Here is a 266,292-nt window from a genome sequence, read left to right on the forward strand (position 1 = left end):
ATATATATATACAAAAATTAGCCGGGCATGGTGGCGAATGCCTGTAGTCCCAGCTACTTGGGAGGCTGAGGCAGGAGGATTGCTTGAGCCAGGAGTTTGAGGTTGCTGTGAGCTAGACTGACGCCACGGCACTCACTCTAGCCTGGGCAATAAAGTGAGACTCTGTCTCAAAAAAAAAAAAAAAAAGAAAGAGACTATATAAAGAACTAGATAGAAATTTTACAACTAAAAATATACAAAAAAAACCCCAAAATTAAAAAAAATTCATTGAATGGGATCATTAGAATAGTAAACTTAAAGATAAAGCAATAGAAATAATACAATCTGAAAAAAAAGGTGGAAACTGCCAGGCATTGTGGGGCACACACCTGAAATCCCAGCTACTTGGGAGGCTAAGACAAGAGCTTGCTTGAGCCCAAGAGTTTGAGACCAGCCTGGGCAAGAAATAAGACTTCATCTCAAAACAAAACAAAAACAGAAACAAATGAATAGAGACTTGGAGACCTGTGAAATAATACTCAATGGTCTAATATTTATGTCATTGGAGTCCCTGCAGGAAAGGAGAAAGAATATGTGCAGAAAACTATTAGGGAAAATAATGGCTAAAAAACAAGAATTCTTGAAAACAATCAGAGAGAAACAAGGCATTATTTATAGGTGAATAATGAAAGATTCAATGGATGGTGGATTTCTCACCAGAAAGTAAGAAACCAGAGAAAACTAGAATGAGATTTTTAAAGTGCTGAGAGAAAAGAACTGTCAACCCAGAATTCTATATCCTTCAAAAATATCCTTCAGAAATGAAGTTGAAATAAAGACATTGACAGATGAAGGAAAACAAAAGAATTTGTTGTCAGTAAACCTGCTCTAAAAGAATTGCAAAAGGACATTTTTTAAACAGAAAGGAAATGATACCAGAAGGAAACTTGGCATATCAGGAATGAAGAACAGAATGATAAATGTCTGCATTAAATACTCTTCTTAACTTGAGTTCTTTAAAGTATATTTGATGGTTGAAAGCACAAATGTTATCATTGTCTTCTAGTGTTTTCAATGTATATTTCAACAGGTACAATATATGAGACATCTACACCATAAAGACAGAAGGATAATGTAATGTGGTAAGATTTCTACATTCTACTGGAAGTGGTAAAAAGTAGATTCTATATAGATTGTGAAAAGTTAAATATGTATTAGCATAATCCCTAGAGAAACTTCTAAAAATATTACAAAACATATAGTCAAAAATATAATAGATGTACTAAAATGAAATACTAAGAAATGTTTAAATAACCTAAGAAAGCAGGAAAGAGGAAACAATGAAACAAAAACAGAACAAATAGAGTACAAATAATAAAATAGTAGACCTAAGTCCAAACATAACAATAATTACATTATGTGTAAATGATCTAAATATCCCCATTAAAAAAGAGATTGTCAGATGGTATTAAAAATACCATAACCCAATTATATGCTATCTACAAGAAATTCATTTCAAATATAATTATATAGGTACATTAAAAATAAAAAGATGAAAATATATATACCAGGTAAACCCTAATCAAAAGAAAGCTGGATGGCTACATTAACATCAGGCAAAACAGACTTCAGAGCAAAGATAATTACTAGGGATAAAGAGGAACACTGTATAATGATAAAAGGGTTAATTCACCAAGAACACATAAATCCTAAGTGTATGTGCATCTAACAGCAGAGCTTCAAAATACATGAAGCAAAAACTAACAAAGGTGAAAGAATAAATAAGTAAACTCATAATTACAGTTGGCAACTTCAACACACCTCTCTCAGTAATTGATAGAACTAGTAGACAGAAAAACAGCAGGGATATAGAAAAATTAAACAATGCACCAAGCAACTGAATCAAAAGAAATTCCTATCAGTAGGGGAATGGCTGAATAAGTTATAATAAATAGCATGCACAACCAGGGAGGGCTGCAACATACAACTCCAGAGATCCTTACACATAAACTTTGAGTTGTGTGGTACATAACCTGCTTAAGTGTATTTAATGGTTCTGCCCACATTATAGACTGTTATGCATTCCTTAGAAAGAATGAATAGTTCACTCAGAGTGGTTTCACTATTTTTGAAGGAGAAAAGCAATATGCAGAAAAACATACATAATGTGATCTCATTTTTCTAAGATAAACAGAAACAGATGCATGTATATGCATGTGTGTGTGTGTGTTGGCATATGAATATTTGAAAATGTTGGTTAAGTGAAAGGATACATACTTAGTTGGCAAGGAGGTGGGAGAAGTAAATAATGTGAGTGGAGGAGGGAAGAACAGTGGGATAGGGACTCAAGCAAAAAAGGTAAAGAAAAATAAAACCTGCACTTAAAAACATGGTCACATTTATGCACTTATACAAAATAATGAGTAATAAAATGAATTTTAAGAAAATGAAAAAGAAAACGAGTAACTGTAAAAAGTTTTTAAAGTAATCTCAAATATAAAAAAGGAAAAATATTATTTTTTCAGTAGCTTAAAACCTTTCAATGATTTCCTACTGCATTATAAATAAAATCTAAACTCTTTACTATGACCCACATTGTCTGGTCCTGATGTACCTCTCCAGCCTTATATGCTACTACATTCCCCTATAGTCCAAAAAGAGCCAGGCAAGTCTCTTTTTGGACTGAAGACCTATGCAATCAAAGTTTCCTCTTGAATACTTTTATCAGAGGTCTTTGCATTATGGGGCTTCCTTTCACCTGTGGTAGACTATGAGTTGCCCACCCAACAGTCACCTTCCTCTTCTTCCTCACCAACAGAATGCTGATTTTAGTTGGGGGAGCAATATATCCATGTAAAACACTTGATCACCCAGCCTCCCTTGTAGCCATAGGAGTGATACAGTTCTGGCCAGTGGGATATAAGTAGACGAAACTGGGAATGGTCTCCTGGGAAGCATTTTTAAAACAGCAAAACCAGCTGGCATACTCTACCATCCCACTCCTTTTCTGTATTTTCTGGGCATAAAATGCTTGTGAAACTACAGCCAAGTTTCTCAAAGATCGGCAGTCTCAACATCACCTGGAAATTTGTAAGTGCAAATTATCAGGGCCCACCCTAGACCCACAGAATCAGAAACTCTAGGGGTGGGGCGAGCATCTGTTTCAACAAGCCCTTCAGGTGATTCTTATACTTGTTGAAATCGAAAGCCACTGAAGTAGAAGATGGAAGCCACCTCAGATATGGCCAAGAAATTGGATGAAGCTAATATACCTACAACATCATGGAGCCACTACACCAGACTTGGAATGCCTCCTCTGAACCTACAGTGATGTAAAAAAGTAATCCCTATTTGGTTATGCTACTGTGGTTAGGTCTCTACTACATGCAACTGAATGCATTTCTAATTGATAAATCATTACATCTCAGCTTAAATGTTATCTCCTTAGAGAAGCCTTCCCTGACTACTCTGCTTACAACCTTCATCCCCACCAAATATCTTCTTTACCATCCCATCCTATTTGTTTCCTTTATAGTTGTTTCAAGACTCAAAACACGTCTTGAAATTTTCCCACTTAAGAGAAAATTACTGTTTATATGCTATGGTTTCTTTGCCCTGTTAAGAATGTAAGCTTCACACCTGTAGGTAGGGTCTTTGTCTTTTCGCTGCTGTACCCCAGAACATACTCAAGTGTCTGGCACATAATGGATGCTCCCTAATTATTTGTGGAATGACTTAAAAAACTTTAAAATTATGCATTCCATTTAAAATAATGTATTTTTAATGTTTAAATTAAAAATGATTCATTACATATAATTTCACAATTTTCAGGGAAAAACAATGCATACAATATGGAAAGGTCCTCTGTGCTTGCCTGTGAACACTTGCTACCTTACTGTTAAGTGGCCTATCAATTCTAAAACCACAAACAACTAATAAAATAGCTATATAAACATCCAAAGCTCCACAGAAGTGAACTACATGAATTCAGTATTTCTTTGGAAACTTCATCTTTCCATCAGCATTATTTTGACTTGTTTAATAACAAAATTTCATGTAACATTTAAACACAAATATTCAAATAAAAATTCGTATTAGTTTTCTAGTGCATGCAAGACATGCACAATTAGGTTTTAACCTGGGAGGAAAAATCATTCCTTCACTCACTTTGCTTTCTCTAGTAATCTCAAGCTTGGTCTAAACATCACTGCAAGTAAATGAGGTCTTCTCTGGCACAGGCACATTTGGGTAAGGGATGCAGATTGGGGGTTCCCTGGATATGAATTTGGAGGTCTCTTGTCTCTGCTTGTGAGTGTGAACCAAGGAACCCTAATGCTTCTGTCATGGGAGAGATGAATTATCTTTCTCTTATCTTTACGTCATATAAAACTGCTCTGGTCAACCTTTGGAAATCTGTATCCCTTGATTATTTCTTTTAAATAATAAGTTATGTCACATTTAAGTAAATTGTATAAATATTTTTCTCAGTAAAGACAAAATAATCAACGAGAAGAAAGTATAGTGCTTCCTAATTAGATCCTTGTCCACTTTTTCTTAAGGAGCTCCTAGGATCTAGCTGAACCACCACTAAGAAAAAAAAAAGCAAAAAGTGCCAGGGGCAGAGGGAGAGGCTGTTCGCTAAGGAAAAAAGGAGTCCTGAGATTTGTCAAGACCATTTCCTCCCTCACAGAATTGGGAGAGATTAGATAAGATTAGAGCTCCCTGGGAGTCCCTTCCAAATACTTGGAGGTATAAAGATTTCACATCAGTAGCAAACTTTCATCAGGTGTAAACTTTTGAGAGCCTCCAGAAGCTGATGTATCAGCCCAACATGGTAGATTTTCCTTTTTTTCTTTCTCAATGAAATAACCTTTTATATATGAGAGGCAATGACCTTAGGTTTCCATTTGAGTAACATCTACCTGAAATTATATCAGAGCCAGCATCAAATGTACCAGCCTTACTTTTGTAATGACAACATTTCACAAGTCTAGGTTCTTCCTGTTAAAAGTGCATCAGAATTATCTGGGGGTGCTTGTTGAAAATAATGCAGGTTCTGGAGCTCTGCTCCCAGAGGTTCTGGTTTAATAGGTCTTGGGTAGGATATGGGAATCTACATTTTCAACAAGGCTCTCCAGATGATTCTGATGGAGGTGGTATGAGGCCCACAATTTGAGAAACATTGGCCTTAGGGGGAAAGGCAAGAATTGCTTCTTTCCCAGAATAAGCTTCACTGTAGACAGTGACCCAAGACAGCCAGACTTCCCAAAGGGTCCTCCTTGAAGAGGTTTCTGGTGAGGAGGTCATCTAGACTCATCCTCAAAGACTCAGGGGATTAAATTTCCATACTGCCCAACTTGATAAATGAATCAAAAATTGGGTTCAACACTTGGCTAGGATTTAGAATAAGCAGCAAAATCCCAAGGTACCAGAAAGTTTGGTTTGCTCCTGGTCTAGGGATTTATAGAACAATCTTTTCCTTTTTAAAACATTTTTATTATTTTTTCTTTTTATTTCTTTTTTAATATTTTTTTCCTTCTTATTTCCCTTTCTTCCAGACCCCACAAGGACACCAAAATCTTTTCCTTCTCTCTTCTTCCTTTTCATTTATATCGGGCTAAGGAAGCCAAATAAACCCACACAGACAATATGTTACTTGGGTATGAGTGAATGTACACAGCTAATGCAAATTCTGTCTGGGGAAATTCAGAAGAGTGAATTCCAGTTTGATACACGGCATCAATAACTGACTGTAGATCAGTGTATGGCATCTGGATGGGAAATCCTACAACCTGGATCAAAGACAGAACAACACATAAACCCACATTACAATCAGGTAATCAGGAATTGTTGTACATAAAAAGATCACAGATGCCTCAAAGAAATGATAGTCATAATATAATAATAGTTTTCTGTAGGTGCTGATTATGTTCTAGGTATAACTAAATGTTTCACATATATATTTAATCCTCAAACAACCCTATGAGGTAGGTACTATTTATAATCCCCACTTTACAGGTAGAGAGGAACACAAGCAGGTCTGTCTGATGCAAGAGCTTAGCCTGCACATTTCACATTCCACATACTTGCACCCTTTCTAGACAGCAAACTGCCAACAAGGAAATCAGTTGGTCCTACATTTAAGAGATTTAAGTGAGAATTTTTGAAGACTTTATTCAACATTGATTCAGTTTATATTTACTAAATGACTACTTATGTAACAAGAGTAACAGATCATGAAACATGGTCCTTTGCAAAATTATCTATTTAATAATACACAGAGACAATCATAGCCTCTTTCAACCTTATACAGGAGTATTTTCCTAATCCTAACGTCTGTTCACGTGTTCTCCCCATGTGGTTGTGCAGTGCACTGTACTTCCTTGAGCTTACTTAACAAAATATATTGCAATTATCTGTTTCCTAGTCTAAGTATGTCTGTCATCTCTGTGGATGCACAAGATCATATCTGCCTTGTTTACTGCCATAACTTCAGTGCCTAGCACAATGCCTGACACATAGAATAAAAACAAATAAATAGCATCTACTAAGCATTTACTAGGTGTTGGGTGCTACAGTAAGTAGTAACTGACACAATCCTCAACAAAATGACAAAACAGATAACTATTTTTATCCCTGTTATCCAATGGAATAGAAAGTGTAGACAGGTTAGGTAACTTACTCTAAATCAAAACTAGTGAGTGGTTAAGTCAGGATTTGAACACAGGCTGCAGGGTTCAGTCTAGGTTTATTATTGTTGACTGTATTATTAAATAGTCAGATAATTTTATACCAGAACACCAGGTTTTAAACTTTGGCTTATATTTAACTATGCCTTGCTTATCTGCTTGCCCCCTAATTCTATTGAAAATAAAGCAAAACAAAAACAACTCCCTCCCTACTCATGAATGGATAATGCTGGCAGATCCCTTCCTGGCGGCCTAGGTACTCAACTCCAAACAGATTCCTTACTTCCTCCTCTCAGAGACTTCCCCTAGAAGACATCTTCCAGTGTATTATTGATGATAAGGGGAATGAGGAGTCTTACCCTCGGGAGGTTGGGGTTTTCAAAAACCCACTGGACCAGTTCATAGCGGAGGGGAGGGGAAACGATACTCAGAGCTGAGGGTAGGGTAGGAAAAGGAAAGGAGAATCCTAACAATATATCAGATGCCCACCATATTTGCTTATGGACTTGTTTAGTTCGAGATGCCTTTCTGCCATCCAAGAAGATGTCAATGGGCAGGTGAATAAATAAGAGAGGAGGTCAGGAGAGAGGTCCAGGCTTAATGTATACATTTGGGAGTATAGCTAGCCCTCAATATTGGAACATTCTACATCCCATCTACTGATTCAACCAACCAAGGATCAAAAATATTTGAAAAAATAAAAAATAACAATATGACAATAAAAAATATCATGAATAAAAACAGTATAACAATTATTTACATAGCATTTACATTGTATTAGGTATTATAAGTAATCAAGAGATGATTTAAAGTATACAGAAGGATATACATAGGTTATATGCAAATACTATGCCATTTTATTAATGTATGAATGACTTGAGTATCCATAAATTTTGGTATCCATGGAGGTCCAGCAACCACTGGTCCAGGGTGACTGTAATTTGTGTATAGAAGATACTGAAGCTTGTCTGTGGTCCTCTTGCCCAGAACCAATGACAAGGAATCCAATCTATTACTAGAGATCATCTTTTACCTTCTTAGTTACAGGGTGGTTTCCTTCTGGGCATCTCTTTCCAAGGTCTATAGCTCATACATCATAAAACATGTGACTGATTTCAAGAAAATGCCATACAATGTGGTCCTGGTAATAACTGTTCACTACATTTGAACAATTATTCTTGATCTATAAATAAATGCATTTTAATGCCATAGCATTGATCTTCCAGGATCAAGACAAAAGGCATTTCAGAGATATTTAAGATTGCTATTATTTAGCAATTAACATGGATAAAACAATGCCATTAATGCATTAAATTATATACAAACCCAATAAAGTTGTAGTAGTCTTTCAAATTCACTCTCTTTTTCATATGAAGCAAAGCTTCCTATGCCAACTTCTAGTTTAGGAAGGATTTGTCGCAGAATAGAAGAACATTGTCGATTCCAACGTGTTGGGTGTTGAGGTCGCCATTCCATCATTTTACACTTTAGAGTCCTTTCAATCCTAAGATAAGATTGCAAAGATAATTTTATGACAAATTAAAACTCATCTAGTAAATATGATAATAGTTTTGTCACTTTATTCAGGTATGAGAATAATACTTTTTGGTCTTAGGAGGAAACCAGACCCTACAGCTAGGGGTTATCTAGGGTTATTTAGCTAGGGGTTATCTATTTATTAATCAATTTGGAGAGAAGCAGGCTCTTGCTCAGCTTGGGAAGGCAAGAAACTTCCTGGAGTAGCCAGAAATTAGCTCTCCAAGTCACCTCTCTTTTCCAGTTACCTGTGTATAGGAAGCTGCCTACTGGGTGTGATTTGACGACACCTACCATCTGATTACTGGGCTGATATTCCTACTCCAAGACCCTCCTTTGACACAGGACATAGTATTTCTAAGAAACCACCTTTATGAAAATTCATATATCTGGTCTGGGATGATGTTAGCAGAGATGGGATTGTTTGATCAGTTAATTTAGCAAGCAGAGTTAGGAGGAATTGAGGCATTAGACTGAGAAGTATGAAAGGTATGGCCATCAGTTTCCCCCACTCGAATGTAAGCTCCATAAGGGCAGGGATTTTTACCTGTATACTTAGCCCCTAGAATAGTGCCTGGTGATGAATGTGCTAGGGAGGAGAGAGTATGGGGACAAAGTGTGGGTTGATTGATGAGGTCTTCCTGAAAAGCCTCTCTGTGCATGATGATTGTGTGCAATTGATTCTCTAACTGCAGTGTGTGTTACAGAAGAAACTGATGGGAATTTCTTCTTGGTTGGCTTTATAGTGCAACTAAGCAGTTGGAGCTTGCAGAAGGTCCCAACAGTGGCCATGCATCAGAATCCCCTGTAGGGCTTTATCAAAATGCTTAACCTCCAGATATTGATTCAACAGGCCTTGTCTCTGGTCTGGGATCCTGGCACTTGTATTTTTAAATAGTTCTAGAAGTGATTCTAATGAAAACCAGACGTTGAGAACCATTTACATGCTGCATTTCTTTCTTTTTTGCTAAGAACTTGGATATAAGGAATGGGAATAACAGGGTGTGGGGGAGGGGGTTATGTACTAGTGAGAAATGAAAGTGGCAAAACTATTTTTGTTATGGTCTGTTCTGATTGGTTGGTGGTGACTTACATGCCAGCCTGCTGTGTGAGTGTGAGTCACTGTAGGCAGTTAGATCTAAAGCCTCTGACATATCTGGAGTAGGAGTGAGACCTGCTCCCAAGTCTGTGACCCTTTGGGCTTGACTGACCAACTCCTTAAGGCATTCATGTGTATGTGTTTGGGGAAGTGGGGAGTGCTCACTGAGTGGGCAGGAGTGGCAGCACTATTGTTTCTGCCATCCAACAGAGATGCATTTACCACCCCCAAGTCATGGGCCATTAACCTTCATGTCCTTTCAAAAGTGTTAGCTAGGCTGGGCATGGTGGCTCACACCTGTAATCCTAGCACTTTGGGAGACCAAGGTGGGAGGATCGCTTGAGGTCAGGAGTTCGAGACCAGCCTGAGCAAGAGCGAGACCCCATCTCTACTAAAAATAGAAAAAATTAGCCTGCCGTGGTGTCACATGTCTGTAGTCCCACCTACTTGGGAGGCTGAGGCAGGAGGATTGCTCGAGCCCAGGAGCTCAAGTTTGAGCTAGGCTCAAACTGTGAGCTAGGCTGATGCCACGGCACTCTAGCCAAAGCAACAGAGTGCCTCAAAAAATAAAATAAAATAATAAAATAAAATAAAAGTGTTAGCTATTGCATTATTATTACTACAGGCTCAACAGACATCTGTGTTGAGAACTTTCCAACAGTGATCCACAGTGTTTCCCAGAGTTAACTTAGACTGTCCTTTCGAGGAAAGCCCTGGATGGCTGAGGGGTCACTTTTCAATGTATGTACCAAGAGACAGGCGGTTCCATGGAACTGTTACAATCTCCCTTTCATTTTGTGTTGCTGAATGTAGCAGGTATTTTGAAAGGCTGGATCAGGGGACCAGAAGGTGACTGAACAAGAGATTAGAGAGAAAACACAGTACCTGTTCTTTAGATCTTCTACCATGCTTTTATTAGTATCGGTATAAGTTATTTCTTCAGGCTAAAATATAGATAACCAAATGTTAGGAAAGAGGCTATAGGGACCATTTTTACATCATAGTCACCCTGGAGTGCTAGCTAAAATGAGGAGGAACCCAAACCAGGCTATCATGGTAGAAACACTTCATCCCATGGGTAAAGTGTAGACCCCAGGATTTCCTTAGACACATGCAAACACAAAGAACTGGATCCTGGCAGCTGGAAGAAACAAATAGCCAAAGAAGGAAGAAGACGAACTGTGTTAGAAGAGTAATAATGATGTCCGATGTTTATTGAGCATTGCATATGTGCCAAGATTTACATGCATTACTTTATTTTAAAAGCTTTAAAGACCCTAGAGCAGTAAGCATACTGTTGTCCATATTTTAAAGATGAGGTAACTGAGACTCAGAACAGAGAGGTTAAGTAACTTTGCCAAGGTTAGAGTGGAAAAGACCAGTATAGCTGCCAAAGATTATTTGTAGAATCAATGAGCATGTCAAATGCTTCTTTGAATAAATGAATGGGGACAGCAAGTCTGTCTTACCCATGAAAGACATCTTCTTTTGTAAATCCATACTCCTTCCCATGCACTGGGGAAGCCTCTAAGGGTCTTCCTGCTTGCTGCCACTCTCTGCAAGGGACTATTCTATTTCCTGGCTTCCATCTAGGCCAGCTTCTGCTCTCCCTTCCTCACTCAGCTTGTCATCACTTTTCCCCAGGAAGCCCCTACGATTTCTCCTCCTTCAGGTCGTCTGGTGGCCATGCTCCCAAAGTACATTCATTTCTTTTGTAACAGCATTTATCACTCTGTACTGCACTTATTTGTTTCCTTTGTTTCCTCCTCCAGAACCCAAGTTCCAAGAACACCAAGACATGTCTTTTTCTTTGTAGTATATACACCTAACATAGCACTGGCTCACAGATGAAATCAATAAACATCACTTGAATGAATAAGAGAATGATCAATATTAAATAAATGAAACCCTCATTTCCAAATAGGTCTTTAACCCCCTAGGAGGAAGCAATGCTTCGGTCACAGCTTTAGGATGGGAAAGCAAGGCATGAGTTATAGAGGCTGTAGATGTCTGTTTAAGAGAGATAAGCACATTTCCTCTTCTTTAAAATACCTTTTCAAATGGGAAATATCAAAATACATATATATGCTTGCATCTGCATGGAGACTGTTAGAAGGACGCCCCAAAAACACTGACAGTAATTATTTCTTCCAGTGTGGGAAAACAATGTTGAAGGGAAAATGCTTCACATTACACACTTGGGTATTCTTTGGTTTCTTCTCTCACAGCCACTATGCATTCTTTTTGATGGCATGAATTGCCTTGAATATACAGACAAGCACAGAGAATAATATAGAGATCCACCCAACATACTACTCTAAAAACTACTGATATGTAGGTACCACTCTCAGAGATTCTGATACAATGCATGTACAGTCAAATTGAGAACTATTATAAATTGGTTCAGTTGGTTCATATTTTACTGCCATAAGGAAGATTTCATTTTATGAGTACTTCACAACTCATGTACCAATTTTCCAGCTGATGAATTGTTTCAAATTTTCACTATTTCAAGCAATTCTATAATGAATATTTTGTACTTGTCTCCCTGTGAATGTTCTTCTAGGGTAGGGTATATACTTAGAAGTTTGAAGTTGTGGATCAAAGGCTGAGCATCTTCACCTTTACCGGATATCATTGTATTGCTTTTCCAAGTGTTTATAGCAATTTATGCCCCCACCATTTCTCTGCCTCTTTGCCAATACTTGGCAAATGTATGATCACACATTTTTTTGCCAGTTTTATGCATGTGAATTAGTTTGATTTCACATTAAACTATTAACTTCATAAAACCAATAGTTTATTAACAAACTATTAGTAGTTTAAATTGCATTTCTCTGATTATGAGTGCAGTTGAACATTTGAGTTTATGCTTCTGTGATGTCTTTTGCCCATTTTTCTATTTTTTCTCTCTATTTTTCTCATCCTTTCTCTCTCTCTCTCTCCCCCTCTGGGCTCACAGCTCCTAGTTTGTAGACTTTGCAATTGCCTGCACCCTCCCATTCCATGGCCTCTATTCAGAAACTGCTGCTGATATGGTATTTCGAGTGCCTTCCCAAAGCGATACTGAGTACATTGCAGGTCCACTGGCCAAGCCATCTAGTGACTGAGTTAGTACTGTCTCCTGCCTTCTGCACTCCAAGCAGTGAGTCTATAGGTTTTCTTCCCAAATTCTTTCAAAAGTAGAAGTGGAGGGGGGGCTCCATCATAGTCCTGACTTCAAAAAGTGATGCTTTCTCTGGTTCCTTGTCTTTCATGAAGCATTTTCAGACCTTGCTGCTATCCCTGCTTCAGCCCCACTCACTGCCAATGTTTCTCTCCTGTTTCCATTCCATGAGATAATTATCATGGTTTGGAACCCAGATAAGCCTGTTGTTTGTCAATTTTCATACCTGATCATCACCATAGATGTGGAGCAGGAGGGCTAGGTCAAAGTAATAACTTACTAAACATCTTGAACATTATAGGCTATGTTTTATGATTAAAAATGTTTAAATTCTATTTTAACATCAAAATTCACATTTGAGATGGCACTTTCTTCTCAATTTCTTTTTCCTTCAGGTAGAGTAAAGGGGCCAAAGTAGCCCAAACATAGGCTGGATGGCAGAGAAAACTAGTTTTTGATTAACATCACCAAATAATTCAATAAGCCATGGCAAGAGCTGTCATAACTAGTAAAGATCAGAAGCAATGGTAACTCTCATACAGACACATCTGGAAAAATATGATTTACCTGTATGCTTTGTGCTTTTGTCTCTTGAAAATTATTTGGAAGTAACTGTTTCCAGAAACTTTCCTTTGAATAGTCAAAGTGTACAGCCATTGGTATATTATTCTGTTGAATATTAAACCAGACCTATTAAACATTAACATAGAATCATTGTAGGTCCATGGAACAAAAGGCCCATAGTTGGTAAGGATGAAGCAAAAATTTACAGTCTTATTGCCCAGTGAAGTGGCAGAAGCCAAGGGAGGTTCTGAGGCAGGAGACAGAGATTCCAGGGTTTTCTGATCACTAGATTACCTCATTGGTTCTCAACCTTGGAGGCACTACAGACTCACCTGGGGGAGCTTTAGGGATAAAAAATTGCCCAGGCTACATACCCCAGGGATTCTGATTGAACATCTATATTTTCTTCAAAGTTCCCAGGTGATTCTAATGTATAGCCTGAGTGACTCCTGAGGAGATAACTCACAACAAGATTTCCCCCATATACTCACATTTCTATCATCAAACAAACAATCTACACTTTGTAAGGGACAAAATGGGTCAAACTGCTTATGACATTGCCCAGTTGATGGATTCCAAAGTAAATGTTCGTCAGTTTCTTGAGTTAATACATAAGCCACGGGCCCCTGTATGAGGAAACAGAGTTAAAGTCATTTGTGGTGCACTTAACTAACTTCTGCATGTGGAAATTATAATGTGCTGATTCTAATTCTTAAAAGACTTTTTTAGGGCTTTTTAATTTTTTGAAAACAAAAATCCCCCCAAAGCTCTAGAAATACTCAGGCCCAGCTTAGCATAAGGATTCAGATGAGAGAACTTGTGAGCTAGTGCTGCCAGGTATGGTCTTGCAGGGTATTACCCTCATGGCAATAAAATATGTTATTCTAACAAAATCAGCATATTATGATGATTTCCCAACAGATAGTACTGAAGTGTCTTGAGGTAGGGGCATTTTTGTCTAATTCACACGAGGTGCTATATGGACTAGCTCTACAGGGCTCCTCAAACTTTTTAAACAGGGGGCCAGTTCACCGTCCCTCAGACCGTTAGAGGGCCATTGGAGAGTGCGGCGCGCATTCCACACATGCGCACTGTGGGCCCAGGACCAATCGGCTGCTAAGCAGGACAGGCAACAGCGGCAAAAACACCCGGCGAACTGGATAAATGTCCGTGGCAGGCTGCATGTGGCCCGCAGGCTGTAGTTTGAGGATCCCTGAATTAGAATATAGTTAGAGACTATGGGTGAATATCAGGCAGAGTTACGGAACAGAGACAGGCTTGGATAACACTAAGCCATTAAATTAAAATTTAAGAAATTTTAAGCCATTAAATTAAAATTAAGAACAAGATTTAGATTTAGAGGCTAAAGAAAAAGCATACAGGAAACTAGTCTGAGGAGTAAAAAGTAGTCATTATATTACTATTTTTCTATGCACATACCTTTTATAGTGTAAGCCTTTCTTGGCAAATAATACAAGTTCAGGTAATAAGAATAAGATCATTTAACATTTATTGATTATTTATGTGTACCAGGTACTATTCTACGAATTCACACTAACTTTCTCACTTTAATTCACTCCAAATTTTGTGAGGTAGGAATGGTTATTATGCCCATCTTTCAGATGAATCAAAGTCTAAGCTAGGCTAACAGTGAATGGCATTATTCCTGTTTTGTAGGATATAACTGAGGCTCAGAGAAGTAAACAAGGTTGACAACATACAGTTAGTAAGTGGCATTGCTGGGTGTAAAACCCATGTCTGACTGTGCCCCTAACCCATATACTTAACACTATGCTGTGTAGCCTGGTCTCTCTGACTCCACAGTACTTGCTCTTGATCACCACGCTCCTCTTCTCTGTAGGATAGAGGAGGCTTCAGCTAAACCACGCAGTGAAGGGAAAGCCCTATGTGGCTGCCTCTGGTGGTGTGGTTCATAGGTACAGATGCAAATGTCTGTCAAAATATTGTTGACTGTTTACTGCCATCCTAGTGGCACTTAAACCTACAGAAGGGGACTATATGGAGGGAATTGACCATAGCATAGGCTTTTAGTGAACGAACTTGAAAAAGAAATAATAAGGGAATATGGGTAAACAAATGATTATGACAAAAGACTAAGGCAAGACTGGAAATGTTGACATTTAACAAGACACTCATGGTAGGGCTAGAAACAGTCTAAAAAGAATAGTTTTTTAGAGATATGAATGTAGGAGAAGTATATAAATTAAGTTATAAAAATTTCTGATAGGTAAATAGGAATTTCTGACCCACTTCTTATAAGATTAAAACCTGGGTAATGGGGCTGATTGAGAAAAATGGCAGAGTAGGGCTGACCTCTTGGCCCTCTGCTCTCAGACTGAGAAGCGAGGAAGGCAGACAACCACACGCAAGTGATCTGCACTTACACTGGATCAGCTTCGCAAGACTGCAGAGAGACACTGGGATACGAAAATTGTAGACAATAATTAAAGGTGAACCGAAAAATCTTCCACAAAACTCAGGGAGTTGGAAATATACACTAGGGAGGGAGTGTGTCCACACATCTGTTGCCCTGACAGGCTGGCCAGAGGAGGCATTGCTTCTGCCTTGCACAGGGAGATGATCCCTCCCCCACCGAAACCCACACTCACACAGGCAGGGAAATGCCTGAAGTTGGTAGGAAGCGGTAACGCGGGCAGACGGCAGACGAGCAGTGCTGAGTAGAGTCTGGAACAGGCAGCATTTTGAATTCTCTGCAGCACTCCCCTGAAGCAGTTTCAGGTGGCGGAGGGTCCAAACCCAGCAGCTGCTTCCCAGTACCACTGCTGCCGCTCCGTAGCTTGGAAATGCTGCAGAGGGCCGTGCTGGAAGCTGTATCATGCATCTCCCCTACCCTAAACTGGCTGAACTGATCGGGCTTCTGGAGAAGGCAACTTTTTGAACTCTCAGCGCTCTGCTGAAGCAGGAGCGGGTAGGGGAGGGTCTGAACCCAGCAGCCGCTTCCCAGTACCGAGGCTGCCACTCCATAGCTTGGAAATGCTGTGGAGGGCCAAGCTGGAAGTGGTCTCAGGCCTCCCCTCTGCCCTAACCCGGCTGTTGGCCTCGGAGGCTGAGTTTAAATGGGCAAAAAGGGGAGAGTAGTGTTTTGTTTGGCGGCTGTCTCGCAAGATTGAACATGGGTGGTTTCCTGCTGCATTCAGCCATTTGCGATCTGTGCCCAGAAAGCAGAGCCTGTCTTAGCAAGGCAGAGTTGTGAAGGAGGTTGCTATTCCTAATGACTCTAGGAACCCTTGGGAGTGTCAAGATACTCCCTTAAGACTGAGATATCTGTATATCCTATTTGGAGGCTTAGAGTGCAATACAAAGATCTTGGGATACATTAATAATTGATTCCTTCTCACAAACCACAGATAACAAAAGAAAGAATAAATTCAGAGCCTAACACAGTGCCTCCCACTTCAACATAGTGGTGGATACTGGTCTCCATCTCACTATAGGGAACAAACCCCTGGATGTCTAAGCAAGGGACCCAAACCCAATAAACTCTGTGGACATAAAGTGAAGACATCAGGTCAAAGATAACCCAACAGGCTCAAACTCCTCTGAGATGATACAGGACCAGAGCATATATTCCCCAGCTCTTCCAAGGATCATTCCTTTGGAACCCCAGAACACAACTTATAATCGAGTTCCAGCACCACTGATCCTCAACAAAGTATCCAGATAAGGAAGAACCAGATAAAGATAACAGGAATCATGAAGGAGCAGAGAGAAAAGTCACCTCCAAAAGAAAATACTCATTCTCCACCAACTGACACCAACTTACATGATATGATTAAACTAACAGAGGAAGAATTCCAAATATGGATTGTTAGAAAACTCAATGTAATTGAAGAGAAAATAGAAGCCCAATATGGAGAAACCATAAGAACAATCCAGGAAATGAATGAAAAATTCTCCAAAGAAATCGAAGTAATTCAGAAAAACCAATCAGAAATTCTGGCAATGAAGGAAACATTCAAGGAACTCCATAATACAGTGGAAAGCCTCAAAAACAGGACAGACCATGCAGAGGAAAGAATCTCAGAGCTTGAAGATTATGGCTACATGCTAAACAAGTCAGAGGAAGAAAGGGAGCACAGAAACAAGAGATAAGACCAAAGCTTACAGGAAGTATGGGATTATGTTAAAAAGTCGAATCTCAGGTTGATCAGGATTCCAGAAGGAGAGGAGGAACATTCACAAGGGTTGGAAAACTTATTTTACAGAATACTGGAGGAAAATATGCTGGGCCCGGCCAGAAATCTTGATATCCAGATACAAGAAGCGCATAGAACTACTGGGACACTCAACATGAATAGATAATCACCTCCTCATGTGGTTATTAAGCTGACCAAAGTAAGTGTGAAAGAAGCAATCCTCCGTACAGCAAAGCGAAAACAACAAATAACCTATAAAGGAAAGCCTATCAGACTAACAGCAGACTTCTCATCTGAAACCTTACAAGCCAGGAGGGAGTGGGTGCCTATCCTTAATCTTCTAAAACAGAATAAAGCCCAACCTAGAGTTCTTTATCCGGCAAAATTAAGTTTCATCTATGAGGGTGAAATAAAGTCCTTCTCAGACAAGCAATCGCTGAAGGAATCTGCAAAGACCAGACCAGCCCTTCAGGAAATTCTCAGACCTGCCTTCCACAGCAAACAGGGCAATAGACACTCCTCAAAGTAAAATCCTCGAAGAATTAAAGACTAGACTTTGAACTTCATGATGGCTCAAGGACTAAGACAAAACAACAGGACTTCACCCAACAATATAAATGAAAATCTTCCTCCAATTTCAATCCTCTCAATAAATATAAATGGTTTAAACTCTCCTCTGAAGAGGCATAGACTGGCAGAGTGGATAAAATTCCACAAACCTAGTATCTACTGTCTACAGGAAACACATCTAACCCACAAAGATACCTCCTGGCTGAAGATCAAGGGATGGAAAACTATCATCCAGGCAAATGTAAGTCAAAAGAAAGCAGAGGTAGCTATACTATTTGCAGACAACATAAGTTTTAAAATAGCAAAAGTAAAAAAGGATAAAGACGGCCACTTTATAATGGTGAAAGGGAAGATCCAACAAGAAGATTTAACAACTCTTAATATTTATGCACTCAATGCAGGAGCACCCAATTACATAAAGCAAAGCTTGTCTGAACTAAATACCACATTAAACAATACTGCCATAGTAGCAGGGGACTTTAACACACCACCGAATGAACTAGATAGATCCTCCAAACAGAAATTAAGTAAAGAAATAAGGGACTTAAACAAAGCTCTTGACCAAAAAGGACTGAGAGATCTCTACAGAACATTCCACCCAAATAAAGTTGAATTTACATTCTTCTCAGCAGTCCATGGATCCTTCTCCAAAACTGATCACATACTAGGCTGCAAAGCAGATCTCAAAAAATTCAAGAAAATAAAAATAATACCATGTGTCTTCTCTGACCATACTGGTATAAAATTAGAGTTCAATTCTAACAGAAAAATGCACCACTTCACAAAGTTATGGAAACTAAACAATCTACTCTTGAATAACTATTGGGTCAAGGAGGAAATTCAGAGGCAAATCAAGAGTTTCTTTGAACAAAATGACAATGGAATCACATGTTACCAAAACCTGTGGGATACAGCAAAAGTATATCCGAGAGGAAAACTAATAGCAATAAATGCTCACATCCAAAAAACAGAAAGATTAGATACCAACAACTTAATGAACAGACTCAAGGAATTGGAAAAAGAAGAGCAAACCAATTCCAATCCTAGCATAGGAAAAGCAACAATTAAGATCAAAGCAGAACTAAATGAAATGGAGAACAAGAGAATTATACAGACGTTCAACAAAATCAGAAGCTGGTTTTTTAAAAAGATAAACAAAATTGATAGCCCTCTGTCTAGACTAACAAGAACTCAAAGGGAAAAGACTCTAATAAACTCAATAAGAAATGAAAAAGGAGAGGTCACAACAGACACCACAGAAATACAAAACATTATGTTTGACTACTATAGAAATCTATATGCCCCAAAACTACATAATGAGGAAGAAATGGATAAATTCCTGGATTCATACAACCTCCCTAAGTTCACCCAGGAGGTAACAGAATTCCTGAATAGACTAATCTTAAGTGCAGAAATTGGAGTAGTAATTAACAACCTCCACAAATGGAAAAGTCCTAGACCAGATGGCTACACTTCAGAGTCCTAATAAACATACAAATATCAACTCATACCTATACTATGGAAATTATTCCACCACATTGGGAAGGATGGTATCCTTCCTAACTTATTCTATGAAGCCAATATTACCTTGATACCAAAACCAGGAAAGGACGCAACAAAAAAAGAAAATTACAGACTAATATCCCTCTGAATATAGATGCAAAAATCCTCAACAAAATTCTAGCACACAGAATTCAGCAGCACATCAAAAAAATAATTCACCATGACCAGGTGGGCTTTATCCCAGGGATGCAAGGCTGGTTCAACATATGCAAGTCTATAAATGCAATTTGCCTCATAAATAAAAAAAAAAGAACAAAGACCATATGATTCTCTCAATAGATGCAGAAAAAGCATTTGACAAAGTCCAACACACCTTTATGATAAAAACTCTGAACAAAATAGGCATAAGTGGTTCTTATCTTAAAATTATCAAATCCATTTATGACAAACCCACAGCCAATATCATACTGAATGGGGAAAAATAGAAACCATTCCCACTTCGAACTGGAACTAAACAAGGATGCCCACTATCTCCTCTTCTATTCAACATAGTGCTTGAAGTCCAAGCTATAGCAATCAGGAAAGAGAGGGATATTAAGGGCATCTAAGTGGGTGCAGATAAGACCAAACTCCCGCTTTTTGCAGATGATATGATATTATGCCTAGAAAACCCTATGGATTCCTCCAAGAGACTCCTAGATTTGATAAATGAATTCAGTAAAGTTTCAGGTTAAAAAATCAATATACACAAAGCAGAGGCATTATATATGCCAAGAACCATCAAGCTGAAGCTCAAATCAAAAATGTAATTCCTTTTACTATAGCCCCAAAGAAAATTAAATATCTAGGAATATATCTAACAAAAGATACAAAAGACTTATGCAAGGAGAACTATGAAACACTAAAAAAAGAAATTGTAGAAGATGTAAACAGATGGAAAAATATACCTTGTTCATGGATTGGTAGAATCAATATTGTTAAAATGTCAGTATTACCTAAAGTCATCTACAGAATTAATGCAATCCCCATCAAAATACCACCATCATTCTTCACAGATCTAGAAAAAATAATTCTTCACTTTGTATGGAACTAGAAAAAAACCACATATAGCCAAAGCAATCTTAAGTAAAAAGAACAAACTGGGAGGCATCAGTCTTCCTGACTTCAAGCTGTACTATAAAGCAATAATAATTAAATCAGCTTCGTACTGTTATAAGAACAGAGGCATTGATGTTTGGAATTGGTCTGAGGTTCTAGAGATGAAACCACAGCATATGGTAACTTAATCTTTGATAAAGTGGACAAAAATATATAATGGGGAAAAGAATCTCTCTTCAATAAATGGTGCTGGGAAAATTGGATAGCTATATGTAGAAGAATGAATCCGGATCCCTACCTTTCACCTCTCACAAAAATTCACTCAAGATGGATAACAGACTTAAATCTAAGACATGAAACGTTAAGAATCCTAGAAGAAGATGTTGGGAAAACCCTCTCCGACCCTGGCCTAGGCAAAGAATTTTAGAAGAAGACCCCCAAAGCAATCACCGCAGCATCAAAAATAAACAAATGGGATCTGATCAAACTAAGAAGCTTCTGCTCAGCCAAAGAAACTATCATTACAGCAAATAGACAACCCATAAAATGGGAGAAAATATTTGCTCTCTACCCTTCTGATAAAGGTCTGATAACAAGAATCTATCTAGAACTCAAGAGATTTAACAAGAAAAAAATCAAACAACCACATCAAGAAATGGGCAATGGAAAGGAAGAGAAACTTTTCCAAAGAAGACAGAGTAATGGCCAGCAAACATATAAAAAAAATGCTCAACATCTCTAATCATTAGAGAAATGCAAATCAAAACCACAATGAGGTATCATCTAACCCCAGTGAGATTGGCCCGTATCAAGAAATCCCAAAGCAATAAATGCTTGTGGGGATGGAGAGAGACAGGAACATTCTTACACTGCTGGTGGGACTGCAAATTGGTGCAACCATTGTGGAAAAAATTTGGAGATACCTCAAACAGCTAAAAATAGAAATACCATTCGACCCAGCAATAGCATTATTAGGCATCTACTCGAAAGAGCATAAATCATTCTATTATAAAGACATCTGTACCCAAATGTTTTTGGCAGCACAATTCACTATTGCAAGGACATGGAAACAACCCAAGTGCCCATCAATTCATGACTGGATAATTAAAATTTGGTATATGTTCACAATGGAATATTACTCAATTCTAAGAAATAACAGTGAGCTAACACCACTTATATTATCCTGGATTGAGCTTAAGCTCATTATCCAAAGTGAGGTGACACAATATCTGAAAAATGGGCTCCACGTGTACTCGCCGTCACATTGGTACTGACTGATTTCCGATATGGTGCTCAAAGGTGGGTGGTGTTTACCAGAGATTCAGGGCGTGGGGGAATAGATCCACATCTGAGAGATGCACCAAACAGTGTGGAGGGGAAGAGCGCACCTCTAACCTTTACTAAGTAAAGGCAAAATTATAAAATCTAACCAAAATGTTATAAAAAAATAACATTTATTGGGTGTCGGGCAGGTGGAGGGGGAGGGGATGGGTTTATATATATACATTATAAGTGCCTTGTGCATTGTCGGGGGCATGGACATGATTGAAGCTCTGACTAGAGGGGGGAGGGAAGGCAATAGCAATGTATGTATCCTTAACATTTGTACCCCCTTATTATGATGAAATTTAAAAAAACCTGGGTAATGGAGCATGAAGAGAACTGTTTTTTTAAAAGATCTTAAAATATAGTTATTAATAGAAACATATGGTGGATTATAGCCACCACAAATACACTATAACTATTGCTACATAACAACCACCACCACCATTTATTATTTGCCATGAACAGGTGCTATTCTTAGTGCCTTATGTGAACTAGGCCAGCAGTCCCCAGCCTTTTTGGCACCCAGGATTGATTTCATGGAAGACAATTTTTTCATGGACTGGGGAAGGGGGATAGTTTGGGGGTGATTCAAGCACATTACATTTATTATGCAGTCAAACCTCTCTGCTCACAATAATATATATTTGCAGCCACTCCCCAGCACTAGTATCACCATCTCAGCTCCACCTCAGATAATCAAGCATTAGATTCTCGTAAGGAGCATGCAACCTAGATCCTGAACATGCACAGCTTACAGTAGGGCTCCTGCTCTTATGAGAATCTAGTGCTGCCATTGATCTGACAGGAGGTGGAGATCAGGGCTTGATGCAAGCAATAGGGAGCGGCTGTAAATACAGAGGAAGCTTGCTCACCCACCACTCACCTCCTGCTATGTAGCTTGATTCCTAACAGGCAGTGCGCAGCCCAGGGGTGGGGACTGCAGTACTAGGCACTTTAATATTCCCAGTAACCCTATGAAGTAGACCCTATTTTTAGTACTATTGTATAAAGGAGAAACACAAAAGGAAGTCATTCTTTACATTGTATTGTAGAAATTTGATGAAATAACATTATCCTCTTAACTATTATAATAATTGCCCATGAAATTCCAAATTAGCTTGTGAAGAGATAAAAACCTGGAGTTGAAGTCTTTTAAACTTGTAGCTGGAATCTGATTTGGTTTTCTTACATTATTTCAATATGAACTCCAGCACTTACTTCTAACACTGAGGTTCCCAGTAGGACCAACGCTTTCTTCCCCAAATACAGGAAGAAATTACAGAGAAGAATGGCATGCTCCTCCTTATTTCCAATAGCCAAACTGATGCAGCGCTAAGGCAAGACAAAGCAACAAGAACAAAAAAAAAATAAAGGAAAGGAAAGTTGAGTAATGCAAGCATCCAACAGATTTAGAGCCCCTCTACTCCCTCTAATTCCAAATCCACTTATTTTACCAAGTTGCTGAGATGACAGCAAAACAGACAGCTCTTGCTTTGCTAGGGCATTAGAAGAACAGAATATTGACTAGGAATATTGGGGTCACCTTTATTATGTGGCACTTAATATATTGTATAGAGTAACCAGATAATTCATACCCCAAATCTCAAAATGGGACATTTTTGTTTAGGATAAATATTAAACTGCCCTGGGCAAACAGGGACATATAGACTGGTATTTTCAGGAAACCTGATAGGGCATCAATCACATAATGTTTGGGAGGAAGTGATCTTTTGGGCCATGGAGCTACATGCTGTCCTGTACCAATACGGTACTCTCAACTCAAAGAAAGGAAGAGATCTGAGTTGGATCCCAGTCAGGAAGAGTGATTGAAACTTCTTCAGCTGAAAGAGCTGAACAGCTGAGCTGGGTGTAATAGATCAAATATAGGGTTCCTACTAACACAAAGTAGTACAGCAGGAGAGAAAAAGTGCAGCAGAAGTAGCAGAGGCTGGTGGTCTATGACCTAGTTCTAGTCTATAGGTGTGTTTTATTTGGTCCCCAGAATGTTAAAAGAAAATGTGAAATTTCATCTAAAACTCTGGACTTCTGGCTTCTGTTGAAAAAATAAAAAACTCTAGCAAATACCTGGGCCCAATTTTCATATGGCCACAATCTGTTGTTGCCAAGTAGCAGCTACACCATTTAGATGGGATATGTGCTTTCCAGTTCACTACAGTCCCAGGGAAAAGTCTGTGGTGGCCAGGGAGATGTGGGTAGGGGTCAACTAGGGGGCTCTTGACAGTGACTATATAATGACCAGTGTGGAAGCATTTCAATTTTTTAACAACTGATATGGTCATATCAGTATGCACTAGCTGAAGGTGATGGTGACAGATGGGGGTTAGGGAGGATGGTAAGGAGGCCCTTCTGAAAGAAAAGTGAATGGGAGAGCTAGAGGTAGAATAAGAATAGTCTTCAATGTCAAGCCAAGGAAGCTCCATTAAGTGGATTTTATAAGAGGAGGAGGGAGAGGATGAGAGTAAATAATTCTCATCCTCATTCTTCCTGAGTTCTAGATGCTTGCTTATATTATTTCATTCAGTCCTTTCAAACTCCTGTATGAATAGATGAGGAAATTGAGGTCAAAAGAGGTTACATAACTTATCTTAGGTCACACAGATATTAAATCATTTAACTAGGATTTGAACTCATGTTTTTTGACTCCAACGATTGAATGTTAGGTGGGAGAAAAATAATTCTTGTTTTGTGAAATCTAATCAGTCACACACTCATGGGCATCCTGTGGCCAAAGAGTTCATGTCAATGGATAGTTAGATAGAGTGAATAATATTTGATAGCACAACAAAGTGACTATAACCAATAATAAGTTAGGGTATACTTTAAAATAAGTAAAAGAGTGGAAATGGAATGTTTCTAACACAAAGAAATGATAAATGCCTCAGGTGATGGATACTCCAAGTACCCTGATTTGATTAATACATATTGTATTCCTGTATCAAAACATCACATATACCCTATAAAGATATACAACTATTATGTGCCCATAATAATTAAAATTTTTTAAAAGCAAAAAACAAAACAAAACATAACAGAAAAAACAACCCAACTCAACCCAAACCAAACCAAAGCCAAAAAAGAGTTCATGTCAATGGGAAGACATTAGCTAAGAGGAATCCCAAGCCTGTAGTAACCTTTTAATTATGTGTATTGTTTTGATGGAGGAGACTCAGGGATAATATTATTTGCCTGAATGGTTAGTTTTAGCTCAGCCTCATTTAACGGTTCTGCAGAATCATAATGCCCCTGAACACCTCCTGATTCTTTCAAAGAGTCTCAGAGGAGTCTATACTAAATGATATCTTTCTGAGTTCTAACAGATTTGAATCACTGGATCTTAGAACAAAACCATACATTTGTGTCTTCCTTGGTCCACTTAGTAGGACACAGACCTATTAAGTCTAACCTACTATGTTATCCCTCTGTCCCTTAAATCCAGTTTAGCTCAAACCCAGCCCTAAAACATTCTAGCTAGGTGCCAGGACTATCACTTCCAGATGCAAGTGTCCCTCTATTAGGCTCCCATTACATTTGTATTTTCTAATTAAAAATATTTATTGAATTCTTGCTAAATTTAAAGCAGTGTACAAGTGAGGAATATAAAAACATATAAGAACCAAGTCTCCTTCTGCCTTCTACATTCAGGATGTACGTATACAGGGTGTAGGTGTGGGGTCAACATATGAGCAACTAAATACAATTTAAGGAGGAATGGAGGCAGTGCTCTAATTAGGGTTGCCAAATTCAGAAAAAAATTTATAGGATGCCCAGTTAAATTTGAATTTCAGATAAACAAATAATTTTTAACATTAATTTGTCTCATATATTGCATGGGGCCTGTATTTAATTTGGCAACGAGTCTAAAGATATCTTTAATTCAAGTGCTAAGGAAGAGCATTGCTATATGAGGTCTTCATTCTGTTGGGGGAGACTGAGGAAAGCTTTAGGAAAGTGACAGTGTTTGCCCAAGACTTTAGGGTCTGTCCAACTCCACAGTGACAATCATACTGCTCTCTGGAGAATATCATAATATTATATTCTCAGAATTCCTTTGGAATCAAAATATTCATGAGATATCACTTGAAAAGATTTTTGGCCTTCATAAATTATTTCCATAGATTGTGATAGAACTGAAGATGTATGTAAAATTATCAAATACTTTTAAATTTCACAAGCCAAGTATTACATAAATACATAATATTTTAAAAGGCTTCTTTCAAAGAAAAGCAAAAAACACTATATACTTTCACTATAAAAATGTAATTTATTACCTCTGATGTCAGCCATATATCAAAACCATCATTTTCATCCAGTGTATCAGGCATAAAAGGAATCAAAGATACAAATCGAGAAATGATGTCCTAGAATAATATTAATTTATATTTATTGAGTATGTATTATATATCCATCACTGAGCAGAGTGCTTTACAGGCATTATCTCATGTAGTATATGCTATAAGGCTACAAAGTAGAAACTATCATTATTCTAGTTTCACAGAAGAGGAAATAAGCTTGGAGTGATAAATTAACCTATACAGAGGCATATGGCTAATACAATATATAAGTGAAGTCTCTGGGGAACTAAGCCCAAGTTGGTCTGACTCCAGAGGGTGTATCTTAATCATTATATTTTATTGTAACAAATTATTAAAATTTTAAACATTATATCAACATTAAACATATACTCTAAAGTGTAACTGTTTAAAAAGTTTTCTTTTTTTTTTTGGCCAGGTGTGGTGGCTTACGGCTGTAGTCCTAGCACTCTGGGAGGCCAAGGCAGGAGGATCGCTTGAGGTCAGGAGTTCGAGACCAGCCTGTGCAAGACCAAGACCCTGTCTACTAAAAATAGAAAAATTAGCCAGGCGTGGTGGCATGTGACTCTAATCCCAGCTACTCAGGAGGCTGAGGCAGGAGGATCATGTGAGCCCAGGAGTTTCAGGTTGCTGTGAGCTGGGCTGAAGCCAGGACACTCTAGCCCGGATGACAGAGCGAGACTCCATCTCAAAAAATATATATACATTTTTAATGTTGAAGAATAGCAATGGTTTGATTTGCTTTTAAGTTCAAAATCTATCTGAATTATTTTTATTAATATAAGCTTATTATAAGCTGCTGCAGTGGGGAGATAGTGGTGCCGTCTGCGTTTTCAAATGACAGAGGGTATACTGTGCATTTCCCCCATACAGGAAAGGATAAAGGGATACAAATAAACAATGAGTTAATGAACAGAAAGTTCACTAACATTTTAATCGACATACAATACCTGCCTTTTATGCACTATCATGACTCTGTACACTGGTGACTTCATGCAATTAATAAACAAGTTTCACAATCCTTGACAAGCAAAGGAGTTAGGATGTATATACTTTTTTAAAACACAAAGATAGTTTCTGAAATAAATCTGAGAGCATTATTTATCTCCTTGGATACTGGGTGTCAGGTCACATAGACAGGAAGAAATCCATGATGGAAAAGTAGAGGGTAGCAAAAGGCAATCTAAACTAGAACTTTTGATTTTACTTTAAAGAGTAAGGCTAAGAGAGCTTTATAACTTACAACTAGTATAAATATTCTGAGGTGAGACAATTGACTAGATTGAACCAAAATAAATAGAAGGTAAAGGGATTCTTCAATCACAATGAAGCTGTTATTAATAAAAATATAAATAAAATATAAATATAATATTAATAAAATATAAATAAAAACTTACAAGTGTTGCACTGGAATCATGAAGTAATATATCCAGAAGTTGCCGAGGTGGATTTAATGCCTTGATATATCTTGTTACTAAGATCTGTTTCCCTTCCTCATTAAATACAGTAGTTATGATTCTTCGGTTAGGAAACATTGCCTTGCAATTTTTCTTAAAAATCTGTGCTCTTTGCAAAACATCTATTTGATCTGAAAACTAGAATCAAATTTAAAGTATTGTACCATATTGTTCCCACAGGAAAATATCAAGAACCAATGTTTATTTTTGCCAGCTTTGAAATTATTATCACTAGTTTTTAAAATAATTTAAACTTCTTTGATGGTATAAATGAAAGAAATTAAATGTAAAACCTACCTCATCTGGTTTTGGATTATAGGTAACGTATGCTATTTGAGGTTCAATGGTAGCAAAAATATTTAAGAAGGTACATTCTTTTAAATTCTGCCAATTGTAATCTTCTTTAGGAGATACATAAGTCTTACTCCAAGTATACCCAAGCAAAACTGGTGGAATATTTACTTGAAATGTCCCACTAATCTGAAAGAGTATATTAATGTAATAGATTATGCATGATGGAAACAAACAACCCTTAAATATTATACCCTAGCTCAGTCCTCTCCATAGGAGAAAGCAGGCTTGCTTCAGGCTTGCGTGAGTACATGGGCTTTTACTTATATGCACTTGACCAAGAATGATCAGGTTCTCCATGATGATATGATCATAGATACTCCTGACACCCTGGGTCTCTGCCTAACATATACTATGTAGAGATGGTAGGATTAACAAAGGGATGAAACAAGGAAGGAAGTTACTATATCGGACTGATAAAGCTCTGAGAAAATCTAATTCAGGCTCAGAGAAGAAGCTAAAAGATCATGTTACAGTTTAAATTGGGTCTAGAAAGAGAAAAAAAGTAACAGCAGGAAAGACATCCCTGAGGTATCCAGGAGGAGGGATCGTGTGTGTGTGAGCGTGTGTGTGTGTGTGTGTGTGTGTGTGTGTGTGTGTGTGTGTGTGTTTGGAAGGAAGAGATGAGTTACAATAATAATTAATAATAATTGGTAATAATTACTGAGCACTATGTACAAGACAATGTGCCAAGTGCTTGATATAGATGGTGACATTCAACGGAGTAGATAATGCTCTTATCTCCCTTTTGCAGATAAAAAAACAGAGGCTCAGAGAGTTGAAATATTTTGTGCAAGATCACAGGAACTAATGAGTAGTGGAGCCAGGATTACAATCCAGGTTTGTCCACCTTTGAAGCCTACTTTCTTAACTACCTCTCTTGCCTACAGTCTGGCCTGAGACTGAGAATTGTAGGGATTTACAAATTTAGGAAGCCCTGTACTTCCAACCATTTAAATCCCTATTGCTTTTTATTTGCAACACATACCATGCAGGCACTTCTACTCTCCTACCCAATATCCATTCTTTCCTCCTTTCTTACCAACAGCTTTAGTTGGTAACATAACAGCTAGGTAGTGGCCATGCCACATAAATAAAATACAAGCAGAAGTCTGTTGGAGTTTTATAGGGAACTGTTTTTCTGATATAGGCACTGTCCCTGCTTGCTTCTCCCTGCCTCCTATTGCAACATAGATTTGAGGCTAGAGTTGCAGTGAACATTTGCATTAGTGAGGATGAAAACCACTAACCTGGATTCTTGATGATATCCTTGAGCTGCCACACTGGCATCTGGACTTCTTTTTAGGTGAGATAAATAGACCTCTTACCTGCATCAGCTACTGTTAGTCAAGTTTTCTGTTGCATATGGCCGAATGCAGTCCTAACTAATACACACGATTCCTTCTCACTCAAAAGCCCTAATTTTCTTGACAAATTTATCTTTAAGGACTTATTTCAAAAGTTATCTCCTCAGTAAAGTCTTCTCTCACCTTTCATTCTCCTCTTTAGTCTTTGCTTATCCACCACCAAACTCTCTGAACCATACCCCTATCCCCGCTCACTTCCTCCCTGCAACCCAGGAGGAGTAAAGAACTCCCTACTGTATGTTCTCACAGTACCCATCTCCAGCCTCTGTTAAAGCACTACTGCATTATCACATTGTACCGAAAATGTTAGTTTTATTCTATAGACAGTGATCACTGATCTAGAAAAGTCATTTCTGAATTTTTAAATCTTCTGTGTCTGACATGGCCTCAGAGATATTAAGGCAGTGACCTTGCCTAAGATCACTCAGTAAATAAGTAACAGAGCCTAAAATGGAGTCTAGGCTGGGATTTTTATACTTTGCTGGTCATGTAAGCATATTCCTGCTACAAAACCCTACAGCAGAGAACTCCAAGGGTCTCACAGAGATCAGGTGTTAATCATCAATCTCACCATTAACAACAACCAATGCTGACAAGCTGAAACTCCTGGGACTCATCATTACAAAGCAACACTATTGAGAATGTTCCGTGAATCTGGGCTTACAGAACTCTTACACAAATATGGATGTTGCTTTAAGACCTAACGCTAGTTATCCTAGTCTTTATTAGTGAACAGTCTAAAGATACAAGATACGAATTTGTGGGTATCCCCTATTCTAGAGATAGCCAAAACCTTCAAATACTCTAAAACCCAGAATACTCTAGTACAGGATCATTTTAATTGACTTACCAACCTGCCAAGCACAGAATCTGACTCGAAGACAACAGAAAATGTTTCTGTTAGCCAGAGGTCAAAACTTAGAATAATTAGCAAAGAACCATTTTCTATTACCTCTGATTGTTGCAGAAGAGCAGAAAAGGGGAAGATGATAGATCCAAGCCAATTCTTTCTTATATATGAATGACCACTACAGCTCTTGAGACAGTGAACCTATTAAAATAAATAAATTGTTTACTATTTGATATTATGTGATGAATATTTTCCAAACTCACAGATAAGTATAAAAATCATCCTCTTTCTTTTTAAAAAGAAAACAAAGATAAGTAGAAACATTTTTTCTTGCATTTTAATTTTTTAAAAAGATAATTGACTACTGAAAGCAAAAGAATAAGCTGTTGTGGAGTTTATGACACATATAAGTAAAATGTATGACAAGGAAGCACTGGAGGGGGAAATGTAGGTGTTATAGCATTCCATTCTGCACTATATGGTAATATGTTATATAAAGAAGTGGTATGTTATATATTATATATGTTATATGTTATATAAAGAAGTGGTAATATGTTATATAAAGATAGTCTGTGGTAAGTTAAAGAATATATTGTAATCCCTAGAGAAACAAGAAAACAAAGAAGTATAGCTAAGAAGTCAGTAGTGAAGACAAAATGGAATCATAAAAGTAGTCTATCAATCCAAAAGAAGGCAAGAAAAAAAGGAAGGCAAGGAAAAAAAGCATAAAGAACAGATGGAATAAGCAACAAATAGGAAGATGGAACCCAACCAGGTCAGTCATTTCACAAAATGTAGATGGCCATATATTAAAAGGCAGATTGTCAGAATGGATTAAAAAAAAAAAAAAGCAAGACCCAACTATATGCTGTCTACAATAAATCCATTTAAATATAAAGACACAGATTAAGAGAAAATAATAAGAAAGAAAAGGGCAAAAAAGATATAGCATACAAACATTAATTAAAAGAAAGCCAGAGTGACTATATTTATAGTAGATGACACAGATTTAAAAATAAGAAATATAAACAGGAATAAAGAGAGATATTTCACAATGACAAAGGAGTCAATTCATCAAAAAGAAATACATTCCTAAACATGTATGAACTTAATAACAAAGTTGCAAAATACCTAAAGCAAAAACAGAGCTGAAAAAAATATGAAATGAAAAGTTGGTAAATTTGACTTCATCAAAATTATAAACCATGCTCTTCAAAAGACACTGTTAAGATAATGAAAAGATAAACTATATACTGGGAGAAAATATTTGCAAATCATATATCTGATAAAGGACTTAAATACAAAATATACAAAGAATTCCCAAAACTCAATGTGAAAATAAATAGCTGACTTTTAAAACCAGAATAAAGACTTGAATAGACACTTTCCCAACATAGATGGCAAATAAATACATGGAGAGGTGCTCAACATCATTTTCATTAAGAAATGCAAATTAAAACTACATTGAGAAACCACCACATACCTATTAGATGGCTAAAATTAAAAACTCTGACAGAGTATTTATAAAAATGTAAAAGAACTAGAAGTCTCATACATTACTAGTGGGAATAAAAAATGGTACAATCACTTTGGAAAACAGTTTAGCAGTTTCTTAAATATCTACTTACTATACTATCCAGCCATTTCACTCCTATGTATCTACTAAGAGAAATGAAAGTGGATACAAAGACTTGTACACAAATGTTCACAGCAGCTTTATTTTATAATAGAAAACAACTTAAATGTCTATTAACAAGTGAATATATAAACATACAATGGGATGTATGCTTATCAATGAAATACTACTATATCATATAAAGGAACAAACTATTTGATAAAGACTACAACGTGGATGAATCTCAAAATAGTTTTTTTGAGTAACAGAAACAAGATTGAAAAAAAAGAGTACATATTTTATGATTCAATTTCTATAAAAATCTAGAAGATACAAACTACAGTGACACAATGCAGATCAATGGTTGCCTGGGGTGGGAGGCAGGAAGAGGAGGGAGGGAACTATGCCTCCAGAGCAGAGGAAAACTTTTGAAGGTAACACATATGTTGATTATCTTGATTTTGATGATGATTTCTTAGGTATATACATATATCAAAACTTGTCAAATTATATACTTTAAATATGTGCAGATTATTGTACGCTAATTATTCCTCAATAAACAAACTTTTTAAAGACAGGGTCCTGCTCTGATGCCTGGGCTAGAGTGCAGTGGCATCATCATAGCTCACTGTAACCTTGAACTCCTGGCTCAAGCAATCCTCCTGCCTCAGCCCCCCAAGTCGCTAGGACTATAGGTGCATGCTGCCATGTCCTGCTAACGTTTTAAAATTATTTTTTTGTAGTAGCATGGTCTTGCTATGTAGCCCAGGCTGGTCTTCAATTCCTAGGCTCAAGTGATCCTCCTGCCTCAGACTCCCAAAAAGTGCTTGGATTACAGGCATAAACCACCATGCCCAGCCAACACTATTTTTAAAATTAGATAACGTATGTATAGTAGGGAGGAACAGGGATTAAGCATAAAAGGGTGGCATTTACTACCACCACTGTCCCTCCCATTGGCAGTATCCTATGATCCACTCCACTTTTAGCCACTTAACATTTTTTATTTAATCAACCAAAGGCCATAAGTGGAGAGGATCTGGGGAAAGTGGAAGAGAACAGTCGAAGTCTGAAAAAGTTGTCAAAACCCTGATTACTGCCTTGGACATCAGGAGCCCTTCTTTTTGTACTTTACTTATTTGTACTAGTCCTTGAGCTGAACAAAATGGACTGTGTCGCTCTAGTCTAAAAAGTAACAGGCACTCTTAGGTAGTTTTGTAACAATTAAGGCTTTGGACGTCTGACTGATGTGATCTCAACTGAATTAATCTTTCCATCCCAGGTCCCAGGGATGCTATAGGCTTCCTAGATCTACCTCGTCTCAGGCTATAGATTATACTTCTATTGGGGTTCACTTTACAGTTGGTTTCCTATATATCTTCTCTGAGAAGAAATGAAAGAATTTTATTCTTAAGACCATCGATATGAATTATATATGAAACAACCTTTAAGGAATCTATTAGTATGGGAATTGTTTATATCAAGTGATTAAAAACAAGAGTTAATATTCCTAAGCTATAATGTGTATGTGCTAAGTCTGTAACATATTGGCATAAGTTGAGGAAGGGCCAGGCACTCTTTAAATGGCTGAAGTGGGGCTGCTATGACTGGACCACATTTATGTGGTTTATTTAGTTAAACCACATACATAAAAGTGAGCTATTTGTGTATTTAGTTTCTTCTGCCCCTTGTAAATAAAAATGACCCCTTTCATCTTTATCCTGGTATGTGATTGCTTGGTGAGCAACGCAGCTTGCCCGATAGGGTCCCTTATCTTGTCATTAGGATTAATAACTTTGTATGTTAACTGGCAACTGTAGATTTGGGACCAACGGCTTGATGAAATGGAATATGGACTAAAGGCACAAATGTACAATAGGATTTGCCAAGATGTAATAAAACTGTAATTTAAAACCAAAAGTTTACAGTACAGCCTCTCAACATTTGAAAATACAAAAATATATTTTAGAAAACTATTAGGTCAAGGAAAAAATGTAATAGAGAAAAAAATAAAAATAAGTAAGTCTAAGATTTTTTTAGAGATAAATTCATAGTCTTAGAATGTTTCCATTATTTATAAGAGGGCAAGAGATCAAACAACCTAGGCATTCAACACATTTGGCCAAAATATGTATAAAAATCAGTCCTTAGGACACTGGGGAAAAATAATAAAAATACAAGCAGAAATAATTGAATTAGAAAACCAAAAAATGAAATGTAAAAACAATTTAACAGTTGGTTCTTTAAAAAATAGGCAAATCTCTCTTCCAAATTAAATCAGGAAAAAAAAAATAGAAAGATACTTGGATAAAGTTAGAAATGAGAAGGTAAATAACAGCAGGTCCAAAATTATGCTGAAAAATTATATGCTAATAAATTTGAAAATCTTAAAGAATAATTATTTTTGTTTTAAATAGCATTTAAACCAATATCTGAGTATTAGATTAATTTAAGTTCTTTTGGTGGCTACTGAGATTTTTGTGAGAGATTCTAGGCCCCAAACCTGGAGCAGTGGTCAGGGCTTGCTTTGTCAGCTCCAAATGCAAATCTCTTCCATCCCCAGTGTTAAAAATAGGGTATGTGTCTGTGAGACTTCCAATCCTCACCTTTTTGTCATCAGGTAACTAATGAGGGGAAGATCCAAGGGAAGTAAGAAACAGTAGATAGCAGAAAGAAAAAGTACAGAAGGGACATAGAGAGAAGAGAGGATAATTGAATTTCTAGACAGAATAGTAATCAATGATAAACCAATACCTTCTTTCAACTGAGTGGCCATTTTGGGGCTCCACCTAGCTCTAGTTCTTTATGAGAAAATGGAATGTTTTGGCCCATAGTTACCCTGCAACCCAGTCCATGAGAGGAAGGCAAGAATACAAGGCCCTTTCCTTTCCTAAATAGCATCCCAATATTGTCATAACCAAGTCTGATAACCAAAGCATATGGATCATTCCAATAACAACACAAAGCCTTTTTAAGGGTTCTATTGTTAATCAACTGCTATTCAACTCTGGTCAGATTAGACACTGAGATAATTCTCTTTTGAGAAAGTAAATCTGGTAGGCATTTTTATGGGTTTTCTAAGCTGTACCCATTATCAGTTTAGATAATCAGAAAACTGCTCAGTTTAATTCCGTGGAGAAAAGCCATCACCTAATTCCTGTTTAATATTTTACCCTCTACCTTTATCAGGAGTTGGTAAAACATATTTTAATGTTTGTCATATCTCTTAGAAAACTCGGTTTGAAAACATTGCCATTATGATTTGCAGTCGTTTTTACAGAAAGCTTGTTTCTGAACTATACACTTCAAGGTCTCATTCAACTTCTCTGACCTGGACGCCTATTCCTTCTAGGTAGAATTAACTGCTCCTTCAATAGTCTTGCCATAGAATTTGGTAAACATCTATATTCAAGCATTTAATTTACCTATCCCAAGAGAGTAGTTACAATGGATACGCATCTTTATATTTTTAGTGCCAAGTTTAGTAGGGAGGAAACTAATATTTATTTTAGAGCCTGTCATGGCACTAGGCATTGTGTTAGGAACTTTCACATATCTATGAGAAAGGCATTCAGTAATTTTAGAAATTGATTAAATAGAACTGAATTTTAGTCCTAGGAATAACTTGGTCTCTTTTGTAGAAATGGCATATTTTCTTTGATCAGATAATGAGAACTATGTAAACTATTTTTGTTTATCCTTCTGTCTTAGCTATAAGGAAGCTCACATTTAAATGTAATGTTCAATTGCAGAAACCTACTTCTCCCAAGTTCTTGGTATATTTATTTATCCCTCCTCCTCCTCTACATGGTTTATAATCTCTGTTATTTTTGAACCATGTTGTCACATGTCTGATTTTATTGCAAGTTGCCTCAAGTCCTTTTAAGAAAATGTTGTATATATTGCATCTAAAATCAAATTTATAAATATTACTAGACTTTATTCAGTTTGACCTTCTTAGAATTATTCCAGTGTTGGTTATAATTATTCTACTTTACCTCGTGCTTTTCAATCATCATTTCATCAAAAATGTTAATATATATATAATCTTTTATTTTAGATAAGCTTGAGAAGCTATAATCATGTCCTGGTGAGCTACAAATAAAAAAAAACATAATTAAATGCTTAATATTCTAAAAACCCATTTATTTTCTAAGAGCATTATTCATAAAGAACTATGAAATTGCCTGTGTTCTTTTCTTTTATAAAGGGTAAACTAAGAAAAATCTATATCCTTTGAAGACTGCTACTTTTCATTAAGGCCATCATGTGCATTGTAACATATCTCTTTTATGATGAAAAATAAAAATGTTTAAATGTCAAGCAGAAAGGCTTTCACTACAGCCATCCACTGCAAACGACTGGAGTATTGTGCATTGAGATTTTCCAACTATCTTAAATCCTGCTAGTTTCTGCTAGTTCACACATACAATTAAAATGTTCTTTTGTTCTCAGTCAATAGATATGATTGTTTAACCACAGAGCTTATTCTCTTTCCGATATGTATTTTTTGGAACCAGAAATTGTAATAATGTAAAGCATTTAATTTGCAAGGTATCTACTGTTGACTTACTTGATTAGGTGCATTTTGGGGGTAAGTGAAAGGAGTGTGTATCACGAGCAGTAAACTTCCACTCTCAGCTCTAGCTTGCATATTAAATCTCCATCAAACGTCTAATGCAATAGATATCACAGTCCTATACAGTAGGTTATTTTACATGGGGAGATGGAAGTTCAGAGAAGTTAAATAACTTGTTCAAGGTAAAAATGCCACCAGCAAGTGACAGAGCCTTCATTTGGACTTAGTTCTAGTAAGCTCTAAAGACCAGGGGTTTTCACTGTACAGCTGCTGCTACTGAAGTTTTGTTTTGTTGAAGCTTGCTGGTTAAGGAAACAACTACAATTTCCAAGAATCTCCAACAATTTCTAAAACTTTCTGAGACCTACAGGCAGTGACAATTGAAAAATGCTGGTTGAATTTTGAGAACAATTTTAAGCTGAAGATTCCTTACATTTCCAAGTGGTAAAACAATAAGCTAACTCCCCTACTTTGCTCCTCAAGGGTTTCCTTTCCTCTTGCCCTAAGGCAGGCCAGGGAAGGCAATGTATATTTACAATACTATGCCAATAGGAAAAAGGACAACTATCATTCTCAAGACATTTTTTAGCTTGTCAACTTAGTATATCTCTTACATCACCTAAGTCATTTCGTGTCATCTTGTATTTTGTATTCTATTCACTTTCCTCAAATTTCACCACAATTCCTTCTTCAAAGCAGGGATCATGGGACTAATTACTATTTATTTATTATTACTATTTATTCCATTTGCATGTGGTTTTTATTCACTAAAATGTCATGGGAGTGGGGAATAAGAGGTCATGTAAGAGGCAAGAAAAAAGTGGTGACTGGATAGTTTTGCCTTAACTGAACCTCCTAATCCACTTGGTTGTACTTCAAATGTGTTCTTGGCTTATCTCACTGCTATAATTGCAAGGATATAAACACTCTACAGTTCACTTATAAGTTTATTTATCTTATTGACTGTTTTATGATCTCCTAAATCAATTTATTTGATTAATCAGTATATTTCTTCTAACTCTAATGTCTCTAAATTAATATTCCAACTATTTCCAAACACACATAACCACATATTTTACTGCTACAAACTTTTAAAAGACATACATCTTATATTCTAATTATTTAACTTAATATTATATAATACAACATAATAGAATTTTCCTTTAAGTCATTACTCTTCTTCACACACAAGAATGAAAAGGTCAAGAAAGCAAATATTAGAGAACCAGGCAAGGCAAGAGGTCCAAGGTCTAGACAGGCAACCAAATAGCAAGGAGATCTGTTTAGAACTCTGGACAAAGACTCTGAAATTACAGTTGAGCCTGTGTTGAATCTGGAAGAACAAACTTGATTTCTGCTAACAGCAAGAAATTCCCAGGTATCCATAGCAAAGTTCCTAGGTATACTAATCCATTAGGGCCCCCTCCTCCAATCAAGTTGGAATAATGGCATAAACAGCATCTCCCTTTTCTTGAAAATCTTGGTTAGGATCTGGAGACTTTTACTTTGAGAACCTACACCTGGATGTGCTACAAGCTATCATCACACATGTGCAAGCAATTATGTCAGTTCTTCTGAGTTCCCAATAGCCTTTGTTGGGGGGTAATAGACATTAACATAGGCATTGTATAAAGCATAAAAATCATATAAAATCATGTATTACATGAAATATGAAATATTCATAGAAAATTATACAAAGTAAATCATAGAAAACCATATAAAATGGTGGCTAATCCATAAGAAAATCTGCTCTACATATATGAATAATTTTATATAGAGTCAATTTTCCTACCTCTCAAGATAAAAATAGATATTTAATAGCTACAAATACCTGGTCATGAAGGAAATTTGTACCAACAGTAAAGCACAGCAATATTAAAGGGTGTGGATACGAAATGAAATTAGTTTTCATAGGGTCTCTCTCTCTCTCTCTCTCTCTCTCTCTCTCTCTCTCTCTCTCTCTCTCTCTCTCTCTCGTGTGTGTGTATGTGTTCCTAAATACTAAATTTAGTTATAGGATTTATTTTAGTCTGTATCTGTTTTGTTCCTTCTTGTTAGCAAACAGAAACACAGGTGGTTCTTCAAAATCTGATTAATTATAATTAAAAATTCCTTTATATAGGAATATTATAGGAAAAGATATCTCCAATCATTCTTTAGAAAGTGTAATGGTAAAAAAAATATTAAATTTTCTTTCCAATTTCTCCTCTCTACTCCCACCTCCATCCCACAAAAACCTTTGTGATCTTTGGTTGACTACACAATCCAGTGAAATAATAAAATATATGGAATCAAGAAAAAATAAATAAATAGAAAGTGCAATGGTTTAATATTTTAATGCAAATTGACATATGTTTTAAAGTAAGGAAAGTAAAGAAAGTCCATTATTCATTAAACAAGATTTTTTTAAAAGCACAAACCATAAATAAAAAGATTGGTAAAATTAAAAACTTATTTGCATCAAAATATATCATAAAGAAAATGAAAGACAAGCCATTAGGGAAAGATAGTTTTAGCATATATAACTGACAAAGGGCTGGAACTCATAATATATAAAGAACCCCTTACAAAGAAAAGATAGATCAAACAATAGAAAAATGGACAAAAGGCATGAAAAGCTATTTCATAGAAAAGATGCCAATGATCAATAAACTTATGAGAAGAAGCGCAAGGTGAATAGATAGGTAAACTGTGATACATCCTTATCATGGACTATTACTTGGTGTTAGAAATAAATGGGCAATAAAGCAATGAAAAGATGTGGAGCAACCTTACAGGCATGTGACTAAGTGAGGAAATAAGCTGATCTGAAAAGACTCCCTATTGTATAATTCCAACTATATGACCGTGATGGTTAATTTTGTCTGTCAACTTGGGTATGCCACAGTTTCTAGACATTTGGCCAAACTTTATTCTAGATGTTTCTGTGAAAATATTATTTTGTTTTTCTTTTTAAATTTATTTTTAATTAATTTATTTTTGTGTGTGTGAAGATATTTTTCAGATGCAATTTAAATCAGTAGGCTTTGACTAAAGCAGATCACCCTCCATAATAAGGGTGGAACTCATCCAATCAGTTGAAAGCCTTACTAGAAAGAAGACTGACTTCCCCAGTGGAGCAGGTACTTCTGCCAGCAGGTTGCCTTCAGATTCAAACTGCAACTCTGCCCTGGGTCTCCAGCCTGCCATCCTGCCCTGCAGATTTGGGGTTTGCCAGTCTCCATAATTGTGCGAGACAATTCCTTAAAATAAACAAATAAATCTCTCTCTTTCTTTATACATATCGTATTGGTTCTGTTTCTCTGGAAAATCCTGATTCATACAATGACACCTGGAAAGGGCAAAACTGTGGAGGTAGAAAAAGATCCATTTGTTCCCAGAGGGAGGGAGGGATGAATAGAGGAAGGACACAAGATTTTTACGGCAGTGAAACTCTTCTGGCATGATACTATAGTGGTGGATATATGTCATTATATATTTGTCAAAAATGTACAACACAAAGTGTGACCCCTATGGACTTTTGTTGATAATGCTGTGTTGATGTTGGCTCACGGATTATATTAAAAATAAAGATACCACACTGATGCAGGATGTTGATGCTGAGGATGGCTGCATGTGTGTTGTGGTGAGGGGATTTAGGGGGAACTCTCTGTATTTTGCACCTACTTCTACTGTGAACCTAAAAATTCTCTAAAAACTAAAGTAGGTTAAGTATTTAAAATTGATAAAAACTCAACTTCATTAGAAATATGGGAATATAAACTAAACCATAATGAGACTACCATTTTAGATCACTCATATTGGGAAAAATAATTTTAAAAATATAGAATGTTATTGAAGATATGTATGGCACAATAGGAAATTTTATATACTGCTGTTGGGAGTATATATTAGTACAATCACTTCAGAAAGCAGTTTGGCATTATCTAGTAAAGATGAAGCTGACTTTAGCTACAACCTAGCAATTCTACTGCTAGGCATATAACCTAGAGCAGTGATTCCCAATCTTTTTGGCACCAGGGACTGGTTTCAGGGAAGACGATTTTCCACTGATTAGGGAGCAGGTTTGAGGGATGCTTGGGCAGTGATGGGAGCAATGGGGAAGCTGTAGCAGCTGTAAATATAGATGAAGCTTCCCTTGCTCTCCTGCCGCACACCTGCTATGTGGCCTGGGTTCCTGAGTTTCACGGAAGACAATTTTTCCACCGATTGGCAGGTGCTGGGGCTGAGTGTAGGGATTGAAGGGGGAGAGAGGCGGAGCTCAGATGGTGTTGTGAGGCCAGTTCCTAACAAGCCCAGGGTACTGGGCTGTGGCCAGGGGGTTGGAGACTGTAGTCCTAGTGCACAAGTTCTCAAAGTGTTGTCACCTGACAGCATTAGTACCACCTGGGAACATGCTAATAATGGAATTATCAGGCCCTATCCCATATCCACTGAATTAGAAACTAGGGAGGTGAGCCCAGCAACTGTGTTTTAAGAAGTTATCTAGGTGATTCCAGTGCACAAAGAAGTTTGAGAGCCACTGTCTTAAAAAGAAAGTCTTGCACATGTGCTCCAGAAAACAAGGGCAAGAATGTCCAAAGCATTTTTTTGTAATGGCAAAAAAACTGGAAAAAAGATAAATGTGTATCAACAGAAAAAAAAAATAAATAAATTGTGGCATTTTCATGCAATGTAATGCTATATGGAAGTGAAAATAAGTAACAGTGCCTTAGTTTGTTTTGTGCTGCTATAACAGAACACCTGAGACTGGGTAATTTATAAAGAACAGAAATTGATTTCTTACAGTTCTGGAGGGTGAGAAGTCCAAGATCAAGGTGCTAGCATCTGGTGTCTGGTGAGGGCCCTCTTCCCATATCCTCACATGGCATAAGGCCAAAGGGCAAGCTAGGGAGGAATGTTGTGTCCTCATATGGCAGAAGAGCAGAAGAGTGTGAACCCACTCCCACAAGCCCTTTTTATAATTATTACATTCATGAAAGTGGAGTCCTTATGACCTAAACACCTCCCATTAGGTTCCACCTCCTAATCCTGTTGCATTGGGGATTGAGTTTCTAACAAATAAATTTGGGCAGGACACATTCAAACCATAGCAAGCAGCTGCAAGCATGAACATGGATGAATCTCTCAAAATAATTAAAAGTAAAGAAACAAGATTACAGAAGAATACATAAATATAACTCAATTTACATAAAGTTAAAAACATGCATAAATACATAATACATAGTTAGGGATAAATACTTATGAAGTAAAATTGTAAGGAAGAGAAATAGTGATTAGAGAAGAATGATAAACACAAATTCATGGTTGTTACCTCTGGTAGGAAAAAAAAGAAGATGCAGTTACGTTTGGGCACAGATGACCTTCTAAATTATTGGTAATATTCTATTATTTAAGCTGAATGGTGGATACACAGGTATTCATTTTATTTCTTCAGAACCTATGTTTACATATATTTCATATATTAGTTTATATGTATGAAATATTTCATAATTTTAAAAAATAAATCCTATATCGATCATTATATACAATAAATGGCTCAAGAAAAGAATTTTGTTATTGCTCTTTTTTTAGAAGCTGTGGAAAAATAGACTCCAACTTACATAAAATCTACTTTAATTTCTTCATTCCAGCATGGATGAGATCCACTTGCAGTGTTGGTTTGGTATACAGTGTGCTGAAAAGACACTTCCACAAAAGGGTGTACAGCTTCCTGAAACACATAATAAACATTGACTAGACTTTTGTAATATTTTATACAGTTGATAAAGGTAGAAGGCTAGGAAATTATTTGGCAACTGTATTGCTAAGTTTTTCTAGTTTTTCTAACAGCTATTATTTATTCGTTCATTTAATGAACATCTACTGGTCTTGTTCTATATCAGGTATTATTCTAGGACCCCAAAATAAATAGAATGTTCCCTTAGGGAGTTCATGGTCTATAAGGGGAAAATCAACAGGTAAACAAATAAGGGCAGTGAAATGTGAGGAATGAAATAGGAGAAATATATTCAGGGTATAAGAATTACTTAGGAAAGGGAGTGATTAGCTGTCTGGGGTGAGGACAAAGAGGGCATCACAGAGAAAATATCACTTGAGCTTGGGCTTTGAAACATTAAGTAGTGTAGTTCACTTGGCCAATAATATGCAGATGTATTGAGGCCATTCCAGGCAAAGGAAACAACAAATAGTTTCCTTGTAGAACAAGTAGTAGTATGATAGAGCTGGGAAGTAGAGAGAGATGAGGCTGATTGGTAGGCAAGGCCAGATTATCGAAGATTGTGTGGTTTCTTTTTTTTACTGAGACAGAGTCTCACTCTGTTTCCCTGGGCTAAAGTGCCGTGGCGTTAGCCTAGCTCACAGCAACCTCAAACTCCTGGGCTCGAGTGATCCTTTTGCCTCAGCCTCCTGAGTAGCTGGGACTACAGGCATGCACCACCATGCCCGGCTAATTTTTTTCTATATATTTTTAGTTGGCCAATTAATTTCTTTCTATTTTTAGTAGAGACGAGGTCTTGCTCTTGCTCAGGCTGGTTTCGAACTCCTGACCTCAAGCGATCCGCCCACCTCAGCCTCCCAAGTGCTAGGATATAGGCATGAGCCACCACGCCTGGCCTACATTGTGTGGCTTCCAAGGAGCTTGTACCTTACTCTACAGACCCTGAAAGCAGGGAATGAAATGGTTAAAATTACATTTTATAAAGAACACCTTCACTGTGTTACAAAAACCCAAGGAAAATAGAGATGAAGAGACCAATTACAAGCCAACTGCAATTCAGAGTAAACATAATCAATATTGTACTTTACAGAAGTGTTAAATACTTATCTCATTTAGGATCTCATCTGAGGCTATTGATTGGACTGTTTCTTTATTTCTGAGGCAAGATATAGGTGACATCAAAAAATTAGGCATATCCAAGACTCTTTAAGAAAAACAATATAGAAACATATACCTTAATTAGTTTTCATATTAGTTTTGGCAGCAGTGGGTAGGTTTTCTTCCTGTATTTATGGAGATATATAATTCAGTTATTCTGGATTTTATAGAGTTTGCTTTGGATTGTCACATTGTAGGTAGGTAAAGCTAAACATCTGACAATCACTACTCTGGAAGAGTGCCTCCTAAATGCTGATATGGATTAGATCCAATCTATGATAAAATTTTCACTGGTATTCAGCAAAAGAAGAGCAATAAGGCAAGTGATACTTTGAGAATATATCCTTCCTACTTTTTTGGTGTTACACTATTTTTTCTTTTACATAATGATTACAGAAAATGGTGGTTACTTTATATGTCCTTATTGCATGAAACAGCCTTTGAAATGTATTTTTGAGAATATTGTATTCAATTAGATGAATAAGGTCATAGTTTGTAAAACATAGGCAAAACCTTTATGACATTTTAACTATAGATTAGTAGCCAGTAAGCAAAATGTTTGTTTTTCATAGGTAGAATTCATGGGTCGTGGTAAACATAAAATAATCAGGTAGAGCACACATGTTTAAACACAGATAGAAAAGGATATCTAATATTCCTGAGGCACTTAGGCACTAAATATTCATAATATATAAATCATACATGACATTAAATACACGAGACACTAAATATCCTGGATATACTAATCATGCATGAGCGCTCATATTCAGTATACGTTAATTTAACCATCTGTTGGTGATATCCATTTTAGCCCCACATATCTTCTGCCCAAGAAACACAAATAAAACCCCACTGAGTGCATACAGAAAGGATGGGTGAAATCCTACTTTTGTAGAAGTCACCTAAAATAACAGGTTGAAAGAAGAGGAGGGAATAAATATAGCAATTCTAATTTCATAAGCTATTCCACATTTCCTTCACAACTTTCCTGGAACATTTCCTACATCAAAATTAGTGTCCCACCTACTTTCTACAGCTTTATGCTCCGATATTGAGAGGGTCAGTGGCATGGAATAGAGCAGTTGGCAGCAGAAGCCTTAGAATTTTCACAACAGGGAATACAGACAAAAGGTATTTATTTGATATAGCATGAGAAGGCAAGCATGGGAAAACACCCCAAATATATACATGTTAAAGTTACTTTGGGAATCTCAAACTTCAGAAAAGTTAATATGTGGCATTGACAGTAGGTCTGACTATCCAAATGAAGATTTCAACTTTCTTTCATGTTATGCACCTGAAATATTAATCAAGTGCAAAGTTTTACAAATAGGACAACGTGGAAATTTATCACATTTAGGACAGATCTTTTGTGATTCTAAAAATTGGGGCATGTTATCTTACCTATTAACTATTGTTTTCCTCGTAGGAATATTATAGGCACTCACTATTCTGATAAGAATTTTAATATCTCCATCAGAGACAGTCTGTGCTGTCACTTTTTTCCTTTCTTTCCTTTGAGGCTTTAACTTTCTTCGTGGTTCAACAAACTTACAAATTGCTTCTGTCAACTGGCTAAAGAGAATAAAAAAAGAATATCAGCCACCTACTTTTCGATTAATTCTTATAAATAAGGCCATTATTCTGAACCATATTCTTTCCATTATGAAGGGGATACAGAATTGTCTTAAACCCAAGGAAAGAATCTTTTTCTGAGCATAGAAAGGAAGAGATGCTGTTCCTTTGCACTGAGAGACAATGTTATTGCCCCGGGCCTTTTAGGTACATGGTCCAAAATGAGATAGGGACAAGGAGACGTAAAGCCATGAAGCATGATGATCTTTCAGAAGATTATTCATTTTTAGGGACTATTCTCTTGAAAGTGCCTGGATATTCAAATTTTCTCCATGGCTCTGAAACTGGAGTTAGTTACACATGCTGCCAACTTTGGCAACAAAAATCCATGGAATTATATTTTTGTGGTCACACCCAGTTTTCCCCAAGGACTAAAAATAAAACACCATAGAGTTCATCATTCTAAATCAGTTCAAACCTTATTGGTAATACCCAGAATCTGTATGTGGCCTCCTAAGAGTTTTCTCAGAGACATGGCAGCCCCATTCTTACCCTTAGGTTTCACATATGGACAATATGAGAATTGTGTTACTTCAGCAAAAACTCTCCCAACTGCTACTTGTAGATCTCAGCACCCTTGTATAGCTGTTCTCAGTTTTGCAGGGGAGAAACTACAGGCTTAGTGTGGTGCTACCAACAATGACTATTCCAGTAGCAATCTTAGGGCTGGTAATCTTAGAACAAAACTAACTTGGGACAAAGGCATTTCTTTTCTTTTTCTTTCTTGCCTGAAAAACTACCAATAAGTATAGAGCAAAAACCTACCCTAAAATATAATACAATTGAAAATATATCATGTAGGTGTTCCAAAATGCAACTTTAAAATGACCAAATATATTTTAAGTCACCATATTTCACTTTATGCTCTGAAATTGTATTTTTGGCATATTACTTAATTAAAATAAAAAATAGAGAACTCAGAGGATTTTGAAGATGTTAGCTTAAAGCTTTATATTTAATACTTAATCCTTAGTAGTTACCTTGTAGATACAATTTCTTCATAATCAGTCACAATATCTGACAAGTTAAATTTGCTAATTTTGGTAATTCTTTTCATTATCAATCTTCTCATCTAAAAAATAACATTTTTAGAATTTAAAGAAATGTACTGTTTATATTTTAAGATTAAGTATTTATAAGGCTACTGGTACCACTATTTTTTACTCCTAATTTTTATAAGCAATGAATGGAAAGGGGAATTACACAAGTAAAAATATAGTTCTGTTTGCTTCTACTATTAAAAAAATTTCCAACTCTCACACTACAATTAGTTCATTTCTTTCTCTTTTTTTATCCTTCTATATCCACTCCATCTGATCTTAAACTCATTGCTCTCATATTTTTTTACATCTAACTCACAAGTATACAAGGCCAGAACTAGTTTTCACCAAAGGAGATAACTGCCATGTAAATCCACTTCTACAGTAGCCACTAGTAATGGACATGAATCTTGATCTGCAAACTCAAAGAAATATTATCACATTTCTGTGTTTCCTCTGAGTCAATCCTACTCTGACTTTAAGCCCTCATTCTGTCAGCCTGGCAAGAAAGTCAGTGCTTAAACAGAGCCATTTCCTTAAGTCCTTGTTACTTGCAGTACCCTTAAGCCTTGGTTACTCAAAGGACTCTGAACATCTCCTTTTAATCTGAGGAAATCCCTTTCTCCTTCAACTCCATTTTTCCTAATGGGTTTAGGTTAGGCATTCAGACGCGAAACCAGGAGAAGCATGTCTGGAGGCAATTTTCTGCTTTCTGTCCTGCCACAAATCATTCTGGAGACAACGTAACCTAGAGCTGGATTACCATCTTGAATGTGGTAGGAAGATGGAGTGATGGGAGATGAATGGGAAAAACATTAACTCCTAAAAATTGTCCTGTTACATGGGCAACCAATTGTTTCCCCTGAAGGTGAACCAGATCCGTGCAGCCCCATCACTGCCCACACACTCTCTCTCTTCTCTCCCTTGGAGAGAACATGCAGACTGGACTCCTCGCTGCTCCTCCCACAGGCCAGGGTGCTCTACTTCATAGTTTTCATGTGTGGGTTCCATCAGGCTGCATTGCTCTTTCCCAGGTAACTCCATGGCTAGTTCCCTCACCTCCTTCAGGTCTTCTGCTGAAGTGTTACCTTCTCACAGGCTTCTTTGACCACCTTATTTAAAATTGCACCCTTCTCACCAGCTCCACCCTCTGGAATTCCTATCAATTCCTATCCTCTCTTCCTACCTTTTTCTTTTTTTTGACAGCCAGTGCAACCATTCTAATAAATAAACTAAAATTGAACAAATAAAATGTACACTGCTGTTTATGGACCAAGAATGCTAATTCTACATATAAAGGGTAACATATTCATTTTCCTTTTATTCAGTACCTTCATTTTCGCATACTTTAAAATAAACACAATTCAAATTTTGAAGTTTACATTAAAATATAATAGATTATAAATTTCTTATAAATTAAAAAACATAATTGCATTGCATACTTACAGGTGACTGCTGAACTCCATTGTATAGTGCTGGTGGTAAGACATATGGCTCACATTTTTTTCCCTAGGCAAGTTTGTCCCCCACTTGGTTTTAAGATATCTCAACTCTCATGTTATTCTTACTCTGGATTTGGCTCTTCCATTGCCTTCATGGTCTTCCACTGTTCATTTTCACAATTAAGCCCCCATTACCCCATGATATGCAAAGGGGTCCATAAAAAAAGAGCCCCATCTCAGCCTGGAAATTTGCTCTAACAAAAGGTAAGGGGTTCTTCTGGACGTTTTTGTTGGGGAGCTGTAATTCAAATTTACAAACCATACCTGAGTATAAAGAAGGTTAAGAAGGACTATCCCAGTGATCCTGCTATATATTCATTCAAAGAGCTGCTTTTCAAACCACAGGTTCTTGGCCTAGGTTTCATTAACTCTATTTTCTGTTAAATACCCAGATTGAAATAATACAGTATTCTGAGCACTTAGAAACTGCATAGCTAATTCTTTCCTTTTAGTTCAAGTTCAGCATGTGATATTTAGCACCACCCAGTGGCAATCTTATGTTCTGGTGAATAAATAGTAACTTGTGCAAACTCTTAATCACAAGAGAGAACATCTCAATCAACAGACAGTAGGAAAAAAATGCAAATCAAGTTAAAGCAGTTTCATTTTTAGCATATGTGCTGCTGAAGTGAGCATGAGCAGTTTCATTTTTAAAAAGTCATCTACTTTTAAAAGTTCAGACTGTTTTAAGATTATTTTCCTGGCCTCCTGTCTCCTTTAAGATGAAAGGCTTAGGTAGCTTAAAAACAGCAAAGAAATAAAAATTTTCTCTTTTTCTTCTCTAGCTTTTTACATATATTGGATTTAAAATAAAATTATGTTAGAAAGGAGGGTCCAGTACATTTTTCTTTCTTTCTTTCTTTCTTTTTTTTTGTTTGAGATAGGTGCAGTGGCATCATCATAGCTCACTGCAGCCTTGAACTCCTGGCCTCAAGTGATCCTGCTGCCTTGGCCTCTCAAAGTGTTGGGATTACAGGTGTGAGCCACTGCTCCCGGCCTGAATTTTTCTTATGAGAAAATAGGAGTGTCATCATCAATGCTTTAAAAAACAATGTAGAAGAGTGAGAGAGAAAAATCGGTCTCTTTCTAGAGAAATCTTCTGATTATTTCTTCTAAGAAAACCAACTGGAATACAGAATGACTCTATCCTATACCAATCTAAACATGACCTCCCTTAACAAATATATAGACAATATATGTCTTAACCAACTTGGAAGAAAAGCAAAATTATAGACACAGAAATGTATTTTCCCAAATTATTCTTTTTTCGAACTGGATTCAGTCCCAGGCTGCTGCTTACATCAGTGATCCCATCTACTAAATTGGACCAGGCTGGAGGGCTTGCATTCCACTGAAAGGGCATGAGGCACCTGCTGCCACATCAGGGAATTAAAAAAAGAAGGACCATAACTGCCCTTCAAGAACTGAAGAATTCTTTAAAGTTTGGATATTTGGGGAACACAGACCAAGGCTGTGCCCTGATTTTCTGTTTCCGAAAGTCACACTTTAAGTTGAAAATTTGTTCTGCAGATTTCCACATATCAAAAGAAAATATATAATTTAAATCATAGTATCTTCTCAAACAGAAGAGAAAAAGTTCTTCATAGAAGTTTTTTTCTTTTCTTTTTTGGTGTCTTAAATGTCAATGATCACAAAAACTTCTGGCTTCTCTTCATTATAGACCTGCATTGCTGAATATGTTATTGCTTTGACTTTTGTTTCCTGAGGGTGTTTGGACATTGAAAATTCTTCTTCTCTCCCAGTTGACTGTAATTTGAAATTTCTTTGATCAACATTAAGTAACTTCACTTCCCAGGATATAAAGAATTCATGAGCACTGAACTTACAAAGCCATTCATCCAAAAAGTGAAACAGAAGAGACTTTAAGTCATCTCTGAACATCTTCTGTATGATCCAAATGTTCGTACTTCCTAGTGACTGGCAGATGCTTGGCCTTAATTGCCTTCTGTTCCTCGGTCGAATTGTTGTCTCTAGCATCTGCCTCTTCCTGTGCCATCTCTTCCTACTTTTTTCATAGCACGTTTCACTCTTTAACATACTAATAATGTGCTGTTCATTATCTTATATATTCTATATATTCCAGGAGGTCAGGGATTATAGCAAGTATTCAATAAATATTTGTTGAATAAATTAACAAAATGGACAGACTGAGGAGATGCACTACCCTCTTAAATGCAAACATTTTAGCAAAACTTTAGTAATCTTTGAGACTCCTGGGACTCCATTCTGTATTGCTATAACCCTGGCCTCAGCCACCACTGACCACAGTAACGCAGTAGGAAGTTAATGCACACAACTCACAGTTCCACAAGTTCCTCCTGTGGAAGGATTTAAGTATTTATGGCCCTAATAGGCCTCCAGGATCCAATCTTTCCAGTATCTGTAATAATTAATTATCCCACAAAAGTACCAAACTTGTAGTTTTAAACTGTTTCCAGAAAGCAAAGAAGTTTTCACAAAGAGTTGAAATCTAACCACAAAATTTTCTTACAGCTCTTTCCCAGGATTCCTATATGAAGTTCAAGCATCCTCAGACACTTGCTTATCCTCTGCCACTCTCTCTCTCTGGGGCTTCCCCTTGCATAAAAAAGAAGAGACAGGATAAGAAGGATATGTGCTCTCTTTTCTCATGAGCAAGAATATTTCTTTATTTTCCAAGACAGCAAACTTATTATTAAAGCACATCCCCACTTTTAAGAAATAGGTAGCTAGTAAAGAAGGGATAACAGGGGTAGGGGAGAGTGGGAAAAACACCTGCCAATGATAAAGGGGGGCTCTCTCATGCCTAGAACTGCTACAGTGGTCTGCATTCTACCACCATCTCATAGTAATGATGTATGAAGTAGAATAGCACTTGAGGTTTTTAGCTCATTCGCCCCTCAGGTCAGAAGCAAAGCAAAGCAAGCATTGTTGTCTGTTTTTATTCAAGAAAGTGGGACTCAGTGATTAGGTTCCTCGCCAAGAATAGACAGGATAGTAAGAATAGGTCTTCAGACACCTGCGGGAGCTCTTCTAGTTATATCTGGTTGCTTCTCACTTGTCCCCATGAGGGATCTGGAACGTATGTCTTTGATCTTTTCATGGCTCTCCTTGTTTCTTTTCAAATTACCCTACAGGGCTGCTCTGGTGCTCTCCAGCAAAGGCTATTACTTGGGTGAGAGTCTACTTTTGCAGGAGTTTTAGAAACCACCTCAGCCCCTAATCCATCACTTCATTAATTTCTTAAACATTTATCAGCATTTTCTAAGTGTAGGACACTGTGCTGGGCACTGAGGATCTGCAGATACAGTCCCTGCACTAAGCTTCTGAGTCTAAAAACTCAGAGTGGTGAGGAGACCACAGAAAGAAATCAAGAATGATATTCAGTGAGGGATTCCACCTCAAGCCTGGCTACGGCTTTGCCAGAGTGTTCTGTAAATGTTTACTATTTGACTTGGTATCAAAGCCTATTTGTTTCTCTAATTCTTTCTGTCTGCTCCTATTAGCTCCTCCATCCCTTTATGTCCTGAATTGCTTTGGTCTATGACATTACAAGGTACTAGTAAAAACAGGGATTCTGGCAAAATGCTAGAGTATCTCTCAAGGTGAACTTTTAGGGTCAAATAAAATATGAAAAAATTTTTAAATTATGTTTAAATATAAATTATGTTTAAACATGTGCATAACCACATCCCAATCATTCAGAGTTCACTATCAATGAAGTTAAGCTAACTCTGAAAAGGAAGAACAGAAAGAACAGAAAACTCCTCAGTGATCAAAAAGAGGTGATAAGTAAGTGTATTCATGCATCTGACTCTTTGGGAAAAGTATAATATCATGTATGCAGCAGACCAATTTTCACACAAGTAAATGCAAACATATTGATAATACTGTGTTGATGCTTTTACCTTTTTCAGAAAATTGGCAGAATTAATCCTTTGTGCAGTAATAGAATTCACATCTGAAAGGGCTATATCCTTCTCAATCTGACTTTCAGACTCCTAAACACAGAATTAAGTTAGTTTCACTTCTCCAATGTGATAGAGTTCAGATATGACATGCTGTAATAAATATTACTATTCATTTCAGTTCATGTGTAGGACATTGGCAACATTCTGGCACTGAGAAAAGAAAACATTTCTTTTAAATTCTCCCATCAAGATTAGCTAAAAGCAGTTTATGACTACATTCTGTTTGCCTCTAGGTTGAGGACCATTTATCTTTTAAAATAGAGTAATGATTCAGAAAAAAATTATGACTGAGAAAATGATGAAACATGTGAATATGATTGAGAAAAAATTATTTATGTATACATTTGCCTGGCAATCACTAAGAACAAAATGAATGGGAAGTAGTATATAGTGTAGTGGTTAAGAAAATGGGCTTTGGAGGTAGATAGTCCTGGATTCAAGTAGGCCCTGCTATTTACCAGCTGTATGGTTTGGAGAAAGTTGATTGGTTGCTCTAGACCCCAGTTTCCTCCTCTATAATAATGATGATGATGATGATGATGATGATGATAATAACACCTATGCTACAGTATTGTTTGTGAGGCTTAACTGAAACAATATCTGTAAAGTGCCTGGCACCAAGTAGTCAACATGTGTTGAATATAATGAATAAATTTAAGATTACATGTGTAGTTGTCAGGACTTTTCATCTATACGATTTAAAGTAAATTTGCACCTGTTATTTATGCATTTGCAGTACACATCCCTAATGCACATGGAAATCATTTTATATTATAGATGTCATTTAAAACTACACAAAAATAATAAAGTAAATATTTTAGAATCTTCAGCCATATTACAATATATGCTCTATCATCCTAAGATAAGTTATTTGTTCTTCTAATTATCCACAAGAAATCTTGAAATTAACTCTGTTGACAAGTAACAAGTTTTGCTTAAGGACATATATAATATTTTCTATCACTTTATTTAGTTTTTAAAGTATTAACTTGTAGGAGTTAAAATATTGTGGATATTAATATTTTATTGTTATATATGTTATAAATAACTTTTTCTAGTCTGTGGGTTAATTTTAATGTTATCAAATTTATTAATCTTTTTCTTTATAGTTTATACTTTTTGTATCTTAAGAAATACTTTTTGTACCCAAGATTAAGATACCCATTTAAAGTTTTGCTTTTCACAAGTAATCTTCATTACACATGATATTTATTTCTTTTGTGACGTTTGAATCTAATTTTATTTCATTCCAAAGCAGTGAAATAGAATAGACTTATTATGCCTATGTGGAAACTTTATATTTGACAGAGGTGTCCTTACACATCAATTGGAAAAGAATGAATGATCCATTAATTGGTTCTGAGATCATTCATTCTTTTCCAATTGATGTGTAAGGACACCTCTGTCAAATATAAAGTTTCCACATAGGCATAATAAGTCTATTCTATTTCACTGCTTTGGAATTACATTACTACATTTACAGATTAATTTGGGGAGAACTGGCATCTACAATGTTGACTCTTCCTATCAATGAACATTTGTTTAGATTCTTTTTTACATCATTCAAAGGAGTTTCATAATTTTTTTTAAGTTCTTGTACAATTTTTGTTAAATATATTTCTATGTATTTATAGTCTTTGTTGCTCTTGCAAGTGATATCTTTGTTAAATTAGATTTTTAGTGGGTTTCTATTGGTGTATATGATGCTATTCATTTTTATTTAAATTTTTTTCAAATTTTCAAACATACAAAAAAGTAGAAAGAATGTTAAAATCCACATCTCCACTCCATAGATTAAATAATTAAATATTAAAGCCATACTTGCTTCATCTGTCTCCCTCTTTTTATGTTTTTGACTAAAATATTTCAAAGTAAATTATAGATATTATAATACTTCACCTCCAAATAAATACTTAAGCATGAATCTCCAAAAACTAAGGCCATGCTTCTACACAACCATAATGCCATAATCATAGCCAACGAAATTAAGAATTCCCCAATATTATCTAATACTCAATCCACATCCAAATTTCACTAATTGACCTCAAAAATCTCTTTTTTTTTTTTTTTTTTTTGAGACAGAGTCTCGCTTTGTTGTCCAGGCTAGAGTGAGTGCCATGGCGTCAGCCTAGCTCACAGCAACCTCAAACTCCTGGGCTCGAGTGATCTTTCTGCCTCAGCCTCCCGAGTAGCTGGGACTACAGGCATGCGCCACCATGCCCGGCTAATTTTTTATATATATATATATCAGTTGGCCAATTGATTTCTTTCTATTTATAGTAGAGACGGGGTCTCGCTCTTGCTCAGGCTGGTTTTGAACTCCTGACCTTGAGCAATCCGCCCGCCTCGGCCTCCCAAGAGCTAGGATTACAGGCGTGAGCCACAGCGCCCGGCCAAAAAATCTCTTTTATAGCATTTTCCCCCTTCCCAAACTAGGGTCTAATAAAGGATCATGTGTTACCTTTAGTTAAGTCTCTTTAGTCTCTTTTATTATGGAACATTCTCCTTTCTTTTTAAAAAATGATAACTTCTTGAAGAGATCAAGTCAGTTGTCCCACATTTCATATTTGTTTTGATTCTTTCCTTGTAGTGCCATTTAACTTGTTTTTCTATCCCTCCTATTTCTTGTAAACAAATTAGTCTAACATCTTAATTAGATTCAGAATATACATTTTTGGCAAAGAGAATGCATAAGTACTGCTGTGTATTTCATATTGTATCATATTAAGAGGCAATAATGTTTGGTTTTCCTTTATTAGTGTGCTAGTTTGCTATTGCTGCCATAACAAATTATTACAAATTTATCAGCTTAAAACAACAAAAATTTGTTGTCTCACAGTTGTGTAGGTGAAAAGTCCCTGTTCACTCAGTTTGACACCCCCAAGGGATCACAATGGAGCTACAATAGTGAGCTCCAACCACAAGGAAACTGCCAAAAAGACAGAAATGGAATTCCGAATATGGATGGCAAATAAGATGAATGGAATTGAAGAGAAAGTTGAAAACCAACAAAAAGAAGCCAAAAAAAATCTTAGGAAATTAATGAAAATGTCACTATAGAGCTAGGCAACATACGAAAGGATATAATAGAACTTAAGAAATGAAAGAGGCATTTAGGAAATTTCAAAACACAGCAGAAACTTCAGGAACAGACTAAACCAAGGAGAAGTAAGACTCTCAGGGCTTGAAGATGAGGCTCTTGAGCTAACCCAGTAATTCAAAGAGGCAGAGAGAGAATAAAAAAGACCGAGCAATCACTTACAGAGATATGGGACCATTCAAAGCAAACTAACACATAAATTATAGGTATTCCTTTAGGAAGAAGAAGAAAGAGTTAAAAGCATGGAAAATCTATTTGAGGAAATTATTGAGGAAAACTTCCCTGGTATTGCCAGAGATCCAGACACCTAGATACAAGATGGTAATCTAACACCAGGAAGATTCATAACAAATAGGACATCTCCAAGATACATAGTAATCAACCTGGTGAAACTAAAAATAAAGGAGAAAATTCTACAAGCATTAAGACAAAAATAACAAAAAAACCTCCAAAGAAAACACATTATGGTAACTGTAGATTTCTCAGTGGAAACCTTACAACCCAGAAGAAAGTAAGGCCCCATCTTCCATCTTCTTAATAAAACAACTGCCAGCCTAGAATTTTGTATCCTACAAAACTAACTTTCACAATTGATGGAGAGATTAAGTCTTTTCCAGACAAGCAAACACTGAGGGAATTTGTCATGACCAGACCTGCCCTGCAGGAAATACTCAGAACTGCATTATACATGAATCAACATAATAGATACCCACCAGTATAAAAAACACCCCAAATAGCTAAAGCTCATAGCTCTTATAAAACAACAGCACAAAAGGGAAAACAAAGCAGTAAGGTACTACTGAACATGATGAACAGAACAGCATACCACATATTAATTCTATTACTAAACATTCACAGTTTAAATGTGCCACTCAAAAGACATAGGGTGGCTGAATAAAGAAAAAAACACAACCCAAATATATGCTGTCTCCAGGAAACACATCTAAATCATAAGGACACATGCAGGCTTAAGGCAAAAAGATGGAAAAAAATATTCCACGCAAATGGAAATCGAAAGAGAGCAGATATAGCCATTCTCATATCAGATAAAATTGACTTCAAATCAACAGTGGTAAAGACAAAGATGGCCATTATACAATGGTAAAGGGAACAATTCAACAAGAAGACATAACAATCATATATATATGGGAATGTATATCATATACACCTAATACTGAAGAGCTCCCAGATACATAAAACAAATTTAAGTAGAGCTAAACAAGGAAATAAATAGTAGCATCATAATTGCCAGGGACTTCAACACCTGACTGTCAGAGCCAGACAAATCATCAAAGTAGAAAATAAAGAAACACTGTACTTAAAGGGGACCTTAAAACAAATGGACCTAAGAGATATTTACAGAACATTCTACCCTCCAAACTACTGATTATACATTCTTATCAGCACATGGGACACTCTCCAAGATTGATCATATCTTAGGGCCCAAAACATGTCCCAACAAATGTTAAAAAAATCAAAATCATACTATGTATCCTCTCAGACCACACTGGAATAAAACTAAAAATCAATTCCAAGAGAAACACTCAAATATATAAAATCATAGGAATTAAACAACCTGTTGCTGAATGATTATTGGGTAAATAGTGAAATAAAGATGGAAATCAAGATTCCTTGAACTGAATAACAAAAGGGACATAACTATCACAATCTATAGGATTCATTAAAAACATTCCTAAGGGGAGAATTCATAGCCTCAAATGTCCACATCAAAAATACAGAATGATCACAAATTAGTAACCTAATATCACATCTAAAGGAACTTGAAAAGGAAGAGCAAACCAAACCCAAAGCCAGCAGAAGAAAACAAATAACTAAGGTCAGAGCAGAGCTAAATGAAAAGGAAAACAAAAACAACAATACAAGGCTGATTCTTTGAAAAGATAAAAAAAATTGATAGACCTCTTGCTAGTTTAATGAGGAATAGAGGAGAAAGGACCCAAATTAAGTTCAATCAGAAATGTAAAAGGAGATACTACAACTGATAGCACAGAAGTACAAAACCATGAATACTACAGAAATCTCTACACACATAAACTAGAAAACATAGAGGAAATGGACAAATTCCTGGAAACACACAACCACCCAAGACCCAATGAGGAAGAAACAGAACTCCTGAACAGAAGGAAGGATTCCTCCCCAACTCATTCTACAAAGCCAGTATCGCCTTGATACAAAAGCCCAGAAAGGACACAACAAAAAATAAAACTACAGACCAGTATCCCTTATAAATTCAGATGCAAAAATCCTCAATAAAATACTAGAAAACTGAATTCAATAGCACATCAAAAAGAAATAAGCCATTATGACCAGGTGAGCTTCATCAAGGGATACAAGGATGGTTCAACATATGTAAATCAATAAATGTGATTCAACACAGAAACATAAGTAAAAATGAAGACCATATGATCATCTCAATAGATGCAGAAAAAGCATCTGACAAAATTCAGCACCCTTTCATGATAGAAACCCTCAACAAACGAGGCACAGAAAGAACACATAGGAAAATTATAAAAGCCATATATGACAAACCCACAGCCAACATCATACTGAATGGGAAAAAGCTGAAAGCATTCCCCCTAATAACTGGAACAAGACACAAGACAGTGGTGCCCACTGTCACCACTTCTATCAACATAATGCTGGAAGTACTAGCCAGAGCAGTCAGGCAAGAAAAAGAAATAAAGGGTATCCAAATTGGGAAAGAAGAGGTGAAACTATTGCTTTTCACTGACAATATGACCTTGTATCTAGAAAACCTTGAAAATTCCACCAAGAGACTCCTAGAATTGATAGATAAATTCAGAAAAGTCTCATATTACAAAATTAATGTACACAAATCAGTAGCATTTCTATATACCAATAACAGTCAAGCTGAGAGTCAAATCAAAGATTCAATACCATTCAAAATAGCTACAAAGAAAATAAAATACTTAGGAATATATTAACCAAGGAGATGAAAGATCTCCACAAGGAGAACTAGAAATCTCTGAGAAAAGAAATAGCAGAGGACAAAAACAAATGGAAAAATATCTTGCTCATGGATCAGTACAATCAACATTGTTAAAATGTTCATACTATTCAAAGTGATTTACAGATTCAATGCAATCCCCATCAAAATACCAATGTCATATTTCACAGATCTAGAAAAAATAATCCTATGCTTTGTTTGTAACCAGAAAAGAGCCTGAATAATCAAAGCAATTTTAAGCAAAAAGAACAAATCTGGAGGCACCACATTATCAGACTTCAAACTATACTACAAGGCTATAGTAACCAAAACAGTATTCAATTGGTACAAAAATAGGGACATAGACCAATGGAACAGAATAGAGAACCCAGATATAAAACCATGAGCCTAGAGCAAACTGATGTTGGACAAAGCAAACAACAATATACGCTGGGGAAAAGAGGCCCTATTTGATAAGTCGTGCTGAAGATAGTGAATAGCCACAGGCAAAAGAATAAAACGGGACCCCTATCTCTCAACATTCACAAAAATTAATTCAAGATAGATAAAAGACTTAAATGTAAGGCATGAAACCATAAGAATTCTAGAATAAAATGTAGGCAAAACTCTTCTAGACATAGGTCTAGGCAAAGTATTTATTAATAAGACCCCATTGGCAATTATAGTAACCACAAAAATAAATAAATGGAACTTGATTAAATTAAAAAGTTTCTGTATACCTAAGGAAATAATCCACAAAGCAAATAAACAACCTACAGAATGTGAGAAAATATCCACGAACTATATATCCAATAAAGGGCTAATACCCAGAATTTGCAAAGAACTCAAATAAATCAGCAAGAAAAAAAAACCATTAAAAAGTGCACAAAAGACATGAACAGAAGTTTTTTAAGAAAAGATAGACAAACAGCAAAAGAACATGAAAAAAATGCTCAATGTCACTAATTATCAGGGTAATACAGATTAAAACCACAATGAAATATTACCTTACTCTAGTTAATATAGCTTTTATTAAAAAGTCCAAAAACAATAGATGCTGACATTGATGCAGAGAGAAAAAAATGCTTATACAGTGTTGGTGGGACTGCATATTGTTAACAGTATAACCTCTATGGAAAACACTATGGAGATTTCTCAAAGAACTAAAAGTAGACCTACCATTTAAACCAGCAATCCCACTACTGTGTATCTACCGAAAGAAAAAGAAGTCATTTTATCAAAAAGATTTCTGTACTTAAATGTTTATTGCAGCACAATTCACAATTACAAAGATCTGGAATCAACCCAAGTGCCCATCAGTTCATGAGTGGATTAACAAAATGTTGGTATATATATACCACAGAGTACTATTTAGACATAAAAAACAGGATGAATTAATTCCTTTTGCAACAATTTGGAAGGAATTAGAGACCATTATCCTAAGTGGATATCTCAAGAATGGAAAAATAAAAACCACATGTACGCTCTAGTAAATTGGAACTAGCCAATGGGCACACATGTGCCAAGAGGGAAGTAAAAGTCATTGGAAATCAAGCAGGAGGAAGGGTGGATAATGGGAGGGGCAAAAACCTACCTAACGGGTACAATGAACACTATTTGGGTGATGGGCACACTTATAGCCCTGACTCAAGCATTAAAAAAGCTATCCATGTAACAAAAACATTTGTACCCCCTTAATATTATGAAATTTTAAAACCTCTCATTTTAACAGAGTGGATTCACTCTTTCTGACTTATAAAATGTATAAACCTTAATATCCTTCATCAGAATCTGGTATCTTTATCTAAGTTGGCTGACATCATCCTGCAGTAGTAATTCTATCATATAGCATTTTCTTCAGAGATGGAAAAACAATTCCTTTCTTCTTGAACTATCACTTAGCAAGCTCAAATGCTAGGATTACTATAATTGGTTATTTCTACAGGAATCAGGTCTTATAATTCTTCTATGGTAAGGCTAGTGGAGTGCTGGTAAACCTTTAACAACAGTTTCTTTTGGAGTGGGAAGAAAAAGTATTTTCTGATTTACGATGTAAATACTCCCCCTGTAGGAAATTTAAAGCAACTAATATGAAATTCATGAAGGTAGAGTTGAAAGAAATAGGTGCCAACTGGCTCCAGCTAACTTTTCTTTTTTTTCATATTTTAAAGTTTGTGAAATTGAGATGTGCTTTATGATCAACGTGTAAGTTTATTGTGGTAGTGTTTCTCCCTTTTATCCCCCAAAGCTGCTTTTAAATTGGTGATACATTTTATAACAAAAATATAACAGTTACATACACTTAGAATATACCTGAAAGATTTTGGCTGTTAAACAGATTGGACCACATTAAGTTGTAAAATCAAGCTAAGGGCTTTCTGGAATTATGGGAGATCTGTACATTTTTATTGTCTAAAGAGAAGGAGGTAAATCTGTCTACACATTATTAGTTTAAAAAAAAAAAGAAAGAAATTAAGATGAGTTTAAAGTAGCAAAATATTATTAGCTTTAGCATACAACAAGCCATTTCAAATAGAAATCAAGTACCTGGAGGACTGAATCTGGAATTTCTCTATCATAGATAGGCATTTGCTGCAGAAGGAAAATATCTAATTGACCTGCATTTCTAAGCTGCAATAGCTGGAAACGTTTACTCTTTTTCATCTCCTCTTCAGAAACAAAGTTAAATTCATCTTGCAACTGGTCAAGACGGAAGTATTTTGGAATAACCTGCTCCTTATATCTCATGTACTGTAAAACACAAAAATGTAAAGTCTTTACTTAAAATATTAATTTTTTAATATCAGAAATTATTTCAAAACTCTTTTTCTCCCTCAGCTGTGAGATGTAAGAGTGGCAAGTAGGAAAGTAGGAGAAATTGAATCTGTAGAGGGATAGTATATGCAAAAAATACAGAATGCAGTCTACATGGCTTCTCGACCTTCTCCTAGTCATGGCTTACACAGAAAATGAAAATATTTGTATGGCACACTGAATTAAAAGTTGGGTCTGTTCTTATTTGGTTGCCCTAAGAGTTGAGAGAAGATCAATATTTCTGTACACCTGTAACCAATTCTGTACATCATTTGGAAAGCTCTAATCTAGGGGAGCTCAATGTAGTAATCTAATTTATAGGTTGCTTTAATCAACAAATGTAAATATGAGTGCATGATCCATGCAAGGAATAGTGCTAGTTGCTAACAGAGAGACAAAGATTTATTAGCTATAGTTCACAAGAAAAGACAAAACACATGAATGAATAACTACAGTAATGGCAGAATGAGATTAGAGTTGTTAGAGTTTATTTAAAAAGAAAAAAGGTTGATAGGAGAGCAAGGGAAGAGCCCATGTCAACTGAGGTTACCAGGGAAACATTTTTCAGCCTTGCAGGTTAGATAAGATAGCCACTGTGGATGCCCTTCTAGGCAGAACAATGGCATGAATAAAGGCATGAGGAAAGCATTTGGGATACATAGAGCAATTCAGTTGGCTATAAAGAAAAATTAAAGTGACCATAAATGGAGTCTCAGGGAAGGAATGTGTCAATAAGTCATCTTGATATCTTCAGCATCTAATAGTATGGCAGGCATATCTATTGGTGTATAATAGATGTTAACCTCAAGGTTAGCCTGCTGGATATACTGTGGGCTGCTAAGTAGGTAGAGAGGACCAACCATCATGCCTAACAGTAATTATTTCAGTTGCTGAACATCCAATTCCCTTTACAATACTGTACAAAGGTTGAAAACTGTATCTGACTTCAGACTTACCTTGACATGCTCCCTAGTGCCTAGAAAAATACATAGCAAACTATGGGGGAGTAGAAAAGGGTAGAGCTTAGGATATAGGATACATTTACAGTATTGATATTTGCTATAACTTACCATAATAAATTCCATTAATTCAGAATATTCTGGATTATTTGGATCAATTCTGACTTCATTGGCCCATTCTAAAAGCTTCTGTGCATCCTTGAGCCACGGAATTCCAGGAACGCCCCTTGCATTTACATTCCTTAACACACTAACACAGAGAAAACATTTTGTGAATTTGCATACAATATGCAGATGATACATCATTAAAAAAGGCGAAAACATACCCTTTTGGTTCTTTAAAGATAAAATCTATCTTTCCACTGTATGTGAGGATAAAATAGAAAGTTTATATGTGATAGCTCTCCTGGTTCTTCTCATATTCTAACTTGTATCATAGTCTTTTGATAAATGTCTACAAAAGACAACAAGCCTCTTAAAAATAAAGCCTGTAAATCTCTGCTATCTCCTCTCTGTGTAGTAACTAAAATACAGTAGATGCTTAAGTGAACAGTGCTTATTGGATGTATTCTATAAACCCTAAACATAGAAACTTATTATTTTCTTTTCACAGGATGCACAATATTGAAATTTAACCAAAATGTTTGCCTAAGCAAAATTAACAAAGTACACAAAATAAAAACAACTTTAGGCCATATCTTTACGATTGAAACATAATAGACAGTAATGCAGTTAACCAGACAGTGTGTGCCAGGGGGTTATCTTTGTTTGATCATATGAGACAATCTTCAAAACTCATAGTATAGCCTTAGTGACCTTAGCTATAGGCTAAGTGCAAAAGGAATTCAACCCTAAAGAGTAAAGATTTCTTTAATGCTATCAATTATCCTAGTTGTTAAATCTCTCTCTTCATTGATTTGTTCCATCACGTGTAGAGGAATTTGGACTAAAAATTTCCAAGATCCTTTCTATAAAGTACTTGAGAAAAGGTCCCATCTATAAATTGGGACTCCAGAAATACAGTTCTGACGAAGATTCAATAATGTTTTAGCCCAAATATTTTACATCATCTCCTTTCCATCTGTTCATATTTCTATGAAAAATCTTCTGAAGCTATTGCTGCAAAAGATAATGCCTGGTATGATAGGATGTAAGCAAAATTATAAATAGTGAAGTTTGAGCATTCTTTTCTTTTAATTCCTATTTCTGCTCTCATATTTGAACTGTTTTGATGTCTATGTCATAAGAGATCTCTAGGACTTGACACCCTTGACACTACCATGTAACAAATTTTCCCTCTGAAAACAACCTTAGCCCAGGTCCCCTACAAGACAGAACCTGAGGTAAAGATTAAATGTTAACAGATTAGAGAGAGAAACTTATCCCATTATATCCTTTAAAAAAGGGAATTTGTAACTGGATTTCAACATAAGTCCCATGATTTCTGCCTCCTGATAAGTAATAAAAACCTCAGAGCCTTGCTACAGAGATTCTCCCAGCTGCTCTGTAAGTAGTTAGCTATGGGCTGTGGCAAAGTCCCTGTGTCATCTGTACAGCCCTTCCACAACTGAACACCAAGCAAAAAATGTGCTTCTTGGCTCAAGACCAAACAATTGAATGTTTTCTTTCTCTTTCCCTTTCCTTCCTTCCCTTCTTCCCTTCCTTTCTTCTTGAGACAAACTCTCGCTCTGTTGCCCCAGCTAGAGTGCAGGGATGTCATCATAGCTTGCTGCAACCTCAAACTCCTGGGCTCAAGCAATCCTCCTGCCTTAGCTTCTGGAGTAGCTGGGACTACAGGCACATGCCACCATGCCCAGCTAATTTCTCTATTTTTTGTAGAGATGGGGTTTCGCTCTTGCTCAGGTTGATCTTAAACTCCTGATCTCAAGTGATCCTCCCCACTTAGCCTCCGAAAATGCTAGGATTACAGGTGTGAGCCACTGTGCCTGGTCCATTCTTTCTTTTTTATTAAAGATTTTCACTTTGCAGGTGGAGAGCTGGAAGTAGTACAAAGGAGATGTGAAACTGATTGTTTTCTGTCTAATGGTGTCCTAAAATATGTATCTTATTTCAGTCAAAACGAATCAAAGTATAGCATGGCCCTGAAAAATAGGCATTCTTTAATTCTAGCAGGCCCCAAGACACATGGTTTACACAGCCAAATGCTATGCCAAAGGCATGTTTTTAAAATTGAAGTAAAATATATATGATATAAAATTTACCATAATAACCACTTTTAACTGTATATATATAATTCGGTGGCATTAAGTACATTCACAATGTTATACAACCATCACCACTATCCATCTCCAGATTGTACTGATAATTGTGCAACTCTGTGAATATATTAAAACAATAACTCCCTATTTCTCCCAGCCCTACCCCCTAGTAACCTCTATTCCACTTTCCACCTCTATGAATTAAGAAAAAAATTTAAAGTTACTAGGGAGAAAAGATAGTCTAAAAAAGCCCAACATTTAGACTGATAGTAGACTTTTAGACAGTAATAATAAATCCCAGAAGATTATGCAGTACTATAATAGCTTCAAAGTGTTACGATAAAATAAATACCATCCTCAAATTTTATACCCACCTAAATTACTATTCAAGAATTAGGACAAAATAAAGACATTTTCAGATAAACAAAGACTAAACAAATTTGCTATCCACAGAAACTGACTGAAAGAATCATTAAAAGAGCAGACTTTGGCAAGAAAAATAAATCCAGAGAGAATGTATGGAAAATAAGAAATAGGGGAAAACATAAAAGTCAACAAACTATTAATATGTTAGAAAATTTCATTAACTAGTGGGTGTAAGAAAACTGCTTTATGTTTAAAAGTATGCAAAATGAGAACTAGATAATCATCGGTATTGGAGAGGTGTGTTTAACGCAGTGCTAAAGCATTCTAAGACTCTCTTTTGGTTCACTGCTTTATCTCCAGCTCAATCAATATTCGATGAATGAATTAATGAATGGGTAAATGAGTGAAATTCTGTCTTTCAGATCTCCTTCAGCTTCATTCTCTGACTCCCACAAGTTAGCCTTGCCTTCTGCAGGACCCATTCTGAGTTCCCAGAACCACTGTTCAATGCCATCCTGAGCTCTCACAACTGTGGAGGACAGTCTATAACTTTCTCTAATTATAAAGATTTACTTAGAGCCCTGAACTTTCAAAACCTCTCTTTCAATTCACTCCCTGTTGAAACCTGTCACCTGTCCCACTCCTGCATGGAACTGCTTTCAATCTTTTGTAAACCTGAGTTCCCCAGTAACTGTAACTGTAAAACAGTGATGACAGGCCAATGGATATGGCCAGAAGGTCATTCACTGGTAACTTTCAGGAATAAGTGGCTAGGGTTAGGAAGGGAATGTGTGAATAGAAAGTGGAGGCAATGTATGCAGAGCAGCAGACCATACATATGAGGACTCGGACAGGAAAAGTAGCCAAAAATGGTTTTCAGGGTTTAATCAAATGCTTGAGTTTTTGTTTGTTTTAAAACAAAGATGGATTTTGAATATAAAAACCTAAGAATTTAGGGAGATTGAGGCTGAGAGTAAGGGAAGAAAAAGACATAAATATGTCAGTAAAATCCTAAAAAACACAAAGGGAAGTTCCAAATTATCTGTATAAAAGTCATCTTCATAATGAAGGAACAAAAGTCTGACTATAAAGAAAAATGCAAAGAATATGATGATGAGGCAAAGATTGGGAATAACACTTGTGGGGACTATGCTAGACAAATATTAAGAGGTGTAAAAAATAATAGTTGTGGGTATTAAAAGTCTTACTCATTAACTCCAAAATGAATTATTTTTACTAGCTGTCAATTTTTCTCTTAAAATGCCCTTCTCCAGGTCTCTAAGAAGATGACCTCATTTACTTAGCAAAACAAGAACATTCACCAAAATTACATTTCTATCTTCATAGTGATTTCTGTCTCATTCTCTGATTTGAAGAGAGATTTTTTTCTTCTCTAGAACCACAGCTATTTTCTTGGGTTGTAGTCAGATACCTTCCTGACTCTGAAGGACCTTATACAATTCCTAATATATTCTGGCTTTCTTCCCATGGATTTTATCACTTCTTTTTTTAAAAAGATAAAGCTTGCCCCCATTTTTAAGAAATCCACACCTTGGTTCTGCTGTCTCTCTTATTTTTCAGTTTCTTTTTACTTTCAAACTTCTTGATAAGTTACCTACCTCCACTACCTCAGTTTCCTCGGCACTAATTATCTCCGTGTGCTATTGCCAATTAGTCTAGGTTTTTTTTCCCTCTAAAACTCTTTTTTACCCAAGAAAAGTATTTATGCACTATGACTCTCACCATATGCCACTGGTTTTCACATAATAGTGTTCTATTGTTGTTTTTTAAATAATCTCTAATTTGTTTTGATTTCCTATTTAACTCAAGTTATTTATAGCAATTACATTTTTTTATTATTTTATTTTTTTAAAAGATAATTTTTAAGAGAAGTTTTAGGTTCACAGTAAAATTAAGCTGAAAGTACGGAGAATTCCCATATACCAGGTCCCCATACATATGTGCAGCCTCCCCCACTAGCAACATCCTTACCAGAGTGATGTGGTACATTTGTTACAATTCATGAACCTACACTGAATCATCATTGTCACCCAAAGTCTGTAGTCTACACTAGGTTCACTCTTGGTGTTATATTAATATATTCTATAGGTTTTGACAAATGTATAATGATATGTATCTGCCATCATAGTATCAGACAGAATAGTTTCACTACCCTAAAATTCCTGGATGATCCATCTATTTATCCCTCCCTCCCCTTGGAAACTCTGGCAACCACTCATCTTTTTCCTATCTCCATAATTTTGGCTTTTCTGGAATGTCATATAGTTAGATATAATTTTTACATCCATTTGTTTTAAAAAATATGTGTTCAGACATGGAGGGGAAGGCTATTTTTCATAATCATTCCTAACTTTATTTTCTTGTTAAAGACAGGGTCTCGCCATGTTGCCCAGGCTGGCCTTGAACTCCTGAGCTTAAGCAATCTTCCTGCCTCAGCCTCCTGAGTAGCTGGGACAACTGGCAAGCACCACCATGTCCAGCTCATTCACTACTTTTTAAATGATGAAATCTACTAGTTCTTTTATATCTATTATTTTCCTCAAAGATAGCATAGTATAGAAGCCAGCATTATCATCATTTTTATAGAATTTTATTGTACTCTTACTAGCAATCCTATTTGTGTGTGTGATCTAAAAATTAATCTCAACTCCTCTGGGAATTCCTGGGACACAGAATAAACTTTTCAGAATTTTCCTGCCAGAAAATTGATAATGCATAAATGATAATGCATAAATGATTCTTTGATAATCTAAAATGACTGGGAGATATAAAGGCCCCAGAAATGTATCCTCAGGAATCTTGGCCTTCGCCTAGGTTAAAGGCTATTAGAATGCCCCTCTCATCATTCATGTGGCTATAATCCTAAGCACTAAAGAGACACATTCTCCTACATATAAAATTACTGCCTTAGAAAAGTGATTTAAAGAAAAAAATAAATCAACATCCAAATAAACTAAACTGTTCCTACTACTACTTGAGTTTTCTCTTTCACACACACATTTTGTCCGATGCCTTGGTCAGACCTGGCATTATTTTTGAAACATATCTGTTTATTACCTGCAGTAAGCAGATCTTGATGACTGGGACAGAGGTGTCAGAGGAATGCCATTTTCATCTAAGGCCCATGATAGAGAATAGCTAAGTTTTCCTGACGTCAAAAGACACAGTTCTTCAGTTCCACTTCCCTCAAGAATAAAAGGCACATCTGTTTTGTAAAAGGCATTAAAAAACATGAATTTTCAAAGGGTGCAGTTGAAGTACATTGTTGAAGTACATCTCCTGACTTTTATTTGTGGAACTTAAAGAACACAAAGGAAGTTGTGTGCTGAGCCCAGGCTGTGCTCTTAGTGCTTCCCCTCATCTCCCCTCTAAGACTTCAAGGAAGGCTACTTCAAACAGACTACAAAAGAGAGAGGAAAAGACTGAGCTGCCTACATAGAGATGAACACCCATATTTTCTTTTCTTATGCCTGGAAGTTTCTTAACCATTCTTTCTGGGAGTGGCTTCCAGCAGGAAAGGACCACTGGCAGCAGAAAAAGAGGCAGACAAGCTCCTCTTTCTCCCCTTTCCCTACATTCCTGAGTCCTTTGCCTCTACCCATTTTCCTTTTCAATCTCCAGAGACTTTACCAATACTTCTTGAAATTTTTGCTGAGTTCCCAGCGTTCCTTAAATTGTTTGCATCCTGAGTCCTTTTCTCCAGGGTCTCTACAACCCTATTCCTCTGCTTCATCTGGACTCTAAGCAGACTCTCTTCTTTCCTTATTCCCTATTTTCCCTAGGTACTTTTGCCTAGTTATTATCTTCCTTTCTCTCCCTGCTCACTTGTTCATACACCCTATCTTTTCACCAGATGAGTAGTTGCAAAACCCCTAAGAAGATGAAAGAAAGGAATCCTGGGGAGAAGAGGAATGACGGTGTTCTTGGAGATGTGCCAACTTAAACTTAATTGCACAAGAGTAAAATCAGTTGAAAAACAAATAAACAGAAACATCCCTTCTTTTCTCTCTCCTTTTCTCTGTCCTTCCTTCTATTTTTCTCTCCCTCCTGTTCGTCCTCCCTTTCCTACACAGTCAGAGACCAATCCACATGTCCTGGAGGCCTTTAGGCTCACTGAAGGAGGGGCAGAGGCAGAGCAGTCCATCCACCCAGGAGCAGAGCTCACTTCCAGAGCATAATGCTCTTGCCCTGAAGGGAAAGCACAGGTGCTAACTGCAGATTTTAAATTTCCTGAAAAATCCGATTCAAAAAAAAGTTTTAAACAATCTAGGTTACCATCTAAATGGAGAATTTAATTCATTTTTAACCCAAAACTATAAATACAGGATTCTTTGCTCACATAAATGACCCAGGGTTATTTAGGATATGGTGTTCATGAAGAAAATGGCGAAGGAAACATTTTTAATAAACTTACTACTTCCTACTTCTCCATCCTCAGGTGTGACCGGCTTGTCAGAGCTAAACTCTACATATTCCAAAACAGTTTTGCCTTTCAGTTCTGTGTAGTTAGGTAAAGGCAAGTATAGTTTTGCCAGTAAGCTTGTACTTTTACTTACTTCATAAACCTAAATAGAAAAGAAATGGTTGATAGCTCACAAGAAATACAAAATAGAAAAGAAAAAAATAAGCACCCTCAATAACACATTTTTATTCATTTTTAAAAAATATTAGAATATAGGTGTTGTTCTGTAGCATTTCAACCACATGATTATGAGGAAAGTAGATAATCATATGTCCTTAAAAGTATAATGCCTTTTACTGGCTTTATAGAAAATAAATTGAATATAATAACTATAAATACAGTTCTGAGAATACAGGTACATATAACACAATATCCTAATAACTTACTTTGTGTAGTATTTAAAAAATTCTTTATCTCATTTGAACCTGATAAAATTATAAGAAATCTTAATAGATGTTATTCTCATTTTACAAATGAGGAAATGGAGGTTCTATATGAAAGTATATTAGTTTTTATTATAAGTGATTGAAACCTAGGTTGAATTGGTTAGGAAAAAGGGAGATGTAATCCTAGCACTCTGGGAGGCTGAGGTGGGTGGATCGTTTGAGCTCAGGAGTTCGAGACCAGCCTGAGCAAGAGTGAGACCCTGTCTCTACTAAAAATAGAAAAATTAGCCAGGTGTGGTGATGTATGCCTGTAGTCCCAGCTATTTGGGGGGCTGAGGTAGGAGGATCGCTTGAGCCCAAGAGTTTGAGGTTGCTGTGAGCCAGGCTGATGCCATGGCACTATAGCCTGGGTGACAGAGCCAGAATGTCTCAGGAAGGAAAAAAAAGAAAAAGTAAAAGGGAGAATCACTGGCTTGTGGAATCCAAGGACAAATTAAACAAGCTATGAGAATGGGAGAGGGAGGAAAAGTTCCAGAAGAAGGGAAAAAGGAGGTACTAAGTAGAAAGTACCATAGGAGTTCAGTGGGTACTAAACCCAGGTCTTCTGATTCTCTATGCTGTGCTTTCTACTAATGCCATGCAAGTTTACTGCCATTAACTATAAACCAAAAATTGTTTCAATAGAAAAATGTCGTTTTGACCTATACTAGTTTGTCAGTGCTTGGGGAAAGAGTGATATATGCTCTAAGAATGAAATCAAGGGGGGAAACTGCCCCTTGGAAGATAAGAAAGAATGTGCTGATTAGCAGAGAAAGCAAAGAAAAAAGAAAGTCAAATATTTTTTTTCTGGTCATCTAAATGCTTACTTGTAAGAACGAATTTAAGCCAACACACTGGTTTTTTTGACAAAGGCATCCCTAGTGTGGAAAGGTTTGTAGGAGGTGTAGGCCTGTGAAAGAAATTGTTTTTAGGGGCAGGGTCTCCAACCTTCGGCTCAAGTGATTCTCCCACCTCAGCCTCCTGGTAGCTGGGATTATAGGTGTGTGCCAGTGCTGGAGTGAGAAATTTCTTGTTATAAATCAGTGAACTAACTGACTGACTAAAAAGAGAAAATGAACTGATAAATATATTTAAATGTTGATTTGGTATTGTGATTTTTACACTTCAGCCTTGCGAATTAGCTTAGGGTTTGTAGATGCATTCTCAGTGGCCAGTCAAATCCAGGTTCTCTGATTACAGCTGGAGGCCAGACCCTGGACAGTGGTATGTGTACAAAGGTAGAAAATTCCACATAGTGAGGCCTCCCAGGAGACAGTCTTGCATCCTGATGACAGTTATCAACACCACTGTGTGGCTGAGGCTGAGCATATTAAAAGTGTTAAGAATGAAAAATGGGCATTATAAATGGAGCAGCTAGAATTTGTAAAAAGTTCAGATGTAAAAAATTGCAAGGATGTATGGGAAAAAGAAAAGCAATTCAATCTGGCTGAATTGAAGAGTAAAGAGGAATGGTAAGAAATGAAGTAAAAATACAGGTTAGAATCTGTTAGGCTAGGCATAGAGATTTACATAGTTAGGCCTAGCAAAAATTGCTAGGCAATTTTTATAGCTGCTAATGATACAATTTGTAGAGACAAACTAGATTCCTCTCCTTCCCTGCCTCTTGGTTTATTAGGATGATGTGCTAAGTGATAGGATGGATGAAGGACTCAAAAATACACATTTATCTATTTGGGGAAGCAGATTTTAAACTTTCAAGTGATTGGATTATTGTATCACAATTTATTTTAGGTTAAATAGTAGGAAAATATAGTCAGTATATTTTTAATGTAGGAATTTACACAGAGGGAGATTGTAAAGATGATAGGAACTTGAATAAGTGAACACTGAATAGATCATCTATCGTGGACAGAACAAAATTATCATAGGCATTATAAAAATAATTTTGATTTAGATTTGTAATTATAATCTTCTCCCTACTCCTCAAGCTCCATCTTTCACAAATCTTTATTCCCTCCTAACTTTTCTTTCGGGTCTAGCTTCAAGTTTAACCCCTTTATGAGCAATCAGGACTTCTTGTTTAGACTTTACTGCCTCTATTTTTTCCCCCATAATCCTATTTTCTTCTTCCTTTAGTGCAGGGGATCTTATGGTGTGATCTTTGGACAGGGAATAAGGAGTCTTATGTATATGTTTTCATCTGATTTTTAAAGGGATCCAAAATCCAAAACAGATGAAGAACAAATTCATTAAGAGACTGAAGCCACCAAGTCAGGGCTGGGGCAATTTGGAGAAATCATTATCACACTTAAAACCACACTTAAAATAGCTATGCTACTCATTATACTTTAAGCAACTCTCTTCTACCTCACTTGAGAATGAACAGTAATGCTGCACATCCAGGGTGGGCAGAAATTTTAGCAGGAGAAAAGTATTTGGAACAACTACAAATCGAATAAAAGATTACATTATAAATTATAAATATCTTGCCTATATTGATATTAGAGATAATCTCAATATAAAAGATATAAAATGAGTCATCTCTTAATATAAAAGAAATTACTATATATTAGCAATTGATAAAAAATTTTAAATTATGTATGGCATCATACATTAGATACGAAAGATACATAAGATACCAAAGTAAATGATAATGGCATACCTTCAGGCAAATTGTTTCAGGCCAATATAATAACTGCATATTGAAAATTTGCTGAAACATGACTTTAAAATCAAACTGTAGGGAAGATACTGAAGTACGAGAAACTTGCTTATTATTGTAAAATATTTTAATAAAGTATTTAAGCTTCTGAATTTTGGCTCTCCTCTTTTGTTCAGGCCTAAAAATTAAATAAACCTTTAACTGATCCTTGAAAAACAGAATGGATATAAAATATTGTTCTTTCAAGATGTACTTTAGCATATTAAAATGAAGATGATATTTTTAGAGGACAAATGGTATCTTTATACCAAATAACACTTGTCTACGTGTGCATAAAAATTTCTCCTCAAATGTTTTTAATGAAAAATATGTACTCAAAAATAGAAAAAGAACTAAAATCAAGGTACTTTAAATCATTCAGCTATTATTTTACTAAATTATAACTTAAAGAGATTACATCATTTACCCACCAAATGTCATACAAAACTGAGGGACTGAGGAATGGGGGAAGGGAGCTTGAATACAAAATTTGAAAATACTTTTAAAAGACACACTCACTTTCCCTCCCACCCCCATGTTTTCAATAACTTCAAGGATGTGGCACTAAGGCAACAGGCTTGTTGTGTCCTCTTACAGGTCTTTGTAAATTCCATTAGGTTTTAGGCTGTATACCCCTTTTCCCAGGACAGTAGGGAAGCTATTCTTTCTGAACCTAAAGATCAGAGAGGCAAGCCAGGTTACATTCCTGGGGCTTCTATGAAAATATTTTTATGGGGAATAAATTGATACTTCAAGTGATATAAAACTCCTAGTCTTTCATCCATTCATTCATTCACTCCATGAACATTTATTGAATATCTTCTCAGCTGCAAGGCAACTAACCTAATGATGTTTAAGAACACCTTCTTTTTCAGGAGAAGACTAGAAGAAAAGCCCTAGGCTAAAACATAAAATCCCCTCCTGCTCCCATCCAAATGATCCTGTGGGACTAGTATATCTCTGCCCCATTATCTGCCCCTCTCTGTAATGTTCTCAGAGGATTAGGGGATGATACTTCTTATCTCCCTGTTGGCCTCTTTTGACTATCTTTTCAATTACTTTTAGAGAAATATCTCAATAAAAGTTACCCTTTATGTTGCCCTCTAATAGTAGTTTTAACAATGAGTTCATGAATAGATTATGAAAATTTGTTAATTCAGGACTGTATTTATCTTCAGGAAATCTTATCTTATTCTTCAACTGTAAATTCTTTTTAATTTCTCTCTAATCTCTGTATTCCTTTCATTTATATCCTTGATATCAACATATTATTCTTTTCTAGAGAATCAATTTTTATTCAACCAAACATTTTAAATGAATGATAACAATGCTATCAGATAGCAATAGCTTTGAAAGTTATAAGGCATTATATTTCCTTTTGCCTTGACTTCTACTAAGTTTTAGTCTAGGTTTTCCAGCACACATATCTTCTTCCTCTTTATTCTTTTTCCCTCCAACTTCCATTCTATGGCTTTGTTTTCCTTACTCTCATTTAGATGGTCTTCATTTACATAATAAATGATCTCAGGCCTATTTTCGAAGGATGTATAGAACAAATAAAGGATTGCTTCACTGCTGCCCCCTTCTCTGGTCAGAAAGTGAGTGGTGATAATTGTGTCTCTGTGTCTGCTACTCTTTATGGTCCTTTAAAAATGTAAATATCCATTCACTCATTTAATAAATATGAATATTTATTAGACAACCACTATGTTCCAACACTCTGCTAAATGATGCACACTCACAATACTCAAAGATGGACTGGTACAAAGTGTGCTATGGGATAGAGATGTTGAAAAACTGGACCTAGTGCTCTAAGTTGCCATATCCATAAGCCTGGTAGGTGAGAGAATTGGGGATATGTATGATGTCTGTTTTTGCATAATGTCCTAGGCATAGGGAGAAAAAAATTATAGCTCAAGGAAGAAGTCACACCTAGGAAAAAATGAAGCTTGTGTTGTCAAATAAGAAAATTGTCCAGAGGGCCCTCTTGATCTGAAATAGTTTTTATGACAGCCAAGGGTCCTTTAACAAGCAAAGGTTATGGTATAATTTTATTTTACGTAGTAGCTTTATATTCCACCTATCTACACCTGAACAAAAATTATTACCATAGCAAAACAAGAAACCTAATTCTCAATATATGAAGCTTAGCAGTGAAGACATTATAGCCTCTATAGCAAACATGACTGGAATATATCCCACATCAGTCATGTATTAGATGTGTTACCCTGGGCAACTTAACCTTCCATAAGCATAAATCTCCCCATCTCGAAGATAAGGATAATGTCAGACTTCACAAGAGCTATGGTAACAATTAAATGTGAAAATGCATTTTTAAAAACTTAACAGAATATGAGGCATATGGCACTCACTCAAGAAATCTAACATTATTAAAAACAATATAACAGACAATATACAATGAAGAAATAATTCTTAAAAAGTGCTTACAGTGAACACTTGGATAAGTTTGTTAATTCTGCAGTGAAGGAAAGTTGTGGCATCAAAGTAATTGGCTTTATTCTTTCAATTTCTATTTCTTTAAATTCTGCAGCTAAATATGACAGTTTCTAGATATCAAAAAATAAATATATAATTTACCATGAACATTCCTTATGTAGGGTACTTGTTCTTAAAATTAAACTTTTATTTCCTATATTTGTCATTTTGTTGGATATATGTCACAAATACCAAGATTTCCTATTCTACCAAACAATAAACTATTATAACTAGTTAAGATGAATTGAATATTATTTTACAATATAAATACCTCCTGCTTTTCTTCATTAAATGCTTTTCCTTCAGTTTTCTTCTCAGTTTCAGATATTTCTGACATTTGCTCTTGTTCTTGTGCATCATATTTATTCCTAATTAATAAGTAGAATTATTTAAAGCAGAAATAACAGAAGTATTAGAGAGTTGTTGGAGGTCTTGTCAAAACACACACACACACACACACACACACACACACACCCAAACTCTTACAACAAATTATTTTATATCCTAAGGAAATTATCAATATGATAAGCATTAAAAAAAACTTCATAAACTTGTTCTTAGCTTTCACAGATTTCTCCCTATTCTGCAAATTTACCTTTAGTGTTTACAGCCCTTTCTAAGGGCATCAAGAAACCTTTCCTGGCCAGGTGTGGTGGCTCATGCCTGTAATCCTAGCACTATGGAAGGCTGAGGTGGGAGAACTGGTTGAGCTCAGTAGTTCAAGACCAGCCTGAGCAAAGAGCAAGAGCCTGTCTCTACTAAAAAAAAAAAAAAAAAAAAAAAGTAGAAAACAAAAAAGAAAACTTTCCTCTGGTGAGAATAAGTAACCAGGGGAATGGGGAAGTATAAATTAATGTACACACACCATATTTCCTCTCATTTTTCTTCCTCTCATATTTTTTAAGCTGTGAGAACATGACCAGATATAAGGAAAGGTAACCACAGTGATATTAAGTGTTTATGCATGTTCATGACATTACTACTATTGCTGCTGCTGCTGCTACTACTACTAGCTAACACTTATACAGTACTTACTAAGTATGTGCCAGGTAATGTTCTGAGTACTTTATACATATTAACTCATTTAATTCTCACAGCCTCATGAAGTAGGTACTATTACTATTCCTCTACTATTAGTAGTTCAACAAAATCCCAGTTATTTGGAACTGTTTCAGAAAATAATTGATGTAGGAGTTGTTTTTCTAATAGCTTAAAGAATTATTCTTTTTAGCACAAAGCTTTATTTTTTAATTTTAATCATTTAAGAAGGAAATCCTTTGGTAAGATAGGATTATATGCTCTGTCAGGAATGGAAAATGGGGTACAGCTATTTTGGAAAACAGTCTGGCAGGTCCTCAAAATGTTAACCATTAAGTTACTATATGACCCAGCAATTCCAATCCTAGGTATATAACCAAAAGAAATAAAAACATATGTCCACACACATGAGGAGTAACTGCTAATGGGAAGATGGTTTCTTTTTGGCAGTGACTAAAATGTTCTAAGATTAAATTGTAGCGATTGTTGCACAACTCTGTGAATATACTAACAGCCATAGAACTGTACACTTTAAATGGGTGAACTGTATGGTATGAAAATCATATCCCAATAGAGCTGTTCAAAAGCTACTGTGACCTGAGACACCCCCTACCAACTACTATGGACCCTAAGCTGAAGGAAACACAAGTTACCTATGGGTCGAGGGTTCAGGGCCTGGCTGGCACGGCAAATTTCTAAATTCCTAAGGCTACAAGGAAAACTACACTCTTGCTAAACTTCCTAACAATAGGCACTATCAGACCCTTCCTAATTCTGATTTATAACCCAGACCACTACAACTTTCGTTGGACAGAGGACTGGCCTTAGCAAACATTCTCTTCTGATGAGCGACTTCAGACCTTAAGGCAGTGCAACCAGCTTACAGAGGCCGTGCACAAATTGTCTTTGTGTCCTACAGTTCACCTTTTGACATAAAGAGCCAAATTCCATCTCATTTTAATGCTAAACCCCTGCCCAAAGTAAACATGGGATGTATGTTACATATATATTTACTAACTGGGTATAGCTTTCCCCCAAACCTGCAGAATATTTATGACTGTATTGTGTTATACAGACCCTGTAAGGCATAAAAATCCAAACTGCACCTTTCCTCCTCTAAGAGAGAGCACCTTCAGCACATGCCAGAGACTATCTCATCCTGGTTTGCAAACTGCTCTCACCAATGAAGCTCTCCTTTCTACTATCTTTCTGCTATTTAGATATCCTGGTGGTCTTTTGGACCAGCAGTCCCCAACCTTTTTGGCACCAGGGACCCTTTTCATGGAATACAATTTTTCCATGGACAGAGTGGGGGGTGCAGGGGGGTGGGGGAGGTGGAGTTCGGGTGGTGATGTGAGCGATGGGGAACAGCTGTAAATACAGATGAAGCTTCACCCATCCCCTCCAGCTCACCTCCTGCTGCACCCCTTCTTCCTAAGTTTCATGGAAGATAGTTTTTCCACAGATGGTGGGGAGGAGAAGGGCAGAGCTCTGTGGCCAGTTCCCTAACAGGCTGGTACCAGTCAGTAGCCTGGGGTTGGGGACTGCAGTTTTGGATATCACTATTATTAATAGGTAGCTTTTGCCTTCTGAAATAGAATATAGGTAGCCTAATATGGATATTACCTGTATAGTCTATGCCTTACTTTTCTTATCTGAAAATTGGCTTGTTGTGAAGATTAAATGCACTAATTCATGTAAAGTGCTCAGCCCAGGGCTTGGGGTAAAAGTAACAGTAAATAAATATTATTGTTTTTCTCTGATTTAGAGTAATCACTATGACATTAATTAACTTGCTATTCTTTAATAAAATGGTTCTCAAACTTTGTTACATATTAAAATCATCTGGGGAGCTTTTTAACACTCCTGATATTCAGACTATACCCCATACCAATTAAATCAGAACAGTGATTTTTAAAATTCCCCCAGGTGATTCCAATGTACAATAATTTAGAGAATAGCTGTTATTAGTAACTTAGAGAATGGGTATTATACCAAGAATGTCCTTTGGGGGAAGTTATTTATGCAGTGATCTTAGATCCATAGCTTCCTCCTTTCTATTCTGGGCCAAGTGTCTCTGGGAAGTGATGACAGGCCTCAAGTTATTCTACCAAATGTTCTGGGCTTTCCTGCTGGTATAGCTTGCACTTTCTCATTTTAAAAGCCTCTTTGACGGTTATCTGAGTCTTCTCCAGATAGGAAATGCCTAATGGAGAGCACAGGTGAAGACAATATACAGGAATCTGGGTTCTCTGTGTTATTTACCAGTGCTGTGGTTTGGATTCCATGGCCAGAAGACAACAAAGTCTACAGCTACTTGCCCAGCCAGCTTCTCTAAACTTAATGCAGTGTTGCTAACATTTGACAAGGAGAATTTACTGCCTGAATGAGAAGAGATAGCTATAGCCTCAATTTCCTGCTACCTCATTTCTGCCACTATCACTTTACAAAACTTGCTCTAGTTAAAATTATCAATAACCTCTATGTCAGGAAATCCAATGAACATTTTTAGTCCTGAACTTAACTGATATTTCAGAGGCATTAAACACTGTTAACCACTTCCTCCTACTTAAAATAACTTCTTTTTCTTTGCCTCTGTGACAAAACACTATAACTGGTGCTTCTCTCTCCCTTCTCTGGTTTCTTCTCCTCCGCTACCTAGTCATTCAAAGCAATTTCTCAAGACACAGTCCTTAGCTCTCCTCTCATATTGTTCCCTACTCTCTCCCTAAGCAGTTTCATGTACATCCCTGGCTTCACTTGTGATTACTCAGCAACAGACTTTCATATTTTTATTTCTAGCACAAACCATACATCCAACTGCCCACTCAATTTCTTTATTTGGTGATATCTCAAAAGCATATCAAATTCAACATGTCCCAAACTAAACACATGGAGAAAAGCTAACTCAAGGGAAGTGTCTAGGTCTCAGATCTTATTGTCATAAATATTGTCTTTTCCTACAGTTTATTCAGTTAGGACTCACAAGGACCAAGTTTGTTGTGAAGTCAATAGTGGTAACCTTGGCCAGAAAACAGAGTTTCCAGAAACACCTTCCAGCATATAAGTTCTTCTAGATGAAGAACATTAACATATCATTCTAGAATGATATGTTAATGATACGTTAATGATCCTAATGCCCCAATTTAGGATCGCTCGGGCTAGTCCTGCTAAGGCCAACCTGGTCACTGACAGAGTGGGATTTAGTTCAGAGGTCTCCAGCTAGACACAGTCTGGAGAGGTGAATATTTCCAAAGTCCACTAGAAAAGCTGACTGTTAATGTCAGGAAGAACAAACTCATAGGGCCTCAGGTGGGACTGGAGTTCAGAGTAGCGGCAACAACAAGAGTTGTTGGTGAGCAGGAAATATGGGTCTGGAGCCAGTGTTCTCAGTAATTTTCCTTTTTTTCTCATGACTTCATGATGCATGGCTGTGTCAGGTTGGTTTAAAGGATCAAAGGCAAGTCATTAGAGTTATTTTAATTCAGCAGTCTAAGATAAAGTTCCATGCTAGGTTTAGGTTTACAAATTGTCAGAAGCACTTTTGTTAAAAAAAAAAAAAACACAACACTGCAGCATGAAAAAAAAATCAACAAAATAAATATTTTCTTAATTGCCTGAAATTACATTAAACTTTTATACTTTTAAAAAACAAAAAACCCAGGACAATGGGTTGTGGTAACGAAAATAGTTATTTCACTATGAGTTCACAAATAGCTTATGTGTTTAGTTTTGAATTGCAATTATCTCCTCCACTAGATATGTTTTATGATTTTATCCAATTATCTAAAACATGTTTCACCTGGGAGTAAGGTTGCTGGGTCTATATTTAACTTTATAAGAAAGTGCCAAACTGTTTCCAAAGTGGCTGTACCATTTTGTATTCCCAACAGCAATGAGTCAAAGTTTCTGTTGCTCAGTGTCCTTTCCAGAATTTGTTAGTGTCTTTTCTTATTTTTGATTTATTTGGGATTTTAGCCATTCTAATATGTGTGGTAGTATTTCATTGTGGTTTTAATTTGCATTAATTACTGACAGGACATGATGCTGCACATCCTTTCATGTGTTCATTTGCCATTTGTGTACATTCTTTGGTGAATTATCTGTTCAAATCCTTTACCCATTTTTAAATTGGGTTGTCTTCTTCTTCAGTTGTACAAATTGTTTATATAGTCAAGATACATGTCCCTGTTGAAATAGTTGTCTAGCTTCTGGATTTTTTCCCAGTTACTATAAATTCCCAGTTTTTCACTGGCAGTTTCCAAGAGACCAATAAGAGCAAATAGAGCAGCCTCTTACCTCTGGACCTGTAACTTTATTGGGGTGCTTGTAAACCCTTGTCGTTGTCGAAGAAATTTTATCTGTTTCCAAGTCCGTATTATACTACGTAGTAGGGAGAAGTCCTTTTCCCTTTCTAAGTCATATAGCTGTTTAGTATTACTACAACAATAATGGTAGATCAAAAATATTTTGGTAGATTAGAACCATAAGTCATTAAAAATGGCATGGAAGAATATATTGCATTAACTCTTTTGAGCCCCCTCTCCACTTTATTTTTGTTTCATTTTACCCACATCTGAACCCCCTACCTTATTATTTTTTATGTTGTTCACTGAAATTCCACTATTATAAATTCATTCCTTTATAACTTAAAAGTTTCTCACTACTCAAATGTGCCCTGCTAAAATACAAATATTCCTGAGAAACTAAATATCCTAGTTAGTACTCTACAAGATTCTCAAGTACCAAAGAGAGAAGATCAATAGTGGAAAAAAGAAAATAGTGAGAGAAAGAGGGTAGAAAGCCAGAGTGGGGGACTGGTTTAGATTCAGGAAGTCAAAATCTCAAGAGGCCTTGATGGGAAAGGATGGTGGTGGCCCCCACACCCTTAGAGTTTGAGTTACTCTAAGAAAATGTTGGGGAGAGATTCTTACTTCATTAAAGTGCATGAGAAATAAGAGATTCTATCATAAAGACATCTGCACCTGAATGTTTATGGCAGCACAATTCACTATTGCAAGGACATGGAAACAACCCAAGTGCCCGTCAATTCATGAGTGGATTATTAAAATTTGGTATATGTTTACAATGGAATATTACTCAATTCTAAGAAACAACAGTGAGCTAGCACCGCACATATTATCCTGGATTGAGCTTAAGCCCATTGTCCAAAGTGAGGTGACACAAGATCGGAAGAATGGGCTCCACGTGTACTCACCGTCAAATTGGTACTGAATGATTAACACTATGGTGCTCAAATGGTGGTTGTATTTACCAGGGATTTGGGAATTAGGGGGGTAGACCCACAGCTGAGGGATGTGGTGAGCATTGTGGAGGGGAGGGGCATACCTTTAACCCCTGTTAGGGAGAGGCAAAGATATAAAATGCAACCAAAATGTTTGTACTCTCATATTTCCTTGAAATAAATAAATGGTAATTTTAAAAGTGCATGAGGATAGAAAATGTGCCTTTCAAAACTCAGTTTATATCACTTCCTTGGTGCAGCCATCTTGAATACCACTGAAACACAAACTTAAAATTTCTTATCATAGCCTTTTATGCTTATCCTTTTTAATACTCATCAAACTTTTTATAACTCCTTCAGTGTCTGTTTCCCAATGTGATTTCAAGGTTCAGTATACTGTGGGATATCAACAGGTATGTACTGTAAATATTACCAACATTTTGTGTAACTCCATATCACCTCCCAATACATTCTTGTCGCTGAAGTGTTGAACAAGAATACCTAAAGGACTATTCTCCTTTAGGCCATTTTGAGTAAGTGCTACTATAACTGTGATGCAGTTGAAAGAAGAGCAATATCCTTCAAGTCAGACAAACCCAGTTTTCTTTTTAATTTCAGAATGTTACAATGTGCACACACTTTGGCTACATATATTGACTTTGGACTGCCCAAGTCAGAGCTACAAGTGTGCACAACCCTCAGAAAGTGCACACTGCACCCATTAGGTGTGAATTTACCCATACCCTCCACCCCCTCACCTGCTCAACACCCGATGAATGTTACTTCCATGTGTCGATCATACATGTCATACGTATCATACGTGTCAGTGCCAATTTAATGGTGAGCACATACGGTGCTTGTTTTTGCATTATTCTGATACTTTACTTAGAAGAATGGTCTCTAGCTCCATCCAGGATAATACAAAAGGTACTAGTTCACCATTTTATGGCTGAGTAGCTATATTGTACACATATAAGACATTTTATTAATCCACTCATGTATTAAAGGACCCTTTGGTTGTTTCCACATCTTTGCAATTGTGAATTGTGCTGCTATAAACATTCGAGTGCAGATCTCTTTATTATAGACTGTCTTTTTTTCCTTTGGGTAAATACCCAGTAGTGGGATTGCTGGATCAAATTGTAGTTCTACTTTTAGTTCTTTGAGGTATCTCCATATTACTTTCCATAGGGGTTGTATTAATCTGCAGTTCCACCAGTAGTGTATGAGTGTTCCTATCTCTCTGTATCCATGCCAACCTTTGTTGTTTGGGACTTTTTGATAAAAGCCATCACAATACTGATTGTGTTACAAATCAGTAACACAAATGATACTCATCTGTGTGCACTGATTTTGAGTTAAGTGATATCTCATTGTGGTTTTTATTTGCATTTCCCTGATGACTACAGGTGTTGACCATTTTTTTCATATGTTTGTTGTCCATTAGTCTGTCTTTCAAAGTTTCTGTTCATGTCCTTTGCCCATTTTTAATAGGGTTGTTTGATTTTTTCTTAATTTTCCTGAGTTCTGTACAGATTCTAGTTATCAGCCCTTTGTTGTAGGTATATCATGCAAATATTTTCTCCCGTTCTGTAGGTTGTCTGTTCACTCTAGTGATAGTTTCCTTAGTTCTGCAGAAGCTTTTTAATGTGCTTGGGTCCCATTTATTTATTTTCGTTGCTGCTGTGTTTGCTTTTGGGATCTTCTTCATAAATTCTTTGCGTAGGCCAATGTCTATAAGACTTTTTGCAACATTTTCTTTTAAAATCCTTATGTTTTCATGCCCTAGGTTTAAGTCTCTTATCTATCTTGAGTTGACTTTTGTAAGAAGTGAGAGGTACAGATCCTGTTTCAATCTTCTACATGTGGCTATCCAATTTTTCCAGCATTGTTTATTGAATAGGGATTCCTTTCCCTAGTGTATGTTTTTGCCTGCTTTGTCAAATATCAGATGGCTTTATGAGGATGGTTTTATATCTGGGTTCTCAGTCCTGTTTCATTGGTCTATGTCTCTGTTCTTGTGCCAATACCATGCTGTTTTGGTACTATAGCCTTGTAGTACAGCTTAAAGTCTGGTAAATTGATGTCTCCTAATTTGTTCTTTTTGCTTAAGGTTGTTTTAGCTATATGGGGTCTTCTCTGGTTCCATATGAAGCATAGAATTATTTTTTCTAAATCTGTGAAAAATGATGTTGGTATTTTAATATGGATTGCATTGACTCTATAGATCATTTTGGGTAGTGCGGACATTTTAACAATGTTGATTCTCCCAATCCATGAGCATGATATGGTTTTCCATCTGTTTCTGTCCCCTGCTATTTCCTTCCTTGGTGTTTTGTAGTTCTCCCTGTAGAGGTCTTTCACCTCCTTAGTTAAACATATCCCTAGGTATTTTATTTTCTTTGTTGCTATTGTGAAAGTTAATGAGTCTTTAATTTGGTTTTCAGTTTGACTATTGTTGGCGTATATGAATGCTACTGATTTGTGTACACTGATTTTGTAACCTGAGCCATGAAAGGACTCAACAAATATGAAAACTATAGACCAATATACTTTATGAATATAGATGCAAAAATTCTCAATGAAATCCTAGTAAATTGAATACAGCTGCTCATCAAAAAAAATAATCCATCATGACCAAGTGGGCTTCATCCCAGAGATGCAAGGATGGTTCAACATATGCAAATCAATAAATGAAAGTCACCACATAAACAGAAGTAAAAACAAAGACTATATGATCCTCTCAATAGATGCAGAAAAAGAATTTGACAAAATTCAGCACCCTTTTATGATAAGAATGCTTAACAAAATAATCAAAGACAGGTCTTACCTCAAAATGATAAAAAAAAAAAAACACATATATGACAAACCCACAGCCAACATCATACTAAACAGGGAAAAATTGAAAGCATTCCCTCTTAGAACTGGAACCAGACAAGGTTGCCCTCTATCACCACTTCTGTTCCACATATTTATCAATTACAGTACTCTCTTGGCAGAATCTCTGGAGTTTTCTAGATATAAGATCATATTGTCAGCAAAGAGCAATAGTTTGATTTCTTCTGTCCCCATTTGCATGCCCTTGATTTCCTTATCTTGTCTGATTGCTCTGGCTAGGACTTCCAGTACTATGTTGAAAATCTCAAAGTCTCAATATATTCAAAGGATTTAAATCACTCAGTGCAGAAACCCAATACAAAAAAAAAAATACAGCTGGGAAATCTCTTTATGTTTGGAAGTTAAGAAATATATGTCTAAATAATCTATTTGTCAAAGAAGATATCATATTGATAAATAGAAAATATTTTGAGGCTGGGCGTGGTGGCTCACACCTGTAATCCTAGCACTCTGGGAGACCAAGGCGGGCGGATTGCTCAAGGTCAGGAGTTCAAAACCAGCCTGAGCAAGAGTGATATCCATCTCTACTATAAATAGAAAGAAATTAATTGGCCAACTAAAAATATATAGAAAAAATTAGCTGGGCATGGTGGCACATACCTATAGTCCCAACTACTCAGGAGGCTGAGGCAGTAGGATTGCTTCAGCCCAGGAGATTGAGGTTGCTGTGAGCTAGGCTGACGCCATGGCACTCACTTTAGCTTGGGCAACAAAGTGAGACTCTGTCTCAAAAAAATATATATATATTTTGAATTTATTGTAAAAAATTATTATGTACCAAAATTTCTGAGATACAACTGAAATAGTTCTTAGAGGAAAATTTGTTGATTCAAATACATATATTAGAGAAAAATAAAAATGAAAATGAATGAGCTAAGCCTTCTTAACAAGTTAGGATAAAGGACAGGAGTAATGAAATAATAAAGAAAAGACTAAAACTTAATAAAACTATAATAGAGAAAAATCAATAAATCCAGATGTTTCATAAAAATTGATGAGGTTTTAAATTTTAGCTTTATGCCCATGAATATAGTGTAGGAAGTGTTAGAAGGATGAGAGAGATTAATTTCTAGCTTCTGCAGGATGCCGTTCCCTGTCTCCAGACCATCCTGTATTCTACCACTTCCACCTTTTCAATACCTTCAAGCACTTGCCAAAAGTAGACTGTCTCTTAGCTACCTTCTACTGATGGGCTGGTATACCAAGACATAATATAGCACATCTTTTTGAGTATTTTTGACCTCTAATATCCTCTTTTACCTCTCACAAACTTGTTAGGTCTTTGGTGCTTTGAAGAAGAAAAACTGTATCTCATCCATAATTTTTTTTTTAAATCTATCTTTGGCAGGATGGTAGGTCTCTATTACTGGAAGTGACAGGCCAATGAATTTTTCTTTGCTTCTTTAAAATTTAATTTTTTTCTATTCTCTTTTTTTCTTCTATTGAATTTTTAAAGTCTATTTTGTCTGTTATTTGTATACCCACTCCTGCTATTTTTTGGTTACTACTTTCATGGAATATCTTTCTGTATCCTTTCACTTTCAATCTATTTGTGTCTTTGGATCTAAAGTGAGTCTTGTGTAAATACCATATAGTTGGATCATGTGTTTTATCCACTTTGCCAATCTCTTTTGATTGAAGTTAAAGTAATTACTGATAATGAGGGACTACTTTTGTCATCTTGCTATTTATTTTCCATATGCCTTATAAGCTTTCTTTGCCCCTCATTTCCTGCATTACTATTTTCTTTTGTGTTTAGTTGATTTAAGTGAAATGTTTAAATTTTCTTCTTATTTCCTTTTGTGTATACTCATAGGTACTTTCTTTGTGGTTACCACAAAGATTACATTAAACATCCTAAAGTTATAACACTCCAATTTGAATTTATGCCAGCTTAAATTTCAAGAATATAAAAAATTACTCCTTTATATCTCTGATCCCAGCCCTTTCAGTTGTTGATATCACAAAATTATCTCTTTACATATTGTGTGACCCAAAACATAAATTAATAAAGTGCATTAGTTCCTTAAGTCATACAGAAAACAAAACGTGGTTACAAACTGTTTTTAATATAATAATAACTTTTATAATTGCACATGTATTTAACTTTACTGAGATCTTTATTTTTTCATATAACTTTGAGTTACTTTCTATTTGTCCTTTCATTTCATCATGCAGGGCTCCTTTGAGTACTTCTTGCAGGGCAGATTAGTGGTAACAAACTCGTTCAACTTTTGTTTATCTTGTAATGTCTTAATTTCTCCCTAACTTTTGAAGAATAGTTTGCAAAATATAGGATCCTTGGTTGATAGTTTTTTTTTTTTTCCCCTTTTAGTAGTTTGAACAAACCAGCCCACTGCTTTCTGGTTTATAAAGTCTTTTTATGAGAAATATGATGATAATCTTATTGAGGATCCATTGTTTGTGATAAGTTATTTCTCTCTTGTTGCTTTCAGAGTTCTTTTGTCTTTTGAAAATTTGATTATAATGTGTCTTGGTGTGGGTCTCTTTTGAGTTTATTTACTTGTAAATTGTTTAAACTTCTCAGATGTTTATATTCATAAATTTTTCAGCTATTATTTCTTTGAATATTCTTCTGCACCTTTCTCTTTCTCTTCTCCTTCTGGATCTCCTCCAATGAGTGCATTGGTCTGCTTGATGGTGACCCACAGGTCCTTTATTTTAGGCTCTGTTTACTTTTCTTTAATATTTTTTTCTTTCTGTTCCTCAGACTTAATTACCATTGTCCTATATTTAAGTTCACTAATTCTTTCTTCTGCCTGCTGAAATCTGTATTTTAACCCCTCTAATGACTTTTTCATTTCAGTTATTACATTTTACAGCTCCATAATTTTTCTTTGGTTTAGTTTTTGATTGTCTACCTCTTTATTGATATTTCCATTTGTTTACACATGGTTTCCTTCACTTTCTCCATATCTTCCTTTCATTCTTTGAGCATCTTTAAGACAGTTGCTTTAAGGTCTAATAGATCTGCCATCAGGCCTTTTTCAGTGCCAGGTTCTGTTGATTTATTCTTTTCCTTTGAATTGGCTATATGCTGGAGGACCCTTGACTCCCACATCACTTTATTTTTTTTTATTTCAGCATATTATGAGGGTACAAATGTTTAGGTTATGTATATTGCCCTTGCCCTTTCTCTCCCCTGAGTCAGAGCTTCAAGCATGTCCAGCTTCAAGCACCTCCAGATGGTGCTCACTACACTCATTATGTATGTATAGACCCATCCCTTCCTCCCCCTTCCCATCTTCCCAATGCCCGATGAATGTTATTCCTAGATGTACACTTAGGTGTTGATCAGGGAAACCCAATTTGATGGTGAGTACATCTGGTGCTTATTTTTCAATTCTTGGGATACTTCACTTAGTAAAATGGGTTCCAGCTCTATCCAGGAAAATACAATAAAAATCAAACTGAACTCCTGGAAATGAAGAATTTATTCAAGGAAATACAAAACACAGTGGAAAGCCTCAAGAACACTGTAGATCAGACATAAGAATCTCAGGGATTGAAGATAACACCTTCCAATTAAATAAGTCAGTGACAGAGAGCAGAGAAATAAGAGAAAAGAGCAAAGCCTACAAGAAATATGGGATTATGTGAAGCCTAACGTGAGAGTTATGGGCATCCCTGAGGGTGAAGAAGAAAATACACAAGGGTTGGATAAGCTATTTGAAGGTATAATAGAGGAAAATTTTCCCAGGCCTTGCTAAAAATCTAGATATCCAGGTACAAGAAGCTCAAAGGACTCCTGGGAGATTCATTGAAAACAGGAAGACACCGTGACATGCAGTCATCAGATTGACCAAAATATCCACTAAAGAGGCCCTTCTATGAGCTGTAAGGTGGAAGAAGCAAGTAACATACAAAGGAAAGCCCATCCGAATAATGCCAGACTTCTGAACTGAAACCTTATAAGAAGAGACTGGGGCCCCATTCTCACTCTTCGGAAACAGAATGATGCCCAGCATAGAATCCTGTACCCTGCAATACTAAGTGTTGTACATGAAGGAGAAATAAAAACATTCTCAGATAAGCAACGACTGAGGGAATTCACCAAGACAAGTCCAGCCCTCCAAGAAGCACTCAAAACAGAGTTACACACGGATCAGCACAATAAACACTCATGAATGTAAAACCCCTCAAACCGAAAGATCAAACGCCAGATACCACAATGGCTCAAGAGAGAAAATAAAGCAATAAAATTTAACTCAATAGGATGAACCGAAATTTGCCCCACCTATCAGTTCTCTCAATAAATGTGAATGGCTTGAATTGCTCACTAAAGAGACACAGGCTGGCTGAATGGATAAATACACACAAGCCAAGTATGTTTTGTCTTCAGGAAACACATCTAACATGCAAGGATGCATTTAGACTCAAGGTGAAGGGGTGGAAAATAATACTTCAAGCAAACAGAAGCCAAAAGAAGACTGGCATGGCAGTTTTTATTTCAGATAACTTAGTCTTTAAATCAATAAAAGTAATTAAAGACATCACTTTAAACTATACTTTGTCTCTGTCTTGGTTATTTCTCTGTCTCTATTATTTCTCTATTGCTATTATTTCCCGTGAGCTGTGAGACCCTGAGTGAAGTCCTGCATCAACTATACTTTCCTGTTTCTTTGTATGCCTTTTATTTTTTTGTTGAAAATTAGACATTTGAACCTAACAACGTGGTAACTGTGAAAATCAGATTATCTCCCTTCCCTAGGGTTTGCTGCTTTTAAGTATTGTTTTTATTTTTTTAAAATCACTGTCAGCTGTCTCTGTGTTAAATGATCAGTCTGAAGTGTAAATGTAAGGTCCTCTTAGAGGTCTTTTCTGAGCCTGTGCCTTTTCCTAGGTACAATTAGCCTATTTTATAATTTTCCCTATTTATGCAGTTGCTTTAGAGTGTCTTAGTCTTTAATATTTGGCTCCAAAAAAGAGAAAAATGAAACGAGGGAGGAGCACCAGCCTTTTAAGTCCTGTGGAAGTCACTATAGCTAGAGATGGAGGAAGACTTGCAACTATGGGGGAAAGTATAACAATAATGGCCCCATTCTCTTTTCATCTCTGTGATCATAAAAAGCAATCAGTTATCAGAGCACACATGCCAAATATTTGGAAGAATAAGTCCTTTTTGCCCACTCTGGCTCCTCCAAACTCTGTGTAGGTTGCTCCAGGGACACATGCACAGCTGCCTGACATGGGGCTGAGAGGTGGGGCATAGGTAACTGTTATTGTGCTGAGAATTAAAATTGACCAAAATTAACCCTAATTTGCCATCCAAGTCTTCCCCTGAATATTGCAAGCCTTTAATAGACTCTAGAGTTCCAACGTATAGTTGGCCCTCCATATCCACGAGTTCTGCATCTGCAGATTCAACCAACTGCAGACTCAAAATATTAAAAAATAAAAAACACAACAATAAAAAAGAATTCAAATAAAAAACAATACAGTATAGCAACTATTTACATAGAATTTACATTTTATTAGGTATTACAAGTAATCTAGAGATGATTTAAAGTATATAGGAGGATTTGTATAGGTATATATGCAAACACTATTGTCATTTCATATAAGGAATTAAAACATCCACGAATTTTGGTATCTGTAGGGGGTATCTATAATACTGCTAGAAAAAGAAGCCTATTTCCATTCATTCATCCAGTAAAGATTTGTTCAGTGCTTACTACATGCCAGGCATTATTTCAATCAAGGGGGAATAAAGAGATCAAAAGACTTGCTGAGTTCAAGAGGCTTACAGACACATAAATTAATCAATGCAATAAAATGTTATGGGTGTTATGATAAAAGTCCACACAAGACATAGTTTGGGCATAAATATGAGAATGGTAGACAATAGCAGGGAAAGACTTCATAGAATATATGATACTCAAATAAATTAATATGTAATAGATATCTATTATGTGGCAAGAATTATCTTAGGTGCTGGTAACTAATATCCCAGTGGAAAAGACAGAACAAGTAGTTACAAATGTGATGAGTATCACAAAAGGGGAAATACAAAGTGCTATATAAGTATATAAAAAAACCAGAATTTTAAATATTTTTTTCTTGATCATTTTTTATTTTAGTTTCTTTTTTTATTTTTTATTTAATCATATTATGGGGGTACAAATATATTTTAGGTTACATATTTTGCCCTTGCCACCCCCCCACCCCCCCGCTGAGTCATAGCTTCAAGTGTGTCCATCCTCCAGGTGGTGCACATCACACTCATTATGTAGGTATACACTCATCCCCTCCTCCCCCCTCCCACCTGCCTGCCACACAATAAAAGTTGTTGGTTTTTTTTGACATTTTGGTTACATTTTATATCTTTGCCTCTCCCTAAGAAGGGTTAGAGGTATGCCCTTCCTCTCCACAATGCTCACCACATCACTAAGATGGGTGTTTACCTTCCCTCCCCCGAATCCCTGGTGAATACTACCACCATTTGAGCACCATAGTGTTAATCAGTCAGTACCAATTTGATGGCTAATACATGTGGAGCCCATTCTTCCGATCTTGTGTCACCTCACTTTGGACAATGGGATTAAGCTCAATCCAGGATAAGATGAGCGGTGCTAGCTCACTGTTGTTTCTTAGAATTGAGTAATATTCCCTTGTAAATATATACCAAATTTTAATAATCCACTCATGAATTGACGGGCACTTGGGTTGTTTCCATGTCCTTGCAATAGTGAATTGTGCTTCCATAAACATTCAGGTGCAGATGTCTTTATAATAGAATGTCTCTTTGGGGTAGATACCTAACAATGCTATTGCTGGGTCAAATGGTATTTCTATCTCTAGCTGTTTGAGGTATCTCAAAATTCTTTTCCACAGAGGTTGCACTAATTTTCAGTCCCACCAGCAGTGTAAGAGTGTTCTTGTCTCTCCACATCCTTGCCAGCATTTGTTGTTTGGGGATTTCTTGATACAGGCCATTCTCACTAAGGTTAGGTGGTATCTCATTGTGATTTTGATTTGCATTTCTCTAATTATTAGGGATGTTGAGCATTTTTTTATATGTTTGCAGACCATTACTCTGTCTTCTTTGGAGAAGTTTCTGTTCATTTCCATTCCCCATTTCTTGATGGGGCTGTTTGATTTTTTCTTGTTAATTCTTTTAAGTTCTAGATAGAGTCTTATTATTAGACCTTTACCAGAAGTGTAGAGAGCAAATATTTTCTCCCATTCTGTGGGTTCTTTATTTGCTCTAATGATAGTTTCCTTGGCTGTGCAGAAATTTTTTAATTTGATCAGATCCCATTTGTTTATTTTTGATGCTGCGGTGATTGCTTTGGGGGTCTTCCTCAAAAATTCTTTGCCTAGGCCAATGTCTGATAGGGTTTTCCCAATGTCTTCTTCTAGGATTCTTAAGGTTTCATCCCTTAGGTTTAAGTCTGTTATCCATCTTGAGTGAATTTTTGTGAGCAGTGAGAGGTAGGGATCCTGATTCATTCTTCTGCATGTGGCTATCCAGTTTTCCCAGCACCATTTATTGAAGAGAGATTCTTTTCCCCATTGTATATTTTTGTCTGCTTTATCAAAGATTAGGTTACCATATGCAGATGGTTTCATCTCTGGAATCTCAGTTCTATTCCAAATATCGATGCTTATGATCTTGTGCCAGTACCAGGATGATTTAACTATTATTGCTTTATAGTACAGCTTGAAGTCAGGAAGACTGATGCCTCCCAGTTTGTTCTTTTTACTTAAGATTGCTTTGGCTATACGAAGTTTTTTCTGGTTCCATACAAATTGAAGAATTATTTTTTCTAGCTCTGTAAAGAATGATGGTAGTACTTTGATGGGGATTGCATTGATTCTGTATATCATTTTAGGTAATATTGACATTTTAACAATATTGATTCTACCAATCCATGAACAAGGTAGATTTTTCCGTCTGTTTACATCATCTACAATTTCTTTAGTTTTTTGTAGTTCTCTTTGTATAAATCTTTTATATCTTTCATTAAATATACTCCTAGATATTTGATTTTCTTTGGGTCTATAGTAAAAGGTATTGCATTTTTTATTTGAGTTAAAGAGAATTTAATCTAGTCTAATAAGCAAGTAAAAGCCTCCCTGAGAAAGTGACATGAAATCGAAAAAAAAAAATCTGTAATATTTACTAAGTATTAGGCAGAAAAAGACAAAAGAATATTCTCAAAGCAAGAGACATTAAAAGAAAAATATTTTAGCATAGCCCATTTAGGGTACTAGACTATAAAGTTCCAAGGCAGAGAGCCCCTAACATGAGGCTGGAGTGGTAGCAGGAATCAGATTATGTAGGGCCTTACAGATCATTCTAAAGATAACAGGGAGACACTAAAGATGTTTTATTTATTTATAAAAATCACTCTGGCTTCAGTATGGAGCATGGTTTAAGAGATATTTTAGGAGACTATCTGAGTAGTCAAGCCACAAAAGAAGCACCTGAAATAAACAGAATCAGTGCAAAGACAGAGGAAGGCAAAATGGAATGAGATTTTAAAAATTAAAAAATATAGTAACTTGAGTTCTTATATTTTTATGAGTTGGATGTGAGGGATGAGAGTAGAGGCAAATAGAGGGTCATATTTGACTTACAGATTTCTTTTCTGGGTACTGGGTGATTGTGGGTACTAGGCAACTAGAAGATAGTCATTAAAGGTTAAACATATATGTGCCATTCCCTTCTCTAATAGAAACATTGTTTTTCAAATGTCCCCAAACTGCCCTTTGCAGCATTTCAATATCACCCCCAAAACGTTCCTGAATGAAAATCTATTACATGCTTCTTTTCTGCTTTAATAAAAGTGATTACCTCTTCGGTGATCACCCCTCCATACACACACATACCCACACACAGTAGTGGACCTCCATTCACCAATACTGGACCCCATCTAGAGCCAACTTTTTTCTTTTTCCTGAATCAAAGTTTATTTATTCTGTGCTCTTTCTGCCCATGTTTGTTCTGTGCCTTCAATTTTAGCTAAATTATAAATAATACCAGTTATTGCTTTATAAATGCTGATGGCTTCTATTCATTTATTCAACTAACATTTATTTAATACTCACCATGTACCAGGCCTCATGTAAGCCATATGTCAACCTTCTCAAGTAACACTGTCTACATTTAAATAAGTTATTCAAGGAAACCAATGATTTAAATCAATTGTTGCCTCTAATGGCTAAGAGTTTGTAGAACCATGTCAGGTCAATGAGCAGGAAGTCGGGGAATTTCTATACCTAGCAAATCACTCTTATATATAGGAAACTGTTATATTTTTGTGCACAGTTGATCTTTCTACCTATTAAGTATCTTACAGTGATCTTACCTGCTTTTGGAGATTCCTTGACACATGAATATGTTTTGTCTTAGAATTATTTTTCTAGTTATTTCATACTTTCATAACTTCTTTTCCCAACTAGTCCATAAGCCATTGTTTCCCAACTTGTAGACCATGTTTTCTTATAGGGGTCCTTAAATCCATGTGTTCATAAAATATGGCTTTAGACTGAATTAGTAATATATTTTACACATATCCAATGTGTACTAGTTCTCAACTATTTACAAATACTTGAGATTAATAATCTACATCACTACTTAAAAGTATTAGTGAACTCAATTTTTCATCAACATTTTAAAAATCAATAGATATTAAAACTACAACTACTTTCACATGGCATTTCTGTGAAATATTTTTACACAAACATAGGCCTTAAGGAAAGATTGGAACCATCTAGGTAGTCTCCTAAAGAGTAGGGATCTTGTACTTTATCTTCCATAGCAAGTGCAGTAGTTTGTCTAAACAAGTTACTTAATAAGTACTTGATAAATACATGAATGGCTCAAAACCTACCTTATCTGCCAATAATAATCTTGCAGGGATTTTCTGGTCATCTGGTTTATTTCCAAATTTTCATTTGCTAATTTGGTAGCATTTGTCAATGCTTTCAGCTATAACAAAGAAAAGAGCTCTCTGGTATATTTTATCCACCTGTTACCATTACTCTAATTCAGGCGTCCTCAAACTATGGCCTGTGGGTCACATGCCACCCGCCTAGGACATTTATGTGTCTTAGGTGTTTTTGCTGCCACTGTCTGTCCTGCTCAGCAACCAACTTGTCCCGGGCCCACAGTGCACACTCTCCAACAGTCTGAGGGACAGTGAACTGGCCCCCTGTTTAAAAAGTTTGAGGATCCCTGCTCTAATTCACCAGTAGGTCTAGGTGTGTGCAGCAGAAGCACAAATGTGTAACTTTCTGGTGAATTATTTTCTTGTCTTCTAAAATATATTTCATATAAGCATCTTAGGACAGAACTGAGAAGAGCTTCAATATATATCTAAACAATAAACATCATACCTTGAATATACTAGATAATTAGTTCATCAATTGATATAGAGAAATGCTATTAGATCAAGATGGCAGACTGAGCACAGGTATCTATTTAACTTCTACCTAAAATCTCATGGTTTCCGAAAAGATATGTTTGTCTTTATTCACATCCATTCCCATCATCATATCCATATCTATATACCTATATCGATAACTATCTACATCTATGAAATAATAAATGTATAACATAGGAAATGAAAATAAAATAAGGAGAACAAGGTATACTGCAGAAGGTATAAAACAGTGTAATATCCATAGAGAAATAAAACTAGAGGAAACTATACCCTAAAACACATACAGGAGACATCTGGCACAGTTAGGGGTATTTGTAGGAACTTCAAGACTAGAATCAGTTGATATAAACTTTTACTGGAAGATAGACATAAGAGAAGACCTAGACAAATGGGAAAACATACTATATTCATGGATGAAGAAACCTGATTTTTACAAAGATCAAATTTCTTTCAAAATTAATATAACAATAAAAGCTATCATAATAAAAATTATAATATGATTTTTTTTAAAACAGAAGGTGACAAGCTAATTCTAAGATTCATATGGAAGATCAAATCTATAAGGGTATCCAAAAACATTCTAGAAAAGAACAATAATAAGGAGGCACCTGTCCTACTACACATCTTAACGTAATAAGTAAAAACAGTAATGAGAAAAGAGCAGGACTAGACTAATACGTCACACAAGTTCCGTGAGTAGAGCTAGCTAACCAAGTCTATTTGCTGAAGATGAGGAGAAGGAGAGATAAAGCTAGCGTTGTTAATATTGTTGAACCATCAAACTAACTATCACTATAGTTGCCCTAACTTGGGCAATAAGAAGTAATACCTTTTGCTTATTGTTGCAGGCATCCTCAAACTATGGCCCGTGGGCCACATGCGGGTGTTTTTGCCTGTTTGGTTTTTTACTTCAAAATAAGATATGTGCAGTGTGCATAGGAATTTGTTCATAGTTTTTTTTAAACTATAGTTTGGCCCTCCAAGGGTCTGAGGGACAGTGAACTGGCCCCCTGTTTAAAAAGTTTGAGGACCCCTGGTTTAAAGTAATTGAGATAGAGTTTTCTATAAATTGCAACTGAAAGTATGCTAATTGATACACATGAAGTAGAAAGGACTTAGGAAACTTGGGAAGCAAAGTAACAAACCACAAAACCTAAAATCCATAAAGGAAAAGATTGACGGATTTGACCTCATAAAATTTTTAAAATGTTAGCCAAATATATGTAGTTAAAAAGCAAGTAACCAAAGGTGACAAAATATACAAAACACACTTAAAAGACACACATCTTTTATGGACTTACATCCAGAATATATTAATACATATTTTAAAATGCTTATAGATTAGTTAAAGATAAGCAAAGCAAGAGCAAAATGGGCAAATATCACAGGTAAGGAATCTGGGAAGTGGATTCCTGTCCTGTACTGCCAGTAGAAATTGAAATTGGAACAACATTTTTTGGAAAGGCATTTTATCACTTTCTAATAAAATTTAAACTGTATGTATCCTTACTCACCCTTGACCAAGCAACTTCATTTTTTAGAGATTTAGCCTATAAAAGTATTCATATGTGTATTCAAATATATGAGTTTAAGGATGTTCATTATTTCATTATTTATAATCATAAAAAATGTAAATAACCTAAGTGTCATGAATGGAGAATGATTAAATATATTAAAATAAAACTATGTTATGGTCCTATATATAGTGATATGGAAAAAGTTCCAAGATACAGTACTAATGTTAAAACACCAAGTTGCCAAATAATACATATGGTAAGATCCAATTTATGGTGAAAACAATTATGGCATACCTATATATAGAAATAGAGGGAAAAGAAAACTTTAAAGTTGTTCTGCAAACCATGAGGTGAGGAATTAAGTAGGCCTTTCACCCTTTGACACTTCTATAATGAATCCTTTCTAATGAATGTATTCCCCTATTACTTGTATGATTTAAAAAAATAAATCTAGAGGGAAAAATAGCAGACATAGCTGTGCATTCTTTCTACTCTCATACTGTCTGTAACATTCCTCCTTATTCTTTAAGTGGGGTTCATACTCATATAAAGGAACATATTCCAGTTTAAGAATTCCTTGGATGCCAGTGAGTCTTCCACTGCTCTGAACTGGTTTGAAAACACTGGGAACAAGCAGAGCCATACATTTCACACCAAAGGACTAAACAGATACATACATTATGCATGTTTAAACAAATCAGTCTTCAGTAGGAGGCCAGAGGAAGTGCTCTGCCATACGTAGCCTTTTCTCTTCCTCCCCACTGCTCTTCTCCTCCTTCAGAAGAGAAGGACATGCACACAGCCTACTACATTTCTCTTTTTACAATTCGAGAAAATATCTATATTCACATAACAGCATAAATTTAAGAAAAGTAAAAATCAACTTTGGCTCCTAAGAATCAGTAATAATACTGAAACATGTTGCAAATAATGATCCCAAAAGATTTTTGCTTTATGCAGAGAGCCATGCATGCTACATGAAAAATAAACCTGGAGTCTATACACACACTAATATAATAGCAATCTAATCAAATAAAATTGATATTGCTAGATTAGACTTTAAAGATTATATAATATTGTTGGAAAAAATTCCATAAAGTAGAAATCTGTAAATCAAATCACTTTTTCAATGACCTGCAGCTGAATCTCAGAGTTGGTTCCTTCACTCATTAAAAAAATGGTCATACTATACTAAAAGTTAAAATATTCAGTATTAATTTTAGGAAATATTCTGATGTTATTAATGTGTGGTGTTCATTAAATTCTCCCACACAATTGCTACATGAAAATTCAATCAAATAGATTAAGTTTTGTGGATTTTGTACTTGTATTTTAAAAAGCTGATATTTATTAAAGTACAATTCATGTCTAGCTTATCAAGATGTGTTGGTGACTCCATCAGGATTGAATGTTTAATTAAACACCTAGTAATACCTTAGTAGGTATTTAATTTCAAATGTACCCATAGTTGAGGCCTATCAATATACCATTCCCAAAAGAATACTAGTTAACAAAATGATCATGTATCAGAAACCCAGCAGAGTTTAAATAAGAGGTAAAGTCTGTAAAAATAATCAGTTGGTACTCCTTTAATTTCTCTTCAGACTCTATATAACCTTCATAATGTTATTAGATGACTATCTGGATTGACCCTCCTCAGACCGAGACTCTTTACATTTGATATGAGATTCAAGATTTCTAACATTTTTAACAAAATACTTTATTATAAGACTTAAAACAGGTACATGTCTCTTTTAGCAATCATTTAAAATACACTTCTTGAGTCATAGGGCCAAAAATACTGATTATCAAACCATTTATATGTGGTAAATATCCTGCAGGTTATGTTTGAGGCTATATTCTCAGCCAGTCAACTCCGACAGTTTTATCAAACTTTTGTTCTAATTAGTTAAATATTTAGAGTGCTAAGAAAAAATATTCTGATAACTTGCTCTATACTAAGATTTTTTTCTCTTTCAATATTACATGTTGAGCTCTATTCAATGGTAGGCTGTCATGATGAATAAAGTTAAAATTAAAATTAAAAAAATTTTAAAATGTTCAGCATTATAAATATAATGAAAGCTATTCTCACCTTCTCATAAAGCAGCTGAGGTAAATTCTGTTGCTGCCTGTCCTGAAAATATTCATAAAGTTGGAGCAGCCTAGCACATAATACTTGTTCTTGATTGAAGAGATGATGGTGGCTGAATTGTAAACCCATAATGTTGAGATCTAATTGGTACATTTCCCTTTGATGTTTCATTTTTTCCCTAAAAGAGCTTCCTAGGTCATATTTTACTGCCTTTTAAAGAAAAATATGTAAACTTTGTTAATTTTATTCAATTTATTTTGAAATTACAAGTAACTTTTCCTTATAAAAATAACATGTCAATTATAGGAAAATCAAGAGATACAAAAAAACAAAAAAACAATAATGCGATCATTCTTCCTTTAAATTGATTACGGCTAAGTTTCATAAAATATATTTATATTACAGCATTTTAATCATCTTGCTATAAATTGTTGTCTACCTCACTATTGTGTGCTGATGGAGGCTGGTCTTTCAAGTTATAAGAGAAAAAATAATTTCCTACAGGAACACTATGACAAATGGTGCTTAGAACTGTTGGGTCAATAGTTCAGCTATATGATGATGTAATGGGCCACAACTAAATAGTACATCTATGGGCCACAGCTAAATAGTAACTACTTATTAAAATGTTACTTCTTAGTGAATATATTGGTGATCCTCTGGAAAATTCCCTTGAGGAACCTGGGTCCTCTGAGAAAATGCTACATTCCACTGCACAAATATATATACTGCACAGTCTTTATCCATTCAACTGTTAATGGATATCTAGGTTGTTTCCACTCCTGGCTGTTGTGAATAATGCTACAATTAACATGGAAATGCAAGTATCTTTTCAAGATCTTGATTTCATTTTTAAAATAAGTACCCATAAGTCAGATTGTTGTATAATATTATAGCTCTATTTTTAATTTTTTGAGGATACTCTTTTTTTTTTTTTGAGACAGAGTCTCACTCTGTTGCCTGGGCTAGAGTGCCATGGCCTCAGCCTAGCTCACAGCAATCTCAAACTCCTGGGCTCAAGCAATCCTGCTGCCTCAGCCTCCCAACTAGGTGGAACTACAGGCATGTGCCACCATGCCTGGCTAATTTTTTCTATATATTTTTAGTTGGCCAATTAATTCCTTTCTATTTATTCTATTTATAGTAGAGACGGGGTCTCGCGCTTGCTCAGGCTGGTCTCGAACTCCTGAGCTCAAACAATGCACCCGCCTCAGCCTCCCAGAGTGCTAGGATTACAGGCATGAGCAACCACGCCCGGCCTAAGGATACTCTTTTCCATAGTGGTTGCACCAATTTACATTCCCACCAATAGTACAATAGTATACAAGGGTTCCAATTTCTCCATATCCCTGCCAACACTCACTATTTTCTGAGACTTTTTAAAATAATGATCATCCTAACAGGTCTGAAGTGATGTTTCATTGTGGTTTTGATTTGCATTTCCCTGGTGATGTTGAGCATGTTTTTATATGTATAATTGGTCGTTTGTACGTTTTCTTTGAAGAAATGTCTATTCAAGTCCTTTTCCCATTTTTTAATATTGTTGTTGTTGTTGTTACTGAGTTGTAGGAGTTCTTTATATATTTTGGATATCAACTCTTTATCAGATATATAGTTTGCAAATATTTTTTCCCATTCCATAGGTTGTCTTTTCTCTCTGGTGATTGTTTCCTTTGCTGCACAGAAGATTTTCAGTTTGATGTACTCTCACTTATCTATTTTGTTTCTGTTGCCTATCCTTTTGGTGTCATAGCCAGGAAACCACTGCCATTGTTATAAAGCTTTCCTCCTATGTTTTCTTCTAGTTTTATAGTCTCAAGTCTTATGTTTAAGCCTTTATTCCATTTTGAGTTGATTTTTGTGTATAAGACAAAGGTCCAATTTCATTCTTTTGCATGTGAATATCCAGTTTTTCCTGTACCAGTTGTTGAAGAAACTATCCTTTCCCCATTGTGTAGTCTTGGCACCCTGTTGAAGATTGACTATATAAATGTGGGCTTATTTCTGGGCTCTTCATTCCATTTCATTGGTCTATATGTCTGTCTTTATGCCAGTATCATACTGTTTTAATTACTGTAGCTTTTAAATATGTTTTGAAGTCAGTTATGGTTCCTCATGAATTTTAGGATTTTTTATATTTCTGTAAAAAATACCATTGACATTTTGATACATTTTACACTGAATTTGTAGATTAATTTGGGTAATATGGATATTTTAATGACATTAAGTCTTCCAATCCATGAACATAGGTTGTCTTTCCATTGAATAGTCCTATATTTTTTGAGTAAATAGTATATATAATTAAAAACATTCCCATACATTAATTTCCAGGCTAAGATGGATTCATCAGTAAATTCTTTCAAACATTTAAAGAGGAAATAACAACAATCTTACAAAACTCTCCCAAAGAAGAGAAAGAGGGTATAGTATTCAATTTGTGTTGAAGCCAGTGTAACCTTGATAGAAAATATAACAATAACATGATGAGGAAGAACAACTTCTCTTACGAACATCCATGTAAAAATCCTAAGCAAAATATTAGCAAATCAAATCCAGCAATAAATATAAAAATATATTACAAATAAAATTTATTACAGAAATATTTGAAATCAATGTAATTCATCACATTAAAAGTAAAAAGGGGAAATTGACACTATTATCTCAATAGGCTTAGAAAAAGCATTTGGTAAATATCAAAATCCATTCATGATAAAAATTCTTGCAAACTATAAAGAAGGGGAAATTCCTCAACTTGATACATATCATCTATAAATCTTTCACCAAAATCATACTTAATAGTGAAATACTGATAGTTTAACTTCTAAGATTATGAGACAAAGGATGACTGTTATCACCAGTTATACTCAACTTGGTACAAGCTAGCTTAATATGATGAGAAAAATAAGATATCTTAGTCTTCTTGGGCTGCTATAACAAAATACCACACAATGTGTGGCTTGAACAACAGAAATTTATTTCTCACAGTTATGGAGGCTGGAAAGTCCAAGATCAAGATGCCAGCCAATTTGTTTCCTTGTGAAGGCTCTCTTCCTGGCCTGTAGACAGCCTCCTTCTTTCTGTGTCCTCACATGGTGAAAAGCAAGCAAGCTCTGGTGTCTCCTTCTTTTCCTATAAGGGCACCTGGCATCTCTCACTCTCCAGAAGCAGTAGTTGACCTATTCTTACTCTGATTCAGACCCTGAACTTAGAGATGATTAGAACCTGGATTCCTATTCTGTCTGAAAGCAAGGGAATAGCACAATCTGTACATTGGTACCTGACTCCTTCCTATCCCAGCCCAATGTAATGAGAATAAAATGTGAAATAAACGAATGATCATGACCTCAAAAAACTAAAAAAGACTTACTATAAATCTACATTAACACAGTGTGATATGAGATCAAAATATACAAGTAGATGAATGAAACAGAATAGAAAGTCCAGAAACAGACCTACATATACATGGCCAACTGATTAATGTCAAAGATGACAATGAATTATAAAAAGAAAAGGATTACTGATTTTTTTCAATTGATAGTACTAAGTCAACTGAATATCCATGTGGTTAAAATAAAACATGACTCTCTACCTACCATTATACACAAAAAGTACATTCTAGATGGGTGGTAACTCTAGACAAGAAAGGCACAACAATAAACTTTTTAGAAAAAAACAAGACAGAAAAAACAAAAACAGAATACTATCTCCAGGACTCAGAGTATGCAAAGATTTCTTAAACAGAACACAAAAAATGCTAACCATAAATAAAAAGAAAATGGCAAATTATACTATATGAAAATTAACAATGTACCATCAAAAGGCACTGTTCTGAAGGTGAGAAAATTAGTAGAGAATTATATATATTCATCCAATATAGGGCTCATAACTAGAAATCAACACGTCAATAAGAAAAGGCAGACAACCCAGTAAGAAAAAAATGTGTAAAAGTCTTAACCAAGCTTTCATAAAAGAAGCTGCCCAAATTGCCAATGAACATGAAAAGGTATTCAATTTCACTAGTCTTCAGAGAGCAGATTAAAACCTCATGAAGTATTACTTATGTACACCAAAATGGCTGTAATTTAAAAGCCAGGCAATACCAAGTGTTGGCAATAATATAAAGCAGCTGAAATTCTCACACACTTCTAGTTTATGTATAATTTGGTACAACTACTTTGGAAAATTGTTTGGTACTACATATTATAGTAAAACTACACACACACAAACCTATAACCCATTTCAACTCAGATATTTACCTAACAGAAAATGAATATACGTATAGTTGTCAGAAGATGTGCAAAAATTTTATAGCAGTGTTATTACTAATAGCCAAGAACTGGATGCAATTTATATGCATCAATAGAAGAATGGATGGATAAATAAATAAATGTATTTTTTGTACAATGGAGATCTATACAGCAATAGAAATGAGCCAACTACTGCTGTACACAACAACTAGAGTACCTATTGATTCCATTTTTGCAAAATAGGTAAAACAGACAAGCATAATCCATACTGGTAGAAATTATCTATTTTTATAAATTTAGGATCATATATAACTTTGCATTCTGCTTTTTTTCAGTTCACATTTTAATTTGAGCATCTCCCCATATCATTAAATATTCCTTTAAAACATAATTTTAAGGTCTATTTACTCGACTTAATATCATTAAAGGATAAGTTAACACACCAAAATATTAGTTATAATTGATATTATAAGAATTCTAACCATAATTATAAACAAACTATTGCTGATTACCTTCCTGTATGTGGTCTTTAGTGCTGGATTTAAAGATTCCTTGCTTATGTTTAGTAAGAAACTCCATGACTGTTTAATAGGTGTAGGTAATGACATTAATTCACCACTTTCTTCAAACCAACACTTTCCCTATCAAAAATATTTGAGAAATATAGTAATTAAATATTTCACTAAAAAAGATCACACAGTATCTGTGAGCAGTGTAACATGTTAGCTGGCATACTTGCCTTTTCTAATTTAAGCAGCCGATTTTCCATTTTGTTGCAGGTTTTTTTATATATTTCTGGCTTTCTCTGAATATAGAACCCTTCATCTTCTAAAATGCGTGGTAACATTCCTTTTGGCAATTTATGCTGGCTGTGCACTTAATAACAACAAAATTCAGATATTTTTTAAATCCAAAATATTAAACAGGTATTGACCAAACAAGAAGCACAAAGGAGCTATCATTACATCCTACCACTAAAATCTAGCAGAAAGTGTGTGCGCATACACACGTATATATATGATAAATGAGTTCTCTTAATCAATTCCCATAACTCAGAGAAGGCATGGAAAACAAATATAGAAAACTTACTATAATTTTAGATAAGTACTTTTTATTTATCCAGCAAAGAAGCTATTATCCCATAACATGATTCATTAATGACTTGACTATTTTATTGTAAAAGAACATTACCGGGAGAACTACTTGGCACAAAAATATTTGCCTGCTGTTTTTTTATTTGTTCTTGAGCATCTTCATATTCAGCAGCTTTTACTTCAAGTAAATCTGTAAAAATGACTTTTTCCATAAAATCTTCATCTTGGCTCTCAGGAACATTTTGTAAATTAGCACCAAGTGAAAAGTGTTTGGAGTAACTATCATTTACTGATCTCTGTTGAATACCAAAAACAAAAATAAGTCTAGATGCTTGTTCCCAATGATTAATAGGCAGATTAATGAAATGTACTGGAACCTTACTATGAACTGTGTTCCTGATCTGTGCCACCCAGATCAAGTTCTAGTTGAAATGAAATTTTACTGAACATAATGGAACTCACTTAGGCTTAATATTATACAATATGGCTTATCTATAGCTCACTTTTGCAATTTTCCAGTGAAAGACTGCTGAAATAGAATTATAACTTAAGTCCCTCCTCCACTATAGAAAATGTTCTGAGATACTGGACTTCAACTACTGAGAATTCATAATGTAGGGCAGGCTCCAGAGGCATCAGACTATGTGGTCTTAAACCCCATTTTTTCATCTTTCAGAAAGCAGTACTACTTACAGTGCTATGGAGTCGGGATGCTATTTTCTAGAAGGTATTTAAGAAAATAAAAAAGAAAGAAGAAATTTTGATTCAACATAGAAGTATGGCAGAGTGATTACAGTGAAATTCTGAAATATGATCATATATATAAAGGTTATAAATAGTCTTAATATAGCTATGGAAACAGATAATTACTAAATATTAAAGTATACTTATATCATAATCAGAAATTTAATGAGTCTATTTACAAAAATATAACCATCAATTTATTTTGGATGACTTTACTTGTCTAATTTGAAATCCACATATAATGAACAAGAGAGAACATGTATGAGTCATGCAAATAAAAATCCCTCAATTCTGAAAACCATACATTTAGGATAAATTATAAAATAAAAAGAATTAAAGAATTAATCACATAACTCCTTTGAATAGAGAACCTACATGGCTTTGATCAGCTCTGACAAAATTAAATAAGCTATGTAGTTAAGCATCACGTAGGTTCACATGAAGTTATATCATCACACCCTTCTTCCTATCCCTGTCATAAAATCAAGAAAATATCTTATATTCAGTAGTCTATTTGCCCCACCCTCAACCTCTACTGACCAAATTTCTTTCATGCTTGCCCCATGAGAAGGAAAAGTGGCCACAATCACAGCACCTGGCCCAGGTATACTGTGCTGAGTCTTAGGATCAGAGATAGGGCCTTCTCTTGTTTTCCCAGAAAAGCCTATTCCTTAATCCATACCATGGGAATCTGGGAGGTCAGGTGGAGTTGGCATTTAAGAACATGGGCATATTTGAAGCCCATTTATTTAATTTCATTCCAATATTCATTGAGTGCCTAATATGTTCCAGGAAGAAAATACACAAAGAAATATATGTTAGGTGGTGGTGATAAGTATTATGAAGAAAAATAAAACAGGATAAGAGGAGAGAGAATGCTGGGCTAGGTGCATTGGGAGGCTACTGTTTTAGACAGGGTTGTCAGGCACAGCATCTTTAACAATGTGTCATTTGAACAGAGACCCAAAGTTAGTAAGAGATACAGCATGAGGACAAAGGAAGAGCTTTCTAGGCAGATACCTAGGTGCAAAGACCCTGAGGCAGGAGCATGCTGTGAGTTAGAAACAGGAAGGAATGTGGCTGCTGTTAGGTGAGAGGAGGGAAAGGAATAAGAAATGAAATGAAATGAAGTCAGAGGGGTACTGCTGACTATGTCAAGTTCTCATCTTGGACCCTAGCCTCTGATTTATGACCCTATAGGTCTCTTTTATGAGGTCTACCTAATCTGCCAGGTCATGTAGGACTGGAAGCTCCTGTGAGGACTTCAGCTTTTATTTTGAGCAAGATAGAAAATCATTAGAATGTGTAAGCAAAAGAATGGTCTGTCTTAGATTTTAACAGGACCACCCTGGCTACTGTATAATATGGAAATGGACTACCAGGGGAACAGTGAGTACAGCGGGAGACTATGACAATGATCCGGATAAGAGGTTATGGTGAAGTACCAGTGAAGGTAGTGAAAAGTGGGTCAGACTCTGGCATACTCTGAAGGTAGAACCAACAGGATTTGTGATGAACTGTGTACTGGGCATGTGAGTAAAAGAGGATCTGAGGATGACACCAAAGTTCAGCTCAGCAATTAGAAAAATGGAATTGCCATTTACTATTACAATTCTGTATATATGAAACTGTGTGTATGCATGTACGGGCATACGCATAGAGAAAGATATGAAAGAAGATAATAGTGATTATCTCAGGGAAGTGGGATTTTGGCTGATTTTTATTTTCTTCCTCATGGTTTTCTGCTTGAAGTTTTTATAGTGCATATGTTTTATTTGTTCGAAATTTAAAAAGATAAAGTTTTTATTGTGGAAAAAACAATGATAACAGAAAAGGAATGAAAGGACTGGAGCAGAATGCAAAAAAAAGGGGAATGGAAAGGACTGGTAGGCAAGTAGGAAGGCACATGGGGGTCCCAGAGGTACTTGAAAGGAGGACTGAGGGATCTGGAAACGACTGAGAGGTGTCTGAATGTACTGGCCAGGGACCACTGGGAATAATAGGAGGTGCTAGGTAGAGAGGGCTGAAGAAAACTTGGGAGACTTGAAGGTACAGAGAAATCAGAGAAAGTAGACAGGAACAAGAGCAGATGGGGAGACTAGTGAGCTGACAAATCAGGAAGAGATGGCAAAAACTGGTGAGACTAACTAGTACTGGAGGAAGGGCAACCACACAGTGATGGGAGGACTCAGCCATCTGAACGGGACAAGGAAGGACTGAGAGAAATTAGAGGCATCTGGGGTTGGACTAGGAGTGAGGAAGAAAGGGGAAACTATGAGGAGTAATAGAGACTATGGAGAACAATGTGGAGCACTTGAGAAGGATAGGAACAACAAATGATAAAGAAAACCCAGGTGCCTGAGCTGACAGCCTATGCTTTCCAGCTCTATCAATGCTTAACCCTCTATGCCTCAGTTTCCTCACCTATAAAGTAAAGATAATCATAGTGTCTCCCTCACAATAATACAATGCACTTTAAAAACTCAGTATAACATTGGGCATCAAGTAGGCATTCAATAAATTTAAGTAACAAATTATTATATTATATACATAAATAATAATATTATTGTTATGAAAAGCTTCTCAAAGGTAAAAGGAAGGTGCAATAATAAAAATTCTATCCCCATCCATGTATTTCATTCTATATATACCTGTAGTAAATTATTTTTCCTGAGACTGAGGAAGTGGGAGTGAGGGGAACAAATCCCACCTGCTCTGAAGACTGGTCCAAAGCTGAGCCTTCTTCACCATTCAGAATGAAAAATGAAAGACCTTCATCTGATGAGACTTTAGTCTGTGGGTTAAACAATGGTAAACCATTATTTAGTGCTGAAATGAATAATTTTACTGCTTATAAAAAAAAGAAATACTTTTCTGTAATATGGTAAATAATAAATATCTTAATGCATAAGGAAGGGCAAGGCAGACAATATCAAATTATATTTAGCTTCAAGTCTGTTTGGTTCATGAGTTTTTATTTTTTTAAATTTATTTTTTTTAATGTTCTGGTAACTTCAATAAAAACCAGAATAAAGTAGAGCCAAATCTTCTCCATCTTCCCAAACTATCTCCTCACTCTAGTCTGAGCATTAAGAACATTACCTCACAGTTTGGCCAAAATGCCAGCTCAGGTCAAATTCTTTCTTTTCTCTCCCTGTTTTTGGGTGTGTGTGCTCTCTTGCGCTCTCTTGCATTTTCTCTCTCTCTCTCCACCCCCCCCCCCACACACACAGAGTACCACCTCACCCCACAATCTTTTGTGGAGTTAGATGTAATTAAAAGTAGTATATTCTTAGTTATAAACTTGCTGACAAAGAAGCTCTCATTTTTCAATCCTGTAAAGTTTGAATCTTTGAAATATAAATCACATCAATTCTTTCTTACATACATATATTCAAATGAACTGTTTTAAGGAAGGTTTTTATCAATTCTATATAAAAAGTAGAATTCATAGTTACTAGGAATCAAAGAATTTAAAAGTATGTAAAAGACAAAAGCTTATCTTATAACCAATTTGTATCTATAATTTAGCTGTCACATTAACTTTAAAAGTTATTCACTTTGCAACAATCTTACACATAGGAATCATCAGTATGTACTTACACTTCCCATCATCTCTGCTCATCTCAAAAACATTTGCTTAAATACCCTAATTCCTGAACAGATATCCCTGTTTAGTAGTTGGTATGGAGATTCTTAGAATCCAATTTCTCTTCCCTTTTACCTCTCTTTTTTCTTGATACTCAGTGGATTGACCTTGACAAACTTCATACTATTCATAGTTTTTACTAGTCACAGTTAAATTAAATCCAATTTAGGCCATGTTTTCATTCATATATTGAATGAACAACATGTACATAAACATCAGTTTTAGTCTACTTTTATTTTTAAGTTTAATTACAATAAATTTTATTAAGCATTTGTGATGGGCACTGCGGAGGAGAGAAAGACAGGTTTTTTAAAAAAATCTTTACTTTTTAAAATTTGCAAATTGTTTTTTTTAAAGAGAGGGATTCTCACTCTGTTCCCCAGGCTGGAGTACAGTGGTGTGATCATAGCTCACCAAAGCCTCGAACTCCTGGGCTCAAGCAATCCTCCCGCCTCAGCCTCCAGAATAGCTGGGACTATAGCATGCCTGGGCAATTTTTCTTATTTTTTGTAGAGACAGGGTCTCACTATGTTGCCCAGGATAATCTTGAACTCCTGGCCTCAAGTGATCCTCCCACCTCGGCCTCCCAAAACACTAGGATTACAAGCATGAATGGCCACACCCAGCCAAAATCTGTGGAATTAAATACTTCAGGTGTTTGTGGCAGAAACTACTAGTTATTCATTACTGTCTTTTCTCCCATCTCTAATAATAGAACCTACTTTTAACTGGATACCTAGATACTTCTCCCACATTTGCTTAGTGGAAATGATGTGCACAATTTGCAGGTCCTGTCCCAACGAAGATCAACCTGCAACCCTTTGGTTCTTTCTTCCTCCTTTCCCTTGGCTAGCAAATGAAAAAACTGGAGCTTTGCCATTGGAGCCAGAGATGGAAATCACATGGGAGAACTCTCCTACTAGCCTGTACTACTTATCTGTTACACTAGAGAGAAATAAAACCTCTCTCTTAATTAAGACATTTTACTTTTAATCTTTTTATTACATCTAGTTAGTACTCTAAATCAGGGGTCCCCAACCTATGGTAAGTTGTATAATTATTTCAGTATATATTATAATGTAATAATAATAGAAATAAAGTGCATAACAAATGTAATGCACTTGATTCATCCTGAAACCATTCCCCCCGGCCTCTCCAGTCCATGGACAAATTGTCTTCCATGCAAACGGTCCCTGGTGCCAAAAAGATTGGAGACCACTGCTAACACAGTTCTCCAAAAATATGAGCTGTTTAGTCATTTCAAATTTCAAATATGTGATTACACACTGAATTTTCAAATACTGATCACACACTAAAAATCTATAAATTGGGGGTCACCTACAAAATAGTTAGTTGGAAGGCCATTAGACTGAGGTGGCTCTAGGACCCTGAGTTCCTATGTAAGCAAACTGAAATCCAACTCAGCACGAATGGTCATATTCAAGGAAAATGAAACTTAAGTTTTTCCAATCAGAAATTTCAAACTAATCTCTAACTAGGGACTTTAAGGCTATCCCTCCACTTTAGCTAATCAAATATTTTTGCCTTGCTTCTGCTGGCACCTTATAAAAGTTTTCCCTCCTGCCACTTTGATAGAGCCCTAACTACCCACAGTCTGGTAATGCCCAATTCATGAATTGCTGTCTGCTTAAATAAACTCTAAAATTTTAATGTGCCTAAGTAAATCTTTTAATGATATTTTATTATAATATTTTTAGGATAAAAAGTAATGCTAAGTAAGAAGAAAGAGTGACTACAAAAGAGCATGAGAGATCTATTTTGGAGTCATGAAAACTGGATTGTAGTGTCGATAGAATAATCCCGCAAGTTAACTAAAAATCATTAAATCATAAACTCAAAATGGGCGAATTGTAAGTAAGGTGTATGTAAAGTATGGCTCCATAAAGGTATTTTTAAAAGTAAAAAAACAAAACAAAACAAAAGAAACGTTATTCACTTTAGAACTTTGACATACCTTATCAATGTGGTGAGTTGAAGATTTTTCACCTTGATTAATCTGAAACACAACATAAATCAATCTCTACAGAGATAGACATAATTGTGCTCATAAAAAGTGTGTTTTTTTTTGTCTTTTGTCTAAAAATAGATAAAAGTCAAGCCTTTTCAATGTTTCTCTTTTAAAAAGTGTATGTATATATGTGTGTGCATGCATATGTATACATATACACATATATTTATATTCCTCATGTATATAATTATTAATACTATTACTATGACCAAATAATTTAACTTTTCTTGGCTTTAGGTCTGACATTATAGGAATGTTACGAGACAAAAGGAAAAGAAAAAAACACGAGAAAGAACTGAAACTTTTTGGAATTAAGGAGCTATACTAAGACTGAATTTCAGCTATTTTTTGACAAAGAAGAGTTTATTATGCTATATGTCTCATTTAAACAGTGTATGTGAAAATAGCAAATTTTAAAAAAACATTACCTTAGCATTTTTAAACTTTTCTCTTACTTTGCCTCTCAATGTGTTTACTATGTTTCGATTTTCTTCTGCATGTAAATCTATCAGGAAACCAACATAATATAGTTCATGATACTTTCTTATAATTCAACAGCAATAGCAGCAAAAACATTTAATAAATATCTTAATTGCATACATTTCTATGCTTTGTGACAATTATGAAAACTGGGCCATTGCCCCATGAGAGCTTAGAACCTAACACCGATAGACATCCCTTTCCCCTTCTCCATCTGGAATAAATATTTTCATCTATGGTCAGGACTGAAGTTTGTTTCTCTTTGTGACTTTTTCTCTATCCTCTGTCACATTATTTTGCTGCTTCCTCAGCTATTGGACAGAATCCTTCTTTGCCTTAAAAAAAAAAAAAACCCTAGATGAGCAAACTTTTATCTTTTTCCTTTTAGGAAAGAAAATCCATGAGAACAGTCATAATATATATAAACATCTCTGTGGAATATATAAATATCAAAGCCAGATTACTTCTATTTGATTAAACTGGAAAGAAAGGAATCTGGAAAGAAGAGAGATAAGTCTCTAGGTACCTATTTTAATTACTTATGTTAGTTTTGTAGTATCAGTGTAACACTTCTGACTCCTACTTATTCCAGTGATTAGAGGAAATGAACCAGTATTGCAGAGTATAAAGAATGTTCCAGCTGTTCTGTGCACGCCAAGCCATGTGTTATTTTCTGCTCACCCACTGGATGATCCACTAGATGAACTTAAAAAAACAGAGGTTGTACAATGCTAGGTACATCAGAAAATGGAGGACCTACTGGTCATTTTGCCTTGGATTTTTCTTTTCCCCCCTCTGCCTTTAAGTATGTAAAGGCTGCATAAAATACAGTGGAAATAAAGACTAAGCATAAAGCTAAATCACTATAGATAATGAGAATCTTCATTCTTAACTGCAGTATTCCTTGGTATAATTTCAAAATTACTAGTCAATTTTGTTTATACTCTATTCCCAGAACTTATTATACAATGGCAGATGGCACATAAGAGGTGCTCAATAAATATTTATTTGGTGAATGAATCAGGATTCAAGTATTATTTATGTAGGTTTCTTCCTGAGATTTGAAGCTTCCTGAAGCAGGTTCTGTATCTATGTATCTTTGTGGTCTCATATAATCTCAAGCACTAGTGGATTCTCCATATTTGCAGAGACAGAAAGACAGAGAAAATGGAACTTATCTTTATTACTTACATTGACTTTTCTACGTATTTCCTTATGCCTATCTTGTATTATCTAGAAAGTTTAATTTCTGTTCAAACTTATTCCTTAGAAAACTAGAGTTCCAGTTGAAACTCTAGGATAGGATTAATCATTTACATCTTTTAAAAACAAAAACCAAGAATATCAGAGTTGGGGTATACTTATGGGGCACCTTTTTGGAGATATTCATCTATAACTTCTTCTTCTGCATCTCTCTCTTCTGAAATCTGCAGGGAAAAAAAAGAGGGGAGGATTAACTTGCACCTTGTTTTGTCATTGAACATCTCACATATTCATCAGCCCTTTGAACATCATCTTCTTTAAAATACCAATTCATATCCTTTGCCTGTTGTATTAAATTTCATCGTTTTATCAACTTGTATGAGTATGGTAGATTTTTAAATTTAGAAATTGCTTTCTCTAATATTAAAAAGGACCTTTTAATGATAAAAATCCAATGGTTAGTTATTAGTGTTCATGTATTACCTACATGTATCTTTTAGGAGGGTCAAATGAGATCACACATATATGAAAATACTTTGAAAATCCAACACTAGACTAGTGTTAGCTATATCTGATTGATTACTCTGTAGCATCTGACAATGCTGAGAACTCTTATTTCTTGAAAACTTTCTGTATCTTTGCCCTCTATCCTTCTATTTCTCTAGCTATTTATTCCCTGTATCCAGGAATAGCCATGCTTCTCCCCATAGCCCAAATATGGGTGTATTCCAAGGCTTTGAAGAGTATATGTATTCCCATGGATTCCCAAATCTGTGTCTCCAGCCTTGACTACTCTCCTAAGTATGGTTATGCTTTTCAAAACCTTATTTCTAGCTGCCTCCTTGTAATTCTAATGGGATGTTCTACCATCAACAAAAATTCAGTATGTTAAAATGAGCATTTCTTTTCTAGTTTTTAAACCTCAATATTGGCCGGGCGCAGTGGCTCACGCCTGTAATCCTAGCACTCTGGGAGGCCAAGGTGGGCGGATTGCTCAAGGTCAGGAGTTCGAAACCAGCCTGAGCAAGAACAAGACCCCATCTCTACTATAAATAGAAAGAAATTAATTGGCCAACTAATATATATAGAAAAAAATTAGCCGGGCATGGTGGCGCATGCCTGTAGTCCCAGCTACTTGGGAGGCTGAGGCAGGAGGATTGCTTTAGCCCAGGAGTTTGAGGTTGCTGTGAGCTAGACTGATGCCAAGGCACTCACTCTAGCCTGGGCAACAAAGTGAAACTCTGTCTCAAAAAAAAAAACCTCAATATTCTAAAAGTAAACTATTCTAGAAAATGTTAAATCCTTTTCAGAATGATATGAAGTATACGTTTGTTTTTAATTTTAAGTTTAAGAACTATAATAGCAAGAATTCCTGAAATAACAACTGTACATGCTAACCCAACTAGTATGCAGTTGGAAAGATCAAGCAGACATACATGAGCATGGCAATCACAGTAAAAACATGCATTTGTGTCAAAAATCAAAGCAGACCACTGATATGATGATAGGAAAATATTATCATAAAAAGAGCTCAGTCTGTAGACTTTCCAAAAGAACTTCAAAATTCATTAGTTGTTCCTATAGACACACACTTAAGAGCTACTGAATAATATCAATATGGACTAAGATGTTCCCTTACTTCTTAATCAACCTTCAGTACTTTTCTCAAGACAATTAAAATTACTTAATATTACTCTTGACCAAAGGATAGCAACCTGTGAAGGCATGATAGAACATCAACTCTAGCAAGTGATTGATAGAAGTCTACCTTTAATTCCCAGTAATCTCACCCACCATTCTCAGGATTCTGTACACTTTTTCATAACTTCTCAATTCCAACTAGAAGGCAGGGATAAAATATGAATCTTAATTGGAGTTACTCTAAGACAGACATAGATATTGGTCCTATATAGGTTTCATTCACTGAATAAAAATATTTTTTTTGAGCAAAGCACGGAATAGCTTTCTGTCTGGCTAAGAAAACACATAAATAAATGAATCTTTAAATAAGAGATTAAGTACATAAATAATTCATCTCTAATGCTCCTTATTGCATGACTGACAGACCAAATAAGAATATAATTCATCCCTAAGCTCTTTTATTATTTTTTAACATATGAATTTATGATTTATGTATAGAACTAAATGTATCACATTTATCAGGATAATCCTACATTTATAATTGGGCTACTTAAAATAATCAAAATCCTTATAAACTCCATTAATACCTTACCTTTTTTTTAGTATCTTTTCTTCTCTTTAAGATCTTTTTCATGATGGCTCTTTTATTTCTACTTTCTAAATAAATAAGAAATATTCTTAAGAATGATACATTCTGTAACTAAAAGAAAATGGACTATTATGATACTTGAAGATAAAAAGTATGCTATTTAAATTTTTAAATTTAACTAAAAACAAAATTTTTCATAAAAATAGCCCAGTCTATAGATTTTCTGAAAGAACTTCAAAATTCACCAGAAAAGAAACATACTATCATCTTTAGCATTTAATATTTAATATCTGATCATCTTTAGTATTTAATAGAAATACTGGTTAATACAAAAGACATGCAAAAGAAGAGATGTAACTCTTACTTGAAAACAAAATTACGTGAAAACAAAATTATCACTGCTTATTAATGACAGGTTTTTATATATGGAAAATCCAAGAGACTCAATCACAAAAGTTTAGATGTAATTGGAAAGTTTGTAAGTGGCAGAATATAAGAGAATATACGTAAAAGTCAATGTCTACCCTACATGCTAATATAAAAAAAGATCCTTTTCACAACAATACAAAAAAATTCCAAAATACTTAGCAATTACTTCAAGTAAAATATGTAGTAATTCCCTCCCCCCAAAAGTATAACACTTTATAGTGAGGAAAAAAACAGGCCTAATTAAATATAGAGATAGTCTATGGAAGCAGGGAGACTGATTAGGAGGCCATAGTATTTTGAGAGATACTAAAGATCTGAATAAAAAAAGATATGGGAATGGAAAGCAGAGAAAGATTTCTTTAATCCTTAATTCACAGGATTTGGTGAGTGATTTGATGTATGGGATAAAATGAGGGAGGAGTCAAGGAGAGCTCCCAGATTTTTGGCTTAAATGAGAGGTAGCATCATTTCAGTATTGTAAAAATAGGAAGGTAGTTGAGGTAGCGATTAGTGAATTCAATTTGCAGATGTTACTTATGGATGCTTATGGAACAGGTGAGAAGGTGAGAAGTCTGGACTGTGGTTAAAAATACTCAAATAGCCTTAGAACAGAAATGAATCAGGTCTAAGCTAAATTCTTTGTACAATCAGCTAAAAAGGCACTTAAGAAATTAACTTAATGACTTTTTAAAAGATTATTAACATCCTTAAGATTTTTCCTGCTAACTTACCAAGATTAAATAAAGAAAAAGTTACAGCACAGACTTTTACCTTCTTACAACCATTTAACTTTCTGTATTAGAAAACTGGCTCCAACAGTTAAACTCAATGTTGTCTTTGAGGATAGTCCTAATTTATAATTCTTGCAGTTAAAGCTTTTTCTAAAAGGTAAGGAAATTGAGGATTAGCTATTTTTGTATAAGATGATCTGAAAGTCCATAGTCAAAGTCTGAGAAATAAAGCTACCAGTTTATTTAACCATTTCTGATCCATAGCGAACAGAAGGCAATTTTATTGGTACAAATATTTGCTTCTTGCTTAGCATTTAGAAAGCGCTTGGTTATGCAAATTATTCAGCAGTGCTCTATCACTATGGTGATTTCTGAAATGAAATTTCCTAAAGTTTATGCTGTGTGTGTAAATTTAACATTCAGGTAGGAATGTATCACTTGGACCTTTGAAAACCTCAAAAAATATGGTTGTACAGGAGATCTGTTCCTAGACAGACTTGGAATACAGAAATATGCAAAAATAGAGTACAATTTGTAGTTTTGCAACCATTTTTCTTTCTATTAATGATGTATCCATGGAAACAGATGTGATAAAACATAAACAATTTTACTTTACTATCAAGTAGGATGTTAACAAAATAGATTTTACTATACTATCTTAATTTATATCTGCAATAATTGAAATTAAAGTCAAAGATGAAACGAAAAGCATTATTTTTTTTTTGTATCTTTCAGTTATTTAATTAGGTTCTTTGTAAAAATTTAGAATACCAATCTGTGAGGATAAATTCCATTAGTCAGGGCAAACAGAGATCGTAGATAGCCCTGGAGCTGAGGAATTGCCTTGATTTTTGGTAAAATTTGGGAGTCCACAGCTTTCTGATCCACTTTGCGCTGTTCTGTAATCTCGTATTTCTCCTTTTCTGTGTCGAAGATCTCACCCTCCTGGTGTCTGGGCTTCCGCAGCTTCTTCTTCTTGAAGTAAGCATCGGTGAGATGCTTAGGCATTTTCACGTTGCTGATATCAATTTTTGTGGTGGTGGCGATGACAAATTTCTGGTGTGTCCTTCGCAGAGGAACTCGATTAAGGGTCAGAGGTCCAGTCACAAGTAACAAGCCACTGCCGAGTTGCTTCAGGAAAACCACCCTCTCGCCTCTGTGGCGTCTGGTGAGGATGATGAGGATGGTCCCGGGAGTGATGCTAGCTCGCAGTCTTCTCACGTGTTGGCTAAACGGTTTTTTGCCGTGGCTCAACAGCTTTCGAGGAACATCTTCTGTTGGATAGTACCTAGGCATTTTGCGAAGTTTAACCACCCGAGTGCCACCATTCTTGTCACCACCAACTGGTTTTGTAACAGTGGCGAGGACCTTCTCCTTCTTTTTCTTTTCAACCTTGGATTTAGCCACTGAGTATTTCCTCTTGTACATGGCCTTCCTAGAGTACATGGCAGATCGGGAATATCGGCCGATTCCTCTGACGAGAACAGGATTTCGGCTGCAGTGTGGCTTCCCCTTCTTAACCTTTTTAGCCTTGAGGTTAGCCTTTTTCACTTTACCACCAGCATCAGCCTTCTTGGCATCAGCCTTCTTGGCTTCAGCCTTCTTGGCTTCAGGTTTCTTGCCTTCAGGTTTCTTGGCTTCAGGTTTCTTCTCTTTAGTATCCGGCTTCTTCTCAACTTTTTCACCCGCCATCTTGCAAGATGGGAAAGAGCGAAAAGTATTATTTTTAAGTGATTGCAAAAGTCAGAATTCCTCATAGTTCACATTTTCATTCATACAGAGTCATTGGGATGGAGGTCAACTTCTGCAACTTCACAACAAAAATTCAACAAAACACCAATTTAATAAGAAAAAAACATAAAGAACTTGTTGAGTCACATAACAAAGTAAGAAGTAATCACCTAATTTCAATTTCTTGTATTTCCAAATTGTAGAAAACATTAAATTTAATAAAAATATTTTTGGTAGTGGAGGCTAAAAAGTCTCTGTGGGATTTATTTCTCTTTCCACATTCATTTTCAGCTCAACAAATAACCTTGCAGCAGAGTATCATTCAACATAAAGGATAAAATGCAAATCCAAGCAATTCCCCAGGCATAATTGTAGAGTCCAACTTGCCACATAAGTACACAAGACTATTCAGGATCCCCTGATGCTTCCTTAGGTGGGACAGAATGCTGAAGTATTAACTACTGCATAGAAACACACTCTAGGAATCAGCATAGACTTCTTTTTTGCACAATTTTCAATACTCTTAATTATTTCTGTCACATGCCATTTGGTTTCAGGAGTGCTAGCAGAATAAAATTATAGAAAAATCCCCCCCAAAAATCTCTACTGTATGGTATAGTCACAAAATGCATATTCTGGTATCCAGTAATATTTCTTTGATTAATTATGAGCTAACCAGAAATTTGTTTTCCCTTTAATTTCCCCCGAACTCTTGTTGAAATCTTTCTAAATGTATTAATACACTTTCCTTCCTTAGCAGATCTGAATTCAGACCCAAATCCACTTTTATCTTTATCTCAGTTCATCTTTTGTCACACAGTATAAATAATTCTTTCTGAACTCTCTTGTTTTTCTTAAATCATGGTCTTCCAGACTTCTTTGTTTTGAATTAGGATGCTCTACCAAAAATGAAGGTCTCATTCAAAGTTATGATAAAAGTAAAGCAACAGATAGCATTTTCTCAAAATAAAATATATTAAATATATGGCACTGGCTACTCTTTCCTAGTACTGGAATATAAAAATAAAAGTGGCAAACAGAAAATAAGCAAAGAAATAATGGACCTGAACAGAGCCCTTGATCAAAAAGGTCTGACAGATCTCTATAGAACATTCCACCCAAATATAGTTGAATTTACATTCTTCTCAGCAGCCCATGGACCCTTCTCCAAAATTGATCACATCCTAGGCCACAAATCAGATCTGAAAAAATTCATTATGGTCAGAGAAGATACAAAGTATAATTTCTATTTTCTTGAATTTTTTCAGATCTGATTTGTGGCCTAGGATGTGATCAATTTTGGAGAAGGGTCCATGGGCTGCTGAGAAGAATGTAAATTCAACTATATTTGGGTGGAATGTTCTATAGAGATCTGTCAGACCTTTTTGATCAAGGGCTCTGTTCAGGTCCATTATTTCTTTGCTTATTTTCTGTTTGCCACTTTTATTTTTATATTCCAGTACTAGGAAAGAGTAGCCAGTGCCATATATTTAATATATTTTATATACTTTGTATCTTCCTGACTTCAAGCTTTACTATAAAGCAATAATAGTTAAATCAGCATCAATATCTGGAATAGATCTGGGATACCAGACATGAAACCATCAGTATACGGCAACCTAATATTTGATAAAGCAGACAAAAATATACAATGGGGAAAAGAATCCCTTTTCAACAAATGGTGCTGGGAAAACTGCATAGCTACATGCAGAAGATTGAAACAGGATCCCTACCTCTCACCTCTCACAAAAATTCACTCAAGATGGATAACAGACTTAAACCTAAGGCATGAAACCTTAAGAATCCTAGAAGAAGACATTGGGAAAACCCTATCAAACACTGGTCTAGGCAAATAATTTTTGAGGAAGAGTCCCAAGGCAATCACCGCTGCATCAAAAATAAACAAATGGGATCTCATCAAATTAACAAGTTTCTGCACAGCCAAGGAAACCATCAGTAGAGAAAATAGACAACCCACAGAATGGGAGAAAATATTTGATCTCTACACTTCTGATAAAGGTCTAATAACAAGAATCTATCTAGAATTCAAAAGAATTAATAAGAAAAAATCAAACAACCCCATCAAGAAATGGGCAACGGAAATGAACAGAAACTTTTCCAAAGAAGACAGAATAATGGCCTGCAAACATATAAAAAAATGCTCAACATCTCTAATCATCAGAGAAATGCAAATCAAAACCACAATGAGATACCATCTAACACCAGTGACAATGGCTTGTATCAAGAAATTCCAAAACAACAAATGCTGGCAAGGATGTGGAGAGACAAGAACACTCTTACACTGCTGGTGGGACTGAAAATTAGTGCAACCTCTGTGGAAAAGAATTTGGAGATACCTCAAACAGCTAGATATAGAAATACCATTAGACCCAGCAATATCATTGTTGGGCATCTACCCAAAAGAGCATTCTACTATAAAGACATCTGCACCCAAATGTTTATGGCAGCACAATTCACTATTGCAAGATCATGGAATCAACCCAAGTGTCTGTCAATTCATGAGTGGATAATTAATATTTGGTATATGCTCACAATGGAATACTACTCAATTCTAAGAAATGACAGTGAGCTAGTACCATTTATGCTATCCTGGATTAAGCTTAAGCCCGTTACCCAAAGTGAGGCGACACAAGATCAAGAAAATGGGCTCCACATGTACTAGCCATCAAATTGGTACTGACTGATTAAAACTATGGTGCTCAAATGGTGATAGTGCTCACCAGGGTTTGTGGGAGGGGGAGATACACATCTTAGGGTTGTGGCGAGCATTGTGGGGCAGGGAGGGAATACCTCTAACCCTTCACAGAGAAAGGCAAAGATATACAATGTAACCCAAAGGACAAAAAAAGGAAAAAAAAGAAAAAAAACTTTTATGGGTGGTGGGCAGATGGGAGGAGGGAGGAGGGGAAGGATATATACTTACAAAATAGGTGCCATGCCCACCACCTGGCAGTAGGACACAGTTGATGTTTTGGTAAGGGAGGGGGGAGGAATGGCAGGGGCAATATATGTAACCCTAACAATATTTGTACCCCCATAATATGATAAAATAAAAGGAAAAATAAAATAAAAATAATAAAAATAAAAATAAATAAAAGTGGAATGTAACAAAAAATTTCTATATTTAGTTAAGGGTGACATAGCAGTATTTCACAATGTTCTACAAAAAGTATCATGACTTTCAGGTATTCCATTATCTGACAAGTTTGAAAATTAATATCTTTTAGTTAACTGTGATCTCATTTTCCAAAATCAAAAACTAAAAACAAGGGGGCTGACAAAGGATTTTCTGATCTGTGAATTTATATGTCTTTGAATGCCACCAAAGTAAATTACCCACTGCTCTCAGAAGCAAGGCTTGTAGATCAAGAAAGATTTGAACTCAATTTCCTTTTGGGGGACTTCTGCTACAGAAAAGTTGAATAAATGTGGAAACAGGTAGTACTATATTTTGAAAGTTTATATCTAACACATACAATGCAATGTAGTTATGGTACTCACAAGTTAATTACAAGATTTATAAAAATGTACTAATTGATAGAGCAACCAACCATGGGCAATGAGATCTAGAAACTCGACACATGTAAGTCCTGTGATGTCTTTTATTCAAACCTCTAGATTTATCTCTGTGCCCATACTAGAGCGTCAGTTGGAGAGAAAGTCAACCCAGAGGCCCTTTCTGAAAGCGAAGTCAAAGAACCCTCATGTCCACTTCCCCATCTAAGCCCCCGCTCACCACTCTCCAACAAAAACTTCAACTAGAGCAGGCTCAAACTCTTGTTTACACTCCCTTGACACCTCCATCCTTTGATTTTTGCAAATTTCCCCTAATGGAGAACATTCCGTGTTTCAAAGCCTGATTCAAACTCCACATCTTCCAGGAAGTTTTTTCTGACTCTGGCCTTTGATTTCCAATAGCACTTACAGTTTGTAATGCTAAGTTTTGTGCAAGACCTTCTACTTTGTAAATTCATCCTTCTGCTTACCCCAGACGAGGCCTGGGACATGAATTTGCCTACACCCACCAATCCTAGCAGGGTGTTCAGCACACAGTAGGCACTCAATATGCTGACCCGAATTTGATGCAAATCAAGCACCGCTCTCAAACGCTGTAAAAAGCAGCGGTTTTCAACCCTATTAATTCCCAAAGGGGATGGCTAACGGGTCGGACAGGCCCTGAGGACCTGCGAGGACCTGCAAGTCCCTGCGGCCCGCGCGGCTCGGGCCCTGGCTACTCGGGCGCCGGTCCTTCCCGCAGCGTAGAGCGGCGACCCCGGTGCCGGTGCCGGAGCGTCGGACCGGGAAGGATCCGAGGACTCCTAACAGGCAGCGCGACATTCACCTCGATGGACGGCGCACTTCTGTTAGGTCTGGGCAGCAGAGGCAGGGCGCACGAGTTACTGCAGACGGGGAACACTCACCAACCGACCAGACCGCTCCGGACGCTCGCCCCTCACGCCCGCAGCCCGGCTGGCGCGGACGGCCGCCCAGGAGCATGCGCGGTGCATCCCCTCTCGGGCGTTGCGCCTTCGGGAATGTTCTGTGCGGTTCATCTGTTCGTCCCTCCCTCGGCTTGTGGCTCGCGTTGAGGCGCCAGAGCCTGTCTCTCCCGCCGTCGTCTCTGCCCGCGCGCCTCACGGGAACCACCGGCGTCCGTCACCCGCAGCCTACGCGGGTGCCACGATGGCGTAGCTGCCCCCGGGCTCTGTTCTGGTAGAGGCCTGAGAGCCGGGTTCCTGGGGCCGTGAGGGCCCCGCACCTCTCCTGTCATGAAGGAGAAGAGTATCCCCAGCGGGTGAGTATCAGGCGGAGCTTCCCCGGTCGGACGGGCCCGCGGCCACAGCCGGTGTCCCCAGCTAGGCGAGTGTCCTCGGGGAGGTCGCCGCGGAGCGCCACCGTCGAGGCCCTGGGCGGGCGCAGGGGCCGGGAGGCTCTGGGGCGGTGGGCTGGCGCGTGGGTTGCGGCTCCCGTGAGACCTGCCTCCTTTTCTTTGGCCACCTCTGCCTTGCCAGGAAAGAGGGGTGCTTTGATTTCAGGGTGATTTGAGTATGGCATCCAAAAGAGCCCCCTAAATATGCAGGCAGTTCTTTACATTTCCGGAGTTTTCTAGTAATGTACAAATTTCATAGTTTTTAGTCTTAAAATAGGGTATAGTAGACATGCTCACTTGGTCGTGTCATCCTCAATAAACAAAACAGCTTACATTGTTTTTCTTTTTTCTTTTTCCCAGTGCGTCGCCAGAGTTATTAATAGTTCCGTAGCTCTACCTAATACAGCACTGTAACTGGATTACATTTCTTTTAAGGGCAGAAGTCAGTGTGGAATAGAGAGAACTTTATTGGAGAGACTTTGTCTACCTTTTCCCTGTAAGTTCTTTGATTTTGTCAACCTAAAATAATAAAAAAAAAAGTCAGAATCTAGTTTAAAGAGAATTTATTCAACAGCAGAGGTTGAAGATGGGCCTGCCCAGGAAGCACAGATTCCAAAGAATGGAAGTCAGTGTTCCAAAGTGTAAAAGTTCAGGACCATTTATACAAACTTCAGGAAAGTTTAGCAGAATTTCAACATCTTTCTATGTAAGGTTTAATGCATACTTGCAACAATGCATACTTAGTTGAGGTGGTCTTTTTCTTTTGGGAAAGGTACATTTAACATTCCTCACTGAAGATGTAACTGTCGTGGGGTCCCTGTTCCAGTGTCATTTGGTCTGACTTGGGTACAGGACGATAAAGGAAGTAGTTAATCTGTAACAAAGATCAGTGATTGGAAGGGAGAGGTCTGGTCTCTGGTCTTCCTAATAGTTTACAGAACAAGAACAATGAGAAAGAGTTAAGCTGTAATCTAAGAAGCAGAATTACAAACATGTTACCTGACTCAGCTCACATTGTTTTGTTTTGTCTCTTTTAAGACTTAAAGAGTTTTGGGGTTCCAACAGCTTTTAAATTTTATTTTCACAATCTGATCATGCTTTGGAGAGCTCTTGAAATTCATATACCAAATAGGAAAATCAGACATTACTCATTTATATCCTTGATTGTGAGACTTTAAATTCAGAGTCTGAAAACATAGTTTCTTTCTTTTTTATTTCAAAGTACTATGGGGGTACAAATGTTTTTGTTGCATGGATTGCTTTTGTAATGCTTAAGTGAGTGCTGTTAGTGTGCTTCCCACCCAAATATTGTTCATTATACCTGTTAGGTAGGTTTTTACCCTTTCCTCTTCTGACCCCTCCCTCCTTCTTGATTTTCAATGACTTTTACTTCTCTCTGTGACCATGTGTGCCCATTGATTAGTTCCAAATGACCATAGAGTTCATGTGGTGTTTGTTTTTCCATTCCTGGGATACTTCAGTTAGGATAATGGTTTCCAGTTCCATCCAAACTGCTGCAAAAGACATTGATTCATTCCTTTTTATGGCTAAGTATTACTCCATGGTGTATGTGTGTGTGTGTATACACACCACATTTTATTAATCCACTCATGAATTGATGGGCACTAAGGATGATTCCACATCTTTGTGATTGTGAATTGTGCTGCAATAAAAATTTGAGTGTGGATGTCTTTTTGATAAAATGAATTCTTTTCCTGTGGGCAGATAACTCAGCAGGGGGATTGCTGGGTCGAATGATAAGTCTATATTTCTTTTGAGGAATTTCCATACTGTTTTCCATAAAGGTTGCACTAATTTGCAGTCCCACCAACAGTATAAGTGTTCCTTTCTCTCTGCGTCCATGCCACCATCTGTTGTTTTTTTGACTTTTTAATAATGGACCTTCTGACAGGGATAAGGAGATACCTCATTGTGGTTTTAATTTGCATTTCCCTGTTGATTAGTGAAGCTGAGCATTTTTGAAAAACTTCTGGTTTTTGCCCACTTTTTAATGAGGTTGTTCTTTTCTTGCTGATTTGTTTGAGTTTTTTGTAGATTCTGGATATTAGCCTTTTAATGGATATATAGTTTGGGAATATTTTTCTCCCATTCTGTAGGTTGTCTATTTACTTTGCAGATTATTTCCTTTGCTGTGAAGAAGTCTTTTAACTTAACCCTCATTTATTTATTTTTGTTGTTGCTATTCTATGACTAATAAATTCTTAGTCATACATTCTTTGCCTAGGCTGATGTCTAGAAGAGTGTTTCCTACATTTTCGTTTAGAATTTTTATGGTTTCATGGCTTACATTTAAGTCTTTTATCCATCTTGAATTAATTTTTATATATGATGAGAGATAGGGATCCTGTTTCATTCTTCTGCATGTGGCTATCCAATTTTCCCAGCACCATTTATTGAATAGGGATTCCTTTCCACAGTGTATTTTGCTGTCTGCTTTGTTGAAGATGAGGTGGTTATAAGTAAATGGTTTTATATCTAGGTTCTCTGTTCTATTCCATTGGGCTATGTCTCTATTTTTGCACCAATACTGTGCTGTTTTGGTTACTATAGCCTAATAGTATAATTTGAAGTCAGTAATGTGATACTTCCAGATTTGTTCTTTTTGGTTAAGATTGCTTTGCCTATTCAGGCTCTTTTTTGTTCCAAACAAAGCATAGAATTATTTTTTCTAGGTCTATTAAATATGATGTATATATTTTGATGGGGATTGGGTTGAATCTGTAAAACCACTGTGGGCAGTGTGGACATTTTAACAATGTTCATTCTACTGATTCATGAGTATGATATATTTTTCCATTTGTGCCATCTACAGTTTCTTTCCTCAGTGTTTCATAGTTCTCCTTGTAGACATCTTTCACCTCCTTGGTTAAGTATATTCCTAAGTATTTTGTTTTCTTTGTAGCTATTGTGAATGGTATTGAGTCTTTGATTTGACTCTCAGCTCGACTGTTATAAATTTATAGAAATGCTACTGATTTGTGTACATCAATTTTATAACATGAGACTTTGCTGAATTTGTTATCAATTCTAGGAGTCTTTTGGTGGAATATTTGGAATTTTCTAGATACAAGATCACATCATCAGCGAAAAGTAATAGTTTGATCTCCTGTTTCCTGATTTGGATACCTTTTATTTCTTTCTCTTTACTGATTGCTCTGGCTAGGACTTCCGGTACTATGTTAAATAGTAGTGGTGACACTGGGACCCTTGTCTTGTTCCATTTTTTAGGGGTAATACTTTCAACTTGTCTCCATTCAGTATGATGTTGGCTGTGGGTTTGTCATATGGGGATTTTATAATTTTGAGATATATTCCTTCTATGCCTAATTAGTTGAGGTTTTTTTTTAATTTGAAGAAAACTTTTTATTGCATGTATATACATACATATAAAGGATTTGTTTTTAATATAAATGTTTTCAGTTACTTACCACTCAGTAAAAATTGTCCATTTCTCTTTTTTATTTCAGAGTATTAAGGGATACAGATGCTTTGGTTACATAAATTGCCTTTGCATTGCCCAGGTCAGAGCTACAAGTGTGCCTGTCTCCCAGACAGAGCACCTGACATACATTAGGTGTAAATTTACCCATCCTTTCCACCCCCCTCCCACCTGCCCAACACCCTGTAAATGTTACTACCCATGTGGGCACATTATTGTTTATCAATTAGTAACAATTTAAGGGTGCATACATGTGGTGGGTATTTTTCCCCATTCTTGGGATACTTCACTTAGAAAAATAGGCTCCAGCTCCATCCAGGATACTACAATAGGTAGTTGACCATTTTCTATGACTGAGTAGTACTCCATAGTATATATACACCACATTTTATTAATCCACTCATGTCTTGATGGGCACTTGGGTTGTTTCCACACTTTTGCAATTTTGAATTGTGCTGCTATAAACATTCAAATATAGATGTCTTTATTATAGAATGTCTTTTTTTCCTTTGGGTAAATACCCAGTAGTGGGATTGCTGGATCAAATGGTAGTTCTACTTTTAGTTCTTTGAGGTATCTCCATACTACTTTCCATAGAGGTTGTACTACTTAGCAGTCCTACCAGCAGTGTATGAGTGTGTTCCTACTCTCTGTATCCATGCCAACATTTGTTTTTGGGGACTTTTTGATAAAAGCCATTCTTACTGGAGTTTGCATGCTGTATGTCCGATAAAAGGCTAATAACTAGAATCCATATAGAACTCAGGAAAATCAGCAAGAAAAATCAAACAGCTCCATTAAAAAGTGGGCAAAGGATATGAACAGAAACTTTTCAGAAGAAGATAGACTTATGGCCAAGAACATATGAAAAAATGCTCAACATCTCTAATCATCACAGAAATGCAAATTGTTGATAGTTTTTATTATTAAAAGGTGCTGGATTTTGTGGAATGTTTTTTATGAATTTGAGATGATCATGTGATCTTTATTTTTGCTTCTGTTTATGTGGTGAACCACATTTATTGATTTACGTATGTTGAGCCATTTTTGCATCCCTGGCATGAAGCCCACTTGGTCATGGTGGATTATTGGTGTGCTATTGAATTCGGTTTGCTAGTATTTTGTTGAGGATGTTTATATCTGTATTCATAAGGGATATTGGTCTGTAGATTCTTTTTTCTTGTGTCTTTTCCTGGCTTTGGTATCAAGGTGATATTGGCTTCATAGAATGAGTTAGGGAGAATTCCTTCCTTCTCCATGTTATGGAATAATTTCTGTAGGATGGGCACCAGCTCTTCTTTGTAGGTTTGGTAGAATTTGGCTGTGAATCCATCTGGTCTGGTGCTTTATTTTGTTGTTGGGATTTTTTATTACTGCTTCGATCTTACTACTCATTATTGGTCTATTCAGGAGTTCTGTTTCTTCCTGATTGAGTCTTAGGAGGTGTGCATTTCCAGGAATTTGTCCATTTCCTCTGCGTTTTCTAGTTTATGTGCTTAGAGATTTTCATGGAATTCACAGATGATGTGTTGTATTTCTTTGTTATCAGTTGTAATATCTCCTGTGTCATTTCTGATTGAGTTTATTTGGGTCCTTTCTCTTCTATTCCTGGTTATTCTAGCAAGAAGTCTATCAATTTTTATTATCTTTTCAAACAACCAAATTTTTGTTTTGTTGACCCTTGGCATTTTTTTTTTATTCCATTCCATTTAGTTCTGGCCTGAGCTTTGTTATTTGTTTTCTTCTCCTGACTTTGAGTTTGGTTTGCTCTTCCTTTTCTAGTTCCTTGAGATGTGACATTAGGTTGTGAATTTGTGACCTTTTTGTCTTTTTGATGTGGTCATTTCAGGCTATGAATTTTCCCGCTAAGACTGCTTTTGCTGAAACCCATAGATTTTGATAGCTTGTGTCTCCTTTGCCATTTAGTTTGAGGACTCTTTTTTTTTTTTTTTTTTTTTTTTTTTTTGAGACAGAGTCTCGCTTTGTTGCCCAGGCTAGAGTGAGTGCCGTGGCGTCAGCCTAGCTCACAGCAACCTCAAACTCCTGGGCTCCAGTGATCCTTCTGCCTCAGCCTCCCGGGTAGCTGGGACTACAGGCATGCACCACCATGCCCGGCTAATTTTTTCATATATATATATATCAGTTGGCCAATTAATTTCTTTCTATTTATAGTAGAGACGGGGTCTCGCTCTTGCTCAGGCTGGTTTTGAACTCCTGACCTTGAGCAATCCGCCCGCCTCGGCCTCCCAAGAGCTAGGATTACAGGCGTGAGCCACAGCGCCCGGCCTGAGGACTCTTTTGATTTCCATCTTAATTTCATTATTGACCTAATAACCATTCAGCAACAGGTTGTTTAATTTTCATGACTTTATGTATATTTGAGTGTTTCTTTGAAATTCATTTCTAGTGTTTTTCCACTATGGTCTGAGAAGAGACATGGTATGATTTGATTTCTTTGAATTTGTTGAGACCTGTTTTGTGACCAATCTTGGAGAATGTCCCATGTGTTGATGATTAGAATGTATGTTCAGTTGTTTTGGGGTAGAATATTCTATAAATGTCTGTTAGTTACATTTGTTCTAGGGTCCTGTTTGAGTCCAGTGTTTATTTATTTTCTGCTTTGATGATTTGTCCAGCTCTGTCACTGGGTGTTGAAGTCGTTGGCAATTACTATGCTACTGTCTATCTCTTTTCTTAGACCTAGTAGAATTGGCTTTATAAATCTGGGCACTTCTGTGTTAGGTGCATATATATTTAGGATTGTTACATATTCTTGTTGAATTGCTCCCTTTACCATTATATAATGACCATCTTTGTCTTTCTTTACTATTGTTGATTTAAAGTCAATTTTATCTGATATAAGAATAGCTACACCTGCTCTTTTTTGTTTTCTGTTTGCATGGAAAATTTTTTTCTATCCATTTACCTTGAGTTTGTGTGAGGCCAAGGTGAGAGGATCACTTGAGGCCAGGAGTTCAAGATCATTCTGGGCAACATAGAGAGACCCTGTCCCTACAAAAAATAAGAAAAATTACCCAGGCGTGCCTATAGTCCCAGCTACTCTGGAGGCTGAGGTAGGAGAATTGGTTGAGGCCAGGAGTTCAAGGCTTCAGTGAGCTATGATCATGCTACTGAACTCCAGCCTGAACAACAGAGCAAGACCCTATCTCAAAAAAAAAAAATTAAAATTAAAAAAATTTTTAAAACTAAAAGCAGACTTAGCATACGACCCAATAGTTGCACTTGTAAAAACCTGATATGAATGTTCACGGCAGCTTTATTTATAATAGCTAAAAATGAGAAACAGCCGAATTGTGTCATTTTTATAATAAATATTTTATTTTATCACCTCTGTTAATATATTTAGGAGTAAATAATAAATCAATATATATTTTGATTGTTCCTTCTGACATAAAGTCAGTACAATAAACCAGCACATCATCACTTATAGTTGTAAGATTACTTCTTTAATGCATCAGATAAATTATGCTAAAAGTAATCTGGTTATGACACATTCCTTTAAATGAAAAGATGCTGTGAAATGTGTTATTCACCAGTTTTTACATAATATTTACTGTCTAACGCCAACACACTTTTGTCTGGAATTTTACAAAATGACAGTTATAGGATAGAGAGTTTTGGGCTCATAAGCAGATACAAAGTAGAAATGAAAATGAGGGACAACCCAATTTATGTGACATTACACCAAAGTTATCTGTGTCCTGTTAAATTGGATAAAGGGAGATTGTACTAATAGCAGAGCATTTATACTTTTATTGTTAAAATACTAGGGATTTATATCATATTTCCCCCTCCTACACACAGGTCTGGGAACAGGTCAAGACTTCTTAATGATCACCCCTCTCAAAATGATGTACAGATAAAGGATTATGATTATGTCAACAATGGACCTGCCCAAAGACATAGGAATTTTTATGAATATCAGCATAGTGACAGCAAGACAGAAAAGAGACAGCTGATATTTTGGTAATAAGGGGCCAGGACCAAGATATTCATTTTTTGCTAATCACCAGTGTTATGATGTCCCCCCAAGAAGGAATGTATTTCAATAATAATGTACCTGGAACAAGACCAAGACCATTTCATGATCACCAGCCTCACAGTAACTTCCATGAACCAGACCCTAGAGATGATTTTGATTTTGTTACCAAAGTTTGTGGACAAAGGATGCATGCTATTCATAACCAATAGGACTATAGTAACTTTCAGGAATAATTTTCAAAGAAAGATTTTGGTTTTGTTAGCAGAGGCCAAAGATGAAAATAATTGCCGCTCCATAACACCCATGAGTACCCACCATATGGTGATTTTCAGGATCAGTTACCTATACAAGGTTTTCATTAACTCAGCAGAAGTGATTTTCAAAGGCAAAGACCTTTCCACATCAGCACTGTTCTCATGATGAGATGAATTTGGAGGATTTAGAAAATACAGAAGTATCAGAACATATACTGAGACCTTTACATGACCATTCCAACAGTGACAGAAAAAACACTTGGATTGTTGTGTAAGAGAAGGCATAAGCTTTGTAAGTGGCACTTGAGCTGGCCCACTATAGAGCAGGCTGCCTATGGAGGACAGCATTCAGGTAGTAAATGAACACTCATCTGAGAGCCACTAAAAAACTCCATGGAGTGAAAAAGTGGTCTAGATCTTTGATACCCGAAGTGTGGTCCCTGAACAGACATATTGACATTACCTGACAGTTTGTAAAACCTCAGCACTCACCTCAGACTGACTTAATCATTTTTTATTAATTAAAATTAAATAGTTTTGATTCCAGCAAGATCCCTGGTTGATTTGTATACACATTAAATTTGACAAGCACAATCTTTTAGGGTTCAATCTAATCCTTAAATTCCACTTTAATAAAGTGTACGACAAAGTGCTATTTGGTCAGCTACACAGAAACTAAATGGATGTTCCAAAAAGGAAAAGTTCAGTGTGGATAGAGTAATCAAAGAAAGCTTCATCAAGGAATGAAGAATTGAGCTGGTCATTAAAATCTGGAGAATGAAGTTGGTCATGTCAAGAGAAAACATAAAGAGAGTGAAGCAGAAATAGTGGTGTGGACCAGCCCACCAGGAACAGAAGAGTTTGTAGCTGGCAGTGACAGGGAGATTGGCTGGGTTACGTTAGGTCCTATGAAAATACCCTGGAATTCAACTTTTCAAAAAGAAATAGATCACATATGTTGCCCCAAGGAGCTTTACCCAGACACTGAACAGAATGGTTTGAGTGCTCTAATGGAGGCCCAGGGAAAGGGCTGTGGTAGCATAAGGAAGTATTCTTCAGTTCGAGATCTAAGAAGAGCATTTGAGTTGAACTTTGAAGGTAAAGTGGGGCAAGGGTATTCCAAGTTGAGCAGACAACCTGAATAATGTCTACCTAGCTGAAGTGTAGGGAATATCAGAGGGGTGGCATGGGATGTGACTTTGAAAAGAGCTGACAGCTCTAGATTGTTGAAAGCATTGAATGTCTGCTGGGGACTTTGACTTTATTTTGTAAGCAGTGGAAAGCCTCCAGTGGTTTTAGTTGGGAAGCAGTGTGATTAGGCCTGCTTTTTATAAAGATTAATCTGGCAGCAATAGATTGGAGGCAAAACCTGGTATTTCTGGTATCAGTCCAGATGACATATATTATAGATCTTTACTGGGGTGATAACAGTAAGATTTGTGTTAGATTCATGTGCAAATAAAAAGTTGGGTAATTAGCTGTACATTGTCCTAAACATATAAAATAAGAAAAATAAATAGATACATAGTCTCTTAGGAAATCTCCCAGTGTAGAATGTGAAGTTAATTAGGGAGCTGTCAGAGCATCCTGATTAAGGTTATGGAAAATAGTTGCAGACTGATAATGTCTTGGAAATTTTTAAAGACTTTTTTTTAAAGAGAATATTCCTTTAAATGTTGTAATTTACAGGAAACATGTATGTTTCAGTTAATGAGACACTGGTAGATTGAACCATCTTGCCCAGTGCTTCACTCCTTTCCTGTGTTGGAATTAATCATCCATGCCCTTTGCCATATATCTTGTCAGTTCTTCCCAGTGTTTCTCTAATTTGTTTATAATGTATTGAGCTTGGTCATATGACTTGTGTTGGTCAATAGAATGTGGATGGAAGTGATAGGGGCCCCATCCTGGCCAAGGCCATAAGAGATATCCTATTAATAGTTTTTTCTCACTCTCAATGCTGTTCATCATGAGAACATGTCCCAAGAAGCCACTAGATGAGCAGAATGAGAGAGACATGGAACAGTCTTGATCCAAACTTGAAGTAGAGATACTCAGATGGCATGCAGACCTGGGAACATGAAAATCAGTGTTTATTGTGGTAACCCACCAAAACTTTGAGGTTGTTATAAAAAATAAAAAGCCTAATATAACCTGAAATAAATGTATGGTTAGCGAGCACAGCTAGTTATGAGCAACTGTCATGTGTTCTAACAGGATAGTAACTACAGAATTTGAATAAGAGTGTGACCACACAGTTTGGGTGAAATTCAGTTCATCTTTTAAGCTGATGATAAATGGGAATATATTTTAATAGTAATTTTACCATTATGTGGCAAACTTTGTTCTGTAAGCTATTAAAATACTGATCTTTATTTAATATTCAAATTTACATTTTGAGTATGGAATGTAAGCATCAAGGATTATCCTGTATTATCTTTAAATCCAGATGAAATTTTCCCAAGGTCTCTCATCAGGCATCTTGGCCTGAATGACAGTTGTCTTTGCCTTCACCTGAAGGACTTTCATGTAAGTGCAACAAAACCTGAGAAATAAAGTGAAATTCTGAGCTGGAATCTGAAAGGGTTGTTGAAGAATAATGTTAAACCTCACATATAATAAATAATAGCAATAAAGTAACAGCATCTGTAGCTATTGAAATCCTTCACCCCCAAGGGAAAGACAATGAGGACTTAGTCTCTGTGTCTTTTTAACTTTACATGTATTTTTTTGGACATGTGCTGTCCAGTATGGTAGCCACTAGCTACACATGTGCTGAGCACTTGAGGTGTGGCTAGTCCTAATTAAGATGTGCTAAAATGTAACATACCCAACATATTTTGAAAACTTAGTATAAAAAAACAAATATTAATAATTTTTATATTATTGAAATGATAACATTTTAGATTAATCACTTTCTTAAACTTTCCTTAGTTACTCATCTGTTGAGTGTACCATCTGTTTTTTGCAGGGACCTTGACTAATACAACACTACAATGAAGTGTATTTTTAAAAATTTTATTTATTAATATATCACATTATATATTTCTTATGAAGAAGTGGGTAAGTTGAAAATTTTATATTTCTCTCTCTCTCTCTCTCTCTCTGTCACACACAGACACACACACACAGAGCCTAATTAAGTAGCTTCATTCTTTATTCTACAGAAGTAACCACTTCTGCTGACTTTCTCCCTTGTGGGTTCATAGGGAAAAAATTCCCACCTCATTGTTATCTTTTGAACAGAGTTACTAGAACCAAGTTTTAAATCCTGAGTGACAGTCCAGGGAAGAATGGTAATCAATTATAACCAGTGGCCAATTCAATATTAAAATTAGTTGATAGTGACCCATCTTATTTCACCTACCCCACCCAGAATGGCCCAAAGCAGATTCCTGGATCTGCCTCAAAACCAACCCTCTCTCCAGCAGAATTGAGATTAGGTTGTGCCTGCTAACTGTCTCCATAATTGGAGATTTTGACAAGTGGAGTTTGGCTCCCCAGATACCCAAAGGATTTTTCTTTTGGAACTAGGCAACAAAACAGAAATGGAATAAGAAAATATTTGTGTTTTCTGAAGGAAACTTGTGAATTATTATATAATTCCAACTTGCTGAGGGGAAGTGTTTAGAAAAGAAAAAGCAATAGACTTGAGGCAGAAGACATGAGTTTGGGTATCATCTCTGCGATGTAGTAGTTTGTACGACCCTTGTTTCTAAAATGGAAATAATAATTACACCCTCATGGTTTGTGGTCAAGATCAGAATAGATAATGTGCATGACAGTGCTTTGTATATGCAGACAGAAGAAAGAAGGGGGCTGTTATTGGCTCAACTTATTTGATCTTTATTTCCATCATCTCATCAACTACTATTTATTTGATGCTGATCTACTATGGCAGTAAATGAGCTGTATAATTAAGAAGCCAGGAGTATGGGAACCACTGATTAACATCATTGCTACACATTACCATAGAAAGTACAAGAACAGAGTATCTGTGTTACCATGACATCCTTTGTGGACTTAATATTAAATTACAAGCCCATCAAGAACACATCATCTGTTTGCTTTCCTTTCTACCATGCCCCATGAACCCTGTATTCATGTGGATCATGTGAAGTTTAAGGTACATGCTTGGAAGTTATGAAGAGACAGCCTATTATATTCAGGAAAGAAAATAATGATTAAGTGCATGCCATACTTTTGCTCAGCCATGTAGGCAAATGACTTCTCTGAGATTCAGTTTCTGTTTCTGTGAAATAGAGGTGGTAATAGCTGCCTTCTTCAGATTATTGTGAGGATTAAATGAGAAAATGAATGCAATGCACTTGAGCACAGAGCCTGGTACACCACAAATGCTCAGTCAATAGCAGATATAACAATATAAGCAACTAACACTAGAAAGAGACTTTGAACATATCCCAATTTGGCTTCTGATTCCTAATCAATGTCCAAAGAATTCAAATGTGAGTAGCAGAGAAGAAAATAAAAAGTTCCTGTGCACAGCTATTTGAAGTTTATATTCACCTGGCTGTTGTAAAAAATGGCTTGGTTGTTCAAGAGATGCAGAGACATATGGCTTCTAGTTTGTGGGAGAGATTTTTCTTTCCCCAATAAGCTCAACAGTCAGTCCCCAGATCCAGAGATGGAGAGCTTGGGACAAGATCAGAGTAATACATCACCACTCAATCCTGCTCAACAGGTAATTCTTGCAGTAATCGTTAAGGGGAAGGCATATAGGATCTCTTCATCTTTCTATCTTTCCAGGCTGCTTCTCCCACAAAATATTCCATGGAATAAGTAAATAAAGCCCATACTTTAAAGCCCACTGCACAACGGTGGTGCAGACTTGGTTCCTGGCACATTTTGATGTGTAAACACCATGAAGGACAAAAGCATGCTACTCCATACTAATGCCACCCTCTCACTAAATTAAACCCTGTGACAATGAGATGTGGCACAGCTTTAAAACTCAGTGAGACATCTTAGCAGGTGCAGTTGTTAACTGAAAGATTTATGGTTTGTGCCTACCCAGGATGGTCTTACCTCTAGACAATTTTTTGATGATGAAAATGTTCTGGAACTAAATAGTGAAGATGGTTGCAAAACATTGTGAAGATACTAAATGTCATTGATTTGTACAGAATTGAATGCTGAAATGGTGAGTTTTATTTATGTATATTTTACCTTAATAAAAACAAAACCTCATAAGATGTGTTGGAGGATGCATTTTCCTGACCCTGAGTTGTAACTATATTTTTCTTCCTGACATGTATATGTCTACTATGTAGTAAGCCCTGATATTTGAATGCTTGTATGAACATCTGCTTTTTAAAAATCTCTGCTCTGAGTGTTCCTCTCTATACTATTTGGCATCATGATCATCAGGAATATGTGACTCATTCACATCCCTGTTTTGGATGGAATTAATATTAATAATTGTATTAACTGCAAGAGTACATAGATTCCCTTGTAAAACTCTTTGGCCTTACCACATATTTGCCTACTCTAGAAAATTTTTCAACCAAAGGGCAGCCTTTTGTTGGAGTGGGATGTGTGTCTTCCTTCTTCAAAGGCATCATATGGCGTTATTAATAAATGGGAAGCAGGAGAGAGAGCTTCTTAAAGAATACAATTGAACCAATTCCTGAGATTCTTCTTTTAACCAGTTCAACTTCCCAGCACAGGACTCAGGACTCTCCGTTTTTCTAGGCAAAGTCGATATTGTTCTTTTATAAAGCAAAGATCATGAAAAGTGGCAGGCCTTCACAACCAACACAGCACAGAGTACAAAGGAGAAAGGGGGTAGCTAAAAAAGACTCACAAAAGAGACATGTCTACCAGAAGTCCTTGTGGCAGAGGGTGGTGAATACCTCCCAAAGAAAGACTTCATCAAAAGCCAAGGAAGCTTCATGCTGGTCAAGACTGGCCCTGGCAAGCAGGGAAGAATGACCTTGAACACCACGGTGTAGGAAATTGCTCCCTGGGCAAGTTTTTTTTTCTTTCTCACTCCAGTCAGCAGATTCCAGCTGTTCTCGCTATACCACTTCCTTTGAGAAAAATGAAGGCTTATGAAAGATAAACAAGCCTGTGAGGACCACTGCAACAAGTATCAGGGAGAAGAGAACCATGAGGAAGACATAGGTGGAGTGGGGGAGAGGTAAGGATATAGGCTTCTCAGCTGGGATCATGTTGGTCAGGTTCAGCATGTAGCCCAAAGTCCAGCCGGCGTCGCTGCCCTGGATCTGCAAACAGTGGGGAAAATCTGTTGTTTGTGGTTCAAGAAGATAAGGTGTAGCTTTCATGCAACCCCATCCATAACACTGAGCACCCAATAGGTGGAGAGACCACATTCGGTTCTCTAAATGGATTAATTTTATATTCCAAACTGGGAGGATGGTTTTAGGGAAAATAGAGAGTAAGAACAAGTAGATTAAGAAAGAGAGTTTGGAGCCTCACTACTATATTCCCAAAGTTCAGAGAGGCATCTGGTGAATGACTGCCCAATTTTCCTACCTAGAAGAACTTAATTCAAATAGACCTTTGGAGCTTTGCATTCCTTTTTTCTTGTTTCTGTGAATTTGGGGGGAGGAGGAGTGGTGAAGGGTAACAGGAAGCAGACAAAAGAATAAGGCAATAGTGATTGTTCCTGGCCTTTTACATCTTCATGAGGCCTAGGAAACTCATCCATACAAAACCAGGACTTCTCAAGTAGGGAAAAATTAGGGAATAATCCCAGCAAGTCAATCTTACTTTATGGAAATTGGAAGACTATGCATATACATGAGAATGGATTCTTATTAAATGATAAAACATGTTCTGACCTTCCCATCATCCTAGGAATATTTTCCAGTTACCTTAAAACATATTGGAATATAGGTGGTCTGTGGCTAATAAATAATTTTGGAATTTTTTTTATTGCATAAGCTGTGTATGGTCATGGTAGAAAAATTAGGAAGTACAGATAAACCTAAAGAAGAAAATAAAAACCATCCATACTTCACCATGCAGAAGTTGCTGCTGTTATCATTTTGTGACATATTCTTCCAGTCCTTTCTGCATGTTTTTTCTTACCAAAAATGGCATTAAATTGTATGTAGAATAATTCACTTAACAATACCTTGTGAACATTATCCTATGTCTCAAGATATTTCTATATCCTCAGTGGCATGAACTGCCTTATACATTCACTTTTACTCACTTTATCCAATTATCATAAATTCTAGAAACAGAGTAATTAGACAAGATGATGTGTACATTTTTAAAGGTTTTTAGCACACATTATCAAAACAGTCTCTCAAAAAGTTGTGCCAGTTTACACTCCAACCAATATCATGTGGAAGTTCCCTCTCCTCTAAACTCTCTAGGGATTAATAGTCTGTAAAAGATCCACTCCCCTCTGGAAGATGGAAACCTTATGTATAGCCTGTGTCAAAGAAGGATCCAGAGCTATAGAAGTTATCACCTCAGGCTTAGAAAAGCTGGATCATGCTTTGGAGAAGTTCAAAGAATAGCTCAGGACTTCCCTGCATGTCAGTCCTGAATTTGACATAGACATATCCCTAATGGAAGGAAGTCTGGGATATGAAAACAAGAAAAAGATTTGATTTGAATTAGCATGGGCAGTACTGACAAGAGTGTAACGAAACTAGTATCCTCAGGGCTGCTACAGCCCTCTGCTCAATCATTTGTTTTGCTTAGAATCGCCATATTTAATATGGGGGTAAATGTTTTTGCCATTAGTGAGCATGGGTTTAAAAAGATGGAAGAAACACCACTGCTCTCAATATTTTTCATAAAGCAGAAGTTGCTAAACTGATGTAAGTATGTCTCTATTCCTGCAGGTGGCGCCATGATAAAGCACAGCAGTCAGGTTGTGTACCATCATTTATAGCCACTCAAGTCCCCGTCCTCACACAGAGCTTTCAGATTGGTCAACTTTAAAGTAACAACCAAAAAGGATGATGAAACCATGGTTATCCTTGCCCAGATTGTGGAAGGGGCCTTTGAGAATGTTGTTGAAGGCAGCACACAGAATTACTGTGACTACTGAAATGCTGTTACTTTAAAATTTCACTTTTTTGTTTTGTAAGGAATTAGCCACTGTTGTGTGGGAAGGAAGGTGCAACTGAGAATGAAGGTAGCTCTCCTTAAAGACGGTGCCCACAGCTGGTCGACATACCAAGGAGGCCTTGACACAGAGTGCCATCTTGGTTAGAGGAGGAATGGTAGAACAGAACATCAGGCCAAAACTTAAATCAAGTTGACTCCCACTTATTTCAAGACCAAAGCTGCTTCAGTCACTAACACCCAAACCCAACCTCCACCCAACCCAAAGTTACCCAAATTACCTTGCCAAGGAACTGAATATGCTTCCAGGAATCAGCTGTGAAGTGATAGCCTTGCAGGAGGAGGGAGAGGATGTAAGTACCAGAAAAGCAGTATTCACTCAGGTATTTCTCCTTTACTCCAACAAAAGATGCCTTTACCTAGAAGTGAAGTGAAGGAAATATCATACTTGTATGGCAAGCACCTCTCCATGGCCCTCTTTTTCACTACTAGACCTGGTGAAGAAAGGAGAAAACCCTTAGTTCACATGTGCCTGAAGGTTGGCCTCTCCCAGGAAGCTTTGGAGTGGTACTGCAGTTTAGCTTCTCTTAAGGAAGCTTTTCCTCCATAGGATTCTATATGTAGTTCTTGTGGTCTAGTAGGTTCAGAAACACTAAGTTTTAGAATCCCTTTCATCCCCTAAACTTGGAGTTTCACAATCACATTTGCATATTAAAAGCTGTGGAAAATACTGCATGAAAGAAATCCATTCACCTTTCTTTAATCAAGAGTTTTTGATATGCTCTTAACCAGAGTCTTTGGCTCAGAGCCTCTGTCAGCATATGAGGACAATAGTGTCATGAAAAGCCTTACAACTCAGTTTAGTCCCTGCACTGGCAGCATCAGCATCTCTTGGGAGCTTGTTAGTCCTCACTCCAGAATTACCAACTCAGAATCTGCATTGTAATGATTCCCAGGTGATTAATATGCATAGTAAAGTCTGAGAAAACAGATCTGGAGCAGAGTTTAGGAAGCATTTTGCTAAGGACTGCTTAAAGTACCAATACCTCACCTTCTATCTTGTCTTTACTTAACCCCTTTTTTTTTTAATCTGGGTCATGCAAAGTGGTTGCTTCCTTGAGTCTTTCATGTGTTTACTCATCCTACTCTGTACTGAAGATACTAAGAGCCTCCCCCACCCCTTGCCCTTACCTGTCCTAACTGTTGATTGACTCCTCTATATATGTAACATTTCAGCAATCAGAATACAGCCACTTCTTCCCTATTCTGAAAGTCTGGTCATCCAAGAGAACAGTGCTATGAGATTCTATGTATACTAATAACTAAGTATTTCTCAGTATGCTCTGGATACTGACATTCAACCCCATGAATTTTTAGCCCTTCTAGGGAAATGCATCCCATTCTTGAAGATCTACCAATGCCCCTTTATATGGGAGGAGTAAGCAGATATTGGTGAGGGACAGAGAACTTGGTACTGTTCCACTGCCCTGGGTGGGTCTCATCCTGCAATCCACCACCCACCCACCCCCACCCCTGCCAAAAAATGTTTCAGGATTTCTCCCAAATGCAGGCCTTTCTGAGCTTACTTCCTGGGCCTCTGAGCAATTCCCCATGTGGCTTACCTGAGCAGACCTACAGGTCTGCATATACATGTTCCCAGCCTAACAATCTGATGATGTAAAAACTTAGATGTGGAAAACAAAGGAAATCTGACATAAATTTTACTCTGAACCGGAATTAATTTTTTTCAAAGAGCAGCTTCAGTCTACTTCCTCAGCAGCCACGTGTTGGCCTGGTCTCAAGTTGCCTTTACTCCAAGATGCTTATCTTCCTCCACAGATCACCACCAGCTGCACAAAACCTCCCCAAAGTGTTTTGTAAACTTAAAGTGCTGAGGCATATTTATTTGAGCAGCTCTTGCTGAAGGCCTTGACCACATTTCTTTCATGTTCTAATGCAGAGAGAATACCTGGAGAGAATGCCAAACCTCCAGGCATAGCTTTTCTTCCCCCTCTGTCAGTGCAGATGAGGACAAGCATCCTTTTTTAATTAATGGAATTTCTTAAGAATGAAACTACCATTCACTTTTGCAACTGTATCAACTTAAAAACAGCTGCTGTTTTGAGCTACCCCTAGATGATCTATCTGTCTTTTATAATCAAAATGGTCCCCTCAGAGGCTGAGGATGGAGAGTGAGCCACAATGTGCCCAGTACCAGGCAGCAACTCACAATGGGTCTAAGGCTGCAAGCCAATCATGAAATCCTGCACCTTGCTGTTGCAGTCAATCTTGGCCAATAAGATATAAGGGGAAGACCTCTGAGGGACTTCTGGGATAGCTTTTTGCTTTCCTATAAAAAGGAACAAATGTATCAGGTTCTGACCTTGAATATGGCTGTGATGCTTGAAGCCATAGCAACCATCTTGTGTCCATGAGGAAATAGGCAGAACAACAGAACTGAAGCAGCAATGGCTGAGATAGAATTGGGCTGCTGACCCCATGCCAGCAGCTGTCTACTGGCCTACTTTGTATTAGGTGAGAAAAATCAGATCTTATTTAAGCTATTGTATGGCAAGTTATCAAGGAATGCTGATGAATTCATTCCTGAATCCACCATCTGTGCTTTTTCTAACACATTTGCTGGATCTTGGTCAAACCAGCTACAAGTTTAAGAGCAGATTTACAGCCTTCACTCTATTGAGGGCACAGGGCAATTGTGATAGCTGCTGTTTCTAGTCACTTACCTCCTCCCAAGGCCTAGAGCAGAAATTTCCCACCATCTCAATCACATTTTCCTGAGAGAGTTCTTCTGATGTCAAGTTTAAAAAATTCATCACAAAGTAAAAAGCTGAAAATGCCTACGAGAGAAAATTGTAGAGTTTTAGGCTGTGTCCAATAGAGAGAGATGTCAACTTGCTTGGCTTAGGGGCATATCCCTAGCACAGGTGCCTCTGTAGAGTAAATTAACACACCAAGTGATAATTGCAGGTCCCAGAGCTGTTTCCTTCCTGGAAGAGGGGCCACTTTGCTGCTGACACACATTTTTAAGCCACTTGAAAGTTACTTTTCTCTACATTTGTAGTGGGAAAGTCAGGGAGAAAGAAACATGGAGAAAGTGGTTAAGAGAGGAAGGTGTTGCAAAAATCCCATTTAAAAATACTGTATATTATATATGAATGTTTAATAAAACTGGAAACTTTGATACAGTAGTATTAAGAGTTATCTCTGGATGGCAAAATTAATAAGTTTTTTTCCCCTTGTGCTTCTTTTTTGCCTATTTTCTCCCATCTAAGTACTAACCAGGCCCAACCCTGCTTAGCTTCATGAGATCAGGCAGGATCAGGCACATTCAGGGTGGTATGGCCATAGACTATTTGCTTATTTTCTATAATGAACATATACTGTTTTCTTAATAAAAACCCAACCTATTCAACAAATATTTATTATAGGTCTACTATGAGCTAGGCACTATTCTAGACACAAATGAAAAGTTTTTAAAAATCATTAGTATTATACATGGGAACTATAGAAAAAGTTAAAAGTACAAATCAGTAAAAAAGAAAGCATTTTATTAAAATGACCCCAAATTCTGCTTAGTGACAACTGCTGTTAAATATGGGATATGGTCCTCTAGCCATTTTTTCCCAATCTATAATATACACATAAACTTTTATTATACTTTATGCCACCCTGTAACTGCCTCTTTTAATGAAGTATGATTTAAAGGGGAAAAATAATTGAGCAGAGCTTGTTATATGAGGTAATTCGAACCCCAGCTCTAGTGCTTTTTGTATCCCTAAAGGGTGCCAGTTTTTAGGGGAAATCATTTTTAAGGTTATAGGAACACATCATTTGTTCATTCAACAAACACTCTGAACTTTTTATGCTAGGCACTGGGCTGAGTCAGAAAGTTTACTGTGATTATTTGAGGGAAACAAAAAGTTGTCCCTGAGCTAGAATGGTTTGGATTAGGGATTATAATTTGCCTTTTGTAAAACTACTAAACCAGAATTGAATATAGAAAGGAAATGTGATTCCCAAACAAGCCAAGCAACAATCTTACCTAATTCTCATAGGCAAAGAAACAAAGTTTTGATGGCAAAGAAACAGGAGGTAGCAGAGATCCCATTGGGGGCTCATGTGACTCAGAAGAGGGAAGATGCCCTCTACCCGGCAACTTCCTGCTGCAGACAGACCTGGTACTTCAATTCCGACTAACAAAAACTCAATAGCAGCTTCTTAAAAGTTGCATTTAAAAAAAAAAATTCTTATACGTATATAACATGTCTAATGTAGCAAAAATTAATAGGTATGAGCATATTAGTCCTTTTCATAAATTTTTTTTTCTAGCTTGATTATTTTCTCCACTTCTAGTCCCAACAGGAGCCCATGAAAAACTTAATATAAAGCCTTCCATTTTGCCCCCAGGCTCATATAATCATATACAAACATATATGTATAAAGGGTTTGTTTTATAAATGAAATTTTAAGCATATTCTTCATCTTGCTTTTCTTACTCAACAATCTTTTGTAGAAATCCCTCTAAGTCAACAGGTGATACTCTAATGGTTACATAAGAGTATCTATGGTGTGGATGTATTAGCATCTTAATTCATTCAACGATTCCCTACTGGTGGATATTCTCTTGATTTCCAGAATTTTCCCTTATGAGCAATGTTGCTATAAGTACCTCTGCACATTTACCCTCTGAACTTGTGTGCTCATTCCTTTGGGAAGCTGAGCTCCCCAGGAACTCTGAAAGGCAGCCTCTATATTCCCTGAACTCAGGAATTCTAGCACTGTAAACATTGTATGCCAGTTGCAGAAAAAAATCTTGGTATGGTGCTATTTCTATGAGCTTAACCAAAGACATTATCTTTGTGAGGATGGATTTAAAAACATGAAATATAGCCAAAATTTTAAAATTTGAAACATAACCAAAATTTGAAATTTTAGGAAGTTACACTCCAATAAAAGTTGTGTCCTAAAAATTAAAATCATTGTAAGAAGAAACAGAAGGTTTTGTGATATAATGTGCTTCCTGTCATAGATATCCCAACTAGTTGAGAGACCTACTATGTGGAGAAATGGTAGTATAGAAGGTATTTCTGCATGAGATATGAGGTTAGATTGCATATGTACTAAAGATTCTTCCAACACTAAGATTCTATAAGAGTTCAGCTGTGGCCAAGGTCAGATTAATGTAGACTCTGTTAGTATTGATAAAGGTAATAGAATGACTCCTGAATTGCTGAGACTTTATTAGAGCAGCTTACAGAAGTGTGTGAATCAGCCAGGCATGGTAGCTTATGCTTGTAATCCCAGCACTCTGGGAGGATGAGACAGGAGGATCCCTTGAGCCCAGGAGTTAGAGACAAGCCTGAGCAACAGAGCAAGAGCTCGTCTATACAAAAAAAATTGTTAAAAAAAAATATCTGGGCACGGTGGTACACACCTGTTGTCCCAGGTACTTGGGAGGTGGAGGCAGGAGGATCACATGAGCCCAGGAGTTTGAGGTTGCAGTGATCTATGATCATACCACTGCCCTCTAGCCTAGGCAACGGTGCAAGTCCCTGTCCTCCTGCCCCCACAAAAAGTGTGTGAATCGCTTGATAGCTCCCATAGTTAATCTCAAACCTGTGAGTCAACTGGTGGAGAATAAATTTGTGACTTTTTTCAAGATGCTGATACCAAAAGGGAGATCACAGGATGACTTGAAATATCAGAGATGCCTGAAAAATCTAAGCTGAAAATGAAAGAAAGCCAGAAATATCCCATTTCCAGATCATCATATACTTGAAACTGCCAAGATCTTATAAAGAGGTGAAGTGGAGGCTGGAAAGACATTTGCTTTTTAAATAGTAATGAAACAAGATTCAGGAAAGAAGAGAAGAAATATGTCAGAACAGCTGCTGACACTTTAGGCTTACTAATAAACCATATCTTGAGGACATAGAGCCCATGTCAGAAAAGGGTACTATGCTTTATGCAAAATATGCTCTGGGTGATGATGTGAACAAAAAATACATGAGTAAATGTGCTTCTATTAGTAAGTTGTTTGGGGGCTGGGACCCACACTCTTATGCTTTGGTTCCACTTTTGCTTTCTTAGAATACCAGGGGCAAGTCTCCTTCCTGGCCCACTTGGGAACCCATTGAATTACTTGCAGGTCTCTCAATGTATTTGATTCGTTCCCATCTTCAGGTTTCTATGCATGCTGGTCCTTTCCCTAGAATATTCCAAATACTAAATTTCTTTTACTGAGCATGTGTTAATACAATGTTCCAGGCATGCTGACCTAGAAAAGGAAAGATTAAAAAGACAAACCCTGCATTCCAGGCCTCAGGATATTGTGAGGGAAACACACATATGAACGTAGAAAGACAATACTCATTCTTGCCAGCCATACTTCTGCCACTCTTAGCTTTCACAGAAATACAATACACAGCAAGAAGATAGCATCTAGTCACCTATAAAGGAAAACCTATAAGACTAAGTGGACTTCTCAGCAGAAACCTTACATCCCAGAAGAGAATGAGATGCTATTTCAAAGTACTAAAAGAAAAAACCTACCAACCAAGAATTTTATCTCCAACTAGAATAAGCTTCATAAATGTGGAAGAAATAGTCTTTCCCAGACAAGCAAGCCCTGAGGGAATTTTTCACCACTAGACAAGCTTTACAAGAAATGTTGAAAGGAGTCCTAAACATGAAAACAAAAGGTTAATAGTCACTATCATAAAAACACTCTAAAGTATAAAACTCACGGGTCTTATGAAATAATTACACAAAGGGAGAAGAGAAAGGAATGAAATGACAACACAACAGAACTCTGACAAACCACAGAGATAAACAGAGAAAAACAAAATAAGTATAAAACAACTAGATAATAATGAACAATATGACAGGAACAAAACCTCACATATCAATATTAACCTTGAATGTAAATGGATTAAATGCTCCACTTAAAAGATGTACATTGGCAGAATGGATAGAAAAATACGATCTAACTGTGCTGAGTACAGAACTCAATTTACCTATAAAGATACATATAGACTGAAAGCAAAGGGGTAGAAAAAGATATTCCATGCAAACACAAACCAAAAGCAAACAGAAATAGCTACACTTATACAAAACAGACTTTAAATCAAAAACAGTAAAATAATAATAATAATAATAAAGAAAGTAATTACATAATGATAAAGGGATCAATTCAGCAAAAGGGTATAACAATCCTAAATATATACGCACCCAGCACTGAGGCACCCAGATTCATAAAATAAATATTACTAAACCTAAGGAAAGACATAGACAGCAATACAACTATAGTGAGGGGCTTCAACAACCCACTCATAGCATTAGACAAAACATTAAGACAGAAAAAAAAGAAACATTGGACTTAAATTGTACTTTAAACCAAATGGACCTAACAGACATTTATGGAACATTCTATCCATCAACTACAGAATATACATTCTTCTCATTAACACATATTGGCTGGATGCAGTGGCTCATGCCTGTAACTCCAGCACTTTGAGAGGCTAAGGCAGGAGGATTGCTTGAGGCCAGCAGTTCAACTCATTAGCATGTGGAGCATTCTCTAAGACAAACTATAAGTTAGGCCACAAAACAAGTATCCATCAATTTTCAAAAATACAAATTATATCAAGTATCTTGTCAGATCACAGTGGAATAAAACTAGAAATCATTATCAAGACAAATTTCGGAACCATACAAATATATGGTAATTGGGGGGGATGGCAGATTAGTGGTGACCTCCTAGCTCACTGCTCCCAGAGAAGGAGGTGAAGAACTCGGACAGCTACACATGAGTAGACTACTCCCCCCAAGAACAGCGTTGTGAATCTGCAAAGAAACAGCGTGGGACATGCAGCGCAGGGGGAAAAAAGGTGAAAGAGAGATATGAGTGTAAATACTGGACAGTGCAAGATACACAATAGGGAATAGAGGGCGGGAGGGCTGCACCCACCCAGCCAGCCAGTGCAGTGTGATCTGACCCACAGCAGAACACCTGGCTCCACCACAGACCTCTACACCCATTCAGACAGGGATATGCCTGAAGTTGGGGTAGTTGTGGCACAAGACGACAAGCTCTGTGAAGAGAAGACAGTAGCATGAAACATTTTGAAATCTTCATTGTTCTTTGCTGGGTCCACACTGGGTGAGGGAGAGACTGGTCTGAGTGGTTATGTCCCACAACCATTACTGGCACAAGGGAGTTTAGAGACAGGTACCTGACCTCTGGTGGTCAGTGGGATCAGAGAACAGGAGGTGAACACTGAAAAGGGGGCTGTGCCCCTGGAAACAGATGATTTGACTGGCTCTGGGTGGGACAGAAAGAGCAGGACACTCTGCTAGGCAGACATGAGACTGTGAGACTGTGATGCAGACGGGACAAATGGTGGTGTTGATTCAGTCTGCTGGACCAGCAGTTCCTGAGTGGTTGCCACTTTAGGGGGTCCACAGCCCAGAGACTCTGCAGCATGCAGCGGTTTCGGGAAACACCCCTCCCCTAGCCCAGGGACTTTCTCTTTGGGTGGCAGGCTCAGCCCTTGGAGGTGGAGAGAAGTGAGAAAAGCCATGTTCTCTGTGTGGCTGGCATGAATCTACGTGACTTTGGTGCAGAAAAATAGTTGGCAACATGTTAATTCAGCTCACCAGGCCAGTATCAGCAGACAAATCTTGAGTGCTCCCCATAAACGCTAGTTCTCCAGGGGCAGGCAGCCACCATCTGTGGGGTCCCCAGCTCAGAAATGCTGCAGCATGCAGCAGTTTCAGGCAACACCCCTCTGCCAGCCTGGGGACTTTTGTGCTGGGCTCCCTGGGCTCCACATCTGGAGGTGGGGAGAAGTGAGAAAAGCCACTTTCTATGTATGACTGGTGTGAATCTGCATGGCTCTGGGACTGAAACATTGTCAGTGGCCTGCTGATTTGGCCCACCAGACCAGCTTAAGTAATCTAATAAGATCTTAACTCCAGGGCTTGCTCTTTGCTTCTGGACAGCCACGAGCATTGAGGATTGTGAACAGGAAAGGAAAAACCTGGCCAAAAACTTCAGTAAGTGCGCCAATTGACCCATCCCATCAGAAGCAGCCTTACCAGAAAGAGCCCTGAATAACATATTAGCAGCTCCCCCTAGCGGCAGATCAAGCAACCATAGTAGCACACACACCCAGGCCTGCAGGCATGAGCTGCAATCTATCTTGCCCTTAACTTCACCTTAAGGGGGAACAGAGTCCAAGTAATTCTCAGGAATGGCAAGGTCCCTCCCAAAGATTGGGGCATTCGTATACCCCATCCGGGGAACAACAGCCTAACACAGAGACATCAGATTACCTCAATAATCTGGTCCCGCCATGCAAACTAAAATCAATGACAGAGAGGGTAACCCCATGGCTTAACATAGTGCCTTCCATCTTATGCTATTAGAGGGCAGTGGAGTCATACAAGTATGATCCACCATCTGGGAGCTTAAGCTGGGGGGCCAAACTCACTAGCCTCCATAGGCAAGAGGTGAAAACAAAAGGTCAGAAGTAACCCAACTTGCTAAAATACCTCTAAGGCAATACAGGACCAGTGCATCTCTCCCCAGCACTGTCAAGGAATGACTCTTGGGGAAATGGAGATAAGACCATACACCAGTCCCAGTTCTCAACCAAATAGCCTGATGAGAAAGAATCAGGAAAGAACACAGGAAACATGAAAGATCAGAGAGAAAAGTCACCCCAAAAGAAATCATTAGATCCTCAACAACAGATACCAACTTAAATGACATGACTATAATGTCAGAGGAAGAATTCCAAATATGGATTGTAAGAAAACTCAGTTGAATTGAAGAGAAAATAGAAAGCCAACACAAAGAAGCCACAAGAACAATAATAAGAAATGAATGAAAAATTCTCTAAAGAAATTGAAATACAATTAAAGAAGCAAACAGAAATACTGGAAATGAAAGATGCATTCAAGGAACCACAAAACACAGTGGAAAGCCTTATGAATAGGATGGATCATGCAGAGGAAAGAATCTCAGAGCTTAAAAATAATGCCTATGTGCTAAACAAATCAGATGAAGAAAAAGAACACAGAAGCAAGAGATATGAACAAAACATATAAGAAATGTGGAATTATGCAAAGAAACCAAACATAAGAATTATATGCATCCCGGAGAGAAGAAGAAAATACACAGGGGCTGGAAAATCAATATCTTAGAATAATGGAGGAAAACCTGCCTGGCCAGAAATCTAGATATCCAGGTACAAGAAGCACACAGAACTTCTTGGAGACTCAATGTGAAAAGGCAATCACCATATCAAATAGTTATTAGGCTGGCCAAAGTAAATATGAAAGAGGCAATCCCTTGAGCAGTAAGATGAAAACAACAGATAACCTACAAAGAAAAACCTTTCAGACTAACTGCCAATTCTCAACTGAAACCTTACAAGCTAGAAGGAAATGGACACCCATCCTCAATCTTCTAAAACAGAATAATGGCCAACCTAGAATTCCTGGAATTGATTAATGAATTCAGTAGTCTCAGGATACAAAATCAATGCTCACAAATCAGTGGCATTCATATACACCGATAACAGTCAAGCCAAAAATCAAATCAAAGATGCAAAAACTTTCACAATAGCATCAAAGAAAGTTAAATATTTAGGAATATATTTAATGAAGGAGGTGAGAGACCTACATAGGGAGAACTATGAAACACTGAGAAAAGAAATCATAGAAGATATAAATAGATGAAAACCCCTACCATGTTTGGATTGGCAGAATCAATATTGTTAAAATGTCCATGCTACCTAAAGTGATCTAAAGAATTAATGCAATCCCTATCAAAATACCATTATCATTCTTTACAGATCTAGAAAAAAATAATTCTACCCTTCATATGGAACCAGAGAAGACCTCGTATAGCCAAGCAATCTTAAGCAAAGAGAACAAATTGGGAGGCATCAGTCTACCAGACTTTAAGCTTTACTACAAAGCTATAGTAACTAAAAGACCATGGTATTAGCACGAGAACAGAGATATAGACCTTTGGAACAGGACTTAGAACCTAGATATAAAACATCTTCATATTTTCATCTAATCGTTGACAAAGCAGACAAAAATATACATTGGGGAAAAGAATTTCTATTCAATAAATAGTGCTGGGAAACTGGATAACCATATGCAGAAGACTGAAACTGAATCCCCACCTCTCACCTATCACAAAAATCAACTCACAATGGATAACAGACTTAAACCTAAGGCATGAAACCTTAAGAATTCTAGAAGAATTGTGGTATATATATACCACAGAGTTCTACTGAACCACAAAAACCTGTTAATATAGTACCTCTTGTATTATCTTAGATAGAGCTGGAACCCATTCTACTAAGTGAAGTATCACAATAATGGAAAAACAAGCACCACATGTAACCACCATCAAATTGGTATTAACTGATCAACACTTAAGTGCACATATAGTAATAACATTCATTGGGTGTTGGGCAGGTGGGAGGGGAGAGGAGAGGATGGATATATACACACCCAATGGGTGCGGTATGCGCCATGTACAGGATGGACATGCTTAAAACCCTGACTCAGATGGAGCAAAGGCAATATATAAGCAATATGTGTAACCTAAACATTTGTAGCCCCATAATATGCTGAAATTAAAAACAAAAAGCTAAAAAAAAACGAATTCTAGAAGAAAATATTGGGAAAACTCTTATAGACATCAGCCTAGGCAAAGAATTTATGAAGAAGACTCCCAAAGCAATCACAGCAACAACAAAAATAAATAAATGGGACCTGATCAAATTAAAAAGCTTGTACATGGCCAAGGACACTATCATTAGAGTGAATAAACAATATAATGGGAAAAAATGTTTGCATTCTACACATCCAGTAAAGAATTGATAACAAGAATCTATATAGAAATTAAGAAAATTAACAAGAAAAAAATCAAACAACCATATCAAAAAATGGACAAAGCACATGAACCAAAACTTTTCAAAAGAAGACAGAATAATGGCCAGGAAACATATTTAAAAAGTGCTCAACATACATCTCCAATCATCAGGGAAATGCAAATCAAAACCACAATGCGATATCACCTAACTCCAGTGAGAACAGCCTTTATCAAAAAGTCCCCAAACAACAAATGCTGGTGGGGATGTGGAGAGATTGTAACACTCTTACACTACTAATGGGACTGCAAATTAGTACAACCCCTGGGGAAAATAATTTGGAGATATCTCAAAGAGCTAAAAATAGAAATGCCATTTGATCCAGCAATCCCACTACTAGGCATCTACCCAAAGGAAAAAAAAGACATTCTGTAATAAAGACTTCTGCACTAAAATGTTTATGACAGCACAATTTACAATTGCAAAGATGTGGAAACAACCCAAATGCCCATCAATCCATGAGTGGATTAATAAAATGTAGTATATGTATACCATGCAATACTTCTCAACTACAAAAGACAATGGTGAACTAGCACCTCTTATATTATCCTGGGTAGAACTTGATCCCATCCTTTGAAGGAAGTTATTATAAGAATGGAAAAATAAGTACTACATGTACTCACCATCAAACTGGTACTAACTCATCAACACTAAGGTACTCACATGGTAGTAACATTCATTGGGTGCCAGACAGGTGGGAGGGAGTGATGGGATGAGTAAACTCACTGTTAATGGAGGTGGAGTGCACTGTGTAGGGGAAGGGCATGCTTGTAGCCCTGGGTTGGGCAAGGCATTATATGTAACCAAAATGTTTGTACTCCCATAATATTATGAAGTAAAAAAAAAAAAGAAACAAATACATACTAATTAAACAACATGCTCCTGAATGATCTTTGGGTCAACAATGAAATTAAGATGGAAATTAAAAATTTTTTTGAAATGAATGAAAGTGGAAACACAACAAAACCTATGGGATATAGAAAAAGAAGTGCTAAGAGGGAATTTATAGCATTAAATGTCTACATCAAAAAAATATAGAAACATCGCAAATAAATAGCCCAACATTGCACATCAAGGGACTAGATAAACAAGGACAACCAAATCCAAAGATAGCAGTAGACAAGAACTAATAAAGATCAGAGCAGAACTAAATGAAATCAAGACCAAAAAATACCCTAATACAAAGGATCAACAATACAAAAAGTTGGTTATTTGAAAAAACAAAATTAATAAACTACTAACTAGACTAACCAAGAAAAGAAGAAGATTCAAATAAACAAAATCAGAATTGGAAATTGAGACATTACAATTGATAATACAGAAATACAAAAGATCATCAGACACTATATGAACAATTATATGCTCACAAGCTAGAAAACCCAGAGGAAATGGATAAATTGCTAGAAACAATACAACCTCCCAAGATTGAACTAGGAAGAAACAGAAATCCTAAACAGACATATCAATAATGAGTAGTGAAATTGAATCAGTAATAAAAAATCTCCCATAAACAACAACAACAACAAAAGCCCAGGACCATATGGATTCACAGCCAAATTCTACTAAACGTACAAAGAACTGGTACTAGTCCTCCTGAAACTGTTCCAAAAAATCAAAGTGGAGGAAAATCTCCCTAATTCATTCTGTGAGGCCAATATCACCTTGATACCAAAACCAGTCAAGGATATAATAAAAAAGGGAAACTACAGACCAATATCCCTGATAAATACACACACAAAAATCCTCACTCAAATACTAGCAAACAAAATTCAACAGTACACCAAAAAGATAATACATTATGATCAAGTGGGTTTTATTCCAGACATGCAAGGATGGTTCAACATACCAAATCAATAAATGTGATTCATCACATAAACAAAATTAAGGAAAAAAACAATAAGATCATCTCAATATATGCAGAAAAGACATTTGATAAAATTAAGTATCGCTTCATGATAAAACCCCTCAACAAACTAGGCATAGAAGGAACATACTGTGTTTCCCCAAAAATAAGACAGGGTCTTATATTTATTTTTCCTCAAGAAGACACACTAGGGCTTATTTTCAGAAGATGGGTTATTTTCCTCTCAAAGCCTCAGCTTGCAGCATGCACAGGATGGCCAGGACTTGACAGGGGGAGCCGACCTTGTCGGTGGGGCTCCGGCACCTTTCCAGTCACCTCTGGGATAGTAGCTGTCATGATGGGGTAGATGAGAAGGGGTGCTCATCTTCTAAATGCATGGATTGTGCAGATACGCTGCATAGCCATGCCCATCACTAGGTCTTATTTTCAGGGTAGGGTTTATATTGCGCAAATGCTTAGAACTCCTGCTAGGGCTTATTTTATGAGTAGGTCTTATTTTTGGGGAAACACAGTACTTCAAAATAATAAAGGTCATATACAACAAACCCACAGTTATCATCATACTGAATGGGGAAAAGTTCAAAGCATTCCCTCTACAAACTGGAACAAGACAAAGAGGCTCATTTTCATCACCCCTATTCAACATGGTGCTGAAAATCCTAGTAAGAAATAAAAGGAATCCAAACTGGAACAGAGGAAGTCAAATTATCTCTGATTGCAGATGATATGATCTTATATCTAGAAATCTCTACAGACTCTGCCAAAAAACTCTTAGATTTGATAAATGAATTCAGTAAAGTTTCAGGATAACAAAATCAATCAATGTACAAAAATCAGTGGGAATTCTGTATACCTATAATGATTAAGCTGAGAACCAAATCAGTTATTTACAATATCTAGGAATATATTTTAGGAATATTTTTATTTATATATTAATTTATTAATATATTTATTCCATTATATTATGGAATAATGCCATTATACAGGAATAGAAAATATATTAAGTATGGTCATGATCTGCTACAAATACCTGAATCAAATTTAAAGCAATGTTTTAAATCTGTTTTCCTTTATATGTTTTTAACATTTCCTACAATAGTCATGTTATTTTTATATTCCCTCCCTACCCCCCGAAAAGGGCATGGAAATAGATCATCTCTCTGTAGTCACAGTAGAGAACAAGTCTTAGAATTAGAGGCAAATCCTGCTTGCTGAGCCGGGAATATATGTATTCATATTTCTTTCTTAGACAGTTGTACTCCAGAATAAAGTCACCAATACTCTCCCCTATGCTTCAGAGACCAGTTCATTCATATACACATGCATTTATTTTTTCATTCCATCTATCTGCAGCCTTCATTTAAAGCCTTCCATGTGTGGAGGCACAAGTGGTAGTTTTCCTTTCTGTATATGTTCTTCAGAAACCCACTAGATATTGAGTTAATATCTAAGCTGACCTCTTAAGTCCCTTGGAAAAGTCTTTTCCATAGTGGAATATTATTTGTACCAACATGGACTAGAATTGAAACCAGAAAAATAGTGTTGATGGTATGGTATGGCAAGGTTTAGGGTATTTTTTCCCTTGATTTACATGTATCATATAATGAAAAGGAAACCTTATTCATATTGCTTCCCTTGTTTTTAAATTTCAGAATATTGCAGGGGTACAAACTGGTTACAGATATTACCTTTGTACTGCCCAAGTCAGAGCCACAAGCATGCCCATCCCCCAGATAGTACACATCCATTAGGTGTGAATACACCGATCCCTTCTTCCCCCACCACACCTGCCCAACACCTGATGAAGGTTATTTCTGCTTCCATTTTTAATCTCAAGAATTATACTGAATGACAAAAACCACTTTCTTTGTCAAATACCCCAAGAAGATACATTGTTCAAAATCACATGGTTCAAGGTCACATCACCAAGTTTCTTCCTGTGGCTGTGGTAGGTGCCTCTTTAGAAGTCTTTAGGAAAAAAATCATCCTGATACTACTCTTAGGGTAGGACTTCAGGGACTCAATCCAGTAGGTGTTCTTTTGCCAGAATGAACCCAAAGCCAATTCTTGAGGGAAATGCTGACTCTGCTCTAGGAATTCCTGAGTTTACCTTTAGGTACAGATGGTATGCTCTCTCTACCACTGAGGTCAAAATCTATAATAAGCTCCTTAATTTCCATACTAGGACTCAACCTTACTTGATAACCTTTACTTGATTAGTACCTGTAACCCGTGAGTCCATTTTTAAGCAACAACTCAGAATAGGAACACTCTAGGCCATCTGCAGAGAACACAGCCTCAAAAAGTCAGTTTCTCAACTTCTTTCAATTGCCAGCTTAGAGAATTAAGATTCATGTGAAGTGATTTGAAGAATGTATGTCTCTCTCCACACTTCAAGCTACTCTGAATTCTTTCCTTCCATCAATTTGGGTATCAAAAACTTATATTGCTTCAGTCCATTACAGAATTACCATCACTGAGTTGGCTTGTAGTATTATGCTTTAGGGTTAAAACTGCTATAAGAAATCACAAGATTAAAATATGTGCTCAAAAATATTGTCTAAGAAAATCTCCTTTGTGAAATATTTGAGATTCAATTCTAGGAATAACTTGGCTCTTTCCTAGGACCTGGTATGCTGGATAAAATTAAAATAATAGATCTGATTATTGCTACTGACAAACTCAGAGCTAAATACAAACACACACACACACATGTTTATGTATATAAACAAATATATTTTTAATGTTCTTTAATTCCAACTCCCTATTGACTTTGTTGCTACTCTTCCTTGTTTATATAAACAGCAAACTGTGTTCTTAAAAAATAATTCCTAAATTACCTCATAAGTAATTCCCTACAGATGTTCCCTCTTTTCTTACTGGTGTTTCTAATTTGCCCACAACATTGGATTCTGTCTAGCAACCAAGGCCACAGTATAGCTAGATTATGAGGGCTTTTAACACTATACTCATAGACTAAGAATTATATCATCAGTCCTGAATGCAATTATGGCAAAAAAAATCCCTCTCCACAAATTCTCTGTGCTCTGAGAACACCCAGGCTAACTGGTTCTACTATAACTAATGGGAATGCAACTGGATTTTTGTGTTGTAAATAGTTATGCTTCAAGAGGCAGGACTCAGAAATGGGAACTTCCTGCATGAAGGACCACACAGAATAAAGACCACTAGGAGAAAGAACCTTCTTAAAGGCCCACCTGGTGCCAGAATATGTTAGATTTTTGCTATTTGCAGTAGTGTGTTAGAGCTGACTCTTACACATTCACAAGAACTGACTGGTAAAATTTCAGGATTTTTGTGAGTCAGTTGATACCATGTTGATAGCTTGAAATAGGCTGTGTTGGGGATATTTATACCATGGAAATTGGCAAATGCTACAAATCAGCTTTCCATTCCCAGATAGCTTGTTGTTAGACATTTACCAGCCCATCACTGCTTGTCTGGCTCACAACTAACTACCAATGAGATAGGTATTACTGTCCCCATTTTATAGATGAGAAAACAGACAGAAAAAAATCTTTAGGCTTTAAAGAAACATTACAGAGGGAATCAACAAAAAATCTAAAGCAGAAAGAAACTTCCAAAGCAGCAATAGGTACAGGGCAATGCTAACTCTGAGGGCTGTATCCAGAGGAGAAAGATCCTATTCAGAGGAAGGAAATGAGCTAATTTAGGGAACTGCCAAATTGAGGTTCAGAAGGCTGTGAGAACAATTTCAATGAGGGACTAAGGAACCAAACAGAAATACCTCCAGAGGGAGCATGAGGCCCCTCCCCCCCTTTTCCAACTCCTATCTCTCCCTACCTTGGTTGAATGAGTCACATTCAAAGGCAAAATCATTCCATTCTCCCAAGGAGGAAGGGATTAGTCAAGTGTGAGGGCAGGAATTGGATCATGTTTCCCAGTAGACAAAGCTTTCAGAGAAGTTACAAAGACAACACACAAGGGCATGTTCATTTTCCTTCATATTTTACTTCCTAGCAGTGACTGGAATGGAAAAGGTCCTTGGTAGATGGCCTCCCTATTGTAGCACCCTCCTTCCTCTTCAAGAAGTTTGACTGAAAGCAAGGGCCCTAGCCCAGAAAAGCCCAAGGTGAGCAGCCAGTGCCAACTTAGCTACAGGGCACCCAAGTGAAGTTCTAGTTTGTTCTGAATTTGGGCTTGCAGTCCACTAATAACCACATATTACTCTGCCAGTCATAGTCCTGCTGTATTAATATTTCCCTCAAGAGCCTAGAGGGGAGGGGATGGTGTGGCTTGGGCCATGTTTAAAGCAAGTCTGGATCCACAACACTATATTATTGTTTTCTCAGAGACCAAGATAAGGAAGAGCTCATACAGTTTACAGTAATCCAGAAGTTAAATCAGGTCTGAGTATGGGGCCTGTACTCCCTCCACAGAGTTCTTTCTGTGACATTGGACTAGGCTAGGAGACCTTGCAAGAAATTCCCGAGCTGGAGTCCTAGAAGGGAGTTGAACTTCCCTCCTCACATGCTGATCTGTTTTTTGAAAAGGGAGAAAGAATGTGAAAAGCCCTTGTTTCTTTGAATGTTATCTTGAAAGAATAAATGAGATAATGTACATATGGTGCTTAGTCAGTAATTGACACTTGATAGATGGTAGCTAATTTGGCAATATACTACTAAACTATGATTATAATAGTGCTTGGTCTCCAGGACCAAAATACGGAATTTGAATAAGATCAAGGAGTATCTCATCTGCCTCTGCTCAAATATTTTAGCTTTTTCTGGCATAATTAAGAAAAGAAGAAATTTGGAGCTGGGATTCAAATAATTCTGCAACTCTTTAAAATGTAATGACAATGATGATATCTTTTATGTTTCCTTGGGATTTCCTCAGTTTCTACCTCCTAAATGTCTTCATAGAGGAAAACTCTCAGCCCAGTCATCTAATTGCTATTTCCCCTCCTCTGACATTTGAGAAGCCACCTGTGGCAGACTCAGATGTGTGAATACCCCATAGCCAGCCCCCTCCTTCCTTGCCTATGGATTTAACCCAGGTAGAGGGAAGCAATGTGCTCAAGGAAGAATCCCCCAACGAGAACAATGATTAGTCTAAACCAACCATGTAATTCATTTCTCCTTATCACAGATTGGTTTATAGGTGTGTATTGCACCAAGTTTTGGCCAAGAGAATCTGGAAAGATGTCTGTTGGCACTCCTAAAAAATGGGAGAGAGATGTGTGTGAGAGAACCTCTAAAATTCTTCCCTGCTTTGCGTTTGCATGTGAAGATCTGATGCTTAGAGCAGTAACTGCCATCTTAGCACCACAAGATCAAGAAGATAATGGAGAAGCTGATCCTGATATTGTTGAGCCAAAGAACTCACCCTGAATTATCTATAAGACATTATTATATGAGAGAAAAATTAATCTTTTTATTTAAATCCTTTGTAGCCACATATTCCATAACTTGCAAACAAAATCATCCTAACTGATATGCATCATCATTTCACTTACCCCAAAATTCCCTTCGAGTGGTGGCAAGAAAATCCCATTGAAAGCACACTGGGAATAAGGGCAGTAACTGGTGTTGAAGAGCCCTAGGATGCTTTGCTGGCATAGTTGATAGTCTCCAGTACCCTGGATTTCAAACTGCTGGAATGGAAGGGTCATCTCAAATTTCTTCGTGCAGGGGGTCTTGTAAAGGTCACTTACATTCACTATCCTCTCATATCCAGAGTGAAAGCATGGGTCCTTGAGAATTCCATTATTTGCAACCTGAATGGAAAAAATCACTTGAGGGCATCATGTATCAATGCTTTGGCTACAAAGAGCACAGTCTGACTTTATCAATGTGTAAGCATTGTACTACACCCCAGCTCTATGTCCCTGCTCTGCCCTTGGGATTAAGTTTAAAAAAAATAGATTTTTGTAACAGGCACCAGATGTGTTATCAGATGCAAATGTATTTGGCTATTTATAGAATGTTGATATAGTTAAAGCTGGGCCCAAAATGCTGTTAGCTTAGAATGACCCTGAACACTTAGTCCTAATCACATAGCAGATTCACAAGGAAAACTTTCAAGGCTCTCTAAATTTGGGGCTTAGAGGCAGTTCTCCAGGAGTCTTCATACCACCCCTAGAACATTACCACCTCTCCTGTCAGAGAATCGGAAGCTCCAAGATTCTTTAGGCCCTTTAACACATTGACTGCCATGTGAGTTGTATTTAACTCAGGCTAGTTTTGACCCCAGGGCCTCGTTAAGTAAAACCCTGTAGTTGGTTCATGAAAATCTTCCTTGTTGTTTTTATTGTTACAATTAATATTGACTATTTAATTCTAAAAATGTGGATTGTATTGCATATAACTCACACATAGAAAACAATTTTAAAAAAAGAACAAATTAGAAAGGATCATTTTGTTTTAATAAAACACCATGGCCCCAGGGAAAAAAATTTTTTTTCTAGTGTGGCATTCAATGTGTTAAGCCAGTAGTATCAAAAGGATTTCTAACCCACAACCTATAAGAAGAGAAAGGGGATTGTGGTGGATGAGAAGATTAATGGCTCCTATGGTGATTATCTTTTTGATAATGGTCTTGAGAACTGGAGAGAGTGCCTTGGAGGAGAGCAGAGAACTGGTTGTCCTTTCAGTGGAGACAGGGAACAGCTGGATGTGATATCCTTGCTTGTGTTTATTTGTCAGGGTGTGCCTGGTACTCGCATGATGTTGAGTGTGTTTAACTTTTCTTGCCTTCAAAATGCAGAAAGCATCTGGGGACAAGTTAGATAAACTTTGTGTTTTTCTTTTTTTTTTCTCCTCCTCTTCAGGTCATTTCTAACTGTTTTCTGTAGTTTGTAGGAAAGGACGATTAAAAAGTCTAGAAGAGCTTGTAAACTGCAATCTACCCCCCAAACAACAATCTACCATGTAATCTTCATTATCATCCCCACAAGGGTGAGAAATTATTTCCTAAGCAAGGATCCAAGTCACATCCTTGGAGATAATGGAGTAAACAAACATAAGAGGTGATGTCTGGATGGAACAATTCACAGGGGTCGACCAGATGTCATTAAATATCCTGCCTGAAAAGGTTTGGAAAGTACAATAACCAACTTCAGACCAATTACTGAATTAGAAAAAGAAAACAACAGGATGTGGGGGCTGGAGGCCCAGAGGTGGGGCAGGCAGGTCTGGATTCGGTTATACTTGCCTGAATGTCCTTGGCCAGTTTCTGCCAGAGCGCTTGATCCTTCCCATAGCACAAGAAGCTGTGTGTGTATACGCTGTAGTTCTTGCCATAGAGGCGAAATTCCAGATAGTTGTCTGAAGTCTCAGGAATCTTGTTTTGGGGCACAAAAGTGATTTGCGTAGAGGCTCCCCCAAGGTCCAAAGCTCCAAAGGTTCCCTCATCTTTGCTTTCATAAGAAATTAGGTCTAACCAACTTGATTTCTGAAAGAGATTATAATGACCAGTGCTAGAAGTCTCTGGAAATCCCGCTTTCCATATTATTTCTTGGACTCAGGGACTTTCTAAGGCAAAGAAGCAGGGACATAAAAGTGAGGCAAAGCTCACTGGAGGTTCCTGATCTGCAGTAAATCAACAGCAAGAAAAGAGAGCTTCAAAGACATAGCTTAGACTGCAGCAAGGGGACCGGGGCCAGATGGACTCAAGTTCAAGTCCCCACTAAGTTGCTCATTAGCTGTGCGGCCATGGGCAGAATAATTACACTCTTTAGGCATCAATTTGAAGCTCTAAAATGAGAATAATAGTACCTCACTGTGTTATTCCGAGAATGAAATCAGCACATGAAAAGTGCTTAGCATAGCACAAGACACGTAGCACTAGGCAAATATTAGCCATTCTTACTTTAATGATATATTTTTAATTTCCTCTGTGTCTTCCTAAGGTGAAGACATGGTTTAAGAGAATTACACTTCCAGTAAGGCTTACAAATGTGGGGGTAAATTAATTAATTCATTCATTCATTCATCCATCATTCATTCTGGCTAGTCACCCAAATACTTCCTGAGATAGCAATGGCATTGGCCCTTAGGGAGCCGCCTCTGTGGGTGCTCTGAGGTATTCACCTGAGTAAATTTGCCCAGCAGATAGTTGACAGTAATCCAGCCATAGGCACCTTCCTCTTGGCCAGTGATGATCCTGGCACCCTGGAAGTCAAAGGGGTAGCTGCTGAGGCTCTTTGTCACCACACCCAGGACCCTGTCCGCCAACTGCTCACTTTGCATCCTACACAAAGGAAGAATTGAGGTTATCATTTTTGTTTTAATAACTATACCTATCCATTTCAGCTAGAGATTCCACACAATGCTCCTAAGAAGTGGACCATAACACGCTGGAATAAACAGAGAGAAAGGGATATCTGTATATGGCTGCCAGAGAAACCCTCTTTTTGGATGAGGCAGAACTAATCTTTTGGCCCCCTCTCTCCAAATTCAAATCTTTTCAATCCTTGCATAGGTTGGTTTTCCTAAAATACCATTTTCATTCTATTCTTCTCTGGCTCAACAAAAATTATGAAGACTCTTAAAATTACTGTGGTGGTGATAGCTGGGTATTATTTGATCACCAGACCTGGAGCAAATGTGTGCTACATTAGCCGTTACTGGTGGCTCCCAGCTGGTTACATAGCAGACTCTGCTCGAAGTTTTAAATTAAGGCTTTAATAGAAACCAGGTGGTAAATGACCCTGCTGCCAGACTGGGAAAAATCTTCCTCATATTATCCTTCAGAACTTCTTGGGTCTGTTTGAGACCTTGAGACCTAAAGAAAGAGTCTTCCAGGGTTGTCATAATGAACATAGGATGCAATTGCTTCCAAGATCTAGTCTATGCCACACTGAGAGCCTCTGGGTGAGAGGATGCTACCTTCCAGCTGGCATTAGGCCCCTATAATCTCTCATCCATACCTATGAACCGCTTTTCTTTTATCCTTAGCTTTCCTCCCCTCAAAACCATCTTCCCCACTAGTGTCACCAGTTGTGTAAGGTCCTATAATGGCTTCCCACTATCTTCAAGATAAACTCCAAACTTCCTAGCATGGCCCACAAGGCACTTTGTGATCTGGACCCCATCTCCTCAGAATCCCACTCGGAGCCCTGGCTCTACCACTTAGCACAAATGTGGCCTTTGGAAAGTTACTTCCATTTGTAAGTCACAGCTGCTTCAACATCAGGTTAATAATAGTTAATAACATCTCTTCATAGAGTTATGATGATTAAATTAAACAATGTATGTTAAGTTCTTAGCACAGTGCTAAGAATATAGCAAGAACTCAAGAAATATGAACTGCTATTATTATTATTACTATTATTATTATTTTATAACATTCAACCTATTTTCTATCTATGCAAAACTACCACAGTTCTCTGAATATGCCCTGGTCTTTCACACTTCCCTCCCTTTGCATATCCATTAGAACACAAGCTCCACGAAGTCAGCGACTTTGTCCTGTTGACTGCTGTATCCTCAGCACTTAGAACAGTGCCTGACAAATGAGAGGTGCTGAATAAACATTGGTTATCGATGCATGCTGTCTGCTCTGCCAATAATGCCCTTCATCCATGCCCAACTTATTTTTCGTGATTCAGATCATGTATCCCCTTCGCTGGCAAGTCTTCCTGATCTCCTTTCATCCCAGGCAGGGTCAAATGTACTCCCATAGCAGCTCTGAGCACTCCTTTATTAGAGAATTGATCACCTTGTATCAAAACTGATTTCCTTGAGGGCTGAGACACATATTTACATATTTTGGACAGACTAAGTACTCAATATACATGGAATGAATGAATGAATGAACGAATGCACAAGTGAACAAACAATGCACACAGCTACCAGGTGGTAGCTAATAAAGATGTGTTAGTTGTGATTATTTGTGTCTTAGGACATCTATGAGTCTCCCCTGATCCTCCTTCTCCTAGATATTGAATGGCTAAATCTGTAACCCCAAATCCCAGAGTATATAGGATCAATCTTTCTCTCCCTGTTCCCCTTCTCCCTTGAATTCCCTGTGGGGAGATGGGCAAGAGATCTTTTTTTACATACTTAAAATCCTACAATAATAGTATACATCCTACTAGAAATTTGGAAGTTTTACTCAATTATTGAAATTTTCTTTCTTAGAAATGGACTTTGTGGATGTGTAGAATTTGGGCTATTGGTGAAGCGTAGCCCTATCACATAACTTCAGAGGCTTTTTCACTACCAAGCCTAACTTCCAGACACTTACAGTCCCTAAATGCTGCTATACCTGAGCAACCGCATGCCTGCTGTGGCTCCCAGGTAAACAGGTGTCTCTTGGTGCTGGGACTCTGGAATCACTTCCTTGGCTTTTTCCATGCATTCAGACAGGTAAATGCCTATGTCATTTATTTTCTGAACATATTTTGAGATTCCAGGACCTAAGGAAAGATGTAGAGACAATCTTTTTTTAAAAAGTATAAAACATACCTTGACAATATTAGAGCAAAATATGGTATTATCTGAAAAAACACAAGAAAACAATTTCCTGATGTAGTATATATTAGCTTATTGTAATTAGAAGGTAACTCACTGGACCTAGCTTTGGTTAATTTTCAAACCTCAGGTTGGGTCTATCCGGCGTTCAATAATTTTGCCACTGGATGGCACAATTTTACAATTGCATAACATTCCCAGTTTTAAAATGGGGATCTTATAGATAGCTATTCTATTAACTGCTTTTTGATGTTTCTTCCACAAAGTTCTAATAAACAACACTAATTTATGGAAGAACTAATTAAATATGACATTTAGAACCAAAGTTAAAATAAAAGCATCAGACACACTGGCTTTTACTAAAAAAAAAAAAAAGGAAGAAGCAGCTGCTACTAACTAGCTATGTGATCATGGCCAGTGCCCTACAATTTCTGAGATGGAGTTTCTTCCTTTGTTAGACGAAACAGAAATAAAATTCACATATCCTCAGCGACTTTTCAACTCCAGTACCCTGTCTCCCCAGTAAAACTGTTTTTCCAGTTTTAGATCAAAACTAACTGTTGCTATGGAGAGGATTTGGAGCCAAGATTCCTTAAGCTTTTTGAAGTTAACACTCAACACTTTCATCTCACATTAAGATAAATACTAACACTATTTGCTTTAAAGATAATTATTCAAATAATTTACCTAGATCATTCATAGGTTTTAAAATAGCCTGTTTACTTAATCATGAGACAATCAGCTCTAAGTTATCAGCTAGCTGTTTTGATTCAGAAAATCTGGTGTTAAATATTTGATTAACTAGACAACTCTCTTTTGAGAAGGGAAGATACTGCATTTGTTAAGCCAAATGCTCATGGGATGAGTCTCAGAAGAAAGACATCTGCTAGATTAAAAAAAAAAAACAAAAAAAAAAACTTTTTAAAATGGAAGCCAATGAATTAAATAAAAGCCAAAAATTGAGGGATTTGGGCTTTAAGAATACTAGAAGTACTGTCTCAGTATTGATGGGGCCAAAGGCTCAGGATATCAGGCTACTAAGTAGAATGGCTTGCTTCCTTGGAAACATCTCCTCTGTACTACTTTCTTGACAAACTACAAAAATTAGTGGACTCCACAGGCCATCAAACTAAAAATCAATTATCTTCTGGGATCTAGGTTACCTAGCTGACTAAAAATAAACAGTGGGTTCCTGGACCATAAATCCAAGAGATAAAGGTCAAAGAGATTATGGTGCAATGTGATGTTTGGTGCATGGTGGGATACAGGGTGGAAGAAGTGGAGAGAGCTGAACTGTCAACAGCTTTAACTTGTACTGTGACCTGAAAAGAAAAATAACTAAAAATAAAAAATCAATATGTAATGCATAGTTCAGAGGAGCAGGAAGCCTGGAGTACAGTTAGGAGACCTAGATTCTTGTCCTGGTTCTGTTGCTGCTTACAAGGCACTAATCCTTCAGGTTTTCGTATCCTTCTCACAAGATTTAAATGATCCACAAGGTCCTTTGCCCTGCCCTAAAAGTCTATGATTTGGTCTTTCCTGCCTACACAGGGGTCAAAGGCTTTCAAAAACATCTTCTAAGCTACAGACTAGGGTGCAAGGATTAAGAGACCAGTAATTCCTTGGACCAGCAGCATCAGCATCACGTTGAACTGGTTAGAAATGCAAATTCTCAGGCTTCATCCCAGCTCTACTAAGAAACTCTGGGAGTGGAACCCAGCATCTGTGTTTTAACAAGCCCTCCAGGTGGTTCTGATACGGTTTCAAGTTTGAGAACCACTGGCTAAGACATGGGTGTGATGTTGGGCAGACCTTAGTTTGAACCCCAGCTTCATTACTTACTAGTCCAAGTAACCTTAAAACAAGTGATATAACCTCTCTCAACCTCAATGGCCTCATTTAAAATGGGAATAATAACATATACCTCAAAGGAAAACTGTGATGATGAACTGAAATAACACATGCTCAGTACTTAGTGCATGGCATGCAGAAGTGCTGTTTATGAAAGCCACTGTTACTCAATTATTTTTAAATGTGCTTATTCTTCAAGGGCTTGATCATTAAGGACTGATTTCAATATTATTTTTATAATGATAATAAGTTAACAACAATAGGAGCTCCACTGTGTTCTTCACTTGGCTTCCCATGCTTGGGGCTCATTTTACTTTTGTGTTCTACTTGCCGTACACCCTCATGTTCTCATGTCATCTATTACCCTTCCCTTTTCTCCATCTTACCTTTTACCTTGCATTCTTCTATCTGATGCACCACCCCTGTGTCATTCTCCTTTTCTGCTGGCCATTTATAGATATATAAACTTGTGTGAGAAGAGCCCGCATCCAGCACAATCCCATACTGAAAGCAAAACAAACCAAAAACTTACGAGTATCACATTGTTCATCTCCATATTCAGCTTACAACAGAAAGGGGATAAGGATAGGAGTTTTCACAAACATGAGGATAATGTATTTTAATTTGAGAGGAACACTGGGTTTGGGGCTGGAGTTACCCTGATCACAAGATCCACCAGGACACCAATCCCTCTAGAACAGGGCCTGGTTGCATGTTAGAAATATTCAGGCCCTAGAGTGGGCCTGAGCAGCAGCATTGTTTAGAAGCTTTCTAGATGATTCTAATGTGCAGCCAAGATTCAGAACCACGTGCTAAAGTGGCTGAGACATTATGGAAGGAATAGAAAGCCATTAGTCTGTGGTTCCCAAACCTGTCTACACCTTGGAATCATATTAGAAACACCTGGAAAGGTTCAACAGCTACTGATGCCTGCGTCATAGCCCCAGATAATGTGATTTAATTGGTCTGCTATGTGGATTGGTTTTTAGAATTTGTATAAGATCCCAAGTGATTCTAATGTGTAGACAAGTTGGGAAACACTGAGTTAATCCATTGAGGGCCACATAGACATAGTAAATATCATAATCTAATTTTAGTTCAAGAAATGTAGAATGTGTCTTAAAGAGAGACATGGAAAATACTAAGTGCACTTTCTTCTTAATTGTTAATATAGCTATAAAATTGTATTTAATACATTTTAAAATATATGTACTTAAACATCATGTTTTTAGCTTTTAAAAGTAGAGGGAGATGAAAGGAAGAATAAACTAGTGGGAAGAGGGGAAAAAAGCATGAGGAAGAACTAGATGGTCAGAGGAGAAAGGGAAAAGAACAAAGTCACCATATCATATTTTATGAGTGCATTAAATGTTATCAGGCAGGTGTTGTATGAAGCACCTTATATGAATTATCTGACTTACTTCTTAGAACAGTGCTATAAAATAGCTACTATTTTTGTACCTTCTATATAAGTGAGAAACTGAAGAACAAAGAGCTTAAGTAATTTATCCAAGATACATAGCTAATAGATGACAGAGCATAGATTTGAATCAAGGTCAGACTCAAGACCTTATGCTCCTTATACACAGAAACATAGGAGCAAGGGCTAGGCAACAGTTTTCAAACTGGTGCTCCCTTTTAAGGACACAAAATAAGGGACAATTACAGAAAAGTGTGCAAATCTTAGGTGTACACCTCAATGAATTTTTGCATATGTACACATCCTTATAACCATTACCAAGATCAAGAATATTTTCTGGCCCTGGAAGGCTCCCTGGTGCCCCTTCTCAGTCAGTTCCCCCCAAAGGTGACCACTGTCTTGACTTCTATCACCACGGATGAGTTTTGCCTGGTTTTGACTACAATAAATGAACTCATATAGTGTGCCTCCTTTATGTCTTCTTTCACTCTACACAGTCTGTAAGATGCATTCAAACTGTGCATGTCAGTAGTGGATTAATTTTCTTCTTCTATTAAGAAGAAAATGCATCATCTCTTTCCATTGCTATAGAGTATTTCATTATATATATACTAAATTTTTATTTATTTGACCGTTGAACACTTGAGTTGTTTTCAGTTTGGGGTTACTGGGAATATAGCTGCCAGAAACATACATGTACATTTCATTTTGTGGAAATAAACTCATTTCTTTTGGGTATTTATGCAGGAGTAGAATGCCAAATGCCCATTTTGATCAATTGATACTCATCTTTTATTTTTTTAAGAGACAGGGTCTCACTCTATTGCCCAGGTTGGAGTACAGTGGCACAATCATAGCTCACTGCAGCCTTGAATTCCTGAGATCAAGCAATCCTCCTGCCTCAGCCTCCCAAGTAGCTGGGACTACAGGTATATACCACCACACTTGGCTAATTTTTAAATTTTTTGAGATGGGGATCTTGCTATATTGCTCAGGCTTGTCTTGAACTCCTGGCTTCAAGCGATCCTCTTGTCTCAGCCTCCCAAAGCACTGGGATTACAGCCGTGAGTCACTGCGCCTGGTTCCACATGGACTTTTTATTATCCCTATACTAGAGAGAAACACAGAAGATAGTAAATGGACAAGCAAAAGGAAGAGAAGCAGAGGAGGCCCTTCTGAAATGTGACCCACTACTCTTGTTACATTTGGCTGCTCATTTAAGCTGTGGACCTCAAAGTGTGGTCTGCCACTTGAAAATACTTAATTTGGTAGTGTATGTGTATACACACACACACACACACATATGTATGTATATTTGTAAGCCCTCGTATTATCTTGTCACCTGATAAAAACCTAAGAACCTCCTCCAAGGAGAAAAGAAGATAAGAACGAGGATTCGAGAGACCACCCTGGATGATTACGTAGGATTTGAATCAGGCTCAGACTCAAGACCTTATGCTCCCTGTACACAGAAACATAGGAGCAAGGGCTGGGCAACAGTTTTGAGATTGGCACCCCCTTTTAAGGACATGAAATGAGGGACAACTACAGCAAAGTATGCAATTCTTAGGTGTATACCTCAATGAATTTTTGCATATGTGCACAGCCATATAAGCACTACCAAGATCAAGATATAGAATATTTTCTAGCCCCAGAAAGCTCCCTAGTAGAGCCTATTGAATGTCAAACTTAATTCCATTTCACTACAGATCAGGGATTATCACTGTACAGACTTCATGAAGATCCTTGACCCTCCATAACCTTTGCAGTGTACTCTGCCTTGTTACACACAGCAGGGATTCCCTCTACTAATTAGCGTCATGCCCTCAGAAAGAAAAGGGCCTGTGTACTGGATTTGGGCCAGCAAGGAAGCAAGCTGGACAGACTCCTCTGTAGCTAGGCCTGCAGTGAAAGGAATTCAAAAAATGGCTGAGGTGCTGACCATTGCAGGCAGAAAGGGATGCTAACAGACGTCTGGGGCCTTTGGGCCTTGGGGGAAAACCTCCCAAGATGGAGAAAGAGGCTCAGGGGTTACAGAGTAGAAAATTCTGTTGTCCCTAGCAGAGCCCATGAATTCTTTCTGCCAGAAGATGTTTCAGCCACAACAACATATGATAATAGCTGGTGAGGCAGCAGCAACAAGCAGCCTTTATCTGGAATCAGGATGTTCTATTCTGTCTAATTTTGTTAACATAGAAGTCACTCTTCTAGTAGAGCCAAGGAACCAGCCTTGCTTCTGTAAGATTGTTTCTCTAAGGCCTTGCACAGTGAGGTAGTTGAGAAACAAAAGCTTTTACTATTAATACATTTCGTGTGGCAAATGTTTGAGAAAGAGGTAGAGTATATTTTAACACAAGAATTGAAGACATTTCACTTTATGTATACAGTACACTAGAATGCTAACCTGTTGAACTGTCTTCCAAATGGTTTGCAGAATAAAAACTGGCATTGCTTGCTGCTTGAGAGACAGAAAAAGCTTGATTGTCCTCAAGTTCTCAGTTTGAGCATTTTAGGAGTTTGCCTTTCTTTGTTCCAATGTTCATCAGAGCCCAGGTAGCCAGCACCTTCTGTTCTCTTTCCACCACAGCAGCATTTTCCAATGCATGTTCCAGAGAGCACAAGGCCTGCAAAGATCTTGGCAAATTAAGCTTCCCAGAAGTTTTGGGAATGCTTGTGCTTCTGGGCTCACAAACCCATTAGCTAGTGAATGCTTCAGAGAAGTCTGGCAGTGGAGAAACCCAACATTTCTCTGTAGCTCATATTTAAAACATTTCCAAAAGCCCTTATGAGTATGTCCTTCATATTAAAGAAAAAAATCCAAGATATGGATGGTAAGGAAGAAATATGACACTTCCTTAATATTATTACTTCAATCTTCTTTTCTACTTTAAGAGAAATTTAAAATTTTATTAAATATCACCTTGAAAAAGGAAAAATGACATTTAAGATTCCACCAACTAGATATCAGTTATTTTTATTTCTTTCTGTTCTTTTAAAAATGCATAGTATTTTTATATAGTTGTAATCTTACTGTGCATACAATTTTGTCCTAAGCTAGCTTTTTATCATGCACATGGTTTTAGTGATCATAACTGATCTTCATAAGCTAGGCTGCATGAACAGAAGCTGTGGTCTTGAAAGAGGAACAGCAGACAAGATCTTGCTTGGTTCACAGAAACACCATTGCAGGGGCCCTGGTGAAGACCTGGAAATGTAGGCAGTAACAGACCCTGAGCTCATTGAGCCTGAAGGCAACATGGAGACATGAAAGACCCCTCCTTCTTAGGATGGAAATAATTCTACCTGCACAAGTGTCATAGTTTCAGGCTTCTGAGTAAGTCACCTTAGATGTGGAAAGAGAAAACTGGAGTGTCAGATGGCTTGCTTCCTGGTTCTGCAGAAGTAGGACGTTTAACCTTCTCCTCTGAGTTTCATCATTCAGAAAATACATGCCATGGAACTGGCCTGCCTACAGTTACCCACAGGCTACATGGATTCTGTTCTGGGACCTGTGCCCAGAAAGCCTTTCACTTGACATCCCAGCCTTCCTAACCTCCTTCAATTAGAGCCTATTCCCCTGATCAGAATGCCTGTATGTTTCCTCTAAAGACAGCACTGACCACATACTATAATTACATATTTTGTGGGTATTTGATTAATGTTTGTCTTTCCTATTAGATTGTAAGCTACCTGAGTGCAGGTCTACTTTGCTTACCATGTATATCCAGTATTCACTATGGTATATCCTACTATATATTAAGCACAGATAAGGAATTCAACAGATAATTATTGAACCAAATGAATGAATGAGAATGGTTAGAACTAACTATATGATTTCTAAATTCCTTCCAGGCCTACAAGAGGTTAATATTCATAGTCTAATAAAAAGTAGTAGTATCATTGGGGGTTATTCTATGCCTCCTAACACCAACAAAAAACCCCATAAGCCAGGTGCTATGGTTTGAATGTTTTTCTACCCAAAACTCATGTGCTGAAAACATAATCACCAATGCAACAGTGTCAGGAGGTGGGGCCTCATGGGAGATGTTTAGGTCACGAGGGCTCTGCCTTCATGACTGGATTAATGCTGTGATAAAATGGGCTTTTGAGGGTGGGTTCACCATCTTCTATACTTCTACCATGTAAGAAACAGTGTTCCTCCCCTCCAGAGAACACAGAATTCGAGGCACCATCTTGGAAGCAGAGATCAGGCCGTTACCAGACACCAGATGCTAGAACCTTGATCTTGGACTTCCCAACGTCCAGAACTGTGAGAAAATTAATTTCTGTTCTTTATAAATCACCCAGTCTGTGGTATTCTATTTTAGTGGCACAAAATAGACTGAGACACCAAGTAACACAGGCAACAGTGTAATCATTAACTTCTGGTGGTCCCTTCAGATATACCGGTTCTTAAAAAACTTTCTTAAAAGTTCCTGTAGTTTTAATGGTAACTTCAACAGTCTCATCAGTCTATCTCAGTGAGTTTGTATTTATAAACAAAGCTTATCCCTTTGAATGTAACTCTAGTACTCTATAAACAAACCAGGTTAGCTACACAGATGTTAGCAGGACCTATAAATATTTAGAGATCATTTTCTTCCCTTCTTTTTTTTAACTAGAGTTACTAGATCTTTAATACAAACCAGTTTTCTTAATAGTGGTAATATATATTAATACATAACATAAAATTTACCATTTTAATTATTTTTAAGTATACAGTTTTGTGGTATTAAGGATACTCACATTATTGTGCAACCATCACAATCACCCATCTCCAGATGTTGTTTTTAAAACCAATGTTAAAATCCAACAGAGTAAAAATAACACAAATATTTTCCAAGAGTATTTCAGGTTGGAAATCAGAGCAAATCCATCCAAATTCTCCATAAAAAGATAAAATCACAAATGCTTATTATCTAAGAACACTATTTTAGTTCATTTTTGAAAAATGCATAGAGAAAGGCAGTAGTTGAAAATCCTGCAGTGTGCTGGTCCAGTGACCATAACACACTAACAACTAAAGGCCTTCCATAGAACACATCTTCATTAACCAGTGTTGACAAGTGGTCTCCACTGAAAGTTTCTGATACGTCAGGCACCCTGACAAGTAAGTCACTTGTATCATTCCATTTAATCCTCACAATCATCTTCCAAGTATTATTATTATCTCCATTTTATGTATAAGGAAACTGAGGCATAGAGAGAATTTATTTGCCCAGAGTCTCAGATAGAAAGTAGCAGATGCGGGATTGAAATCAAAGCAGTCTGCTCCCTGAGCCAACATTCCACAGAAGTGGCAGCTTTTAATGAAGGCATGTGGTTTGGTATTGGGTCAGTCTGATTCCGGTGTGAGAGCCTCAATGTGTGCCAAACCATAGAATGTTTGTGCTAAAAGGAATATCTGACAACTCACTAACTGCCAGTGTTCAGTGATGAGCAGGCAATTAAGGAAGTGGTAAACGAAGCAGACCTCAAAGTTACCTCCACACCTAGGTCCACCAGGACAAAGGCACTTTCCTAGGGGAGACTTAAGTACAGCTAATGATTCTTCCATTCATTAAGGTCTGTGTTTAAGTGATTATTGTGTCCCTACTATTAATATCTATAGACAGTGGTTCACAAACTCCAGTGGCATGAGAATGCCCCAGGATGCCTTGTTACACATACGGATTCCCAGGCCCCGCACTCGGGAGGTTCAGATTGAGAAGGCTCTGGGGCTAAGAGTGGGGAACCAGGATCTCTGGAGGATCCTAAGGCAGGGTTCTCTCTCCCACACTGACATCATCTGCTATCAGGCTAGTCATGTGACTTTCACATCCAAGGAGATAGTAGTTTTATCTGTTCAAGATTCTGTGTCTATTCACTGAATCACCAAACGTCTATGGAGCAACTACCCAAAAAAGATGCTGTGCTGGTTGTAATTTTAACATTTATTTTGTGATTGTTTGACTAAGGATTATTTTCCCACTAGACCATAAGTTCAACGAGTGTAAGAACTTTGCCAATCTTGCTCACTGCTATGTCCCCAGGGCCTAAAATAGAGTACATGTTCAATGATAATTTGTTAAATGAATGAATTCATTCATTAAGTGAATGAATAAATAAAGCATATGCAAAGACAAATGAAACTCAGTCCCTGTCCTCAATATGCCTTGCCACCTAGTAGGTAGCGGGGCAAATAAACACATCAGTACAATAAAGAGTTATTGTTGTGCTATGTCAGATGTGGCCCAGGCATGAGGCTACCACCTCCCCAGCAAGGCTGAACCCAAACTGGCTCAGGCAAGAAGATGACTAGACTGGACTATCAGCACTTGTGGGCTGATCTGAGCTGAGCTAGATGAGGGAAAGTCAGATGGGGAAAAACAGGAATAAAATAAAGATAACTGTCAACTTGTCACTATGGCAGGCTAGCTGCCAAGATGATAATACATGAGCTATCAATCACTAAGTGTCCACAGTGGGCCAGGCCTCCTGGTCTGCACTTCACATTGGCTTGTATTTTATACCATTTAATTCTCACAGTTATCCTACAAGATGAGATTAACTCCATCTTACAAGTGGAGAAACATGCTCAGAGAGCTAAGTCCTATGATTCTAAGAGCAGAGCTGGGGTTCAAACTCAAGGCAGTGTGAATCTATGGCCCATGCTGTATTGTACTCTGGGCAGGCAGAATAATTATCCCTGCAAGAAGATTGGGATGATGAATCAGGGGGAGTGGTTAGACAGACAGCTGAAGTTGCACCATGAACAGCTTGTGGCTACCACAAGTCTTAGAAGTTTATTTCTGCTTCTATGAAGAATGTCAGTGGTGTTTTGATAGGGATTACATTGAATCTGTAAATTTCTTTGGGTAGTATTGTCATTTTAATGATATTATTGATAATTCTTCCAATTCATGAGCATGGATTGAATATATATTGAATAAAAGTGGTAGAAGTGGACACCCTTGTCTTGCTCCAGATCTTAGAGGAAAGGCATTCAGTTTTTCTCTGTTCAGTATGATGTTAGCTGTGAGTTTGTCATATATGGCCCTTACTCTTTTGAAGTATGTCCCTTCTACACCCAGTTTGATGAGGGCTTGTATCATAAATGGATGTTGAATTGTATTAAATGTTTTCTTAGCATCTATTGAAATAATCTTCTGGTTTTGTTCTTGGTTCTGTTCATATGATATATCACATTAATTGATTTGCTTATTTTGAACCACTCTTTTATCCCTGAGACAAATATTATTTCATCATGGTAAATGATCTTTTCAATATGTCATTGAATTCATTTTGCTAGTATTTTGTTAGGGATTTTTATATCTATGTTCATCATTGATATTGGCTTGTACTTTCCTTTTTTTCATTGTGTCCTTGTCTGGTTTTGGTATCAGAGTAATGTTGGTCCTATAGAATGAGTTTGGAAATATTCCTTCCTCTTTAATGTTTTTGAAGAGTTTGAGTAGAGTTGGTATTAGTTCTTTAAACGTTTAGCAGAATTTAGCAGTAAAGGCATGAGATCCTAGGCTTTTCTTTGATGGGAGACTTTTTATTATATCTTTGATTTTATTACTCATGATTGTTTTATTGAGGTTTTCTATTTCCTCATGGTTCAATTTTGGTAGGTTGTATGTGTCCAGAAATTTATCCATTTCTTCTAGGCTTTCCAATTTGTTGGTATTTAGTTGTTCATAATAATCTCTAATGATTCTTTGTATTACTGAGGTCTCAGTTGCTATGTATCCTTTTTCATCTCTGCTGTTATTTATTTGGGTCTTTTCTCCCTTTTTCTTACCTTAGGCAAAGGTTTGTTGATTTTGTTTACCTTTTCAAAAAAACAACTTTTCATTTCATTGATCTTTTATATTATTTTTTCTAGTCTCAATTTAATTTATTTCTGCTGTGACCTTTATTATTGCTTTTCTTCTGCTAATTTTGGGTTTGATTTGTTCTTGCTTTTCTACTTGCTTGGGGTATATCATTAGGTTGTTTATTTGAAGTCTTTCTACTTTTTTAACATAAAGGTTTATTGCTATAAACTTCCTTCTTATGTATCCCATAGATTTTATGTTTTATTTCTGTTTTAATTTGTTTCAAGAATTTTTTTAATTTTCTTCTTAATTTCTTCTTTGACTCATTGGTCATTGAGAAGCATGTTGTTTAATTTCTATGTGTTTGTGAAGTTTCCAAGGGTTCTCTTGTCATCAATTTCTAGTTTTATTTCATTGTGGTCAGAAAAGACACTTGATATGATTTATACTTTTTTAAATTTGTTCAGACTTGTTTTGTGGCCTAAGATATGATCTATTCCAGAGAATGTTCCATGTGCTGATGAAAAGAATGTGTATTCTGCAGCAGTTGACTGAAACATTCTGTAAATGTCAGTTAGGCCTATTAAGTCTAGCATGTAGTTTAACTCTGATGTTTCTCTATTGATTTCCTGTCTGGATAATCTATTACTGAGAATGGGGTGTTAAAGTCCCCTATTATTATTGTATTACAGTCTATCTCTCCGTTTACATCTATTAACGTTTGCTTTATATACTTGAGAGCTCTGTTGTTGCATGCCTAAGTATTATTTAACTGACCCTTTATCATTATATAGTGATTTTTTTGTCTCTTTTTAGTGTCATTTACTTGTAGTCTATTTTATGATATAAGTATAGCCATTACTCCTTTTTTTTGGCTTCTGGTTGCATGAAATATCTTTTTCCACCCCTTTAAATTTCAATCTATGTGTATCTTTATAGATGGCAGTATATAGTGGGCCTTGTTTCTTCATATATCTAGCCACTGTATGCCTTTTTATTGGACAATTGAGTCAATTTACATTCAGTGTTATTATTGATAAGTAAGGACTTAACTACTGTCATTTTGTTGCTTGTTTTCTGGTTGTTTTGTAACTCCTCTCTTCCTTTCTTCCTGTCCTCCTTTGTGGTTAAGTAATTTTCTCTGGCTGTATGTTTTAATTTATTGCTTTTTATTTTTACTGAATCTATTATAGGTTTTTACATTGAGGTTATGATGAGGTATACAAAATATCTTAATATAACAAGTTATTTTAAATAGATGGCAACTTAGATCAGAAAGAAAATAATAGAAACAAAAAATTTTTTAAAACTTCTACATTTTAACTTCACTACCTCTCCATATTTTTACTTTTAGTTCTCTCAATTTACATATTTTTATATTACCTATCTCTTAACAGATTGCTGTAGCTGTTTTTCAATAGATTTGTTTTAGGCTTTATAGTAGATGAATGAATGAATTATATACCACAATTACAGTATAAGAGTATTCTGGGGTTGTCTAATGTACTTAATGTTACCAGTGAATTTTATACCTTCAAATGTTTTAATTGTATGTTTGATTATTTTTTGCACATTAGTTGTTTTTTTTCTTTCAGATTGAAGAACTCCCTTTAACATTTTTTGTGAGACAGGTCTGGTGGTGGTGAATTCTCTCAGCTTTTTAGTCTGGGAAAGACTTTATCTCTCTTTCATATTTGAAGAATAACTTTGCTAAATACAGTATTTTGGGGATGGCACATTTTTTCTTTCATCATTTCAAAATGTCATTCCACACTCCCCTGGCCAGTATAGTTTCCATGAAGAGTTCCTTTATATGCTATTTGCTTCTTTTCTCCTAATGCTTTTAGGATTCTTTCTTTGTCCTTGATCTTTGAAAGATTTATTATTATATGCCTTAACATGGTCTTATTTGGGTCAAATCTGTTTCATTTTCAATGACCTTCTGGTACCTATATATTTATATTGACCTTCTGGTACCTAGACCTTCTGGTACCTAGATATTTCAAAACTTTCTCAAGTTTGAAAAGTTTTCTGTTGTTATTTCTTTGAATAAGCTTTATACCTTTGCTCTTGTTCAACTCCCTTTTGAACACCAATAACTCTTAGATTTGGTCTTTTGAGGTAATTTTCTATATCTTGGAGACAATCTTCATTGCTTTTCATTCTTTTTTCTTTGTTCTCTTCTCACTGTGTATTTTTAAATAGCCTGTCTTTGAACTCACTGATATTTTCCTCTGCTTGATCCATTCTGCTGCTGAGAGCCTTTAATGAATTTTTCAGCTCAGCAAATGTATTTCTCAGTTCCAAGGTTTCTATTTGTTGTTTTTTATTATTATTTCAGTCCCTTTGTTAAATTTCTCTGATATTTCTGAATTGTTTTTCTTTGCTATCTTGGAGATCACTGAGTTTCCTTAAAATTACTACATTGCATTCTTGGTCAGAGAGCTCAAATATCACCATCTAGATATGGTCAGTTACTGGCTCCTCGATATATTTATTTGGGGAGATCATGGTTCCCTGATCGCTGTTGTTTCTTATAGAAGTATGTATATTTCTTTGCATTGAAGGATTATTTATTTATTCTAGTCTTTTCTGTCTGGCTTATTTCAGTTTTGCTTGTGTACATTTGCTTAGAAGCTTTTTACTGCTAGGCCACTGCCTCCTTTTTGGCTCTAAGTATCACCTTAAGCCCAGGTTCACCTTGGCTCTTGTAAATGATCAGAAATCTGCCCTTCCCAAATGGGGGAGGTCACAAAGGGGATATCCTGGCAATGCAGGAAGGCTGGTGAGGGGTCCATGCCCAGGGGATCCGTGAGATGAATTAGAGTGGCTGTTCAGCAACATCATGCTATACTCCTATAGCATGATGTTGCTGAACAGCCACTCTAATTTGGCATCTCCTCTGGTAGAGTTACAGAGTAGAGTTTCTCAGGCATTATTATCTCAAGTGAGATGGTAACCTCACTCCCCTCCCCCCCCCCCCGCTTTGTCTTTGCCTGTTATCAGGGATAATTCTCCCTTAAGGTACTCACAATGCTTCCTGTGGGTTAAAGCAGGCACAGGTCTCCTGCGAGGGAGTCCAAGATGGTGGGGATGCTCGTTGTACACCTCTAGCTCACTTCTTCCAGTGTAGAAACAGTGAGTGGAGGGAATTTTCTATGCTGCTGGTGCCAAGTAAAATGGGGGAGGGGTGTCTCAGATGTAGAAGTGTGATTCTTTTACCATTTACTTTGGGTTTATCACTTCCTTGTCACACCAGGACTGGTTTATCTGGCATTTTTTTTGTTTGTTTGTTTTATTTTATTTATTTATTTTTATTTCAGCATATTATGGGGGCACAGATTTTAAGGTTTCAATAAATGCCCTTTCCCCCCTCCCCCCACAAGTCTGAGCTTCCAGCATGACCATCCCCCAGATGGTGCATATCTGGCATATTTATAGTGATAATCTTGGTGCTATATATTTGTTTTTGGTTTTCTGTTGGGAGGAGTGAAGCCAGCTTGCTTCTACACTGCCATTTTGGAACTAGAACCCAGGCATCAGTGTTGGAGACTAAGACCCTCCACATCCCAACGACTTGTCCTACGCACGGGCCTCACCCCGGAAAATAGCCTAAGACGAAAATAGCACCCAGCCCTCCAGCTATAGTTCCAAGAAGAATGCATTCCATGACGTGCTTGCTCCAGGGCATGCTACCTGCAATTGTTCCCAACCCCCTGCCAGGTTGAGGTTGAGTGATCAATCACAAACAGCTTCCAATGCCAATAAGACGCTGATTGGGGCTGATTGGCCCACACCCAAGCCTCATCATCCCCCCACTCTATTTTTCTGTTTCTACTTCCTTGTTTCTGTATATAAAACCTACTAAAAATCCAAGTAAAGTAGACCTTGACAACCATTTGCTTGGTCTCGTTCCTTTCTCTCGCCCATCTCTTTCAGGCACGGTCCCCCTCGCCCCTCGCGAGTAACAAAAGGTCCCGAGGGCCGGGACACATCAGTATTTTTAAGCTCTCGAGGTGCTTTTAATATGAAACCAAGCTTGAGCACCACTACAGTTCAATGGATGAGGTAACCATTTTTGAGCCAGGCATACTAAACTCAGACTTGGACTTCCTCTCCCACCATCCCTTCCTGCCATCATTCTAGCCATATTGATGGCTGCTGATTCCCTAGGGATTGCTTGCGATTTCAAGATTCCATTCTTTAATACACGATATGACCTTTGTCTGGAATGTGTCCTACCTTACCTTTTGGAAAACTCCTTACCATTTGTCTTAGTTCATTTTCTATTGCAGTAACTAATACCTGAGACTAGGTAATTTATATATTTTTAAAAACAATAAATTTATTCTTACATCTCTGGCAGCTAGGAAGTCCAAGGTCAAGGGTCCACACCTGGTGAGGGCCTTCTTTCTGGTGGAGACTCTATGAAGAGTCCTAAGGTAGTACAGGGCATCACAAGGCAAAGGGGCCATGCTGAGAGCCAAACTGGCTTTATATTAACAGACCTACTCTCATGATAACTAGCCCACACCTGTGATAACCCATTAATCCATAAATGGATTTGTAACAGAGGGAATGGCCTAAAAATTGGCAAAACATGTTTTCTGTCTCTTTAAAACTTCCCCCACTCTTTTGGGGAACTGAGGCCTGCATCCCTGACTTAGGGGCAGGTGATCAGAGGGGCAGGGGAATAACTTTTGTTCTTTGTGTTACAGAAAATAGCTCAGCTCAACTGCTGGCTCCATCCCAGCCAGGCCTCATGCGTGGACAGTGGAGGTCTGGGTGGGCCTCCCAGGTGGGCAGAGGTCACAGGCTTTGTCTTAGGCAGAGATGGGACTATTAGAATCATTAAGGACAATAGCCTAGAACTGAGGGCACTCCCTTTAAAAGCTATGTATTTCTGCTTATGTTTAGGAATTTTGATTTTGATATACTAGTCTGCCACTTTTCCTCCTTTGTCAGCATATTAATATATTTATCTTTCCTTCTCCTCAAACCACTTGTTCTCATTCTTCTGATGCTGCCTCCAGGACAAGTGCTGAGCTTTCGGTAACAGATTAATCCATTTATGAGGACAGAGCCCTCATGACCCAATTATGTCTTAAATGTCCCACCTATTAATAATGCTACCTTGGGGATTAAGTTTCAATATGAGTTTTGGAGGGGACAAACATTTAAACCATAGCACTGTCCCTTAAGACTCAGTTCCAAGGCCACTTCCTTGGAGAAGTCTTCATGTGATCAACCACAACTGGTGGCTTCATTCTCTGAGCTTCCATAGCACTGTCTACCTATCTCTGTATTAATATGTCCCTACTGTATTGAAATTATTTGTACAAATAACCTCATCCCCATAAAAAGCAATAGGTACAATGATACTTCAGATACCTCTGTAGCCACTTCACATCTTCTTGGCCAACTTTTGAGTCCAGACCCAGCTATATCTCCTTATCTCTCTATTTCTGCCCAGTGGCTTCTTTCCTGCTGCCTAGTAGGTCATCTGTGGGATCCGCATAGGCCGTCCGACACATGGACACATGTACAAACCTGGACGTGCTAGGGATTTAACACCCGATGGGGGCAACCCTTGATCAACAGGAAATGAGAAACAGGGGATAAGTCCCCAGGACAGTAAATTCTGAAATTCATTCTCCACAGCTCTTTAGAAGGTCCCTGGCAGGATCAAGTCTCAGTTGCCAATGTAGTGATTTGCTTCCAACTCCCTCTTGGGGTAGCTTTCCCTCCTTCTGTTTCCTTGGGAATGCTTCACAAAATTTCACTGCATGCAATTCCTGTTATTAGGGTGTGTTATTTGGGAAAACTCACTAAAACAAATGGAAAGAACTTAATCATTGGGTCAGAAAATTGGGTTCTAGTTTAAGTTCCACCTCCACTTTGGGCAACAGAACCTCTAAGACTCCGATTTTGTTATCTATAAAATATGAATAACCTTTCATTCCTTACAGCACTCATGGGGGAAAAATGGAAATGTATGTGGAAATTATTTTTAATTCAAAGCACTATATTAAGTAATGTTATCATTATGCTGTAGGAGGCATTACTTCACTATTCACCCTTTAAATGATAGAGCTGCTCAGGACTCAGTCCTTGACCTCTTCTCACTTTATAACCCCATCCTAGATGACCACATCCATTTCTAAGGCTTTAGTACATCAGTGCCATCAGAGACATATTTAACTCAGACCTGTGCTTTCTTATAGGTAAACAGTAGCTGGCTATTGAGTACTTACAATGTGACTCATCTGAATTGAGATATTCTGTAAGTTTAAAATGGTACTGGAATTTGAAGATAGTATGAAAAAGGAATTTAAAATATCTCACTAATAATTCTTTATAATGATGAAATGTTGTAATAATATTTTGGATATATTGGGTTACATAAAATATACTATTAAAATTAATTTTACTTCTTTCCTTCTACTTTTTTAATGTGGCTTTTAGAAAATTTAACATGTGGCTTGCATTATATTTCTTTTCTTTTTTCAATAGTACTTTGAGTTGCTGTTTTAATTGCATTATATTCTATTTGACAGTGCAGTAGATATCTGCTCAGAAAAGAGAGGTCCAGATCTGATTACCGAACTGCTTTCTTGAAATTTCCCTTTGGATGTCCAATACTCTCAACAATTCTTCAAAAATTGAATTCAAAATCTTCTTCTCCTTCTAAACTTCTGTTGGAGCCTCTTAATGATCTCCTCCTACATGTGCTCTTATCCCCCTCTAATTCATTGAAGCCAGACTGATCTTTGCAAAACACAAATCTGATCACGTCACTAGCTTCCCACTACTCTTAGGATTAAAACTAAAATTCTCAACCTATCTTTCAGGGCCCTGCCTACACCACCTACCTCACAATCTTTATCTAACACACAGCCCACTCCTGCTCTCCAACCAGTTTCCAGGAGGTGTCCAACTACTTCCTATTTCAAGACTCATGCACTTTCTTTCCTTCTCCCTGGAATACTCTTTATTCATGTCTTCCACAACTAACTTCCAATTATCCTTTAGATATTATTATTAATGTCATTTTTTCAGAGAAGACTTTCCTGGCCCCCAAAACATTCATTTGGTGGCACTTTGTCACAATTATAATTAATAATTTATGTTTCTATTAATTGTGTTTCCTTCCCCAACAGTAAGCTCAACCATATCTATTAATAAGTTGGCTTCCTAATTGGGAAGACCAGTGCTTAACACAGACATTTAATAAATACTTGTTGATACATAAATTTATGAAAAATTAATGAAGAACTACTGAATGAGTCATGGTCATACAGTGATATCAGTATGTGTTTCTAAAACAAATGTATCAGGTACAAATATGCAAGTAGGTATTATCTTTTAAATGGTTATTTTTGGAAGCAAATACTTTTATTCCAACAAATTACTCAAAACAGTTTAGTAGCCTTATGATATTTGGGATGATCCTGGTACTAGTTTATAACTATGCAAGAAAAAAAGCATCATTTTTTTGTTCCTTATTCTATATTTTATAAAATGTTTTATTATATACCTTATTCATTACACTTAGTTTTGAATGATTTCAGAGTTATTATCAAAAAGTATACTCTAAAGCAGCAATGCTCAATAGAACTGTCTGCAGCAACTGAAATGTTCTATGTCTGTGTTGTTCAATATAGTAAACATCAGACACATGAGGGTACTGAGCACTTGAAATATGGCTAGTGCAACTGAGGGACAGAATTTTTAATTTTATTTAATTATAATTAACCTAAACTTAAAGAGCAGCATTTGGCTAGTGGCTGTTAAATGGACAGTACAGCTTAAAGCCATCACCAGATGAAAAGTTCCTAAAATATTCTGCCCCCAGTATATGCTAGGAATCTTATTAAAATTAGCATATAACCTCAACAAATGGCAGTTTGCATATGTAAAATTATCTTTGTGTAAAATAAATCAGTAATATTATAAAGATTCACTTCAGAAGCCAATGACTGTTCTTGAAATACTCACATTTTTCATTTAAAGAATGCCAAAGACTGGCTGGGCACAGTGGCTTACATCTATAATCCTAGCACTCTGGGAGGCTGAGGCAGGAGGATCACTTGAGGTCAGAAGTTTGAGACCAGCCTGAGCAAAAGCAATACCCGGTCTCTACTAAAAATAGAAAAAGTTAGCTGGGCATGGTGGTGCATGGCTACTCAGGAGGCCGAAGCAAGAGGATCTCTTGACTCTTGAGCCCAGGAGTTTGAGGTTGCAGTGAGCTATGATGATGCCATAGCACTCTAGTTGGGGCAACAGAGCAAGACTCTGTCCAAAAAAAAAAAAAAAAAAATGAATGCCAAAGACCTTGTTCCATTGTGCCAGGCCAATATAACAACACAGAAGCACAACAGACTTGAGAAGACCACTGTGAATGAGGGAAGGTCATCCATGACCACAAGAATTCACTGGGAACACAGAGCTCAAGTGTATCATGGATTTTGCCTCCTAGGCAGTCACCCTCTCCAATGAGGCAATACTAAACATGTAAAAAGGTCAAATCAAGAAGGAAATCATGTATTTTTGGAGCTGGTAAACAAATAGTAGAACCAAGATACCAACTGTGAGTGAAGTTTTGCCAAAAGAACAAACGTTACTCAACATTAAAAGGCAAGAGACCATTGACAATAAGATAGCATCAGCATCTGTTCTGACAAAGGGGCTGTTGTACACAGCCCCACTGAGTTGAACTTGACAGAAGGATACTACCCACGCCTCCACTATACAGTAAATGATTTGGGTGGATGGAAAAAGCTTCAGAGGCCTGGCATTTGCATGCATCTTTCCAGACTCACAGCCCACCATCTTCAAATACAAGAGAATATACTTCTACACATATAATCCAGGGCCTCTGTGGTCAAGTTAATTTCTGGATCTGTCACTGCCCACATGTACATATGTAATCATTAGCATACTGGTATCATCTGGGCCCTTGTAGATTCATTTACTATAATTTCAGTGAAAGTGTAAAATGGTATATATGTTTTTACACCCACCCCCACAAGGCCTTTTGGCACAGCCCCCCACCAACCCGAGCACCCCAAAAATGGTATATTTACAATATAAATTCATATTTACTATATGCTTTTTAATTAACAGTTTAGATAAAATAGTAACCATATTACAAAATATTTATGAGCCATTCATGTCTGAAATTTTACTTTGATGAATTGGAAAGAAAGCATAAATATATCACAGAAACTTAATGGCTTTGATGATATTTAATGATATTAACTAGTTTTTAAAATGTAAAAACTTCACAAGAAATCTGCCCATCCATTAATTCATTTTAAATGACTATATTTGACACATGTATGTGTTCTCTGGTTCTCTTTTATAGATTTTTTTGCTTTTTTAATATTTTAGGAGGTAAGAAACATGTCTTCTCTACAATCTTTGACTTCTAGTGACAATACTGGAGTAAAAAGAACAAAGAGTGCAATGTTCCACCCATGATGAAACAATGAATAAGAAGTACATATAGCACTAGAACATAAAATATTGACATAGGTTAACACATATCTAGATGAGGTGAATAAAGCGTTCATCTCTGTTAGAGTATCAACATATACTCTAATGAGTTTTCTGAACAATCTTAAAGGCAATTATCTTCCTGCCACTAATTGATTCAAGGTATTCCCCCTTGCAGAATGAGCATCCTTTTCCATTTTACTTCCCTAATCCAATGGATATGGATTGACTTGTTCCTGGGCTGCTAGAACCTCAAATCCACCTGTATGCTCTGGTTTACCTTAACCCTCCTTCTCCTGCCCCTCTCAGACCCTTTCTTATACACACACACACACACACACACACACACACACACACACGTATTTGACTTACCTTAACATTTTCTGGCAATTGTTTGTTCTGGGTCAGCCCCACAGCAAGCAAAGCTATCACAGCCATGATAGAGGAGAAGCCAAGGATGGCCAAGATATTTCGGGAGCAAAATCTCTTCACCTTAGAACCTAAAACCAAAAATAGAAGAGAAAATATCAACAAGAAATCAACGAACACTAATTTTTCTCACCTTTCTGTCTGGTCTTGTAAAGGCTATCTGGAAACATCAGAGTGATAAAAGCCAACCTCTATTAATGATGCACTTGCAAAGTAATTGGGAAATAACTCAAGAACAAAAGGATTTGTGTTGTAACAAGACCAAGGCTGAGTTAGTGGCTATGGCAAGGAGAATGAACAAACTAGGTCAGTGATCAGATATGGAATGAGGAGATAGAAGAGTCCCAAATTAGCAGTTTTTTTAATAGGTCATATAGATCTACCAAGGGACAAGTAACAAATAACAAAAAAACAAGGATAACCGTCCTCATTTTAAAAATCTACCATGAAATGTTTAAGATGTTAAAAAGTATTAAGAATATATCATCAAACATCAAATCCTACCATGCCATGAAATTTCCTGGCTTGACATACCCTTTGCATTTCAATCATCTTTATATAGTAAGCAACTAGTAATAGCCTAGAGGCTGAAGAGTTTTGCACATTTTAGGTCATTGTTCACATTATCTTATCTATTCTGTCCTTAGTCTTACTCTGTCATGGGACATAAAAAAGCTCCAATAGCAGAATTATATAAAAGGCAAAAGTTACTTTGATCATATATAAACAGATTATATAGAGGAGGTAAACAGGAAACAAAATGATTGCACTATTCCCTCCACTCTGACAACTCAATCTCTCCTTCCTCTCTCAACACTCTACACTATTCCCAAAGTTTTTACTTAGGCTTTGTGGAGGAAGGATAAGATAAAGTAACAAATAAGGATATGGAAATGAGATGGGCTTTCCAGAATAATTTGCACTTCTCTAATGACAGTGGGTGGGGAAGGGACTCAAAACAACTGAAAGAAGAGTCCAAGTCCCTCCCTTCTCTTTCCCTCTTGGTCAGTAGCAGCTTGCTGGGCACTGAAATGGGAGCTCCTCCCCAAGCTCATGAGCAGAAGCTTAGACAATCTAAAGGACTGTAACTGTATATATGTCTCCAGCCTGCCTAAACTCCTAGAATCTTGAACCAGTTTTTACCCATCAGACCAAACAGTACAAAACTTACAAGAGTTTTAGCAATGCCATTATCTATTGCACTTCCACCCTTCTCCCTTCACAAAAGAACCTCCATTTTGTTCAGATGCCTGACTCTCCCTCAAGCTTAGGGGAGAAAAGAAAAGAAGTACATAAATAAGTGATTTCAGTTCATGAATGATAAGTGCCAAGAAGAAATTAAAATGAAGGAATATGATAGAGTGATTTACAGCAGAGTTGGGGGTGAAGGGAAGGGTATTAGATTGAGGGTTGAGAAAGCATCTCTAAGAAGGTAACATTTGATAGGAAACCCAGATGAGGAGAAAAGACCAGCTAGGAGAAGGAGTAAGAACACTACAGGAAGAAGTAACAGAAACTGCAACAGCCCTGAGGTGGGAACCAGCTTGATATGACTATAATTGTTCCTTCCTTTTCCTAACGAGAATATTTATTAACTCCTTATTTTCACTGAAGAGTTGGATGTTTACTTTTCCACATTTGTCCAACTTTTGCAATGACAGTCACACTACTAGAATATATTGAAGCCTCTCATATTATTTCTTATTAAAGATATGATAAGAAAAAGAACTTACATCAGAGAGAAAGTTTAGGAATTTTCCATACAGTATTTTCAAAAGGTGTATTACCAAAAAAAAAAAAAAAAAAAAATGGCTGTTTGCTTTTCATGTAATTAACTAGATTACCCAGACAGGAGTAATTAAAATGCTTTGTTCATGGACTACATGACAGGCAGTTTTCAAAAGCCCTAATCATATGCAGGGAGCGGGATTCTTTTCAGGAAGTATTGCTAGAGGTGGAGTGTCCAGGTTGACATCTTCAGGATGTGCTCACAAAAAGGGAACCGCCTCAGTAACTGCCCCCTCTGCTTGGGCCCCAAGAGCTCCTTCAGATCTCATGACTGCTACAGTCATGTTCTATTATGGAAAATTCACACTGACAGTTTTTCCCCGCAAAAGCCCTTCGTTTGCCTCATGGATAACAGAAATGTGGTTTCTATAATACAATATAAAATGCTATTTCAAAAAACAATTTTAAGAAACAAGTTTACCAAAAATATACAATGGCAAAGTGTTTTTCTTTTCATTTGAATTAGCTCACTATACTGAAGAATTTAAGACTGCCACTTCCTTCCCATTTTTTCTTTTAATCTGATAAGTGAGAGGGCTTTTCTGTTTAAAGTGAGAAAGCCATGTAGTAATTTAAACTCTTCACTTGACAGAGAGACAAAACTGAAGGAAACTCAAGCTTTGAGTAAACACAGACTGATTTCAAACCAATTAGCTATGTTAGAAGCAAAAAAAAAAAAAAAATCTGGCTCTTTTGATTCTTATAGAAACAACCATCATGATGTCTGGTTAGAATCCTATCAAAGTGAAAATCAAAACTGTTTCATTTTGTCCTTAGTCAGAATCCTGCTCTACAGAGAAATCCCAGCATCTCTACTTCATGATATCAAAAATATATTATCTTAAAACTTTACTGCAATAATAAACACATTTGGGGTATTGACAAACATGGTGAATTTCAGGCAAAAACAACAAAAGTTTTGCTTTGCAGATCCAGTGCAACTGACTAGATTCAAATTCTTCCCAATTTCTGATGGGTCACATCCAGACTAAGCTTGGCTTGCCACATACAGAACAAAACAACAAATATGGATAAGCACTGGCAAGTAAACATTGGAGAAGCTCCATGGTCGTTCCTGTGTTTACACAGCCCAATGACAGAACAATCACTGAAGCTAACTCAGGAGACTGGTCCTAATTTGGCCTTGCCATTCTCCTGGTGTCAAAGTCTCCACACTATCTCTGCCACCTTTCCTTGCTCTCTGTCATGGAGTTCTTGGGGACACATGTCCCCAAGACAAGTTGTTCTCATACTCAAGAACCTTAAGATCCTTTCTTAACTGCTTCATTCCAGGCCCTTTAGACTCACCTTCTTTTTATTTTCTTTTTTTTTTTTTTATTTCAGCATATTATGGGGGTACAGATTTTAAGGTTTCAATAAATGCCCTTTCCCTCCCTCCCCTCACAAGTCTGAGTTTCCAGCATGACCATCCCCCAGATGGTGCACATCTCACTCTCTCTCTCTCTCTCTCTCTCTCTCTCTCTCTCTCTCTCTCTCTCTCTCTATATATATATATATATATATATATATATATATATATATATACACCCGCCCCCCTCCCCCCTGCCCAATACCCTATTACTGTAGTACCTATGTGTCCACTTAGGTGCTGCTCAGTTAATACCAGTTTGCTGGTGAATATATGTGGTGCTTGTTTTTCCATTCTTGGGATACTTCACTTAGTAGTATGGGTTCCAGCTCTAACCAGGAAAATATAAGATGTGCTATATCACCATTGTTTCTTAGAGCTGAATAGTACTCCATGGTATACATATAGCACATTTTATTAATCCATTCTTGGATTGATGGGCACTTGGGCTGTTTCCACAGCCTTGCAATTATGAATTGTGCTGCTATAAACATTCGAGTGCAGGTTAGACTCACCTTCTTTTATAGTGATATCTAACTCCCTGTTCCAATCATTCGTACCCATATCTGATCTTCTTCAACAGCCCTTTCTGGTGACTCCTACCCTTCCTAATTCTTTTCCCTTTCAAAACCTATCCTTCATGTAGCTGCAGCAATCTTCCATAATTGACATTCTTAAGGGTCTTCTTAATTAAGAACCTACAATAGCTTCCTGCTGCCAGTCAGATGAAAGCTACATTGGTCTACTACCTAGACCTCCCAGCCCTTCCCACCTCACTACTCCAATGAGCAGATCTGTTTGTATCCAAGATCAGAATGCCTGACATTATCACCACTAAAATGTAGGCTTCCTGAGTGCCAGGACTTTTTTTTGTCTTGTCCATTGCTATATCCCATGTTGAATGAATGAATGAATTTTGGATTTTCTGAATTTTTTCCTATGTGAGATTACCTCCACTTGGAATTCCAATCCCCTCATTCTCCATCAAGTCTTTTTCTTTGTCTTCTTCAAAATCAAGCTCAATAGGAGGCTATGTTCCCCTCCATACTCATCAAAGCTCAATTATTCCAGTAGGCCTCCCTACATTTGCTATCTCCAGACATTTAATAGTTTGAATCATTTCAGTTTGGGAGTTTTATAGCTGTTGGAGAGGGAGCTATGCTTCATTCATTCTTTTAATTAGTCATTTAATCATTATTTTTTAAGGTATTATACTTTTATTATGTACTAGACCTGTCCTAGGCTCTGAGCTGTAGTAATAAACAAAACAGATTAATGTCCCCATCCTCAGGGTACTTATATTCAAGTTTGGGGGAAAAGACAATAAAGAAGATAAATAAGTAAAAATTATAGTTTGTTAGATAATTATAAGAGCTAAGAGGGGAAAAACAGGAAGGTGAAGAGGAAGGATAGGGTGATTAGGAAGGGCCTCTCTGAGAAGGTGATCTCGATAACAATCTAGGGAGCAAGGAGAAACCCTGCTTACCTCTGAGGCAAGGGCACTTGAGGCAACTGGAACTGCATGTAGAAAGGCCCTGCAGTGGGACACTGCCTGACCAGGAGGCCAGTGTGGCGGGAAGAGTGATGAGAGGAGATAGTAAGAGATGGTCAGAGGATTTACAGGGTGCCTTGCTCAAAAGGCCTTGAAGGTCTTAGTGAGGGCTTTGCCTTATTCTGAGTGATCTGGCTTATGTCTAAAGCATTTGTATAATCTGTGCCCAGAACCTTAAGGGTGAACAAGGAACCATCATGGTTGTTGAAGTCCCTGGAGAGTGAGGGCGTGGCTTTTTAGGGTGGCACATTCCTGTCTCTTGTGGTGATGAGGTGCTGAGGCTACTCCAATGACATCAGACCACACAGCCAAGTGTGTACAGAGCCTGGTTCCATCAGAACAGAGCTTGTGCCAAAACAGGGATAGGCAGATGCATCCAGGAATAGTAAACACAGTCATATGAGGTGGTCTTCTCAATACCTTCTGGACTTCTTGGTAGCTCACTACTGGAGAGTCTCTGGTGAGAGAGCATCATCAGAAAAGGTCACTGAGCCAATAGTTACCAGGATCCATCAGCAGAAAGCCAAACTCCACAGACTTCTGGGGGATAGTTCAAGGGAGAGCAGAGTCCAGACAATCTTACCTTTGCTTAGTCTCTTTAAGCCTCTATTTCTTCATGTTCAAAATGGGAGTCATAATAGTACCTACTTCACAGGGTTGATACTAACAATACCTAATAGGCTACACTTGCAGAGCTCATACTGTATTCCAGATTCTACTCTTAGTACTTTAAATATAGCCACCAGTTTAACCCTTATTACAATCCTGTGAGGTAGATGTACTATTATTATCATCTGTATAAAATCTGTATTAGTTTCCTAGGGCTGTCACACAACAATTAACCATTAACTTGATGGCTTAAAACAATAGAAATTATTCTTTCATAGTTCTGAAGGCCAGAAGTCTAAAAATAAAGGTTTTGGCGAGGCCATGCTCCCTTCAAAGGCACTGGAAGAGATTATTTTGTCTTTTCTAGCTTCTGATGGGTCTTGGCATTCCTTGGGTTGTGACTGCATCACTCCAATTTCTGCCTCTGTCGCACATGACCTCGTCCCCTGTGTGTCTGTGTGTCAAATTTCCTTCTTTCTCTTCCAAGGACCCAGTCATTGGATTTTGTGGCTACCCTAAATCCAGGATGGTTTCATCTCAAGATTCTTAACTTAATTACATCTGCAAAGACTCTACCGTGTTTCCAAATAAAGTCACATTCACAGGTACTATTATTAATATTGTCATTGTTATTGTCACCTTACAGATGAGTAAACTGAGACACAGACAGGTTAAGTAACTTGCCCAAAGTTACACAGATACAAATATTGGGCTAGGAATTAAACACAGGAATTCTGGCTCTAGAGTCCAGACATTTTTTATTATTAATTTTTTAATTGTCAGCTTTATTAAACCTTGTTTTGTTTACTCTACTTTTTTGTTCATAATATTATGGGGGTACAAACCCTTTGGTTACATAAATTGTCTTTGCACCTCCCATGTCAGAGATACAGGCATGCCCATCCCCCAGACAGCATGCACCCCACACCCATTAGGTATGAATTTACCCATCCTCTCCAGCCCCACAACCCACTCAACACCAAATGAATGTTACTTCCCTATGTGCACATAAGTATTGATCGATTAGTACCAATTTAATTGTGAGTACATGTGGTGCTTGTTTTTCCATTCTTGCAATACTTCACTTAGAAGAATGGGCTCCAGCTCTAACCAAGACAATACATGAGGTAGTTCACCTTTTTTTTTTATGGCTGAGTAGTTAGAGTCCAGGCTTTTAACCACCACCCTATACCATATACCACACAACTGAGACTTATACAGTGCCTGGAGCATGTTACTAATACTGTATGTGGGAGCCAGAAATAAAAAGTGACTGACAATGAAGATTTGGCTGGAGGAGTTGTGTGGACTATTATCACTGGAGTCTTTGATTCCCGATCCCTTAAGCTTACAGTTAACTGACAGAAGCCTGAGATTTTTTATTCTCAGGAAGGTTAAGGGACTTGTCCAAAGTCATACATCTTACAAATGGCAGGGGAGGGATTTGATCCAAGTCTCTCAACTCCACTCCCATGCCTTCAACCACTGCCCTACATTAGAGATGTGTAGAAATTACTCAGCTCCATTCTTTCTTAGTTGATCCAATGCAAAAGAATTTGTCCAAAATGCTATTCAAATGGAAAGATCTTATTCTATTTCATAACTCTGCATATCTCTCCAATTAATCAACCAGGGTCAAAGTTGGAGGATATAGCAGTTTAAGTTAGTGAGTTTTTTTCCTCCCTGTGTTTGTACTGCCTGAAGTCAGTACAAATGACGATAAAAACACAAATGCTAAAGATGAACTACAGGGCCTCAGTGATGACCAGTTAGTTAAAAGGCAAAGGAAGAAGGAAAATAAGACAATAAGATGGACATTCGGTTGGGAGACACAGGCAAGAAGATAGAGCCAGGGAATAAACCATAAGAGAAGGGGTGTGGGTTAGAACAGAAAGAGAGGTAGAAAGACAAGGTAATTGAGTAAATAACCCATGTCCTGTTCTACTGATCTGATCTTTTAAACCACAGATCTTAGAAGAAGTTATTGGCTTTTTAAAAATTATCTTTTATTTTCCTCCCCCCCCCCCTCAAAAGTAGGACTGAAAGCTCAGCCAAGAGAATTATCAACTTTGGTAGTCTTTTAGGTGTGCTTGTGTGTTTGAGAGTGCTTGTCTCTCAAATTTTAACTAACTAGTTTTTCTCAGTTCACAGCTCTTTAGCTAGAAAAAGAGCACACTTATCTTAACAAAGTAGCCTGATACTGAGTGGACCCCTCAGAAGCTCAGCTTTGGGTCCAAAAAGTGGAGATGGGGGTTGTGGTACAGAACAGGCTCTTCCTGCATATCAGATTCTGCTAACCCCAGGCTCCTCATGCACAGTACTTTTTGTGCAGTGTGCTCTTCTCAGACTAGTAGCAATTAACTGACTTTGCACTTGATTGTGCCTGACTCTAAAAATGTTAATGTCTTTATTGGCATTCTAAATCATGATACAGTTGTAAATTAACAAAATAATTTAGTAGTTATAGGACAGAATTTTTACACTATGTACCACACTTATACAGAATAAAAAAACCAGTTTTCAAAAAAAATAAATAAATGGAATTGATACAGGGAAAATCAGAATACTAGCAAACAACCCCAAATGGATGGGAAAAACAGAGTCCAAAGCGAGTTCCTGTAAAGAAGAATAAAATGAATAAACCTTTGGTGAAACTGTACCACTGCCCAAGAGAAGGCACCAAAAATATCAGGATTAAAATGTTAAAGAGAGAGCAATCAAGAGCTGGACATATTTTTAAAACAATGACATTGTGCTTACCTATGCCAATAAATTTGGAAGGTTAGGGAATACAGGAAAATTTCTAGAAGATTTAACTTGCCACAAAAGATATTAGAATTGTGGAAAGTCATAAATGTGCAACACGCCCCATGATGAAAGTGAATAGTGCCCAAAATCGTTCCACAGGTAAATTCCAAAGAATGCTGCAAGGATGAAATTTACCAAATACACTAGGTACGAAATATATATACAAACCACGTGGGATGGATAAGTAAAAAGAGCATTTTATTAACCACATAATCAGGTTAGCATAATCGTGAGGACAAAATGTAATACAGATTTTATGAACAGCCTGATGATAAGACTACGTATGTCATGAACCTTGTTAAAAATAGTTGATATAAATTCTAAACATGAATTCTACAATATGTAAAAAGATTCAACCAACAGATAAAGAGAATTTTTCAAATATGCAACGTGAATTTAATGTAAACTTTATCTGTATGATTAACCACAGTACCAGATTAAAGGAGAAATCAATAATCACTTCAACAGATATATAAAATTATGTGATAAAATTCAACATATATGAATGGCTAAAATTTTAATTATGTAGCAATAGAAAGGCTTTACATGGCTAAAAGAAAAATATCTACAATGTCAACAGTATCTTGTTAATGGTTACAAATTGAAAGGTTTTCCTTTAAGATTGAATATGAGTAAATATATCTGCTCTTATCAGTTCTATTCCTTATGTTTTTGGAGGAGTTTCATTGTAAAGAAAGGAAGTAAAATTTACCACAATTGGAAAAAAAACTTTTTGAAATTTTAACTAACTAGTTTTTCTCAGTTCACAGCTCTTTAGCTAGAAAAAGAGCACACTTATCTTAACAAAGTAGCCTGATACTGAGTGGACCCCTCAGAAGCTCAGCTTTGGGTCCAAAAAGTGGAGATGGGGGTTGGGGTACAGAACAGGCTCTTCCTGCATATCAGATTCTGCTAACCCCAGGCTCCCCATGCACAGTACTTTTTGTGCAGTGTGCTCTTCTCAGACTAGTAGCAATTAACTGACTTTGCACTTGATTGTGCCTGACTCTAAAAATGTTAATGATTGCAAAAATCAAATGCCAACAGAGGCTCTGTGTGTGGGAATAAGGAAGCAAAGGAGTCCCCTTCCCTTGCTCTTCTCCTTACTTCCTCGCACAACACCATCCACATACTCTTCACCCACACCCCTTCTGGCCTCCCCTGAATTCTTTTGCCCATAGATTGCATTGAGCATAATAGGTCTTTGTGGTCAGAGTGGAATCCCATGTTTAAGGGTAGGGTTGGCAGGGAGGAGGGGTGTTTCCGGCAAAGTGATGTCACTGAGACTGAAGACAGGAATTCCCTGTGTCCTAGCCAAAAGGCATTAACAATCTGGTGTATTGATGGTCTCTGCAATAAGCACATTGCTTCCACTAAGTGAATCTTTCCACATCTGAAATTGAAAGATTGTGCCCCGGGGACTCTACTCTTTCTCAGAGCAGCTGCATTTGTCAACATGCCTTGGTTATTTGCAGATGGTGAGAAAGACTGAGAAAATCTGTACTGGCCATGCATTATAATGTGTGGTAATAGAGGAAGTGGGATGAACTGACTCAAGGGTGAATAACCTATTAATCCCCTATCTTCTATACCTTGCATTAATCATTTCAATCTCCTCATTTTTGTACCACTGAGGTATAAAATTCAGAAGCTACATAAAAATATTACTATAGAAAAATACGCTATAAACAAAGTAAAAAATGACAAACTTGGAAAAATGTTTATAATAACTATGAGATAGTTGCTTTCCCTAATATATAAGAGTCACTAAATATCATTAAGAACATGATCAACTCATCTAATAGGAAAATAGGTGCAGAATATGAATAAGCAATTCAATGAAAAAGTACATATTCCCAACATATTAAATATATTCTAACTACCCTTAAAGAAATGTAAATGACAAAATGATGAGATTCCTTTTATCACTTATCAGGATAGCAAAGTTTTTAAACATCTGATAAGTACATGATAGTCACTACACAATTACTAGGATGGCCAAAATTTTTAAAATACTGACATTATGAAATGTTGGTTAGGATGTGGAGCAACTGGAACTCTTGAACATTGTTGCTGGGGATGCAAAATGGCACAGACATTTTGGAAAAAGTGTTTGGCAGTTGCTTACGTAGTTAAATATATACTTACAATAAAACCAGGTAATCCCACTCTTAGATATTTACCTGACAAAAGTGAAGACCTACATCCACCCAGAAATCTGTACCTAAATATTTCTAACAGCTTTATTCATAATCACCAAAAACTTAAAACAATCTAAATGTCCATCAACTGTTGAATGTACACAGATTGGGATACTACCATACAATGTAATTCTACTCAGCAATTAAAAAGGAATAAACTACTAATAAATGTAACAATATTGATGAATCTCAAAAACATTTATGCTAAGTGAAAGAAGCCAGACTCAAAGGCTATATACTGTATGATTTCATTGATATAATATTCTAGAAAATACAAAAATGAGAACAAAAATTTGGTCACTGGGCAAAGGCTCTGGGTGGGGACAGAAGACTGACTACAAAAGGCCACAAGGAATCTTTTAGAGATGATGGAAATATTCCACATCTTGATTGTTGTGGTGGTTAGATAACTTTATATATCTGTAAAAAGTTCATACAACTATATGCCTAAAAATGGTGAATTTTACTGTAAATTTAATAAAGAAATTATACATATTGACAAGGATGTGAAAAAACAGATGTTTCTTGTATTTTAGTGGGAGTAAAAATTTTTGCAACCTTTTTGGTGGTAAACAATTTAGAAATATCTATCAAAGAGTAACACATATATGCCGTTTGACTTGAGAAATCTACTTCTAGAAATTTAACCTGGTGATATACTCATGAACATATGAAAAGATGCATGTATGGGATGCTCCGTGCAGCAGTGCTTATAATAGCAAAAAACTAAAAATGACTAAAGTTCCATGAATTGGGGTCCAGATATATAAGTTCTACTGCATCCATAATGCATAATACTACACAGACATGAAAAAGGCTGAGCTAGATCTCTGAATGTTGATGCAAATTGTCTTTGAAAACATTTCATTATGTAAAAAGCAAAATATGGAATAATGTATACAGTATGTTCCTATTGGGTAAAAACACAGACATCTCTGGAAGGATGTATGTAGATGAGTCTATTAGCAGTAGTAGCTTTTTAGGAAGTGTCTGGGGCTCTATAGTGGGAGTATGTGTCAGAGTTCCCCAAGACCAGACAACCCCAAGCTTGATAATTCACTAGGAGGACTGACAGGACTCAGCATATTTGCCATCATACTCGTGGCTAAGATTTATTACAGTGAAAGGATATGCAAAGCAAAATTACCTTCACAGAAAAAAGATGAGAAATACATCAAACTAAGTATGAGAGAACCCAGGCACAAGCTCCCAAGGGCGTTCTCCTGGTGAAATCACATAGGATGTGATTAATTCTCCCAGCAATGAATAGCAACAAGTGTGAAATGTCTACCAGGGAATCTCACAGGAGTCCCAATGCCCAGGGCTTTCAATGGGGGCCAGTCACATAGGCACCTTCCATCCAGCACACACCAATGAGCCAGACTCCCAGAAGGCAAACAGGTGCCCAGCATGAACCATAGTGCCTGCAAAAAATAATCCAGGCACAGCAAGCAATTTAAAATCTTTAACAGAAATTTCTGAAAACCCAAAGGCTTTGAGTTAAAGGGAAAAAATTTACAAAGGGTTTCCAGTTTGGAGTAAAGTGGCAATGATATGAGCTAGGAAGATGGGCATTGGGTGCATGGGAAGTTGTGCATTGGTTTGATGTTGACTTTGATGACTCTGCCCACTCTAGCACCCTGCTTGCCACTCACTGACCTGATTAATCTAAGCAGACACCTCTTCATTCTTTCCTTCCATACCAGTGTCATTTCTGAACTCTTTGGGCAGAAATGAAAGGTCTTACTTGGCCAGACTTTGGGTAGATTCATAGCTATACTTGGCACCTCACCTCAGGCACCTCTGGTATTATGCATCAGTTTAAGAGGGAATGTTCCTCTTGGATAAGATATGGTCAAGCTTGTAAATGCTCATGGTAACTCTGTCACAGATCATCTGGTATCTAACCAGCTGGCTCTCTCTTCAACCATCAACACAGAGTATCTGCAATTTGGATATGTAAGAACTGAATCTTAAATTAATTAGTATCTACTCCTATCAAGAATGTGACAGGGCCGGGCGCGGTGGCTCACGCCTGTAATCCTAGCACTTTGGGAGGCCGAGGCGGGCAGATTGCTCAAGGTCAGGAGTTCGAAACCAGCCTGAGCGAGACCCCGTCTCTACCAAAAATAGAAATAAATTAATTGACCAACTAAAAATATATATACAAAAAATTAGCCGGGCATGGTGGCGCATGCCTGTAGTCCCAGCTACTCGGGAGGCTGAGGCAGTAGGATCGCTGAGCCCCAGAGATTGAGGTTGCTGTGAGCCAGGCTGACGCCACGGCACTCACTCTAGCCTGGGCAACAAAGTGAGACTCTGTCTCAAAAAAAAAAAAAAAAAAAAGAATGTGACAGATAAGGCTGATATTTCATAGTGACAATATGAGGGTCCCTTAGATTTCTTTCTAAACATATTTTCTGTACCAATTTGAAGAGGAAGGCAGAAGGGGTTAGAGAAAGGTCCCTGGTTGTTGGACACAGAGGTGTCCTCCAAAAACAAATCTAGTAAGCTCAACATATAACATACCAATATATAACAGATGAGAGTAGCTTTTACCAAAATCATCCACACTTAAAAGAAAAGTGCATTCAGTCTTGTGGCTTGAGTATTTCCTCAAATCCAGAGTATGACCAAAAAGGTAATGTTCTACTCAATTTTTTTGCCCTGGATAAAGGAAGAATATGTGAAGATGTTGGGGGTAGGATCACTTGGAGTAAAAAGGCAACTAAGGGCTGGGTGCGGTGGCTCATGCCTATAATCCTAACACGCTGAAGGGCCGAGGTAGGAGGACTGCTTGAGGTCAGGAGTTCGAGACCAGCCAGAGACTCTGTCTCTACTAAAAATGGAAAAAATTAACCGGGCATGGTGGTGCACGCCTGTAGTCCCAGCTACTTGGGAGGCTGAGGCAGGAGGATCACTTGAACCCAGGAGTTTGAGCTAGACTGATGCTACGGCACTCTAGCCCAGGAGACAGAGCAAGACTCTGTCTCAAAAAAAAACGTAACTAAAAGAATTTGTCAGTGTATCTCCAGCATGATCTGGGGGGAGAAAGTATCTTGGCCTGTGGACTCAGATATGCCATTTCCCTGAAAGTCCTTTTCCCATAATGATGAATAATGCCCCCTCTAAGCTAATCACACTAACTCCCTCACCCTAATTTCCTGTTCACCAAGCTGTCTTGCCATGTCATTTTTTTTTTTATTTCAGGATATTACGGGGGTACAAACATTTTGGTTACATGTTATGACTTTGCCACATCCCAACCATTATTTGAGATGTGCCCTTCCCCCCCCTACAATGTTCACCAGGTTCATTAGTTGTGAGCTGACCCACTCCCAAGCCCCCTGCCCCAAAGAATATTACTACTGTGTGAGCACCTTAGTGTTGATCAGTGCCAGTTTGGTAAAAAATGATCTGATCATTGTTAATCAATAAATAGGTATTATGCCTTATATACTCATCTTTTGTATGTTTGGTTTCATAGGATTCTCATTCTTTTTATGCCATGAGGTGAAATAGATTGTCCCTAAAAATCCTGAGCTCTCTATAGAATGCAGAGGCAATATGCCCACTGGGACCACATGTACAGCACAATCCAGGTACTTCTTGCTGACATCCAGGCAATCGCTTTCTCATTTACTCAGACTCACAGATATAGGATGGGTGCAGCCACACAAGCAAGGCCAATTCAGACAACAGTAATTCTACAGGCTTTTTCTCCTTTGGAATTACAATAATGTTCTGAGTGAAGGAAAAATTGCCTCTACTTTAACAAAAGCTCTGGATACCACACTGAAGAAAACATTTATTACTGTACTGGGAAATGACTGGTAAAATAGTTGAAATTCTTTACAGAAGTTCCTAAAAACCTTAAAGACTCTTGGGAACACATGAGTTAAAGGGGAAAATTTTACTCTACCTTCTGGGAAAGTCTTTGTTACCTAGAACTGACCTCTGAGAATGACTTGGTAGACCCATCTTTAGGGATGGGATAGCTAGCAAAGACAATACTGAACCTACCCTCCATCCATTCTCTTGGGAATGGGTGAGGTGAAGCCACTTCCTCTCTTCTTAGAGCTTTATTTATAGTGATGATTTATTCCACTTCTCTCACCTTCAGTCCTTGCCCTCCAGCATCCCCTGAGAGCTGATCCATGCCACTCCAGTTCTAACAACTTGACTTCCTCTAACTTTTTCTTTCTTCTCTTACTATGTTCATTTTTAAACAATATCCCCTACACACTACCCACTTGCTCAACAACCCTGCATCTGATTTCTGCCTCCTGATTCCACAAAAACTGCTCACACAAATATCACCAAAACTTCCTAGTGCCAAATCTAACAGACCCATTTCAGTATTTACATTTCCTGTAGAATTTAACACTTGACTTTACTACTTAAATTCTCTCCTTTTTTGCCTCCCATGACATCAGGCTCTTCTCCTCCTACTTCTCTGACTCCTACTTTGCTGACTCCTCTTTTGCCCCATGCCTTTTAAATATGAATGATCCACAGTGCTCCATCTTGGGATCTTGGTCCATCCCATTTTATATACATACACCCAACTGAATAGTGATGACTCCCTAATCTCTATCCGGATGACATCCTCATCTCTATGATGACAACTCCCTAGTCTTTATGGCCGTGATTCCCTGATCTGTATTTCCAGCCCAGGCTTTTCTCTTGAGCTCCTGATTCATAATACTGGGCGTATCTGCTGCTTAGATGGCCCACAGCCAAATTTACCACGTCTAAAACTTAACTTTTTCCCTCTCTAAATTAATCTTTCTGCATTATCTGCTCAGTAAATGTTACCATCCTCCTCCCACTCTCCTTAGATTCCTTCTTCTCCCTCCAAACAGTTTTATTGATTCTATACAGTATCTCTCAAATTCATTCATTTCTCTTTATTTCTTCCCTAGACATCTATAATAGCTTCTGTAGGGGCTCCTCCACCTCTAGGCTTCTCCCCTTCCACACATCATCTACTTTGAAGCTAACATGGTCATCCTAAATATGCAAGCCTCACTATGTGGTCCAACCAATGTGAATTCCTTCAATGATGCCCATGCTGCTCAAAAGCCAAACTTTTTAGGAACAATTTTAAGGCCAAGCTAACCATCCAGACACACAATCTAGGTATAGTATAAGGTGTTAGTTTCTAAATGAGGCCTACTTTTTCATATCCTCATGCCTTGTAAAATGTTCCTGCTTCTTTTTTCCACTAGAAACAGTCTTCTTTCCTCTCTTCTTTATCTAACTAACTATACCTTATAAGAAAGTTGAGGCTCAGGATAATCAATTTTAGGGGTCACTGATTCTATGAAGTCTTCCTGAAAGCCTCTTGCCCTTTCTCTAATGATGGACCAAATAACCTCCTTTGCATCCCTCTCTTAGCATCCTTCTGCCTAAGTCAAATCTCCCACTGAAACTTGAGAACCAGGTGTACCTCCCCAGAGTCCAACAAAGAGTCTGCCCTATGACAGTGTTCCTTATGTAAATTGAACAGGTGAGACTGATTTAAATTTTAGTACACAGTGTTTTCCATCAAAATGAAGGGGGATTTATATCACTATTTCAAATGTATTTTAATGTCTCAACTCTATGGTTCTATTTTTAGTGAGCTTCCAGGCAACCTCAACTTCAGTTTGCATGTTTTGTAGGAAGCAAGGGGACAGATGTTTGGGCAGTAAATCCAAAATCTGGATCCCAGAGCTTAGTCATAAACTCCATGGGATTTTTTTTTCCCACAAATTACCAAGAATAACAGACTCAAATGCCATGTTTATAATTGAAGAAAATACTTAGCTGGTCATTCCTTAGCAAACACAATTAACTCTACATTGTATCTGAGAATCAGTCATTCTGATTGATTAAGGAGAGGCAATATGACTAGGTAATAATGGATCTCCTTCTGTGAAATGGAATCTTGACCCTGCCTCTTACCAGCTGTGTGACTTACACAAGTTACTTAAACTTTCTCTTTTCTTTTTTCTTTCTTCTTCTTTTTATTTTTTTTATCCATAGAGACAGGGTCTCCCTATGTTGCCTAGCTGGTCTCAAACTCCTTGCCTCAAGCAATCCTCCCACCTCAGCCTCCTGAGATTACAGATGTGAGCCACCATGCCCAGCTAAATTACTTAACCTTTCTAAATCTTCATTTTCCAGATTAAAAATTTAAATATATCACTTACTGTGGGTAAGTTGATGTGAAGATGAGTGCTATATGAAAATAGTGATTAGAGTGATCCCACCTGTCCCTGTAGCCTCAGTTATGGTCCATATGTGGGAAACACTCTATGTTTAGTCCATCATACATATGTACTGTTGACCTTTCAGCTTGGATGCCTCACAAGCACTTCAAACCTATTCTGCCCAAACAGAATGCATGCTTCTCTCTTCCCTCCACACCTGCTCCTCCTCCAGCTTTCCACAGCTGAACATTCACAGCTCAGTGAACAGCTCCACCACTCAACTCAGTTACTGATACCAAGAACAGCAGCATCACCCTCTATTCCCTGCTCACCCTCGTCCTTCACATCCAGGCAACCCACTCACTCAGCAAATGTTCCTGAGGCCTTGTGTCAAGTCCTAGGATTCTAGCTCTCAAAGATTCTGAAACCCATGCAACCCTCTCCATCACTCTGCTGCCTTCTTCCAACCAGCACCACCTCCCACAGCAGGCTCCTAACTGGTCTCCCTGTATCCACTCATGCCTCTCACCCATCTGCTTTCCTACTGCAGCCAGAGTGATCTTTTCAAAGTATTTATATGATCCACCAGTTACTTAGAACACATCATAGGTTCCCATTACTCTTAGAATAAAGAACAGAATCCTTTATGTAGCTCATAGGTCCTGCATGTTCTGGTGCCTTCCTGGGTCTCCAGGCTCTCTTCTCCCCGTATTTCCTTTACTCTTTGCCCCCTTTCAGTCCTTACTTCACCATGCTGTTCCTGGCACAGGGCCCTAGCACAATTTACTTGTCTGGAACATCCTCCTCCTACCCTCGTTGCTTAGCTATTTTCTACTCAGCCTTCAGATCCAAGCTCAAAGTCACTTGCCCAAGGATGCCTCAGAAACATCACCCTTGAACTCCATGCTATTAATAGCTGGTGCCCTTCACAGCAATCTGAAATTTTTCTTCGTTGTACTTAAGGGTATTATAATGAATTGTCTACAGGTGTAAGTCTTTCACCAGACCAGTCCTTCTCAATTCTGACTTTACATTAGATTCACTGGAGAATTTTGTAAAAATACCAACTCTGGGGTCCCACCTCAAAGCAATTAAATTAAAATCAATGTAGGTGGGGCTTGGGTATTGGCATTTTCTAATGACTCCCTGGTGCATCTAACATGTAGTGAGCATTGGGGACCACTGGTTAGGAGAGCAAGGGCCATGTCTGCTTATCCATGACTTTATCATTAGTGCTCAGCACACAACAGCATCTGCACAGAGTAGGCACTCAATAAATGGTAACTGTAGTTACGGTTGTTGTTGTGGTCTATATAATTATGATTAAGAAGATCATTAAGCCATATGACTTTTGTTTTACATTTTTGGCCTCTGTGATTCTTTGCCACAGAACTCTAAGAAAATAAAACTGTAGTAGCCAAATCATCTTTTTAAAATTCACCGAGTTCCTATTTTCCTGTCAGCATAAAGCTTCAATTAAGGATTAACCAGAAAGTACTAGATATAATGTTTTAGCAACAAGTCATATTTCCAAGATGAAACAAAATACAGCATATTAAAAAATCCAATTCATATCATACAATTCCTTTTTATGTAGGTATATATTAGTAATTACAGTCATTTCAATAGTGATTTTCTAATTTTGTAATGACAAGAATTACTCAGATTAACTACTGCTATGTCATTCTGATTCTATTTGTTTTTACTCTGTCACTTTTTCTCTCCTGTCACATGACCTATCTTACCACGTAAGTGTCAAACCCACTCCCCAGTGGCTCAGTGGTTAAGACTAAAGATTCTTCTGCTTGCCATTTTCCTGTTCAGCCCTGTGTCAGAGGCAGGCCCTGCACAACTTCTCCTTTAGAGGACATAGTTCCTCTAATCTAGTTCTCAACCATAAACCTACATCAGAATCACCTGGAAAGCTTGTTAAAACAAATTGCTGGACACCATCCTCAGAGTTTCTGATCAGTAAGTCTGAGGTGAGGCCAGAGAAACTGCATTTCCAACAAGTTGCCAGGTGATGCTGCCACTGCTGAACCAGGGACCACACTTTAGGAACACAACTGCTTTAGTTCATTATGCACAGTAACTACCTCCTCATTAATGGCTGATGAGAGAGAGAGAGAGAGAGAGAGAGAGAGAGAGAGAGAGAGAGAGAGAGAGAGAGAGAGAGAGAGAAGTGCAGTTGTGAGGCCTTTCAGGGGACAGTGGGTGAAGACTACTCAATTTATCCCTTATATTTAAAGTGCAACCTTGGGCCTTTTCCCCATGATTTCAAAGGAATTTCTCTATGCTATTTTTGTAAACAACCCAACATATCCCATCCATACTTCCCCTTTTATAAGAAAGATATTGTATGTGGGGTCAGCACTCCAGTCTATTCCTTATTAGGCAATTCCCTCAGTCACCACTAGCCTGCTTTTTAAGGGCAGCTCTTGTTCATCATCCCTAAAGCCAGCCTGTTTAATGAAATCACTTTTGGGATTAACACAATGATGGGAGGGGGACTGAAATAGCAGTGAGAAAATTGCTAAGAACTCTTCAAAGAATCAAGCTTCAAAATCACTTTAGGAGGTTGCAGCTGAAGTTAGGAGGGAGTGGTGAGGTAAGAAATTCCAAGGCACCCCCAAGAAAGCATACTGAGCCCAAGATCAGCACCCTGGCAAGATGCTAGGCAGGCAAGCAAGACACTATCACTGGACTGAACAGCTAGAGTGAGCATGACATTTTAGCCTTTGCAGTTACTCACTTTTAGTTTCTCTCTTAACCAGTTCTCTTTTCTCCCCTGAACTTAGCTATGTGCCTGACTTCACTGACATCTTTAGGCTTTCCACCATTCTGACCTTTTAAACACTCCAATGAATGTGATTTATCTTTTTCAGACCAAAACAAAAATCTCAAAGTTGAAAGGATCCTTAGAGTTCACTCACTCCAGAGGTTCCCAGCTCTGACTGCACAGAAGAATCACCTGGAGACTTTCCCCAGTCCTACCCAGAGCAATTGCATCAGAATCACTGGGGATGGGGCCCACACATTGGTCATTTTTAAATCTCCTCACCAGGTGATTGATTCTAATGTACAGCCAAGGCTGTGAACCTCTGACCTAGTCCAACTCCTTCCAAGTGGCAAGTCTACTCCTACAGAATTCTTGAAAGATGAGTATTTAACCTCTATAGTAAAATTCTCCACTGATGGGACAGAAGTGCATTTCCATGTAGCCCAGGCCATTGCCAGACATCTGTAATTGTTAGGAAGCTCTTATCTGGACCCTAGTTTTGTTTCATTCTAACTTCCATCCATTGATCCCAGCTCTAAGATACAAAGCAAGTTAAAATGTTTACTTCTTTATTTAAAAAAAATTTTCCAAATCCTCAAAGGTAACCAGTATATACACCCAGTCTTCAAGTCTCCTGTTCTCTAGGTTAAATAACCCCAGTTCCATTAACTATTTTTTACATATCATGATTTCCAGATTTTATGTCACCCTAATTACCTGCCACTCCATGCCCTCCAGTTTGTTAATGTCCCTTCCAAAACACACTGCTCTGAAGATACTATAGCAAATATAGTGGAATTATTACATCCCTTCATCTGAAAACCAAACTTCCATTACCACTGCTTAATATGACTAGTCATTTTAGACACTCATATTGAGAATCGTAGTCTGGTAAAACCTACAGATTTTTTGCACATGAACTAGTTAGTTCCCAGTCAGGAATCTCACCCCATGTGTATCATTCAAATGTTAACCTTATGGTTTCAGCCCATTTTTCTAGCCTTATACTTGATATTCTTATGAAATACATCACAGTCTCTCACTAAAAGTTTTTTATTGTTGGCAAATTTTCTAAGCATACTTTCTAAGTTTTCATTCAAATCATTGATAAAACATGCTATGTAAGATAGGGACAGGGACAGAACATTGTGGTGTATTCCCCTATATTCTTTATTCAAGGTGGATTTCACACCATTTATCAATATGATTTGGCCATGATTCATGCTAGTACCAACCCTCTTAGTTCATTCTTGTCCAATCCCTGTTTCTCCAACTCATCTTTAAGCATATCATGAAAGAATTTGCTATCCATCTTTCTCATGAAGTACTTACAAGTAAAATGATATAATATCTGGATTTCCTTAAAATATTCTGAAACCCACAACAAAATGTCGGGGGGGTAGTGATAAATGAAATTAAAAAATCTCAGAATATTGATAATTGTTGAAGAGGGGCAATGTGAATGCAGAGGTTTATTATACTATTCATCTTGTATTTGTTTGAAAATTTCTATAACTAAAAACTTTTTAAAACCTCTTGCTGAATTCAAGAGACTGCCAACATTTCTTAATCCTAGCACCCTCCTACATATTTTCCAAATTGGAGTAATTTGATATAAGTTTATTTAGAAAATCCAGGCCAGTTTCAAGTCATTGGAGCTTTCTTTTCAAGGTGCTAACAAATCTTCCATATTTATTTTAAGATTTTGCCAAATATCATCCTCATATTGAGTTTCCTGAATCCATCCTCTTCCATCTTTTATGATATAGACCACCGATCCTAAGAATTTCAAGAGCAGAATCTCTGTAAAGTTGTTTAAACCCATTTAGAAAAGTCAAGGGCTCTCTTAAATAATTTTTCATCTGTTTCAATGACTTCTTAATTATACATATACTACTTTGTCTTGATTGAACTGCATTTTTCAAGATGGAAGCAAAATAGAAGTTCAAAGATTCCAATTCCCTTGCATCATCCATTATCATTGTGCATCCCTCTTCCTGTTAGTGTTCTTGCACTGAACCATAACCAAAATAATGTTTGTTATCTTTAGCATTTTTTCCTGGATGCTTCATCTCCAACAAATATTTAGCCTAAGTGGTGCTACTTTTAAAAGAATTCTCCTAGCTTCTAAATAGTCTTCTCAATTACTTTTCATCTACTTTCTCTATTGTACAAATCCCTGGAAGTGGGGAAAGTTTTTATTTTTAAAAGTCATGGTCACCATAGAAATTTTTAGAAAACAGAGAAAAGTATATATAAGAATATATAACTCACTCATAATTTTGGAGCTCCTTATTAAAGTCCCTCTGGTCAAATGGTTTAAATGCCTTTTACTTTTCTTACCCATTATGATTCTTTATGATTGCATAATCAGACTTCTCATCTTGTTATTTCTTTTTTAGACTCTTATCTTTTTTGAGCCATATTCTTTTTAGCATATCTGACTATGAGATATCATCTATCATTTTTCTGGGTTTTTTTTTTCAATCTGCTTTCTTAAAAATTAAGGCCATGTGTTTGGTTGCCTTAAATTTTCCTCTTTTAAAATTATTAATGGCTACATGTACTTATCATTGCTCCTACCTTCTCTATCATAACTTCCTTTTGAATTAAAATTAAATCAAAGAAGAAGGGCACAAATACCTTCCTCTAACTTGCAAAAAGTATCTGTAAGGAAAATGAAGAATTCTTCACATGTTCTACTTTTGGAATATTAAATTTCCAATAAATATCCATGTAAAGTTACAGTGTTTCAGAATTTTCACAATCAAAAGGGATTTCAGAGAGTGACAGAACAAAGCGTTGCCAATATCCACTGCAACTATCTTTTGGCCAGGCACTGCAGGCACTTCACATAATTCTTTTCATTTAATACTCTCAAATATTGTATAAGGTAAGTACTATACTATTTTAGTCTCCATTTTAAAAAGAAAATATGCAAACGATGTAAGTTAAGCAACTTCCCCAAGACCAAGACAGAAGATTATCTTTGAAATAATAATCATAATTTGCATATCCAGTGTATATACTCCACCTCCAGTTAAAACATTCCATCCATACTCTATTTTGCTTATGTCCCAGCCTTGTAATTTGTAATAAAAACACTTCGGCCAGATCCTGCCCTTAACTGGGGTGGTTAATCTTATATTCATACAACAATGTCTTTTTTACTTTCTCTCCTTTGCATTCTCACCCAAATCCCTCTATGGAGGTGTCAATTTCATGTCTCTATATTTTGATACAGGCAAACAATACCTTTAACATTCCCTTCCTCTTCTAAAGCATCTATATCTTTAAATAAAAAATAGACTTCATTGCCCTCTGCCAATTAAGAGACCCATCCTTCCAAACCCTTAGTAGCATGTCAAGCTTCATGTTTACATAAAGTAAGAGTAGTATGTCTATTTTAACAGGTTAAACTTTGGTTTGAAAATATAAAGATGATCAAAATAAAGTTTGGAATACTAAACTCACCAAATTTCCCTAAAAGTTGTATCAATGAATCATAGATTTATTCTTCTTTTTTTCCTCCCTCAGATCTTTTCCTGGAAATTAATATATTGGGTGATACTTCATTGGAAGATGCAAAGTCTGTAGCCCAGCACCTTTCTATGCATCATTCTAATGTTGGTAGTTCCTTACCTAAGTCAGAAAACAATAGCAAAACAAGAAAAACAAAACCTAGAGGTTATAAGCTCTGGGATCTTAAGTCACTTTTTCTATCTTTGTTTCCTCAGCTGTAAAATGAGGATTAATGATAATACCTATTTGACAGGGTTGTCAAGAGGATTAAATTATATCAAATAGTGTATAAAATCCGCCATATGAACTTTAAATTCAATGGTTATGATAATGATGGTTCACAAGGCCATAACTCTATTTGTAATCAATACATAAATTTAAATATGTAAATATGCAATAACCAAGTAACCAGAGGCTTTTTATGTTTATAAATGGTGTTAAAAATGTTAAGTTTCCCAAATTTCCAGGTTCCACCTTTTTCTCATGATTAAAAAGTCTAGGTTGGGGGAGGTGGTTTCTGTCAACATTTGCTGAGAATTTTCTCACTGGATTTGGTGTTTTAGGAACCAGCTTTTTTTTTTTTTTTTTTTTTTTTGCTGACAGTAGGCACTGGAAGCCAGAATCTAGGACTGAGCTTGGCTTGGTGGGCCCAGTCCTGAGTTGCCTTCCTCCTTGGGGAAAAACCTAAGCCTCTAAAATCAGGGTTCTAAAATCAAGGTTTACTTTCTCAGGCAAAAGAGGGGATGCAGTAGGGAGGCTGGGGATGTGCACAACTTCCCTTCCCTGCTGATCCTGCCCTCCTTCAAGCTTATTTTCCAACTCCTTTTCAAGGCCATATGGAAATCCCTGTGCTCAAAGTACCCTCTATCCTCCATAGCTTCTTGCTTCACTAATTTCCAATTTGGTGAACTTAAAAAGAAATACTGCTGGTAGTCTTAAATGTAAAAGACCACTGTGTGGTTCTTCTCACCAAAACCTGGCTATGGCAAAGTCAAACAGAAAGAACAGGAGTTTGGGGTCATTATGGGAAGAGGAGGGGCAAACCATCCTAGGAAGTTGGGAGCAAAGGCAACACTGGGAGGACATAGTGGGTCAGGAGTTAGAAGAGAGCCTCAGAAATGAGGTCTTCAGATAATCACATCTACTTCACCAGCACTGTTTCCCCAAGTACCCACTCTGTCCCCTTTCTGCCTCTTTAGACAATAAGCGCAGTACCACAGGACTCTAGGCCAAAAAAAACCTCTGTCTCACTAATGATCATCCTCTTTCTTATGTGCTTTCTGGGTCCCAGGCATTGTGCTAAGCACTTTACATGCATTATTCATGAAATCATCACAATATTGGAGGTAACATTAGCCTATTTTACACTGGAGGAAACCAGGGGTCAGAAAGTTTGGTAATGTGCTCATGGTCACACAGATGGTAAGTACAGGGCTGGAATCTGAATACAAGCCTATCTGACTTTGGGAATTCTATGCTTTTAGTTATTTGAAGGAACTGACACTCATTTAATCCTCCCCCCAACACCCACCCACTTTCTTCAGTCAAGTGTGGTCAATTTGTATAGCCATCTTCTGAGAAAAGTTGTCACAGGTGGTTTCTGCCTCATAAGTTGCTAGGTTAGTTTTATGGCCAACTTTGTGTCTTGAAACCTTATGTTCTTGGCCACAATAGATTGTTCCAGAAACTACAGGTTAAGCCAAAGTCAACTATACGCTATACTTGCATTATCTCATTTAATCCTCATAACAAAGCTTTAAAGTAAGTACTAATATCAACTCAATTTTTACAGGTGGGAAAACTGACACTCAGAGAAGTTAAGTTACCTGCCTAAGGCTGTACAACTTAGTAAGAAGTAGAACTAGGATTGGTAGTTAGGTTATCCAAATGCTTGAACGCTCTGCTCTACCTCCCTCTTTTTGAGAGATCAGTGGAGTTGGCATGGAACAAAAGACTCTTTTGAATGAATATTTGTAGCAACTGAGGGAAGTTGTCCAGTCACAGCAGTAGGAGATGCAGACAGCATAACAGAGTCAGAAAAGAGCTAAGTTTTGAGAATGAAAGAGTGATGAGAAGGGATGACTTCCATAGTGGCTGTCTGGTCATTTGGGCTACTGCTCTGCCCTCATCAAAGGGATTTCCACTCCATGAGTCTCTGATATGCAGCTGTAGAGCCTGTTACCTGTGTTTCCTGACTTCTCCATGTGGGCCTGTCAAACCTCCATCAGCTCAGATTACATAGCCCTGTTCTTGTCCCCTTGTGCCTCACATACACACTCCCTTAGGCCTAAACTCCCTGCAAGACCCCCCATTATCGTGTTGGCCTTATGGAGTGGAGTGATGAGAGCCCTGGAGCTTTGCACACCTTAACACTTGTATCCTGCCACTACCTCAGCCCCCAGTTTTACTTCCTTCCCCAACAGGTAACTCTTTCCCCTTTCTTCATTGTCTGCCAGTTCCATGGGAAGAGTGCTGAAGCCTAGGGGTGTTCTCTAAAAAGTCCTGGGTGCACTGGGTGTACATTAAATGTTTCCTGAGGGAACAGCAAGACAGAGGGAATGTGTAATTCAGAAGGCCTTATAGCTATTGGCCTCTAGAACTACCACGTCCTGGGTCGACCAAGGTCTTGAGATGACTGGGGAACAAAGCCAAAATTTTTCCCCCAGGTCTTCACACCCTGCAGTTAGGCCCATTCTCTACACAAGACAACAGAGCTCATAGGAGTCCCCACGTCTCTGAAGTTGGCTAGAGCAAAGAGCTGCTGGTGAAAGTCATTGCTGGAAATGCTGGCAGCAAGCCACAGAAGACATTTTTAGTGACCCCCATAATGTTTGTATATTCTAAGGAACTTATATTCATGAATGGCTAGTGCTACATCATTAGAAGTCATACATGACAGGCTGTTGCAAGAAAGATCCAGAAACTTAGTGATCTGGATTTCCAGACTTCAGTGTCCCAGATCTTTAATACCCACCCTGTCTTATAGGCAATTTGGCCAATGGTCAAATTGCTACCCTGATCTTTCCTACAATTTTAAAAGAAAATGAACAAGAAAAAAAGGTGGTTATATATAGCACCCCACTATATTCCTCACTCAAGAAGGAAGAATATAGTAATCAGAAATAGGCAAAAAGAAAAAAAATTAACTAGGAACCTATGTTTTCACATAGATCTTCTACCTGCTTCCACATCTCTTCCCAGGCCTCATGCTGTCCTCCTTGCTTGCCAAATTTGCTCTATGTCCATATCTGTTCTTCTTTTCTATAATCAGTAATATCTAGAAACTGAGTTCCCCAGGCAACCGCAAATATTTGTTATTCTTTCTGTCTTGTGACATGCCTTAAAAATAAATTCAGATATTTTTCCTACCATTAAAATGCCAGAAAGAATGTAAACAGATATTAGTTTTTCATGCATACTTGTAAAATAGAGACAGCCTAATGCTACATAGCTGAGATTTCTAAGAATAGTGTAAAAGTCCTTAAACAGAAGACAATATAAAACCTGGTTGTTAGATTACCCTGTCTTTAAAATGGGACAAGCAGAGGAGGGCTTGGGAAAAGAGGATTGGTGCAAGCTAATACATACATGCTCACACACACTCTTTCTTTTTTAGAAACAGAGTAGCAAAGAGAAGAGTGCATGTCTGCTCTAAAATTTAGTCAAGATTTTGCCTATTTCCTTTGAAATGCTCCCTTGATGTGCCAGCCAAGGACCCTCAGAGACCTCCATTTGAAGCTGACAGTACTTGAAGCCAATTAACAAACAAGATTTGCTTTCTAGTCTCAAGTGACTCTGGGGTGGGTGACCTTTCAGAAATCATGGACAAAGTCTCCATTTAAAGCTCCTACATAGTTATGACCCCACTATACAAATAATTGTGAATTAGGAGGCTTCCAAATTAAACTATGTCCAGCAAATAAAAGTGTGACAATGACAACAGTGTTATTTATAAAACTGTACATTTTGATAGTCTCAACAATAGTTTACAAAATACATTTATATCCACTCTTTTTTGGATCCTCAAAGAAACTCCCTAGGACACAGAGGATCCAAATACCCATATACTTCCATTCTACAGGTGTGTAAAAACTGAGGTTAAAGAGCAAGGGAACTTGCCCAATTCAGCCAAGGCTTCTACTTCCAGCCCACGGTCTTTTTAGCCTAGTTCTTCCATGTCTCGATCCCACCATCACCCAAGAATCCCAAAACCAATAGGATTTGTGATACAGATGACCAGGAGTGGAAAAAGCAGCCTTACAGCTTTCAGACAATCAATTCAAAAATAGGTAAAAAAAAAAATGCAAAGATTGTATGGGAAAAAAACAACAGGAAGAGCTAAGATGAACTAACACAGGATGGAGTCACTAAGGCAAGGGGCAATTACTCTCTTCTTTCTCCTTGTTATCCTTCTTGTTCATGATCACCTATCCTAGGACACAAGACTTCCCCAAATGGCCCTATAATAACCCTTTCCCCCAACATTATCTTGTCTTTACCGGGTTCATGTGATAGTCTCTTAAAATATTTTAGCTAAACTTCCTTATTGACTAGGAAAACAAGTTTCCATTTTTTTTTTTTTTTTTTGGAACTACCATATTAGCACCAGTCACATTCATTTTCACTACCTCCTTTGACATTTGTTCTTTGTACGGCATGGTTTCAGTATCCTTCCCCATTCTGGACATACCACCCAGTTTGTCAATATCTCACTTCAAATGTGATACAAAAAGGAAATGTACTACCCATAGAGTGATTTTCAGTTCTTCACTTAATAAATCAACCAGAAACGAAATAAATATGTCCTGAATCACAAGGGAACACTTGGGAGTCATGGAAACATTCTATATCTTGATAGGGCAGTAAAAAGTGTTGTTGTAGGAGTAAACCAGGTAGTGAAAGTCAAGCACTTAGTACAGGGCCTGGCACAACATTAGTCCTTTATAGATCACTACAAACCAGTGTCTTCATGGCACTATATTTGCAGTATTATTTTCAGTTCAGAACTGTGCATTGTGAGAGTGACATTAACAAACTGGTAGGCAGAAGGTCCAAAGAAGAGAAAGGAGCTCCTACTCACAGAATTCCTATCAAAAATTTGTCCCTTTCGGTTTACTTCTCTCCAGTTCTACGCTGCCCCAGTGAAGACATACTAGGCTTGACTCCTGATACTCAGTCCCACCCAATTCCTGGAGTATATTATAGATTTCCTCACTCTAGTGGGAGAGCATCTGAAAATCCACTATTACTCCCATGCTTGTGGTCAAGTGTCCTAGAAGGAATTTAACCTCACCTTTGGGAGAATTTGGGCAAACCTCCTTGGCTAAATCCATTCCAGAATATGTAATACAGTGTGACCTTCTGTCTGGCTACCAAGGTCCTTGTCCGCATTTCATTTCTATCCTAGGACTAAAGCCTGACCTCAGATGTTGACCAAATTGATAGAAGACTGGCTCCCTTCAGTGGTTTTAATCCTCTCCCCTCACACATGGTCTGAATTCAGTCTCTGGCATCTCCCTGGTGCTCACTGAGACAGACCTGCCTGACCAGTGACTTGGACACAGACCAAGAATGTACTCCCCAGATGCCTCCACAGCTGGACCCCACAGCTAGTATCAAAGCCCTTAAATACAGTCATAGCTTGGATCAAACATAATTTTGTTCCTCTCCCTTGAACACAATGATCTAAATTGCCCAGGGCAACTTCCTTTTACTCTCTCCCATTTGCAAAGAGCTTCAATCAGTTTCACATCTGTAGATATTCCATTTACAATGATAGTAAAGAAGGAAAAAAAAATTACAAAGAGCAGACACACAAACTAGTAAAGCAAAACAGTCTGGAAGATTTAGTGTATGGGGCAAATAGCTCTAAAAACTTTAAAAGACCTTGAGGTAATTGCTGTTTTATAACTTCATTCTTTCATTCATGTATTCATTCACTATGCATGCTTGCACTGATTTGAATATTTGATTGCCTATAATATACTTGGCCCTGGATATATAAATATGAGTAAGATTCATATTTATAGTGCAACATATTTATTCATACTTAAAGGGTCACAAAAATTAGTGTTCCTAATGTCAATGTCATCACTTTGACCTAGAAGCTAAAAGCTTTTATGTTTGGTATGCTCTGATAAAGAAGAGAAATATGTGGTACACCTTAGTAGATTATAAAATTCTATCAACAACATCAGCTATAATTGGCATAAAATGTAATGTACAAGCTTCATTTCTCTGGGTAACAGCAGTATTAGTCTTGAGTTTGACATGTCTGGGTCTGAATTACACCTCTGGTCCTCCTAGTTGTATGGGAGTAGCCTCAGTTCCTTATCTCAGAAGTAGGAATAACAGTAGTTCTCATCTCATAAAGCTATTATAAAGGTAAAATGAGATAATACAAAGTGCCTAACATGGTATCTGGAAAGCCTCTGTTTACACTGTATTTTCCTTCTCAAATATGCATACCATAGTTTTTAATTGTGTGATTTACATTAACAAGATCTTTCCATTTTTCAAATGATCTTAGTACCTCCATTTGGGATTAATACCTAAGGTTAAGTGAAAATGACCTTGAAAAGGAGACTTTAAGAAGTAAAAGCAGTAACCAATAAGAACAATACACCCATAACCTTAATTAAAAAGGAATCAAGTAGAAGTAAGCAGCCCAGAGCCCTAAAAATTATAATTTTGAAAAAGTTACCAAAACGATTACCTACTAGGAAAAGAAGTTGTAAGATGTGAAACTTTCCAGGTTGAAACTTAATCAACTGCAGGATGCATCAACAAAACAGCAGCATCTCATTCAAGGGACAGTCTTTCAAAGCATACCTGGAGACCCTGTATTAAGTTACAAACACACACTTAAAGTGAGAACTTGATAGCCAGGAGATGGTCCAAAAATTTCCAAAAATGTTAGCCAAGCAGAGTTTGACAAAGGAGCAAAATACAGTAGGACCTAGGCCTCTTTAGGCTGGGGAATGGCAGATTAAGCTTAGTGAGAAAGGCATGACGAAAGCCAAGGCAAGCCAAAAGCTAGGCCTCTTGTGCCAGTTAGCCGAGTTGTGACTGCAAAGGAAAAGTTCCTGAAGGAAATTAAAACTCCAGTGAACACACAAATAATAAGAACAAGAAGCAGCCTTATTACTGATATGGAGAAAATTTTATTGATCTTGATAGAAGATCAAACCAGCCACAACATACCCTAAGTCAAAGCCTAATTCAGAGCAAGGCCATAACTCTCTTCAATTCTATGAAGGCTGTGAGAGGTGAGGAAGCTTCATAAGATAAGCTGGACATCAGTAGAGGTGACTTCATGAATTTTAAGAAAAGAAGCCATCTCCATCTACGGCCATACCACCCTGGATGCCTGATCTCTTCTGATCTTGGAAGCAGGGTTGGGCCTGGTTAGTACTTGGATGCGAGAAAAGAAGCTGTCTCCATAACATAAAAGTGTAAGGTGAAGTAGCAAGTGCCAATGTGGAACTGAAGCAAGTTATCCAGAAGATCTAGCTAAGATAATTGATGAAGGGGGCTACACTAAACACCTGATTTTCAATGTAGATAAAACAGCCTTCTCCTGGAAGAAGATGCCATCTAAGGCTTTCATAACTAGAGAGATGAAGTCAATGCCTGAGTTCAAAGCTTCAAAGGACAGGCTGATTCTCTTGTTAGGGACTTATGCAGCTGGTGAATTTAAGTAAAGCCAATGGGCCACTGACCATTCCAAAAAATCCCTTTAAAATTATGTTAAATCTACTCTGTCTACATTCTACAAATTAAACAACAACGTCTGGATGTAGCACATCTATCTACAGCATGGTGTACTGAATATATATATATATTTTTTGAGACAGAGTCTCACTTTGTTGCCCAGGCTAGAGTGAGTGCCATGGCGGTCAGCCTAGCTCACAGCAACCTCAAACTCCTGGGCTCAAGCAAGCCTTCTGCCTCAGCCTCCTGAGTAGCTGGGACTACAGGCATGCGCCACCATGCCCAGCTAATTTTTTCTATATATATTAGTTGTCCAATTAATTTCTTTCTATTTATAGTAGAGACGGGATCTTGCTCTTGCTCAGGGTGGTTTTGAACTCCTGACCTTGAGCAATCCACCCGCCTCGGCCTCCCAGAGTGCTAGGATTACAGGCGTGAGCCACCGTGCCTGGCCTTGTACTGAATATTTTAATCCCACTGTTAAGACCAACCAACTGCTCAGAAAAAAAAAGATTCCTTTCAAAATATTACTGCTCATTGACAATGCACCTGGTCACCCAAGACCACTGATGGGGATGTATAAGGAGATTAATGTTGTGTTTATGCCTGCTGACACAATATCCATTCTGTAGCCCATAAATCAAAGAGTGCTATAGTTTGTATGTTTATTCACTTCAAACCTCATATTTAAATTTGATCCCCAAGGTTCAAGGTGGGGCCATATAGGAGGTGTTTAAGTCATAAGGGCAGATCTCTCATGAATACATTAATGCCCTCCTCACAGGTGAATGAATTCTCACTGTATTAGATTCCTTGAAAGTTGGTAAAAAGCCTGGCACGTCCCATCTCTTTGCTTACTCTCTTACCATGTGATCTCTGCACACACTGGTCCTTCCTCCATGAGTGGAAGCAGACTGAGGCCCTCACCAGATGCACACTCTTGAACTTTCCAACCATTGGAATTGTGAGACAAATAAACCTTCTTTTTCTTTATACATTACTCAATCTCAGGTAACCCCTTGTAGCAACAAAATTAACTAATACAAGGAGTAATTTCAACTTTCAAGTTCTATTTTTTTTTTTTTTGAGACATAGTCTCACTCTGTCACCCCAGGTAGAATGCAGTAGCATCTTCATAGCTCACTGCAACCTCAAACACCTGGGCTCAAGTGATCTTCCTGCCTCAGCCTACTGAGTAGCTACAACTATAGCCGTGCACCCAGCTAAGCATGCCCAGCTAATTTTTTCTGGTTTTGGTAGAGACAGGGTCTCACTCTGGCTCAGGCTCATCTTGCAATGTCAAGCAATCTTCCTGCTTACACCTCCCAGAGTGCTAGGATTCAAGTCCTATTTTCAAAATACATTTTGAAAGAGTATAGCTGCCATAGTGATACCTCCTACAGGTCTGGGCAGAGTAAATTGAAAATCTCCTGGAAAGCACTCATCATTCTAGATACCATTAGGAACATTTGTGTTTCATGGGAGGAGGTCAAAATATCAATATTAACAGGAGTTTGTAAAAAGTTGATTCCAGCCCTCATGGATGACTTAGAAGAGCTTAAGACTTCATACACTTCATACACTGCTGAAATTTAGACAGCAATTTGGAAATTCTACTTTTAGGAATTTATCCCAAAGAAATCTTCAAAGATGTGCACTGAGATTGATCCATGAGCAGTTATTTATAATAACAAAATAACTCGAAATTTCCTATATGCTCCATAAAAGGAAATGGTTAAATAAACATATGATATGTGTTCAAATGATGAAACATTATATGCAGCCATTAAGAGATCATATGATGAAAGCCATCTGATTGTCATGACATATTACAAAGTAAAACAGAGACTGTAATTGGTATGTATAACATCACCCTAAATTTGTAGAAAATAAATAACAATAAAAAGTAGGACAAAGAGAAGGAACAAGAGAGATTGGAAAGTCCCATGACAGAGATAGGAGTATAGAATTTTTATTCTTTTTCTTTACATATTCCAAATTTTCTCTTATAAACTTATATTATTTTTGTAATTTAAAAAGATAGGAAATGTAATTAATTTTATTTTAATTAAGATATTTGAGGATGCTCAAGTCCCTGTCGGCACTAAAATGCATTAGGGCTTTCTAAAATGCCAAGTGCATGGATACCTAGACCACATCTGAAATGTGATTTTTCTAATCTCCCCCTCTCTGCCCTAATCCTCCCTTAAAGTGCAGAGTCCTGCAAACCATTGGGTTTTGCAAACAGATATGCACTCTGAAGCCATAATGCTTCAGAGCATAGTTCTGGGAAGAGCAATCATAGGTAGGGGCCTGAGGTTTGGGCTGTCTTCACAATCTGAATCCTGGAACAAGCTTTCTGAGAAAGACACAATTGAAAAAGACCACACTTCCTGGCCCTGAAGGGCCTCTGGTTTTTCTTTCATGGAAAAGGTTTGCAGTCTGGATGGTCTGTCAGCACCAATGAGTTACATATCTTCCTGTAAATGTTTCCATTGTTAAAAGACTTAAAAGGTAGCTGATAGTAGAGGTATAAATAGAATACAAAGCACAGAAACAAGGCTATTTCTAGCTGACGTGAACACTTGTTGTTATTGTCTGCCAAGAGTCCATTTCCCCTTTTTCTGGTACAAGGACTCTAAATTTCCTTTAAGGAACTATACCTCCCCCCATCTCAACCATGTTCTTTGGATGTCACTGATTCCTCCCTTAGTTCAGAGAGAGAGGAGGGGCTGGAAACAAGGGGAGGAGAGAGTAATGAGACAAAGTTCAGGGAGACTTTTGTACCCAACACTCCACCAAATGTGTCTTATCAAGGTTACCAACAACCTTCACTGTGCTAAATGCCAGGGTTAATTCTCAGTTTCACTTTATTTCACCCATGAGCCACATAAGACCCAGATGACCACTTCCTCTCCTTGAAGCACTTTTCTTCACTTGGCTCCCAGGACACCATACTCTCCTACTTTGTTCCTCTCCCCTCAGCCCCACACATACACTTGCTCAGTCTTCTTGGATGGTTTATCTTCTTGTCTCTAACCTTTAAAGTTGGAGCATCCCAAGGCTCAGTCCTTGGAACATTTTTTCTTTTATATCTACATTCACTCATCCAGTCCTGTTACATTTAAATCCAGTGTCACTGAGTTTAAACCCACCCGATGACTCAAATTTATATCTCTAGCCCAGTCTTCTCCCCTAAACTCCAAATTTGTACATCCATCTGCTCTTTTCAAAATCCCCATGCTGTGACCTAACCTCTAGCCCTCAATTATAAAACAAATGAGAAACTAAACCAGTTCAACAGAAAAATAATGATTGGTGAGACGTGTCCCTTTATTTAAGTGAAAAGATCTTGACCAATTAACTCTGAGGCAGGCTAATTCAGATATAAAGATAACAGAGAAGAAAGAGAGAAGACAGATGTCTTTATATTTCTCCTAACAACAACATGTTACCTTAAAGCAAAGAAAAAGGCTAAATAAAACCGAGAAAGATGGATAAGACCGGGCTCGGTGTTAGTCCAGATCTGTGTTTAATAAATGTTTCCAATTATGATTTTAAAAAGAAAGAAAGAAATCCCCATGTCAAATAGGCATTTCAAACTTAACACATCCAAAACTGAGACCCTGATCTTCTCATTTAAAACCTGTTCCTCCTACGGTTTTCTCATCTCAACCTAAGACATCTCCATTCTTCTAGGTCCTTGGAAGGCCCAAAACCTTGGAGTCAAGTTTCCTTCTCTCTTTGTTTTCCATCCAATCCAATTAAGAAATTCTATTGGCTCTATCTTCAAAATAGATCCAAAATCCAATCACTTCTCACTACTTCTGCTGCTACCTAGAAATGGACACCATCTCTCACCTGTATTATTGCAGTAGTTTCACAACTGGCCTCTCTCCTTCTGCTCATGCCCCCTTTAAGTCTATTCTCTACAATAAAGACAGAGTGACCCAATTAAAACATAAATTAGATAAGGTCACTCTGCTCAAGACCCACAGTGGTTTCCCATTGCTCTATGATTAAAAGCCAAAGGCTCTACAGTGGCCTACAAGACCCTATATATTCTGTTTAGGCCAAATTTCCCTCTCAGCTCTCACCTCCTTGCTCTTTCCACTCCAACCACACTGGATTTCCTGTTGTTCCTTAAACACCTAATTTCTCTTCAGGAGAAATTTGTTTTTGCTGGTCCTTCTGCCTGGAACGTTCTTCCCAGAAATAGCCACATTGGCAGCCATGTGTTTACCATGAGTATAAAGAGGTCTTAGTACTGTTATCCAACAAAGGCTCAGGAAATGTGCTAAGCAGTAGAATAGGAGTTCATTCTCCAATTCAACAGACACTTTCTCTCTGTGAGGAAAGAGCAAAAGAAAGAAAATAGGTCCTTCCTGAATGCCTTTATGCCTCTGGGAAATGATACAGACAGAATTCTGACAGCCCTAGTCTCTTTATCCTCTGAAACATGACTACTGTATATGACAAGAGGACATTTGCCTTCTTTTCTGTTTCTGAGTCAGCCTTTCTGCCTAGAGAATTTAGATGTCTTCCCACACTTAGGGATCTAGCGGTAGGTGATCTCATTCTTCCAAGATCCAAACAGAATGTGAGGGAGAAATGGACAGCCTAATATTCCAGTCCTTCTTACATTAGACTGGGATGACTCTACCCTAATGCTTCCTTAAATCCTTTTTAGAATAAGGTGAAAAGCACATACATTCATTTGTACAAACATACAAAAGGAATCTCTTTCTTTCAAGGATAAGGCCTTAGATTAAATAAATTTTTGCATGAAAGTATAAAGAAGAATGAAGAAAAAGCTTGCCTTCAAAATAGATATGATTCAGGAAAGAGAGGGAAGTCTCTTTTTGTTTGTCTTTTTAACTATATACAAAAGGATGTTGCTATGAGAGCAGACTAAGATAAAAGATTTCATAGAAGCCAAAAACACTGTAGCTGAAGGAAAGTTTACACTGGAGATAATTAAGGAAAATTCAATCAGTGATGTAAAAGAAAATCTTAGGAAAATATTCTCAGAGTGCAGTGAAAAATAAATGAAGGAAAGGAAGGGAAAAGGAAGAAAAAAGGAAGGAAGGAAAAAGAAAAAAAAGAAATACGAAGTTTAGAGATAAAAGATCCAAATAATAAGTCCCTGAAGAAGAAAAAAACAAAGCAGGAACATCGATCAAAGTCATGACAGAAGAAATCTTTTTTGCTCCAAAAGAAGTCCTGAATTTGTAAAGCAAGTGGGTTTCTACCACTTGCTAGGCAGAATCTAAAAAGGAAGTCTATATCCAGTGGTCAAAATTATAAATTTCAGGAATAGGGAACAAAAACCATTCAGGCTGAAAAACAGCTGTTCTCAAATTGTTAGTCCATTTTGTGCTGCTATAATAGACTAAGTAATTTATAAACAACAGAAGTTTACTTGGTTTATAGTTCTAAAGGCTGGGAAGTTCAAGATCAAGGGATCAGCAGCTGTTGAGGGCCTTCTTGCTACATAATCCCATTGCAGAAGGCAAATAGCAGGAGAGCATGAAAGTAAGAGATCAAACTTGCAGCCTCAAGCCCTTTAAAATTTACAATAATCCATTCATGAGGGGGGAGCCCTCATTACTTAAAGACCTCCCATCAAGCCCCACCTCTCAACACTGATGTATTGGGATTAAGTTTTGAAAACATACTTTGGGGGGAACACATTCAAACTTTAACAATTTCTTCACAGCATCAAACTTCTCAAGACAGTGGAGGAATATCTCCAATGACTTGAGTGGGAAAGATTGCTATATTTAAGATAGGTTGTCACTATTTTACCACAGTGATGCCTTTACTAAAAAATTATTTTCATATAATTGCTAGATAATTATGAAAGGCATGGAGTAAATAACTTGATTATTAGTATCTAAATAAAAAGGAAAGCCTCTGTGAAATAAATGACTAACAGAATTTTGAATACTGGAGTTTATAACATTATCATACTAAATATTTAAAATAAGAAAGGACACAGGGAAGCAAAAGCTATTAATCCTTCTTTCATAACAGGGTTCAGAAGGTACTCATTTTCACTTTGATATTAAGATAAATTTAAGCTAAAGGCTGCTTTTCTTTTAACTTAAAATTTCTACAGGTAGAATTAAAAATCAGATGTCTATTATCCACAGCTTTGTAGAAACATATGTGAAAACAAATAACAAAATCCCAGAGTCTGTACAGCAAAAAACATAATAGGAGAAAACATTAAATACCAAGGATAATAAAACAAGAATAACAGATAAAATAAATGTGAACTATTTTAATTCCTCTATTAAAACAGAGACTCAAATTGGATTTTAAAAGCCAACTACAGAGATTCATCTAAAATAAAGTGATACAGAGAGATTAAAAATAAAGACGGATGAAATATATCAGCCAAATGAAGGGGAAGGGGAATAGAATTCAAGACAAAGTGGATAAAGGCGTTATCTAATATTTCATCAAACTATGGACTATAAAGACTGTATAAAACATGAATAGAGGTGAATAGACAACAGGTGATTGTATTGTATTAAATCTACCTTAATTGTATTAAGAGCATAAAGTCATTATTATTTGAAGCATTGCCAAAGAATCTATGAGGAGTATATTGTTGGGGGCAATTGAGGTAATTAAAAGTAAAAATATGATAGCAAGCCAAAAATGAAATTTTAAAATAACTACATTTATAATAACATCAAAAGGGACTACATCAGTAAATATACTTATCTCTTTAAAAAACAAAATACTTACAAATAAATTTAATAAAAGTATAAAACTTATACTCTGAAAACTACAAAATATTATTGAAGAAAATTAAATAAGACCAAGAAAATATAATAGAAAGATATCACATGTTCGTGGATTGGAATGCTTAATATTTCTAAGATGGCAATATTCTCCAGATTTACATATTTGATGCAATCTCCATCAAAATCTCAGCTGGCTTCATTTCAGAAATTGGTAAGCTGATCTTAAAATTTATTTGGAAATTTAAGGAACCTATCATAGCTAAAACAATATTATAAAAGAAAAATAAAATCAGAGGACTCAGCCTTCCTGATTTCAAAACTTACTACAAAGCTATAATAATCAAGACAGTATGGAACTGACATAGGGATAAATATATGGATCAATAGTAGAACTGAAAGTCCAGAAATGAACCCTCACATTTGTAGTAAACTGATTTTCAACAAGGGTGCCAAGACAATTCTCCGGATAAAAGAATAATCTTTTCAACAAATGATGCTGGAACAACTGGATATTCACATATAAAAAAAATGAAGTTGAATCCCTACCTCATAACATATACAAAAATTAACTCAAATTGGATCAAAAACCTAAAGGTAAGGACTATAAAACTCTTTGAAGAAACTATAAAACTCTTTGAAGAAAATATAGACATACATCTTCATGACTTTGGATTACACTATTTTGTCTTAAATATGACAATAAAAATATAAGCAACCAAAGAAAATATAGATAGATTGAACATCATCAAAATGTAAAACCTTTGTGCTGCAAACAACACCATCAAGAAAGTGAAAAGACAACCTACAGAATGGGAGAACATATTTGGAAATCATCTTAATTTAATATCTTAAATTAATTATATATCTTAATTATATATCTTATCTATAATTATATATCTTAAAAAGATATATAAAAGATACATAAAGAATCATTACAACTCATAATAAAAAGACAAACCAATTTAAAAATTGGCAAATTATCTGAATAGATATTTCTCCAAAAAAGATAAACAAATGCCCACTAAGCACATAAATAGATGTTCAAAACCATCCACCAGCCATCAGGGAAATGCAAATCAAAACCATAATGAGATACAACTTCATACTCATTAGGAAGGCTATAATCAAAGACAGACAGATAATAAGTGTTGGCAAGGATATGGGCAAATTGGAATCACCATACACTGCTGGTGGGTACAGCTACTTTAGAAAACAGTCTGGCAGTTCCTCAAATGATTAAACATAGACATATGAGTGACCCAGCAATTCCACTCCTATATATATATATATATATACATATATACCCAAGGGAAATTAAAAACAAAAGTCTACTAAAAAATTTGTACATGCATGTTCATAGCAGCATTATTCATAATGCCAAAAAGTAGAAACAACCCAAATATTCATCAACTGATGAATGATAAATAAAATGTGGTATATCCATTTAATAAAATGTATGATATGAACTCAATGTCCAGAATAGGCAAAACTGTAGAGACAGAAAGTAGACTGGTGTTTGCCTAGCTAGGATTCAGAAGAAAGGTGGGGAGCAGGTAGGGAGGAAATGGGGAGTGATCATTAAGGGTACAGGTTTCTTTTTGGGATAATAAAATGTTCTAAAATTGAATGTGGTGGTGCTGGTGCACAATTCTGTGACTATACCAAAAACCACTAAATTGTATGAGGTGGATTGTATGGTATGTGAATTACTTAATATATATATCCCAATAATAATAAAATCAACAACCACGGATTTAACTCTCAACTTCAACACTTACCAGTCTTGTGAAGTGAGACTTTAAGTAAGCTATTTAACTACCTATTCCTCAGTTTCTTATCTGTAGAATAGGAACATAAGTAGTATAATACTAACCTCATAGGATTGTTTGAGAACTGAGTTAACATCTGTAAGGTGATTAGACCAGTGTATGGTCCAATGCTCACTATAAACTTGTATGTTAACTAACTAAAGCCACCACCACTTCCATTTTTTAAATACTTATTGTATCAGTTTACTATGGGTGCTGCAACAAATTACCACAAACCTAGTGGCTTAAGACAACACACATTTATTCTCTTATAGTCTGCTGAGTCTGAAGCCTGAAGTCAGTTTTATTGGACTGAAATCAAGGTGTCCATGGAGTAAACTCCCTCCAAAGCTATAGAGGAGATCAATTTCCTTGCCTTTTTCTGTTTACAGAGCTGCATTCCTTATATTTCTTGACTTGTGGTCCCTTCCTCCATCTTTAAGCCAGTGACATAGCATCTTGCTTCAGTGGTCACACTGCCTTCTGTGTTAAACCTCTCTCTTCCTCCCCCTTATAAAGACACTGTGATTGCCCACCTGGATAATGCAGGATAATCTCTCTATCTCAAAATCCTTAACTTAGTCACATCCACAAAGACCGTTTTCCACATAAGGTAACATTCATAAGTTCTAGCGATTAAGATGTATAATATCTTTACAGCCTACCACAGTTACTATATTAGCCAAAAAAGAAGAAAAAGAAGAATCTATGAAAAAAACTTATGATTATTTCTAAGCACACGAAAGTAAAGACATAAGCAAAAGATAGTAGCAACATTTTAAAAGCTTAAATTAGAAAATATGAGTACTGAACTATTAATGTTCTATTACCTACAGTTGTTCACTGGACACTTTCCCTTTCGTGACTTTTCAGTGCAATATCTAAAAAATTATTTTGCTGATGACATCTCACTTCAGATGTCTTTCTGTGCATGTGTCTGAGCAATACCATTCTGATTTAATTGCTCAAAGATGTGGATACCCACCTCCTAAATCCTGCCAACCCCACCTTCTGATTCTAGTCTTCTGGGGCCTGCTCTTATTTGAGGATTGTTAATTTTTGCCACACCCATTCCATATTACCTACAGTTATACAGCCACACAAAGCTCAGCTCCCTAAGATATTATGTGAAAATGTTACCTCATCTTCCTTCATCTCTGCCAAATATTTATTGAATTACTCCTTCTCTGCATTACTCTACCTTCCTTTTATATTCCCAACTAAATAGCCACAATAAAAAATATTCATCTCAATTTTTTCGGGACCTGAAATTCTCATGGGCATCAATAAAGGGTACAAAAGTAAATGCAGGCCGGGCGCGGTGGCTCACGCTTGTAATCCTAGCTCTTGGGAGGCCGAGGCGGGCGGATTGCTCAAGGTCAGGAGTTCAAAACCAGCCTGAGCAAGAGCGAGACCCCGTCTCTACTATAAATAGAAAGAAATTAATTGGCCAACTGATATATATATAAAAATAAATTAGCCGGGCATGGTGGCTCATGCCTGTAGTCCCAGCTACTCGGGAGGCTGAGGCAGAAGGATCGCTCGAGCCCAGGAGTTTGAGGTTGCTGTGAGCTAGGCTGACGCCACGGCACTCACTCTAGCCTGGACAACAAAGCGAGACTCTGTCTCAAAAAAAAAAAAAAAAAAAAGTAAATGCATATACACTATAATTTTACAAAGGAGAATAATACAGTTAGGGCTAGATTACTGTATAATTGAAAAGCCTAGATTTATTAATAAGTATTCAATTTTATATCTTAAGAACAATATATCTTATTCACAAATATTTATACAAATCCACCAAATGCTTAGTTACAAGAAAACCTCAAAAATTATAGCCATATTCTCTAACCATGATGAAATAAAATGAAAAAATAATAATCTAAACAGAAATAAAAATCATTTAGAAATTTAAAAAATTATTATCCTGTATTAAAGAGGCAATAAAAATGCAACATCAAGTTACTTAAAAATCAATAACACTATATATAAAAATGTGTTGAATCTATTCATAGCTATAATTCTCTTTATGAAAAAACACTAAGAGTAGATTTGGAAAAACTATTACAAATATGGCAGAAAAACTTAAGTATTTTATGTGATGAAGCATTCACATAAGTTAATTTAAAAACTAACCGAATAAGTTATAAACCTGCAAAGGATGTAAATAGCATACAAAAGAAGCAGCACATCATGTGACAAATGTCAAGTTTACTAGAATTAAATACAACTAAAAAAATCTAAAGGTGGATAAGATTATTTAAAAACAAAAACACCAAAGCTGTCAGAGATGCAGCAAAACAGGAACTGTCTGTGGAAGCATGAAGGGTCCACTCTTTAGGAATGCAACTTAGAAACAATAATCAAGGATTTTTTAAAACATTAACAAGTTTTAATCCAGTAATTCTACTTCTGGGATCCTATTCTCAGAGTTCAATTCTACATATGGAAAAAACTTCCTGCACAAAGACATTTATTGGAAATGGAAACAACCTCAATGTTCAATAACAAGGGAATTGTTAAATAAACTATGTAACTATAAAAATCATGCTAACAAAGACTATTGCTATAAAATGGAAAATACTTGTGCTTCACTGCTATAGTAAAAACCAGGCTTTAAAATTGTATATACAGCCTAATGATCATGGTGCCATCTCATAATTTTTCAAGGTTCTACTCAAGTAAATGTCAATGAGAGAAAAAACCCAGGCATACATAGTAAAAAGAAACTGCAACGAAATACACCAAAATATCACAAGTGATTGTTTTTCTTTCCTTCCTTAATCTTTATCATCATGTTCTCTTTTTTTTTTTTTTTTTTTTTTTTTTTTGAGACAGAGTCTCACTGTGTTGCCCAAGCTAGAGTGTCATCATGCCAGCCTACCTCACAGCAACCTCAAACTCCTGGGCTCAAGCAATCCTTCTGCCTCAGCCTCCCGAGTAGCTGTAATTACAGGCATGAGCCACCACATCCAGTTCATTTTTTCTATATATTTTAGTTGTCCAGCTAATTTCTCTTCTATTTTTAGCAGAGACGGGGTCTCGCTCTTGCTCAGGCTGGTCTCGAACTCCTGAGCTCAAACAATCCACCCACTTTGGCCTCCCAGAGTGCTAGGATTACAAGCGTGAGCCACCGTGCCCGGCCCATCATGTTCTGTTTAATGGGGATGTGCTATATTATTTATATTATCATGCGCATAAAGGAATTATTCACATTCTTCCTATGAATCAAAAGAAAACACCTCTTTATGTAGAGCAAGTACTGGCATTGTTCCTGGGTCTACAGAGTCACTTTGATACTCTAGGACAAAAACTGCAAGCCGCATACATGTTAGACAACTTCTACCCTATATTCTTTTCTCCAACAACTTCTTTCCTCCTCACAATCCCCTCAAATTTCCAGATCTCAAGAAATTCCATCAGTCCTCTCTGCACCCACTTTCCTTCCTTTGCACCTAGGATGATTCCACCTCTCCTGTGCAGAAAGGGAACAATTCCCTGCTCCCAATCTCAGAGCCCTGAGTCTCTGCTATATCCAGATCCTTGTTCTGCTCCAGTACTTCTCAAGTTGGTGGCAGAGAATAAGGGAAGCTCAGGAAAACTTGGAGCCATGTAGAAAAGGTGAAGATATTCAGGAAATCTAACAAAAGGCCTTTTTGCCTAACAATAGTTCACGTGTGCTGATGATTCAGATTTGTTTCTAGGATTTGGCAAATTGGGGGCCTCAATTTCCTCTTCTAGACGGTGTATTTGCTGAATAAATATATGTATTAGGCTTCCCATCATGCTGTACTGACAGATGATCAGTATGACTACCAAGTAGTAACTTGGTAGGGAGTGTGGGAGCAGGACTTGGTTAGCTGGTACCAAAATAAGCCCTGAGACCGAAGCATAGAGTGACCCTTTAAGATTGCTAGTCAAGGCCAGGCGCAGTGGCTCACGCCTGTAATCCTAGCACTCTGGGAGGCCGAGGCAGGCGGATTGCTCAAGGTCAGGAGTTCAAAACCAGCCTGAGCGAGACCCCATCTCTACCATAAAAATAGAAAGAAATTAATTGGCCAATTAATATATATATATATATATATATATATATTTCAGCCGGGCATGGTGGCTTTTGCCTGTAGTCCCAGCTACTCGGGAGGCTGAGGCAGGAGGATCGCTTGAGCCCAGGAGTTTGAGGTTGCTGTGAGCTAGGCTGACGCCAGGGCACTCACTCTAGCCTAGGCAAGAAAGCGAGACTCTGTCTCAAAAAAAAAAAAAAAAAAAGATTGCTAGTCAAAGTGTGGGCTATGGAGAGGAGCAGCATTAACATCACCTGGGAACTTGTTAGAAATGCAGAATCTCAGCCCCCTCCCCATAGCTACTGGATCAGAATCTGCATTTTAACAAGATTCCCAACGATGGATATACATGTTAAAATTTGAGAAGCACTGCCTCAAAACACACACACACACAATCACCAAGATAAAAACTAGTGCCTTGGCTCTTCCACAATTCCATTGAACCATCAAGATGTTTGATGATTCTTCACCACAGGGGCTGCCCTTGATTTTGGCTTCCCTCTAAAATGTTTCAAAGAACAGACTCTATGTGATTTACCCCAGGCCTCACCTTCACTCTGCACAGGCTGAGCCCAGCACTGCTGGACAGTAGAGGAAGGATTAAATGCTACTGCCCTTGAGCACAATTACTGATTATAAACAGCAGAGAAGCAACCAAAAACACAACCTAAGGGAGAAAACACTCTTAAAATGCGGTTTGGCCAAGTAAAAGTATGCCAATAACAATCCTGTGTAAAAGCTTTTTACCAGATGTACATTATCACTATGCAGGACAATCATGATTAAAGAAATCATTTAATGTGCTGATTACTTTGTAAAGGTTTATTTGGTTACATTACTCATGGTCAAAGATAAACTCTGGACTTCTGCCTTCAAACCTCCAGGATGGACAGGAAAATAGATTGCCTGCTCAGAACTTGGAAAAGGAGAAGGAGCTTTTTACTCTTAAATCTAGGCTGTAGTTTTGGTAAAAGGGGGAGAAAAGATCTTTAGGCAGTGCTTGGCAGGGAAGGGGCTTGTTGTGGGCACTAGACTCTATATATCTTTCTAGTTCCAACTGAAGTATGACATGCCCATCCTTTGAGAAGTTTTCCCAGAAGTCATCACTCCCTGTTTTGTTTCTCATGGCATTTTCTTTTTATTATTATTTTTTTTTGTGAGGGGTCTCACGATGTAGCCCAGGCTGTAGTGCAGTGGCTAGTCACAGGCACAATCATAGTGAACTAGAGCCTCAAACTTGTGGACTCAAGCAATTCTCCTGATTCAGCCTCCTGAGTAGATGGAATTACAGGCGTGTGCCACAGTGCCATTGCACTTAGACTTTTATTACAACTCTTAGAGAGGTAAAACTCATCCATTAGGATCCCAGGTTTTGCAGCCTAACTACATGGGTCAAAATTCCCCCTCTGCCTATTACTAGCTATGTGCCCTTGGCTAAGTGACCTCCTTCCACAGGTGTAAGATGCAGAAACCAGTATCATGGAGTTTTTGTGAAGATTATGAAACAATGCATATAAAACATTACAGTGTCTGGCACATAATAAATAATCAATGTTAGTTGTTGTTATTAGCACTTCACAGAGTCTGGCTTCAATTAGAGTAGATCGTGAATATGTCTCTCTTCCCAGCTAGACCATCAGCAAACTGTTTATATCCCAAGCATCTGGCATAGGGACATACAAATGGTAGACACACAATAATATTTGTCAAATTGGTTTGAAGGTATGCCAGGAAGAGGAAAGGGAGGGTGCTGGGAAAAAAAAAAAAACTTAGTGTACTTTATGATTTTACCCAGGGCCAACTTCTGTAGTGTTTGTTTTTCTTTCATTACCAGAGTACATTGTTTCAGACAGCAAGGTTGCCATAAAGGGGCTGGGGAGACATTATTTATGGAACCAGATGTTCTGTTCAGAGATAGCAAAATTGTTCTATGAGGCATCTGAAATATCCAGTTTGGCTCCTGGCTGAGCAGGGAGTGGGAACCAAACCAGGTGCCTTGGGTATTGCATCACCTATGAAAATTATCCACCTAGAAGGGATGCATTTTGTTTTTCAGTGTATTGATTTAGGGGGATGCCTTTACAGATTGTGTAAAAGAACTGCATTTGCCTACTACAAATTCAAAAGTCCCCTTTCAAACCAGCCTCCTGACTCTTGAATAACTCTCAGCTAAAATAATAATACTAAGGTTACTAAATATTTATTTAATTAAGTAGCTCAAGGTACTAGTGGCTGACAGGGACCTTCTGGACTAGCACAAGAGCTTGATGTTCACTACCCTCTGGTGAAAGCTTGGTGTATTCTGTGAGATAGACATCAACTTCAAAAACCTGTCCCAGGGACTGGTGAATATGGCTGTCAAGCTAACACACAACAAGGACATCAGAGACCTGTTTATGGACCCTGTGGAGAAGTTTATGGAACTCTGCCACCCTGACCACTGACCATTAAACGATGTGTGGCTCTTCTTGACTCAGTATTTAACATCTGTCCACTCCCTGGATGGCTTACTGGCACCACACCCTCTGGGACTGCTACATGGGCACCATTTGTGGCTGCCTCCTGTGCCTCTGTCAGGACTGAGACCCCTCTCCCACCACCCTGCCCACACTAACAATAAAGTTGCCATGAGTCCAGAGACTGAAGAAAAAATTGCACTAGACACTGCAATACCAAAGGTGATTAAAGAAATTACAATTGGGGAGAGGTTTAGATGATATGGAGGGCAGGAATGTGGACAAGTATTATAAGTGCCACCTTAGGTATCAATAGTGAGGTATTGTAGAAACATCCAAAATGGGGTTTAAAGTAGGCTTGAAGGGTCAGAGAAGACTTAAAGAGGGGAGAAACACCCAAGAGGAGGTTTCAAGGAGTGATTTACTCAGCATGTTCTACACATCAGGCTCTGTTCTAAGAGCCTTATGTTGGTCCCTCATTCAGTCCCCACAATATCCCTACGAGAGAGATGTTATTATTAAGCATTTCATTTTACAGATGAGGAAACTGAGGCCACAAAGTAAATGGTGGAGCTAGGATTCAAACCAAGGCAAGCTGGCTTCAGACTAAAGAGGAAGGAAAGGGTCTCGCAGCAGTCTGAGAGGGAGGAAAGGAGCAGTTCCCTTGGGGAACTGAAAGCAGCTCAGTGACGCCCAGCTGGGGGTGAGAACAGGAGTTTAGAGATTACTGGCCTTGCTTTGCAGGTCTCCAGACTTTCAACAACTAGCTGTGTGATTCGTGTCACCTAACCTTGGCCTCAGCTTTTCCCTTTTGTAAAAGGCAGTAATAACAGTACCTGCTTCTCTACCACAGAGAATGGCCATGAGAACCAAATGAGAAAAACGTATGTGAACTTGATTGCAAAGTACAAGTTACTCAACTTCACCGGTCATCTGGAAAATGGGGGTGTTAACGATAGTACTTATCTCATAAGGTTGATGCAACGAATAAATACCATGCGTAATATGTTTAGTAGAGCTCCCAGGACAGAATAGAGACTTTAACGTTAACAGTTTTCATTATTATAATCATTAAGAAATGTATTGGCTACTCCTATTCCTCCCCATTCTATGCACATATTAGAAGTTAGAGATGATGAAGAAGGTTTGCAACTCTACACTCCCTCACTGCTGCAGAGATTCTTCCTGGTTTCCACAGGCTGGCAAGCAGCTGGCTCTCCGTCCTGGCAGAAAATGCCCAAAAGAGGTAAAAGACAGAGACTGCACACCATCTGTGCAAACTAGGCTACTCTCATAGGTTTTAGACAAAAATCTAAATGTAGTCAGTCAGATATGATCTACTATTTTAAGACAGAACTATTCTTTTTCCTCTTTCCACCCGTAGCTGCTCCCCCTCGACCCCCCCATATGTACTCCCCCCAACATCTTAATAAAAACTTTCAGTTTTGAAAGACATACTCTGGGGTCCTGTGGTGACAGCCTCTTGCCACATTAACTTCACTGTCAACTCGCAGCAGAGAAGCCTTTGCTAATTTCACAACAGGAAAGCCCGCAGGAAATTCAAGAACAAAACAAATCTACACACAGAGCCCAGCATCTTCCAGCAAACACATTGAGGTACGGATCCCAGGCGAGATGACTCCCGACTGTAGATGAGGCAGCTGCCTCTTAAAGGGCAAGGGGACTGAAAAAAGTCATTTGCATTTAAAAACCGAGATCTGAATACAAATTGGTAATGAATATTCATGATCCCTTCCAGCTTGCTCCAGAGCCACCCTTAACCACATACAACCCTGGGCTCTGCTTCCTAAAAGTTTCCCAAAGTTCTTTCTCTGCCTCCTCTCAGAAGGAAGAGGGTGGGAAAGTTCATTCAGGGCTTTTTGCCTCTTGCTCTTTCAAGTACTTGCTTTTGGTCTGGGCTTTTTTTTCCTCTTTTTTTTCCCCCTTAAGGATTCGGATCAAATCAATTTTGGTCTTACCCTTTATATCTTCCATAAGTAGCAGCCTTTGTTTTCCTCCTCTTTCCTTGTTTTTGTTTGTTTGTTTGTTTTGATTTTTTGGGTTTTTCCCCCCAGCCTCTGCTTGCTGTGGTCCGTCTCAGTGAGAGAGGTACTCAAGGAACAGAGATATAACAGAACCTTGCGCTTGTGGGAGGGGCTAAATTAGCCGGCCCCGTTTCGGAAGGAACCTCAAACCCTGTCTTTTTCATTGACTAGAAATGACAGATTGACCAAGGAGTCCAGCAGCTCATTTCCCCAAAGTTACTCGAAGGATTCCCAGGTTGTAACTTTTTATATTCTTGAAGCAATGTGTGTTCAAATCTCTCTTCTTCCTCTCTCCCTCCCTCCCTTCCTCATTGCCTCCTTATGTTTCTCTCTCTCTCTCTCTCTCTCTCTCTCTCTCTCTCTCTCTCTCTCTCTCTCTCTCTCTCTCTCTCTCTCTCTCTGTTACAAAAATCCCCTTTTCTTCCTTGAAAAAGTAATTTTGGCTGCAAGCAAAAAAGCTATTTACTTACTGCAATTATGGAGCCAGATAACAAGAAACTTGTTACCTTGACACTCACTGGAAAAACTGTGAGAGGTAAGAACAGTTCTTCCCACCCCACAAAGCTGATCACTTCTGGTCCCGTGATGAGCAATCCCTTTTTGAGGCTCATGAGAGCTAAAGACCAACGGATTACTCAAGCTATGGGCACTGCTGCAAGAGAAGCTGAGTTATTGGTTGGAAGACAGGGTGAGAACACAAAGAAGCTGTTCACTGGGCTGTGTAGCCATGATCTGATGAAAGTCATCCACCTTTTCCCTCTTTTGACATCCTACCTGTAAGTCTCATGAGCATGAATTGCCACACCCACACTCTGGCAAGATGACCCAAATGCAAATGAGAGGCTGACCAAATTATTTTTGAACTGTGTATCCAAAACTATTTTGAAATCAAAACAAAAGCTAAGCTTCTGAGAGGAAGGTAAGTCCTCATGTCCCAAGGCTATTTGGCAGTTTCTCCCTAGGCTGTCACAAACCTCTGCATTTCAGGTTTCAAAGAAACCTCAGACATCTAGTCTAACCCAAGGTTAAAGCCTGGAGAGGTTAAGCCATCTGCTAATGTTCACACAGACAGAGAACAGGGCACTGGCCTCTCTCATTTGCTGCCATGGTCCCCAGTACTCAACACAATTTCTCCCACAGTGTGGGCTCTCAGTAAATACTTGATGAATAGTTGAATTAATGAATGAATAGCAACAAAGCAGGAACATAGATCTGGTTTCTTGGTTCAAATTTATATTTTTCTACATTGCCTTTCCAGGATGAGAATTTCTGTCTAAAACCAATTATATCATAAAACATTCTTCTGTATATAAACCACTAAGTTTGTAAGCCCTAAGGATTGTTTTTGACTATATATATTTAAAATAAAATAAAATATATTCTCCATTAAATTTTCAATCATAGTTTAATAAGGTCAGGGCTGACTTTTTTAGTTTAGACATCACTTATTTTGCATACTGTCTGGATCATGGTATGTACTCAATACATTTTTGATGCTTTAATAAATCTGAAGTTGTATAACAAGACTTTCATTATCTTACTAAATGGTTCATAGTCACAGAATTTTGCATTTTTAATAACAACTAATTATACTAAATAAAAAATCCAATGGATGCCTTATCCAGAGACAGTTTAGACAACATCTCTAATAATATTGATTTGATATTTGTCTTATTGTGGTAAAATTGTTTTTAACTGATGTGATGGGATATTTTAAAACTCAACAATTTTTATAATGGACTCATGACTGTTTTTGTGCTATTGTTTTGAAGAAAAATTTGAAAAAGAACATGCCCACAAAACATCCTGTGAACTACAGAATGAAAACCAGGCCATCAAAGCTAGAAAGAGAAATGAATGATCAAAGGGAAGATCCAGGCTGGGTGCTGTGGCTCATGCTGTAATCCTAGCACTCTGGGAGGCCGAGGTGGGCTGATCCTATGAGCTCAGGAGTTCGAGACCAGCCTGAGCAAGAGCAAGACCCTGTCTGTGCTAAAAATAGAAAGAAATTATCTGAACAACTAAAAATATATAGAAAAGCCAGGCATGGTGGCACATGCCTGTAGTCCCAGCTACTCAGGAGGCTGAGGCAGTAGGATTGCTTGAGCCAAGGAGTTTGAGGTTGCTATGAGCTAGGCTGATGCCACAGCACTCTAGCCCAGGCAATAGAGTGAGACTCTGTCTCAAAATAAAAAAAAAAAAAAGGAAGATCCAGAATGGCTGATGGGTTAGGCAGGAGAAACAAACAGACAAATACCTGAACATGACAGTGAGAGCCCTACTTTGGGCACTGTGGCAACAGTTCTCTATTTTAAACAAAATTATAATTCAAAGCAACTCCTATCATGTTCTATTTGGATGTTGTTGACTATAAGTTACTTGGAACAATTGATTCATTCTCTTTTCATTTCATCAGAGAGAGAGAGACGCAATCAGGAGTAAAGTGTTCTACACAGGCTCGTATGACTCAGTCTTGACCAGCCTTACTCCTTCATCTGACTCTGCTATGGTGGAATACAAGAAGGAATTCCCTGGCAGCTCCAGGGCTGCACCCACCACGTGGGGCATCCAAGTGCTTCTCCTGATCCACTACAGCCAGTCAAAGGTCCCTAAAAACACCACTGCAGCTGGCTCTTTCTTGCAAGCACCACCTACTGGCAAGGAGGACAACTTGTACAGCCCATTACACGATTTACGGACTCAATCATGTCAAAAGTACCTTCTGTCCACACACACAAAATCTGCATGTATTGGTTGGTGGTCCTGTACCCTAAAGATCAAGCTACACTTCAGTTTTACAATATAAATATTTGTACTACCTTAATGATAAGGACTCGTTAAAGTTCCACTTGCTAATGATTAATACACTGTTTGGGCTGGCCAGTTTTTCATGCATGCAGCTTGATGATTGAGCACAGTCAGGCATTTGTATTAAAAATGAAAAATGAAAAAACAAATTCAAAACATATTCAAATGGATTCTAGTTCAATTTGTTTAGTATAAATTGTCCTAGCTGGTTTACTGAAAACAGACACACTTAAAATTGGTTTACCTCAGGATGATGTGCAGAAAAATGAGTGAAGGATAAACTGTTGAGATGTAGCCCCACTGGTAGGATGGTCCTCTTGTACTTCCATGTGCTCCGACCTGTAGTGATGGTGACGCACCCTGGTGGCATGCCTGAATATGTTGGTTTAGCATTGTCTGCATGGTACTGGAGTGCAATGGGTGTTAGGCTGTCACTGTTCACACAAATTTTTAATAAGAAAGCTTTACCAAGAGAGCACCTTTGTACTCTCTGTTTTTAAACCATCTGAACCATGACTTGGAGTCAGCAGAGTAGGCTGTGGCTATGGACTTCAGCACAACCATCAACATTGCTGTTCAAGAAATTACAATTTATGTCCATTCCAAGTTGTAAATGCTAGTTTTATTTTATTTTATTTTCCAATAAAGACCATTATCTTAAAAAAAAAAAGAACTCAGAAAATATGAAAATAGGAGTGAAAGGACACCCTCAAGAAATGCACCAACTCTCTACCAATGGATCCCAACTAAAATGAAAATTCTGAAATATTAAAATGACAGATGAAGGCCAGACGCAGTGGCTCACGCCTGTAATCCTAGCACTCTGGGAGGCTGAGGTGGGTGGATCCTTTGAGCTCAGGAGTTCGAGACCAGCCTGAGCAAGAGCGAGACCCCGTCTCTACTAAAAATAGAAAGAAATTAGCTGAACAACTAAAAATATATAGAAAAAATTAGCCGGGCATGGTGGCAGATGCCTGTAGTCCCACGTACTCAGCAGGCTGAGGCAGTAGGATTGCTTGAGCCCAGGAATTTCAGGTTGCTATGAGCTAGGCTGATGCTATGGCACTCTAGCCTGAGCAACAGAGCAAGAGTCTGTCTCAAAAAAAAAAAAAAAAATGACAGAAAAAGAATTCCAAATATGGATTGTAAGGAAGCTTGATAAGGTCTATGTGAAAATGGAAAACCAACTCTAAGAAAGCAGGAAAATAATTCAAGAAATGAATGAAAAATTTACTAAAGAGATAGATATAGAAAAAAATAGAACTCCTGGAAATGAAAAATTCATTTAGGAAAACATAAAACACAATGAAAAGTTTTAAGAATACACTAGACCAAGCAGAAGAAAGAATTTCAGAGCTTGAAGACAAAGCTCTCAAATTAACTCAATCAGTCAAAAATAAAGAACAAAGAATCAAGAGGCACAACTAAAGTGTACAAGAAATATGGGATTATATAAAGTGGACAAATATAAGAGGAAAAAACAAAAAGCCTTGCAAACCTATTTGAGGGAATAATTAAATAAATCTTCCCTGGTCTTGCTAGAAATTTAGACATCTGCATACAAGAAGCCCAATGCACACCTGGGAGATTCATTGTAAAAAGGGCATCACCAAGGCACACAGTCATCAGGCTGGCTGAAGTCAACTCAAAGGAGGAAGTCCTGCAAATTGTGAGGTGAAAACATCAAGTAACTTACAAGGAAAACCCATCAGATTAACAGTAGACTTCTCAAGAGAAACCTTACAAGTCAGAAAGGAATGAAGTCTCATCTTCAGTCTCCTTAAACAGAGTAACTATCAGCCAAGAATTCTGTATCCTGAAAAACTATTAAGTTTCATAAATGAAGGAGAAATAAAGTCTTTCCCAGACAAGCAAACTCTAAGAGAATTTGTCACTACTATGCCTGCCCTACAGGAAATGCTCAAAAGTACATTATACAAGTAACAGCACAATAGGTACCCACCAGTGTAAAAATATCCAAATGTTATAGCTCATAGCTCTAACAAAACAATAACACAAGACAGAAAACAAAGCAATAAGGTATCATCCAACAGATTGAACAGAACAGTATGCCACACATCAATACTAACACTCAATGTAAACAGTCTGAATGCCCCCACTTAAAAGACAAAGGTGGCCGAATGGATGAAAAAAACACTATAAAAGTATCTGCTATCTCTAAGAAACACATCTAATCCACAAGGACCCACACAGACTCAAGGTAAAGGGATGGAAAAAATATTCCATTCAAACGAAAACCAAAAAAGAACAAGTATAGTCATTCTCATATCACATAAAATAGACTTCAAATCAACAATGATAAAGAAAGACAAAAATAGTCATTATATAATGGTAAAAGGAGAAATTCAACACAAATACATAACCATCCTAAGTATATATGCATCTAACACAGGAGCTCCTAGTTACATGAAGCAAATTCTTCTACATAAAAGCGAAGAAATGAGCAGTAGCATCTAAATTGCTGGGAACATAAACACTCCACTGGCAGAACTGGACACATCATCAAGAAGAAAATGAATAAAGAAACACTGGAAATAAACAGGATTCTAGGACAAACATACCTAACAGACATGTAGAGAATATTCTACCCCCAAACTACTGAATATACATTTTTCTCATCAGCACAAGGGATGGTTTCCAAGACTGATTATATCTTAGAACACAAAACATGTCTCAACGAATTCAAAAAACTGAAATCATATCACATCTCTTCTCAGACCACAGTGGAATAAAACTAGAAATCAAATTCCCAGAGAAACATTCAAATATACACAAAGTCATGGAAATTAAACAACCTGCTGCTGAATTATCCTTGGGTCAAGGAGGAAATTAAGGTGAAAATCAAAAGATTCCTTGAAGTAAATGACAAAGGGACACAAGTTATCAAAATCTGTGGAATTCAACAAAAGCAGTCTTAAGGGGAAAACTCATAGCCTTAAATGCCTACATCAAAATACAGAAAGATCACAAATCAACAATCTAATGAATATCTCAAGGAACTAGAAAAGGAACAGCAAAGAAAAAAAATAACCAAGATCAGGCCGGGCGTGGTGGCTCACGCCTGTAATCCTAGCACTTTGGGAGGCAGAGTCGGGCGGATTGCTCAAGGTCAGGAGTTCGAAACCAGCCTGAGTGAGACCCCGTCTCTACCAAAAATAGAAATAAATTAATTGCCCAACTAAAAATATATATACAAAAAATTAGCCGGGCATGGTGGTGCATGCCTGTAGTCCCAGCTACTCGGGAGGGTGAGGCAGTAGGATAGCTGAGCCCCAGAGATTGAGGTTGCTGTGAGCCAGGCTGACGCCACGGCACTCACTCTAGCCTGGGCAACAAAGTGAGACTCTGTCTCAAAAAAAAAAAAAAATAAATAACCAAGATCAGAGCAAAACTAAATGAAATTTTAAAAAAGAAGTATCGAAAATAGAAGATTAATGAAACAAAGACTTGGTTCTTTGAAAAGATAAATAAAATTGATAGACCTTGTGGTACCTTAACCAGAAATAGAAAAGAAAGGACCCAGATAAGCTCAATCAGAAATGAAAAAGGAGATACTACCACTGATACTACAGAAATACAAAAGAATATCTGTGAATACTATAAAAATCTCTATGCACATAAACTCAAAAACATTGAGTAAATGGACAAATTTCTGGAAACACACATTTCAAGGCTCAATCAGGAATAAATAGAACTCCTGAACAGACCAATTATGAGTAGCAAAATTGAAACAATAAAAATCTTCCAACAAATAAAGGTCCCAGACCAGGTGGTTTCACAGCTGAATTTTATTAGACCTATGAAGAAGAATTGGTGTCCATACTATGGAAATTATTCCATAACATTAAGAAGGAAGGAATCCTCTCCAACTCATTTTATGAAGCCAATAACACCTTGATACCAAAGCCAAGAAAGGACATAACAAAAAAAGAACAGTACAGAAGAATATCCCTTGGAATATAGATGCAAAAATTCTCAATAAAATCTTAGCCAACCAAATTCAACAACACATCAAAAAAATAATCCATCATGACCCAGTGGGCTTCATCCCAGAGATGCAGGGAGGGTTCAACATATGCAAATCTATAAATGTGATTCACCACACAAATAGAAGCAAAAACAAAGACCTATGATCTTTGAGATAGACGATATTGAGATAGACACAGAAAAAGCATTTGGCAAAATTCAGCACTGTTTTATGATAAGAACTCTTAACAAAATAGTCACAGATGGGACTTACCTTAAAATTATAAAAGCCATATACAACAACTCCACAGCCAACTTTCAACTTTTCTGAATGCAGAAAAGTTGAAAGCATTCCCACTAAGAACTGGAAGAAGTCAAGAATGCCCACTGTCACCACTTCTATTGAACATAATGCTAGAAGTCCTAGCCAGAGCAACTGGGCAAAAGAAGGAAATCAAGGATATCCAAATGGGGAAAGAAGAGGTTAAACTATCGCTCTTTGCTGATGATATCATCTTATATCTAGAAAACTCCAAAGATTCTGGAAGAGACTCCTGGAATTGATAAATAAATTCAGCCAAGTCTCAGGTTACAAAATCAATGTACACAAATCAGTAGCATTCCTATACATCAACAATAGTAAAGCTGAGAATAAAATCAAAGACTCAATACCTTTCACAATAGCTACAAAGAAAATAGAATACCTAGAAATATATTTAACCAAGGAGGTGAAAGATCTGTATAAAAAGAATGATGAATCACTGAAGAAGGAAATTGTAGATGAGGTAAACAAATGGAAAAACATATCACACTCTCAGCAGAATCAACATTATTAAAATGTCCATACTACCCAAAGTGATGTACAGATTTGATGTAATCCCCATCAAAATACGAATGTCATTTCTCACCGATCTAGAAAAAATAATTCTATACTTCGTATGGAACCAGAAAAGACCTCACATAGCCAAAGCAACCTTAAGCAAAAAGAACAAATCAGAATGCATCAATTTACCAGACTTCAAGCCATACTACAAGGCTATAAATCAGGCATCCTCAAACTACGGCCCGTGGGCCACATGAGGGTGTTTTTGCCCATTTGTTTTTTTACTTCAAAATAAGATACGTGCAGTGTGCATAGAAATTTGTTCATAGTTTTTTTTAAACTATAGTCCGGCTCTCCAACGGTCTGAGGGACAGTGAACTGGCCCCCTATTTAAAAAGTTTGAGGACCCCTGCTATAAACCAAAACAGCATGGTACTGGCACAAGAACAGAGACATAGACCAATGGATCAGAACAGAGAACCCAGACATAAAACCAGCCTTATATTGCCATCTGATCTTTGACAAAGCAGACAAAAACATACAATGGGGAACAGAATTCCTATTCAATAAATGATAAAGGGAAAATTAGATAGCCACATGTAGAAGATTGAAACAGGATCCATATTTCTCATTACTCACAAAAATTAGTTCAAGATAGATAACAGACTTAAATCTAAGATATGAAACAATAAGAATTCTAGAAGAAAATGTAGGAAAAACTCTTCTAGATATCAGCCTAGGCAAAGAATTTTAAAGAAGGCCCCAAGGGCAATCACAACAACAACAAAAATAAATAAATGGGACTTCATGAAATTAAAAAGCTTCTTACAGCTAAAGAAACAACAAACAGACAACCTACAAAATGGGAGAAAATATTCATATGCTATATATCTGAAAAAGGGCTAATAATCAGAATCTACAAAGAACTCAAGCAAATCAGCAAGAAAAAAACAGACAACCCATTCAAAGGTAGGTAAAAGACAGGAGCAGAAGCTTGGCTCATTCCCTCAAACTCTGTAGGTTTTACCTTCTACATAAGCACCAAGATTATAATCTCTAAAAACTACTTTCCACTAAAATGAACCAAGGCCCTTTGGCATAATAGCTAACACATCTGGGACAGAAAGCAAGGACCTTTCTGAAACTACTAGGGTTGTGTCAAAAGGACTCTCGGGAGCCAACCTCAAGCAGCTCCCACTAGCCAAAACAGAAAAATTTGAGCATCAACAAAAATAATAACTGTAATGGATTGAAACACAACAGATATATTGAAATCATAATGAAACTATAAACAAATCAACTTTAGAACAAATTCATTATTCTGAAAATAAGTAAATACTAGGGGGAAAATATCAGCACTCAGCCTGTCTTTGTAGCATAAACTGCACCACAAGACAACCAAATAGTTGATGAAGGAAAGTTTCTCTTTAAAGTATGCCAGATAATGAAAGAGTAAAATTGGTAGCATTTGAGTATCACCCCTTTTGCAAACATTTAATAAAGCTATGAATCTAGGCAGTAATCATCAAAGACTATTCACATCAAGAAAGGAGGTACATTCATAATGTACCTTCTGATGGAAGCACATACAACATGTATGATAACTCTGACAAGACAACTCTGCAGTTGTCTTGTCAAAAAATTGAAGCTTCTTAAAAAAATTGAAGCTTCTAGCTCTAATTACCAGATTATAGGAAATACAGGACACAGATGAACATGTTGAAAGACAGTATAGGAATGCAACAAATAAAATCTAGACTGTACAGACAGTATAAAGCAATACAATTTCTTGAACAAATAAACTTCAGGGAAGAAAAAATGAGAATAAGGTATCTATAAATCAAAAGAGATATAAAAGATAAACTAACAAAATGCAATATCTGGACCTTGTAATTCTGATTCAAACCAATCTAAAAGAAATTTAAAGAAAATGTAAGAAATTTTAACACTGTATATTTTATAATATTACAGAATTGCTAATTTTTAAGGTGTGATAATAGTACTATGGTAATAATTATTCAAAAGTCGTTATCTATTGGAGATACATGCTAAAATATATATAGATGAAATCTGAGATTAGCTTCAAAAAGAGGAGAAGTGAGTGAGGTACAGATTAAATAAGATCACGGGTGTGTTCAAAACTGTTGACATTGGATGATAGGTACATGGGGATTTGTTTTAGTATTCTATTTTTTTTTTTGGAGATGAGGTCTCACTCTGTTTCCCAGAGTGGTCAGTAACTCTTGTGCTCAAGCAATCCTCTAGTCTCAGCACTCCCAAGTTATTCTCTCTACTTTATATATTTAAATTTTCTGCAATAAAAGGTAAAAAAATATCAGAGCTGAAAAAAGTATGGGATTATTTGATGATATGTAGTGGTTATATGGGAGGATTGTTACAGGGATTTAATGAATGTGATTGAATATTTACTGAGGCAGTAGCCATATTCAAAATTGACTTGAGGGTTGAGAGTTGGCAATGTTCAGTTAAAAATAATTGCTATAAGCCATGTGCAGTGGTTCATGCGTGTAATCCTAGCACTCTGGGAGACCAAGGCTGGAGGATCACTCGAAGTCAGGAGTTAGAGACCAGCGTGAGCAAGAGTGAGACCCTATCTCTACTAAAAATAGGAAGAAATTAGCTGGACAACTAAAAATATGTAGAAAAAATTAGCTGGGCATGGTGGCGCATGCCTGTAGTCCCAGCTACTTGGGGGGCTGAGGCAGAAGGATTGCTGAAGCCCAGGAATTTGAGGTTGCTGTGAGCTAGGTTGATGCCATGGCACTCTAGCCCAGGCAACAGAGTGAGACTGTGTCTCCAAAAATAATAATAATAATAATTGCTGTAATCTGGCAAGATCATCATTATAAAATAGGATGAGTATTTCATTTTATGGGCAAATAGTCAAACAAAAGAGGCCATTTGCCAGAAAAATAAAAGCAATTAAATAATACACTGATCAAAGTTTAAAAAAAGACTTTTAAACCAGCATAAGGAAGAAAAGTACATTCACTGTGAAATTTGTTTGTAATTGCAATAATGAGGCAGCAATATCAAGATTTCCTTAGATTTCTTTATGGAACCTAACATTAGGTATAGAAGTCAGGACAGACTGTATACTCTGTCCAATACACAATATACCAGTGTGGTCTGGTGGTTTAGGGCACTCTCCATACACACAACAGTGACCAAGCAGAAACCACACGGATTGGACTGAGTAGTGATGGTAGTTTCTACCATACTGGGGGCCTGGGAAGAAGGGGGGCAGCTGGTTGGATAAGGCGGAGGATGGGCATTCTGATCTTTACATTGTTTCTAATTCTCCATTAAAACAGAAGTCTATTGATAAAACTCATGAAAGGAGATATTCTGGTTTTATGCATCTTAAAATAAGTGCCTACGATAACTATTGTACAAAATGACTTGCCTTGCCATTTCTAAGAATGCCTGTATTTATCCTTTCAGCTTTTATTATATGTGAATATACTAAAATGTCCTTCATAATATTTGACACAGTGTTCAAAATGTTATGTCCTTTTGATATTCTTAAAATGCTCAGTTTCAAGGTTAAAGGGACACTGGAAAACAATGAGTTTTTATAATCGATAGAGATGCCATAGATGTGGTAAATCACAGTACTTCTAAAATATTAGGATAAAATGTTACATATTATATGGCAATTAACAAATCTAATCTTGAGAATTCATAAATTTTTTTCTTCACCAGCAATAGACCCAACCTCTATCTGTTTATACTCCCAATAAACCAAGGTACGAAGTGAGTACTACTTGGTATTGGTGTATCATATTCAGCAAACCATTTATCAACACATTTTGAAATCATATCAAATTTTCTTGACACTATTTGGCATGGTGCTTTTTTCTATTTCAGAATATTATGGGTATACAAACATTTTGGGTACTTGTATTTCTTTAGTACACTTTGAGTCAATGTTATAAGTGTGCCCATAACCTAGATAGTCTGCATTGTACTTACTAGGTGTGCATTTACCCAACCTTTCCTGCCCTCCCCACCTGCTTGATTTCCATTGAGTTTTACTTCCATATGTGCATATAAGTTGTTGATCTATTAGTTCCAGATTAATAGTGAGTACATGTGGTGTCTGTTTTTCCATTCTGGTAATACTTCACTTAGAAGAATGGTCTCCAGTTCCATCTAGGTTGTTATAAAAGGTATTAGTTCCCCATTGTTTTTATGGCTGAGTAGTACTCCATGGTATACATATACAACATTTTCTTAATCCACTCATGTATTGATGGGCACTTGGTTGATTCCACATCTTTGTGACTATGAATTGTGCTGCAATATACATTCTAGTGCAAATGTCTTTTTTATAAAATAACTTTTTTTCCTTTGGGTAAATGCCCAATATGGTAGGTCTACCTTTAGTGCTATGAGGTATCTCCATACTGCTTTCCATAGAGGGTGTACTAATTTACAGTCCTAATAGCAGTATACAAGTGTTCCTTTATCTCTGCTTCTGTGCCAGCATCTGTTGTTTTGAGACTTTTTGATAAAAGCCATTCTCACTGGAGTTAGGTGATATCACATTGTGGCTTTGATTTCCATTTCCTTGGTGATTGGAGATGTTGAGCATTTTTTCATATGTTTATTGGCTATTAGTCTTTCTTCTTTTGAAAAGCTTCCGTTCATGTCTTTTGCCAGCTTTTTAATGGGCTGTTTAATTTTTTTCTTGCTATTTTGATTCAGTTCTTTAAAGATTCTGGTTATTAGCTCTTTATCAGATGTATAGCATGCAAATATTTTCTGCCATTCTGTAGGTTGTCTTTTTTGTTCTAGTGATTGTTTCCTTGGACATGCAAATGGTTTTTATTATAATTTGATCAGGTTCAATTTATTTTATTTTGTTGTTCCTGTGAACAACAAAAATTTCTTCATAAATTCTTTGCCTAGGCCAATATCTATGAGTTTTTCCAAAATTTTCTTCCAGAATTCTTTATAGTTTCATGTCTTACGTTTAAATCTGTTATCAATCATGAATTAATTTTTGTGAGCGATGAGAGGTGCAGATACTGTTTCAGTCTTCTACATGTGGCTATCCAATTTTCCCAGCATCATTTATTGAATAGGAATTCTGTTCTCCATTGTAAGTTTTTGTCTGCTTTGTCAAAGATCAGATGGTAATATAAGGATGGTTTTATATACCAATATAAGGATGGTCTATGTTTCTGTTCTTTGTGCCAGTACCATGCTTTTTGGTTACTGTAGCCTTGTAGTATAGCTTGAAGTCTGGTACATCGATACTTTCTGATTTGTTCTTTTTGCTTAAGGTTGCTTTGGCTATGTGAGGTCTTTTCTGGTTCTATGTTGCATAGAACCAGATTCTGGTTCCATACAAAGCATAGAATTATTTTTTCTAGATCTTCAAAAAATGACATTGGCATTTTAATGGGAATTGCATTGAATCCATAAATCACTTTGGGCAATATAGACATTTTAACAATGTTGATTCTGCTGATCCATGAGCATGATATGTTTTTCCACTTGAATACATCCTCTGCTATTGCCTTCCTCGTGTTTTGTAGTTCTCCCTGTAGAGGTTGTTCACTTCCTTGGTTAGATATATTCCTAGGTATTTTATTTTCTTTGTAGCTATTGTGAAGGGTATTGAGTCTTTGATTTAGTTCTCAGCTTGACTGCTGCTAGCATATAAGAATGCTAGTGATTAATGTACATTGATTTTGTAACCTGGGACTTTGCTGAATTTATTTATCAATTCCAAGAGTCTCTTGGCAAAATCTTTGGGGTTTTCTAGATAAAAGATTATATCTTCAGCAAAGAGCTAAAAGAGTGGATTGTGACGTGCGACAAAAAGTGGATTTTATATCACAACTGGTGATGACTAGCTCAGTTTTTCTATAAATAAAAGAATAATATTTTAAAAATATATTTAAATAATAATTTAATATTTAAATTATTTTAAAAATATTATATTTTTAAAATATGTTAACATTGTGTAGGTATTTAAATGCAGCTGTTGTACCAAAATCCCTTGCTAAAGCACATCTTTATTGAAGTACTGCTACATGGACATGATTTTGCAAAAGCATTTGTTACACATGATTTCTTGTTTAAACAAAACTAATTGTAGTCACAACCAGAAAAGCAAAGTTAACTTGGGCTGTGTGCCAAGACACAGAAATAGCCTTGTTATATTGAACTCAATGTGATAGTATTAATAGCATTCAAATCTTTCTATCCATGACACACAATATTTCCATTGGAAGAAAGAAAGAAAAAAGGAAGACAAGGAAAGAAAGGAAGAAAGGAGGAGAGGACAGAAGAGGAGACAAGAAGGAAAGTCTCTACTAAGCTGACTTTCCACTGGCTCAAATAGTTTCCAAATAAGTGTCACTGGGGAGAAGACGTCTGAAACTCTGGGGCTGGGGGAGGACAGGAAGGAGTAGTGATTATTGGTGCCAACACTTGAAAAAATAATAATAACAGAAGGAAGAAAAAGGCTTAGGCTTCTCCAGACAGGGTTACCCTTATTTAAGAACATTACCAGAGAACTTAAAGTAGCTCTGAGGGAGAAAAGCTGGTGTTACGCAAAATTTACTACATTAACCAACCTTAAGTGCCCCAGGATTGTACTTGCTAAGTAATTAAGATTCCAAAGGGCATAAATCTCTGTCTTCTACTTCTGGACATTGCTAGTCCTAAGAGTTAGCGGAAATCTTTGAAGAACACATGGCTCTTGGAATCTTATGCTGATGATCTTATCAGCACAGCTCACACACCCAGCTTTTGAAGGCAATAATATGCCACAATACCAGACCAGTCTATAACAGGAAGCTCCTGTGTTGCTGTTAATGCCTCCGCCTTTGCAGAGATCAGCCAGGGTGACAAACTTTTGAGGCAATGCCAAAATCAGGCTTCCTGTTCTCCTTTACATTAGGCCCTTCATCCTCTGGGGGTCAGTTGAGCCTGAAGAAATAAGGAAGCAAGAAAAGATAATAGCAATTTTCAGACTTGAGATTATTATTTATCTCAGACAATTCTCTCAGCTCATCTTTCAAGGTCTGGTTCAAACCTTAAATCTTTAAAGTCTTCCAGGTAACTCTTTCTCCTCAAAATCTAAGAGTATAATTCTTCTTTCACAAATATCAAGCTATATGGCACTTAAATAATGTCTCACATTGCTAGTTTTTCATGAGTAATATGTTTCATATAGGCATACCTCATTTCATTGTACTTTGTTTTATTGTGCTTTGCAGATATTGCATTTTCTACAAATTGAAGGTGTGTGGCAACCCTGCATTGAGTAAGTCTACAGTGCCATTATCCCAACAGCATGTGCTCACTTCATGTCTCTGTGTCACATTTTGATAATTCTCACAATATTTCAAACTTTTTCATTATTATTATATCTGTTATGGTGATCTGTGATCAGCGATCTTTGATGTTATTATTATAATTGTTTTGGGGTGCCACAAAGTATGCCCAAATAAGACAGCAATCTTAAATGATAAATGTGTACTCTGACTACCCCACCATCCAGCCAATCCCCCATCTCTCTCCCTCTCTTAAGGCCTCCCTATTCCCTGAGACACAACAATATTGAAATTAGGTCAACTAATAATCCTACAATGACCTCTAAGTGTTGAAGTGAAAAGAAGAGTTGCACATCTCTCACTTGAAATCAAAAGCTAGATGATTAATCTTAGTGAGGAAGGCATGTCAAAAGCTGAGATACGTCAAAAGCTAGGCCTCTTGTGCCAAACGGCCAAGTGGTGAATAAAAATGGAAAAGTTTTGAAGGAAATTAAAAGTGCTACTCCAGTGATCACATGAATGATAAGAAAGCAAAACAGCTTTATTGCCGATATAGAGAAGGTTTGAGTAGTTTGGACTAAGCCAAAACCTAATCCAGAGCAAAGCCCCAACTCTCTTCAATTCTATGAAGGCTGAGAGAGGTGGGCAAACCACAGAAGAAAGTTGGAAGCTAGCATACGTTGATTCGTGAGGTTTAAGGAAAGAAGCCATCTCCATAAAATAAAAGTGCAAGTGAGGCGGCAAGTACTGATGTAGAAGCTCCAGCACATTATCCAGAAGATCCAGCTAGGATAATTGATGAAGGGGGGCTGCACTAAACAATTGATTTTCAATGTAGATATTATAAAGCATCTTTCTCTCAGAGCCATCTAGAACTTTTATAGCTACAGAGAAGTCAATGCCTGACTTCAAATCCTCAGAGGACAGGCTGACTCTCCTGTTAAGGGCTAATGCAGCTTGTGACTTTAAATTGAAGCCAATGCTCATTGACCATTCCAAAAATCCTAGGGCCCTTAAGAATTGTGTTAAATTTACTCTGCCTGTCTCTATAAATGGAACAACAAAGCCTGGATGACAGCACATAATGTTTATAGCATTGTTTATTAATATTTTAGGTTCACTGTTGAGACCTACTGCTCCAATAAAAAGATTCCTTTCAAAATATTACTACTCATTGATAATGCATCTGGTAACCAAGAGCGCTGATGGAGATACATAAGAAGATGAATATTGTTTTCATGCATACTAACACATCCATTCTGAAGCCCATGGATCAAGGAGTAATTTCTACTTTCAAGTATTATTATTTAAGAAACACATTTCTTTGAGGCTATAGCTACCATAGATAGTGATTCGTCTGATGAATCTGGGCAAAGTAATTTGAAAATCTTCTGAAAAAGACTCCCCATTCTAGATGCCATTGAAAACATTTGTAATTCACAGGAAGAGATCAAAATATCAGCATTAACAAGAGTTTGGAAGAAGTCAAGCCCAGCCCTCATGGATGACTTTAAGGGGTTTAAGACTTCAGTGGAGGAAGGAACTGCAGATGTGGTGGGAATAGCAAGAAACCTAGATTTGTAAGTGGAGCCAGAAGATGAGACTAAATTGCTACAATCTCATGATAAAACTTGAACAGGTAAGTTACTTCTTATGGTTGACTAAAGAACGTGTTTTCTTGAGATGGAGTCTACTGCCAGTGAAGACACTGAACACTGTTGAAATGGCAACAAAGGATTTAGAATATTACATAAGCTTACTTGATCAAACAGCAGCAGCAGGGTTTGAGAGGATAGACTACAATTTTGAGAGGACTTCTACTGTGGGTAAAATGCTGCCTAACAGCATCTCATGCTACAGAGAAATCTGTTATGAAAAGAAGAGTCAATCAGTGTGGCAAACTATTGTCTTATTAATCTTTTAAGAAAATACCACAGGCACTCCAACCTTCAGCAACCACCACCCTGATCAGTCAATACCATCAACATGAAGGTAAGTCCCTCTACCAGCAAAAGATTACAACTCACCTAAAGTTCCAATGATTGTTAGAATTTTTTAACAAAAAAGTATTTTTAAATTAAGCCATGTGCATTGTTTTTTAAGCACAGTGCTATTGCACACTCAACATGCTACAGTATAGTGTAAACATAACTTTTATATGCACTGGGAAACCAAAAAATTTATGTGACTTGCTTTATAGCAATATTTGCTTATCATGGTGGTCTGGAACCAAACCCCCAACATCTCCGATGCATGCTTATATGCCTGTATAAAGAATCCAAAGTATGACTTCAAATTCTTGAGTCTGAGTGCAAATTCTTTTTTTCTCTACCCCATCCAAGTCCTCTTCTATCCCATAGCACCTAGTCTAGTGTTTTACACAAGTGCTTAATAAATAGATGATCTTTTTTGTTGTTGTTTTTTTAATTTTATTTTTTCTAGGGATAGAGATGGGGTCTCACGTGCTCAGGCTGGTGTCGAACCCCTGAGCTGCAGCTATCCTCCTGCCTCGGCCTCCCAGAAAGCTAGGATTATAGGCGTGAGGCACCATGCCCAGCGTAAATAGCTGATCTTGATTGGCTATTGTGATCTCCCTCAAATTGCCATTAAAATATTAAATGTAAACCAGATGTTTTCTTCATTTACCCTTCTGGATAGCCACTCAAAATAGCTAGGAGGGCCAGCCATAGTGATTAATGCCTGTAATCCCAGCATTTTGGGAGGTGGAGGTAGAAGGATCTCTTGAGGCCAGAAGTTTGAGATCAGCCTGGGCAACACAGTGAGACCCCCATCTCTACATGTGAAGGGTTGGAAGGCAAACGGGCCAATATCCAACCTTTTGTTATGAATATTCCCTTCTCCTTATGAGAAAGAGATTTACTCCAACAGTGGGGAATACAGCTTTCTATTTCCTCTTTTTAGGAGGGGCCACTGCTCTAATCCAGCCTTTAAAACTACAGTGGAAAACAAACTGATATGGGTTGAGCAGTGGCCCATTAAAGCTGAAAAACTTTACATCTCAAGGAACTCATTCAGAACAGTTAAAAGCCAATCAAATAAAAGAATCCAATAGTCCTTGGAATACTCCTATTTTTGTTATACCTAAAAAGTCGGGATTTTAGAGCTATTAATACTGTTATAAAACCTATGGGCCCTTTACAGCCTGGATTACCCTCCCCAATTATGATCCCGGAAAAATTGGCCATTAATAGTCATAGATCTTAAAGATTGTTTCTTTACTATTTCCCTACATCCGGATGATAAAGAAAAATGTGCCTTTACAGTACCTGTAATCAACCATCGAAAATCAGTAGCCAGATATCAGTGGAAAGTTCTGCCTCAAGGAATGATGAATAGCCCCACCATCTGTCAATATATTGTTCATAAGGCCCTACAGCCTGTCAGACAAATGTTTCCAAATACAAAAATATTCCTTATATGGATGATATCTTACTTGCTGCAGCTACAACACAGGAAGTTGAACAAGCCTATAAGAAAGTAACCCAAGTTACTCATGCACAGGGATTACATATAGCACGGGAAAAGGTTCAAATTTCTACTCCATGGAAATATTTAGGTTATATTGTAACACACAGGAGCATTCACCCACAATTTACTAAAATAAGTATTCCTAAACCTTTTACTTTAAACTCGTTACAAGTGCTGGGACAGATAAATTGGGTATGTCCCATACTACAGGAGAATCAACACATTTATTTAACACTTTAAAAGGTAACTCAGACTTAAATTCCCCTCGCTCTCTCTCTGAACAAGTATTTATAGGAATTACCATTAGTGGAGGAAAAATTACAAGGTTGTTTCTTATCTAAAATTAACCCATCTTATTCCATTGATCTTTTTTTTCATTAATACTAAATATAGTCCATTTGGTCTATTAGGGCAGTTTATAACTGAGTTATGTTTTTTAGAATGCATATTTTTAGGACAGACTTATAAAAAAACTTTTAATAAAATTACAGACATGTTAGCTCATATTATACAAAAGGGAAGGGCACGCTGCATTCAACTTTTGGGTGATGACCCAGTAGGCATATATATTCCTTGAAACCAACAAAATTTAGACACTTTGTTAGCACAAGACTTAAATTGGCAAAATGATCTCTCAGATTATCTTGGACAATTGGTAATTCATTATCCTTCATCCAAATTATTACAGTTTTTTCAAACTATTCCTATCACCTTGCCTAATATTTTACATTTTACCCCTATCACAGATGCTAAGACGATGTTCACAGATGGCTCTGGCAAAACACGCAGAGCAGCCACAGCTTGGAAAGATGCCAAATGGAATTACTTATATAAGAAAGGTTTGCAATCCACTCAACAAGGTGAAATCAGAGCATTAATACTAGCACTAAATACCTTTCCTAACATCCCTATCAATATTATTAGTGATTCTCAGTACACTGTACATGCTCTATAAAACCTTGATACCTCCTTCATTAAAAGGACATACCTAACAAAACTTTGTTACAATTATTTATTAATTTACATGCTCTATTTTATCAGCAATGTCATCCACTTTTTTTTTTTTTTTTTTTTTGAGACAGAGTCTCGCTTTGTTGTCCAGGCTAGAGTGAGTGCCGTGGCGTCAGCCTAGCTCACAGCAACCTCAAACTCCTGGGCTTGAGTGATCCTTCTGCCTCAGCCTCCCGAGTAGCTGGGACTACATGCATGTGCCACCATGCCCGGCTAATTTTTTTTTTTATATATATATATCAGTTGGCCAATTAATTTCTTTCTATTTATAGTAGAGACGGGGTCTCGCTCTTGCTCAGGCTGGTTTTGAACTCCTGACCTTGAGCAATCCGCCCGCCTCGGCCTCCCAAGAGCTAGGATTACAGGCGTGAGCCACAGCGCCCGGCCTATCATCCACTTTTTATTACACATAGTGGATCACATACCTCCTTACCTGGGCCACTTACAAACAGCAATAATTTTGTAGACAATATTGCATCTAATTATGTCTCTTTGCCCACCATACTACAGCCTTTCAGCAGGCATGCTTTGACCATGACTTCTTACATCAAAATGCTAAGGCACTGAAAAAACTTTATCCCATTACTTTAACTCAAGCAAAACTTTTCATTAAAACTTGCCCTGATTGTCAACAATTCTCTTTGTCCTCTATAACAATGAGTCCCGCAACAAACCCACAAGAGAAGTTGCTGAATGATATCTGGCAAACTGATATTACACAATTACCTTATTTTGGGCATCTCAAATACATACATGTTACTATTGATATACATTCAGGCTTCATTCATGCCACATCCTTGTCAGGGGAAACTAGCCATCATGCTATCTGACATTAATTGGAAACACAGTTTTAGGATTACCCCAAATTATCAAAACAGACAATGGCCCTTGCTATTTATTGAAAAAATATAATTCTACCCTTCAAAATTGGAAAATTAAGCATATCACATGAATACCCTTAATTCTTTTGGACAAGCATTAGTGGAATGTGCACACAGTACTTTAAAAACTTATCTGTTAAAACAAAAAAAAGGGGAATAAGGGACTGTCACCTAGAGAATAAATAGCTAAAGCTTTATTTACTTTAAATGTTCTTAATATTGGAGATGATGGCTATACTGCTATGGATCGTAGATTGGGAAAACATAATTTCAATCAATTAAATCAAAAGAAAGTGTTGGTTAAAGACTGGGTTAATAATTTATGGTAAGGACCTTTTCTGATATTGAAATAGAGTAGAGGTGCAGTTTGTGTTTCTCAAGAAACAGGTCCAGAGTGGGTCCTTACAAAAAGGGCGAAGCCATACTACGAGCTGGAAAACACCAGACAACCCCTTCCCACAGGTGATGAATCTGACCCTGTAGCAACAAAGGACAATGTTGATCAGGACGAGACAAGCTCCTGACGTGACCTGGGGACAATTGAAAAGGCTTGATCAAAAGACAGTAACAATAACTAGAAGGGCTGGGGCTGCCCCGACAGCAGAAAACTGATTTGGGGCATATTTGGCCATCATAGATGAGGCTTCTGAACAGGTACGGTGATGGTTTCTAAACCTTTTAGCATGGTCTTTGCTATCTTCAGCAAGTGCTACAGTTTATTGGAGTCATTTATTGAACCCACCTTTATTTCATGTACTTACATGGTGGGATGTAGATTCTCTTTTGTCTTCTAATGACACAGGGTGGACTGGTGGCGTTTGGCTACCACCATCAGGACCATTAACATCATGTACTGAATGGTTACATAACAATGATTCCACACTATTTACTGCCAGCAACTCTCCTATTTGTTTTTCCACCTTACCAAATGTCAAGGATTGTGTACAAATTATTTATTCCTCAAGAATATTTATATTATCAGCCTAAGAGTGGCAACAATACAGTTAATTTAACCTTTATCTCTACTTTAACTGTAAATACAACCATAACTATCAATGTTACAACTTTTATTCCTGACCTGCCCATCTGCAGACCAAAAAGAGATTGGAGATATAAATTTTATTCAGTACAATGGGCCTCATGTAGACGAGAATATCTCAGAGGATTAACTTTGTTTAATAGTGGAAATTTATGGGATTGAGGACCCCACGGGAAACTACATTCTTCGGGTAAAGAACTGGAATTTGGCAGCCCATCTAATTATTCCATTACTTGGAATGAACATGGATTATCAGGTCCCATTCTTCAATTCACAGATGGCTTTCATGAGTCCTATCCATACCAAAATATGGAGAATGGGATTGCCATTTTTTAATTGTGTATTATCCCATGGCATTTATACTAATCACACTGGCATCTATACACTGTCTTTAAACAATAATGTCAGTGATTCGGTAATGATATGTACCATTCATCCTTATGTTTTCTTTTTTGGACAAAAACTTCCTAATATAACTCAACTTCATACTTATAATATTTTCTGTGAGAGTCCTTCTTGGTATAGTTCCTGTATTACTTTGCAAAATGTTACTAATCTTAATGTCACTTGTATATTTATATTAAAAGGAAGAGCACAGCTTGGGTTCCTGTTAATTTAAGGAAGGAAACAAGGACTTAGCAAGAAGAATCTTCCTTATAGGTCTTACAATCTGCCTTAACAAAAAAATTAGACCCAAACGCTTCCTGGCTACTCTTACTGCTTTCTTAGTTTCAGCTATTATTATCCTTGCTACTGCAATGGTGGCTGCTGTATCACTTACTGAATCTATACATACGGCAGCTGTAGTGGAAGCAGTTCTTGTAAACATTACACATCATATCTAAGAACAAACTGAAATTAACAGAGGTATATTGACTAGACTACAAGCACTTGAAGTGGCTATAGAATAGGCGGGAGACCAACAGCAAGTATTTATTACTCATCAAGGCCTGCAATGTGATTGGGAATATCGCACACAATGCATTACACCCTTACCATATTACAAATCCACTTATCCTTGGAACATGGTAAAATCTAATCTTCAGGGGGCCTTCAAATTTCATTTAGAATCTCAAGTACTTCAATTGGAAAATCAACTACAAAATCAAATACAACTCCATTCAAATTTACAAACGGATACTTTACAAAAGCTATAAGATAGCTTTGCTTGGTTAAACTCCAAACAATGGTTTACAGAATGGTTTAATTAGAATTTGGGTCATGGCTGGAATTATCATACTCTTTTGTTTTCTGTTTCTAGCAATCTGCAAACAACTGATTTCTATGACTTGCCACATGGCTGTACACAAGCAAAAGCTAGATGCTTACGTGGTCTTCGATATCTACCATCAAGAACAATTTGATTAGGCTGGGCACAGGGGCTCATGCCTATAATCCTAGCACTCTGGGAGGCCGAGATGGGCGGATTGCTTAAGGTCAGGAGTTCAAAACCAGCCTGAGCAAGAGCGAGACCTCGTCTCTACTAAAAACAGAAACAAATTAATTGGACAGCTAAAAATATATAGAAAAAATTAGCCGGGCATGGTGGCGCATGCCTGTAGTCCCAGCTACTCAGGAGGCTGAGGCAGTAGGATTGCTTGAGCCCAGGAGTGTGAGGTTGCTGTGAGCTAGGCTGACACCATGGCACTCTAGCCCAGGCAACAGAGTGAGACTGTCTCAAAAAAAAAAAGAACAATTTGATCATAATAAGAAAGGGGGAGATGTATAGGATATTAGAAAAGGTATAAAGGCGTGGGTAAAGGGACTATGGGAAAGGTGGAAATCTGCAGTCCTGCAAACAAGACTTGGGATATGAATGCTTATCAGCCAGCTGCATACAGCAGGCTTTGGAATACATGGGAGTGTGACTGATGTTGAGTCCTTTCCCTTTTCTTTATAGCCTTAAGAAGTCACAAGGAATCCTAAGATAAATATGGATATGTTGCATATCACTAACTAGATTTCTTTAGAATAATGTGTTTACTAGCACCAGAGATTTTATCTATATGTTCTTTCCAAACATTCTATCTGTATGTTCTTTGCTTTTATCTTGCATGCCTTTCTCTGCAATAAATACAGAGGTTTGGAGAGGTATGGGAGCTCTTTGAAAGGAAAAGAGTCTCTCCTCCTCCTTCAGCCTGAGATTGTGGTCTGGAGCATTCTTCCTTGCGCCGCCGTAACACTGGTAGAGACACTGGACGATCTCTATCTACACCACTGACTGCAACTGGGGTCAGTCTTGATAGGGAACTCTGGGAGATGGTACAGATTATAGGTCAGAGTTGTCCCAACTTAGGGGAACAGAAATGGAGGTATTTACCCACCAACACCTATATATCATTGGTTAAGGGGTGTTCCCTGGCAAAACAACTGTCCAGCACCTCTGGCCTGCCCTGTGAATGGCTGAGCATGTTTCCATGGCTAAGAAAAGCCCTCAGGCAAAGTGGCAGGTATTTTCAAAAGAAGGAGTCACACCATGCATAAGGAATTGTGAGGGCTGAGGATTCATGGGTGGGGGACTTATAAGGTCTGCTATATCTTCAGTTAAAGAATACAACCACTACCAATCCATGGCACAGCTGGGAAGGAGCTGAGGAATAAATATGATACCGTGTTACCATCCTACCCTCTAATCTCCTGCAGAATCTAACCAGAAGCCCCTTGATGAAGTTCACTCCGGCCAGTCTCCCAGGACACAAAGCAGGGTGGAGAAGAATGGAGAAAGAACAGAGAATATCAAGCACATCTGCCTTTAGGCATTTCCAAGTTTCAAGATTTAAAATCTAAGACAGCACAGTTTGACTATAAAAATATCATGATCTATTTATGTATTAGCTAAAACCAATGAAATTGGAAAAGATCTTGAACTGTTGGGCCGTAGAAATGTACAGCCCATTTGGGAGAGAGACGACTGCCCAAAAAGACTCAGAGTCCAGAGGCTTGATGCAAGAGAGCAAGAGGATTTATTTCCAGCGCAGCGCAGGGGCTAGCAGCACCACCGAGATGGGGAAGCTGCCGCGACGAAGCTCTCAAGCTTAGGGCTTTTATGGGGCGAGACCACACGCAGGTGGCCAGGAAGTTTAGGGTGGGGAAATTCCAGTAGCTCCATCTTGCACAACCAGTTGCACGACCACTACCCAATTCGGAGAACTTGCAACCGATACTTACGGGGAAAAAAGAAAAAAAGAAAGAAAAAGGGAGGGGTAGGGGTCTTAATTACCTAAGAGCAAGCATAGTTACAGAAGCGAAAAGCTGGTTAGGCTAGTTTGGGCCTTTAGGCTAGTTTGGGCCTTTCAGAACCTAAGTGTCTAAGCAGTTAAACAGAATTCCTAAATGAAAGAAAACTTGGATTCTAGTTCTGACAATTATTAATGATGCCATTTTAAGCCAGTCCTTAACAGTTCAGGCTGTTTCCAGTAGGACGCAGTCCTAGTGACCTAATAAAGCTATGATGAAAATTGAAAGAATGGAAAAATGCTATGTAATTACAAAGGTTATTCAAGTGTGGAGTGTTAGTATATCTTCACTGATACAGACAGATAAGAAGCAATTCCATCGTTAAACATATTCACAAAAGAAATATCACTATTTTGTTTCACTATGTTTTTCAATTAGGAGACATTTACATAAATATTTACCACTACATATCTTTTTCTAAATAAGAATGGGAATAAACAAATAACATATATTTACAATCACAAATCATTTACAATTGTTTTCTTTTCACTAATTCCCCACCAAAAAAAAAACTACATTCTAATTATATATCAGTTTCTAATAAATAGCCATAGGTTCTTTTTCTCTGCTTATTTCCTTTTATTTTTTAGTGTGGTTTACTCATTCAATCACTTCCTCTTTTGTCTTTAAATGCTTTAACATTTCTGATGACCCAGTAATTATGCCATGATTCTTTGTCCTCTTTTCATTTCCCCTTTAATATAGAAATATAAGTCAAATGGTGGAGGCATTGTTAGATTATAGGAAGAAATACCAGGAAGAATATCTTCTGTGTGTAATAACCAAATCCAGTCAATAAGTAAAATTACTAATATTGTTCCTAATTGGAGATTTCAATGTTTCTGACTTGTTATAAATCAGGAATCAGGATATCACTGTCAACGGAAAAAAACCAAACTCTGTAAAATAATTTTAAAGAGATTTATTTTGAGCCAAATTTGAGGACCATGACCAGGAGCCACTCCCAAGAGGCCTTGAGCAAATGGACTCAATGTGACTGGGTTACAATTTGGTTTTATACATTTCAGGGAGATAGGGGTTACAGGTAAAGTCATAAATCAATACGTGGGAGGCATACATTGGTTTGGCCCGAAAAGGTGGGCCATTTTAAAGCGAAGGGCCTACAGGTTATAGGTGGGTTTAAAGATTCTTTGGCTTGTAATTGGTTAAAGACATGAAGCTTTGTCTAAAGGCTTGGAATGTTTCAACATAAGGAGCTGTTATCAGAGATCAGCCACTAGACATACATTTGTGGTGTAAATTGAGGACCTACAGGTTTGTCTTGCAAATAGGCCTGTTAATGGGTTGCAAAGAATGTCCCCAAGAAGGGAGGGGGGCATGATAGGTGGTCGGACCTCCTTCCTCTTGATAGGCAATTTAGTTTTAGAATATTCCTTTGGCCATGAGGGGGGTCCATTTAGTCAGCCGGTAAGGGGTGAGCCTTAAAATGTTACTTTAGGCCGGGCGCTGTGGCTCACGCCTGTAATCCTAGCTCTTGGGAGGCCGAGGCGGGCGGATTGCTCAAGGTCAGGAGTTCAAAACCAGCCTGAGCAAGACCCTGTCTCTACTATAAATAGAAAGAAATTAATTGGCCAACTGATATATATATAAAAAAAAAAATTAGCCGGGCATGGTGGCGCATGCCTGTAGTCCCAGCTACCCGGGAGGCTGAGGCAGAAGGATCACTCGAGCCCAGGAGTTTGAGGTTGCTGTGAGCTAGGCTGACGCCACGGCACTCACTCTAGCCTGGGCAACAAAGCGAGACTCTGTCTCAAAAAAAAAAGTTACTTTAGTTCACATCACTAATTTAGAGAAATTCATGAAGCAAAAGGCAATATATCCTTTAAGGCTATCACGCTGTTATTGTCTTGAGATCCTACTTAGTATAAAGTCATGTATTTGACTGGAATAAAGTTTTCAAAAAGGAAGTTTAGGGGAGGGGAGATTGTTTGTTTTTAAATGTACCTCCATTGGCAAAATAGGAATTTGTTAGTTCTTATTCACCCACAACAAGGTAGACAGAAGTGGAGATTTAAAGTCATTAAGGAAACAAAATAAGAAATTTGATAAGAGTGAACATAAAGAATGCCATTCTTATTGCTGAGTCTATTGTTTTGAGTTTTTGCAGTGGGTGGAAGCAGGAAGATTTAAAAGTTCAGGGAAGGAAAGGGCTTTGCCCTTTTCCTTAAAGCAAGTCTACTCTATTTTAATTAGTTTTCTAGCTGTTATTTCTTTGCTTCATATCAGGAATACTGCAACACCCCATTAACACACCATCTTGAGGAAACAGACGTTGCCCTCCTGAACTTTGGTAAGAAGCATAACGGATATGGCAGCTCAGGACTGAGTACTCCAGGAAAGAAAGCTTTTGCATGAGCCCCCTTGCCAGTAAGGTTAAAGGAAACCACTTTTTAAAAATCTCTATTGTAACAGGGAATGGCCTGGAAACAAAAAATAAAAAAGATTTTCTGCCTCTTTAAAACTTCCCCCACTCTTTTGGGAACTGCAGCCTGGCCTGCATCCCTGAGGCAAGTTAAATCTTTTGTTAAAACTCCCAGGTGGTGCCAACTCCCCCAGGTGGGCTGCTGGGGAGTTCACATGCTTTGTCTTTGACAGAGATGGGAGATTAGAACAGTTAATTGCAGTAATTGCCTAAAGCTAAGAACCCTCCCTTTAAAAGCTCTGTATTTCTGCCTATGTTCAGGAAATTTGGGATTTTGAGAAGAGAAGGTCTACCATTTTTCTTCCTTTGCAAAGTAAAGGCTCTTTACTTCCTTCCTGAACCACTTATCCTTGTTCTTCTGATTTGGTCTCATGGACAAGTGGCCAAGTTTTCAGTAACACTATGAAGTGATAAGCCATTTTCCATAAAGTAATTTTCATGGTTTATACAGTGTTTCTCTGAACATAATTGTTGTAGGAACTCCATTTAAAATGTTAGAATAGGGGGAGGAAAAAAAAATAAAATGTTAGAATATTTGATGCGTTTAAAAAGAAGGAAAAGATTGGAGAGAATTCAAGTACATTTGATCCTTAAATAACATGGATTTGTACTTTGAGAGTCCACTTATTTGCAGACTTTTAAAAATGAATACATTGAAAAGATTTTTTTTGGAGATTTGTGACAATTTGAAAAAACTTACAGACACAACATGTAGCCTTAGAAATATCCAAAAAACTGAGAAAAAGATATGTTATGAATGCATAAAATTTCTGTAGATACTAGTTTATTTGGTATGGTATACTATCATATGCTACCATAAAATATATACAAATCTATTATAAAAAGTTAAAATTTATCAAGATTTATGCACATAAACACTTATAGACCATATGTGGTGCTATTCGCAGTCTATAGAAATGTAAGCAAATGTAAAGATATAGTATTAAATCATAACTGCATAAAACTAATTGTAGAACATACTGTATTACCATAATACTTTCACAGCCACCTCCTGTTGCTATTGTGATGAACTCAAAAGTGTTATGAGTATTTGCTTAAAACGCTATGTGATGCTAATGTCTGCATGAATAGTTCATCTCTCCAGTAAATTGTGTCATAGTAAAAACTGATTTCTCATGGTTCTCACATATTTTTCATCATGTTTAGTGCAATAATGTACACCTTAAATAACAACATGGGACATACAAAGTGCCATTGGTGATACTAGAAGTACTCCCAAAAAACAGAGAAAATTCATGACATTATAAGGAAAAGGTGAATTGCTTGATATGTACCATACTTTGAGATCTGCAGCTGTGATTGCCTGCCATTTCAGATAGATGATTCATCTTATAAACAGACAATGTAAACTTACAGTATCAATAAATACAGTATAGTTCTGTAAATGTATTTGTCTTCCTCATTTTCTTAGTGTGAACTAAAAAAAAAATCTTAAGCCATCTGCCTCACTGGCTTACTGAATGTACCCCCTCCTGGCAAAGTGGATATCCTAACACTAAATTGCCTGCCACGAGGAGGGACATCATACATACCTCATCATGCCCCTCTCCCTTCTTAGAGATATCCTTTGTAACTCATTAACAGGCCTAAGGCTACGTAAAACAAATATGCAGGTCCTCAATTTATACAACAAATATGTCCAGTAGCTTGTCTCTGATTAACAGACCTCCTTCTCTTAAGACATCCCAAGCCTTTAGACAAAAGCTTCATGTATTTAACCAATTACATGTCAAAGAGTCTACACGCACCTATAACCTCTAAGCCCTGCTTCCAGATGGCCCACCTTTTTAGGCCAAACCAATGTATGCCTTCTATTTATTGATTTATGACTTTACCTGTAATCCCCGTCCCTGAAATGTATTATATAAAACCAAACTGTAACCCAACCACAGTAAGTCCACTTGCTCAAGGCTTCTTGGGTGTGACTTTGGGTCATGTTCCTCAAATTTGGCTCAGAATAAACCTCTTAACGTTATTTTACAGAGTTTGGCTTCTTTTCTGTTGACATTAGTAATATTTTCTTTTTCTCTGGCTTACCTTATTGTAAGAATACAGTATATAATGCATATAACATACAAAATAGGTGTTAATTAACTGTTTATGTTATTGTAAGGCCCTAGTCAACCGTAAACTACAATAGTTAAGTTTGAGGGAAGAAAACAGTTACGTGCAAATATTTGACTGTAAAAGGGGATGGCACCCCTAGCTCCCACATTGTTCAAGGGTCAACTGTGATATGAAATAAATTCAATAGTTAGATAGCCTAAGTAAGTTATAGTCCCAAGCGTGTTAAAGATTGCTCCAATTTATATTAACTAAAACCACAATAAACTTGTATTAAGACTAAAATAATTTTTTGGATAGAAAGGATACTTAAATAATTTATTTACACAGAAGTCAGTATAAGACTCTGACTAGAGCCAAATATTGGATTTAGTAGAGATTTCAAAAAGTTATTATAAATATGTTCAAAAATTAAAGTCTTCCCCGTCTCTACTATAAATAGAAAGAAATTAATTGGCCAACTAATATATATAGAAAAAATTAGCCGGGCATGGTGGTGCATGCCTGTATAGTCCCAGCTACTGGGGAGGCTGAGGCAGCAGGATTGCTTGAGCCCAGGAGTTTGAGGTTGCTGTGAGCTAGGCTGACGCCATGGCACTCACTCTAGCCTGGGCAACAAAGCGAGACTCTGTCTCAAAAAAAAAAAAAAAATTAAAGTCTTGGTTAAATAAAAGCCATTGTTTTGTAAGTTGATTTACAGGACAGGAACCCAGGGCAAAGGGCCCAATGATTCTTGAGCAAGCAGCAAAACCACTTTTCCTCTCTCTCTCCTCAAGCAGTGAACACAGTATCACATTATAGTCATCTTGACCAACTTAGTTGACTATGACTAAATACAGAAACTGCTCAGTATCAGAAGATGAATAAACTCACTCCCATAAGACAGCATTAATCCCTTCATGAGAGCAGATCCCTCCTGACTCACCACTTCTCACAACCGTTATATTAGGAGCCAAGCCTCAACATGAGTTTTGGTGAAGACAAACCATAGCAATGCAGGAACAATTAGGAACCCTGAGGACTGCCTCTCCCAACACAAAAGCAAAGGAGCCATAGTGGTACAAAGTTGCTCTATTTTATCACATGTAAATCACCATTAACCTGAAGCAGATTTGATAAATTAAAGATGCATATCATAATCTCTAAAGCAACTATGGAAAAATTAACTTTAAAAATATACTTTAAAATGTATTGGTTGAAAGGGGAGAGGGGAATAGGGAGTAACTGCTTATGAATATAGGATTTATTTTTGGAGTGATTAAAATGCTCTGAAATATGACAGTAATGATTTTACAACTCTGTAAATATACTAAAAACCATTAAATTATACATTTTAAAGGGTGAATTTTATGGTTTGTGAATTATTTATCAATAAATGAATTAAAATATTGATTTAAAACAAAACAAGGCAATAAAAAAGGAACAGAGGAACAAAACAAGACATAAGACATACAAAACGAATAGAAAAATAGACAAATCCAAATATACCAATAATTATATTGAATGTGAATGAACTAAACAAACACTTCAAGCAAAAGACAAAAACTGTCAGGCTGTATAAAAAAAAAAACAAGATCTAACTATTTGTTACATTAGATTCAAATATACAAATAGGTTGAATACCAGGCAAACAGCCTCCATGAAAGAGCTGGAATTGCTATACAAATTATCAGACAAAATAGACTTTACAACAAGGAATATTAACAGATACAAGGAAGGACATCTAATAATAATGAAAGGGTTAATATATCTGGAAAATATAACAATTATAAACATATGACACCTATCAATAGAGCCCCAAAATACATAAAGCAAATAATGACAGAATTAAAAGGAAAAATAGACAAAGAGTATGACTCATTCATCTGAAATGACTCTTACTTAAGTAATGCACACAAAAAATAAATACTGTGAAGAAATCAAAAAGTTATAACAAGAATGACTGCATAAACCTTTTATTTACACAAGGTCATAAATTTCATAATTTCAATGTTTACACAAATATAAAAACTATAATGTTCTCAGATTCCAGGGATAGGCTAAGGGAATAACTCTCGCCAATGAAAACTAAATAATTCTTTTCCTCTTTTTCCTTTCTTCCTTTTGGGAAGCAGTCCCAAGGCTTACTGAAACAGTAAGGCAGTACCCAGAATGTAGGTTCTTACAGACATAAGAAAGTAGATCTGAAAATATTCTTTTAATAATGTATGAGTTAACCTATTTCTTAAATTGTTACTGCCATTTGGGTTTTACAAAGATTGAATATTCTTAAAGAATAATTTTAAAAATATTTGTTTTAAAAATAAATGATAGGCCGGGTGCAGTGGCTCACTCCTGTAATCCGAGCTCTCTGGGAGGCCGAGGCGGGCGGATTGCTCAAGGTCAGGAGTTCGAAACCAACCTGAGCAAGAGCGAGACACCGTCTCTACTATAAATAGAAAGAAATTAATTGGACAACTAATATATATAGAAAAAATTAGCCGGGCATGGTGGCGCATGCCTGTAGTCCCAGCTACTCGGGAGGCTGAGGCAGAAGGATTGCTTGAGCCCAGGAGTTTGAGGTTGCTGTGAGCTAGGCTGATGCCACGGCACTCACTCTAGCCTGGGCAACAAAGCGAGACTCTGTTTCCAAAAAAAAAAGAAAAAGAAAATAAATAAATGATAAATATATTACTGCCCTGAAGTAAAGTAATACACAAATAAATAAATTAAATTAAATGTTAGTGCAAAGATTAAGAGACTGTAAACTTAGTTTCAAGATGGGTTCTATTAGGTATAACATATAAAATACCATAAAGTATTTTAAACTACTCATTCTATTTTTCAACATAATTCTTAAATTCAGAAAAAAAATAGCTTCTTCACTCTTAAGCAAAAAGACCAAACCTGGAAGCATCACATTACCTGAATCAAATTATACTACAAGGCTATAGTAACCAAAACAGCATAGTATTAGTATAAAAGTAGCAATATAGACCAATGGAACAGAATAGAGAACCCAGAAATAAAACCATCTACCTACAACCAACTGATTTTTGACAAAGCAGACAAAAACATACACTGGAGAAATAAATGGTGCTGGGAAAATTGGATAGCCACATGTAGAAGAATGAAACAAGACCCATATCTCTCATCATATAAAGGCTTAAATGTAAGGCATGTAACCATAAGAATTCTAGAAGAAAACACAGGAAAAACTCTTCTAAACATAGGCCTAGGCAAAGAATTTGTGACTGAGACCCCAAAGGCAAATACATCAGTAAAAACAAATGGAACTTAATTAAATTAGAAAGCTTCTGCACAGGAAATAATTAATAGAGTAAACAGGCAACCTACAGAATGGGAGAAATATGCACAAACTATACATCCAACAAAGGACTAATCTATAGAATCTACAAAGAACTCAAATCAGCAATAAAGAAACAAAAAATACCATCAAAAAGTGGGCAAAAGAAATGAACATAATTTTTTTCAAAGATAGACAAATGGCCAAAAGACAAATGAAAAAATGTTCAATATCACTAATCTTCAGGGAAATGCAAATTAAAACCACAAATTAAAACCCCTTGTCAGAATAGCCATTATTAAAAAGTCCAGGCTGGGTGCAGTGGCTCACGCTTGTAATCCTAGCACTCTGGGAGGCCAAGGTGGGTGGATTGCTCGAGGTCAGGAGTTCGAAACTAGCCTGAGCAAGAGCGAGATCCCGTCTCTACTAAAAATAAAAACAAATTAATTGGCCAACTAATATATATAGAAAAAATTAGCCGGGCATGGTGGCGCATGCCTGTAGTCCCAGCTACTCGGGAGGCTGAAGCACTAGGATTGCTTGAGCCCACGAATTTGAGGTTGCTGTGAGCTAGGCTGAAACCACGGCACTCACTCTAGCCTGGGCAACAAAGCGAGACTCTGTCTCAAATAAAAAAGTCAAAAAACAACAGATGCTGGCATGGATGCAGAAAGAAATGTACACTAATACCCTGTTTGTGGGGCTGCAAATTAGTATAACCTCTATGGAAAACAGTATGGACATTACCCAAAGAGCTAAAAGTAGACCTACTGGGTTTTTAGCCAAAGGCAAAGACACATGTCTTTTTTATCAAAAAGACACATGCACTCAAATGTTTATCACAGTACAATTCACAATTGCAAAGATATGGAATCAACCTAAGTGCCCATCAATACCTGAGCGGAAAAAGAAAATGTGGCATGTGTGTATACACACACACACATTCTCTTGCCATGGAGTACTACTCAGCCATAAAAAGGAACGAAACAATGTTATTCGCAGCAACTGGGATGGAACTGGAGACCATTATCCTAAGTGAAGTATCTAATAAGGAATGGAAAAATAAACACCACATGTTCTCACTAAGTGAGCTAAATGAGTGCACACATGAGCACAAAAAGATATAAAGGACATTGGAAATGAAGAAAGGGGGATGGTGGAAGGAGGCTGAGGGATAAAAACCTAAACACTGTCCTGATGGTGGGCACACTGAAAGCCCTGACTTCAGCATTATAGAGTATATCCAAGTAACAAAAACTTTTGTGCCCCTTTAATATTTTGTTGTTGTTGTTGTTGTTGTTTTTTGAGACAGAGTCTCGCTTGTTGCCCAGGCTAGAGTGAGTGCCGTGGTGTCAGCCTAGCTCACAGCAACCTCAAACTCCTGGGCTCAAGGGATCCTGCTGCCTCAGCCTCCCGAGTAGCTGGGACTACAGGCATGCGCCACCATGCCCGGCTAATTTTATATATATATTAGTTGTCCAATTAATTTCTTTCTATTTATAGTAGAGACGGGGTCTCGCTCTTGCTCAGGCTGGTTTTGAACTCCTGACTTCAAGCAATCCGCCCGCCTCAGCCTCCCAGAGTGCTAGGATTACCCCCTTTAATATTTTGAAAAGAAAAAAAGCTTCTTTGCTGCTAGACTGCAAATTGGCAACACATGGTATAGCACATTTATCAAGGCAATATGCCTCCAAAAGAGAAAAATGACTAGTTATAATCCAAAACTGAGTCCTGAAAAAAAATGTTTTGTTTGGTTTTAAAATTAGCTTCTAGGAGCAAGATGGCGGATGAATAACACCGCCAGACAGAGTGTCTCTGCAGAAAAGACAGATTCTAGCAGAAACTAGAGGAAAGAAGCAAGAAGACGAGCATACAGCGGACAAGGGCCTGAAGGAGGGGTACCTGAGACCCCGGGAGACTCCACGGGAGGAGGCTGCGGAGGAGAACTGGAGGCTGAGACCACCGGAGCAGCCCGGAAACCAGCGGCAAGGGTAGGTGGATTTGCTGTTTCCCCTCCCCTGCATTCGGGACTGCTGGTGGGCTCCCCAGTGGGTGGAGAGACCTGCGGACACCAGCCCAGAGACTGCCGCCGCCTGCCAACGGTGAGCCTGTAGCAGACGTGGCACCAGGTTCCCAACTTCCTCCGGGCACCTCCGTGTGCACGGACCCGAGCTGCGCGGCAGGCGCCATATTGTCTCCCCCTCCCCTCCGCCGACCCTACCCGCGGCTGCCCAGAGAGACAATACAGCCACCAGCTGGAGGCACCTCCAGGGAACGGGACCTTCCCGTTTGGGACCCCGCCCGCCCTCCCAGGTGCTGCTGGCACCGTGTTCCCAGGAAAACGGTGCCGACTCAGAGGCTGAGAGACATAGACCCAGCTTGGGCTCCCTGTGGGTGAATTAGGACCGGAAATCCTCTCCCTGGTGGGAATTCAGTTTGAACTCTGGGACCCAGAGGTCGGACCTGCAGACCAGATCCCCTGCACCGAGGGCTAGCATTGCCTGGGGCACAGAAGGGTTATACGTGAACAGCCTACCGAGGTCTGTGTGCCTCCAGGGGCGGATCGGCGTCCTAGAGGGCAACCCTCCTCCCAGGAGGAGGCCATGCGCCCAACCCAGGTGGCGTTCCTGTGCAGGGAACCTCCCCGCCGGCATCACAGTCCGGGGAGGCCTGGTGGCTTGTGGTCTGGCCTGCTGGCAGAGGCCCAGGAGTAGCTGCGGAGTTGGGGAGGGTGGAAAGAAGTGAGGCCCGCTGCAGACTGCAGGTCTCAGATAGCCCCACCCCCACACCCAGACTTTCTGGCTGAGCGGGACCATTCCAGCCCCGCCCTGACAGCTTTCCCTGGAAGCAGAGAACAGAACTCTGACCCCTGCTAACGGCCTGAGGGCAGGCTTACCCAACCCAGCTCCGCCCAGAACGAGAGCTGATAACAGGACTCAAAATCAACACCATAGCCTGTTCCTCCAAGCAAACGCCACCTACTGACAGGGACGGCATCTTGCACAGCCTTTCCACGGCACCCACTGACTCAATATACAGGGAGTGGTCCAATTTCACCCACAGGCACCACCTAACGCCTCAGAAACTAAACAAGGTGTGTGAATACCCACACAATAACCTAAGGAAAGAAACAACAACTGATCGACATGGGAAGAAATCAGCGAAAGAACTCAGGAAATATGAAGAACCAAACAGAAAACACACCCCCAAAGAGGAGCACCAGCCCCCTAGAAACGGACACCGACCAAAATCAGGCAACCAATATGACAGAAGAGGAATTTCGTATGTGGAACATAAGAACACTCACCCAGCTGCAACAACAACTCAATAACCAACACCAAGAAACCACAAAAAGTCTCCAGGATATGAGAAAAGAAATAGACACATTGAAGAAAAGTGTAACCGAACTCCTGGAAATGAAGAATCAATTCAAGGAACTACAAAATACAGTGGAAAGTCTCAAGAACAGGGTAGATGAAACAGAAGAAAGAATCTCAGAGCTTGAAGATAACACCCTCCAATTAAATAAATCAGTCACAGAAATAGAGCAGAGAAACAAGAGAAAAGAGCAAAGCCTACAAGAGCTGTGGGATTATGTGAAGAAACCTAATGTGAGGGTCATAGGGTTACAAGAAGGGGAAGAAGACAACACTCAAGGGTTGGACAAGCTGTTTGAAGATATAATAGAGGAATATTTCCCAGGCCTTGCTCAAAATCTTGATATACAAGTTCAAGAAGCTCAGAGGACCCCTGGGAGATTCAACACAAACAGGAAGACGTCACGACATGCAGTCATCAGACTGACCAAAGTATCAACTAAAGAGGCCCTTCTAAGAGCTGTAAGACAAGAGAAGCAAGTAACATACAAGGGAAAGCCAATTCAAATAACATCAGACTTCTCTAATGAGACTTTACAAGCAAGGAGAGACTGGGGCCCCATTCTCACTCTTTTGAAACAAAACAATGCCCAGCCTAGAATATTATTCCCTGCAAAACTAAGCTTCGTATATGAAGGAGAAATAAAAACATTCTCAGACAAGCAAAGGCTCAGAGAATTCACCAAGACAAGACCAGCCCTACAAGAAGTACTTAAAACAGCGTTATGCATGGAACATCATAATAATAACCCACGAATATAAAAACAACCAAAACCCAAAGATATTAAAGGCCAGATATTACAATGGCTCAAGACAGAAATCATAGCAACAACATCCAACCCAACAGAATGATCAGTAATCTACCTTACCTATCAGTTCTCTCAATAAATGTGAATGGCTTAAACTCTCCACTCAAGAGACATAGGCTGGCTGAATGGATAAGAAAATACAGGCCAAGTATATGCTGTCTTCAGGAAACACATCTAACCTGCAAGGATGCATATAGACTAAAAATAAAAGGGTGGAGATCAATATTCCAAGCAAATAGAAGCCAAAAGAAGGCTGGTGTGGCAGTTCTAATTTCAGACGATTTAGTTTTTAAACCAACAAAAGTAGTAAAAGACAAAGAGGGTCATTATATAATGGTGAAGGGCACAGTCCAACAAGAAGAGATAACAATTTTAAATATATATGCACCCAACTTAGGTGCACCCAGATTCATAAAGCAAACCTTACTGGAGCTAAGCAAATGAATTAATAGCAACTCCATAATCGCCAGAGATTTCAACACCCCACTGACGGCACGAGACAGATCCT

General features: G+C 37.3%; 2 protein-coding genes and 2 pseudogenes across 4 annotated transcripts; all 4 read right to left on the reverse strand.

Annotated features, from left to right (window-relative positions):
• Window positions 1-3,134: 3,134 nt before the first annotated feature.
• Window positions 3,135-126,009, reverse strand: CC2D2B (coiled-coil and C2 domain containing 2B). Its single transcript, XM_076009907.1, has 36 exons — window positions 119,990-126,009; window positions 112,660-112,724; window positions 110,596-110,650; window positions 109,172-109,248; window positions 108,690-108,731; window positions 105,776-105,859; window positions 103,015-103,041; window positions 102,419-102,617; window positions 101,967-102,103; window positions 101,740-101,868; window positions 96,981-97,190; window positions 92,817-92,914; window positions 79,113-79,253; window positions 74,047-74,143; window positions 73,728-73,846; window positions 71,241-71,418; window positions 68,145-68,295; window positions 66,788-66,935; window positions 61,236-61,374; window positions 59,899-60,102; window positions 51,221-51,313; window positions 45,751-45,842; window positions 44,540-44,710; window positions 43,081-43,181; window positions 41,862-41,967; window positions 35,678-35,774; window positions 30,167-30,265; window positions 27,794-27,976; window positions 27,437-27,634; window positions 25,998-26,087; window positions 22,927-23,040; window positions 13,525-13,659; window positions 13,037-13,159; window positions 10,189-10,247; window positions 7,995-8,172; window positions 3,135-5,771 (listed from the first exon to the last, which is right to left on the reverse strand). The coding sequence occupies exons 1-36, from the start codon at window positions 120,063-120,065 to the stop codon at window positions 5,583-5,585; spliced, it is 4,404 nt and encodes a 1,467-aa protein (XP_075866022.1). The 5' UTR covers window positions 120,066-126,009; the 3' UTR covers window positions 3,135-5,582.
• Window positions 48,171-51,041, reverse strand: LOC109729408 (protein archease pseudogene; annotated as a pseudogene).
• LOC105872777 (large ribosomal subunit protein eL6 pseudogene) lies at window positions 114,564-115,552 on the reverse strand (annotated as a pseudogene).
• A 5,148-nt stretch (window positions 126,010-131,157) lies between the features above and the next one.
• Window positions 131,158-229,285, reverse strand: ENTPD1 (ectonucleoside triphosphate diphosphohydrolase 1). 3 transcript variants are annotated; one of them, XM_012767004.2, is made up of 10 exons: window positions 229,128-229,285; window positions 181,471-181,598; window positions 162,765-162,882; window positions 160,322-160,472; window positions 158,143-158,302; window positions 157,265-157,504; window positions 155,568-155,828; window positions 138,970-139,083; window positions 136,507-136,644; window positions 131,158-134,400 (listed from the first exon to the last, which is right to left on the reverse strand). In XM_012767004.2, the coding sequence occupies exons 1-10, from the start codon at window positions 229,141-229,143 to the stop codon at window positions 134,194-134,196; spliced, it is 1,533 nt and encodes a 510-aa protein (XP_012622458.1). In that variant the 5' UTR covers window positions 229,144-229,285; the 3' UTR covers window positions 131,158-134,193. The 3 variants fall into 3 exon arrangements, with proteins under 3 accessions (XP_012622458.1, XP_012622448.1, XP_075866021.1); XM_012766994.3 differs by lacking the exon at window positions 229,128-229,285 and adding an exon at window positions 228,607-229,009; XM_076009906.1 differs by lacking the exons at window positions 162,765-162,882; window positions 229,128-229,285 and having other exon boundaries at window positions 181,471-181,557.
• Window positions 229,286-266,292: the final 37,007 nt, after the last annotated feature.

The sequence above is a fragment of the Microcebus murinus genome, chromosome 14 (assembly GCF_040939455.1).
Source record: "Microcebus murinus isolate Inina chromosome 14, M.murinus_Inina_mat1.0, whole genome shotgun sequence".
In the NCBI taxonomy this organism is placed as follows: Eukaryota; Metazoa; Chordata; class Mammalia; order Primates; family Cheirogaleidae; genus Microcebus; species Microcebus murinus.

Excerpts from the sequence above, each read along its gene's own strand:
- CC2D2B (XM_076009907.1), bottom strand. The coding sequence starts at position 120,065 with ATGCTCCTGGGCGGCCGTCCGCGCCAGCCGGGCTGCGGGCGTGAGGGG. Across the intron at positions 92,915-96,980 it reads CTCAGCTGCTTTATGAGAAG|CTGAAAGCATTGACAAATGC; the intron begins GTGAGAATAGCT and ends TCTTTGTTATAG. Across the intron at positions 8,173-10,188 it reads GTAGAAGATCTAAAGAACAG|GATTGAAAGGACTCTAAAGT; the intron begins GTACTGTGTTTT and ends ATCTTATCTTAG.
- ENTPD1 (XM_012766994.3), bottom strand. The coding sequence starts at position 228,640 with ATGTGGCAAGAGGCTGTCACCACAGGACCCCAGA. Across the intron at positions 181,599-228,606 it reads TGTCACCACAGGACCCCAGA|GTTCTAAGGTGAAGAGATTT; the intron begins GTATGTCTTTCA and ends TTTTGGTTTTAG. Across the intron at positions 134,401-136,506 it reads ATATTCAGTTCCTTGGCAAG|ATCCAGGGCAGCGACGCCGG; the intron begins GTAATTTGGGTA and ends CACTGTTTGCAG.